The 288,358-nt window shown below is 37.5% G+C and overlaps 1 protein-coding gene and 1 long non-coding RNA gene across 5 annotated transcripts; one reads left to right on the forward strand and one right to left on the reverse strand.

Annotated features, from left to right (window-relative positions):
• Positions 1-28,403: 28,403 nt before the first annotated feature.
• On the reverse strand, positions 28,404-167,724 carry GBE1 (1,4-alpha-glucan branching enzyme 1). 3 transcript variants are annotated; one of them, XM_084226844.1, is made up of 17 exons: positions 167,580-167,724; positions 134,408-134,577; positions 126,735-126,847; positions 110,436-110,561; positions 108,590-108,725; positions 105,891-105,981; positions 104,551-104,760; positions 82,613-82,728; positions 81,741-81,868; positions 77,184-77,282; positions 74,463-74,573; positions 71,470-71,641; positions 47,687-47,871; positions 46,438-46,568; positions 39,930-40,047; positions 38,113-38,155; positions 28,404-30,464 (listed from the first exon to the last, which is right to left on the reverse strand). In XM_084226844.1, the coding sequence occupies exons 1-17, from the start codon at positions 167,669-167,671 to the stop codon at positions 30,307-30,309; spliced, it is 2,199 nt and encodes a 732-aa protein (XP_084082970.1). In that variant the 5' UTR covers positions 167,672-167,724; the 3' UTR covers positions 28,404-30,306. The 3 variants fall into 3 exon arrangements, with proteins under 3 accessions (XP_084082970.1, XP_084082968.1, XP_084082969.1); XM_084226842.1 differs by lacking the exon at positions 38,113-38,155 and having other exon boundaries at positions 28,405-30,464; XM_084226843.1 differs by lacking the exons at positions 38,113-38,155; positions 167,580-167,724 and adding an exon at positions 166,756-167,004 and having other exon boundaries at positions 28,405-30,464.
• Positions 167,477-179,541, forward strand: LOC311166725. Of its 2 annotated transcripts, none has more exons than XR_014617023.1 (5): positions 167,477-167,611; positions 175,573-175,724; positions 176,479-176,602; positions 178,010-178,160; positions 179,127-179,541. It is a non-coding gene; the product is annotated as an uncharacterized lncRNA (long non-coding RNA). The 2 variants fall into 2 exon arrangements; XR_014617024.1 differs by having other exon boundaries at positions 167,478-167,611; positions 175,573-175,720.
• The last annotated feature ends 108,817 nt before the right edge of the window (positions 179,542-288,358 follow it).

Genomic DNA, 288,358 nt, shown 5'->3' on the forward strand with positions numbered 1-288,358 from the left:
TCCTGTTTCTCCTAGCACAGGGAGACAGAGAAACAGGACAATTGCAAACTTCCAATTATGCAAAAAGTTAGTGTAGTTGCTGATGATTTATATGTTGTTTGATCTTTTATAGGTCATCTTAAAAGTCAACATTTAAATTATTTGAGAAATTCTGACTCTTAAATTGGCTGTTTCAATAACGTTATTGCTGCTGACTCCCCCGAGTGCCTGCGCTCTTAGTTTCCTGATTTTAATTATTAATCCACCACCACATGTTGTGTTTCTCTGTAGCAGCAGAAAGGTTAATATTCATAACCAGTTTTTTAGGTTATTTTTAAAGGTAGGTGAGGAACAGTGCAGGGGAAGATGGAGGAGGGAATCGAGTTTTAATTACTTGTTAATATTTCTATCTAGGCTGTGGAGCTGATAGCAGCTCTGCTCCTTCCCAGGCTCTTTATGTGCACATCCACAAGCACAATTCCACCCAAGGCTGAACATCACTCCCTGTCTCCCTGAAATTACCTCTGTGCCAGCTGCTTTCAGGAGCCTCTGACCAGCAGCTTTTGCAATACTGATCTGCTGAGGTAATAATTGAAGGGAAATAATCAAGAATCATCCATAAAAAAGAAAGCCTGTGCACACATGGAATCTCATCTAATCTTGTGCTGCATTAAAATACAAATAAAACAGACTGGCTTCTTTCTCTGGTTGGGAGGGACCAAATCCAATTTCCATGCTGTGAAAGCACAGAGCCTGCTGGAGACCTGAGCTTCTCTCTGCCTTATTCTTTACTGTCTCAGACTGATTTTTCTCCTGACAAAAATCTGGACTTAAATAACCAGCACAATTTATTCCCTTCTGCCTGAGTCTCCAGAAAGTGGAAAAGCTTTTTTTTTTTTTTTCCCTCTACAAAGACACACTGAGAAATCTTCCTTTATATCAGCAAGGATTTCCATCACAGACTAGACTGTACATTTATTATCAGAATGCAATATTTGGTCCTTTCTCCATAATGGGTGCACTCAACTACACCATTTACAGTGAAGCCAAAGTGAGAAAGAAAAGAGGCAATGAAGAAAATCCTTCCATGGGCAATCTTTGCTCCATTTTTTTCCTCAGGAAAAGGTAAAACCAGTTCACAATTAGGCACATCAAAAACTTAAATCAAAGCTCAGATTTGCCCAAGACAGATCTCTCTACATGTCCCTGCATAACCTCCCTGTATTCACATGGGGAGGTTCCTGCTGGGACTACTTACTTTCATTTTACCCTAAAAATAAAGTTGAAAGTGAACCAAATTGGTACTTCCTGTCTTTTAAACATAAAAAGGAAATTGACACACACACACTTTTGTGCCATTTGAAGTTCTCAGCCCATTCAAAATAAGACCAGAGGCCACTTGCTTCCATTTCCCAGTCTCTCTCCTCCTTTTGCCCTCAGAAAGGAACCACCAGGAGCTACAGGCTACACAGTCAAGTCTTGCTCAGAATATTAGGGGGAGAAAACTGCAGTCTGAAAGGTAACCCAGTAGGTATTTATGGAAGACAGAGTAGGATACATACTACACTGTTAATTTTCCCCATCTTACCAAGAGGTTCAGGATCATCTTTTTAATAAGGAAGCACTGGATCACCAACATTGCTCAACTCAAATTCAAAAATTAACGTTTACTTGGCACTCCTGCTGTATCTACTCATGCAAAAAGCATTCCAAAGCCCGTTTGCCCAGGTTCTAAGGGAGTGATCGACTACAGCCCTATCACATACATGAAATGCCAATTGCCATCCTGACAAGAAACCCTCACATTTAACTGACCAACAATTGATGGAAAGAAAAGGAAAAAAAAAAAGAATGTCAATATGTTTTTTGTTACCTTGTAGGATTGCTACAGAATTCCTTCCTACTGAATTAACCTCATAGACACTATAATTGCCACTCCATTTTTTTCTTCTATTTTTTTATTTTCAAGCAAAATTTCTTTGCTTTCAGAATTATAAAGCTTTGTTTCACTGCCTGTTAAGACACAGGCAGCAGTAGAAAGAAAAATTATTCCTCATGTTTCCAACAGTTTCACTCACCTATATTCACAAGAGGACATTTACCTATTATTCTCTACTGTAAGGATGATGCAAATATTTATTATGCAGCACCATTTGAAAAGTCTTTTTTATGTTCTACATCAAAAAGATGAAGTGAATGAAAACTGAGAGTCTTGCTGCATACACTGAAGATAAAAACTCTAACCTGCAAACTGCACTCTGTTTTAAATTGCTTTTTCAAATCAAAAAAATGATGAAACTAACCTCAGCTTATTCCCTGTCACCAGTCAAAACATGCATGCTTGCCCATGGCTTCATGCAGAAAGCTGAATTTCGACTAAGATTACATAAAGCTAAGACAAAGTACCTACAGAGACACTATAGTGATGCTTCTCTGAAAACATTGAAGTGTTCTTTCTGCACTATCAAAGCCCTCTAGATGGCATTCTTTAGCAAACTTTGGTGATCCCACACGTTTTGGCCTCAGTGCAGTTTACAGTGTTTTCACTAATGTTTTTAAATTAATCCACTGTAATGACTGTCAGTTTAATGAGTTATTAAAAGATATTCATGCTTTTGTAGTGCAAAGTGTAACAAAAATAGAATAAATAACATTTCGTTTATTGCGAAAGTTCCTAGAGTTAAATATATTTCTCCGTCTGAAGTGCATTGCAGGCTTTAGAGAAAAGAAAAGCAATACTATTTGCAAGCAATTAAATATTTTCTGGAACAGGACACATGCCTGCAAAGATTATAGTAGCCCACCTTCCTCCAGAAGTAAGGTCTTTGTAAATGAGAACTTCACTGAGTTTTGAATAAGTTTCTCTGGTAGGGATTCTCTGAACGGTTTTACAAGCAGAACAACTTGTAAACAAAAGGAAAACCTGCTGCTAGGACCCCTGCTTAGCCTCACATCAGAATGCTGCATTAATTTGTAGTAGGCCCACAAATGTCAGTCTCATTAGACGAGCAAACACAAATTCCTGTAGAACTCAGGCTCTCTGTTACTGCTCCATGGAGCCCAATAACTTTGCAGAAGTAGATCCCAGCAGTGAGGCAAAGTGTCTGGAAAAGGGCAAGTCAGAGAGACTCTGACTGATCCTGCCATCAAATAGGGTGGCAATCTCCAACATCAGTGCACACACAACACAAGTATGGACTGGGACTCTTCTGGGCCAATTCAGCACATGACCACTGGACCCAAACAAAGGGATTTCTGAATTCCTGACCCACACAGAGCTACCTGATGATAATCTGGGGCGTGCCTCCAACCCGACATACATCAATATAGATGTTTGAAGTAGACTTGAAAATCTAACCACTACACCCTAATTATTAGTTAGTTTGTTTGATTCAGTAAGTACATAGGTGTTTGATGTGTTTTTAAATCCCCAAATTAAGCCATGTATTCCCTCTTGTCTGTATTCTACCAGATGGATGCTACCTCATGCCTTATGCAGAATACCACAGGAAAAAAGAAACGAACAAATGCTATATAAAAGAAGAACAAGCCAAAAATACCCTGGGGTTATTTCAAACTCCAACAGTGTTTTGCAGGTGTTCTGGGCTTCAACAGCACAGTGAGACTTTTTCATTCATGTTCTGCCTGCTTCCTGGAAAACAACATTGATATGAATATCCCAGCTAAAGAAAACAAACCCCAATGTATATTTCAAAGGGAGAACTGGCTTTATATCCTATGGATTATTATATAGCTATGCTCACAAACTGTGCCTAGGCATCTGAGGCATGTTGAACTATTCAAGCATAAACAGAGCCAAGAATATTTATAGTTCTATTCTGTCATAGTGGATGTTGCAATTGGACAAATAATAGGGCCCAAGGTGACATACTATAATATTAATAGAGGGGCAGAGTGCGAAATTACCAAACTGAAGTGCTTAGAAATCTACAACCTACAGCAAGAACACCCAATGTCATAAGAAAGTCATTCCAGACTAAGAACACATGGATTCAGGTTCCTTTTAATCATTTTGTCTCGTTGTGTACTCTGTTTTATGATGGTTTAATTGTAGCTGTACTTCAAATGTGGTGCACTGATGGGGGACAGCAGGGGAGCATTAGGCGTAAAATTTAACTGCAAAGCTCAATGCAATCCTAATTATGGTGCTGCTATGACACCTCCATAATTACTCATTCTTATCCACTGGCTCTACTAAAATAATTCACAAGACAGAAAGGCAAGCTGAGAATGCCAGCATTGTCACTGCAGTCCAACACTGCACAGGACTAAAACATGGTGATGTTTGGCTTTTTGACACCCACATTCCTCCACAAAATTTACAGAAGCTCTATTTTCAGCTCTGAGTTTCTATATAATTCAAAGATCATCTAAACTAGCTAGAAGGAAATGTGGAAGAGAGAAGTGTTTACAATTTCATCTTTCTCAGGCATCTCTGTGTGATCTGTGTTAGCTGTTTTTATTCAGTCAGGATCCACAGCCCTGCAGGACTTGGGAACCTTTTTAATACAGGCAGGCAACGTACTCTTCCCTTTTAAAAAAAACACTAGAAATAGAAGTGGAAGTCATGCTGCTATTTTTTTTTTCTTTTCATAACAACCAAGGAGCAGAGCATTTCATTCATGGACAAAATAAATAAGCATCACCATGCCTTTGTCCCTCTCTAGACCAGGCATGCAGTGACAGGGCTGGCATTCTCAGCTTGCTTCTTGTCATGTGAAACACTCAGCAGAGATGGTGGATAGGGAAGAGTGATGATAAATGTGTCATAGCAGTGCAGTAATTAGGATTGCACTGGGTTTTGCACTTGATATGGGAAGCATGGATCAATCTTCAGTCCTCTCTTTGCCTGGGGAGTGCCCTTATCACGGGGCTGAGGAGACAATCCTTCACGTTTTTTTCAAAGGCTGGCCAATCTAGCCTCCAGCTTCTCAATTAGGAGACTTCCATGGGAAAGGACAAGTAAGGGTCTGCCTTCCTCAGGTGGAGAATCAATTAAGACTTTGACCTTCACATCATAATACAGGGATATGTATCAGGTCTGGGGAACCTTCTCTGTGCTTACTCTTCCTCCAGATACCTTTATCATGTGATGGAAGCTAAATCAAGCCTGGAGAAATAGATCCTTGTTCATGAAGATAGAAATCTTGGCTACGCTATTGAAAAAAACCAAAAAAGGTTCTAGCCGCCTTAAATAGTCCACTAAAATAATATAGGCATGTATTCACAGCCCTTCCAGCATCAAGACAGTTATTCTGTGCTCTGCACTCCTGTACTTGTGTCTCAATTTACCTGGCTTATTGTTTTATAGTGTACATCTCAAAAGATCATCAGAGTTGGAGGAGCTACAAAACTCCTGATAACCTCTACCACGCACTCTGGGGTGTGAAAAAAAGGCAGCAGCCTCTTCTATCACAGAAAGGTTAAAGAGCACTTGTTTTGGCTGTGCAGAAAAGGTCAAGGACAATTACCAAAACTCTCATTGCTGCATTTCAGTTCTTTCTGTCCTCCAATTTTAGAGCAGCTTAGGCAGGGTACAAAATCATTTATTGGATCATGACGCAAGAGATCTTTAAAATTTAACAACAGAAATACAGATTTCCTTTAGTACTGGCAACTCCAAGTCGTACAAAAAGTTCAAGCCCTTGGTTTGAAATAAAAAGCTTTAAGATCTTTTGAAACAGTGAAAGAAACCACATCATTTTGAGGGTGTTTTTTCCTTTTTAAAAAGAAAGGCTGTGGAATTAAAACAGAACAAAACACAAAAATCCCCCTCCGAAACATATCCAAAACCAGATTCTGCAACAACAACAACAACATAAACTGTGAATCTGAAATGAGACACCACTTACTGCAAGAACATCAAATAGACAGTAAGTTTGCAACACTGTCCCTGCTCAGCTCATTCATTTACTGAGTGCAAGGTTGGTTGATAGGTACTGACAGCAAAGGTTAGATCAACTTCCCAATCTGCTGGAGGGTGCTTAAAGGATTAGTACCAAGGGACTTTATAATATTGAAAGTACCTGATTCTCTCTGCTATTCCAGGTTATTGCAGGGAGCTTCTTCCCTCTGCCTACACAACAGTAAAATATCTAATCAAAGGTAAAATCAGGTGCACTTTTCATTTCCTGATTATTTCCTGGCTGATTTCTGAAAATTAAGACCCGTTTCACATAATCAAACTTTTAAACCAATCTGGACTCAGAAGGCACAACCACAAACCCATATATATCCAACAAAACCAGAATGTGCATGTTGACTGCAAAAATTTACTTTTTTTTTCCCCCACAGTAATCATATTTGAAGTAACCAAAAAAATTTCCTCCTAACCCAAATTTTTGATTAAAAAACAATTTAGATCCACATTTCTGTTATATGTGGTTTATGTATATATATACATACACATACACACATATACATGCACACACATACATATACAGATACATAGGTGTATATATATATATATGTGCACCACTGCTGTTCCTTGAAGAGTTTTCTAAACAAAGCAAGGCAAAGGAAGTTTCAGTGCTTCCCTTCCCTAAAGTCAGTTCAGGATTCATCTGCCTACCTACCAAACATACATCTATAATGTGCAGGGTATGTGACAGCTGGTCAAACAGACTTTTATAGAAGCACAGAAGTGGAGGTTTATTCAGAGTGTACCTGATCTCAGCTGAGTTTAGAGGTCTAAGACTAGAGGTCTAAAAATCCAGTTAAATACTTCTGCAGCCCATTTGCTGATCCATCCCACAATATGAAAAATGACATCAGATTTCCATTAATTACAGAGAACAAGCAAAAATCAAATGTCCTCAGAATGCAAACCTACAAAATACTCTAGCTTCTAATCTGCCTTGGTTTTTCTAAAGATCTAAAATCCAATTATTGCACCATCCATTAAATTGCATATTTACAGCTCTCCTGATTCAAAATGTATAGAGAAATCCAAAGCTAACTAAATTTTCTTTACTCTCCAAAACACAATTTCTGATCTGAAGCCAACCATGGAGCACAGCAAACCAAAAGGGATCTGGCTAAGGGAGCTGTGGAAAATTCACATGAGAAAGGCTGATGAAACACCGGCCAAAACAGTCATTCTGCAGCAGTGCAATATGAATATTTCAAAAGCAAAGATATCACTAAGAAAGGTTTTATAAATATGTACCTAAAATGGAAAAATCCTTGAAAATGCATATTATCCATCAATTATGTTTTCCCCTGTAACAGTATGGGGAATATCAGACTTAAATTTTGGGGGGATATCAGAATAATTTAGTGTGTCTTACCTCTTATCCAGTCCTTCCTGACATGCTTACAAGTGACCACACCTGTAGCAAAGAGGATTGTAAGGGAGAGGTTATAGATTCATACAAACATCTCCAGGTAAACACAGCACAAAGAGAAGAGGAATTTAAAAGATGGGAAAAAAGAACAACATCCACATTTCATGTAAAGTTTTCTATTTCATTATTAGTTGATCAGAGATAAAAGGAAAAGTGACATAAGAAAACTCTTAAGTCTGAGTGTTGATACAGAAGAGAAACATGTCTAAATATTCCTTAAGCGGGAAAAATGCTTCCTTCCTAGTGTTAAAATGTTCATCTGTATAGGAAAATGGATAATCATAGCTGTGTCCTTTGCTATTTATTCAAGGAAGAAAATTAGGTGCACCATGTGTAGGTAATTTTTGTCTCTTCTGTAGGAGCAAACCATCCTTCTCACCCTTTAACAATCCATCACAACTCTTTTTGCCATCAGCCCAAACCACCAGCTGAGGGGATTTTGCTAATTAACTACAAGTTGCAAAGTGCAGAATTCAGCCATCAGGTTGTTTTTTCTTCTCCTGAATAATAACATAATCAGAACATTAAAATGCTCCTGTTGGCTTTATGTTATATTCTTATGTAAAAGAGTTATTTAAGAACCAGAGTAAATATTGAGAGCATTAACTAGTAAAGCTAATGGATGATAGAGGCCCCATGAAGCTAAAAGTGAATGCCAAAATGCTCCAGCAAACGAGGCCATTAGATTTTCCACCCACTACGCTGCCAATAAGGCAAATACAATGATTTCATTTATCTAAATAACTGCTGCTAGTCACAGATAATGGCAGCTTAAGCTACTCAGTGTGCAGTAGGCCACTTGGAGAAACAAAACAAAAACAAAGCCCACTGCTGAAGAATAAAACAATTGTGCAGTTGCGTGTCTGGGCTCTGACAGAGAGTGCCCATTATTCCTGGTTACCAGAAGGAGCACACAGGTGAACAGATAACTGCCTGGATAAACAAATGTTCATAACACAACTCACACCTTGAAAAACTGGCCCACAGACCAAACCTGCGCAACCTTGAGCATAAGTAGGCTCTTTCTTTTATTTTTTTTTCTCCTTTTTCATGCCTGCATGTACCAGATAAAGTCACAGGACTCCCAGCCAGCGACTAGAACAAATGAGCTGGTTCAAAGGGCTGTTGTGAGGAGCTCTCTCACCGTACACAAAGTGCCATTTTTCCTTTGCGTGCTCAGTGCCATCTCTAATCCAAAGCAATTGCCCTAAGGTGCCAGACACATACAGAATGAGACAGCCAGCAGCAGCAAGAAGCATCAATCTGCCTCCTCCAGATACTAAATGCTGCTGGACTGAAAACTCGTGCTTTATTCTGCCTGTGTCCCACCAATTCCAGAAGAACTCATAATAATCTCAGCTGCTGCTCCTCAAATCACCACAGTAATTCTGTAATGAATGTGTCACTAAGGAGAGAAAAGTCATCTAGATTTACTCAGCAAAGAATATAAAAAGGGGGCTTTAATTACAAACAAGATGTTTTATTTTCAGACAGTTCACAGTTAATTTTTTCACTGCCACCGCAGCGAAGATGTTTCGGCTGATCAGCAAGCAGACCTTGAACCACACAGTTTACAGTGCAGAACTTCAGTGCAAATGGAAGTAGCTGCTGATTTACACTCTGCAGCTGAGGGCAATAACTTTCTCAGCCAAACTATGCAAGCTATCCATGCTCATGTAGAAACCCAGGGGATGGAGTGAAAAGAAGCGTGGAGAGGAATTATCAATAAATGTTTCTAGCATTGTTTGCCAGAAGATGGTGGACTCTGTGTCGTGCTCTGAAGTGAGCAAAATAATGGAGAAAACAGCTAATGGACTGGGTGTTGGTTTCTCAGGCTGCTTGTCAAAGGGCTCTGAAACCTCACTGATACTTCCCTGAGGTTAGAGAAATTAAATGAAATATTGAAAAACATCAAAACGTGTAACAGCAAAAATATTGTGGGGAACAAAATGGCTCAGCTGGTAGCTCATCTGAGCTGGTAGCTGAGCAGGTACTCTGGCATCCAGAAGGGCAGTGTAAGGTGAACCTTGAAAACTCTCTCAAAAAGCTTTGGGTTGACTCTTTTCTCATCTCTGCCTGGGGGACTGACAGCTTCAGTGGTACAGCAAATGAAATTAACATTAAGAAGCTTGTGAAGAAAGATTAGCATCTAGGATATCAGTACTCCATAAGATAAGGCTTAGGAGGACAAAGGTAAAACAGAATTATCAAACACCTGTTCTGTATCACTGAGGAAACACCATCTCACCAGAAGCAGCTACCACACAGGAACAGTGAAGCTTTTTCCACCCTCTGAAACAAGCTGGTTTTCTCCCAACAGTAACAGCATAAAGATAATTTAGATTAAAATAACTGGAGAGCATTTTTTAATGCAAAAACAATAAAGAAAGGACTGTCCGTCTGCAGGCTGAGGTGCAGCTGAACAGGAGCACCCAGGCATGGAGGAAAGCCATGAACAGAACCCACAGCCTGGGCTCCTGCCTCAGAGCAGGAAAAAATCTTCCAATGCACAGCTTTAGGGCCCAAGTAACAGCTGGTGGGAAAAGACATCAGTGCAGCCTAACTGATTATTCCGAAATTATCTCAGGAAAGGTGCTCTTTTCAAATATTTACCTTTTGAACTAGCAGAGGCTGTGACCAGATGTAAAGCTTTGAGAAGCAGCTGGGCTCACGTGCTTAACAAGGGAAGGACCAGAAGTCAGCATCAGTGCATGAGAGGGAGAGCAAAACACAGATTTTTCTTATTTTTTTGTTCAGAAAAGTACCTGATCTCAGTCATGCATTTGCAGCACCGCCACCAGCCCTGACCTTGACAACGTCACTTCCTCGCTCTGCTCCTTTGCTTTTCCACCTGTACAGCACCTGGGAACTGCTCTTTTAACATGCAATCTGTCATAACTAAACCTGATAGGTCCAATTTTGATTTAAAACTCCATATTTTATGTCTCTCACATATTTCAGTAGAAGCACAGGTCTTATTTCTTAAAGGAACGCTTGACTCCTTTGTTGTTAATTGTACAATATGTATTTTTCCCCATTAATATCTCTATAATGTAGAATTTAATTTACTTTCCACCATTTTCCTTTTAATTATTACCAGACATATAAGCCATAAACAGAAAAAACATATTGATGGGACAAGCCTTTTAAATGATGGGACATAACAATTATTAATTACAACTTAAAAGTCCCTAGCAGCACTTTTTTGCTATAAATACTGGCTGACTTCAAAAACTTCAAAAGGAAAAGACTAGTATTGTGCAACAGTCAATTAATGAGATATACTGCAGATACATTTCTTAATGAATTTGATTATTAATAGCACAACTGTCAGATTTAAATTCTGACTCAAGTGTTAGCATCCATATATTTTTTTCAAGGATGAATATATTAGACTGCATGGGCCACCTAATTTAATTGCAAATTATTTTCTCTGCTATCATGTGGTCTATTGTATGTTGAGTTCACCTCAGTGCATTTATTCAGACAGCTGCGCTAGGTGGCAAAACTTTAAATCATCCCTAAAAACAAACAATATTTTGCATTTCTTCTGTCTGTTCTCTGTTATTTTCTGTGGAACATGTCAGAATTTTATTCTTAATTTAAATAAAATGATTGTAAAATAGCAAGCCTGTCACAAATATATCAAGACTGTCCTTTTTAAAGACATGAAAATGCTTAGCAACTTTCTGTTTTAAACCCAAGCATCTTTGGGAACTGGTAATTTCTTTTCAGAACAAATGTCTCCACAGGTAGGGAGGTTGTTTTGTCAGTTCTGTGAAAGAGCTTTTAATTACCTGCATTTAATTGAGTCTTGCACATACACATTGGGAAACAATTTGTGAGGTTTTCTGAGTCGACAACAGAGTTCACACAATAAATCATTCTTTCCCTCTGTACTTAACTCACATGCTGTCTTTTAGCCAGGCTTTGTTGGTATTCCAGGGTTTCTTTTCTTTTCAAGGAATATGAAAAGCACAGAGAAACCATCTTCTGGTCCCAAGAATGTGGCATGGAGCAGGCTTGGGGTCAGAACAGGACAGCTCTGTTTTCTTCTCAGCTGCACCAGTTAAACACCAGGAGACTGGACAAGCCATGTCACCCTCAGTTTGGCATTTGCATTGAAGGGGAGATAAGTGTTTTCCCATTTCTGTTGGAGTTTTCTGAGCGCTGAAGAAACAAAACCTGCACATGGGAACCTTGTGACTGCTTTGCAGAAGTTCAAACACCAACTTGGGCAAAGATGAAACAAGGCCTGCATTTTCCAGTTTGCTTCTATTTGCAAATTGGATTAATTTCAGCAAAAACCACTGATTTCCAACTGTGGTCACGACTTCTTGCAAAGATAAAGAGAAGGGAAGACATGACTAAATGTTTGAGAAAAAATCCAAATATTTGGATTGCAGCAGAACCCAAAGGTCCCAGGTAAAACCAGCAGAAAGCTGCCTCTGTTCTGATGTGTTCCTCCCAGGGATAGGATGTGGGGAAAGAAGGAGCTCTAGTACTATTTAGCTAATTAGTGTCTTAGTTGGCTCTTTGTTTTACACAAGACGTGAAAGGTTTCCTGTGGACAAGTCAGAGCACAGAGTACACCAAAGAGAAAGTGCTAAACATTCTAAAGATCTGACTGCACTGCCTGCTGCTGTGGGCTCCAATACCTTCATACATTGATAAGAGTGATCCTGCAGTGAGGAAGACTTCTGCTGGGTTATTTCACTCAGTGTTTGCCGAGATAAATAAAATCCAGAAATATGCTGCAGAATGAAGTGGTGATGTGAATTTCCGCAAGCAAAGTCATGGAAATCATTGGCCACTCACCCTTGACAGATCCTTCCTCCCGATCCTTGGCCTTTGTCCTTGGGAAATTCTGCTACAAAGGAAGCTTAAAACAAACAGGTATCACTAGTGACAGAAAAGATACTCACAAAGCTGACACAAGAGTGTGGTAATGGTGTACAGGTGATTCTGGTCTCCTGAAGAATTGATTAAATTCCTTACAAAAATTTTAAGGCGTACTCCTTGGGAAAAAATAAATCCTATTGAGACAGACAGAGAGACTACTAATCACATTTCTTCTCAATTCTTCTCCCTAGCCCTAATTAGTAGGGAATATTTGCCTTGAAACAATCTCTTTTTCTCCTTCATTCATTTGATCAACTGCTTATCCCTCACCTGGAGCCATAATCTCTTGTCTGTAGCTTCATAATCTTCTGCACTGCTAAAAGGATTAGGTATCCAGGTGAAGCCTAAACAGCAGGAACAGATGATCACGCAGGAAACAAACACTATTCTGATTTTTCAGATGCCACTTTTCCCCACAGTAATTAAATAAAAAGAAACTCTAACCACCGCTGCCTCTTATAAAGCAAAGAAGGGACCCTGTAAACATACAGAAGGAAAAAAAACCCAAAAAACAACCCAACAAACAAACAAAAAAAACCCCCAAACCAAAACAAAAAAACCCAACACAAATCTTAAGACATAGCTTTATAAATAATTCTCCCCCAAAGTAAAACTGTATAAAAGCACAAAATGAACAATATTAAAAGAGAATAAGAAGATTAAGGGGGAAAAAAGAGATTATTCTAATGCTTTAACAATTTGCTGCAATCTTTGCAATGCAAATATTTTATATTCTGAAAACAGATGTCACTTTCTCTGGGCTTCTAAAAAACTGGTGAAGCTGAACTGGGAGTGTGAAGGTTACATTTTCTGTCTGTAGTTTTCACTGGGCAAGACTGACTCTGCCACTGTACAGCCCACAAACACGTGTTCATTTAATTTATAAATTTGTAGGGCCTTTCTTGTTTTACATGTGACTTGTTTTAAAGCCAGGACATCGATTAAGGTAAAGCACTCTGACTGCATGTGATCATTAAAAATGCATGAGGCAAATGTTTGTAAAATTCAACATGTACTTAATTCAAAATTCAACATTTGTAAAATTCAACATTTCGAAACTCAAAACTGTAAGATCTAAATTTAGCCAGTTCACACACCCTTTTGACTCACATGGTATTGGAGATTTTTCTTTTGTTATTTATAATTTCAATCTTTTCCAACAAGACTTTTGATGTTAGGGTCAAATAGAGTTCTCACTAACAAACACACTGTACAACTGGAAAATTTTCAGTAATTGCTTTGGTTGTCTAAATTTGTGAGTAAAGAAAAAATATTTTGAAATGCATTCTTCTCTTTCATTAAGTCTGGGTATACAGAAAGTTAAAAAAAAAAAATAAAAACAAACCAGAGCAATGGCATATGAATATGACTTTTTGGTTATTCAGTAGTGCTTGTATGTGGGAGTTGGGTGAAGTGACAGCATCACCTGGAAAATGAAGCCACTAGAGAAGCAGAAAACAAAGTCAATCCATTCAAAACCAGATAATTCTTCATACCTCTTCAGGTCAAGTGACAAGGTCTCCTGCTTATTAATCTACCAATATTGTTTGTGCCTGACAATGTGTTGATCCCTCCCCTGGCAGTTTCAGGAGCAATGGATCTGCTTGTTCCATCAGGAGCCTATGGAGATTTGCAGGAAGTCAAGCAAGCCAGCCACAACCTGTTCCCAAGAAGTGCAGTGTCCCTTTCATTGATTAGGATAGATTTCAGTGAGTGAGTGGACATAATAGACTGCACAAGGTTGGAAAGGTTGTTAAAGATCTGCAAAAACTCCAGTCCAATGGAGATTGAGTTAACAGATTTTTGCTGGTGGAACCAGACCCTTCTGTGCTCCTGCCAGCAGCACAGGGGCAGATTCTAGAGACTTGTCAAAAGATTCTGTCCAAGCAGACAAAACTCAGCACCTGAGCCAGGGGAGCTGACATCTGCCTACACCTACATTTCTTCTGAAGGGTTATTTAAAATCTGACCGTTTGGCAAAACCCACTGAAAAATAACAGCCACATAGAGTCAAACTTCACCTGGCCCTCCTGTCTAGTACACTGTTATAGACAACTGCAAACCCTTGTTTTCAGGAGAGATATCCATGGGACCAAAAATTCAGCAGAGGTTTGGGCCAGACAGAAAATATGTGCTGATTCTGTGGCAAGGATTGTCTCTGGTGGTGCAGCACACTTAATGCTAAGCTGAATTTGAAAAATGCAACTCATTAACTTGAATTATGAAAAAAATACAAAAGGGCACATACTGGAGGATTTTTTTTCTTCTTCCCCCCCACCCCTTTTTCTCCCCCCCTTTTTGCTTTTCTGTGAAAACACAACCACTCTTCCAGGAGATGTACATACTGGCTGGAGGTTTGCAGGGAAAGTTACTCTACCTAAGACATTTGTTGTGATCTGAAAACCCCTCTCAGCTCCAGCTGTGGCCAGAGGCACAGGAGCAGCAGTGAACAGGGTTTGCCATGCAGGCAGGCACAGCGCTGGGCTCATTCCCCTCCTTCCTCAGAGCAGCCTCGGGCCATTGACCTTCCAGAGCAAGCTGCAAAGCTCATCTCTCTCCTTCATGGGAGTGGAAAAACGACTTAAAAGGCAAAAGCCAAGACTGAAAAAGCTATGATATGGAACAGCCTGCTTTTTTTTTTCCTCTTTCACATTTGCATTCATTATTCTAACCACAGCATATACTAGAAGAGCCTAGAATCTAGGGCAGGTGCTTTAAATGTCATACATAACTCCAATCCACTAAATACCTCAGAAAATTGGAACATCATTGGTGATTGCTCAGTTACTAATTAACAATGAAGGACAAAAAAATCACTGCAAATGTGCTATTTGGCCAAGAATTGACTAAAAGGTAAAGGGTGGAAAAGAAAGCGTGTGTGTTAATGAAATGAGGGCTTTAAGCACCTGGGGAGGGCAAAAAGTTATGCTTTCTTAAACAACCTTAAATAAGAATAAAAGTCACAAAAATTAGGGATAGTTACTAAATAGCATCAAAAATTGCTCTTTTTGAGTAGCAAAGCTTTAAAAAATATTTGTATGTAAACATCACAGAGTTAAGGTATCAGTTTCTTCAAAAGAACTTAAATTTAGGTTGGGCTTTATGTTAAATATTAGCCATTCAAAAATCAAATTCACCATCTATGGTACTCAAAGAAGAAAATGTTAAAGATGGATATGCCATATATGTGACCTGTTGATCAAGAGCCTGTAAGTTGATGAAAATAAGGATCTTTTAAATATTACAGCTTGAACAACTTTTGATACACAGTTTGATAACTTATTGTTTCAAAGATAAGAAGTGAGAAAGAAGTAGAATAAACTAAAAAATAAAATTATAGTAGGACAATGTGACTTTTATATTCAATGCTTGCACAAGATAAATTTACTAAAAAGTATCAGATTTATGTTTCTAGAGAGGGGATATTCAGTACTGTTGTACATCAAGTATATATTTCTTAGAAAAGAAGAAAGAACCAGTGTTCCTATTGAATCTCAATTGATTTGTGCTGTGTTGCTGCCAACACAGACAAACACAGGAGATTAGTAAAGGGGGAAAATGCTTATTTTATATATAACTGGATCAAATGTGATCCATCATCCATGAAGGAACAGACTGTGCATCTCAGCTAAAAGTGCTCCTTGCAGCCATCTGGTCTAGACCATCACCTGGCCAGTCTGGGCAGTTTGTGCCTGGGCAGGTGTTCTGGTGCCTCTCAGCTGCTGTTTGGGAATCACCTCTTGTTGTTTTGGGACACAGTCAGGGAACAAGGTGGATGAAAACAACAGAAGGAAGAACAGAACAGGCACTGGGGGAAAGTAGCAGGAAGTTCTCCAGGGTACAGAGATATGATTTTCCTTCTTTCAATAACTCCAGCTGATCTGCCAAAGTCAATTTAACCCTCCTCCCTGTCTTCAGGTGCTTTGGTTTTGGTATTTTGGTTTTGGGCTTTTTTCTTATTTTCCTTTTTTTTTTTTTTAAGGGATTTTTTTGTTGGTTGGTTTTTGTTTTTTTCTTCTTTTTTTTTTTTTTTGGTTGGTTTTTCAGGTCAAGGGGAGATTTGGCTGATTTTTTTGTTTGTTTGTTCGTTTTTTGGGTTTTTTTGTGTTTTTTTTGTTGCTATTTTTTAACTTCTGACAAAGGATATGACAGAAGATTTTTACCATTTGAATTAGGTAGGTTCAATTAGTGACCTATTAGTGACCTGTCACCTTCAGTCAACTAATTCAGAAAGTGCCCTCCTTTTCTTCTTCTAATTCACCCACAGTCCTAAATACAGTCTATTGTTTCATCAAAACTCCTGTTGTCCTGGTTAACTTCAATGTTTGCAATTACTCTATTTTTTTCTCATTCCATTTTCCTCTTTGTTTTTCCTTTCATTCTATTCTCTCTATTTGCTGTAAGTAGTAGCTTAAATCCTTAAAATCATTGCAGAAGTGAAAGTAATCTCTGGAATTTCTATTAAATAACATAGCTGCTCTACAAGGACTGCTAAATTCTGACCAATTCTGACTAAATTCAGCCTAGTTCATTCTGAAAGCACACCAATAGGCTGCAAATGAGATAAGAACACATGTGCTGAGAATGTTGAGATACAATAACACTGATAATGTTACATGGGCTAACATCTTAACAAGGATTTAGGGAGATGTACTGGGAGCATTTGAGGAAAAAATGACACAGCTGAGGGAAAACAAGGAAGAGGCCAAGAAGCTTTAGTTCATATCTACTCTAGATGGAGTAGGAGAACTAAATAATCAAATTTCAGCATCTTAAATCAAGAGACTGGAAAGCTGAATTTCTAGTTTGTTACATGAAAGTTATATTGCTTGTTAGCTCAAGTGTTTAAGCCCTTTTCTTTTTTAGTTCAAAAATGTTAAATTTTGTAGTCCATCAATCAAACCATCTCAGAGCTGTTACTGGAGCTAAAAAACCTCATAGGGGAAAAAATTAAAAACAAATTAATGTGAGAAGATGAGATAAATCAAGTAGTGAAGTCAAGAGTAAATTATCAAAAAGATCTTTTATCAAAAATGAATAATTTTTTCTACTTCAAGAGTAACCCATTAATTTTATTTCCTCCACTCTATTCCTTAGCATGATTGTAGTTCAAGCAGCATAATATAAAAATAGGCTTATTAAGATATGAAATATGTTTAACTCTCATCATAAGCACCACAGTCCTTCAAAATTTAATTTAAAAATATATATAAATCAGGAGAGCATAAAAGCATTTGCACTTTTCAATAATTAAGGGGGAAAATGCATTTATAATTGGCAAACGGTAAGCAAAAAGGAGCCAGAAAATAAATGTCCTGGGTTGGATTTGGCAACTCTGACAGTACTCTAACTGCTTTCATTGACCTTAAATGAGCTTTTGCAGCACTTCCTACAGAGTAATTCCAGGGATTTTTTTCAAAAGACAAGATGTAGGAGGTGCAGTGTGATTTGATATCAGTCAGGCAGAGTGATTGCTTGCACATCTGTACATCATTTCTACGTGACACTGAGCTCCCCAGTCCTGAAGGAAAAAGGGATACAAAATCAAAAGCATAAGATATATGTTCCTCTTTAAGGCTTTTGTCTCACTGGCATCCCTCAATTAAGCAAGCTCTTGAATTCCTGTCTGCAGTGGCCAAAGAGAAGGGGTGGGTCATGGCAGCCCCTCCCTGACACAGGTGCACCCCGGGGATCCTTTTGCAGGTTCATTTTGCTTACTCACTTCCGCACAATCCCGTGCATCCCTATTCTCTCATGGAGTAATTACCAGATGAGAAAGCACCAAAGGGTCCTCAGGCCAAGGCTCCATGGGGCTAAAGGAACATCCAAGGGCACTGTCAATCCCAAAAGCAAGAACCCGAGTGACAAATTCTGACCCTGGGGAGTCGGCTGCAGAGGTTATCAAACATTATGAGATAACTGGCACAACACTTTCAGGGGTTCTGGGAGGTCAATGAGAGAGCAATAACAAGGTAAATCACAGCAGAGCAGATTGGGGATGCAGCAAAAGTACTGATGGCGAAGGCAAAGTAATAAAAAAGATGAAATAGTTTGCCAGTCATTATCAGCTCTTATTATATGATTATTATTTGGCTGAGATACCTATATCTATATCTCAGGAACTGTAGGGACTCAAATTTCATTTCATAATTCATAGGGAGCCTGAGAGGTAGGCAGAGTTTTTGGGCAAATTTACAATATTAAAACACTTCTTCAAATTCAGTATACTGAGACTTGAATCCTGCTCTCCACTTCATGTAATTCTGATGCTAAGGTATCAGAGTCCTGGTAATTACATCTCTGTGTTGCAAAGAGAAAACCACAGCTTTAAGGAGGAAATATAATAGTTCCCACCAACCTAGAATTTGTGATCCCAGAACTTTCCCATCGACTTCTTTAAGGGAATCCAGTTCAATGAAAAATTCAATAGAATCTACTGAAGAAACAAATAGCACTGAAACCACTTTAGCAAGAGCATTCAGGATTACACATACTCTATGGCTGCTTTAGCAAGTTGTCAGGGCAACAGTTTCACTTAATATTTAAATAAATATACTTAATGTGAAAGAAATAGACAAGTATATTTACTTGTCTGTATATTATCCTTAATGAATGTAGAGCCGATAAAAAAGGCCCATTCGCAGAATTCCACAAGAGGAAGATCAGTCTTTTAATCCTGTTCAGAAAAAAAATTTAAAAAAAAATTCAAAATCTCTGTAAAAGAACAATCTGCTGATGTGTTAAAGAAAATTTTCGTTGTCTATTAGTTATGCATATATGTCTAGGAATATCCTTAGTAAACCAGAACTTTTGTGTTAGATTTGTTCAGGCATCCAAACAGGAGCTGTTCCTGACCCTAAAACAGATGGAATCTGGTAAATATAGATGCAATCTTGTACTTAAAGAGAAGAATAAGAAATACATTTTGTGTGCACATGCACAGGGCACACATACATTCAGAAATGTACACATGTCCTTTTTATGGAGACAAAACAGCCTTAAAAAAGGAGAGACAGAACAGTCACAGTGGGCCAGGTATTCCTAAAAGCAAAAAGTAGTGCTTTAGTGCCATTTCCTGTTAACATTATGGCAAAGATCTGGTCTGGCTTTTCCCCTCTTCAGGATCAAGGAGCTCAGGTCCACCTTGATCAGTACCCAGGCACATTAAGACCAAGAAGTCCAAAAATGATGATTGAACCAAATTAAATGTTTCAAGCATTACAGAACATTGTTTTACCTTGGCAGAAAAAAATAAGAGCTGTTTATATGATTCTTAAATATTTGCGTATTATCAGTGTGTTGAAAAAAACAAACAAAAAATCAATTATTCACGCAGAAAGACACTGACATCTTCTTAGGAGGACAAACTAATTTAAAGTTATTGCTGGATTTTTATGGAAACAGTGGAATGAATTTTCCTGGAGGACTGGAATGAGAGCGACAGCATCAAGGGCAGTGTTCATCCCATCCAGCTCACAGGTGGACTTTTTTCATTACTGCAATTAAGGAATAATTTAGTAAGGGAAATGCACTGCAAGCTCTGAAAGCAGTGAATGAACATTCTGAAAAGCATCTTCTTTGTGGCAGATCTGTCAAATGGGCCTGGATCACTTTAACCTCTGAGCTTCTGTTGAAGATGAAAATCATCCCCCATTATATATGTGAATATAATAGTGGAAACAGAATGGTTTGGGTTGGAAGGGACTCTAAAGTTCATTTTATTCCAATCCCCTTGCCATGAACAGGGGACAGCTTCCACTATCCCAGGTTGCTCAGAGCCTCATCAAACCTGGCCTTGGACACTTCTGTCCTGTGCCTTGGGCAGCCACAACCTCCCTGGGCAACACCTCCCAGAACCTCACCACTCTCACAGTAGAGAAGCTTTTTCCTGATACCTGATCTAAACCTGCTTCCATTCTGAAGCCATTTCCCCTTGTTTTGTCACTACATGCTTAACAGTTAATAGTCCCTCTCCATCTTTCTTGGGGGTTCCCTTCAGGTGTTTTTGTGGCACCAGGAAGCACCAAACTCAAAGACTGAGACAAACTCCTGATTGTGAACTTATGGCTGCACCAATGGAAATGGCAACCCTCAGGTGAAGTAGCCTAAGAATGAAGGGAGTCTCTAGGGAGCCAAGTGTTCCACTATGTGTTGCTATATAAATTAAACCCCTCCTCACACTAAAAAACAAAACAACAGCATAAAACTTGTTAGCTTTTAAAAATCTTCTGGCACACAAAGACAAATTAGTCCCAGCTAAAAAACCCTCCCAAACCAAATTACAGTTGCCATCCAAACATCCTGTTGGTAATGATTTCGTTCACTGAAATGTTACATGCACTGCTCCAATTTATAAATCTGCATTTCAGATGAAAAAGTGCAAAATAAGGTCTAGTAAATTAGATATTAAAGATTTTGCTACTGACTGCAGTTTCTGTTGCATTAGACAAGCACATTATTTGCCATAGCAGGCAGAAAAACAATGACTAAAGACTTATTATGCTGTAACAGCTACATTAAGATAACTGCAAAAATAATTGTAGATTCACAACATCAGCTCTGTGTAAACATTTCAGAAACATTTCTGTGACTTTAATTTGGTTTGCAGCGTTACATAAAGAACAGGGTTTAAGTCAAGGAATAGGGATTGGCAATAATAAAGTCTTGCTGGCCTATTATGCTACATCTGTGTTAGCAAATATTTTAGGAAGAGATCAAAGTGGCTGCTCAGCTCCTCACACTGCTATTCCATGTAGTTTGGGCAGTATGCTCTGGATTAGAGACAGTCTTACCTTCTATGCTGAAGCTTCCTGACAGGAGGATTTATTAGATGTACATAGAAGTCCTTGCAGTGGACAGAGGCAGCACACGGAAATATTGGAGGTCTAAGCAAAACACACCAAGGGACATCCAGAGTGCTTTTGGAGAAGAGGCTGTTGTTTATTTCTACCTCTAAAGAATCTACATTTTCTGTCCCAAAATAGCTCTGGAAACTGAGTTAACACGTGGTAAGTGAAGACCATCCGGGGACTCACTTCAAAACTGCACATGACTGCTCTGATCTGAACCACTGCTGTCGACACAGACTTGCAGGGCTACCAAACAATTTGCAGCACATTTACCTTTCTGAACTCAACTACCACTTTCCTGTTATCACTTTAAGAGGTTCAGGCCTTTTAGGTAACACTTCTAGAAAAATGTCACATAGCATTATTACACATCACTTGGTTAATTAAGCAGCATAATTTGCGGAAATATTGTGCAACAGTAGGTTGCTGTTGCTAATGATGCGACTTAGAGATGCAGAAAAGAAGTGGGTACAAAATATTACAGAATGTGTACTTAAAAATAAGGCCAAATTACTCATGTTCCTGCGACAGAGAGATACATTACCAGAAGATTTCAAAGCAGGAGAAACAACTTCACTACAGACACCTACCAGAGATGTCTGGATATCTGCGCTCCACATTGATTCCTCTATCATGTGCCCTCCATCCCCAAACAGAAAGAGGATTATCAGACAGGTACCTGCTGCTGGTTCCTTGTGTCTTTTGCCAGCAGCAGCCACTGTGAAAAATGAGGTGAGCAGCTGATCAGTTCCAGTAAGAACTGGGAGTTGGAAACACTACACTCTGTGTGTATGTGTGGCACACTCAAGGTTTCATATCCTTGTTTACCTTGGTAATTCTGTCACCTGAGTTCATGGCATTGCACCTATAATCCCTGGAGCACAGGCAGTAGCTGCATACTGACATGGACATGACTGGCTCCCCTAAAAGAAATGGTAAGAGGGTGAATTTGATTGTACCAACCCAGCAGCTGCAGGAGGATTCACATCAACTCACCCTCACTCATACACTGGGCATCAGAGCAACCTCAGCAGGTGACGTGTCATCACAAACCCTTCCTGTCTTCATACTTTGCTTTGCTGCCCTCAATGCAATAAACTTTAGCTGGTGAGTTTTGGAGTGATTCTCTCAAATTCTGGGCAAGTCACCTGCCACACATCAGCTTTGCAAAGTGAAGATGTGTGGGACACAAAAGTAACTTTGAGATATATGCAAAGACATGCTCAGACTTACCATTTTTCCTCATGGGGAAAATTCCCAAACTACAACATACAAGCACTGCTCAGCAGATGACATGGAGGAATACATTTAAGAAGCGGAAGGTGGTTTATTTGCACATCTTTGATTGCAGCTCACATCTGTTCCAGTCATTGCTGTGAAGGCAACAGTTGAAACACTAGTACTGATTCTTTCAGGACAGGAACAGCCCTGAAAAAGAGCCCCCAGACCAGACTGACAGAATCTGTAAAATCTGGGGAAGTTAGGAGGTGGAAACTAGACCTTTAAGGATGAAGTTAAACATGAGCCAACACATTTGTGCTGCATTTCCCTGTGTCTCCAAGCTCCTGAGAGATTTGTCTTTAACAAATCTTTTGATGGGCCCAAACCCTTGTGAATACCTACACATCAAGAACTCCACCTCCCTGGGGTGGGAGACAAAAGAATAGGGAGTTATAGGGACACAAGGGCTGCTCAGAAGATCCATGTGGCTTGATGCAAAAGAAAGACAACAGAGGTACATAGGGCTGAGTCCTGGGATGTGGCTGAGCTCTGCAGGGAGCACCAGCCACCTGCTTATGTTGTCCAGAATAAACAGGAAGATTGACAAGCTCTGTCCAGGAAAAAGCAAAAGCAGACAGGATGGGTTGAAAGCTATGCTTCACATCAAAGCATACCACGACTTGAAACCCATCAAGGCTGTTAATGCCAAAGGTCAGTGTATATAATCAGTCACAGGAATGGTTACCTGTGAGCTACAGCCAGCGAGAAATCAGCAATTACCTTTCATGTTTAAACAACCTAGCACGGTGTTTTACATAACAAGGTGTGGATCACCACTCAAGCTCAAATGGGACTATTACAATCAGCCACTGTAACAAGCAGTGCGAGGCAAGTGTTTCCTGGTGAGAGCTTCTATAGCAGCAGCAGATGCATAACTCCAGGACATTTGCTCCTTTCATGTTTTGTACCAGCTCTACCCAGTTGGGCAAATCATATTCAGCTTGTTTCTAAGTACTTAGTCACATTACAGAATTTCTTGGGAATTTTTAAAATGGAGTTAATTGTCACAAACAACTGGCCACTGTGTTAATCCATGAATATGAGGATTTGCATTGCACTTGTCTGATAAGCTGGAGGACCTGGGGCTAGTAGATCCAGAAGGTTATTGAAAAATTTTCCAGCTTGAGCTACAGATCCCAGCAGCTTATGCCATTCTAGAGTTGTATTTCCACAAAATCAGTTCCCCAGTCCGGTTCATCACTTGGCATCACCAGCATTTGTGCAAGGAACACAACCAGGACAGCCTGGCCCACCTGGGAAAAAAGATGCTGAGGGCAGCAGCTTGGCCAAACCACTGCCTGCCAAGCTCCCCAAAAGGCACCAGGCAGAAGCTACACAGGTGATTGGAGTTTTAGAAGTCCAAGGAGGCCTATGAAAAACCAACTCAGTAGCCCTATCCCTTTGCATGATTATTAAAAATCTTTTTTTTTCCATAAAAATGGCACAGTAATTAAATTACACAATGAATTTAATGACAACTCCCTTTAACCACTGCATACACTAACAGAGTTAAAGCTGTGAATGCACATAATGGAAGCATTGATTTTGAATAGTATTTTTACAGAACTGTTCTGGAAGGGTTTTTTGACAAATCTCTTCCTATGAAAATGCTCACTTCTCATAATCCAATATTTTTCATGGAAAAAAAACAACCAAAAAACTTGTATTTCAAATACTGGAATATTTTTTGCTTTGGGAAAGTAGGGGGATTATTTGCACAAAAACCTGTTCTCTATGCCATACAGCTCATCTGCTCCATTTCATGAAGTGATCAACACTAGGTCCCTTCAGATAAACAAACCCAGATAGAAAAATTCATTTCAGTTTTGGACATGATGTGCTTGCATAATTTGCTGTCTCATGCCAGTCTAAAGTCTTGCTTTTTTTGGTGCTGCATAGAGGCTAGCTGTTTTCTGACATAGACATGCTACAGTCAAAGATTTAAAGTTATTAGCGGCATTGCAAAGTCAGGAAATTAGGCGGTATTTAACAAAACCAGGAAGCATCCTCAGTCTCTCCTATCATCCCCACCCTGAATAGAAGGAAAATTAACCCTACTGCAGTTGTCTCACTCTACAACCCAAGTAAACACAAGATACACAGAGTGTTTTGTGAAGGGCAGCTAAGGAACATTGGGATATATCTCCTCCCTTTTATTTCAAATTACTTTCTAATTACTTCAAGTGACTTAACCTACTTTCCTCCTGCCAGCCAATTTCCTTCTGAGGTGGACAGCTCACTCATTTTTTGCTGGAGGCGGTGGGATGATCCCAGCAAACAGCCAAACACCCTCCCAAGGTGCTTCTATTCCCTCTCCTCCAGGATGGAGAGGGAATAGAAGGAAGGTGAGAATACTTCAACAGGGAGAGCAAAAGGTACATATAAAAGCAAAGCAGAAACAGGAATCCATTCACAACTTTCCATGAGCACGAAGACGTCCAGACACTCCCTAGCAAGGGGTGAGTGAGGACAGGGTAGGAAACAGAAAGCTTTCACACTGCACAAACACCGTTCAGCAAGAGCCAAAACACTGATTTAGCAACACTAGTTTAGAATTAATCTGCCCCACCAGCCCCAGTGCCCCAGGACAGCTGGGTGCTTGCCCCCAAGTCCTGCTGTGCTGGTTTTGGCTGGGGTAGAGTTAGATTTCTTCACAGTGGCTGGTAGGGTTTGGATTTGTACTGAACAGAGAGTTGATAACATAGAGATGGTTTTTGTTATTGCTGAGCAGGACTTACAAAAGGCCAAAGCTTTTTCTCTTTCTCACACTGCCACACTGGTGAGGGAGCTGGAGGTGCTTGGGAGGTTGGGAGGAGACACGGCCAGGACAGGTGACCCAAAGTGCCTGAAGGGATATCCCAGACCATGTGACATCCTGCTCACTGTATAAGGTAGAGGGAAGAAGGAAGAAGGGGGGAATGTTTGGAGTGATGCCATTTGTCTTCCCAAGTCACTGTTATATGTAATGGTGCCTTGATCTCCTGGAGAGGGCTGAATACCTGCCCAAGCATGGGAAGAAGGGAATGAATGCTTTGTTTTGCTCTGCTTGTGCGCACAGCTTTTGCTTTTCCTATTAAGCTGTCTGTCTCTCAGCCCAGGAGTTTTCCAGCTTTTACCCTTCTGATTCTCTCCCTGATCCCTCTCGTGGGCAGTGGGCAAGTGGCTGCCTCAGGCTCGGCTGCCTGGCATTAAACCACAACACCCATTTCAGCACTGGCAGCTTGGTTTCTTCAGTGTTTGCAGACACACCTCTCTACCTAAATGCACTCCACCTGTTCTGTCATAAACCTCACACCACCAGCAAAGAGAGGATAATGTGAATTAATACACTGAATATTCAAAAACAGACTGTCCCTGTTCTGTACATTTAAATTGTCATCTGTGAGGCACAGCCAGAAGAAACAAGGAAGTTGAGAAAGCTCGCTTCTAGCTTTTAACTATATGGAAAATTTGAAGTTAATTTGACGTGGAGTCAAATGGCATGGATGATTAGTGCTGCATCAAATTTAATACTCTCCTAATGTTGAGAAATTATTGTCTTTGTCTTAACTTTCTAAGACAGTTTTCAGACTTACTTCAATTAAACACTTAGATTTTATTTTCAGTGTTCAAAATAGGTTTGTAAATATGCAAAACCATCAGCTCAGCTCAGACCAGACTGATTTCTTCAATACCTACAAATTCTTATGTTTTATCCTAATGTATTTTAGGATTTAATTTACCATGAATAGCCAAGACTTATTTATATTTACAGGGTACATATTGTACTCACAGGCATGAAAAATATAATTTGTCTCATCTAATGAGTCATCATTAGCTTTTGTTTCTACCTTTCCATAAGCAGAATATTTTTAATGTATTCAACTGGAGCTATTTTTACCCAACAACTTATAAAATTATTTTTAAGAAGAGCTGTCATATGTCAGCCCATCACTATTACTGCAATTTATTTTCACATAAAACAAAAACTGAAAAAGCCTACTTAAAGGAAACATTCCATTAAAAAAAAAAAATTTCTCTTTATAAAGGCAAACATGACCAAAACTTTTGGATTTCCTTTTTTTTTCTTAAATGCTCATGAAACTTTCAGAAAGATGCTGCTTCTTTCCTCAAGAATTTGAAACCAACTCTAGCTAATTTGGGAAACCAAACAGAATTAAAAAGTAAGATTGGCATAAGAAACAGCTCTCCATCACACCCTCAACCCCTTCAAAATACTTGCACCATAAACTCTGAGGTGTGAAAACACACACATGTGCAGAGTCTTCCTTGGCAAAACATTGCAAATTAATTGTTAAAAAGATGCCACTTACAGGCTGATTCTTCTGAAACTGGGATCCCAGCTAAGGAAAGATACATGAAAATATGTAAAACACTGCTTCATCTCTGTGGAGGTAGTTCAACAACCTCAACATCAGTCAGTGACAAAATACTTAAATGCAGAATACTTAAATTCCAAGAAAATTAAATTATGCAGCAAAAGACAGGCAAACCATACACCTGAATGTATCCTGAAGAGAATGCCCACATTTATTTAAGGTAAAGGAAACAATTTCTGCCGTTCATTCAGTTAATTTTCATTCTTTACTACTTAACCACAGAGTTACTTTTAAACTCTGAGAAATGAGATTCAAATAGACAGGAAGTTCTTCCTTTAACCATCAATAGGCTGTTAAGAACCAGGAGTCATGAAAAAAATGGGGAAGCTAAAACTACTTCAAGATGCTTAAAACATCATTTGAAAACAGAATTGTGACTGACAGAATAATACACAAAAATATCACCTTGCAGAATCTGCAAGTACCACACAATTAATAATCTGGCATCTTACTGTTCACACAGCTGCTTTCCCTTTGGCAGAGTATTACCAGCACCACATTCCTGTCTTAGAGAACATGGTTAAAAAAGTCTTTACTAAATTGAGTAGAATGAGCAAAAAAAACTTCATAAGAAAAAAAAAAAACAGAAACCTTGAAGAGTTTTTTGTAATTAAATTGTTTTCCAGAAGTACTCACCAATTTTAAATATTGGCTCCATTCTTCATCTTCAGAAAAAAACAAAACCTCAGGACAGTAAAGACTGAGTTGTGGGAGGAGGAGAAAACAGTGGGGAAATTAAAACTCACTGTTCATAGAACACACCAGTGTAGTGGATGCCTGCCTGTTATCACAATAACCACCTGGTCTGGAGAGTAACTTGAATTAAGTGCAAAGAACCCTTCACACACACAGTGCAAGACAGAGGGAAGGTCAGCCTGACTCTTTAGATAAACTGCAGGTGAAGGTGAGCTTGGGTTTTCATGGTATGTTAGAGAAACTGCGGAGCAACAACTTCTGCGGCCAGGGACAGCAAGAATTCCCGGGTGAGAGGGAAGTCTGCATTTCCAAACCTTGAAATATAAATCCTTATCAGTCCTGTACACTAAGAGTCATCTTTAAGGAGTTTATCCTTCACTGTGTCTGATCTGCATATCTGTGGAGAGCTTTGTGCCCTGGGATATATCACCACAGACCACTTTGTTTACCTGATGGAGCTGAGTGCTGATTTGAGGTGTGGCCAAGCAACAAAGCTCTGGAGCTCATCTGCTTCTCAGAATGTGCCAGGCTTCAACCAGACAACTTCAGTACATGATTCTAAGGAGGGGCCTTGGTTGCAGAGTGTCACTAGAAGGAAGGTGAAAGCTGAACTTCTTTTCATAATCCATCAACATTCAAGGAGCAGGAGGAAAAAATTGGCTTACCATGGGCGTTGAAAAGGAAAATTTCCCAGTCTTACAAGACAGGCAGTAGCACGCTCACCATTTAAATGCAGAGGTGGGCTCCAAAAAGCCCTAATTATAATTCTGTGTTTACATGTTCACCTTGCAAATTTTGTCATTCACTTTTATTAATCTATCATTATGTTAAAGAAAATATGCATAGGTCAAATATCCTACCAAGCTCATTATGAATGCTTCTGACCAAGACAAGTACCTGATTTTAGGATGGAGCAAAATCTAATCTGTCTTTCAGTGTTAAGACTGCTGTAAAATCATTTTACAATGCAAGGAATGAAACCATATATGCATTTGTTTTCTCCTCCTCAGAGTTTATTTTGCATGTGATTTTACAGTTTATACTTCACATCATACATTTATTCCTTCTCTTGAAAAAAGGTTTGACAGAGACGTTTGCCATTACACTTTGAAACCTGGAACTTGCGCCAGTAAAATAAAATTAAAAAAACCCCAAAAAAACAAGCCACCCTATAAAACATATTAGATCAGGACAGTGTAAATATAACATGTATTAGAAGTTGCTCGTTATTTCACTACAAGGAAAACAAACTGGAGGGGAAAAAAAAAGATAATCAGTTCCAGTTGCTAAAACAGTTCAGTATATTTTATTTAAAGTCATAGCGTAACAGGAATGCTTTTATTAGCCCACAACCAAACAATGATCAAACTGGTGTAGAGGAAAATGAAGCATGATCCTATGGTACTCAACTGCAATATAACATTCTCTGCCACACAGAACATATCAGACTGGGGATGCTCACAAAGCCCTTTCAGTGTGAACTCTGCAAAAGACTGTTTTCCATCATGCTGCATTATTCCATCCCTTCTTTTGCTTAAGAAGTAAGCCACAAGTAAGCATTCCAAGAACTGTGAATAGATTGTCAGTGTTGGCACCAACTATTCAGTAGTTTACACAATGGTTCCCAAAGGAAACTGGGTAAAATTATGACTTGGAAATGGTCACGGACATCTTCCTCTTTGGCTACTTTAAAAGTTAGAAAATTCAGATTGGTACAAAAGACATTCATTTCAGAACCAATTCAAATATGTTTTTAAATAAATGGAACAAAATAAAGCATGTCTCGTTAATTTGGTATTAATTTTCCAGAATACTCTGCAATACATTTTCAAATATACAAAATCTTACTCTTTACAAAAAAGTTGTAGCTTGTGAATAAACTCACTTGAATTATCTTAGCAGCACTCCAATAATTGACTATCTTAATTTTAATCAAAAAGAACCACCTTAGTTTGATCGCTGAATTTTGAGACTGCTTCTTCACGAGAAGCAATGTTTCAAAAGTTATAAAAGTGCAAGAACATCATCATGTTCCAAGCTGAAAGGCAGCTTCTGGAAGTGGTGAAATCAGTATTGCAAGGTCCTGACATTAGTGAAATATGCAGTGGGAAGAACTACTCTTTAAGTACCACTTCCAGTGTGGTAATGTTGCATTAAGATCAAAACATGCTTCTCACTGAACATCTTAGTGATCTAAATAAAATAGTTGTGTCATTTTTGTCCATCTCTAGCAAGTGAGATGCTCAGACTAAGTGATTTGGTTGGGAGCAGATAACCAGCACACACAATAGCATCAGCAGGCCCCCACTCAAACGGCCTGCTCGTTTTGCTGCCCAGCATTTTTGTGCATTTGTAATTAAATAAAACATGGCAAAGTACAAGACTCTCAGAGGACCTTCTCATCCATTTGGATAAGCATTTCTAATTCCATGTTAGACTTCACTGAAGAAGAGGAGCCTCAAATTAGGTCCCACAAACCGTTAAGGCTGCCTTTTAGCCAAAAACTTCTGTTTCATTTAAGCAAACTACTTACTTTTAGTAAGAAGCATTAATACATAATGAATATTTGAATTCACTATCAAAATGAGGATTATAGGAAATTACAAACTTTGGAGCAGGATCACTCTTAATTATTCCTGATAAAATTCTGTAAACAACAATTTAATTGAGAATACCTGCTGCTTTGCAACACCTTAAGTGTAATTTTGTACTACTAGAACTACAAACCCAACATTTTCCTTTCTGCCTCTTTGTAAAGCTTCCTCAAAAGAGGGTCTAGCAAGTCAAGAGCTCTGCAATTACATGTGAATATTAATCTTATATTTTAAACACCTAACATTACTATACTCAGCCTCAGAAAGCCTCCTTAGAGCAAGTTTTGTTATCCTTAGTACTAGTACAGTGTATCAGGACTTCTTTGTGACTTGCTTCTTCTGTGGTGGTTACAGAGAACTTCACTTTGGGATGTCCGTGGTGTGAAGCACAATAGCAACTCTGCTTGGAATGTACACCTAGGAAAAAGATGACAAGAATGAGAACAGCTGAAAAACCCAGTAACCTTACAGGACACAACTTCTAAAAAACAGCATATGGAAAAAACCCTCATATTTTAACTGCTTAAAATCTATAATTTTGGACCTGCTGTGGGTATAAATACCATATTTAAAGAATGATTATTGACTGCTTAGTCCCTAGCATTGGAATTACACAAGATAAAAATTTTAAAGGCAGCCTGATTACAATCTCTTTTCTATTTTTCTTTCAACAGCTTATTGAGATATATTTTAGGTGACTACCAGGAGAGGGCCTCATATGACTTACAATGACCAGTTTCAAAAACCTGAGAACATCCAGGTCAACAGACCAGTCGGTCAGTGATAAATGACAAAGTTTTGCAACTCTCTTTTGCTGTAAATTAAAGTTGTCCCAAGGCCTGTGATGTTGTTTCATACAGGTAAATACCAGCAATATGACACAGCAGCATATTCTTCACACTCTTGGCACCTACTAGAGAATGTCAGTGGCTGAGCAATAAAACTCCCTCTCAAAAGTGGACAGAATCAAAATTAACCATTTAAATGATTGCACTTTTCTTCCCTTTTTTTCCTCTGAATACCACAAAAATACCCTAACACATACAATCAAGAAACTCCTCATAGATCACAAGAGAACTCGTGGCAATGTATTTTACATGACATTCCTTCCAAGCCGAGCAGAGTCACAATCAGAAAACAAGAATGATATGTGGTATCTACCAATTACCTTGATACACGGTACTCCATCAATTGTCAGGTCTATGAATGTGTTTTCTGAACAAGTCAATAAAAATGCAATTATAAAAGGTAACACAAGATTGAAGATTATTGGTTTCATTCTGACAATGTCCTCTTTTGGACTATCCTTCATCCCTGTGGAATGTCTAATATTCTGCAATTTCAACTGCGTTATCTGCTAACGAGAGCCTGATGGCACGAAAGGCTTTCGCTGTTTTCAGAACAGAATAAAGCAATAAAGCAAAGAGCTTTAGGAAAAGGAGAAAAAAAGGAAAAGAACAGCTGATCTTCATTGAATCAGACAGAGCAGTGTCCAATGCTTCTTGAAAGGCAGAGAACATAATGATTTCCCCTAAGGTTTCAGTGATAAATAGCTTCTATAAACCGGTACAGGAGAGGAAATACTTAATGAAGTCAACTACCTCAAAACATATAGATAAAGGAGAGATTCTGAAGTTGTGTACTGAGAAATTCAGTGCTCTGGGTTTGGATGATGAAGTGAGAAGGGAGAAGGAACAAACAGAAATAAGTTTTCTAAGAAAGAATTTGTAAAATGTTATTTCAGTTATGGGGAAAAAGAAAATTAATGTTAACGCAGGACACAGCAATTCTCAATTATACTGTGGTCGATAATGTGTCAGATCCTAGGAGGAGTAAATTAGCCCAATTCCTTTAAAGCCAATTTACATCAGTGTGGATGGAGCAGTGTGGATCATCCAACTCTAACCACTTCATTGACAAGCAAAATTTTAAAACTGGTTTAAGCAGAAGTTCAGAACTTGCACAGATGATTGTATTTAAACTAATGACAGATATGTTTTCCATTTGCCATGAAGAGCTGTATCTGCCAGCTTATTACTTTAATCACTTGTTTTTCCCTTACCTAGGGAAATTAAACACACTTTTTAGAGTTTTTTATCTTGGTGGGCTTCTTGCTAAATCATAGAAAAGCCACATATGGCTCTATCTCCTAATCTTATTTCATTGGTCACGTAACCACCTCTGAAGCTATTTGCTACAAAAAGCAACAATTAAGGCACGAACAATGAAAAAATATCAATTACTGATTAAGCATATGATTAATTACAAATAAGATTAGTAATTTTTCATTCGACTGGTGTAAAATTTTTTTTTGAAAGAAAATAAGACAACTATTAGATACTACTTGTTACAAATATATAGGTATTATAGGTATATAAGTATTATTATTATTCCTTTCCCCCAGCCGAACAGTATTTTCAGAAATACTACATTCTATGTGCTCTGGCTTCATTACTTGTTTAAATAGACAGAACTCCGAACACTGTGTGATGGACTGAGGAAGAAAAATGTGACCAGTGAGGCTGGAAAGATCACTTGTCTTTCCTGAGATAAAGTGAAAACTGGAAGATTATCTGCCCAGGATCCCAGCAGGGTTTTCAGCCCAGATTTCTCACCTCCACTCCTCCTTCTGACAGCCTGAACCAAAAAACTTCCTCAGCCTTTTCACTCCAGTATTATTCCTTTTCTTTCAGCACCTCTCATCTAAATCACCACTCTTGTAGCAATATATCCCCCTTAACTTAAATTTATTTTCTCTTTATTTTTCCTGAGCATACTGACTGCTTCAGGTGCACACCTGTGCACTGTGCTTCAAGCACATGCTTCAATTTGCCATTAAGTGACACTAATAAAAAATTCAGGAATCCATTGCTGATAGGATAAGCTGAAATACAAGCATTTCATTGTATGTTTGAGTCCAGACACTTTCAAACGTATAAATGTATGGATAATCCTTAGCTCTAGATGTGTCTGGATTGGACCTTGAACATTCAGTTGATCAATGATTCACTCCATTTCAGTGTCATCTACATCTGTGCTCTGCCCCATCATGCTGGTCACTGCTCTAGACTCTAAACAGGATCAGCTCTCTCACAATTCCTAATACTCTTTCCTTGGTACCAGTCAAGAGCTGCACAGAGCCTCTGACTGCTCAAACAGCAGTGGCCAAGCCAGTTTTTAACCCACCTAACAATCTTATCTTCCCTGTAGCTCTTCAGTTCCTAGGCAGAAATGCTGCAGGAGACAAGGCTGGAAGTCTTACTGAACTGACTGGAGCAACCTTGTGCACACAGCTTGAGTCATTTAATCGAGAAAGCAATCAGGCTGACCACGCATGCTCTGACTTTGCTAAATCCAGGCTGGCTTTCTGCCTGACTCACCTCATGTAACCCACTTGCTTGGGCACAGATTGCAAGAGGAAGTGGTTCTTGTCTTCTGGAGGAATTACCCTACACACCCCTCAGCCTTCCTTTTCATCCTTGGTTCAGCTGTCAGAAATTTCCCCTGACCACTCTGATTTTTCTCAGATAATAATCACCAGCCTTGCAATCACATCACTAAAATCATCCAAGCCTCTCGGTGTACCCCACTTATATACAGCCTCTTTAACCTATTGCTCTGCTACTTTATTTTCAGTAGTGCATCATCATACAAAAAGGGTCTGAAAGCAGAGTTTGCCCTTGGAGTCTGAGAAAAAAAAAAGAGAAAAAAAAAGGGCACTGAATACTCCTGTTTTGTGCATATTATCCATCAAAGTTTTGAGTCTTCCCTTTGTCAAGGGACTTGCCTTTTTTTTTTCCTTATCAGCAGATTTGCAGAATCACCTTCCTCTCTTCTTCATTTTATATATATAGTATACAGCCTGAGATATATATATACACACCTATCTATAAATAGACAAGTGTACTAAAAGTACATAGAGGCATCCTGATTAAAACCATTACAGGAAACCTAGGTATTCTTCAGCAAAAAACACGATAAGAGAGATGTAATTTTTTACTTTTTCCATGCCCTAGGAAGAGTGTCTCAGAAGTTTATTCTTTCATACACTGCTGCTGAATTATACACTTTCAATAACCAGCTTCAGTTCTACTATCTCGGTTCTTTTAACCTGCTTTTTCTGATCACAATTTTTATCCCATTCATATCTCCTCCACCATTTCCCAAGACTCACTTGATAAACATGGACAGAAGTGAACACCCAAAGAACAGAACACTAAACAGAATTCATTCATAGCTTACCCACATCTTGACTGTCATCAATCAAATCACCCTCAGGGTCTCTCCTCTGTTGTGAGCTTCCTGCTCATCCTGACACCCTTTCCAGCCACTTCCTCCCCTCCAGGCTCACCCATGATGGAAGAGCCTCAGGAGACCCAAACTCCCTGCTGAAAGCAGGGTGAACTCTGAGGTCAGAGAAGGTCCCTCAGGATCTCGGTGAATTGTCCCTATGCTCTCTATACCCATTGTTAACTGACAACTTCGAGCCCTCTAAGGTCCACACCAACTCCACTATTTTAGGAAGCCAAGAAGACACCTAAAAACACACACAGGAAGGTTCATGAGGCCTTTTCTGATGGGGAGTGTAACATGGGGATTGGAAAGCATCCAGTCTGTTTGATACAGGATGACTCAGCTGCAAAGACAGTTTTTGACAAAGTTCACTTTCAAAAGTTTACTCATAAAATATCACTGAGAGTCTTTTTATTCTCAGATTGGCAGGAATGGAGTAACTGCTGTTACTTTACCAGCAGATGTGCTAGCAGAGAAGATGGTGGGGAATCTTGTTCATAAGGCAAATACAAAATGGGATTTTGTTGGCACTTTTGACCTTTTTATACTGCATGTCCATATGAGGCAGCTACACTGTCTGAAACTAGGCAAGTCCCACATAGATCAAGGCTTCTGGCACTAAAACAGTATCTCTAGTAAAGAGAGAGGAAAAAAAAAATAATAAGCAACCTCTTTCCCACCAACTACCTATGAAGATCATAGTCTATTCATGCTGGCTATCTCACAAACAGGACAAAAACAACTGGAACTACTACTGGCCAGGATTGTAAAATGTTTTCAGCCAAATTCTTACTCCTTATACTTTATTTATTTTCTGTGAATATCCAAAAAAGTTCTAGGAAAAAAAAGATACTTAAAAAATATGAAGAATACAGGAGTACCACATGTAGGAAACACCTGGGAAGTGCAGCAGCTATAGGCAGAAGTGTCACCTTACTTATTTCAGGAGAGGACTAAAATACACAGCAATCTCCAAATGTATCTAAAAACCCACAAGCAAGAGTTTCTACAAATGACAACTGTCACTTTCAGATCTGTCAGACTAATTCGGTACCAGGTGCAAGCACAACCAAAATTGGCTGGAACTGCAATGAACTACTCTTCCTCTGACTTTCAGGATTGGAAAACACCAAGCCCTAAAAATAACTTCAAGGTCATTTTGCAACAGATGGGAGAATTACTAGAACTCAGAGCTAGATCAGGCACTGCAGAAAAATACTCAGTAGTACATATTGCAGCTGGTAGATGCAGAAGGCAATGTCACAAGAGCCTGTGCCAACATTATCCCAAACTTTTAATTAAAATGAGGACTTTAGACAATCTCCTGTCCCTGTATCACCACTAATTTTCACACACAGACACTATTCTGAGAATATAATTAACCATCAAAAAATAAAATAGATGATAGCTCTTCCTTTCAGACTACAATTCATTATACAAAACCTCACACATTTTGGTAGATTTTGCACATGACAAAGTAGGTGTGCTTAAAATAATGTGAAGTTCTGCCTCCCAATTTCTTTTTCAATTTACAGTTATACAGCATGAATATGCAGAAAATAATTTCATAGATTGTCTTGCTTCATTTATGCAAAACAAGTCCATGTACTGCACAGAGTGTGACTCAAAATTTCTCCTCTATTATCTTCTGCACTGTTTTTTCAGGTTGAGAAAAAGTACTTTAAGACAGCAAAAACCCCTGAAAAACAAGTACTCTGAAGACAAAGATAGGATGAAACAAAATTAATAACAGAGTAACTTCACATTGCATTTGCTAGTGGTTTTAAGAAGTCAAACAATCAATGAAGATGAACAAATGAATTTAGAAGTCTTAATCATCAAGATTTAAAAATCAAAAAGACCTTTGTGACATTAAATTCTGATTGATTCACCTAGTTTGAACAGTTAAGTTTCTAACTACAAACATTCTTTCATGTAATCTGTATATCTGCATATCGGGGGAGAAAATAGTTAAAGATTACATCAGTCCCTTAAAATTCAATGAATAAATCCTTATAATGAACCTTATTTGAATGAGTATTTTCAAAGCTAAGGTCACTAAATGCTTTTAGATCATTTCTATCTATGGGAATATTTTAATTTGTCCACAAACTTAAGGAAGCAGGAAGTTGCACTTTGACACTGAATAATATGCATTAATGTCAAGGTTAAAAACTCAAGCCTGTAATAAGGATATTCTTAAAATAAAGTATATAATTTCACCTTAATTTAATGTGAAAATATTTTATCACTGAATGCCAAAAATAGAGAGACAGAAAAGACAGCTCTGGGGACATGGGGAAAGGAACACTCTGACATCTATTTATTTTTTTAACTGATTGGAATGAACTACAGAGAAAATAAATCTATAAAAGTCAAAATATGTTAAGCAATTATATTTCACAAAAAATCCTACACCACTTTTCCAATGACACAACATCCTCTGCAATATTCCACTTAGCCTCTTTATTACTCAGATTCTGTTGGTGCATGAAGTAGGAAAGTATAACCCCTCCAATTTTATATAAATCCAAACTTTTGTCACGGCACAAAAAATTTACTTAGACACTTATTAATGGCTAGTTCTTTCCTACAGCAAAATTCAATTGAGTTGGATATCTTAGAAAAGACCAACAAGATATTTTGAGTGATGCACTATTAAAAAATTACACTTTTTCTTCCCCCTGCCCCAAATCTAAGTTTCATATCCAACCACAAAAGCTGAGTTAGGTACCAGCAAATGAAATAATCCAAAAAGGGGAACTAAGATCTGACAGAGGTTGAAATGTGTGTGCAGTGCTTAATTTACATCTTGCAAAGAGATGATGAGACATAAGCAAGACTAAAGGTTTATCAAAAAAACACACTAAACATACCTCCAAAAAGACTAGTATGAGAATAGCAGAGTGGAGTTGTAAATAGAAATTAAGCTAAAGGGGTAAAAAGAATCTATTCTTACAGTGACAAAATGGTTCACTGTTCTTAGAAAGTTTGATTGCATGGAATGTTATGTACATTTCATATATTTGTTAACAATCCATTATAGAAAAAGCAGTGAAATGGAAAAAATAGTACAGTTATTTAAATAAGTAATATTACAAAGGGCATTTCTGTGCATTTTCTATGGAGCTTTCAAGGTGTGTCTGATGATTTTGAATTCTGGCCCTCTAAGAGCTTTACTAAACAGCCTGAAAATTGTACAGTGAATGATCAGCAGTGCTTACAAAGCTTTGTCTTCTGCCAGGATTCTTTGCTCCAGGAATTTCATATCTCCTTTCTTCTCATTTTCATATGCCACCTTGAATATTTCTTTCATTAGGTGATTTTTTTAGAATGAATCATGTCACATTTAATCTTCCATTTTTGTAACACATTTGTGTGCAATTAAAGCCTGACTTGAAAAGCAGAATTATTGCATGTGATTTCATTTTGTCAATCCTCTGGGCATGTTTTACTGACAACATTTACCCACACACCTTAAGGAAGGTGTACCTCTTATTAAAAAATAACTTCTTCAAAGTTTGTAGTGGACGAGAAACTAAAATATTTGAAACAAGAAACTCAGATCTCATGCATTATGAATTATTATTAAACAACAGGATATAAATTGCTATTTGAAAGAAAACATCTTTGTTTTACTGCAAAATAGCAGCTGGAGACATTTACTGTAACTTTTCTTAGTTCTTACATGAAGACCTACTTGCTGAATTTAGGTTTTCCAGATGTTTTTCCTCAATCACTTTTACATGGTGGCCTTTCACTGGTACTTTACCTTTATTTGGTGCAAGGGGCATCTTCTGGGTGGTTGGCTGGAGCTGCTCTGTGAATTGGGTGGCAGAAGGACACAAGAGAAAGGGTTGACCTGGGTTTCTCACTGACCTAGAGGTGCCATTGCCATGCCACAGCTTACGGTACAAAAGTGCATTTGCTGCGGAGTTTGCCACATGCCTTATCTTCCACATACTCCTAGCAAACCAGCTTCACATTCTGCCATGTTTGGTTCTGGCTTGGAAGGCTTGCACTCACCATCTAATGGACTAAATGTGAAATACACATTCCACATCACAGTTAATTGGCTTGCACAAGTTAAGTTAGTGATAGATAATTAAGATGCTCTCCAATCACCCAGGCAATGTATTTGAATTGGGCACATGAACTCTGGAAGCAATAATTTGCTACGTAACCTTCAGGAATGAAAAACCTCAGACCTTTGATTTCAAATCAGCACAAATACTTACCCACACTATGAAGGCACTATCACATGCAGATACTTAAAAAAGAAAAAACAAACCCAAAACCAATTCCTAAGATCCTTTAAACCAAGCACAATGAAAGCAAAAAAAAAATTCTTTCATGTAGTGAAAATATTTTAAATCATGCAATGAAAGAATGACAATCTGGATACAATGAAAGAAAGAGAGACACAGGTTAGAAGTGAAAATAATTCTCAGCAGTTTGGATCTCATGAGAAAAGCTAAGATGTGACACTAGAAATTCATGTTCTGCTCAGCCATGGAAGGGGAGTGGCCCACAAAAATCAGTGCAGATGCTCCATTTTTGCAGGCTCTTAAGGTTATAAATGTAACTTATTTGCAGGTATTTACGTGTACCCATATACCTGTGCATAGAGAAACATACCCTTCACCCACATAATTGCTTTGGGTATAAAAATCTACCCAGCAATATAAGTGATTTCAGAATTTTTTCAGTGAACTCTTAATTCCCACCTTTCTGAATCTTATTTTCTTGTGCATATGAGCATATACACAGATGTGAATGCATACAAAAAAAAATGGGAAATATGTGCACATATACACACAAATAGAATAGGGAAAATAACATTTTAAAATTGCTAATTGTGATGATTCTGATTTCAAGAGCAATTAAGAAAGGTAGAATTTTATTAGTGACCACCTCGGCTAACAGAAATTGTATGTAAGGCTATCACTCAGTTCATCTCAGGTGATTTGTGGGAAACTCTTTATCCATTATTCATACACCTTTAGGACTGGAAATCCTTGACATTCCTGATGTGAACAGAGAAATCCTGTTCCATTTTGCAAAGTTTTTCTATAAACTGAGGAGGAAAAAGCCAGTTGGCAAACACATGATTGGCTCTAATTCTTCTTTGTAGAGTTAAGCACGTGATTTTAAGACAAAAAAAGGAAGATTCAGTTACTGCAGGGCTTTAAAGAAAGCAAGCATGAAGATGCAGACTCTTGACTGAAATAAAGTAAAAATAAAGCAAATTATAATATTAAGGATAGCAGCTCAAAAGCATATTAGTAGGTGTTCGTGCATGTTGGCAAAGAACACTGTGTGCCAGACACCACAAAAGTGCATGGAAATATAAAAGCAAGGTTGAAAGAGAAAAATTAGTTAATATTATTGGTTATAATCAAATCATAATGTTATCTATACTGTATTTAGACAAAGGTTAATTTCCAAAAATAAATTTAAAATATCCCCTTCCCCCAAATACTAGAAGAGACTCCATATTTGTCCAAAGAATTGCAAAACTTACACAGATGAAAGTAAAATTAAAACAAACAAACAAACCCCCAAACTTACCATAACTGAATTACTTACCATAATTGAATTAGGTCGATAATTGTGAGGATATTGCTCAGAGAAGTATTCTGTACTGTGGTCCAGCCTTTGATGCCCTCCATATTCTCCAGCATCAGAATCAAGAAGGATTTTATACTTGAAGGCAACTGTTAAGGAACTATGCCAATTACCCCTCAAACAGAAAATATATCAAAGCAAAAAATCTAGAAGAATTAGTAGTGGAAGTTACGTAGTAATGGAAGCACGCTGATATATTCAACATAAAGCAAAAATCATTACAAAACCTAAGAAAAGAGTGGAAAAACATGCAGAACATATAGACTTCATATGAAGTTTTGTCCTGAAAATTGAATTTAGCACAGTGACTCCTCTTACAGCAAGTACCTCCCAGTATCTCCTGCAATCTGCCATGAATGATAAGTTTACACATTACAGAAGATATGCACAGCACTTTAGGTGATGAACTAGACTAAAAATGTACCACTAAAGAAAACAATGGATTTGAATTGCATGTAAGAAATAATATAATTGTGACCATCAAAATCAATCAGTCAAGCAATATTTTACAGTCTGTCAGAATCTGATCAAGTGTCAATCAGAAAAGCATATAATTTTACAGAAGAAAACCCCACAACTCCTCTGGGAGTCTTCTGGAAAAGAGCTGGAATTATTATAGCACAGAGGAACAAAAGAAAAGAGAAGGCTTTTTAACAGACAAATATTCTGACTGCAGTTGCTAAAATGGGGGGAATTATTTAACAAAGTGTAGCAATGAGTTGGAATACCTCTAGATACTTAAAAGGATTCAAACAGATTTAGCAAAAAATAAATGATAAAGTTGAAACAATAAAGTCAGACAACATAAGGAAATAAATATGGAAATAAAGAGCTAACCCACACTCAAAGTCAATTTCTTCCTATTTGTGACAACTGCAAATAAAATATTTTAATTTTTTTATTATTTCAGTACCTATTGTTTTCTTGATTGGATATAATTAAAGCATCTTTTTCCTTCCTGAAGTTACAATAGAAAGCAATCTCTACTCCTCACCACCCAGAAGAAAGAGGGAAATAATAATGCTCTATAATCCACAACCTGCTTCCTCTATTCTTAGACATGGAAGAATCTTACTTGCCTAGAGCTTGCATTTAATAGGATTAGGGATGAGTGAAGCAACACTCTTTCAAAAAAGTCAGTGGTTCTTAAACTGTTCTTAGGCTTCTGTGTTTGCTCAACCTTTTGAAAGCAGGCCTGCTCAAAACCTGAAGGATTGTGGTATAAACAGAATTGTTTTCAAGTCTCTTTACACAACTCCATCAGATGAGGTGGGAAATTCCCCAACTACCTGCCTTAGTGACAAACCTCTGGTGACAAGGAAGGCTAAAATATGACATCACACAGTAGTAACCACAAATTTACTCTGAGACACTTCAGTCTAGAAGACTGCAATGAAGAAAAGTAAATGCACATAAGGAAAACAAGAAAACTGCCAATTAGCTCCCAAATCACAAATAGTAACCAATCCCTTTGCCACAAGTGTTTGCAGCAAAAGGAGAGAATGGTCCAAAAGTTAGTTGTTGAGTTCTACAGGGCAGGTGCCCAAAGATCACAACACTCTACAGCAAAAGCTTTCTGTTTGTTATCTTCCCTAAAAAAAAAAAAAAAAGTAAAATTAAACTTTGCCAGTTTTAGTCCTCAAAGGTTTTCCTGTGCACACCACACACACCTCTCCTTCCTTTCTTTTATAAACATGATCTAATTACCATTCATTTGCTGTCATGTACAACATGCAAAGCCACAAACTACAAGAGGCAGTCACTCTCTTAGTGTCCTTTCAGCAGCAGCAATGTCTGCTATTATTCCACTACATATTTTATTAACATGGCAGGAGAAGGCTCCATCAAGCATTTCATACCTTGCTTTGGTGATCTGCACTATACATTAAATTTAATAAGTTATCAATGTTGTTGAAAGGCCTGACATGTTTAATGATTCCCTCAAAACTATTTACAGCCAATGTCATTGTTATGGCTATGCTGTTTTAAAAACAATTCTTAAAATTTTGTCTGCATTGCCAGAAAGTACTGCTGAAGTTAGCACCACCATGTCTTCACAAATATAGAGCATATTTTGTGTAAATACTGTTAACCAGATCCTGAATAATGGGGTCACAAAAAAAAATTAAGATCGTCACAGATCAGGTATTTGTCTGGGAAAAACACCTAGTTTGGTAAACACGTGCATTTACCTTCCAACTTAAAGCCTCACAAAAAAGTCAGTTTTCACATTTCAGAATTTTATAAGCATCTAGTTTTCTGAAGATTACTTTCACAAAAACATTAAACAACATTTTAATAAATTCTATAATAGAAGTATTTTTTATGCAGTGAGGTCTGTTTTGTTTCTGTGACAGTGTTGGAAATACTAGACTGTATTCTCACTGGAAAAAGAAAAAAAACCTGATTTCTGTTTGATGCTCCAGTTAAATTTTCCACCCACTACCACTACAAGGGAGGAGAGCAGCGAAAGCAATGAACCCTTGTACAGAAAGAGCTGAAAATAGAAAAAACCGGATGCATTATGTAAAACATTAATTACTAAATCATTATGCTTTTATAATGTGTATAATACATATTTTAACATAATTTTTAAATTTAATCTTCAGCATGTTTAGTGATACATTTGCAAAGTAAATGCAAATCATAAAATAGAAAAATTTGTACTTTGTTCCAACACTTACTGCTGATGAAAGAAACCAAGTAGTGCTTGTGGGGGTGATAGAGTCTTAAGTGGTTAGGCCATTTTGCTTTTCATAATTCTTGAATTTCACAGAAAAAAATAGCATAATTTCAGGATGGTGGGTACCACTTTTGCTCCTCTCCACACACTGCTAATTTTGAAGTCTAAGGATTCAACCTATGAGCGACAAAAAGCATATGGAGAGTATTTGGCTAAATTTTGTAATGAAGTTAAACACCTCGGCCTGATAAAATTCAGCTCAGGATACTTCAATGACAGGTGAAGCCATTTAAGCACTCAACACATGCACAAGTACTGAGAGGGAGGGGGGCACTGTCCCTTTTAACTTCTGCCAAATACGATTTTTGTTTAAACCACATTCAAATTTACAGATATGTCAATTAATATTGGTTGGTGATTTTGGTCATTACAAACATAAAATGCAGATTTACTTTGGAGCCAAGATGACAAACTTTGTTAAAAAAGGGGGCGGGACTTACACACATATAGCTTAATTTTAATGAGACTTCCAACCCAGGGGAAAAATTATTTAACAAAATCAAGTGTGGAATTTCAAGGAGGGAAAAGGAATAATTTCTGAAATCTTTAAGCCCCTTTCCTTTTTGTTTTCCATCCTTTCAGCCAAGTTCCTTTTGAATAAAGGAAAGAAGGTTTCCATATTGAATTTTCACTGCGGACTGGCCTTCGAATCCAAGGACTACCCCACAGAAAGGCCTAGACAGTACTAAAAACATACAATTGGAAACTCATGAATGGTTTCCCCATTAACATTCGAAGTTTTATCTACAATCAGAAAACTAGAGACAGCTGACCTAGATGGTGATTGTTCATCTACCTCTAAACTGAGGCAAATTAGGCAGAAATAATTTGTTAGTTCAAGCTGCTTTTCTCATGAAAAGGCTTCTGAAAGAGCATAATTTATGAAGTAAAATTCCAGCATAAGCACAGAAGTGTTCTTCTTTTTCCTTCATATAATGACTCAGAAATTTGGGCAATAGGATATGCCACTTTGATACTTACACAGACTCAGTGCTGCAAACCTCCTTCTTCTCCCATGCAGATCAAAGAGGCATTCCCACATTAGTATGCTGTATTTCTTATTCACACCTATTAACCTTAGGTATCAACTACCTTGATGGAATTTAGCATTTGACTGATCCTAAATTAAGTCCTTTGTCTCAGCCTGCCAGAATTCTACCAGGCAGGGACAGTTACACAACCACACTTCAAAGGGGCGTCTTTGCCTTCAGCAATCACATGCCAGTGACTCATTTAAATGACCTTACTTGCTCATTAGAAGCTCTAGATGCAAGTTGTAAATGTCAGAGAGCCTGAATTAATGTGGGGATTTTTTACAAAAAGTATATTTTTGCAGCATTTTGATGACAATATTTGTGATTCCTCAGATCAAATCTTGCTATTTGATTATGGATGACTCTGGTTTCAAATCACAGAACATCCTGAGTTGGAAGAGAGCCACTAGGATCCAAGTCCAACTCCTGAGCCAGAACAGGACAGCCCCAAGAATCATATGTGCCTGAAAGCACTGACCAAATGCTCCTGATCTCTGTCACATTTGGTGCTGTGACCACTGCCTTGGGGAGCCTGTTCCAGTGCCCATCTGGCCTCTGGGTAAAGAACCTTTCCTAATATCCAACCTAAACCTGACACAGCTTCACACCATCCCCTCAGGTCCTGGCACTGGTAACCAGAGAGAAAAGATGAGTACCTGACTGTCTTTATGAACCCTAAATTCATGTCACTCTGCTATTCATTCACTCTGGGACTACAATGCTTTGATACATGCTATGCAAAAATAGCAATATGCAAAACAAAGAAAGCACGCTTTCCCATGACATTTTTGTTTTTTGCTTGAGCAGATTATGACAACATGAAATGTCAAAATACAGATAAGCTAACAGCAATTCATACTGCTCAACATTCACAGACTCCCATATTCACATATAAAATTAAGGTCTCATTCCTTGAACACCTCACACCAAAGTACAGTATCTTACAAGAAGAAAACAAGAGCAACCCAATGTCAAAGAAAATAAGTCAAGAGAGAAGACTGAAGTATAAGGAGGAAGGAAAAACTGACCACAAACTGACTGTGACTTCTCATAGAGACATTGACTAGCTGAATGCCCACAGAAAGACTTTCCAAAGCAGGTGGGACCAGCAGAACTGTAATGTTTACTGACTATACCTTCTCACATAAAAGTAGAATTGGGGTTGTTATGCCAACAGCCTACATACAGAACAGTTGAAAGAAGAATGACATTTTCAGCGAGTTCAGAACAGAGGATTGCCTACAAAAATGCAGGCCAGGCAGGAAACTGTACCTTTCAACATAGCTGGTAACATATCTGAGATGCTGTATATAAAACCAGCTTAGAGATATATATCACTGCAATATATGGATAGACCAAAGCCATCCATTTAATAAATGCACATTCAATGACATGTGTTAGGTGCACTCATTCATCTAGTTCAATGCACATAACAAACTTAAACCTAAGAATTGAAAGGATCATCCCATTTCCCAAAATTCCCAATATAATTCAGAAAAATGTTTAATTAAAAAAAAAAATTGATCAATATATTATTGCAGTTTGTCTCTTTTGGCTTATAACAGCAAAGGGTATCAAATTAAAAACACACTAATTTTTTAAAAGAAACAAACAGACTAACAACAAACTTTTGCTTTTAGGTACTTGCTCTTCACATCTAAGTTTCAAATGGATCATAATTCTTTTTCAAGTGGAGAAATTGTTCTGAAGTTTTAATATGATGTTACCATATGTCCTAGTAATAGAACATCCTTTATTGAAGTCTTAGGTTAAAAGGATCCATTAATAACTATACATAAAATTCATGGTTCTAATTGCAGAAGAAGAGTTAGGAAGAAACCTTAGTCAACATTAAAACACCCCAAAGTATTTAAAGAAAATAGATAAGGAAATTCCTCTAGATATTAAATAGCTCCTTACTCTTCTCTGGTGAGCTCCCCCTCCCACAGAGTACTGTGTGCAACTCTGGGATCCTCACAAGGAAATTCCATGATTGAACTAAAACAAGTGAAACACGGAATTAGCCTGAATGGCTGATAAATAAAGAGGAGATTAAAACAGGAGCTGCAGTGCTTTAAACTGACACAGCAAGAGTCACACACTAGGCTGTGTCTGTCAAAGGACTTGAAAGAAACTGAATTTGGGCAACTAAAACTCCCCCAGAAAATCAGCATTAATTTTTGGAGCCTCAAAGAATTTGGACACAAATACAAAATCAGTCAATTACTCGAGTAATCATTTATTGCTCAGCTGATCTAAGAGCACATTCTCAGTCCACCCAGTTTTAAAGTACAAATGTACAAATACAAACTGCCTGATGAAGGTTTGCACTAATGCACCTTCCTGTGTGACTCCATGCACCATCATCCCACTGTGGTGGCTTTCTGCAGTGTTTTTAAGAAGTGGGAGCTACTTTGTCATTCCTCAACAGAATTCCAAAAAACAGCTTCACAAGTCTTTAAATCCATTTTTTACCTTTGCTTTCTACAAAATTCTCTCATGAAGAAGACTAATTTATAGATTATTTTTTTGGTGCACACAAAGAATTAAAGCAATATTATATTGGTGACAATGTTAGTGATTTCTTACCTTTTATCTACAGGTTGAATTCACATTAGGAAAAAAACACAAAAAATCAGCTTTCAATTTCTAAAACTTTTCCTCACAAAGAGAACAGCAAAGAAAAGGATATTTTCCTGGAGTTTCAATACCCACTCTGTAGTCCACATAACTTTGGTATGGATGGAAGTTGAAAATAAAAATAAGACCTGCTCTCTCAAATGCTATGACCTTATTGGATTCATGCTTTTCACTCACATAGGCCTAGGGGGAAAAGAAAAACATCAACAATTAAAAAAAAAATTAATTTCTAATGAATTAAAAAAAGAAAACCCAAGAAAAACCCCACTGCTTCTGTACCTCATTTCAAGTACTACAGGTAAATACTCAAGGAACAGAACTAGAGGCATTAATCTGCAAACTGAAATTGTTTATCTATGAAATTTCATATAAAGTTTTTGATTACTAAGCTGTAACTTAGTTTTTACAAGGCAACATAAAATTAAAGAGTTAGAAGCCTGTTCAGCATAGAGCACCTGAAAATTCTTGCTCAAAGACTGGTAACATGGTTTTTTCATCACACTTTCCTTTAGTAAAAAATTGATTCCTTTTGTCAAATGAAATCTTCAGCCTATTTGTTATGGGGATCTGCATCACATATAGTATTATTAATTCAGAAAATGAAGCACTCAATATGTTTTTTTTGGTGTGTTTTTTTAGCAATCTGCATGAGAAACAGCTTTGATAAGCCACAATAAATGGCTGCACATACCACCTTTGTTTTATTTGCTAAAGCCATTAATAAATAACTAGGCATCAGTTAAAAAAAATCTTTAAAGTGGATTATTCTTTAAAGTGGACTAGAATAAAATAATTAAACACTAAGAAACGATAACAATTGATCTTTCATAAAAATTACAATGTGATACGAGTGTAAAAAATGCAAATGCAGAAGCAGCAGGTTGATGACTAGGAGACTAACTTACACTAGACTTTGCTGAAAGTTTTTCCTCAGAAATAGAGTAATTATTTTTATAAAGTGTAATGTCAGAACAACTTACACTTTTGCAAAGCAATCCTTGGATTGGATTACAGACAATTTTATAGTCTGCTTTATGCAATCCACAGTTACTGAATAAAAATAAGGAAAATAATAGGAAAAGACCTTGTTATGAAGCTAAAAAGAGACTGTTTCAGGTTTCTATTATCTGTGGAAGATATTTCAGTGCCATATTTTGACATCTTGAAATATATGGTGAGGCATTACACAGCGCATAATAAAGCACTGTTTGAAATTTCAGCATGCAAATTTGAAAGTGTTGTTACTCTACACATGTACCCAACTGGTGACTAAAACTTATAATTTTGTATATACAGCTCACCTGGGGAGATGCAAGCCAGCCAAATCTTTCCTCCAGTTTATTCATATCTCTATCAAAGGCATTAAGGAATTTATAGCGAAGAAGATCATCTTCAGTAAGATTAAACTGTCTTCTGGCATAGTGGTAGCTCTCATTATTCCCTATTCTGGGGAAATCAAGCCATTCTGGATGTCCAAATTCATTACCTGCATTTAAAAATATTAAGGATCCGTGAAATCACATGCTAAGAATATACTAAGCCTGCAAAAGCAAAATATATTACTGTGTATTTCCTTTCTACAAGTTTTCAATTACAAAGAATCTGCTTCCATACATAAATCAGTCATTTTATTATGTCTCCCATTTTTTAATATTTCTCTCAGAAATTCCATTCATGTTAGCAGGGTTGCTTGGCCATTAAAACTACAAGAGCAAAATATCCATGGACTCCAGGGGAAGTAAAAAGTGATGAATTATCAACTCCATGTTATCATGCCATGCTTTAAAATTTCCCCAAAATTTTTCTGTGTGTGCAGATTCCATTATATCTCAATTTGGTTTTCTATAGCAGTAGCTTCACAAGTCTGCCAGTCTCACATAGATTATCTAGCCCAAAAAACTACTGACCAGACTTCTCTTGAAGACAAAGAATAGGTATATTCAAACTTGGATCACATTCAAAAAGAAGGAAACAGGTTAACATTTAGTGAAGAAAAAGTTTAGCTTCTCTTATGCTGAATCTCCAAAGCAAATCTCAGCTGTCAAAGCTAAAGATTGAAAGCAAGACCTCATATGGGACTCAATATTTTGAGTGACTTTGATGTATCCATATTTTCTTGGTTTATATATTGTCACAATTACAGACTGAGACAATTCCAAATGCACTTAATAATTCTAACTCATGATATAACCTGTTGTCCTGCAGACTCTCTGATATTTTGGACTATTCATTTGACACAGGATTAAAGGGTATCAAATACCTTGCAAGTTAAACACTTGTTTCAAAGCCCAGAACAATTGATTCATGACAAACATTTCAGAGCTTACACAACACCCACTCACTATAAAACAGAGACAAAAACAGGTATCTGGAAATATGTATGGGAAGTAATGTAATGAAATTTAAGAGCTTTTCTACTACAACAAGCAAACAAACAAAAAAAGAATAGCAAAAGGATCCACACATTTCCACAAACTGTTACTCAAGTTTTGTCAATGAACTGAAGCTTTGTGGGCTGACAGAGGGCAGGGATGCCAAGGGAAGGCAAGAGATTCCTGGCTGGATACCCTGCATGTGCCTCCACCACCCATCTGCACTGCCTAGAAGGCCTGGAGGATACAGGCAGCAGAGACAACTGTGAACTTCAATTTGTGAAATGATTTCTGTAATTCTGTGTTTCATGGGAACAAAGAAATGAACAGAGGACAAAAGAGAAAAGCCTCATATATATTTAGGAGAGTCCTTCCGAGTGGTATCCGCTTTGTAAACGAACTGACAAGTTGTAAATTAAATTTCCTATTCAAAAGCTAAACCACTAAATTTCATATTCAGCTCAAAACTGGAGACAATATAAAAGAATCAGAATCACAGCAGGACTTACAAAATGACCTTGGAATAATGCTGGACTGAGCTCTTAAACTGCGCTAACAATACGGTTTGGAAAATGAGGAAAGATATTGCTACAAAACAGACACAGTATCTAAGCAAATTCAATATTCTCTGAAGAGCTAGACAAGGTATTACCTTCTTTCGTGATCTGCACACTATTGAAAAGATGAGCTACATGAGATAGCTCAGCTAAAGACAGCAAAAAACCATCAGAAAGACAGAGATGACACATATCTTGAATTGATAGGCAACGAAATCATATCTATTTGTTCAAGAAAGAAACAACAATGGGCGAAATAAGCAATAGAAGGTAGCAAATAAATTAGACTGAACTAGCCAAACATTTCCATAGATTATTTCACTGTAAGCAGAGCAGGCTTCCTTCAGGTTTATAATGCGTAACGACTCCCTCACCTCCACTTGCTTTGCCTATTTCCCCACCAGAGTAACTAGTATGGTTAAAATGCTTTTCTGCTGTCTTGGCTTTTTAAAAGGAACAATATAAGTGCAGCAAAATACTAAAACCACTCTAAATTTCCTAACTATTACTAATGACTATTAAGGAAAAAAGGGAATTAACACAGTGCAGCAATTTGACAAAGCACTAACATATTTTCTGTTCCCAAAAACACAAGCTGAGGTCTAAAGTCTGCATGTACTTTGACAGTCTGTGTCTATGAGCATCTTCTGGAGAATATGCTTCTGAGCCTTTGGTACTAGTTGCTTGACTGTAAAAGGGTCACTTGCTTTCTTTTTATAGGAAGAAAAATAGTTTATAAATTGTAACAGAATGAACTCAAGCAGTTTTGGTTATGTTTTTAAACTGTGGTACAGGGAAAAGAAAGTAACATTTAGGATGCATCTGCTTCTCACAAAGCATTAAGGCCATGCATCCTATAAAAAACCCCACATCTAAATGCTACTTTTTTAATTGCTATTTTTTTCTAGTTTAGCTTCATAACAAACAACAGGGGGGACGAGGAAAGAAAAGACACAGGTGACCAACACTTGCAGCTAGAGATAACGATTGGTTCACTAAATGTTAAGCATCATCTGCCTCCTTCCCCATGTTACACTTCTCATCTCTGACAAGAATCAGCAACATTCCCTTCTATGCTTAGAGGCTTCTACAGTTATCAAGAAGTATAACTGGGATTTATTTTCCTCTAATTAATTTACTGTTTGATGTAAAAGTCTAAACTACAGATTGATAAGAAGCCAGCTGCCACAAATGATGCAAATCAAGACAATGGAACTAATGTGGGGGAGGCAGAGAACAAAGCTGAAATTAACTGAAGTTTTGATTAGAGAAACAAAACAAAGACAAATCCTTGAAGTGCAATGCATGCTAATTTTATCTAGGAATTAATTGAAGTTTGCTATTTGCTGCATATTGTGCACACTGGACAACTTTATTATGTACAGGATTTCAAGATCGCAATTCCAACAAATAAATTAACTTTCTACTACCATAATTAAAATTTATGTCACCCTTGTTTATGAGGATAGAAATGCATTAACACCACAAAGAAGTTAGGCTGCTGTGAATTCTTTTAAAGTTGATCTGCACAGGTCAATAAAGTTTTCTTGATCTCTTCTTGAAACATTTTTAGTAGTAATTCTCTCTGAAAATATAAGCCTAAGCAGAACTGAAGGGATATTTAAAAGATGGAGCAGGCAGTTTCAAGACATGTTATTAGGAGTTGTTTGCATTTTGAATTAAATATGATGACACTAAATATTTTTAAAGCAGTTAAAACAAGTAGTTTATTTTATACAACAAAGGTAAGAAGTTTAATTAGGTGTATAAGGCTAAACAAGGTTTTAAATGATCTAAAACACCACAAAAAGATCCTATATAAATCTGATGAGCTGGAGACTGGACACATTGGGACAAAAATTCCAACAGTTCCACCTTAAAGTACATCTATCAACGTATGTGGAGTTACACCAATTTACAGAAGTCAGATAATAAAGTCACCCAGGAGTTGCAACTGCTTTGAATTTAACTTCACTACCTTTGTGAACAATGATGACAGTGCAACAATCTGCAGGCTATAAATAAAATCAATGTAAATCAGATCTAGATAGCATATGGTACTTATCATTATTTCAAACAATAAACTCTTCAAACAATGGATCTTCATTTTCCCTAGTTAGAAAGCTCTTGGGTGTTAAGGAATTCTGTATTTACTCATATTTCTACCAAATCTTCTCAACATCTTAAAATCTTCTGCTTCTTCTTACTACCAAACTCAAACAATAAACACTATACTGCCTCTGAATGATGAGAGAATGAGCCTCACTGCAAGCATTCCCATAGTCTTGAAATCCATGCAAAAATAAAATTAAGTGAAATTCTAAATAGACTCCTGATACACCTGGGTTAGATGACATGAAGGCCTTCACATATTTTTAATCCTCTAGCATTGGTATTTAATAATATATTGGGTCAGAAAAGACTAACAAAATCAATTTAAGCAAACAATTATATTTTAACTTCTGCATAAAACACAGGCTAGAGGAAATCTCTAGCATGAGGTAATGGTAGAGAGGGCAATTGGTAAAGACAGTTCAGTGAAAAAAAATGTATTTTTCTCCACTTTTCTGAAAATACCAGATATTGTCTCCTCCCAAATTATGAAAGATAAAAATCAGGATTAACACCATATTTGTTTTGCAGCTTGGATCTTCCATGTCTCCTAGGGGAGAAGGGAGGGAACATTTAACATTCCCTGTATTAAAGGATCAAAGAATGCATTTCCTCTGGGACAATACAGTCATAAGGAAACACAAGGATGACTCCAAGTTATCCAAGACATGGGAAAGGATTGAGTCATTAAAATGCTTGCCCTACATCACACAGGGACACAATACTCTGTACAGGGATACAGTTCCTCTGTTCTCTCCCATTCCCACTTCCCATCAAGGGTTTCTTTGTCTTCTCTCATTTCCTACTGACATTGAGAAGTTGGGAGCTATTGTACCACACAATTTTATAAACACTGATAAAACAGTTCCAGGCTCTTAAAGGAGATAATATTCTAATTGTTCCAACAAAAATTCCAGCCATACCAAATTGCACTGCTCAGTCTTGTATTGCAAACCCAGATCTCTCTTTTGCCAGATAAATTACAGAAAAAAACCCCAAACCAAATAACAAAAACTAAAGAATTATCCTAAGAAGCACCAATTCTGCATCTCTATTAGGAAGGGCTAATTGTTCAAGAAGATCACATGATAGTTATGCCCACATGCTGGCATTTAGCAGAAATCTAGTTACAAAGAAAAACCCAAAACATTTATCTGGAATAAATTATTCTTTCATTTAATTACTTGTAATGTTCTATCAAAGGAGAACTCAATAAAATACCACTCACTGACAACAGTATTCAGATCCTAAGGGCAGATGAACATTTTTCCCTTGAATGTTTACTGAGCAGAACAAGAGTTGCTGCAGTTCATACTAAGAGACAAGAAAAAAAAAAAAAAAGAGTAGCATGAGAAGTTACCTAGGCTAGAAGGGATCTTGAGAGGATAATTATTTTATTAACCTGCTCTTAAAAACTTTCAGGCCTGAAAGTTTACATTTCAGGGCTCCTTTCCCAGTGTAGAATAATATATTTCTGACTTACAACTTACTCAATGTCCTCATACAGTATTTAAAACAATAAAGTAGCAACTAAACTCTTCGTGGTGCTTTTATACTGCAACAGTTCCCATTTTGCTGTTTCCTATTAGCTGCACCCTGGTAAAAAACAAGAGACTGACTTTGATACTGTGACATTTCCACCAGGCTCTACATGAACACGGCACAGTATACATTATTTAGTCAACCACTTCCAAGAGCTCACTAAAATATTTAACAACAGAAATATTGCAGAACACATTGCAAAGGTTAAAAAAAAAACCCACAACAAAACAGACAAAAAAATTCCCAAATATAACAAAAAAATACAAATCTATATCAAGAAACTTTTTTAACAGATGATGCAGACAGAGAAGCTCTAGCTAGATCTTTCAGTTTGGTGCAGTGCCAATTATTAATTGGTATCACAACTGACAGGTTAATGGGCTTACAAAGTGAATGTAGGACAAGGCCAGAACAGAAAGAGGTCCAAGAAAGGCATAAATCAAACAAATATCTTAGATGGTTTACTTGCTGGTATCAGTCAAAATTTCTTTGTCTAATTTTGAAAGAGCATATGAAGAATTAAGAGAAAAATATGTAAACAGAAGAAAAAGACCACTTACATAGTGTTTGGTGCATAGGAAAGTTAAACTAAGTGAAAAATGAAAGTTCAGTATTACCCTGTTCTTATTACAGGAACAAATCTAATTACTTAAATAACTATGCATTTGTTAACAGCATAAAATGATAAAAATTGGAATTAAAATTTGGAATAAACTTCAAAGAAAGTAGAGGGGGAATCATTCTAAAATAGATGTCAGCAATCAAAACAGAAGGTGCATTGTGACAAGCCCTGGTTTTCTTGAAACAGTACAAATAAGCCATCAGAGTATACTTCTGGCTGCATCTCTCAACCTCTTCTTACCTAATGTCCTCAAAGGAGTATATTCCCAAGATTCTTCCTAGACTCACATATCACTGCTTTGAAATTAAAACTTCTTTCTGCTAGCTGCCTCCTGCCGTCCACCTGAGTCTGGTACAAACCCTGCCATGATGAAAATTTATTTATAAACTTCCAAAAAACACTTATTTTAGGAAAAACCTCCTCAAGATCCTCACAATTTTAAACAGCTCTTGTCTACCATTGTTTTCAGCGAACCTGGGCACTTCTTAAGGTATTTTAAAAACCAGAATTATGTAATTACTGTAAAAGTCTTTGAAAAGGCACAGCATCATATTGCTGTGCTACTTTTGCCTCAAAGAAATGGAAAACTCCAAACAGCACCTGGGCACTGTTGCACATTTCTTAAAGAGTGCAGAGACCTTTGATGTGCTCAGTCTCAAGGCTGTGGCCAACATTAAGACTCCTCTGATGCAGAAAACCAATCAAGGGTATTTCTAAGTTGCCATAAGAGTTATGCTTCAATTCAGATAAGGAAATGGAGTTGTTTTCTGAATGTTACATAAGTGATTCGTGAATTTGGAAGGTAAAATCCATGTTTTGCTTGCAGGACTCAGCGCTGTTTCAAAGAAACCTGTTACTGTAATGGTTCCTCTAGAAACTTGTATATACACAAATATGAATAAACATAATATTAAAAAACCTTATCAGTTGGTGTATTTGTTTCTACACACAATTCTACACAACAGCTGAAATCTTAGGTGGAACTAGCATCTAACTGAAGCCATATTTTAGATATATAAGGATATTTGCTGAAGAATTAGTTGTCCTTGGCCAAACAAACCCCCAATATTCCGAAACCATCATGGAGAGTAAAATTCAATATCCTACTCTCAAAAGTTTATAGAAGAAAGGAATACAAATTTTCATATCAACTTCTAGAATTCTCACACAGAAAATCTTGAATGTTAGCAGAGAATTTTACCACACTGGAAAGAGAAAAAATAGTAAAATTATTCTGAAATTAGCCACACATATTAGATAAGAAACTTTTACATTGAAATCCTTTCAGGTTCCCAATTCAGCAATTAAACACCATGACGACATATACTAAAGACCTTTCTGACCACAATTATATCTTCCAATTAAATACTGTTCAGAAAATAAAGACTGCGAACATACAGATGTATTTTCCAATTGTTCAAAAACTATAGAGTTTGACAACACTACTCCAGCATAATCTGTGTAGTGCTTGGTAAGCACACCCAAACCCATCATTAAAGACAAAGGCAAATACTGTGACACAGAATTGTATATTAGCAATGTCTCACAATACAAACTATCTTTCAAATGAGAAGAGCTGCAAGTTTCTCTTACAGAGTGTCCTCAAATAATTAGTTTCAAGAAACAGACTCACTTTAGTGAGCTGATAAAAAAGCATAGCCCTGGCAACATCCAGCCTTTCTACTGTTCAGCAGGGCATTTTCTTTCTACAATTACTTCAATTTCACTACTTAACAGGAAGACATGCAAATTTTTATTGTACTTCTACCTTGCAGAAAAAGAATAAATAAGACTGCTGCTAACTAATCATGCACTGAGGATTCAAGGTCATATCAGGTTAAGGTTTTGAATTTTTTTGTTTGCAGCTTGGTTTTGTGTGGGATTTTCGGTGTTAGTTTGGGATTCTTTACACAACAGATGAAAATAAATGCCAAGGACTGACACTGGAAAAGATCAGCCAACTACTCCTTTGGCTTCAGGGCTACTGCTGAGGGATGAATGAAATATGTGTCATCTGTAAAACTCAAACATGCTGGGGAAAATAAAAAAAAAAATCAAATTTAAAGAGTCACTTAGTCAATAGTTTAAAATAGTCCTGAGAGAAGACATTAGCTAAATAATCAGTTTTTCTATAGTTATTAAAGTAAATGTTATAAGAAGATTCACGAAGAGAACTGAACGTGTAGAGAAAGAACTCTGAGTGTGGGCAACAGGTAAAACCGATCTTACCCTGCTACTTTCAAATGCTCATACTAAACCCTTTTGTGAAATCAATTCACAGCATGAGCTGTAACTCTGCGTAAGATATTATCTTGGGAAAGAGTGATGATAGCTACATCTAATAGCCAACACAAATATTGGTTTGGTGTTCTTTAGCTCTATTTAAAGACATACCAAAACCAGAAACCCCCATATGGAATGCAGCACAGCACAGCATTATGCCTTGATTTTTGGCATTTCCACTCAAACCAACACAGTATGATTGCTGGGTTTTGGAAGGAATTTTTAGCTAATAACTCAAGGGAAAACATGGGGCTGCTCAAATAAACATCTAATAGGGGTTCAGACAGATTAAAGAAGAATGGTTAGAGAAGAACGATAGCAGCTGGAATAAAAATTAACTGACTATTTAAGCTAGGGAATTACAAGTCTGCCAAAAACCTCCCTGTGAAAGTGTGAATATTTTGAGCAACCTGAGGAGAAAAGAGGAAGCCTCAAGAGTTACAAACTCTCATTAGGCCTATGCCAAATTAAACAGTACATTTACATCATGATTCATTTGCCTTTTGCTTACTATTAAATAAACAGATTAATCAAGTACCATAAGCAGTTTAAACTCTATGAAGAAGAAATAATTTTCTTATTGTTCCTCTCACAATAATTTGACTCTTTATCTAGGAAGAAAATTAGCTTTGAAATACACTGATATTCCAAAGGAAAAAAACCTGCTGCTTTGCTGTGCATTTCAAAAGCAGTATCCTCAGCAGATGGTAAATATTTAAGTTGGAATAAATATAATTTATGTGTATATCAGAAGAAAGTCCTACATCAACTCATTGACTTTTTGCATTCATTGTTTTAGAGTCTTTTGCTTCCCCCCTCTTCAATTTGTTAATTGTTAGCTTCACATATTGGGGCTTTGTTTGTTTTTGTTGTGTGGGGGATTTTTTTTTTTTAAAGATACTCTTACATAAAAAAAATGAAAGATGGTAACTGGTTTATGTAAAACTATAACCAGACATTTGAAAGCAATTTTTCTAAGTCACATTTATTTGTTTTAACATATTTCAAAAATCCTAGCATAATATTCTTTTGGTGACAGCATTGTCTGTTGAAAGATCTCTGCTCATTAGAGTCAATCATAACGAAGATGTCTAAGGGAAGATTATTTGTATTGTTGGTGGGGTTTTTGTTTGTTTGCTGTTTTGTTTTTTTTCTTTGTGGAAAGGGGTATTGAAATGTTCAAGCTTGTTTTTTTTTTTTTTTTTTTCAGAAAGAACAGTTAGAGATCAGAAGTCAGGGTCTCTGGTATTTTGTGATGCTACAAAAAGGGCAGGTTTCAAGAAGAGTCTCGTTTGCCTGATAATCAATTAAAGTACTTATGACTATTAGTCTGTATAATAAAGTCAACTGTTCTTGAACAGAAAATGCATGGTTTAAGTCGAAATGTCTTGTCTGTAAATGAGATGTATTAACGAAGGTGCACAGAAGGAGTGTATTAATGAGAGAAACCTCTGATGATGTCATTCTGACCTGTTCAAAGCAGTAATTGCCCTGGTCTTCTCTCTCCCTCTTACTAGACTAGGGATCAAATCTTACACAGTTTTCAAAGAGATATTCTGAACTTTTTGCAAGGTACAATGCATCTCTCAGACTGCACCAGTAGTATGTTAAAAATCAGAATTCACTTAGCATCATTTAGATGTGCTGCTTCCACAAAAATACTTAGTCTTGGAACACTCACTACATCAGATTTTAAAATGCAGCATAGACTTGCAATTGCCTCAAGTGGACATTATGCATGCACATCTTATATGAAAGGAAGTGTCACAACATCTGTTTTTTAAGCATCTTAAACCTGATCCTTGAGCCATCCTTAGTCACATCTCAGAATATAAGAACAAAAAAGGAAAATTAAAATATCATAGCAATAGAAAGCTCATATGTTATTAAAATTCTTTTACAACTGTTTACAACCCCAGAAGAGGATAAAGAAAGGCTGTAATTAAGAACCAGCCTCTGAAGAGCATCACCTTCAAATACTAATCTACAATTAGTTATACCAGAATATAATTGCTGGTCTTCCAGTATGAGTGGGCACATGGAGACTGCAACTACAGTGCAGGCTGGGGCAGACCTTTACAAATATCCTGATGGCAAAATGGGCTGGAATCACAATGTTAAGATAGTCTTGACTCACCTGTACATTAACCACTGTCAGCACAACTAGAAGCAGGAAAAAGGAGATAAAAGAGGAAAAGAAAACAAAGCAAAAAAATGAAAAAAAAAAAAAAAAGGATAGCAGGCAACAGTTTTTAAAGCTGAAGCAAAGCCATTGCTCAGATAAAAAAGGGAGTTTAAGGAATTGGTACTGATGGCACCTTTGCTGCAAGAAGATATTCAAAGCATTTTGAATTACAAAACAGAAGATATTCAAATAATTTTGAAATACAAAACATCCACCAAAATCTATAGGAACTGAGCACAGCTATGCAGGAAGGTGTTCATTTTTTTTGCTGCTGTTGCTTGTTTTTTGTCATTGTTGTTTTTGTTATGTAAGGAGACAGGAAAAAATAAATCTCATAATATTGAGAGAACAGTTGTTTGTTGAAATTTAAAATATAATACAGAAAGAAAACAGACTGTAACTGACTGTTACCACAGCCTTTCAAAAAGCAGTTGTGGCCAAAAAAGCCCTTTCTGCATGTTTAGTTACTCCTTCACATTCCCCTTCCCTTGTACTTCTGAAGAGGACTTGCCTTAAAAATCAGCTTTAAGAGACATCAGAAGAGCTACAATATGCCCTGATTTAAGTGGCATGATTCCACTCCCCTTCCTTCAGGTACAAAGACAAGAGAAAAGATTATTGACATTTGCTCCCTAATAACAGGTCATTTGACAAAGAGATTTTCAGAGGTATTCAGAGTATCATTGGGCAGAGCTTCTACCAATTTTTTATTTGGTCTTCCAATTTTCAGGGTTTAGTGCAGAAATTTTTTCAAATAGTTGGGAAACCCAAGACCCACTAACACAATCCATTCCCTGACAATGGGCACATTATATAGGTAACTCCAGACAAATATCAACCCATACATTAAGAAGTCTAGTATGGAGCATATCACTGGAAAGTGATCCAGTGCTTTTCCTGACTGTCCCTGTGGTGCAGGTGGGAGGAAAAGCTGAATTTTGGATGGTGTGTTCTGGTGGCACCTGAGGAAGGGATGATCAGTAAATCAGATTGTTTATCTGATCTGTCTTCACACATGATTCTTTTTCAAATAACTTTGGTCAAACGAGGTTAAGGAAGGAAGTAAATAGTTGTAAAAGAATGGTCTAGAAATGTGAACCTTTGAAATTTAACTTTTAAGAAAAAGAGGTTCACCATGAACCATCACCTCTGTTCATTCCATTATCTCATGCCTCTTGATTTGCAGTGGACAGCTAACTCTTCTGGCTTTGAAATTCAACAATTGGCTATATGACAATTTGCAAACATGACAGTATTCAACTCATGCTCAAAACATATTTAAATTAGCATCAAGACCTGAATCAGCTGAACGCATAACAAAGCTGTGAGCCTTTCAAGACAAAACTAGCTAATAATTTTAGGTTTTTCTTGAGACACCAAGTTAATGGACAGAAAACAAATTTAGACTGTTAAATGAGAATCAGAGCAGAAATTATTCCAGATTACATTATGGCTGCTTAAATCACAATAAAAATTTAATTTTTCAGTTTTGAAATAAGTACCTCTGAACTAGTGTACAAAATAATAAAAAAAATGTCATTTAGGTAGAAACCTCTAACTTTTTCCTGGATCAACCTTTTACTAAAAACATATGTTCAGATGAATTGCTCCTTTCCCTACCCAAACGTTTCACATAAATGCTGGATTTAATTCTGTATGCACACATTCATTTCTTAAACATATTATTTCCAAAAATAGCGTTTCAATTTACTGAAATACGAATACATTTAAAGTACTACATTTCATGCTGTCATTGCATTGTACACAAATAAGAGAGACAGCTTTTTTAGGGGCCAAGATGAAAATATACTGCACATAATGCTTTTTCTGCCTTTAAGACAAAACTTCTTTGTCAAGGGTAAAAGTAAACTTTGATCTCATAAAAAAAGCCCCAACCTGCTTCCATGTCTGAAAAGTGTTGTTACAACTGTTTGAGGAAAGCCAAGTATGTACAAACACTAAGATGATTTCTCCTTTCCCCCTCCAGCAATGCTGTATGGAAATTCAAAATGACAAAAGCAAAACACAAAACACAGACAAGAAACCATTAGAGATTACTTGCACAAAGACATTTTGGATTGGACATTTGAAATTTTTCAGTAATGATTTTTCATTCCTTTGTGAAAAAAAAAAAATTTGCTCAAGTGATAAATGCTTTACATGGGTCTAAAAAAAAGGGGGAAAGAATCCTCTGAAACAAGTAAAATTACACCTTTATCTGCAAAAAAATATTTGGCAATGTCATTACTCATTTTGTTTTGTTCCATTTCATTCCTTTACACGGCCACATTATGGTGGTAGCTTATTTCAATACTTGTTTTCCTATTTAGATCCTAATGGGAACATTTTATTGTCAGAAAACAACAAAACCTTTGAAAACCTGCTACGTCATGGTAACAGCAGGAGGGAGGAAAAAAAACAGGGCTCTAACAGCAGACTGGTAAAAACATCTCATGTCTCTAAGTCCAGCCTCACGGTATCTCAGACACAGACCACATCATCCCTTTATGAGCAGGGAAATGAAAAAAAACCACAAATCAAACTTACTGAGAGAATATGACATGCACATAGCGCCTTTATTATGATAAATTTTAGTAATTTCTACAAGCCTCTTCCTGTATTTCAGTTTCCAGTGGCAAGCAATGGATTTAGTTCTGTATTCTTATGTGCAGTGTACAAACCAAATAGCCTTCCATGTAGGAAATAAACTAAATCCACAGTCTTTCTGGCCTTCAAATATAGGAGCAACTAGCAAATACAAAAAGGAACTTGGACAATTTCTCTGAAAACTTCAATTATGCTTAGGCTGAACTCCACAAAATGAAAACTATTTTAAATGAAGATATTCCCTGCTTCATATTTAATTAGGACACACCTTTCCAACCCATAAGTAGGAAAGCAGGATATTAATAAATAGCTTACTTTATTTCTAAGGCTAGTCACAGAACTGTAACAAGCTTACTGCAATATAGATTTTTTTTTTGTTTTTTTTTCTGTTTTTTTTTTTTCTCTCACCAAACAGAACAATAAATTTCAAATACTGATGAAATTTGCACAAATAAGGCAAGTTTTCTTTATCTATATAGAAATTAATATGTCATTACTCTGGCATGCTCATCAGCCTGTGGGCTTTGAATAGTCATGGAATCATAACGGTTGTCTGCAAAGTCCGCCACTAAACCATGTCCCCAGGAGCCACATCTGATAAACACCTCCAGGGATGGTGACTCTGCCACTTCCCTGGGCAGCCTGTTCCAGTGTCTGACCACCCTTTCAGTAAAGAAATTTCTTAATACTCCATCTAAATTTTCAGCGGTGTAACTTGACAGCATTTCTTCTTATCCTATCATTTGTTACCTGGCAGAAGAGACCTGGCTACAGCCTCCTCTCAGGTGGTTATAGAGAGTGATAAGGTCACTTCTGAGCCTCCTTTTCTCCAGGCTAAACAACATGTATTGAAAAATACAGAGTTTTAAAGAATTAACTACTCACATATTCAAGAAGAAATACATAAAAGTTGTTTAAGTACAGCTAAGTAGTACACAAGGATAAAAAGGCATAATAACACAAGTGAAGACATATGGAAAATAGAATATACATTACATAGTATTTTGGTATCTATAAATAACTACTACTCGGACTATGTTAACTTAGATGAAAGAAAAATGTGAGCTCTGCAAGTCTAGCCATGCTCAGACTTCTGCACTTTTCCTTTCAAGCAATATTTTATGCACAATTCATTACTTGCTAAAATGGTGGCAGCCACTAGGAACTACAATAAATACCCAGTCATGAAAATAAACAAACAAGAACAGCTCAGCTTAACCAAGTTTTTTGTATATTTTTAGGAGCTCAAGACAAATCATGGAAAAGCATGCTGCCAATCCAATAGTTATATTAATACATGTTAATGTTTTCCATCAGGTATCCTTTTTTTCCCCCAATAATATTTTGATATAAGACCATATATATCTCCATTATGAAGATAAAGGTTGTGAGCTTAAGCTGCAAAAGAGCTGACCTATAATACAACCACCCAGATGATCCAGGCTTTCCTGCAGTCTTTTGTATTAACAGTTAACTGGATTAAAAAAAAATATGAGAGGCTTAAGGGAACTGTTTCATAGTCTAGAGATTGACTCTTAAATCAAGAGTGAGTGGATTACTAGATTGCTTTTAAATAATCTCTCTAAAAATGCCACTTGAGAAGATAGTCTATGAAAATACCTTGCTTGCAGGACTTGCTCTGAATTTCACAAAAAGATCTCAATACTTATCCCAGCTGAGTAAAAGTTCTAAGCTTCTGGCTGTAAAGACTGCACTAGTACTTTCGGCTTTGTGAATAATCCTGTTCTCCTTGAGACATTAGTTACTTGTTCTGTTATTCCTCCTGCCCTGCAGTTTTACGTAGTACATTATGACAGAAATAGAGGTTTATATTCAACAAGGCATCCCAACTCAAAAGGTACCTGTAGTATTTGGAAAAGAAAAAAAAAATATATCTAACAAAACCCCCCAAAAAATCTCCCTCAAAGAAAATTCATTTTCTTTTCAGCCAGAAGTAATTTTATTGTGTTGATAAACTCCCTTTCTAATTTACTCCACTACAAATTCCACCAGTATTTAGATCACACACTAGTAAGACATTTTTTGTTGTGTGGGTGGTGAGACAACGGAGAAGTTGCCCGGGAAGTTGTGGATGCCCCATCCCTGGAACTGTCCAAGGCCAGACTGGATGGGGCTCTGACCAACCTGATCTAGTGGAAAGTGTCCTAGCCCACACACAGAAGGACTATTGGGATTGATGACATTTAAGATGATCTTTTGGTTGTTTCCCTTCCAACCTACAACATTCTAAAATTCTATGGAATTTCAAGTTGAAGATCAATAGACACCTGAGAAAGAACAGGTGAACATTTATAAAAGATGTTGTCATGCTAACATGCTTTGCTCTGCAGACTTTACCACTTCTCAGAAAAAACAGAAAACACCTTGTCTCTTGAAAGTCTATGTAAATTTAACTACAAAGTTGCTCAAATTCTTATTCTAGCAAATTCCTCTGTGTGTGTTAGACTGATGGCCTCAAAAAATTAGGAGAATGAGAAGATTCTAAGCTAATAACATCTTGCGAAAATAAGCTCTTGAACAAATAAAGACGCCTTTTTTTTATTCCCATGTCATCACAAAGTGTTATCTCAGCTTAAACTACATTGATTTGGGGAATTAATGACACTACTGAAATGAAATCATTTCAAATTACTTCAACTGCATGCATTAAAATCCAAATTGGAATCTAGGCCTAAGGATCTAATATGACAGACTTTCCAAATACAAAATGTGTCCTGCGCACTCATGTCTCAAACCAGCAACTCCTTCCTGAGTAACACAAGGGGTTTAATTCTATTTGGCTCTGCATTGCCCAGAGAAACCAGTCTGAGAAAGAGCAATGTGCCACCAAATATGGGCTTGAGATTAACAGACCCCTCTGTATGACCCTATACCAGCTCACTAGAGCCTGAGGTTACTAAATTTGGATCACCTTTCTCTATCTCTTTAAAAGCCAACCTAGGAAGTATAATCAGGAAGAAATTTTTTGCTCTTTGGTAGATGGCTTTGGAGAAAATAGTTTCATTTTTCTCTCAGCCCTTTCCAGACCAGTGAGTACAGACAGACTGCAAAAAGTGGAATTAAAACACACCTGGGTGTGGTAAGAGGCTGCTGGTGCTTCTTTTCAGCATTGGGGGTTTCAGAAATAAGTAACTTAAAACAATTTCTGATGAATTATCATCATCAAAATTGCATGTAACACCGTGAGCAGTAGGGAGAAAAACAAAAGTCTTAACATCCACATCCTGTTTACCCCTACTTGAATGGGTATGCTTACCCTTTTTTCCTGCTCTTAGAACACAAAGTTCTTGCACAGATTTAGTTTTTCACAGGCGCACCACTTCTGTAGACACCTGGCATTCAGGAAATGAATGACCTCCTGCAGTAAGCATTTCATTAGCGACACTGACAAACTCAGAAATCAACTTTACTCATCTGTTCTGTAACATAGCAGAGGCCAAGTTCTGCATGAAAAACTGCATCTTATTACATGAACTTATTGTAGAAAGTACAACAGAGAGAAACCCCCCCAAAAAAAGTTTACTCCCTCTCAAAAGGTACATTATAATGGAGACCTGAATGCTGGACTTCATTTTTACCCATAGGTCAACTTAGTATTTTCTTGAAAACGTGAAAATATTTTTAATTTTCTTTATGTTTTGCACTGTGTCTTTCAACCAGGGATACAGAGCACTAGAAGTGGAAGTCTGAGGAAAATCATCTCAAAAAGGCATTTTACATACCTTACAATATGAAAGCTCTTTTGAAGTGCAAATGATTAACAAATTGTTCATAGATTGAACAAAACTTTATGAAATTTTCTAAAACACTGTAATATGCAACAATTTAAAGCACTTCAACTGTATATAAACTGAAGATATTCAAAGCACTTTGTCTGAATCCAAGTTAACCACAGCAAAGGAAGTGTAAGATGGCTTTGTTTAATTGCTTAAACAATGGAGTCATATGCAAAGTAATGTTTACACACATGTAGATAGAAAAATTTGTATATGTACATATAAAAATGTTTCTATATATTATAAAATTTTAAAAATTTAAGATAGTTTCATACTAACTGGCAAAAATATTCTTTTACTCAAACCTTAATTTTGGACAATGTCTGATGTTCAATCAAAACAGATTCCTACATACAAAATTGTATGTTTATATGCACAACTTCTCAGAAATTTAAGACATGTTTTTAGGACAGAGCTTTGACAATGGTGCTTACATGCCAAATTAAGAAAGCAATAAAATCTAAAAGTGAGGTAAATCTGTTGATTTAAAACTTATCTGAACTTAAGGTGAAGAGAATAAAAACAAAATATACTTTAGTCTCTGGATGTATCTTTAATTTTTTTTTTCCATAAAAGACAGCTAAGTAAAACTAATCAATGGCATGTGTAAATAGTTTAGTTATAATTTATTGTAAAGAAATTCTGAATCTTATAGCTGTGGAGAGAAAAATAAACTATGACAGGAGGGAAAACCAGCCATGTCCTGTAAATTCAGAAATCCATTGGTGAAAAAAGTTATTCAAAATGATTTGAGTTTGTCATAATTTCTGTAATAAATAACATTTTTTAACAACTGAAAAGAGAAATTCCTCTAAAAACCTGGGCTGAAAATTACAGTATGTAGTACACCTATAATATATAGCGTAGAGGTATATAAAATTATAATATATGGAGGCCTATTTCTGCGTTCTTCAAAACAACAAATAAAACAAAGAAAACATGGAGGCTGTCATATAAACAGAAATTAAACTCTTATAACTTAAATATTTATTATACAACTTTGTTTACTGTTCTTTAGCAACCTCTCACATCACATCAGGTATTACACTTGCAGACAAGGCTGCATGCACTCACACATTGATAGTGGAGATGTCACAGGTCTCAACTGTGAGCTTTACAAATCATACAATATGCAAGGCAACAGATGGAGCCCTAGGAACAAAGTTTGAGACACTAGCAGAAGTTTCAACAACAGCATCCCATGGTTAAATGATGCTACTAAGAATAATCATAAATAAAATAAATAAAATTTAAAGAATAGCAGTCCCATCCTTTAAAAAACCACCTAACACCTTCTAAATGATGCAGAAAGAATGCCTTGATGTACCATAAATCTCCACTGGTTATGCAGTCATAGCCAATACCCAGCAGATGTGGGTACAAACTAAGGAAACATTAGCATGACTCTGAAAGAAAAACAAAGTGCCACTCATGCCAGCTACCTTGATTAAGGCTATTCCTCTACCATCCTGGAAAATCCTACCTGGATTTCACTCCATAAACACAGCTGCAGCAACTATTGGTTCTCAAGCAGTTCTGAGGATGCTGCTGACTGTGAAGGTTTCTGTTTCAAGGTTTCTGCCTTGAGAGGTCATAGTACGGACAGGGATGCACTACCACATATAGATTGACGCCTCTAACAATTTAATTTACATATTTAAATAACATACACCCATGTATAGCGATTTATTCCCCACACTTTCAAGGAATCAACCCACAAAACAAACTCCTAATATTGGGACATACTTAATTTGTGAAGAGAGGTGGGATAAGACAGGCCTGTGTGTGTGATTTAGTTTTGAATTATGAGACCATCTCTCTCTTTAATTGTTTTTCTCCCAGTCACTCTAATGTGTTTTGAGCAAGTGTAGAAATGAAGCTTGCTTCAATCAACTCTAAATGAATAAATATTAACAGTTTGCACCTCTAGACATTACAGAAGAAACTGTCAAAGTGATTTATGAAGCCTAATATATAAATTTGGATTCTTGCCACTGCCCAACCCAAGTTGTGAGTGGGGGTGCATTTGGGGTATTATGCTACAAAGTGGTAGGTGGTCTATCACTAAGTCTCTGAGAAACTGTAGGTGAGATTTCAGATTACACCCTTGCTTTCTACTTTAAAGTGAACATAATTGTTTTTTGTCAGGCTGCCATGGAATTAAAGCACCTGCTGGAACTGGCAGCACATTTGTCACCTATCCTAGGCAAGCATATTAAGAAGGATGACTTCAAACTATCTCTCCTAAAGCTGCAGACTGTACCAAGTGAGCACTTCAAAGTTGCTTATCCAGAGGAGCTGACTGAAGTGAGTGAGTTTAAAGGGCGTATGCCCTCCCACTCTTTAGAGTATGGTCAAAAAAGTCACCCTGTAACCAGTGCACAGATGTAAGATGCATAAGAAAGTGAACAGAGAAAAGTATCAAAATGCAACATGCCAAAGAGAACCAAACTTCCTTAGTTAAGCTAAAGATCCTTTTCTTGATACAATTTCTTTTTCATCTAGAATAGCTAGCAACAAAAATAATAGTTCAGATTTTAAGCAACATTTCTATTTGTATTGTCAGTCATGCTGTACCCATTAATACTATCAAAGAAAATGGTATACACCTTTCTCACACTGATATGAGTGCCACTGATACAGTTTTTGTACCATTCCTTTTCTTGTTTGTCAATATCTTTTCAAGCACCTGCTGCTATGAAATTCCTTCGTTTAGAAGTAAATTTCTAAAAAAAGACTTAAGTTTCTGTCTCTAAAATACTCTGAGGAATAGATGATGCATAGCATTTTACTGTTAAGGGCAAAGTAAAAGCAAGGTCTTATCACGAGAAACTCTTTTGGTGCATGCAAAAAACCCCCAAGAGTATAGAAGGTGAATAAAACTGCTGTGTAAATGAACTAACAAGTGGGAGAGAGGAAACTTAACAGACAAATTAGATGGTAGTGAAACAGGTGAATGTCAACCCAAACAGTAACACTATCAGTCAACGCTCATGATAGCAAAAAATGTTCTAGTTACTTCAAATAACTTCCTAACTATACACATATATATATATATAGTCTCAAAATTTGTTTTTCAGGGAGTGAAACTTGATCTCTGGAGTCTTAATTAAGAGTTGTTTTACTACGGGAGTATCATGAAAAATAGTGCTAGAGGTTCATGTAGCAACTAATCTCCATTTAAATCAATGGATTTGAGCATAAGCCAATTTCAAATAAAAAAAAAAAAGAACCAAGGAAATGATTGTTAGCAAGATGAAAAGCAAGACCCTATAGGGGCATAAAACAGTTAGTATTTGTGCTATGAAGGATCTCAAGGACCCAAAATGCTATTTAAGGCCCTTTGGGTATGTATGTTCTGGGCAACAAAACAACTACCCTCGCTTATCTAAATCTAGACACACAGATCTATCTTGCAAGATAAGGAGAGACCATGGAAACAAGTCCACTGAAGAACTGGCACAGCTTTTTTACATGTCCTGCAGGCTTTCCCTAAGTGCAAGACAGATGCAATGAACAAGAAAAATACAAAAGGAACATTAAAAAAAAACACTTACTGTTGTCTACAGCTTGTCTTCAGGGGCAGAATAGAAAATGAAGGAAAAAGAAAATTCAAGGATGTAGAGACAACAGTTTTTTAGCTGTAAGTTCAAATATTATTTCCAAGAAATTTGTGTGAGCCATTATTTATATTGATGTTAAACATTGCTTGGTAACAACAGTGGTTGCTTTATTTTCAGGCTGAGATCAGAAGATTCCTGTAGTACTCTACAAGTCTTGCAACAACTTTTATTAGTCCTTGTTTAGTACTTGAGGAACTACGCTCCATTAAGTCCTTTTGCTATTTTGTAGGGGACTAAAATTGACAATTAGGAATTTTAGTCAGATACAAGCTTTTTGTTTTGGATTTGTTTTCAAATCCAGATATAAGGGAGAGCAGAGACCTATGGCCCTAAATATTTTTGCATTTACTTTTCTGGTTTTAAGTTAATTAGATGTGTATGGTATTTCAATATTACTGTAACTACTAAGAAAAACACTTGAGCAGGAAGAGAGAGTTTTTTCTTATTATTTACAATTAAAAAGACCACTTTCACTATTTAATATACCACATCATAACTGCTTGAGCCTATATGTGTCATTAAAGTTCCGACATTTGCATGTTCATTGTCTATGTCAAGGCCTTCACAGAAAATTAATAAAGAAAGAAACCCCTTAAGACACACATGCGCTCTCAAATAAAGCATTGTGCAGAAGAACTTGGAATTTTTGTGACTTCCTAAAATTCTGTGTCAACTTCTGACTTACAACTGGCCTGTCTCAGTATTAAAATCTGTCTAAAACAGGAGCTAAGTTACACAAACTACAGCTACATTGACATTGTTGCTCTCTACCTGCTCTGAAAAAAGAAAATTTAGACACAGCAAAAGTTTCAAAACAATTGCTACTTTTTTACTATTAGTATGAAACAAACTGGCCTTCCAGAGAACGCATTCACTGCTGCAGGACATTTATCATTGTTATTCTCATTTTCAGCCAAGCATATGGAGTTTCTCCTTTCCTAGGTTAAGTCTTCCATGCCAGATGCACGCACGAAGCCTTGCGAGATCACCTGGAAAGCTGCACACAAAAGCATAACACAGACTGGAGGAAAGAATGCTCCCAAAGGATTTTGTTACAAGGGAACTTTACTGAAATTTACTGAAAGGACAGAAATTTCCTATTCACATTTAAGTTTGCATGCAACACTCATTACCAATAGAGCGATATAAGCAAGTGGGAAGAAAAATAAAAGTCTCCAGTTGAAAATTAAACATCCAAAGAATTACGACTTTCAGGATTCTTGCAGTGGTTTCTTAGAGATACATGTGAGAAGGACAGAGAGCCATCCAGTGTGAAAAGTGAGAAAGATGAGAGAAAGCCACAATCAGTGTTTGATGCACAAACTTCTGTCAGCAGGAATCCGCTTGCATGTATAGAGCTCAAATGATGCTCCAACGCATGTGTAATTAAATATTATTCCAGATCTTCAAGGGAAATTCCAGGATATATTTGAGAATACAGATTTCCATTCCTGACACATTTTTTAGATGAGGTTTCTTTTTCCTTAAGGTGAGCAAAGCATTCAAAAAGCAGGGTGTTTCTTTGCTGGGTTTTCAGAGACAGGAAGTACAAGATTTTTAAAGGAAGGATCTACGGAAGCACAGAGGCACCTGGAATCCCTTCTCCAGGCACTGTGAAAGAAGATTTCAACTCCCTACAGGAGGCTTTTCCTTCTTACCTTTGGCATTCACGCAAACCTGCAATTTAAAGAACTCATTTGTCACTGTATTTGCTTAATTAGATAGCATGTTGCAACATGCATTTTAAGTCCACAGGACTGCCACATTCTGAATTTATATGTTTTCTCCTCCATCAGTTATTACAATCTTTCCACCTTATATATATAGCAAACTATAATGTAGTTACTGAAGCATTTGCAGTACTCAGAGATACCCTATATTAATTGCTCAATCAGCCAGCATTGACACGCTGGATTTAACATGCCACATTGCATTACTGATTATATTTCTAATCTTACTAAGTCAATCTGGGCCAAAGACACCTGCAGTGTAAGTGGAGTATTTAGTAAACACCTGTTTCCTTAACTATTACAGTATCACTAGTTTGAATGGAAGCATACACCTCATACCTTGAATATTTGGTGCCTGATTGCACACTTCATCAATATTTATTTAATTAACTCTTTTTTTTTCTCCCCAAAAGTGAAGCAAACAACATGGCTTTTCTTGGAAATAATAGTTTTACTAGTATTGCATATGGTGAATTAGTTTGCACTGTACCAAAATTGCTTCAATTCTTTTTAAGAAAATCAAGACAGTATTTTATGAGTTTTCTTCTAATACAAAGAAAGAGAATATGTACCAGCATAGGTAAACTTAATTCCAGTGTCACCATTGTCTTATGTTCTCCAGGTTTTTAATCAGAAAATATGAAATTAAATGCACCATTATGGAAGACGGGCAATACATATCAAATTGTCCCCTTAAACTTTATATAACAAAACATTTAACCACAAAAGTAGAAAACAGTAATAAGATGAAATTCCTATAATTTTCAAGTGCTGCATTATCAGAAAACTGAGATGGTGCTTTTCTAACAGGCTTTCAGCCCTTTTGTTTCCCATGAGACTATCATAAATGCTATACAGAACTTTTCAGACCACATTACAAAATTTTTACTGTAAAGTAAGAACTATTTTGCAAAGAAATTAAACAAATGAATGTGGCAAAGAACAGCATAAATAGCTTTGGAATTTTCCATAAAGCTAAGAATATTCAACTTTTAAGATGACTTCATTAAACTGTAATTTGCTGATTCAATTAGACTAACAATTGAACTTTCTTGTAGCAAATGCGCTTAGGAAGTAAAAGTTTTATTTTACAGTTGATGGACCAGAAGAAAGTACCACTAACTCTTACAATTTCTGTGCTTTGATGGCAGAATGTACCTCCTCTGTCTGTGATTTGTCCTCGCCTACCTCATTAAGCACTAAAGAGCAATGAAATAGGTCAACTGATTCCAGACTACTTCCTGACAATTAATAACTGAAATAAGCACAGAGCTATCTTTAATAAATTCACTGTTACCCTACAAAATTTAAGAGAGTAAAAGAATAGAGACAAAATAAAATTCAGCTGCGTGAGCCACAGCTCACCACCTGACCAACTTGCAAAACAACAACTAAAATACTAGTCTGAGTTCTAAAAGTTATTTCTCATACACTTAGAAACCATCTTGATTTTATTTTCTTGTCTTACCATACATCTTACAGACAGAAAAACAATGCATATTACCTTTTGTAATAAATCTATAAAAGCATTTAGGCTCCAAATTTCAGCCCTGTGATAAATACTGTGGATAGAAGACAATGTCAGATCATTTTATTTCCCTGCCACGCATTGTGTCGATGAGAAAATGAGAGACTTTTTCCTGAGATTACTTACCCATGAAGTTCAGATAGCTCTCTCCTCCGAGTGCATGAGTAATGAGACGAATCATTTTATGAAGCTGTATCCCACGATCGATAACTGGTGTCAGAGGCATGAGCACACTCATGTTGGTGTACATCTCTGCATCCATCAGGCGAAAGGCCAGGGTCTTATCACCAACCAGTGCCTAGAACAGTTCAGAAAGGCACTGAAGAAAACCCTTGTGTATAATAGAAGTGTCTCTAAGTTTTGGGTTTTTTTAAAACAGGGGGTCTGTATCCTCAGGGGACATCTTGCAAGATCGCTGCATGATCCAGTCCCTGCTCCTGACAGACACCGCCAATGATCATCAGGTCATGGTGACCCTACATTCTGACCACTGCATCTGTGCCTTGTGTGATGTGCAATATAGATCCAGTCTGCTGCCAAAAGCTGAGGCAGGGATGTCCATGAGCTGAGCCTGGATTGGATGCCACCCCAGTTGTCTGTTTCCCCCCTGCAACCCTCCCCATTGTTACTGGGGCTCCTGGGCTGATGGGACTGAGTGTATATGGTAACAGACTAGCAGCTGCCTAACTCCTGGTCCTAAATTTCACCTAATGGGATCATACTGCATAACTACTTCTAAGAACTTTTTCACCTACAGATATCAAACATGAAATACCAGCATCAACTCAGTAAGTCACTGCTGACCTACCATCTGGGAATTTTTATGGGAAACACAGAAAATAAGAAAGCAAACACCTAAAGTCAAAGTTCCAGGAATGTAAAAATAAACAAAACTGATTCAGACATGCAGAATGAATATGAAGCATTCACTTACATGCAATCAAGAATGTGACTGGTTTTCTGTGATTTCAGACAAAAGAAAAAACTGAATTACTAACTTGCTAGTGCTCACTGCTACTAGAGAAAGGCCCAAAAAATGCTATTTAATATATTAGTAGGTAGGTAGTGGAAAACATTTTGGAGCATTTATATTTAAATAGCTGACTTTCATTCAATTAGACTAATTCTTGTTTTATACCCTTCAATGAAAACTTACTAAATTCCAGAGATACAGATGAGTTGTAAACAGGTCTAGCTAAAAAGCACCATCATCCTTTAATTTTCCAGCTGACAATGTAACAGCGTATATAGATTATTCCCTTAAGTAAAAAAATAATCTATTTAAAGGAAAAAAAATCCTATGTGACAATGGCAAGACTGAAGACTGCAATGAACAACTATTTTCTGGACTCAGAATTTGGCATTTGTTAGTGCCATTTAATATCCCCTAATCTTTCCATTGGAAGAGCAGCTAAGTGTTTCCCTATTCATGTTTTCTGTGACAGCTGTTATTTTATAAATGGATAGATTTCCCCCTTCAATGATCTCTTTGCTGCCCCAAAGAATCTTATTCTGTTTATTTTTTTTTCCTTATGAAAAATCACTCTTCACCTGCTATTCCTCTCCAAAGCTTTTTTTCCCCAGTTATGCTGTAAATCCTTTAAAATACAGGACCAAACCTGCCTCCAACACTGAAGATGCACACAAACTAGGAAAGTCTGCAGTGGCATGCTGATTGTGCTCTTTGCTCTATTCCGCTCAGTAATTCCAGGACTGCATCTGTTTTTTTGACAGCTATTAGATTTGGAGTTGCTATTTTCACACTCTTCTTATAGCCACAAGGCCTAGTATTCTGACTGGCAACAGTCAACTCATAGCCCATTACAACAGATAAGAAACCAGGATTCTACCCTCACATGCATCAATTCAGGCATTTCCAGGCTGAATTTTATCCACACTTTTTGTTTCTCTAGCCTACTTTTCACATATCAGCCTGATGCATGTCTGTAATCATCGTTTTCTTTTTAATTAAAAATAATGAGATTCTTTTTTTCCCAAGTACGACATTCTAAACTGAAAATGCAAAGCGATATGGAAAACAACTCAATTGCTAAAAGTCACCATGAAATAAATGAACAGCAACAGTAATATTATATGTTGTGTTTTAGGGTGAAGAATCAACTTTGATGAAAGCAGCTTATCAGAGAATAAGATATATTTCCAAGTAATTTCTGAAGTTCTTTATCAGGATCATGCATTAAATGAACACTGTAACAGACTCAGATTAGAGTGTAAATTGGTACACAAAATGAATGGTAAACTCAGAATGCTCTTTTTAAAATACACAACTTGTTTTGGACATTTCTGTTGACATTTATTGTAAAAAGTACAGGAAATGGAATATCAACCTCTATTATAGAAAGGAAAGATAGGTTAATTAAATAAAATACAATTTTTTTAATGAAAGGTTTAAAGATGCTAATTGTACAATACCCAAATTACGTGTTTTCTGACTCTTAAGAAACAAGGGTTAAAAAGATTGTGGGAGATGAGTGATATCCAAACTCATCATTACCTTTTCTTTTTTTCACACACAGAACTATTATAATTGCTGTGCTTTGAGCCAAACTGTTACAGCATATTTAATTTAGGTCTACAAAGTGGATGTTTTCAATCCTTCCAGAGAGGAAAGACTTTCATGAAGGGAAAAGAAGTCACAAGCAAATTTCCTAAATTGGCGTATTGTTTATGCTCATCAGAAGTAGTGTTCCAATTTACTTAATAGAAACAGGATTTTCAACTGCAGGGATTATACACCCTCCTGTCTTCTATGGCAGGCAAAACAAGAAGCTTCAATTAATTTCTTAAAAACAAAACAAAATTGAAAGCTGATATTACGCATGCAATTTAGGGAGGATTCTTTTACTAAAATTAAGGATCATAAAATAAAAACACAGCAAAACAAACAAAAAAAAAACCCAAAATCAAACCCCCCAAGAAACATAAACAAAACAAACAAAAAAGTAAAAAAAAAAAGCACTAGTCCAAACCTACCTGTTTCAGAAATTTTTGTCATCCTCCTCAACTCCTTTCTCATTTAAAAAACAAAACAAACGAATCACCAAACTTCTAAACAAGATCTTTTACTTGGTTATGAACAAACAAACAGCTGAAAATACCTGGTCGTGACTCTCTGCATAAGCAATGTATTTTTCTTCACACCTTCTGTTTGTCAATGTATGCACAATATTGCCCATATTCCAGTCTTCATCTTTCAGCTCCTTAATTATCTATAGAAATAAAAGAAAGATCACTGAAAAACTGCTTTAACTAAAAACATGTAACATTATCTCGGCACGGAAATTTCCAATGGATTGTGAACTGTATTCTCACATTCCCAAATTTTGAAGGGATGAGCTTTCTCTGATAATCCAAAGAGTTTCTTTTTTCTTTTCAATTTTCCCACATAAATATAATACCTAGAATACTTTGTTTCTCCTCTACCTCCCCGAAGAAGCTCAGACAACAGGTTTTGCCATCTATTATATGAATCCTCCGATATAGGGGATAATGTAATTTATAGGACCTGCTAGAGAGAGCTGCACCAAAACCAAGGAAGAAATACGTGGGCACAGACCTACCTGGTTCACAATATCAGGAAATGCAACTGTGGCATAAGGGAGCTTCCAAATAAAGCTTAACCACTGGGCAGCGTGGTGCTACCTCCTGATTTTTAGCAATTTAAATTGAATCACATTAATAGCAATTTTCTGCCTCGTATCACATTATTTCCTTCCTCTGCTTAATCTAGCTCAAACTCAGTGTTAGTTTCTTCTGTTTTTTGTACAACACTTTGTAGACCTTCATTGATCACTATGACTTAAATACACACATAAATATAAAGACATAAAAACAGAAGTCATAAAAAGGCAATAGCACCAAGATGGCCAATATCACAATGTAAAAGTTCACATTATAATTGTAACTCCCCATATACTTCTAAACAATCTTTTTCTTTTCCTCCTTCATGGATTTTTTTTGAAGTCCATAAATTCTGCCTCTGAACACATCAAGATCCCTATTTTGCATCATATTACATATACATCATATTACATCTATCTTAAATCTGAACTAGTACAACCACTGCTATGACAAACAGTTTCTTTCTTACTTTTTCAGATTCCCTAGAATTAGTTCATGTAATCTCTTGGAGATTCTTCAGTTTTCAAACTGAGGTATGTACTTAAAAATTGGAGAGACAGTAAGCAGTCTAGGAGAGTTTGATAACTGCTTATAAACTGTTTAGCTGAACTTCTCCCTTCATACCATCTCAACTTTATTTTTCCCTTCATGAAATGTGGTAACAAACTCTGGCATCACCTCCTTCTCTAACTCCACATCTCTACTCTGGTCACTTATTCGCCGTTTCTTTGGCAAGAAGCTTCCTGCCTCCATCGCACTAAATTTTTGTACAATGCCAATCATAACTGATTTGCACCCAACATCCCATCAGTGTCCCATGCTGTCCCATGTCAAGTGCATTTTTAAGCTGGAAAAACTGATATTTTCTCCAGTTAAAGAATTTGCTGCAGCACTGTTATGTTTCCTATTGAAGCATTGTGAATTAAATTAAGCAGACCATATCAGAGATTGCTAAATTAGATTGGAAAGTTTTTGCACTTATAAAATTCTATGGTCTGGGGTTTTTCCCCATGTAACATGAACTTGACCACTTGCATTTTGCTTACCTAGGAAATTGCTCATCTTGCCTGCCCCAAAGCGTAGTAAGGAACAAAACAAAAAAAACAACTAACAAAACTCCAAGAAACCCACAAAACATCACAATTAGATATTGGTTGTTAAAAAAAAAAAAAAAGCCCTTACTGCATTCCAGGATCTACATGTCTAAATTACACATTCCAAGTTTTAATGATGGTCTCTCTGTTGGAAAAGCTGTCAAGTTTGTCTTCCAAAAAGAGGTTTGAAACCTGTTTCTCATTTGGCCCTCTATCTCCTAGTTACAAAATTGAAAGATGCCAAAAGTAAGCTATTTTTTTATTATTATTCTTAACTACATACTGTATTTATTGAGGCATTAATGATTATATAAAACATTTATTGTTTTCACATCATCATGACATCCCAAACAATTTGGGTGCAATATTCTATCTAACTGAAAAATGCTGTCTAAAACATCATTAGAGGCCTTTTCAGATCATCTCGTGTTTTATGCCTTTTCTTGTGATTCGCTATATTAAGGAAAAGGTGATATAAATCCTTATTGTAGTCAGAATTAATTAATATTTACATATTTACATATTTATATTATGTATTATATTTGTAACCACCCCCCCCCACTTCCCTTCTCCCCCCCATACCAATTGCAGGTGTTTGTGTAATTCACCTAGGTTTACTTTGCTTAAACTTTCAGGTCTATTTGTATTCAATGCCAATTTCTATGCCCAGTGTCAGGAGGTTTTATTGCATGTTTTTGGAGTGATTTTTTTATTGTTGTTTTGTTTTTAATATATTTATATGCATATGGTTAACTTTTTATCTACCTGTTCACATTCCATATAGATTACACATTCTACAGCTGTTGCAAGGCACAGGTCATTTCAAAGAAATTGAGCTTATGTGTATTGTATTAAGAAAACAATTATCAGCTGGAATGCGAATCCCAGCTCCTGAACTTCCTCACCTGAAACCTACATAACATTTGACAGCTCTCATTTCAGCCTCTAATACCTGTGCTCAAGCCTGTCAGAATTTATTTCAATAGCACATTAACATAAAGAAAGCAAATCTTGTCAGTAGGATGCAGAAGTGTTTATGTGTATGCGCTGACAGAGAAACATCCCACTTTGAAGAGCAGGATGTATTTTTTAAGAAGTTCTCACCTGTATCCACTTATCTGGAATGGCCATGGCAAGTCGGTAATCAAAACCCCCTCCTCCCTCTTCCACAGGCCGACAGAGAGCTGGCATTCCAGAAACATCCTGGAACAGATAAAGCACCCACAACATCATTTCCACAGCACTGCAAATATCACTGCATATTTCCTACCATATAGTTATATTGACATACAAACACTCTATAAGCAGCTTCACAGATTGACCTGGTTTAAGGGAGAAAAAGAATAAATTTAAATCAGCTATTACTACAGCCAGATGTGTTGTTTGAATGCAAAAGTTACAGAGAAAAGCATTATGACTTTTCTCGTCAAATACTCTACCTCAGAATACTTTAATACAGTAAATATTTAAATGGGAAGAGATCTCAGTAGATGCAGAGTTTGAAATAATTAGCTCTCTTGAGCTCCAAGGAATCAATAGAAAGTACAAAGGAGTCAACAAAAGACAAATTAAACCTTCATTTTGTTTATTGATATTTTGCATAAGGAATTGCATTAAAAAAGGTTAAATATAAAGTGCACTAAGGAAGAAAAATACAATCTCTATTCTTTTCTCAAAACCAAACCTATTGATCCAGCTAGTCCTGGAAAGTGACATGCTCTTACTGCATAATTTTCCAGTTCCATCTTGATGGATGCTGACTACTCTTAAATTTGTAATTCCACATTCTCAAAATATTTATTTTACCATGTTGTTAGGCAATTTTATTATGCAGCATTCTTTTCTAAAGTTATCTGAACAGAAAATGCAAATCTCCAACAACTGCAAAATATCCATCGGTACTCAATTTTATTAACTTTTGTGGGAGGATGGCTTCTCACTAGCAGCAGTTATGGATTAACAAACACCTCTTGCATCTACACAAGAGAATTTATGGAATTAATACTGACTAGAACCCGGGCTTAATTAGGAAGCTCATTCTGATTTGCTGGATTCAATCCAGTTTTCAATCCAATTGCTGCACCGGAATAGTGAAAAAAGATATTTAAGCTTCAAGTCATACACATATGCAGGCATCCACAGACACTGACATAAGGGAGGAGAACAACCAGATCACCAGGAAGCTCATGGATGGCATCCCAGGGGAAGAAGGCAGGGCTGCCATCCAGAGGGACTGGCTGGAGGAATCAATCAGCAGAAATGTCACACAGAATGTCAGAATGTCACCAAGCTAATCCTGACCCCGGGATGGCCCACCTCCTGCATCCATAGGGGCTGAGCAAGCCAGGCTGGGGAACAGCTCTGCTGGGGAGAAAGGGCCTGGGGCTGTGTGCCAACAGCAAGCTGAGCTGAAGCCAGCAGCCAGGCCTGGCAGCAGGGATGGCCAGCACATCCCAGCCTGTGTGAGCAGCACAGCCAGGAGATCAAAGGAGAGAATTATCCCCCCTCAGTCAGCAGCCATTGGATCACACAGAAATCTGTGTCCACATTCCACAAGCTGTAAAAAACAAATAGTGAAGTGGAAATTCTTGACAAACTTTTAGATGCGATAAAAATTTCAAAAAATTTCCTAAATCAGTCAGAAAGGACAGACACAGACTCTTGGTCTCTACGTTATATAGGACATGATGATATGAAACAAAAGCCTTTTTCTGTAATGCCATGATGCCTGTCTGGAGGATGTCCAAGTCTGAGATTTTAGCAATTCCCACGTACTTAAAATAATTAAAGCCAGATTTTTGGGAAGTAAAATTCCAAATTTAACAGCATTCATATCTATGTCTACAAACTTTAACTGGACACAAAAAAAAACCCAAAACACCACAACTAGTTTGTTGAGTCAATCAAAGGTACTTAATGTATTTCTACCAGGAAACTTCCTAGCCTGGTACAGCCCTCTGACTACAACACATTACTGATCTGCCACAGAGGGGGCAATGAAGTGACAATACATGATCCAAGGGGGATCAAAAAGGACTCTGGGGCCTTGAGGCAATTGGGAAGGGAAGCTGAAGCAGAAGCCCTTTTCTGCTCTCTAACTGAAGGCAGTAACATTGAAAGAAATGGACAGACTGAGTCTATTCATTGCTACCTATTTGCAATCTATTCTATTGCTCCATGGCTGGTGTCACTGCCAAAATGCTGGGGGTTTTGGCAGTGGAATGGCCAAGATGCTGGCTTCAGACAGCAATCACATTTCTCAGTGATGTCTGTATTGGACCCAGTTTCAGTGGGCCCACGGGAGCCTCACGAGGTTTAGTGAGAGACAAGTTCCAGGGGCTACACCTGAGTTGGGGCAACCCCCGTTATCAATCCAGGCTGGGTGTGAACAGATCCAGAGCAGCCAATGAGAAAGACTTGGGGGTGCTGGTGGATGAGGGGCCAGACATGACTTGTCAGTGTGCTCTTGCAGCCCAGAAATCCAAATCTGTCCTGGGCTGCGTCCAAAGTGGGCAGCAGGAGAGAGGGGATTCTTCCCCTCTGCCCCTCTCTGCTGAGACCCCACCTGCAGGGCTGCATTCATCTCTGGGCTCCCAGCACAGCAAGGACAGGGACCTGCTGGAGCCAGGCCAGAAGAGGGCCATGAAGATAATCAGGGGTAGAGTACCCCTGCTATGAGGAGAGGATGACAGAATTGGCATTGTTCAACCTGAGAAAAAAAGCTTTTGTGGTGACCTAATTGTGGCCTTCCAGTGGCTCCAGAAAGGAGTCCACAAGAATACCAGAGAGGACATTTTGCTAGAATACATATTGATGGGATAAGGGGAGATGGCTACAAATAAGAAGAGAGTAGGTTTTGATTAAATATTAGGAAGAAAGTCTTTACTGTGAGGGTGGTGAAGCACTGGCACAGGTTGCCCAGAGAAGCTATGGATGCCCCATCCCTGTTCAAGGCCAGGTTGGATGGGGCTCTGAGTAACCTGGGCTAGTGGAAGATGTCCCCGTTCATGGCAGGGAGTTGGAATTTGATGATTTTTAAGTTTCTTTCCAACCCAGGCCATTTTACTATGCTATGATGAAACAGCTAATTTCAAAGCATTTGTTCATATCAGGTTTGAAAAGAGCTGCATATAAAAATACAAACCACTGTTTCTTTGCCAGTTTGTGTCTATAATACTTCAGGCATGACATAATTTTACTTTACATTTTATCTTCCCATTATAAAGATCTTTAATTGCTGCTTTATTTAGAAGACCAAAATGAAAAACAAGCGTATACTCAGTAACACCTAAAAAATTAGCAATTACTAAAACAGTGAATATACAGAATATTAAAAAGCTGTAAAATAATCAATTAATTACATTAATTAGGGAATATATTATCATTAGTTATGGCCAGAGAAAAGCATTTTTCTCACATGGCACTGATTCTATAGGCAAGCAGACATTCTTCACTGCCCTTTGTAATTTTCAATTATGTCAATAGTTTCTCATTCTGAAATTCTTCTTTAACCATGAAGCACATTGATCAATTGTATGATTCATGTAGCAACTTCCTGAGGCAGAAAATTATGTATTGAAAAAGAAGCACTTTCAACTTAAGCATGAGAAACTAAAGACACATTTGAATTCTTAGGCCAGGTAATACAAGACAACTAAACTCAGAAATTCTTTGGCAGGAATGCTTATAATCTAGGACTACCTAGAAAATTAACTGATTTAATTTCAAACACACCTACAGCTCAATGCAACCACGTCCAGTTTGCTACTGATTGCTCCCCAGATGCTGTTTTGGTAGCTTGTCATTGAGCTCTTAGCAGTGATTGTCTATAATAGAAGACTTTACCATAAATAAGAAATTAAGTAAAGCAGTATTTTGCTTCCTAAAGATAAAGAACTCTTAAGCATCACAAACTCTTTTATTAGAAATCCATATAGCTCCTAATGGTATCAGATAGATTGCACTTTTTCTTTTAAACAAAATAAATTATTTAAACATGATAACAGAAAAGAATCCTCCATGTTTAAATGATTTTTATTCTGGATAAAGACAAAATATCAGTGAAAATTATCATTTTGAATGTTTTGCTGTTTCATACTCTTAGAAGCTCCATGTGCCAGAAACATTTTTCAGTCAAAAAAATTTATCTCAATCAACTCAAGTAATATAGTCTATTTACTCCTTTAGAAACCTGGAGAAACTTAATAATAAATTTAAATCACCCTATATATTTACTATCTATAAGTTTATTGCATTTAATTTGAAGGGTAATTGTCAGATATACCAATATAATTCAAAATATGCAAAACATCATTAGGGCTGTTAATCTTTAGTACCGCAGAGCACTACTGACAAATGGCTATCATGCACATGCAATAAACTAATAAAAACAATTCTCATTACAAGTTCAAGGTGATGAAGGAAAAAAAAAGAAAAAGAAACTGCCACATTAATTAATAATCTATTAATGCTGAGAAAATTCCCAGAGTGCATATTCAGGTTGTTTTTTCCCACCAGGCAAAGTCTGTCCACTAATTAATATTTTTCAGCTCATGTCACTGCTTGAGTACCCAAAGCGTGACTTGATAATTAACAGGAAATTCACATCCTAAAGCAAACTAATCAATATTAATGTCACTGAGGATAGCAAAATGATCTTACCTCTGCTATGGTTATGCATTCTGGGTGCAAGGTATTAATCATGTGATTGGCCAGCATCAGGTAACACAAAGCATCTTCATCCACATGTAGGCCAAAATACTCATTGTAATCTCCACTGAACCCTGTGCCTAATAAGACAAGAAGTTTTAAAAGCCAGAATCAAGTTTTATTTAGAAAACACAGGTATTCCACTCAATATTTCATTTTATAAGCACAGAACGTTTTAATGACTTTCCATCTATCCTCATAGCAACAAAGCAAGAAAATCAGCAAACCTAGATTTTTTTGATCATCCACAGAATATCCTGAGCTGGAAGAGACCCAGTAAGATCAGGGTCCAATGCCTGGCTTTGCACAGGACCCTCCCCCAGAATCACACCCTGCATCATCCAGGTGTTTTAGCAATCTTCTGAACCTGTTTGTGCCAGCTGTGCTGTGCTCCCATCCAGCCATCCACTGTGGCACTCCAGCCACAGGACTCATCCCACCAGTTTTGCTTATGCCAATCATGTCAAAACCCTGGGACTGGGCAAAAGCTTTGAGCTCCTCTATTTTGTCCGTCATATGTGTGTTGGAACAGAAACACTTCCAGCACGGTTTGTTACAGCTGACACCTTGAGGAGCAGATTGAGGCATCTTCCAAATGATTCCATCCTCCAGTTTTGGTTGCGCCACCCCATTGCTCATCACTAGCATGCCTGGTTTTGTCCCTCCCCCTTCCCATCTGGTTTCAAGCTGTACCAACAAGCCCCCCTCTAGCTCCTGCGCCAAACCCCTCTTCCCCCATGACAAACAGTGAACTTTAGAGCGCTATTTCCACAGCAACAGCGCTGCACCAGGCGGGCTGAGATCAGAGCTGATAAATGGCTCACCAATGCCATGGTGGTGATACAACATAGACGTAACGCCGTCAAACCGGAATCCATCGAAGCGATAGTCTTCAATCCACATCCTCAAATTAGACAGAAGGAATCTCAGGACTTCCCAGCTGAAATAAATTTATTAAGCTTTAAAAACCTTGGGATCAACTAGAGCTCCTTATACCATGTCCTCCACTTGCACATGTGGTACTTGTACTGTACATTTTACTGTTTTAATTAGTTCTTTCCTGTTTTTCATTAACCTTTCCCTAAAAGATTTGTCTTTAAGTCTTTGTTTTTTTACTGCACAAAATCTTAAGACTGGAGATAGGAGGCTAGTAAAAACTCAAACTCTCTAACAAGGTAGTGTCTGAACACATGTACTATATTTTACTACCCATACTTGCTGGTGTAATTTTCCTATTCCCTCTCTGAAGATGGTTACTCTCTGTGGGAAAAGATGCTATAGAAAAGGAAATAAAATTTTAATGGGTAAGAACTTCTCCCCAAGATTTTATGGATTTATAGCAATTTTTAGGCATAATTGCTGTTGAAAGCTGCCCTTCCCAATTAATGACAAATCACATGTCACCAGTAGAATGCCAAATCACCTACTATGTTAAAAATTTACACATTTGAAAAGTAAACCAAGGGAAAGTTGAGGAGGTATATTTTGAAGCTCAGAATATCAGGAATGTGATACAACACACACACATGCACAAAGCATGGAGATGAAATCAGAATACAAAAGAGGTTCCAAAATGAACAAGCATGTGGAAACATTCCTGAACAGATTTTGATATTAAGGAATAAAACAGTTTCGTGAGCCGTTTTCCTCGTATTCATCCCCTCCTCTCCCTGGGCATTGGTCTCTGTAGCTTCCAAAGATAGCCACATTTTGTTTCTACTGTTCACCCTCCATGGCACAGCCCTCTCTGACACCCTCATGTGCATCTCCTGCAAGCCACAGCTCTGAGGAGCTCACCCCTCTCAATCAGCCAACACAAGATGTAGTGAAACTGGTCTTGCCCACATCTTCAGCGCTTGCCAATGTTAGGATAGACAGCATAGCTACAACCTAACTCCTACCAAGATTCTGTTCAGAGAAAAGCCCAGGAGCAGGCAGGGTCTCTCCAGACACCCTCTGCTGGGTGAGAAAGAATGGGTTATGTTGCACAAACGCCACCACAATCTACCTATGCACATGGTAGGCATAGGGTAATGAAGGGGACCCTTCCTACACTTCATTTAAAAGACATCAGAAACAGTAATTTCAGGAAGAAATTATGACAAGGAATAAACTCCATTTTGACAAACAAATGCCACCACTTTCCTTCCTCCAAAAAACTTTTTCATATGAAGGATGCTTTAAGTCCTGACTAAGTGGTATTAGAAGAAAAGATGAGAAGCTATGGACACACTATAAAGTCAAATTCTAATCTCACCAAGTAGCCAATTCTTATTACCTTCCATAGAATTTTCATATTTCTCTTTCTTTCTGCATGCACTGCACAGAGATACACATTTGTGCATATAAAGAATGAATTATTACCAAATCAAAATCTCCAAATTTAGGAAATGTGAACCAGCTCACTGTGAATTCCCTCAGTCCAACACCTTTCCTGGGCATGCATTACATGACAAGACTTTTTGTTGTTGTTCCATTGCTACACTCTCCTGCTTCAAATCATCCAATTCACAAGTTAACACTAGGAAGATCTCAGGAGCTTGTCTGAAGAACTTTTCACATATTTATTAGTTCTCAGGTGAGATGATTTGCAGCGAATGAACAAGATTGAGATTGCTCTGCTATTGAAAGGGATAGAAAAGTATCAAAAGTCCTACAAACTGGCAAACTGGTCACAAAAAAGCAATTTTGTGCAAACATTTGTTTTATCTTTTTCTGACTCAGCATGAAATTCACAGAAAGCTATTTCCTGCAAGCTAAATACTGTGAGAAAAGAGCACAGCATTTTAGCAAATAAAAATAGTATCTCACACAGAATTAGGATAATACATGCACAAAGAGTACATAAATTACTACAAGCACTATCCAGACTTAAAAGTTATTCATTCTCATTACAAATTTCTCGACTTTATAACCCTCAAGTCCTTAAGATGGTGAAGAGGATTTGTACATTTGTAAAACATACACAAAAGTCTCAAAACGGATAACAAATGTAACTTTTTCCACATTGTTGGCATTGAAGATTGATCTTTGGGAAAAGATGGAGAACCAGCATCAACATAAATTGTAATGACTTTTAGATGAAAAAGCGACAACAATGAAAACAAACAAGATGAATTTGTTGCACCAAAGTATTAGTTAGAAAATTTATGAGATCAAAAACCTGAGTGGGAGCAGCAGATGTTTTCCAAGCATCTGATTGCACATGGGAGAGAAGATCATAAATAAATAAATAAATAATCATTTTATCTGTGATTTTAGACTAAACTTGGACAAAAATCAGCTTTAGGAAAATTTTTAAGAAGTATATCAAATACTAGCAACCATATTGACTTTTAGAGAGAGAACTACACAGCTCCAAAACATGAACCAGAATAACAGATTTTTTGAGACATGCAAATCACACAAACCATACTGAGATTCATTCTTTCATCCAAGTCAATTTGTTCATGGGAGCATCAATATTAGACACAGAAGCTGACAGAACAAATAACTTTGCAGAAAGCCAGCAGAAGCCAAAATTGAAGAGGCATAATTGAGATACAACCACCACAGAAGCAGTAATTCAGGAGCATTTCTAAAACGGTTCATTCTTGTATTTTACTGACAGATATGCAAACGGGATAGCATTCATTAGGAATGTAATTTCTTCCTGAAAAAAGCCATATCTTAAGTTATACCCTAAAAATCTCACATTTTTGCACACATCAAAATTGAGGAAGTTCTTTCATTGTATGCATGATCAAAGACAGGCTATTATGTAGCTTTTTTTAATGCTGTATCATCATTAAGGAACAGAATGATTTACAGTGTAAGAACTCCAATTCAGAATTCACTCAAATATTCAAAACAAAGAAGGTCTTTGCAGAGAAGTATTGCTGAATTTTTTCCCTTCACTCTTGGATCCCATAGCTCATTTATTAAAACCAGATTTTTTTGTTTAAAAAAGTGGAATGAGCACATCTACCCTAGATGACCTAGTTTCATGAGGTGATGAGAAACTTAACTTTCCTATACTAGGTCAGCAGAAAACCTGAGAAATTGCTTATAAGACACACTCATTATTTACTTTTTTCCTCTATACTAACAAAAAAAGCAAAATAATGATTCCCCATAAGCATTTTAAATTCCAGTCCATGATGAACATGAAATATTTAGATGCAAGCAATGCATTTAAACCAGTGAATTTTGTCACTATTGACAAAAAATAATATTGGCTATGTCTAATAGAGTTTGAAGATGTAATTCTTGAACCATATTAATGTTGACCTTCAAGAATTGCATTTATTATTACTATGTATTGGAGAACTGCTGACCTTATAAGAATCTAGACTTTTGTGATGATATACGGTTTTCAGGCCTTAGTGCACTATGTCTTAAGACATAGTAGCACTGAGTTGCTAAATCATTATTTCTCAAACTATCCCCAAATATTTCAACAGCTGACTGGCTTAAATTCAACCAAAAGATTGCTAAACAAAGAAACTGGCATTCAGTCTAATAAATACACTGCTAACTCTAATGCTAACTTCCAGGAAATCTGGTACAAGCTATTTTATGGCCTGAACATCTAGATCTAACACAGAGGTGTTCTTTTTTCCACCACTCCTTATGAGCATAGAGCAGTTTCCCTGTTAGTTAGATGCACCTTGTTTGATTGAAGTTATACAAAATGGTAACCAGCCTTTTCCTATTTGGAAAATAGTAACAGCAACAATAAATCCCTTCGTATTTCAACCTCCTAAATTTACCACAAGTAATTCCCCTCTGTCATCTGCATAAAATCATTGCCAAGATGCCAAGTCCTCATTAAACATAAAAGGTTGAGAAGCTGAAGCAGTGTGGCAGTGCCTAAACCAAGGGACAATCCTGATTCCCAGCACTACACTGCCCTCAACACCCACACTCCAGTTACTCTAAACAGCAATGCATGGAAACATACTCAGCTCTATCAGTGATCAGAACGCAATAAAGTCTTAAACAGACACAAACAACTTTTGTCTGGCAATCCAAACTGCACTGTGTCTCCAAAAAGTGCAGTTAAACAAAAGAGCTGTCCGCTTGGGGCATATGATAACCTGGGAGCAGAAGGTAACGCATCGTTTCCACTTCATCAGTCCCCAGAAGAGACAGAATCAGCAAATTAACTTCTAAATCCAGGATGAGGGTTTTATTCTTAGCCACCTAAACTGAGGATCTATTGATGCCAGCATAATTACAAAGCTGATATTACATAATTACAGGCTATATCAAATACGTTACTGTATGATTTAAAGCTTTCTCTAACAGTTAAAACAAAAATGGATACTTTTATCAATAGTTCTGGCAGAAGACATCTTTGCTTAAGCCTTAACATCCCATTCCCTGCATTAAAATGAAAAAGCTCAAAAGTATTTGAGAATTTTGAGGTCAGCCTTCAGGAAAAGAAGTCCTTAATTGTTTAAGTAGTACTATGAAAATGTCGGGAGAAATCAAATTGAAAGGACTATTTTCAAATTTCTAAGCATTTGTTCAGTAAAGATCTGAAGTTCTTTCACAAACTAAACCATATTGATTTCTTCTAGGCAAAAGTTAACAGTTGTAAATTAATCGGATACAGGGTAACACAATTATTTCTGTGCCTTTTTGTGGGCAAAATTCCAATTCTTCATAAACCGCAGACAAATATATATATTATATGCATACTACATAGAGTCATACAATGGTTTAGGTTGGACAAGACCTCCAAGACCATTGAGCACAACTCTTAACAGCACCGTGTTCACTACTAAGCCACATCCCTGTGTGTGCCACACCTGCACATTTTTAATGCTGCTAGGGATGGTTCTTCCACCACCCCCCTGGGCAGCCTATCACACAGGTTCACCCTTCCAGTGAAGACATTTTTCCTGATATGTAATCCTGAGGCCATGTTCACTTGTCCTGGCACTTGCTGCCTGGGAGAAGAGATCCACCCCACCACGCTACACCCTCCTGGCAGGAAGTTGTAAAGACCAGTAAGGTCTCCCCTCAACCTTTTCTCCAAACTAAATAGTCTTAGTTCCCTCAGCTATTTCTCACAGGAGAAGCAGTTTGGCGATATATAATATATACATATATATGTATAATAACAATACTAATATATATTATACATAATCCACATTATGTTTTATATATTTACACTTTGCTATTTAAAAATTCTTATAAGCAGAACCCTGGTTATTATGCAGCTTTTTTGGTTTGGTTTATTTTGAGAGCAACCAAGAGCAGCAGCTTCGAAGATGCACAGGGTTTTCCATTTCAGTTAAAACTGGAATTCTAGAGTGCCACACCAGAAAACAGCCCTTCTGCAACCATTAAACCTGATCATCATAAGTCCACTGCTATGTAGGGAGGAAGCTTTTTTAATTGAAAAAAACCTTTTTTTCAATATGCTGTAAACAATACAACAGCACTATGCATTTATGCGACTTAAAGACTTATATTCAATAATTACTTCAGCAAAATGAATTCTTAGAAATAGGCACATTGTTTATTCATATAGAGCCAGTAGTTCTGAAGTGTTCATAAAGTATTTTAACTTTTTTCCCCTCAAAATTCTACTTCCTCTGTTGGTACAAAGCAGCGCCATACAGCAAGGTGAAACAAGAATTTCCCAATTTTTGATTGCTTAGACATTTGATCGATGCTTTGAAAAGACACCTCATTTTAATTGTGCAGGTTAATTCTGCACCAACTCTCTCCCATATTTTGCCAATGAATTAAACATGTTTATGAATATATTCACACAACCTTCCTGAAATGCCATTTGCACAAAAAAATTTTTTCCTCAAATAAACTATGGACTATATAAGGGTTTAAAATAACCTGCAAGTAAGCAGCACTGTCCTAGGCTTACATTTTTATGGCTAGTCCTATCCCCACTTCGTAAGAGTAAACTAGTATCAAATAAAACATTCAGTTATCTGCCCTATAAAATGGAAGCAATAATTCAAACACTACTCAGCAAAGGTTATGTCCTGCAAAATGTGAATATAAGAACAGCCTTGGAGGCAAAGCAGGTAGGTACTTATTGTAATGAAATTTAATACTCTCGATGCTTTTCACTCAGTAAGCTTCCTGAGGTAAATAGAAAAGAAAAAAAAAAACAAGTAAGAACTGAAGACAATTACCTCAGTTTTAAGAGAGCCTGCAGGGCATACACATTTTAAAATAGAGAAAGTATCAAAAAATATTACAAAACTCTTTGAAATGCTGATAAAGCCTACATGGATTTCAGCTCCGATTTGGATAAATTAGCATTTGTCCCACTTATATTCTACCCAAGTAAATTATACACTAATAAAATAAAAATCTCTGCGATTATTTAAAATTCTGTTCTCCCAAAATAAACCTCTTAGACAATATTAGGTTTGTTTGGTCATATAATCAACTCTGCACATTAACAAACAAAATTTGCTGTTCTACAAAGTACAACTAAATCACAACTTTAAAGATGTATTGTCAGAATTTGCATACAATTTAATGCAATTCATGATTTCCATAATTAAACAGTAGTTTACTGTTCAACACTAACTTTGCTTTCAAAAGAAGTCTAAATGTAGTGCACAAATAGCTATAAAGTATTACAGAGCAGGTGATCTAATTTTAAACAGACCACTCTCCTGCCCTTTACCCGGAAAACGGCACAAGTTGGAGATATAGACTGGTAAAGAATCAAGTGTCAAGCGAGATTTAACTGCTTTGTTGTGAAGTGCTTTTTCTCCCCTGAAGTAGTGTGCTACTATATATGCAGAAGAATAGACAACAATTATCCTCAACTTCATTTATTCCCTATACAGAAAAACAAAATGACACTCAAAATCAATTCATTCCATTAGCAGTGAGAAAGATATTAACTACCTGACCAATTGTTAACATTTTTAAGCTCTATTTTCTCAAAACCATCTTATTAAAAGCCTGAAACAGTGCTTTCTATAAACCTAATTTCATTTTTTTACTTTAAAATACTGGTTCCCTAATTTACACTCTCACAAGCGACTTCTAAGGAACACTGAGAAGGTGTCTGATCCACACACAAAAATCTTTAAAGCATACATACCATGCCTATACCTTCAAAATGAAAATTCAAACTGGTTTAATTTGAATTCAGGTGCATTTTTTTTTCTAATGATAATAAATAGCAACAGCTACTTAAGCAGCCAAGAAGCAGAATTCTTCACAAAAGAAAACATTTTGAAAAATTGCAAATAAAAGCACTAGAGAAGTGAAGAAAGACCAGACCTCTGCCTCTGAGAAAATTCCAGGATTAGTACAAAGAGAGCATCAAATATCTGTTTTTCCTAAAAGTTAGAGAGCACAGATTATTGAACAGTCTTTTCTGTGTACAGATGATGGCAAATCTCCGTTGCTGCAGTGGTGTGAGGCTCAAGTTCATCTATACCATGATACCTTGTACAATACCTTAACAATCTACCATTTAGTATTCACATCCTACTACAAATTATTTTAAGTAATTACCCTGAAATTCCCAAATCAAAACTTTAATCCTCAAGCACCAAAGCTTGACAGTTGCTTTTTACGTTAACATAGCAAAATCAACCTCACAAGGAATATGAGTTCGTATTACACGAAAAAGGGGCAAAATTTTGCATTTTACCAACGTAGGACATCACCTCAGAAGATATTATCTGAATATCTTTTTGCTTTAGACCCTCAGAGTCCAGCACTCTGAATCCCTGAAGATTGTTGGCTGTCTATATTTTATTGACTGAAAGTTTATCCTTCCCTTCATCCCAACTAGGCAGTTGGTAGCAATGCCAAATCTAGAGAAGGATAAGAAAATTTTAAGATGAGTCAAAGTGTTCATTATCAGTCATCATCCAGTACAGACAACACAGGAAGCTTCTGAGATACAGACTCCATGCCTTGAACGGCAATCTACTGATTTCTAACCCTGGGGAAGTGGGGGCTAAAGGAAGTTCACTCTGTATATTAGCTACTACAAGGCTTAGATTACTTCCTCTCCTGCTCCCAGATTTTATCCTCAGCATCAGCAATTGCTGTGGATACAGTCCAAAATGTTCCTTTCAGCATCGTGGGATGACACTGCTCAGTTACGTGACGTGGAGGGGAGAAAAGTTTGTACAATGAATTATTACTTTTACAGAAAAACATTTCCAGTGGAAAGCTTAAAGAGCCTGAAGACTGTCTTATCATCCCCAGCTCAAGATTCAGGCAATCTGCAAGCGGAAGCCACCACCTGGCAAAGCTGACCAAGGCATGCAGCAGTCCCCATTCTCTTTGAGTAAGCACAGAATGCAAAGCTGTTGCATTTCCACAAACCAGCACAGGAGATCTGAAGTACAGGGTTCATATTAAATAGGAATCCATCCTTAAGCACAGCACAGTATTTCTCTCTTTGCTGCACTTTTTGAAGCTACATTCTTCAAAAATGTAATTAAAGAAAAATTATCTCCGACTGGGCTGTGCCAATAGAGTTGTGAACTTGCAAATACACTTTCAGTATGTTTCATAAATCCTTTTTCATCTAAGAGACATGAAGAACAGGTTTGTTCAAAGACACCTAGTTTTTAATCTCAATTTCTTACTAGATACTGTCATTTCAACTATATAATTTGTATTTCATGAAGACAAATATGAGAACAATAAACACATTTCTGATAGATTGCGACTGTAGCTTTGCTTAGTAAAATACATGGCAAAATTATTATTTGCATCATCTCTGGAATAAATACCTACAACGTAGTTCTTGTATTGATTCACAGTTAGACTTTGTTTTATTAATTATTCTATTTTTCAAATGTTATGCACCTATTTTAAAACCTCTTGCAACCTGAACACATTTTAACACACCCACTATCTTTCTTTAACCACCAAATTTGCAAGCTTCACAAAAGACAGGTGGGAAAAACACTGTGACAAAACGTATGCAGTTGTATTCCCACTAATTCCGTGAAATTAAATTGTGACAGTGGAAAACTCAGTATCTTGAAAATATTGAGAAAATAATTAGTGCCCTTAAATAGAAATTACAAAAAACATATTTGACTGCCTAAAGCTTACTTAGAAAGTTGTTTACAAACAACACACTCCTCCACATTTGGAAAAGCTTTGAGTACTGTATTTACATTTTTAAGTCAACAATGGAATGGCAACTCACACAACAAGGCAATAGAACAATTTGATAGTTTTAAACCAACTTCTGCTCTTCTACAATAATGGTTAGTGCATGAGATCTTGTAAAAGATCATAGAACACAGAATGATCTGTGTCCAAAGGGACCTTAGGGATTATCTAGTCACAACACCAGTAAAGGTAAGAAGATTTTTAGCAAGTCAGGAAAGCATGGAAAGAATAGAGAATTAGCTGTAACTACAAAGTTTGAAAGTAGGAAAAGTTATACTAGTATAGTAAGTGAAGATATTAAATAATAGTTCAGGTTTTAGTTAAAATAGACTTTAAGATTATAGAAAAATATGTTTAGTAAGATAGTAGAAGGTTTTAAGTTTAATAATGGTGCATTGTCAATAGAAAAAAAAATATTTTGTCTAGTAAGTGTATGTATTTTGGTAGTTTTGTTTAGTTTGTGAGATAAAAATAACTATACTGACACACCCTCTTGCCATGGGCAAAGACCTCACCAGCTTGGAGTCCTGTACAAGCTGAACTTAAACATTTCTAGGGATGGGGCATCTACAGCCTCTCTGGACAACCTCTTTGGTGTCTCATCACTCTCCCCATGAAAAGTTTTGTTCTTATGTCCTTCCTTATGATCTAAATCTACCCTTCCAGTTTAAAACCATCACCCCATGTCCTGCTACCTGTGTCCTGTATCCCTTCCCTCAAGCCAGTCAGCCACACCCCACAGTTTGGTGCCATCCACAAAGTTCAGTCCCACTATGTTCCTTAGGGACACTACTTGTTACTGATCTCCATTTGGAAATATTAATCTACCAGTATATTTCATGCATTGGAAACAGGTATATATTTTTAACACTAAGGGTTTTTATGTCCTCTTAGATATCATGAGTTCTAACGTCATTCTAGTGCAAGGATTTCGAATGACCAGAGCTTCATACCTCCTCAAAGTTTCTGGCAATGCAGCTCCTCTATGCACCACCTGTCCCTGGTCCTTGCAGCAGCCATCTGACTCCTCTCCAGATCCCACCAATCCACTCTTTTATACCCCTTGTTCTTACTGGCTACTGGTGTGGTCTGTTAAGATCAGGCCTGCTTCTAATCTTTAGTAATTGTCCAGCTGCAACTCACTGGGGGATAAGATTACTTTCCATACCACCTTCATTTACCCATACTGTATCCCCCTACACTTTTACTGAAATGCCATGATTTTTAACTAAAATGAAATCAACTATTTACCTACTACAGATATCCTCTATTTCACATCATATTGCAGTGCAACTATTACCAATCCTGGCTTATGTGGTAGCAGAATGCTAGCAACTTTTAATCAAAATACATCTGAAGTGGAAACTTCATAACATTATAGAAAACAAGTTTTGTAGTCTAGACCAGGACAGAATACAAAGAAAACTAAAGCTAAGATTCTCTGAAATAGTTTAAAACAAGTTTGCCCTTGCATATATTGATAGTGTAGCATTGTTGGCAAATGAGTCGCTTAAGCCTCGGACTCTAATCAAGTGTTTCTTGTCTTCAAAGTTTGGGTGAGGATGGTTCTGCGCTAAAAGCAACTGTTGGTAAAACCTACGAAACATTTCCTGTTTCCAGTACACAGTTAATGAGTTTATAAGAATGCTATTTTGAACTACTTTCTAAGTCACTACCTTTTTTAGCCAATTTGTTAGCTGGATAAGGATTAGAAAGAACATCCAGCTAAAAGCTGCTTCCCATTTCCAGACAGACTTTCAGTTTCCTTCCCAATTAACCCAATGACAAAATAATTACCTTGAAATTTCTTATAAAAAACTCAAAGTAGATTTTCATCTTTTCCAATGCCCTTATCCAAGAAGGTGGTGGCAAAGGAAGCCTAGAACCATTCATAATGTAAATTTTAGTGTTTGTAGTCGACTTTTTTTCCTCTCCAAAAAGCATTCACTTTGTTAATCACCTGTGGGGCTTAAACATCCACCCTAGAACTAACTAATAAGCCTTAACTGAGCTGGAGGAAGAAAAAACCAGAATTTTAGGTTTCAGGGTACTGAACAGTCTAAAAATCCCAGGTAATGAACACTAAACACTCAAATCAAAAAATGGGGAGAAATAGCAATGGAAATCTTTTGGGATATTTTTTTCCTCCAGTGTTTTACTGAATAATTACTCCAATTCACCAACTGTTTGAACATAGTTTCTATCTATGAAATCTTAAAGGCAAGAGTTAAATTTCAACAAGAAAAAGTAAGTTTCACTGAGTCATTATTCCTAAAACCAGCTGTACATATAGCATTTCAAAGATTATGCTATTTGGTTCCTTAAACTCCAACTTTTCAAACTTGTTTCTCAATGTCCAACTTAGTCAATTTAAAACTAAGTAAATTAAAATAAATCTGCTATATTTATATTATGTAAGTCATAACAAGAAATGTTTTTGGCTCATAGCTGTGGCTACACTTACCGTCACAAAAAGTCATTCAAACTCGACACTTAAAGGTAGTGAAGTACATATACTTCCTTTGTGTGAAAAATTCTATTTATTATTGTTATTATTTATTATTCTAATTATTTACCAGCCTGACTAACTTGGTGTCATAATAAGTGAAACAATAACTTAAATGGTTTTTTCCACTTTTTTTTTCCTTTTGCCTTTGGGCAAGAAGGGAAGAGAGGGAAGACAAGGGGGAATTTAGCACTGCTTCCGCCTGCTTGTAAAAGGTCAGGGTATGAAAATGTAATACTGTACTCACAGGGATGATTTCACTTCTAGTTGTGGTTTAATAACAAATGGATTCTTTCCTTAAAAGACACCAATTTCTCTATCACTCCACCAGAGAACTGTCTTAGAAAATTTAAATATACTACTAAAAATAAACCTTTGCTAAAATGTGTTCTAAAATATCAAGTCCTAATCAAATGTGTGCTACATTGCAATCAAAATGTTGCTAAATACAAACAGCAAGCAGAAAAAGTTAATGACTAAAAAGCACAGAATTAAAAAACCCAAAGATCAGGGCCAATTTCTCCGAAGATTTGTGGGTTAAAAACACAGGCTGTAGAGTCCAACTCCTTTTTTTTTTTTTTTTTTTTTATGACAGGGAGAAAGGAAAATGGCCTCACTCCACATCACAAAATGACAAATTCTATGGTGTTTACATAAATCCCTGCAGCCAAGAAGAAGCAATCTTAGGTGTTTATTTAATCAGGAAAGTGACAACAGTCATTACTTTACTTTCTTCACATATCTTAAAGGAATAAAGAATACAAATAAAGCCAGCAAAGAGAATTCTTCTCTTCATTGTGATGCCTTTTGATAAATACACTCAGTTAAAGACTCTTTGTGCAATGCCTAAATATATTATAGTTACAAACAAAATCCATACTTTTATTAATTCTTCAGAGAACTTCATACTCAGCTCTTTGTTTTAACAAATTAAGTCGTCTCCTACATAAAAAAATTACGAGAGCACATAGTAGTGACTATGAATGTGCTTTTTCATTCTTGTTTATTAGTTCACATGTATCTATCCTTAAAACTAAACTTGACAAGACTTAATTACTGTGCAGTAACACCAAATAAATCAAGGAGTAAGGTCTACAAAGTATTACTTGTACACTTCCTTTCCTCTGCCAGAAATAAACTCATTAATTGCGGCACAATAACTTAGAAAAAAACTTGTGTCAACTATCTAAGCTATTAATTTATCAAACAAGCCATTAATTTCTTTTTTTGTTTTTCCCAAATAACTTTATACCAATTTGCAAGAGCTGACAAGGAATTGTAATATAGATACATACAAATATTGGGTTAAGAGTTAGCCCCCTTATCAACAAGAAGACCCAAAGTAAATCCATGGAGAAAACAGCCAAGGAAACATTGCATACTTAAAAGAAAAAAAAAATCCAAAACCACAAATCACTCTTTTTCCTGACCTGGTGTAGAACAATTTGCTTTGTTCCCAGGGTTAAAGCTTTTAATACAGTATCTTCACTATTCATTAAGACACTTTAGCCATGATACACTATTTCAGTTGTTCTGACTTGTCCTGTAACTACATCAGCCAGAACAGAGCCAAGAGCTTCTCACTGGCTATCCATTACTATTATAATGGAACAGTAGAACCATTTTTTTAATAGTCCTTACAATTTCACCAATAATTTCTAAAGTATCAACTAAGAAAATTTCTTTCAATAACAACAGTTCTAAAGTCATTATGGCATTTAAATAACCCCTAAAGAAAACATTTATATACAGCTGAGTATGTCCTTATAAAAATTCCCTACATTTTAGCATGCTATCACCAGTACAATCCCATCCCAAGCTGAATCTCAGTCAGTGGCTACAGATGGGAAGCAATTTGTTTGGACAGAGGCAGCTACTCCCTGAAGCAGCAGATTGCCCAGCTCTGTTGTATGCATTGCTCTCTATCTCCACTTCCAACTAACTTCTAGAGACAGGAACTTTTGTCTTTATGCCATTCTCAAGAATAAATGGCATCCCTTTCAAGACTGTAAGTAATATATCAGCTCAACATAATTACTTGCAGATTATTTCTGATCTGTTGGCCATATATACACTACTGACTTTTGGAAATGCTACAGCATCTTGATTGTTTTCTACTTTGTAGACATAGCCATTAATTTATTTTTTTCTCCCAGTTATTTATTTTATGCTCTCTCCAGTGGGTTTTCAAAAAACAGATTTCAAGTGGATCTGTGCATTATACAACATGTACATAATAGAATCAAAAACTCCCCAACAACTGTCTTAATGTTTCTATCTTCTTTCCCTGCTGTGAATTGTACCATGGCTGATTTTCCTCCAACCTTGAATTTCTTTGGATAAAACCCTTTTGACTTTGTTCTAACCCTTTGTTAGAACAAAGTCAACATCCTTCATTTAATTTGTAGATTCTTCTGATACCACCATCAGCCTTTTCTCCAGCACAATCTTCTACTCACAACAGATGCTGCTCATGTCAACTGCTGCAGCAATCACTTATGAAAGCTGTGGAAGTTGTCAATTCAAGTATGGATTACTAAATGCAAGATCATTATTGCATTTAGACTGATGCAAAATCATTCTCTGCAATGTGTTGAATCTTAGCTAATTTCAGATATTTATTGAAATACCTTAATCAACTTCATGTAAGTGTGACTGCATTTATTCAAAATATGATTGAATTTAAGTGGCTACAAGTGGTCACCTCTATATTTCAAAATGTGCTACCTGACAAAATTTAGAACAATTGACTGAAACTTTTCAGTCTGCCTTTCTTCACATCTCAATATCTTGCTTTGTTGCTGTACCACTTTCTGTGCAGCTACAGTTTTGAAACTTCACACAAAGCTTTGAATGCTATGTTGGAGGTTAATTTGGGAAACTGGAGACTTCAAAGAAAGCTACATGGATTCTTATGCGAAGTTCTCAGTTTTAGAGGACCTATGGATTTAAAGCTTCTCAGTCTGTTATGCCAAAGTACAGTACAGTAAAACAATTAAGCTTGTTTAATTAAAAACTTTAAAAATTAAAAAAGTAAAGCAATTATAGAGCAGCTCTCGACTGCATGTACTATAAATCATATGATCATGGCTGAAACTTTTATTTTTTGTGCTATTATTTCAATTTTTCCAATTACATTGCAGTAAGTTCCTATGTATCATCTCTTCCATGAATGCTTTCAGTATTTATTTCCTTCAAAAAAAGCAATTTATAAACTGCAATGTCCCCACACTTGAGAGTGTTTGCTTACTAACATTTATAATGATGACTAAGAGAAGAGAAAACAAAAAGAAACAAAGATTTTTAAGGCATGAAAGGTCTTAAACTTTAAGGTTTAAATTTATAAAGTATTTTTATACTGACACAGTCACCATCGAAATCCAGTCTATTAGAAACAGAGTGCTAAGTAACATAGGCAGTCAGTGTTTTTAAAGACAATCTTTAATCAAAATAATTACATTTATGAGGGGTGAGGGGAAGAATAAAAATCTCACTATTACGCTGCAAGCAGTGCTTCCTTAAAACAGTCATTAAGAAATAATCTTTGCCAGCCAAATGAAATTCCAACACATTACAGATCTTTAAATACAGAGCTTTCATAAACTAATTTGGTAGAGGAAGACTGGCAGGAAATGAATTAAAATCAGCACAGCTTTATGTTTTACATAATGAAACACAACTTACATCCTTGTTCTATTGTAATTACCCTAGAATCAACAACATACCAAAAAGACATCACATGACTGAGAACCTCTCTCACTGCATTATCTTTAGTCTAGCTGCAATTACGGCCAAAGATTCTCCCCAATGAAAACATATTTGTGACAACCATGGCATGCCATTGGAAGTGCAGCTGGGAGAATTCCACCTGCACCTTGCTAAATCCTCAGAAGCTGCAGAAGAAAAAGCTTCAGTTCTTACACTCTGGGAAGTCAACTGGATATTATTCATTAATTATCTTCAAGCCACCCCTGCTTGCTTTTCCCTCTCCTCTTCCCGTGTCCCAAACTGTGTCTCAAAACCTGCACAGCTTAAGCTTCTAAGAAAACTCCTTAGCTGAGAGAAACCTGAAGTTAAAAAAGGCAAAGTTACAGACAGGATTGGTTGGAGCACTAGGATTCAAAAGGAAGAACATGGAAAGGCACAAAACAGTGAAGAGGACAACCCATCAAGGGTCCGTGACAAGTAGAAGCAGTCTCCTTTCTCCCAGCTGATGGACACCTGCCTGGCCAGCAGAGTCTGTTCAGGTGTCATCTCAGAAGCACTGAGAGCCCTAGCAGCCTTTAAATCCTATCTGTCCTTTGTGTGCATGAAGCTTGGAGTCAAATCTTTGCACTCTACAACATGTGTTAATAAAGGGCTGCTGAGGTGGATGGCAAGAACACAGACAACATGTTATCTGCTGTCTGTATCTCAGGCTCCTGTGTCAATTTTCCTTAAGAGCATTAGGCAAGGAACCAGAATCTTTAGTACTGTGGTACTCCAGAGTATCAACTTAAATCTATTTTAAATGCTAATGATGTAAGCAATAAGGAGTAGCAGTGAATCCATTTCCTCCTGAAAACTGTTACAAACCATGGGGATGCTCCGAAAGAAGGCAATAAGTCTTTACCTCCACTGATATTTAGAATTCATCACTGAATTGAAGGAAAAAAACCCAAAAATATTCTGAACACCTATGTTTAGAGAATTATGAGCCCAGAAAGGTAACCTACTAACCAAACACTAAACTCTGAAAGATTTATGTTCCAATTCATTCCACCTACTATCATCAACTCTGTGGCAGATAGAGACTAGCAAAGTAGGCAATCAGAAGAAAGAAAAAACAATTTGGGTGAATAACAGCTGTTTAAGGAAGAACTAAACACCAAGCTTAACAGAGGCTGCTGAAGATGTTAGAAGATAAACATGATCCTGAAGTCAAGCAAAATCAGTGGACCTTTTCCCCTCAGAATATACAGTGTAAGGTATTTGCAGGATTTAAACACTGGGTGGCAGAAAAGGCCACTGTCTCAGCATCCAAACACAGGTGGATGTTTTAGATGCAAGAGAGCACCTGAGACACGTGCCCGAGGCTGGACCACAGGACAAGGGGAAAAAAGCTTCAGGTGACCCACCCTACTCCAGAGGGGCAAACAGGGGAAGAGGCCACCTGCACCAGAACAAAGACACAAGCTTCAACACCTGACAGCTGCCCTGTTTCTGCAGCACTGACAGCAAGGCTAAAAGCAGTTTCTGAGCTATGGCAGTTTCTAACACACATTAAGAAAAACTGAATTTAAAAAAAAAAGTAAAAAGTACTGAGCTATAATCAGCTGTTCCACCAGCAGTTCAGAAAACTGAGCTGGAAAGAACATCTGGACTGGCAGCAGGGGACTAGCAAGTCATCTGTTGCCCTGATGTAAAAACTGTGGCTCTTGGGACAAAGTATTTATTATATACACTAAACCCTACCTGTAGCATTTCAAAGCACATTTGGCATGGCTGTCACTTGAAACTTCATAAAACTGATGAAGAAAAAACTTAATAGGAAATTTCTTCAATTACATGGCTTAGTTATGATTTTTAACCCCAAAAATATGGACACAACATCCTGTCCTAAAAAAGCCTTGAAAACAGGCCTCAAAAAAGGCCCAAAGGAGATGCTGGGACATCTGCTGGCCCCAGATCCTTGCAACCAAAGTAATCTCTTACTGATCATACTGCTGCATTCAAGAAAGCTGGACTAATTAAAATTGCATCGTAAATCAATCACTGACTTTTGCACCAAATTCATCTTCTAGACTGTGAAGTAACTTAAAATTTTGCCTAAGTGCCCAGGTGAAAAGCGCCATAGCATTAAAAACCAAAATAAGCCAAACTAAACCCCACCCCCGCCCCCCAAAAAAAAAACTCCAAACAAGAAACCAAAAAAAAAATCAACTTAAATCATCACATGATTTCTGAATTTTAATTCTACCATTATTCCTAAAGGCTTACAGAAATATATCAGTATACATACTGACATTCAGAATTGGCTTAAGACAGAATAGAATCCAAATCTAATGAAAAGACAGGAAAAGCCTTAAAAGTCAAAACAATGTTCTTGGACCTCAACAAGTCTAGAAGGGCAACATCATTTATACATTCTATTCATGTAGTGCTGTGGGAAAAATCTTTACTAGGTAATATCTTGTTCTCAATTATTTTTAAATTGTTTTTCCTAATTATTATTTTAGACACACTTGCTATTTGGAGAAATGAATTTAAATTAAAACACAATCAACCACTCTAGTTGTGATCCCACCTGGTCTCCAGGGTGTACAACATCACTTCTAATGAATCTGGTAGCTGAATAACCTTTGAATATGATTTTAGGAGGAAAAAAAATTATACTTTGTTTGTGCAAAATTAATTACAAGTAGAATCTTTACTTAAGATGGGAGGGAGTTTACATGTATTTCAAGAGAACAGGAACACAACAGAGACCTTTAATTTCCTCCAAAATTAACTGTACAATGCCAACTAGAGTACCAGCCCATAGCTTCTGGAACCCCTTTTACACTAAAGCATTTCCCTGTCATGAATTCAGGGCTAGAAATTCACAATTACAGGAACCAAAGCAAATTATATAAAGTTTGTTTTTCAACAGAAAATGTTAAAAACGACTGTAATTCTCACTGAAGCTTTGTGATTCTGCTTTTTGGGTTGTTTGCTGAGGGAAACGGGATGGGCGCAAATACAGACAGACAGGATGGAGATGATGGAGAGGAAGAGTCACCAAATTAGAACATTGAGGAAAGAAACACCCACGATCTAGATTTTAGAAAAACTCACAAGAATGTCTAAGAGCTATCAAAATTATTAAAGTAAAAGTTTCTTTTTGGTTGATTTTTAAAGCACTGTTTATATTCTTTTATTGAAAATAAATTAAGCAAAAAGTATTCCATTGGCCAGCTGTCTCATCTGCAGTTTCTCATTTCAATGAAATTGAGTTGTTATTCTCCTGTGACAACACCATGAACAGCATAATTTTAAAATTATGTTCACAGTTTACAGAACAGTTCCTGCTTCATACAACACGAGTATAAATATGGATTCAAATATTAAAAATATGCCTTTTGCTTTTCAAGTAGCACTATGGTGCGAAGATGCAGTACCCAGGCTGCCCAATGAACAGGTTTACTATTGCTTTTCTTGTAGCTACTCTCTACTTACATGAATTTCACTAAAAATAATATTTAAATACACAAGGCATATAATCCTTTTTTATTTTTTAGCATGGATATGAATCTTTTGCCACATTTTGTTACAGGAAATATTCACAGTCCTCTTCACAGACAACTGAATAATCTTGCAAATGCTGAGATAAACTTACTTACATCTTGGCTTTCAAAGAAAATGTAGACAGACTAAACTGATAAAGCAACTGTTCCCTAATCTCCTTCACGGTAGAGAATTAGTTTCTCTCAATTCCAAAGTGAATTGAGCACTCTTTGCATTTGATGTTTAAGTACCTGTAGATTTAACAGCTCTTCCCACTACAGAAGGAAAGGGATTTAGTACAAGCTCTGTTCAGGATAGAAGGCTGTGCTAGCTGAAGAAATTTCACTCAGCAAGCAAGCTTTCTGTAGACCATTCAACAGACTGTGTGTGCTGTCATTTATTTTGAGCAAACTTTCAACATCTGCCAGCAACTTGAGTCTCTCCCACAGATTTTTATGCTTGCCTCATCCAGACTAGAGCTGCTCATCCACTGGTATGGAAATTAGCAGAATGCCAATACATACTAAATTGGGTAACAAAAAAAACAAAAAAAAAACAAAAAAAAAAAAAAAAAAAAAAAGAAAAAAAAAACCCAACATTTTCAATGAAATGTCAGTTTGGTTCTTTCAGCTTTGCTTGGAACCTGCACACACAAACAATAGGGGAAAAAATGTAAGCTATTTTTTAATCTGTTTTGTGAAACTTACCATGACCATGAGGGTTATAACTTTTCAGCCTTCAAACTTGACTATAAATACATAGAGAATATTTACTGTCTCAAATGTTAGGATGAAAAAATCCCTTAACGCCTAGAAAAAGTTCACAGCTTCCTATGCTTGAAGGGGAAGAAAGAGTTTACACAACCATTTGAAAAGAGAACTCCAGATTTGCTGTTGCATGTCATGAGATGGTAAGGGAAGGGAAACAACCTCTTCAAGGGACCCACAGTCATCCAGTGGAGAGCTTCAGTTTCTCTGGTCTTTGCTAGTCTCTAATCTCATCTCTCCCCCTCACAGCTCTTTCCACTTCCCCCTTTCTGCATTCAGTCTGGCATCTCTTCCAAAGCCACAGCATGAAAAGAAATTCCACAGGTACATATCACTGACTCAACCAAGCCATGGAGGCAGTTCTTCACTTCTGAAGAAATATTTAGCATTGCCAAGTGCAACCTACTGGTTGTTTCTCTCATTTATAAATAGCCCCAAACACTCAATACCAGCACCACTTTCTCTTCCAGCAGGAAGAACCAGAACAGAGGAAGGTCCATAACCACACTCCATTGTCTCATTACAGACATTGGTACTCACACACTTGCTGGTTACTCATAAGCATGAAATGAAATAAAATGTGTAATACTATCATATTGATACTAGAGCTTTAGGGTTATTTGAAATACAATTGATTTGAACATGAATATAAAGCTTAATAGGAAGGACTAAAATGCATTTCTTATATTAACTAAATCACAATTAATAATTAAATCACAATAAATCACACCAGAAACTCCCCCTGAAATGACCTATTAAATTGTCCCAAATAACAAGTCCCAAATAAAGAACAGCTCATCCTCCTAAGTATAGTCAGTTTTCACACTGGTCACTTGGTTTATATGACACTGAGTTCCATTAAACAATTGGCCTATGCTATGTAACATGACTTCTGTGCAATCATATCCATCCAGTCCATGGCAATTCAATGCAAGCAAGGGAGAAAAATGGGAAAAACAGGAAATTGAACCTGCAACACAAAAACCTTAACAGCTAAGAGGTTAACAAGAGACCAGAACTCTACAGTTGCTCTCTGATAATCCACCACAGGAATATTCAGAGGTAACCTTGAAAGGCTGAAACAGGACTTGGTAATTGATAAGAAGGTCACACCAGATTATGCATCTCAAGGCAGAAAATAAGAGAATTTGTCCTGGAATAAGTGATCAATTTTATACAAAATTTTATTAAGACATGCTTTAAGGAGATTGTAAAGTTACACAAAACTTATTGTGGAATGTTTGGAGAAACAAAGGAGAGGGAAGGGAAGAATCAGGGTGGTTCAGGGACAAACAGAAAAAAATGCGAGAAAGACACTGAAATAAGCTGGCTGCTAGTTGCTGTTTCTCCATTTAAACCACTGAAACATTCAGTGTACAAGATCAATCTCCCTGCCCCCAATACCTCAGAGAATACAGAGTAAACAATATTAAGTACTAATAATCAACTGGTATTAATACATGTTTTGACACACACTATATTTATACTGGTTAATTAAGCTTGCCCAAACTGGGCCTCTAGAAATATCTACTGAAAATGACTCCTGCTTTGTATTAATTGTTGATTGACTTCCAGAAGCCCTTTGAAATGGAGTCAGTTGTCCTGAGGGACAACTTTTCCTACATTTCAACAACCTGACAGCATGTCAATAAATTTACAGAGCTTACAAGTTTTCATCAGCTTTTCTTACTATTTTTTTAATGTACAAACATCATCTATTATATATATGCAACATACTATATATAGCAGGAAAATATTAATATGCATAAAATGCAAAAAAGACACAATTATATATTCTTGTATAACAGATACTTAAATTGATATTTAAAGAGAAATATGTTTTTGAATAAAAATAACTACACCATTATATAATACAATGCACACGGTACATAACACACGCATAGGTAGTCATAGATGACAGGAAAGTAATGAAATTGAAATACCATCATTTAGTGTTAGATTTTAAGGATTTAGGCAAGTAGAGGAATTTAACTCCACATACTGCAATTGTTAAACAATCCAAATGATTTTACCAGCTTGGTGAGGAGTGCAGGTTTAACAGAATTGCTATGAAATAATAACCACTAGCACAGATGAAGTGATGTTTTATACTCACTTTGCATAGTCAAAGAGCCTGCTGTCCCAGAGCTGGTGATTGCCTCTATATCCAGAATGGAAGAAACAAGAATCTGTACCATCAAACTGGTTGAGACCATCTTCTGAGTTTTTTGAGGCGTGGCTGTGCACCACATCGAGCAGGACTGTGATGCCCATGGAGTGAGCAACATCAATCATTTCCTTCAGGTCGTCAGGAGTTCCGTACCGGCTGTGAAAACACAATGTGGTACCATCAGGACTCATGCTGGCAATGCTGAGCACTCATCATGGAAACTACATCAAAGTCAGCAGTTCTTCATCACCTACTCTACAGATCTACAAAGGTTATTTTTTTCAGCCTCTTAAGCAGTAGCTATTGCTTACAAACTAACATTTGAAACTGTTTTTCCTTATAAGAATTCCATCATCCACACAATGTTCTGCAGAAATAATTGTTTTATTCTTCCCTTTTTAATAATACATAACATTCAGTATAAAAGATAATAGATACAACTTAAAGCTGCTATTTAATATTGAACACTTCCTTAGCTCATAAGGGACAGGAACATATTCATATTGCTGGAATAAAGTAACAAAATTATTACAAAAGCAAATGTACATCCACAAAGTCCACAAAATACACTATCTGCTATTTTCCTGCTTAGTTATTTGGTTTAGGTACTACACCATTTTCTTTTTTTTTTTTTTTTAATATTTTTGTCTCCTGTGCCTGACACACCTTTTTTTCAACTAATTAAGCTAGTTAAAAACTGCCTATCTAAATTTAGCCTGGTTGCCACTTGAGCTGCTCTCTAAGATTTTAAAAAAATTAAAAAAAAAAAAAAGACTTCCACATTTATCATAATTTTCTTAACAACTACCTGAATTCATTTTTTTATTTTAATTTCACCCTATACCTCAAGTCTAAGTACAGTCTGTTAGAAGCCTATAAGGGAAAGGATTCCCACAGAGCCATGATTTTAATGAAGTTCTTTACGAACAGCGTATAGTTCTGTTTGTCATAAAAGAAAGCCCTACACACCCTGTTTGTTCCTGCCAAGAATTCCACAACCCCAAACCCATGCATAAAGACTGCTGAAGGTGGATTACTCAGAATATGCTATGGTAGCTGAAGTTACTTATAAGCTTCTTGTCTGTATCCAATCCAAAGTGTTTCACAGAGCAGCTGATCACTGTGCCAAATTGATTTCAGATTTAAGAGAAAAGCAGAGCAAACGGCTAAGCCATTGCCTCCAATTATACACTTTCTTGCAAACACACACCTGCATGCAATACTGATTTCAATGGATGGGAAGGAAGGGAAAAGAACAGAGAGGATGCTGGAGCACCTAATCCTACCTTGATGCTGCAAAGAAACTTGTGACCTGATAACCAAAACTGGCATAGTATGCGTGTTCCATAATGGCCATCAGCTGGACACAGTTATAGCCTATAATAAAAACAAATGTAACAAACAAATGCCTTAAGGATAGTTAAAAGAGTATTCAATACCTGTAACATATCCATTCCAGTCTCCTCTCATTTTAGCTGCCTCTGACCCTAATGGTTAACACCTAAAGATTCAGTAGTTTTCACAAAGCAATTCTACCTAATAGTTTATACTAACGTGATCTCCATGGCAAATGAAACAGTCAATTTGTCAAGCGATCCACACATATGGAATCTCCCACATGCAGACAGAAAGAAGCATAATCCTTATTTAACTTCAGAATATTAGTTATGCCAACCTGTATGTCCTGAACTGCTTCAACTTTTGACACTTGCAGTCAGGGTTAGCCACTGACTACACATACTATGACAAAATCACAGGATAGTTTGGGTTGGAAGGGAACTTAAAAGATCCTCTAATTCCCACTCCTCTGACATGGGCAGTAATACCTTCCACTAGACAAGATTGCTCAACACCCCTTCCAGGGATGGGGCATGCATAACTTCTCTGAGTAACCTATTCCAGTGTCTCACCAACTTCACAGTTAAGAATTTCTTCCTAATGTCCAACCTAAATACACCCTGCTTCAATTTGAGGCCACCCCATCCCTGGTGTCTACTTGGATATCAAGCCATTGACTGAAAATCTGAGTGTCACCATCCCTCTAATTCCTTATTCACCAAGTGGCCCATCTGTCAGAACCACATCTCTCCAGCTTAGACACAATACTATAACTTCATGACATATTAAATCTTTTTTTAAAATTCAGCAAAAGCACTTTTTTCCAACTTTAATAGTTATTTCTTACTTCTACAAGAGCCTTCCAAAAAGAAAAAAAACACAAGCGTAATATGGTTTTATTCCAAGCTCACCCAAGAAGCAAAGCAGTCAAGGAGGGCTGGGGGACACACTGTGTCCTATCTCCTAAGATAGTTCAGTGCATTCTTAAGGAAGGGATCTCTAAAGAATGACGTTTTATCTACAGGCTATTAAGACTCACACCTCGACCACTTCTCTGTTTAAAGAAAATATTCACTTCATTCCTTAGTTTCAAGAAGATGCTGTAGGATATTTTATTCTTCCTTGGTTTTGTATAGCTGTGACATCTAAAACCAGAGCTATTGTTAGAAGACGGTTGGTGTGAGCTCAGCAATTTGTCAGATTCATTGCTGGTTTATAATTCCAGCTCATTGTACTTATTTTTATTTACATCATTTTTATAAATAAACAGCAACATTGCATCAAATTAATCTCATTCGATTTGCTCATTACTTATTTTGCTATTTGTCATGCACATATTCCTACAAACTACTAATATATTAGAGTTCTCATACAGTGATGTCTTTAAGCTTGTCCTAAAAAGTAAGACACTCCAAAACTGAATCTAACAGACCTTAAAAATATATTTTAAAAATACTTAATTCCCACAATGTTTACTTAATGTAAACAAGAAGGAAGATTAGTTATCATTTCTGTACACCCTAAATTTGATGCTGCTTTTATTATTTGGTGTATTAGCCTTTGCATGACATTTCTCCACAAAGAAAAAATTGTGGGCAAAGCAGAATGCTTTCCAAACTCTGTAAATCCTATTAACTTCCTGGGACAAGTAAAATTCCTTGGCAGTAAGGAGTCACAGATACATAATGTAACATCCAAAACTGCTTTTTATATAATGTAGAACCCAAAATAGCTTCCACATGTGCAAACTCCCTCATCTCACCTTCAAGCTCAACTTTACCAAAAGGCAAAAGCCACAAAACATTGACTTAACATGCAAAGCTACAAGAAAATGTCTTCTTCAGGCACTCAGATAAATAAAACAGGATTTCAAAAAATCAAACACAAACACAGCCACCATCCACAGAGGCTTCAGCTACAGATGTCATGATTATTTTACAGCAGTGTAAAATATATATTTCATCACAAGGCAGTAAAAGCCAGTAGCTTCTAACATTGTCCATTACAGAAACATTGCAAAGACATCATGGGGAAAAAAATAATTAAAGTGAAACTGAGGTGAACAGTTTTCTGTGGTTCCTGAGATAATGTCACCAGCTCTTTTACACATCCTCTCCAACATACTAGAAGCTCTTTTCCTGAAGAAGGTCTTTTATATTTATATTTAAAGTTTCCTTGCTCTGATACTTCTGAGCTACTGTTCAGGGATAAAAGAAGACCAGCATGTTTATTCTGGTAAAACAAAGAATATTCAGGTATTTCTTTTGTCCTTCCTTAGAACTAAGCTTTACACCAGTAGAATCAATTAAGTAGTTTCTGAAGACTGTCACAAAACCAGCTCCTTTTTCAAGCTGAAAGCAAACCATACCAAAAGCTAATTAACTTGCAATATTTATCTGGGCTTTAGTAATCATATTTTACTTAAAAATCTGGAATGGATTTTAATTCATGTATCCTATTTAAGTCTATGTTTGTTCACCAGAGATTTCACTTGTTTATAATTTTTGCTCACCTAAGAATCTATTTTTATAGTATGTGTAATTGGGAAATTTAAAAAAAAAACAACTCTAGAGACTTGACAGTTATCTTTTCTAACAAGCACAGGCACATGAGTATTCTCTCTGCAAGAATTTCTGGCATTACTTACCAAGATCCTTTATTCTAGGTAGTACATTGTATGTGAAGTTTTTATAAGAAGCTACTTTGCCTTCTGGGGAAGCAATTCCCACATGAGATTCATAGATTCTTAGGCTTTTTAATCTCTTGGGAGAAGGATTCTTATGCTATAAGAAAAAAAAACAACAGAGTTGTCATTAGAGACAATTTAGGAGTGTTGTCATAATCATATGATTTGCACAAGATGAAAAACAATTTAAGGTTTATTTTGTTTTTCCTCTAAGAGCATTCTAAACATTTCAGAAGCAACTGATCATTTTAAACTGTTAAAGCAAATGTCTGTTCGAAACTAACATCTGTTATGAACAAGAAACTGGACATTCATGATTCAATACTTTTCTTTTACTCTTTTTAAATTACACTTCAGTGTTCAAACTCATAGCAGCCACTCCAACTGATGTCCTTCTGAATCACTATGAAGCTCGTTTGAAAACAGAGAGAGAAAATAGTAAAATAGGTTTTTATTTTTTAAGCATACCTGCTTTTTGCAGGTACATTAAATCACTGCCTTATCTGAAATTTATATATACGTTATTCTTAAAGAATACAGTCCCACAGCACAGAATCACCTATATTGTAAATACTTAGGATTAAAATATAATTTTAAAATCCCAAGTCTGGAGATCAGTGCACAGCATTTCTAGATGGGTGAAAATATTTGAAGAATACAGAGACCATTGACGTTAATACCCTATTTGTTAGTTTATTATTCAGGTGAAATTTTGAAAATGCAGAACAAAACTAGTTGAATATAAACATGTGAACAGAAATTAAAGTAACAACGTGAAGAACAAAACTTCTGGTTGAGGCTTGTTCCCTGTGATTTATTTCCACTGGACACCTCTACTATTCATAAATGGACTTTTTTTTTTTACTTCCAGAAAGGCCTTGTCTGCACCCAAAATTCAAGCCTCTTTTTCACTCTAGGTCATCCCAATCACTGCATTCCCAAATCCCTACCCATTCCTTTTCTTGATGACATTGAGACGTCACACAGCATCATACATAGAGTAGGCCACTAAACTGATATAGACTACACTAATAAGAGTTAATGTACATTATTATCTATTTTTAAAGATATTATTTTCCATGCCAGTAACCTTCTCTCTCTCAAGCAGTTTCTTCATAATTTGAGGCAGATGCGAAAATTTAACTCAAAATAGAGGTTACAGCATCTCTAATACAAACCACTGCATACCATTTTTCAGGGAAAACACGAAAAAGTTTAATATGAAACAACATCACTCAGACAGTCTGAAGTTTCCAAATGTTCTCCTAGGGTATTTTTCAAGCATGCAAAGAGTTTTCTCCCTTACAGCAGTGCATGAGAAGAAAGAGGGCTTTAAATTCAATAATGGGTTGTTCCTGATACAAAGAAACCAGGATTTGACTGGAGCTTTGGCACCTTGTTTTGGAAGTTTTTTCAGACTTCATGGAATATTAACCTAGCTTTGAGTACTGAACATTGCATTCATTTGCAGATAACCAATCCTTAAATCCAGTACTGATAATTCCCTGCTCTCCTTCCTACCAGGGACAGCCATCTTGTCCCAGAATAACTGTCAATCTTGCCTAACAGGTGGCAAACCAAGTTTAAAATATCACATTAATAACTGGTTTTTATATATTCTACAGGAGGCTGAAAAAATAGCTCAAAAACAACCATCATTAAAGTCATTCATTTCTGGCAAAGCCATTAATAAAAGCCCTTCATTTCTCAGCTCTTTTAACTAGTTTGCTATTTCCTTTTATTTTCTTCCAAACAGGGAAACGAAGATAACATGATACACCTCTTGAAAATAATATTGAAGCCTTACTATATATGACTGTGGTGGATTCCAGTGAACCCAATCATAATTCACTTTGTCTTCATCACGGACCACATATCTTGCCCAGGGTGAAATACGATAGAGGAGGGCGCCGTTCTGAGCACGAATCACCACCTATAAAATAACACAACATATGCAGGCAGTCACTTATAACTCACAGAATGCCTTCTATGCAAGCAACAGCACAGAATGAAATAGTAGACCTACACAGAAATTTAATTTAAAGAACACACAAACACACAATGCAAGTCAAGAGAAGGAAGAATGATCCTGCCCGCAGGGATGATTTGCAAAGGGACAGTAAACCAGACATGTCAGACAGGAGTGATGTTCAGCAGCAAGAGCTGAAAGGTGAGAATATACATAAGATTTATATAAGTAATGGGAAAAGAAGCCTTCCCAAATGGATTTCTGTTAGGTTCCCCAATTACCCCTGTCATTGCTATTTCCTCTCCATGTTCTGATAAATTTAAGTAAACATGCAGTATAATGCCATTAGGATGAGAACTGTGATTTGTTTAACTTGACAAACAAAACAATCTAGTAAGGCAATTTTAATATCACAATTCCATCTCCTTTTCCATGCTCTGTGAGTCCTTAGCAATGTCACATAGCCCAGAACCACAGACAACACAAGAAGCACAGGACGGTTTTTGGGTCAAGACAAAGTTCCACCTCTCTCACATCCTCCCACCCCATCCCACCTCCCCTCTCCTCAGCACAGAAGGAACAGCACCACTCTGATTTTGCTTGGTATCTTGGCTGCCACTAAAACAGTAACACAGATGGTTTGCAAATTTAAAACCTAGAAATGTACAAGCAAGTGAACGCACAGAATTCTTAATTCTGCTTTTTTTAAGAAAGTGATGACTGAGACTTTTTAGTTTGGTTGTTGGTTTTATGGGGCTTTGAAATTGTAAGAAGCCTCACATGAACACAGAAAGGGGTGGAGTTTTTTCCCACTCCTTTCTTTTTTTTTTTTTTTTGATATTAAAAAAAAAAGTGACTTGTCTTTGTTCTAAATTCCTAACAGCTAGTCTGGAAGATGAAATTATCAAAGAATTGCCTTTTCACCTCTGGGAAGTGTCTTTCATTGTTTTGATAGATTATCCATATCCTTAACCCAATCATGGAAGAAGGCAGGATCACAGAATCGTGTTTAGTTGAAGGGGACCTATTAAAGGTCATCTAGATCAACAAAGAAGCAAATATGTATATGCAGATGGTTAATGCAAGTTGATAGAATAAGGCAAGGAAGTATGATTCCTGTGCCTCAGTACATAGTATTATAACTCCAACAATTCAAGATAAGTTTTAAAAAATGGAATAATTCATTTCAAAAACCTCACCAGAAAAAGCTGAGGAAGTTATTGCAAACACTGTAAAGCTGCATGGAAAATTTCTTCTGTTAACTGCACTAGCAAAGCTGACCCAAAGAGTATTTCTGCAAATTCTATCAACACTGTGAAGATCCTCCTTGCTGATAGCATTGACAATTTGCAAATTATTCTTAAAATAATAAAAGTTATCTCCTCTCTCTAATATCACACTTCTGATGGTGCTATTGCTTCTTTTATTATTTTGTCCCAATTTACCCATCACAGAAATAAGATGATTACTGCATATAATAACCTAGTGATCTTGGCATTCCTTTTTTCTAATATTTTAGCATAATTCATACTAGACAGGCTTATGAAGGGTGGGCACATTTAAGAAATGTGAAGTAATTAATCTACATTCAGAACATTAATTAGCTGTAGTACTGGTTTAATCCAAAAATGATACTGGAGGGAGGAAATGTAAATTTCTTTTTTATCATATATTAATCCAGTCACGTACTGTCTTTAATTAAAGCCATTAAGCAATGAAAAAGTTAGGAGAAAAAAAAAATATATCAGAAAACCATTTAAATGGCCAACCATCAGTTATTTCACTTTTTCAACTTATACTTCTACAGTTATATTGCACAACCAATCTTTGTATCCCATCCTTCTGATAAAGTAAAAGAACTTCTGTTGTTCTATAGTCACTTAAACTGATAGTTAAATTAATAGTCACTTTAATTGTAAGTCACTTATTTTCCCTCATTTTTGAGACACCAGTGCATTTGTTTTACCATTTATTCAGAAGTAATTTTATTCAAGTGCTATTTTGACATTTATTCAAAAAACCTACAAAGTCAAACTTAAGGGTTACACTTTTCAGGAATTGAGAGACTTGCAGGAAATTGTACAAGTTTCTAGCAAATTTTACAGACAAAATTTTAAAAGATAAAACTCAAACTTCCTAGAAATATGTACATTTATTTGTCATATATTAAGACAGTAATAATGTAGAGAGTCATAAACAAGTTGTGGAAATCTAAGGGTTGGGTTTACACACATGAACAGTCTTAAAACTTTACAGTCTGCTGTCTTTTAAGGCTCACAATCTAGATTTTTAGGTTCATTTATTTTAAAATTTGGTTTCATTTCTATTATGCAAACATATACGACAACTCCCATGCTCAAAAGAAAAAGTTATCACAGAATCACAAGATTGGAAGAGACCTTTAGGATCATAGAGTCCAACCCAAGATATATTTATCCAAAAATAGAAGTAATGAAATTTAATCATGCAAAGATCAAAAGTCTCAAAAAATGTGGGGAAGCACTTTTATTAAACAACTAATCATAAAATTTATTTCTTGCTTTTGTTTCGTTTCAATACAGTATAGGTGGTCTTAGGAAACATTTTTCAATATATCCAGCCATGGCTATAGAATAATCTCACCCCTACAGTAGAAACCTCAAGTTTGCTCATTTGTTGCCCTAATTTTTGAGTACCATGGTCTGTGCACAGAGAAAGCAGTCAAGAAAAACAATTATTACACCACCAGAGCTCATAAAGTAGAATCCTTTCCTTCTCTGGTTTGCAGAAGCATAATCAAAACAGTGTCCTTTTAGATCTATCAAGTGAACCCTGGCAATTTCAATTCTTTGTAGCTATGCTTAATACTTTTCTTAATTTTATGTGAATACCATTCACAGAGTCTCTCCTAGGCTTAGTTATCAAGATCTATACTCAATAATCTTATTCCTCTCCCCTGATATTGCATAAAGTTTATTAACAAAGTTAGAAATAAAAATTGCAAATAATGTTTTCTGAAGTTTCTTGAGACATAGCTCTCACATCGCCATGCTTAGCTGAAGCATGAACGCAGGAACTGGAAAAAACTAAATGACACTACAAAACAAATAGTAGTTCAGCCCAAGACTAACAAAAAATAACCCTAATGCAAACAATCTGACAACTTTAATTCCTGTATTTGCTTTGTCATTTCTTGAAACAATAACACATAAATAAAATAATAATAATATAATAATTAAAGAAGTAAAATTATAAAGCACACATAAAACAAAGGTGAAAAGTCTTGCTCCCCTCACCCCAAATTATGACTTGTGGGCCCTCCTCTGCAGTGTGCAGATATAAAAATTAGCTGATGTGTATACTCTACATGTGCTGTTACAGATTTTGCATGCATAAGGAATACTGAATACAGTCATTACACAGCACTTTTGACAGAGTACCTATAAATCAGTTTAACAGATACTGTACTTTTCCTCCAAATTCGTTTGAAACTACTAAAAACAGTAGTAGCCTAACTAGCTACTACTTAGTTCATCAAGACTTTATAGCTGACTTTACATTTTCTAATTAACTCAAAAATTTGTTCTCTGAAGAACATATATAACAACATGGTGTTCACTAAATTAGGCTTTTTCAAACTGGCCTTGGGATTTACCTACTTCATTTTCACAAGGCACGTCCCTGATCATTCCTCAACGTATATGAGAAGGGACATCCCCCCATTTTATATAAAAACTATAGCTCCCATTAAATAAAGCTTTTAAAATGCATAATTTCATGGCATGAAACACATGCCAAGTGAACCAAGTAACTGACAAAAGCTTAGCCCCTCATCACAAGCAACATCTTTTACAGTTATTTAGACTTAAGTTACAGAAAATCCTAGGTAAAAATAATCCCTGTATTTTTGATCCTATTATTACAGAAAACACTCCAACAAGAGGAGAAGTGAGGGGAAAAAAGGAAATCCAAGTTTCCAACACAAACTAATACATTCTCCCCAATTAGTTAAAAAACAACAAAAACTGTTAAAGAAGAAAGAAACTGGTATCTCAAAAGAGTTACATTTAAACTCCCCAATTTTAGACAGAACAGAAAACCACAAAATAACAGATGTAAAGAACTTGCCACCATCTACATTAACCACCTCTTTGTGTGAAACATGAGATAAAGTAACATATTATCAAATAGTACAAGGACAACATCAAGATTTTGTTTTTTGTGTCTGTGTGCCAAGAGGGAAGCATCTTAAAACAGCAAGCCTGTTTAGAACTATCAAAAAGAGAGGTTCTTCCCCATGTTTCCAGAGTCTCCATGATGGCTTTCCCATTGGAAACTTCTAACATAAGAATGTAGGAAATTCAAATTAAGGCATACTAAATTTGCCAACATCAACTTTAAAAATAGCTCACCTAAATAGTTTAGGGTTTTTCCCCACCTCCTCTAGTGGTAAACATTCAAAATCCTTGATGAGACCTTTGAATGTCACATGATTCTGGCTTCCAAGTGAGATATAAATACATGTAAATAAATGATCTCACAGAAATAAGTGTCAGGAAGACAGAATGAAAACGTCCTTCAAAACCTGACATTAAAAAGTCAATTTGCTCTAAAAATGGATATGACACAGACACACAATTTATATAAGTACAACTGCAAAACAACAGAAGTGAAGACCTCAACCTATGCTGTACATCTTTTGTATGCAAAGGTTAAAAATTTCTGTCTGGTATTCATTTTCTATTATAGGGATATTTGGTGTATTTTCAGTTTCTGTTTGAAGTGTACAGGATCCTAAAGTTTAGCATCTGAAAAAACTGCAATAAGTGCTGTGGATTTCACAGATGAGTATACTCAACATAGAAAAATCACAAGCTTAAACCTGAGTTTAGCATCAGTGCTAGCAAGTGATTCATTTTGAAAAACTTTCAGACCTAAATAAAACAAATGTATGGCTGCAGTCAGAGAAAACATAGCCAACGAAGAATGGCTTTGAAGATATGTAAAAACCGATGTGCAAAAGTTCATTCCAATTTTCCAAATGCTGTACTGCTGGAAGACAAAGCAGAACCTAAACCTCACAATAACATTAGTACCATAGTGACAACACTTTCCATGTCCATCCACTAGAGGAGAAGAAATTCATGGAATGGGGAGTAGGTTGTAGGATAAAACTAACTATAGGGGCTATGAGTCTGTTTGATGATGTTTGAAACTCTCAAAAGCAGTTTATTACAGTTAAGGGGAAACCATCACTCTGAGGTCAGTCTAGTATCATAAAAAAAAAGGCAATAACACATAGGAGCAATTCAGAAGCTGAAATAGGTCTCATTTAATGTAATGATGCTGCCAACGCAGGACAAGTGAGATTGAAAGGCCTTGATTTTTCACGCATTTGAGACTCTTGGGTATCTCATTATTCTGCCTCTCCAAAATAACACAGGCCTTTTATATCACCCACTGCACATCCAGCAATTCCTTCTGTATGTCTTGGGGCATTTAAAGGAAAACTCTGTGCTTACATTCAGGCAATTTTCAACCTACTGTGACTCAGGGAAATCTGCTGGCTTTTTATGAACAGACACCACACATTTTTTCTTAGATGATCTATAATGATAAGAAGCATGAAAAGTTCACAACAAATTTAAAAGCTTTGTCACAAATACAAATTCAGATAAAAAGTAAATCCATGTGTAAAAATGGAGCTTAATGTGCCTGTGCTATTGTTATGACAGACAAAACTCTGCAATAACAGGACACAAACTACCACATTTAAAATTCATGTGTGTCTATGAATATCCCTTTTTTCTTTGTGTTTACCTACCTTCATCTTCTCTTCACATCAGCTCCATTTGGCTACCCCAATTCCCAGTGTACACAAAGATCTTCAGAACAGTGTGAGAGAATAATTCAAGAGACAGTTGCAGAAGATCAGACGACTCCTCTGCTCAGCAACCACTCCTTTAGCTTTCAGTTATTGCATCTAATCCATTTAATTTAATTATGATGTGCTTCCATAAGGTGTCTGCCTCTGTTTCCACTAATTAGGAGACAGGCTCAAACATTACAACTAAAAAGCCATGCTGCCATTCTTATTTTTCAGTTATTTGAGTTCTTTAAACATTTTATATATAAAGTTCTTTTAAAAAGTATTTATAAAGAATTTAGACACATTTCTGCTGTTTGAGAAATTTGTTATATAGTGCTTTATCATTTCTACTCCAGCTGAGGAAATGAAAGTAACAAAACGATAACTAAATAACTGATGATATATGCAAACCAATAAATTGCTCTGAAACACTGTATTATTATTTCATTACTTTAATAGCTTGAAAACACTTCAAATGATTCTTGGTATATGTGGCCTTTAATACAATGATGAAATTAAATTGGCCATCAAACCAACAATAGCTAATAAAATGAGAGAGTGGACTAGCTTTAATATAAATATGGAAATGGAAGTGACTTGTTATATAAGGGCAATAAGCTATAATTTCAGTATTTTACAATCTACAGTATTTCATTAGCTTCAGATCTATTCATTTCTGACACAAAATTATCCAAATATAAAAGCCACAGGAATACAGGTGGAAATATCATTTCATCTCAGTAACATGCATCTGACTCAAAAGCAAGTTCAATGCAAAACATAAAACATGGGCAGGATAAGCTCTTAAAGACTCCCTAGAAAGTTTATATTAGATGCTGTTATAACATAACAAGGTTTTTCTACTACATGAAATTTATTAGAAATTTAGCATTGAGGTATTTTCCTCCCTCAGTTTTCTAAAAGTACATGAAAATGAAAAACAGCCAAGGGTTTTTTTTTAACATAACGTGCTCTGTAGAATATAAAAGTTTACATTTTTACTTTTGCTGTAGATAAACAGGGTAACCAAGAAAAAGCATTACAAATTCCCAAGAATACAAAAGAATCTGACCCAATACACTTTGGACACATTGATGCTGTAAGAAAACCTGGTCTTAGATTTTATTTCATAAACGCTGGTCAGTTTCAAAGACAGGTCCTACATTTAAGACACCAATACAAACCTGCTATTCTCCTTTTCCTTAAATTGTGCATCCTTTTCTCAACACCCTCAAGTTTCTCCAGAAACAGAATCCTAGAGTTGTTAATGTTGGAAAAGACCATGGAGTCCCACAGCTAGCCCAGCACTGTGCTCACCACTAAACCACGTCCCCGAGTGCTGTATCCACGAGTTTTCTTAAACTTCTGAGGATGGCAACTCAATGACTTCGCTGTTTCAATGCACGACCACTCTTTCCTAATACCGGATCTACACCTTTTCCAGCACAACTGGAGGAAATGCCCTCTTTGTCCTGTCACTTGTTACCTTGAAGAAGAGACCCACTCCCACCGTGCTACAATCTATCAGCTGAAATTACCTCTCCCTGTACACCCCTGCCTGTCCTATTCACCCTTAAAAAGAATCAATCCTGACTTTAGCACCTGATCTTTTGCCAATGGGCAGTGTAAACTGACGCCATTTACAACAGCAAATAAAATCACATCACCCCTTCACAAGTACAGAGGAAACCAGAGAGCAACTCCTCTCTTTCTACAGGTCAGCACTGGTTTGTGAGAGAAGCACTGGAATCTGGAGGCAGCACTTCAGTGTGTTTGGTTCTTAATGCATAGGACCACAGCAGAACACTTCCTGATAACACAGTGCAACCTGCTGCAGAGCCTAGGACTGGAATCTAGAGTTTCTTGTATGAAAGCTCACTTTAAAGCTGCTTTAGATAAAAATACAAAAGCCTGATAAAAAATTGGGATTCAAGAGCATGGTAAAGAGCATTATTCCATAATTGTCTCACTTTACCTGATAGATTTTTAGAGGTCAGATAAATTTTTCTCTTTAATAGCCTCAGAAATAGAAGGAAAGAAATGAAAAAGCAAACACAGCTTCTGCATTAATGCCTCACTCTTCTTGCTCCTTCACAGCACTGTTACAAAGCTCAGGAGAGGCAGCAAGGAAGTAAATTAATCAGAAGCTCTTCAACACTTGAGCTTCCCCAACCTCCCAAATGAACCTTCACCCAAACTGGAGGGGCAAGAAGCACAGAAAATGGGAGATCTTTCCAGAACTCAACTTGCCCTGAAAAATTTTACCATACTCTATTCATACTGCTCCAAATAACCAAGAAATCGAGTCTATCTGTCAAGGTGCTTGTAGACTGAAGTTATTTATTTCTTTACAGTGAATTGATCATAAACCTTGAAATGAAATTTTGGAAAGAATGGACAACATGTTGCTTCTTCCAGGCTGTTCTCCGTCCTAAATTGCAAATTTGTTACACTGGAAAGAAAAAGTAATAGAACACTAGTCACATTATTCCTTCCCCCAAGCTTTTATTTTCTTGATCAATTTATGATTACTATCAAAACTGATTCAGATGACACAAACCAGTTGTTTGGTTTGCTCTTTTTCTTCCTAACTATTATCTGAAAAAGAAAACTGCTAAAGGGACAAGCATTATTGTCAAATATTGAAAAAATATTCCTTAGTTATCAGACATAATAGTACTTTTTAGGTGGTTTACATGTTTAACAAAGTTGTGAAGACAAATCTGTGCCATTCAAAAATCATTAGAGAGAGATTTATTTGCTCTGTAAATATATCAGGACATCAGCTATTGCAATCTAAACTTAAGGATATTAAATATTTGTTCAAAATTTCCCCTTTTTTCCCTTTCCCTTCTCCCTCAAGGAAAGAAAATAAAGTAAGACTAAAATACAATCAAGATACGAAAGAGGCAAAAGCCTATATTCTAAGCCAAGTCATGAAGTCATGCCTTGATTTTCCAAAAGAGGGAGATGCAACTCCATTTGTGATTTAAGTATTTCAATTTCATTGCAGAACTTCTGAACATCTTTAACTAGTTTACTAGATCAGGTTAAAAAGGAAAGCTCTTGTTCTTTTTTCTATTTCTGTGATTTTCTTAGAAAACTAGTAGAAACTAGTAGTAACAAAACCACCAAAAAATCTTGTATTACCTATTTGAATAAAAAAGTAATTCAAAAGATGGAGCCAGTAGCCTAGTATTAAAAAACATCTACGCAGATAAAAACACCATAGGAAAATCAAACTGTCAAAATCCAGGAAACCTTAGGAGAGTTGTTAAAAATGAAAGCAACATCACACAGAAACATTCCCAATTGATTTTAACAGTCAAGTGTATAGAAAATACTTCACTTAATCACCCAAGTACATGGATTTATAACTATTAGCTACACAGGGGCAGAATTATTAGATATGAGGGACAGCCAGTTTATTTTCATAAAGTGAAAACACACATCTGTGCTGAGGGAAAGCATTAAACTTTTCATTCAGCCTAAAATCCTGATTTTGAAAACCATTTAACAAAAAAAAAAATTGATAAATCAAAGGAAAACTGGAATCTCTAGAATATACAGTTGAAAAAATATTTTCCCTCCCTACGACTTAATCAGAAACAAGTTACTATAAGAACAGTGATGAAGCTTAAAGACTACAAAAATTTGTATGCATAATATAGAAGCATTCCTGTATGTATTCTGCTAGTCTCTTAGTTAAGAGGCTTGAGGTACAAGAGCGTGGTTTGAAAAGCAATCATCATAATAAAAAACATACAGTAAGTAACTTCTCACAGTTGTTTCAAGCCATGTCAAGTAGAAAAGAAGCTGATGAAGTATGTAATACCAGCACCCAAGCATTAAGTGTTACTTATCCTCAACTACAAAGCACTTGTATCAAGGACAATTGCTGCAGAATGCACCTTGCAACTGGGTGGCTGTGCAACGCTGCAGAGAATATCAGGAGCTTTCCCTAGGAAGTGATCCTATCCTCCAAACAAAAACAATTCCCATGAGAATCACAGACATGCTTATATATTCTTAATATGGACTCTTACATTCTGTTTCAAGATCTCTTCTTCTTTAAGATGAGTCCCTTTTTTTCCTTAAGAAAAATGTAAAAAAAAAAAAAAAATCACATTTTGTTTAAATGTACACCTAATAGTTATTGAAACAATTAGTGTTCTGTATGGATACACTAAAAGTAAAATATCTTAGATATTTTTAAATAGCAAAACCTCCTACCAGAGAGTTGCACAATCTTCAAGTCACAGAAGAATGAAGCCTGACAAAATAACTGAACAAGAACATTCTAAAGAACTGAACTAAGTCTGCAACAAAGGCTCCAAAAAACAACAGTCTACTACGTTACAAAAGCTCATTGGTGCTCCAAACTCTCCTATGAGTGCATGAGGAGCTACACATTGTTTACTAAATCCAAACAGACAATGACAATGCCAAGAGACCATTTACCTCTGAATGAGATAAAAACTCCTCCTGCTGGCAAACCTCATCTGTAAACCAAAGAAGTCCACAATAACTTGCTGAAGGGTTATGGCTCACAGTCACATGGTGAAACATGAAGGGTACTACTACAAAATTAATGTTCTAATTCCTGTCAACATGACTTATATCCAGAAATGCATATGGTACATGATCTAAGTCCTGTTCAGTAACTTCAAAATCCCAGGAATACAGGGTTTCTTCTTCCACACAGGGTATGTACCATGATGCTGCAGAACACTTATTTCATTCACTGTTCAAATTTGCAAACCTGGTGATTGTGTTTTGGGTTTTTTTTTTTTTTTTTTTTTTTGCATCCTACTGAATATGTAAGAAATTATATTCAATAGATACAGAACTTCAGAACTTGGCCAACTGAGCAGGCATATTCTCTCTTCTGCCAGGCTAAGGTAAAAAACAGAATAATTAGAAGTGTTTCTATGTGTGCATGTAAGGAAATAGCAAACATTTCTTCAGGAAGGTTTCCACTGAAATCAGGATATCTCTTTCTCTTTCCTCTGCTTAGGATATCCAAGACTCCCTTTGTAAAAGCCATCTGACTGCACATAACCTATGTATAATGACAACAATCTCCCCAGGAATGTGTTGGGTTTCCCAACAATAGACACTTAAGATCCAGCTAGACAGGGTGCTGGGCCATTGTGACCACACCATGATTTTGTCAAGAATGGCTGGACCAGAGGATCCTTGAGATCCCTTCCAACCAGGTATTCTATTTCTGTTTACATCTTAGAACCCTGAAAGGCCACCACATCTTTAACATTTCTGTATGTAGAATCCTAGCCACCAGCCTGCCCTTATTAATAGATTTCCTGAGATTTCACATTCTCATTATAAACACATTTTTGACTACAGACTGCTTGAAGTGCATGAGACATGAACTCCACACCAGTCTGGTACTGCTGCTGCACCTTCTGATCAGTGGGGTCAGCTGCAGCACCATCTATTTCATTGGTGACAGTAATTACACTTGATGAATTTTACCAGCAGTGGTTCCCTGACACAGATTAACCTACCTGCTCACCATATTTGATTCCTTTTCAAGGTGCACAAGTTTAACACAGAGCATGCAGATCTACTAGAAAGTATAGGACAGAGTGGTAAAACTGTAAGGATTAAGTTTTAGAACTATTCTTCACAACTAGCTTTCCTGTACCCAGCACCTCATGAACACGAGTGTACTTTCAGGTACTTTCAATCATGATTAATAAACTGTTAGTGCTCTGATTCAATGTAGTTCTTTCCTTCGTACACTTGAGTATTAAAAAGGGTAATACATATGGACTGGAAAACTATTAAAACCAATCACAGTGAACTTATAAGCATTTTGTACAAACTGATGACAGAACTGTGTTGTTCATGCCTGCCTCGATCTTGTACTGGCCTTGGCACCTACAACTCCTGTTCAGCAATCACTGAAACCACTCAAACATGCAATAGTATCGGTAGAAAAATATTGTATTAACAAGTGCATAAGTTATCAAATCTAATCACCTCATTACAGTACAAGATACTCCCTCAAAAACCTATAAACATCACCATTTAAATACACAGAATATATCTACACACAGACAGACAGACATGTGAAGAAGAAAAGGATACAGACTTAAGAAATAACGAAATGCAGAGTTTTTTAAAAAGTTTCCCCTACTTTCTGAGGTGTTCCTTCCAGGAAAAATACATTAACTACATTTCATGAATATTGAAGTGATATTTAGTTGCATATATAGAGTAGTGCACCTACGCAGTACATTGTTAGCTGAAGTGTCAGATGAGTTTATTAGACTAACAAAGTTATTGTTCTGGTGATAATTTCAGAAATCACATATCTATTGTGATTATTGCAAGGCTGAACAATCACTTCTATTTTAATATATCCTCTCCAGCTTACAAAAGAAAATTTAGCGTTTGTGCTATATAGATTCTTTTCCTAGTTAATGTTACAAGGCAGCAGATAGCTCTACCATAATTGCCAATATTTTTCAATCTCTTATTTTTCAATTTTACTGATCTTGCAATTTTTTCTTATTTAGCTGTGTGAAAATATTTCAGAATGACCATGAATTTGGAAATTATTTTCAGCTAGGCTCAAATTTTTAAAGGATTCCATTTGCCAATTGTTTTCCATTTTCTTTGTTGTTCTTTGGCATTCCTGTAAATAATATTAAGCAAGCTCCCCAGTGCAGATAGTAAAATCTCAATTTTAACCAAAACTGTCCCTAAACTCCACTGACACCACTTCAAAATTAGGATCTTGCCAACTACAGTGAAAACTTAATTTACAGGTACATCTATGCAGTTGGAAAAATCATTTATAAATAAACAGGAAAAGGACAAAGTATAACACTGATTAAACTGCTGCATTAATACACACAATGAGACTTGCTATAAAAGTTTATCAATGATAATTTTTTTAAAAGCTCACTGTGTCCACTAAAAAGTAAATTAAGAATACCAAAAATGAAGGAAAAATAAACCAATCATTTTCCAACACAAAAAGTAAGTACTTGCACCCTAACTGCTACCACTGTAGAACGACAAAGATGCTGATGTTTAAGGAAAACATCTTTCAAAACTACCTCATTAGAAATAATGAGAGGTAAAAAGGCTTCTTTTATTAAAGGATAACATTTGGCTTTGGGTTTAAATCTGGGCTCACTTTTGACATCTGTCAGAAGCTTAAAAGCCAGCACTACCCTACCATAATAGCAACAACATTTTTTCACTTAACTCAGTCTAAGCTCCCAATTGATCCACGAGAGAAAGAAAAAAAGATACCCTTTTCTAGCAGGTAACCTTATTTTGAAGATGGATGTCAAAATTCACAAGGGAGTCACTCAACTACCATAAGCATCCATCTCTCCACAAATAAAAGTGTCAGAAGATTTACAGCAGGTTTTTTAATTACTCATTTTCTGCAATGTTTATATTTACTTATGAGAAGAGACTGCCTGAAGAGCTACAGTAGACAGCCTGTTACTATTTGAAAACAGGCAAACGTTTGACCTCTGCTCCTCATTTATTTTCCCACAAAAATATTTTGTGACCTGATCTAAATTAGTGTCACCGACTACACTCCATCCATTTCCCATTCTATCTCAGATATTACTTATTTAAAAGAAATGACCTTGTTACCATTTCAGAACTTGGCATTTGCCTGTGTGGAACTGAAGATCAAAACAGAGTAGACAGAAGCTAAAGAAAAGGACCTCCTGGAGGAGACATTTCTTCCCCTAACAGATTAATTACCACAATAATGTCTGAAGTTGACTATTTTAACTTAAGTCTTTAAGAACCATACTGGTAAAAGGAACTTTAAAAGCTGTGATTCTCTTAGGCTTCTTTAGTAAAGAAAAATAGGAAATACTTTCCTTACTAGAAAGATGCCTGTTGCCTTGTCTAGTGCAGACACCAGTGCCTGTGTATTTCAACATTACCTCTGCAATCTACATAGCAATTTCTATCTGCAAACAATCAATTTTCTCAGCTTCTACATGAACAAAGAACAGTAAAACTGTGCTCTAACACACAAAATACAGACATTTATGAACATTCATAAATGTTTGAACCACGTAGCTCCAGGAAAACTTAAAGAAAAGCAGAAGCTTTCTCCCTCCATTAGCAGAATGGGAGAGGATAAGATCAGCTGTAGCATGAGGATAAGGTACATGCCTACCACATGAATACCCCAAAAGCTTTTGTGAAAAACCATCTTTGAACTACCTTAATTAGAGACTTTTTTAGTTTTTTCTGTTAGTCCCATCATCTCACTACATCACAAGTACACACTGAGAAGTGCTGGATTCAGTCCTGAAGGCACCATGGAACAAAAACAAAGTGTCATGAAAGATTATTAGCAAAGCTACAGATGAGGCAGGGAGTAACTCCATATGGATGGAGCCATCAATTATGACTATATACACTCATGAATCAAGTTTCTAAATATCTGGGTTTTTTTTAAAGAAATATACTCCAAAGAAAATTTCTTTCAAATGCAGACAGGCAGTCCTGCTTCAAAAGCCTGTTGGACAACAACGTATTGTGAGTGTCAGTGACAGCCACGTAACTTTGTCTAAAATTGAGCACGGAAAGCACAAGTAAAGTGACAGAGCAGAAAAAGCATAAAAAAGAAAACTCACATTCTACTCTGCCAGTGGGTATCTTTTGGCTTTTCAGAAAACTCAGAGCAACTACAGAAATACAGCAATTCATCTTGAAAGTACATCAGTACCAAGTGCAATCCATAGCAATTCCACATACTAAACAAATCATGTATAATGCAATCCTTGCTTTATGGTCTTTATATTTCAAAGAAAATGCTGAACAGGAAGAAAATACTATCAAGACCTTACTTCAAAATAAGGAGATATGACCATTGATTATCTATGAGAAAAAAAAAATCATATTACATTGCTCCAAAAGCATTTAAGATTCTATGGTTTTTTTACTCTTGTGTTAATTACTATCAATACTCATAATTATTCACACATCTAATCTTTACAAAAAATATAGAATATTCTACAGGAGAGGAGTCAAGAGTTTTGTAGAGAAAACAAAGAAGGTAAATTCAGCAACAACCAAAAAAATCTAACTTATTTGCATCTCAAAATCATGGAAAATATTAAATAACCATTTTGCATTCTCATACCTTGCTGCATAATCACTGCATTTCTGAGTTGCAGACAAGTATTTTCTTTCCTGCTCTGTAAAATAAAAACAGCTTTCTTGTCCTTGAATGACTACACCTAAACTTCAATTTATCCTTATTTATTACTGGGATTATTTCATAAGCCATAACAAAAAGCATAGAGATAAGCACACACACTGTATAAGCATTTCCAGAGCATTATTACACATATCTTTGTTTTAACAGATTTCTTGTTTGCCTAAGCAGATTTTCAGCAGAAAAATGAGGAATTTTTTTCAGTATTTTAGTTCTGTCGATGTGACCTCTGAAAATGTAGTAGTACTACACAAATGCTCCCAAGTTCTTAAATTTCGTAGTCTACAGGTAATTTCAGTACATTTCTTTCCTGTACTACTTATTACTGCCCTCTATTAGCACCCAATATCTCTGAAACTCAAGCTCTGAGTGCAACGAAGCACACCTTTGATTTAAATCAATATTCACCTAGAAATCATCAACTCTGCTCTGAGTTAGGTGTTGTTAGGTGCATTTGCGCTAAGCATATAACTGTGGCATTTGACAGCTCAAAGAAATTTTCCATTAATTTCTGGAAGAAAGCATTTTAAGCTCACGGATGCCCATGAAATACAACTGTGTTCAGTTTCACCTACTTAAGCTTTCCACTCAATACTCTGAATTCCTAAAGGGTATGTAGAAGTTTTACAAATCTGCATGTACCATTAAAGCAACAAAAAAATCACTTGAAAAGCCATGGTTAAAAGTATTGTAAAAATTAACAAGGTATTAAATTTTAACAGGATCTTAATAACAGGTAATTGCATCAAATACTGAAAGATTTTACCTATACATGACTTAATTCTTCTCTTTCAGATTATCAATTTGTACATTGTTTTCCTCTTACGACATGGTGCAATACCCTATAACTACATTTCAGCCACATATGACTGTTCCCAACATCTCCCTTTGAGATGCCTAAGGTTTCACTCCTTTTGGTCACTTTGCTCAACTAGATAAACTGATTCTGCTTCTTAGAACAATTAGAAGATGATAAAGTTAGTTACAAGAAAACAAAATGGACAGTAAATGAGTAGAAGAGTTACAAGAGTTAGAGTAAGTCTAGAACCAACACCTTTAGCTTTGACCCGTGGGGCACAGGAGAACAGCCATCTTGAGGTGGAATGAACAACTCCCACTTCCCATATTCCAACTTCTTATACGGATGAGAAGATGGATTCCAGCCATCTGCAATATAAGAAATAATACTAAGTAATCATCCTAAAATGCATCCAGTTACCATTCAAAGGTGTAACTCTGAGTTCCATCTTTCTCAGAATAAACTTCAGTGAGAGCAGACACAAAGACTTTTATGCAATACTGCACACACATTCAAAAGGGGTAAAATTAAATACCACAGCTTTAAGTCTTCAGGAAGATTCCTTTGTCATTAAAAAAATTAACTGAAGCAAGCCGAAATCCCATAATTCATGATTCTTTGTCCTTTTTGGATTTCCTAAGCACTGGAGATGTGCAAGGCCATATTGACCTGTCCAACTGAACAGACACCTGTCAAGGGGGTCTGGAGTGTTTGTAAGCACATTGAAGGGTAACTCCTCTGAATGGAGTGAAGATATCCCTTCTGAACTGACACATTTCAGCAATGGCATCATTTCTAGGCTAGAAGGAAGTAAAAAGATAAGCTTGAAAATTCCTTTTTTCTTGTTGCCTTGAAATGTCTATTTCACATAGTTCAAGGCAACAGACTCAAGCTAAATAGGAACCAGTCAACACAAAACTGAATTACAAGATGCTAAAACAACACATGCTAATCTTCCTTCATGCTCATCTATTTGCATGCCATGGCCTCCTGTAAATTAAAAAAAAAAAAAAAAAAAAAAAAAAAACCAAAAAACCAAAAAAAAACCCCACCAAAAAACAACAACAAACCAAAACCTACACATTATTGAAAGAAGAATAAGCAGCCTTCAGTTTAAGAATATTAACTCAGAGTTGTATAAAACAACATTGCTACTAAATATGTCAGGTTAAAAGCATTTCAATAAAAAACTGGACAGTTAAACTGAAGGAGGATCATCACTTTTGCCACCATGGAAATCACAGCATGGAAGGTAGAGAAATGATGAAGGCCTATCCAACAGCATATGTATTTTTCTAAACATCAATAATTGCAAATATTATCTGCTGTGCAGCAAAAGGATAATCCTTCCTGGCAATGTATGGATGTTGCATTTCAGAGAAAGACCAGACTGCTTGCAAAGTTACTGATTGCATTTGCACAGCTGTTTAAACCCAAGAACTGCCAATCTTTAGTTAAAGAACACTGAAAGACACAAATTAAACAAGGCCACACAATGTGGCAAAAATAACTATGCCAGACAAATATTCTGGTACCGACTCATTTTCCAGTGGAGAGTAAAACAGAAATGCAATTAATTCAGCATTCTATTTAGATGATAGTTTTATCATGTTTAAAGTATTTGGATAGTGGAGCTAAATTACATATATTAGCAGAGAGTAAGTATTTACTAAACTATTACTTAACAGCAGAAGAACTTACATATTAGTAAGAATTAGATGGTTCCTCCCCCTTGGCTTTACACTGAATTTTCAATCAAGGAAAATAATTAAACAAATATACTACTAGGACCAACACCAAACAACCAACACCTTGGCAATTAAACAATAATCTTTAATAAAATTTCTAAACTGAAAACTATAGCGTTAATACAATAAAATATATATATATATATATTTTAATTTCAGGGCAGGATAAAAAACTTTTTTGTTTAAGTATAAGCAGCTAGACTATCTAAAATAAACATTCCAACCAAAAACGAGAAAACAGAAGATGTTAAGAAGTTGCAAGAAGTTTGCTTTAAAAACTGGTAAGGATTTATGATAGTCAAGACCCAACTTGGGGGACTTAGTCTAAATTCTTTCCATCTTCTTCCCTCTCCAGATATCCCATCATCTTCACGGCTTCTCATGAAACTCTTTCCAATAGAGCTACACCTCTTGATTCAATGCACAAATTGAACCCCATGTGCCAGGTGATGAATACTGAGCAAAATTAAAAGTTACAGCAAAAAATTCTTAGGCCCACTTTTTACAAATCTCACCCAGGGGAACCTACATGGAGTTAATCATGTTCACCAAAACCACTGCATTCTTACAACATTAAAAAATATTCTCATGCCCTCTACTAAAACCACATCTCTTCCCTCCTTCAGAGAGGGAATGGTTACATCTCTACCTATTTAAATATTTCTGCTCTCCACAGACAGATTTGATAATTCTGCCAAAGTTGCCTGAACTTTCCCCTTCACCTGCCAGCAATGCCAGATGCTCCTGTTAATCCCTCCTGTTCGCAGCCGCAGTCCATGACTGCAAGCCTGTGGCTCATGATTTAAAAATAAATGCAAAGCAATACCCATCTGCCCCAGATGGTCCTACTCAAACCCACTGTTTACTAATTACCCCTGGAGAGGAGCTCGCTTAGAAAGATTATAACAGAAAACATTACTTTGTATTAATGCCAGAGGCATAAAGAACATAGAACACTCTGAAAACTGAATATTCCTTTCCAAGAGAGAGTGGCTCATGCTTATCTCTGTTTTACTGCTTAGTTTTATGATTTTTCAGCAAAACTTAGCCCAAAATGCCTGAGGGAAGAAAAGAAAAAAACAAACTCAACTAACCAACAAGTGATTGGTAGACTATTATGAAGATGAAAAACAAAAAAGTTAAAAGAAATATCTTAGTTCGAAAACCGAGATTTCAAAGATTCTGCCAACAACTACAAACAGGAAAAGGCTGAGGAGATTACCAGCAGAAGTTCAAATAATCAGCTTGAACAGGTATTGGGGGAAAAAGACACCATCACAGAATATTCATAAGGCATACACAAAGGCAAAAGCTTCTGTATAAAAGTTCAAGCCTCAGCTATTGCTTAATGCAACACAGAAGACATCTTTGATAGCCTGATACTTTGTTTTGTCTCATCTCTGTGATTGGATCTTCCAATCTCAGCCAATTATCAAAACATTACATCCTACCTCAACAACGGGAGGCATAAGGGAACTTCTTGTTCAAAGCTACACCCTTAGCATGCCAAAGAATCATAAACTGAGCTTTAGTGTAGAACAGAATTCAAAGCTATAGAGGTTTGGGTTCTACCATTTATGACAAAAAATGAATTTAAATGCATATTTCGAGCTAAATGACAATTTGAGTGACTTTTTGTTCAATCTCCTGATTTTTTTCATACTGATGGATATAGCATACACCTCTGAGGCTCAGGCCTGAACTTGGGAGTTTCCCACATGAAATTAACACTTCCCACAGAGGAAAGGAGTTGTAATTGCATATTAATCAAATAACTGACTTTGTCCAATATAAGAACAGTAGCTGTTTTTTCCAGAAGTCAAAAAACTTTATAAACTAAAGCCGAATTCTCAAGTGAAATCAAATCTCTTACAGCAATTGTATTTCCACATACTTTCTGATCAACTAAAGAAACCTAAAGAGAATAGAGAGTTCAGCAAACACAAAGCATCCTTGAAGAAAGTCTATCAGACAAGTAGCAGTTCAGACAAGGGAAAGAGTATCAAAATCCCAGTATCCCAACAAGATCCCTGCATTCCACTTCATTAGAATATGAAATCAGAACATAACTGGAGAAATCCTCCAAGGACACTATTCTGTTCTACACAGTGGCCAATAAGGTCTTACTCTCCTCACATTAATCATTTTTAAAGCAGATTACACTAATGATCCTGTGCTTGAGCTGTTGGAAATTGGGCAAATAGCTCAAACACTGACATAAAAACAAGTGTCATTACCTCTTAGATAGGATGTTTCCCTGTATATTAGTGCCACCTCATATTACAGTCTACTGCTTTCGATCATCTGCACCCACAGAAATATAACACCATTTGACTTTACTCATAATTTGATGGGTATTTTTCTATTAAAAAATCTTGAAAGGAAGCAGTAAGAAATTCAGCATGATACCATGATAGTACCTAGAATCCATTTCAGTAAAACTCTGGAATTAAAAAATCCCAAAACATTCTGACACATGAAGTTTTCAGTCAGCTGTCAGATACCCAAATTATGAAGTACAGTGCCTTAAGGTACTCTCTTTTCACTCTGAAGGGATCCTGTCAGAGTTTAAATAATAGACAAATATCCTCCCAGAACCAACTATCCTACCCTCCCTTCACCCTCCCACCACAGCAGAAGCCTTCCCCACTAGTGCAAGGAAAAGGAAGCAGAAATCAAACCAAACAGATATTCAGAATGATCAACATTTTAGATCAATGTTAGCTGGGAAGGAGGGAAGGGAAGACAACTAAGAGAACAGAAACCACAAAAAAAACAATGCATTATAGCAAATCCTGATTTCCAAATTAATATATGCATACTTATTCTCAAGCTTTTTAAAACCAGTAGCTTTCTTTTTAAAATTAAGGAATCGTTTACAGATAACCCATTGAGCCTCTGCATGACCAAATACAAATGTGAGTGTTCCAATTCCCAAATAGATTTTGTGGGTTACTCTCAAAACTCACAGTCACTCACAGTGACTTATTTTGAAATAGTCAGTTTTAAAGCAGCAATAAATTGCCAGTAGTCACTGGGTTCCTCAGCAATAGGGCACACAAATGAAATATTCAGTGTTATCACTGAGAGCTTTTGAAAGAGCTATAATGTTGAGAGAGCCTCTGGTGTTGGAAATTCAGCTGACTAATTGTCTGATACACTTGATTTACTGAGATGCTGAAAGTACTAATTGACAAATCCTAATGTTTTTGGATGCTCATTTAATACTTCTTAGATAAAGCTTTATTCTAGAACATCAACAGATACAATACTTTTTCTCTCCAATTAGAGAGTTTTAAAGAGACAAAAAAAGCTCTGAAAGCATTGGGATTTTCTTGAATTCATATGTTTCATTCTCCAATCCACTTACAGATTTGTGTGCTCTTACCAGTTTCTAGATTTTTTTTTCAAAATGCAGTGATATTAGTCATTTTTCTATAAATTGGAGCTATCCCATTCATTACAAGTTTCTCAGAATAAGGTACAAAAATTCCATAATTTGGATCAAAATACCTTATAGCAAAGCTCTTATTGTCTGTTATAAGGCATAAAAGTCATTCAAAAAAACTTTACATGTATAGACTGAGGCTTCACATTAATATAATTACAGAAGTAAATTATTCATGTTTATCTTACACATAATTCATAACAAAGATATTATCAACTATAAGCTTAATTAGAAATTTGGGAAAAAAAGTTCAAGGTTTCTGTACACAACTTATACTTGCCATTTTAATTTTTCCTAGTTTTAAGATGAAATAGCAGAGACTAATACTTTGTGTCTTTACATCAAACATTAGGATATTCTCAGACAATACCATTTTATTAAGGAAAACACTGCTATTCATCTCCAAAACAAAAAGCATGAATTGACAGTTTTTTATATTATATATCACCATATTTCAGTTTAAAACCTAAAGGGCTTCTGTCATCTAAGTTCAATGGTTTTTGTCTAAGATTTCCAACTTCCCCTGACGTGGTTACACTATGGTTCTTTTTATAAAAAAGTTTTATTAAAAAAAATCTTATTAAAAGCAATCCTAATATCCAATTTAAACACAATATAATCATAAATTTAGTCTGAGACTTTAACCTGCTTGAAAACTTAAAGAAAGGTTAAAGGGATTCAGTTTTAATTAAACATATCTGTAGCAATCTGACTCTTAAATCTTAGGGTTTTGCAATCCAATTTCTCATGAGACTATTATTCAAGATCATATGAATTGAATGACAATCTTCCATGCCTCCAGTCTCTCAAAGTACACTATTGTCCCCTTTGGGAATGACTACTTTACTATGACTCATATAGTGAGTGAAAACTGTGTTTCTCCACATTACAATAAATTTCTTTTAATTTATTTTCTCTTCATATTGCTGTATTCATTAGCGTCTAGATACAACTACTCTAAGATATTAGTCCTAAATTTCTACTTCATATGATGTATTACATCAAATATTTTAAATGAAGAAGGGTTTAGAAAACTATTGCAGTGTTTAGCTACCCTATTCTGGTATACATATACTTCCCCCCTACAACATGATAAAACAATTTACAAGCTATAGCTTCTTCTCAAAATATGAACCATATAATTAAAAATCTGGTTTTAATATTAACATGTCTTAAAATAGGTATTTAAAACAAATGCACTCTAGTCTTTAGCTGAGTTGAGACATTTAACCGGCACCCATCCCATGAAGACCTTAAGCAATGGGTGGGGTTGCAGCAAGTGGAGGAGAGACAAGGAGGAGAATTTTCTGCATGTTTATACATATAAAGTTGACCTATGAAAATAACCTGATCTAGTTGCCTTGCAGTCTATATTGATACCTGAAATCAGTATTATCTATCTAGTAGGTGAACTATACAAGACTCATTATTTAGTGTTAAAGGACATATCCAATTTCAATATTAAAATGCAAGAACTACACTAACCTATTTATCAACGTCTATTCCAATAAAACGACAAGCAGCACTTTAGGAAAAGCTACTTTATCATTCACTACGATAATAATTTCAAACAGGATCATGGCTGAAAACAATTTTGCACTAACTTTTCTGTTTAACTTCTGCATCAAAAACAGGATTTTTTTTTTTTTTTTAAGTAAAAACCTTCCTAAAATAAAGAGATTTTCCTTTTGATAGTTTCCTCAGACAGGGGTAAGGAATGGCCAACATTTAGTTTTGTGTTTAAGCAGAAGTAGTTAACTGCTTCAAAGAATTTTTCTTCATATTGCTTCTTTGCAATATAAATACACTGAACACTCCCTAGATCAGTACTTTTGCAAAATCAAAGTCAGATAAATAAAACTAAATGCTTCTGAAATGCAGTTAAATGAACAAAATAATTTCACATAAAGTCCCTGTTCAGTACTTTGGCAGACCTAACTGAAGAGAGAGTAGAGGTGAAAAGGAAAAAAAGAACAATGCTCTCTGAAACCCTAAACAAAAAGGAGAGCAAGTATTGCAGGATTGAAGAGCAATAATGAACGTCACTTTCATCGAAAAGTTTTAGAACATCATTTGAGCGTAGCTAGCCTTCAAATAAGAAGCAAATTTATATGTTTGTTTCAAATTCAAAGGGAATAGTCTTCCTGGTTCTCAGAGGAAATAATGCAATTCCTCCACGATAATACTGCCACCTTCCCACTCTGCTAACATATTTTCTTCTTCTGCCCACACAGACTAGCTGCTCTTTCAGTAATATTTAGTTTGATTTTAGGCTACCATTTTCCAGTAGAAATTTAGTCTAAACTCTCAGGATGGGTGGGAATTCTCAAGGGCTTTGGTCCTTAGACAACACTGTTAGTTGATCAATAAAAAGAGGAAGCAAATTATTTCACTGCTATTTTTCCTTCTCTGCATACAGTTTCATAAAAGTCTAGTTATAAAGCTTTAAAAAGAACTTCAGGAATTTAGATACAGCCTCGAGTCGCAGTGTGATCCAGTGTGACATGAGTCATTGCCTTTGGGGCAGTAAAAAAATGCATAATAGTGACCATGCAACAGAAACATATCTTCATAAGTTACTGTAACATAGAGGAAAATATTATTCATTTAAGCCATGGCATACATTTTTTATTACCAGAATTTCACTACTGTGACAAAATTTTCTTTAAAAGAAGAAAATATTGATGTAAAACATTGTGCAGGGGAGAAGAAATTTTCCTAAGAATACTTACTGAAGTCACCTGCAAGAAACACTGCTTGTGCTCCTGGTGCCCACTCTTTGCAGTATATTCCACCGTCTGCAAGTTGGTTCACTCCAAAGGTTTTGTAACTTTTGGTAAATTTATCAAGGCCACCTTCACTTTCTTCAATGTTCTTCAAGTGGTTATAAAACAGAGAATACCTTGCAATGAAAACAGAGAACATTTCTTTAGAAAGATTAGCAAGCGTCTCTCTTACATTAACTAGTGTAAAAAAAAATAAACACACTAACATGAGATTCACTGCTCTCTACCGGAATAGGAAAAAAAAAATCTAATACAAACCACGCAATTTTTCCATGGTTGTTACACAGTCTAAAATTGCCATCTTGGTGTTTGTCAGTACTTTACAGGAACATTTTGCACTTTCAGTCTAAAACTACAATTCCTGACTGACAGCCAAGAAATCCCAGTATTACTACACAACAGGAGAACTTCACACTCTGAACAGCCTAGCACATTTCCTTCCATCTTATTAATATCATACACAAGCCTCCTAGGGAGAGCTGGATAGGCCTGCCACATCTCTCACAGCCAGTTTTAATAGACAGACAATCTCAGGCCATTGAAAAGTTTGCAGTACAGCATGTCAGCATGGACAAACCCATCTGGTCCTTGCAGAAAGGGGCTCATTAGGCAACCTCTTTACAGAGACAATCAGCAAGAATTTGCAGTCAGTCCCTGACACTGTAACAATTTAGAAAAAAATTAAAGCTTCATACAAGTAATTATTTGGACCATACCCTACTTATACCAGTAGGAATTTAAATGCCCTAAACCTCTAGCATAAACCTTTGCCTGCAACAGCTTAGCATTTTTTGACATATTTTGCTATGTTTTCCCCAAGTAAGTTTCTGGAATTGATGGTAACATCAGGGGTACAATATAAACAAGATAGTCAACTCTGACCCCTAAATTATGAACTATTTTGTGCAGAAGCACAGCTAAAAGGTGCAGTTGAGCATTTAATTTTTGTTGTTTGCTTTCAGTAAGACACTCCTGAGGTAACTTAGAAATGTGTTTGTTTTTTCATAAATGGTAAAGAGTCTTCTGAAGTGTATAAAAACCAGAGAGAACCCCAGCAAAACCAAACTCGTCGGCCTTATTACACTTCCTATGTTTCGCAAAAGGAAACAGAAACACTAAACCAGCCCTATGAAATAGCACCTTGTTGCTTAAAGAAGTCTGTTTGCAGTGTCAGGACTTAGAACTCTGTGATTTGTTGCAAAGTTTTGATTTTTTTGGCCCTTAATTAGTTCAAAGTAGAGGATTAAAATACCTAATTACTACTTAAGGTAAACAGCATTACCTGTACTAATTTAGAGTACTGTGACCACTATTAAGGTTAATCTACCAGTGAGTTTTTATAATTTTATTATTGAGACGGATGATCATCTTTAAAGGGAGAAAGATTTGAAAATGCCTCCAGGATACACTAGCAAATACACTCATAACTATTTTTGTCCATCCACCTGCATTATTCCTTTAAAACTTGCTCATGGGTATAATCCTCAGAAGTGCATTACTAACTACTAGTGCTCTGCAAATCAATTTCATTTATGTCCTTGAGGGAAAATATTTTGTCAGATTTCCAACTATAAGTGTATTATATACACATACAAACGCAGTTGATCAACTTACATTTTAAACAGCTGCAATCACAAAGATTTATATAAAAGCTTAAATACAGAAACACAGCACTAGTCACGAGTGCCCTCAGAATTCCAACATATATCATCTGCTAAAATCAAATTACTCTATTTTTGAAGGGTTATCCTTGGGGGGAAAAAATAAAACAACCACTATAGCTTAGAAATTTAAGTCATTCTTTAAAATATTGTATGATACAAGAAGTATAGTTATGTATATATATTTAATTGGTTAAGGGAAAAATATATAATAAGAAGCATATTTGGAGTGTTATCTGCCAATCCCTGTTTCTCTGCCATACATAAACTGTTTCAAAATTGCTACCTGTCACATGTATTGCTTCCACCTTGTTCCACTGTGGCTGAAGCAGGATCTATTTTACTATATGTAGCTGCTCTAACTTCAGAGAAGATCTAACTGAAGCAATGAGCTTGATCAAGGTAAAATAGAAGAGGCGGTTTTGAAATATATTATCTAACCAAATTTATTCTTTTCCTCCCCACTCTTATGACAAATACATTGTCACAGCTTTAAGAACATGGTTAGTTGGATGCAGTATTGCCCATACTCAGCAGAAAGTAAAAGTAGTGGTGGTAAGGTTCATTTTTAAACAAAAGTCAGTCACAAACCCTTGAAAGCTGCAGAAGAAGGAAATGAATCCTTTATTACCAGAGAACAACTACAGGCCATAAAGAAGGACTGAAACTCTGAGTGCAAAAAAAGAAAAGGCTTCACTTCACATCACCTAGAGGTGCAGCACCAGTGGCCTACTCCTCTTCCTCAGCATAACCCCTTCCTAGGAATCAAAACCATTCATCTCCTTCAGAAGCAATAAGCCTCTAAAAAATTAGGATTTGAATGTGGGATGGATGAAAATTGAATTTCAGAAAGCAATTGTGTGATTCTGTATCTTTGGGAAAAAAATCAGTAATAATCTTGATCAGTAAAAATCTTGATTCTTTTCATAAACGCACTAAGAACAGCCACTGCTTCAATTTTTGCCTTTCAGTAAATTCAGAGTTTAAGCAAACCATGACACAAAGAGACCATGGCATTTAATATATTAAATGATCATGAGTATCATTGCGAAAGAAGTCAACTCTTTGCTCACTCTTCAAAGAGTAGTGAGCAAGATTACATGCTCAATAAATTATTTTTTGGGGAAGAGGGAGGGTAGGCAAGAAAGGGAAGATATTAGAAGAAGTGTTGAGCAAGGATGTGTAACATTTTTATAACAATGGCTTTTTATACAGGACACACTTGGGACACAGCAACACAGCACCAGGTACATTATGAATGGTCCTTCTATTTGTACAGAAGAACATTGTTTTTAATAGACTAAGTTAATTCAGGAATTACAGCTGCATCACATTGCAGAAATAAAGATTTTTGTAACAACTAGTGTTCTCTGTAATTGATTTTAAATTATAATCCAAAAAGAATTTATTCTTTTTAACCACCTCCTGAGATTATTCAGTAAGGAACTGTCGTTTGCTCAAAGCTCACAAAAAACCTCACCAATTCCTGAAATGGATCAATTACTTTTGCTATGAACTATTCCCAAAACTCATCTCAGGAGGTGAAATACTTCTGGACACAGAACAACATTACTTGTCACAGAAGGACTTGTAAAACAGCAGACAGGCCTTGTGAAGCAGCAAATGTAGCCTGCTGCACCTTTGAAGGAAAGGACTGAGTTAAGTACATACTCATGTCCAGATTTAGGGAACTTCAAAGTTTCACTTTCACAACATTTCAGCTTTCATTTCTACACTACTAAGGCTTGCTAAACACTTTTTTTTTTATCTTCCAAAGTGACACCCCAGGATTACACACAGAAAATGACAGGATTTTTTCTTTTTGTTCAACCAATTCCTAATATTTATATTGTTCACTAATAGCCGACAAGTCTTAAAACCACAGATAAACACCTGATTAAGACTACATTTTGTGATGTCTTCAACACTGAAAGTTATATCATGTTCAGCTATGCATATATATACACTTATATGACAGACTCTGGATGCATTGCGTAAGTGAGGACCAAAATCTCAACATTCTGGACATGGGAACAGTCAACCTCAGCATCTAAAGCTGTAAGTCACAACAAAAGACTGACTTCTGCCTTCACACTTTTCAAGTTCCCAGAGAGTGCAAAGTCTGTTAAGATTTTGTAATTTCTGAGTGTTAACGTTGACACTGGTGAGGATTACAAGGTAAAAACTGTACCCAACAGTTGACTTGAAAAGTACAACCATTACTTTTGGGACAAAATAAACTGAGCAACAAGAAGATCCACAGAATTTCTGAACACAGCATCTGAAGTAACTAAAAGAAGTTGCACGTGAAGTCCTTTACTACAGGTACAGCAACACAAATCTGACAAGCACAAGCAGCAGAAGGGGGACTGCTTGTGGTGTACTCCTGGATGCTGTAACTTTTAAGAAAAAGCGAGGTTTTTAAGTTCTATATTCATTCGTCTAGCCTCTGTTACTAGATCAATGTTTCTTAAAACTGAAAAAATGAAATTTTTGTCTTCAGACTTACTGAAAAGATTTCAGTCATAGCATTAGACCAAGAATACAGAACACATAGACTGAAACAAAGTACTACTCTGTTACCAAATGCTTTTACACCAACATTTTTGCCCTCCCCATCATTATTTCAGTGTGAAATACTGGCAATCGTAAACATCACCTGAACCACAGTCACAACAGTCTTTTCCTATTGTTACATTCATAATTTGTAACACAGCATTGCTTTAAATCCCATGCTTTATATGCAGCTTTGTTTGAAGCCTTACAATAGAAGTGTAGGAATTGGCTGACTTTCCATAGAAGCAGGATTAAAACATCAAACATGAATTACTATAATGGCTATCCAGTAAACAAGTGTCCTGCCAAAAAAATAGCCTTCCAAGTGAACACAAAGACAACATTACATCAGCAACCACTTCAAGAATTGACATGTCTGCTGAGCAGTTACTCCTCACACTTCTATCACTGAAACACTCTCAAATGCTTTGTCTTATGGATACCTATACAACTGAAACTTATACAGTACAAGTGAAGAGTTCTCAGTTTAATGCTAAACTATACAGCCTTTTACCAAAAAACAATGTTCTACTTATTTTGTAACTGATATACAAACACCCTGGTTCTGCAGTTCCTATAACCACTGAGATAAGACAACTATTGAACCCATTAAAAAAGTCTCAGGTATATGTTAAAATTGTTAGCCTCAATATGAAGCATAAGAAAAATAAAGCTAAGCTTCTCCTTCCTCCCCAAAGTCGACTGCTTTATTGAAATAAGACTTTTGGCAGATTATTGAACAGTCTGATGGCAAGTCAAAGCACTGAGTTAGAGCACCATATAAAGCTTTCACATCTTTATTCTTCCAAGCAGAAGAGGTACTAACTCCTTCCCAGCCACCTCATAAAATAACACAGAGGTATTGTAGTATTTTAAACTTTTAAATTTAACCAGATTAGGTTCAGTTTCTCAGGCATCACAGCAATCTAAACAGAAACTAATACAACCAAAAAGGCCTTGGCAGCATACAAGATTATCTCATTTAAAGAGGCTGGTGCTGAACGCCAAGACGGATGCAAAACTTCAAGACATTTTTATGCCCATTCTTATGGTTTTTTTTACAAAGCTGTTGTTACTGCAGATTATAGAACAGTCAATCATCTTACTGTAAGACCTGTGGCAACAACACTAAAATTAATTATTTTAGCCCCTCTTCTGCTTATGATGCTGGTTTTAGTATCTATTCATCTTTTAGATTTTTGTCCACATCAGCTTTTTGGTGATAGTTTATTTCTACAGTATTAGCCCAGTATTAATGCTAATTTATTCAAAAGATGAAAGCAAGTAGGAGAGACTTTGATAATGGTATCTGGTATCCATATGGAAAGCCCAATTCTGCAGATACCAAAGGAAACAGGAAATGAAAGACAACACCGAGTGAGGTACTCTCTGTAATCAAATCCTCCATTTTCCAGCGAGTACAAACATTTAAATTAATGTCAGTGTCATGGACCATAGTCCATAGCTTTATGGGGCTGCTCACAAATTGCCTCTTTGTAATATTGCTGCAATCACTTTGAAGATGCAGTTACAAAGACTTTCACTGACACCAAAGCCAGTGCAGAGTCCCTGCTCAGATTAGTGAGGCCCCGATTCTCATCTTTCCCTCTAGGCTGTAGCCAGTTATTCCCTCAATCTCTCATCATTCAACTGGTCAGAAAGCAATGGATTGCAGGAAGACCAAAGCAGGAGAGAAAAAGCTCTTCCTAAAGCAAAATTTCTACAGCCCAGCAAATTAAAGGCACCAGACCACTCTGAACTAGAATGATGCAATACAAGCAAATTTGGGCTGGCAGCTTCTTCAATTTCATTTGTCACTAGTGAAAATATACCAAAACAGGAGCCTTGGGTTTTACTTCATTCTTTTCTCCACCCTCTGTCACACACTTTTCATTTTTAACTTTTACCAATTTTATAGTTGTAGCTGATTAACTTGCACTTTCTGCAAGCAAGTCATGTCCCATTCAGGAAATTGTTTTTAATATACATTTAAATAGATTCAGGAACACCAACAACATGCAAATCACTCAGCCTTTGAAGTGTTAGAACAATTCTGAGAAATGCTTTAGAAGCACAAGATAGCCATGGATGATGATTATAAAGATCCAGGAGATGACCACTTAATTTTGCTTTTCTGCAGGTTAAAAGCAAAGTTGTTACATGATTCTGAATTCATGACCTTAAGACGTTTCCCCATAGCTAAATCTGAATTCCCCAAAAGTTCTAATCGCTCCATCCACAAAATTGTTCACTACAAAGCGATTTGCCTCTCTCCAACATCAGAAGCAATTTAAAACACACTTTTAGCTGAAAACTAAGGCTTCTGCAGGTTGGCCAATGGCATTAAGTTCCTTTCAGGAGTAATAAAATCAATAGTTCCCCAAAAAAATGAGGATATAGTTATTCCAATAAGGAACTTACACAGCTAAACCATTTGTGCTGTAATTTTTACCAAAAATGTGCTCTTTTTACTAGCTATTAGAAGAGCATCCAGCAGAGAACTCATAAGAGTGAGCAGGAAAGGCAAAAGCTTGAAAAGTAACTTTTCCAAATTTTCCCTACTTGGCAGATAATGAATAACTCCCAATTCTCTTTGGATGTTTCATGATTTCAGAATGCTGAGATCAAGAATTTATGCATAGAACACTAAGGTAGTTCACACCTCAAACTAAATGTAGCATCAAAAATTAAGAAATATTTGCTTGGGATAAATAATACATAATCACTTACTCTGTTGAAAGCCATCAACACAAGACAAGGCATCTCATTCAGCATCACCTCCTTGCAAAATAACTTACAGTACAATGACATGCAAGTCAAGCCCTAACAAAAAGTCCAGTACATAGAAGCACAACTAAAAATGGGCAGAAAAAGGGGAACCACAGATTTTCTTGACATTCTACCAGCAATTTCTAGCAGAGATGTAAAGATCTGTAAGCTGTGAGGTCTAATATGGATAAATATCATTTCATAGTATTTTAGCAAGAAGATTATTTGTTGCTGACCAGGAGCCATCTTCCCTGCTTCAACCTTTAAGGTAACTTAGTGGCTTTGGCAGCATCAGACAGCTGTAATATTTTTGCCATCAGCATCAGAATAAACACACATAATTCTTACTTCAGAACCAAATACAGGAGAGATTACAAGATGTACCAAATGCAAACTTAATGCAATCAATTATTAACAATTGCTCCACTGGCTTATCTAAACCAATTCCAATCCTAAAAAAAAAACCCTCCCACCCACCTCACCCTGGCCAATATTTAGCGGCTCTTTTATACAGGCTCCTGTTCATCTCTCACCCACTTCAGTTTATTAGAAACACATGGATGCACCTCACAGCTTAAGTGTAACAAATTACTAGTGTTTAGAAGAACCAAGAGGCATTTTCTTTCCATCAGAAGCCCAGCAAACTACTTAGAGACATCCATTGCAGGAGAAAAGAACAAAGAGCTGTGCATGTATCAACACTTCCTACAAGAAAGCCATTTACTTCAACCCTCTGATGGAATAAAAGGTATATAGTAATTTTAAAAAATGAAACAACTAAACCACACATTCCTCAAGGAACAAAGTAAGAAAAAAAAAACCTAACAAAAATTAAAAACAAAATAAACCCCACAAGCAAACCCCCAAACCTTAAATACTAAGCTGTGTTACAACCTTCTGGAATGGCACAGCTATGTATATTCTGTATCTGCAAAAGCACTCAAGAGAGCTTCCCTATCACAAGGATACAGTCTAAATAAGACAGCAATTACAAAATAATGAGAGTCCTATATATTTTTTCTTTGAATGTAAGGAGATAAATCTACCAGCAGCATACTTCATTTATTTAGGCGTAGGATTTCTTCATTTCATTGTCATTGTCCCACTATTCCTCCGCTAAGTAGTCTTTATTATGCACGAGTTGTACACTAAAGCCCCTCTTTTAGCTATAATAATTTGCTTCACTGTTGCGATGATATCTGAAGTTGATGGAGTTTCTGGAATTAATGTAACTACAGAGAAACCCCATCACATCTGAGCAGAAAGCTGCAGAAGCACAACGACAGATTTTCTTGAAATCAGTCGACTGGGGCTGCATTAGCTCATGTTTCATAATACACAAGAGAAAATAAACTGAAAGGTCAGTTGAACAGTTACAGCATTGCCCTTTTCCAAGGTAATCAGCAGAGCATGTAGCAAAGACGTGAACACAAGCGTGACTGGAACGACAGTAGCTGATAAAGAGGCTCTTGCTGCCAAAAGTAGCGGGACAAGACACTGCTCTCTCTCAGTGGCTGTCGAGCAGCGGGTCACACTGCACACCTTACTTCACTAACTCTGATTTATTGCTTTAATTTGGAATTGTGCTCTTGCTAAACATTCAGGTTTCCATATGGCCGAAACACACTAAAAAATGTAACACTGAACATTAATCACGTTCATGGATAACCTATAGGAACAGTATAATTATTAATTTGTTTGTAATATGAAGACAACTGAGTCAAAAAATCATTTGGTTTACTAATGCCTTTTTATTATAAGTTCACAAATTCTTCTATTATTCAGTACTATTTAACTAGAAACCAAAGATTAGATTTTCTCCCCATGCTAAAAGCAGCTTATTGTTCCTCTTCTAAGCATGTATTTATTAGTAGAACATTGAAAACTGTTTCTACTCATCATATAAATAAATGCTTAAAAGCATCTTAATCTAGAAAGAACTCAGATGTTTTATTTACCAGAATTCATTTTAAAGAAGCTGTAAAAAACAGCTTATCAATTCCCATTCAATTGCACTGCTAGCTATTGCTAACACACCCCCTTTGTGTTAACAGAAATCAAGGTCCAGTCTGGGGGAAAGAGTCAGGGATTACTACAGCTCTACTACAAACCTTGAATCAAAACAAAGTTGGTGTGCAAGAGACTTCAGGGAAAAACAGAATCTTTGTAAAAAAAATCTGTAATTCTTCTCTTGATAGTCAAGGGTTATTAACTATTGCAGGACTTAAGTAACCTGGAAGCACCAGATGGCACCATTTCTAAAGCATTTATTTGTGCAGTGAGAACCAGCTCACACACCTCCTATGGGTTTTAAAAGCCCTGCACAGTGACAAAATAATAGACTTCAATAACCCTTTAATCTTGTTTTAAAGCTGGTTTGTACATTGTGGGTTTGGGTTTTTTATTAGTTTGCCACAGCAGCAAACATAAGAAGACATTGGTTTCTTTTCAAACCTGGATTTCAAGTCTGCTGCATCAGTTTGACTTCCATATTGAAAAGCTGCAAGTAACATGAACTGCAATAAATGAAGCTCAACACAAGCCTAAGGACTTACCTTTCTAAATAAATTCACAAGAAATTAAAACTGAAAGTTTTATTTGTCTCCCAAACAGAAAAAAAAACTTTAAAATCAAAAGTCAGAACTACTGATTTATTTGAAATAAAACACCAGATATTCCTTACTACCTTTGCCACTCATCCCACTTTGGCGGAAACAGGATGGACTAAGAATTGTTATTTGAATTCTCTGACAGAAAACTGTCCAGCTGCTCTAGCTACTGCTTCATTGTTCATTTCCACAAGTCATATTTCAGCTCCCTTAAAAATATGCTCCAGAACTTAAAAATAAAGTCATGATATAATGGATAAGATCAAAAGCTTGTATATTTAAACTACTGTATAGGTCACTATTTGAAAGATAGGTTAGAAACTTAAATAAAAATTCTCATCCTTGATAAATATCAAACAAACACAACCTCCCCTTACTACAGGATTGTTTTTTTGTCAAACTTGAAGCAGATTTAAATGGACAGCCATCTTAAGAGACTGTCAAAAAGATGGTTTGAGAAAAGGTACCTATATTAACAGCTGCCTCTCCAAACTGTTCTTCCCATAAAAATTTTCTTTTCCATAAACCTACAGTATTCCACCTGATTAAATAACCCCTTACATTCTATTAGATTTAGAATGCGCATGTACTCATGATCTAAAAGATATGATCTGTTTTCTTTTGTCATGCACAAACATATACTCCCTCCCAATTGGTATACTCATGCACACAAATATCCTGCCATTGTAGGTTTCTTCCTGGCCTTTACCTGTTTGTCATCATCCACTTGTCATTTACCTCTGTATTTTATCGTAACAAACAAAACTTCACAGAACTCTAGGACAGAAAAGCCTGCATGAGGTTTTTACACAGCACCATAGCTAGAAAAACAAGTATTAAACATGGAATGAGAAGGAAGGACTATTGCTTTTATTACTGACCACTATGCCAGCTTTGATCAGCCATCACTGGTTTGATCAGGGAGTGCTGTCTCTGCAGGCTCAGGAGCTGCGGGGGCTGCTCACACAGACCACACATTCAACTGCCCCAGCACGCCTGCTCTGCTTGCTGGGCTCCCTGTAATGCCTGTGAAAAACAGCCTTTTGAGAAGACCACTTTAAGGGAGAAAAAGTCACCTCTAGTGATTGGGAAATAAGATCTGGGATATTTGGGGAGGGGGGGGAGGAATACCATTATCACACCAGCTCCAGTCACCTCAGCAGAGGCACCACAGTGGCTTCACAGCACAAACTTTTCTAAATTTAATTCTTAACTGCTTTCACTGCAGGACGAACAAGGGAAGCCAAGCACACCAACATTTATACATTTATGGCAAGTCTTCATAATTTACTATAATTAGAACCTGTGTACTTGAGAAATGTCTGCAACTAGTCCCAGGCAATCAAGTAAATTCCCACAGGAGCCAAGCAAGCTAAAAGCAAGTATTGTTGTTAAGGGCTGCCAGGAATATTTTGTGACATTCATGGCCAAGCATTTTCAAGGTGCAGTCTAAACACTGTTTATTCCAGACTTCAGTTAGAATGAATACTGAGGTAAAAAATACTAGCCACTAACAAGTTTGTATTAGCCAAAAAAAGCAAGCATCAGATTTTCCAAGTTGCTATACTGAAAATTTTAACCTTCATCAAAAACAGGACACTTCAGATTTTACATAGTCTGGCTATTCTTGTGAGACACTAAGGTACCGTATCTCTTTGACATAATCTCTAATCTGACTAAAACAGTATGTTTTGCTGCATCACCTAAACCTGTTAAGCATGTAACTGCAGAAAAAGCACTGCCCAGAAGCTGTTGGATTCACCCCACATACCCCTTCCACATGATTTAAAATCCTAAGTACATATGGCATAACTTCCAAGAAACCTCCCTTCTGATGAGATTGCAGATATACTGGATGTTAGGGAGAGCCTAATAACTTTAGACATCATTTACTTTGCAGCCTCCAAGCATGTGAGTCTTTTCTACAATGTGACTTATGTGTCACAACAGAAAGCTTATGATTCAAGTTTTGAATTGATATTACTAAAGAAAATTGCAAACAAAATACAGGGGAGAGTATTAACTAGTACTTCATTACTATGCAACACTCAAATCTCTTAATAACTCAAGGCACATCAAGACAGCGAAGTTTACAACAGAATTTTAAATATCTGAAGTGGTGAGGTAACTTGGGACACAGAGAAAACCACTTGCAGCAACTCAAAGAAAAACTACAAAGGTATTGCCAGGATTAGTCATCCTGATACATTGTACATGCAGGTGTAACCATTCTTACTGTGAAGTACTACAGGGAAAACTTCTAAGATCATGTAATAAACCCTCATCTGATATTAGGAGTTAGGAAATAGAAGATGTAATGGAACACTTTATTTACTGGGTAGGTAAAATTGTGCTTCAAATTCATCTTGTCTGCCTAAGACTGTATGCGCCTTGTAAAACAACTACTTAAGTTAGAGACATCTTTCATATAAAATATTGACATAAGCTTTGTTTATACAAAAACTTTTTTGTAGAGAATTAATATTACTAAGCACTCACTACAGATGGATAAGCTTAAACAGCAAATAGGTTGAGCAACATAGTAATGGATTATATGTTGGACAGAATTTTCCTTTTTAGTACTTTTCCACACATTATGACATTCTTATGACTACTTAGTATATTTTTTTTTTCTCTTTACAAAGGAACTTAGACAATTTGCACTGGATGACCTGCTTGAAAAGCTGTATTTCAAAGTATCTATCTTTAAAGTACAAAATAAAAAAGCAGTGCACTGTAGTCTTGATTGAAAAATAAAAGTATGTATATGATTATCTGCAAATATGATTGTTTACATCCCCTCTCCCATCTGAAATTCATACAAAAGAACATAAAAGTAATATCTCTTTTACTGGAACTAAGCCTAGAAAATACTACCAGCTCAAATTTCCAGCCTGGAGAACTGCCAAAGAAAAACCTACAAACTGAGCCAAGCAGGACAACAGGTTAGTCCCAAAGCTTCAGTCAGCGCAGCCTCCTTATTTGAGGTCAACATGATATGCACCAGCACAAGGGAATAACAAAGCAGAAAAAGCATGAGCCAAAACTTAAGTGTTCAGAGTTTTTTAGGAAATTAGCCTCTTCATTTGTGAGCTATATGTGAAGAATAAAGCTGGTAATAATGATACTAATACTTCCAAGGCATCAAGAAAGATAAACAATATTGTCAGCTATGCAAAGAATTAACATGGTTCATTTTTATCACCTTTTTTTCTTTGCCTCAGAGTAGCTTGGCTATTTATTATTCCAGAAATAAATGTATAACTTTTAAACTGCATATAACCCTCCCAAAAAGCCATACTTAAACTTTTGCTTCTACTCTTGGAGAGCCTGAACTCACATTCAGCTTTTACAAAGCCACCCATACATTACCATCTATACCATAATCACCTATTTTGTCCCTCCCAACACACACAGCTTGTGCACTACCAGTTAGAAGCCTTTTTTAATTGCCATCTGAACTGGTACAAGATGAAAGATTTAAGAGTAAAACACATGCAAAAATTGATAGGGGGTGCCACCTAGAGAGAAGAAAATAAATATTCTCTTAGGACCAAGGCACCATTCCTGTAGGTTTCACATGCAAGAAAACAAAATCCTGCACAATCCAGCCCCTATTCATTATTGACCCAGACCCTGAGCAGGAGCTTAGACTCCAACAGCTTTGAGCAGTCCCCTTCAACCAGAACCGTTCTCTGAACATTTAGTACTTCACATCTACTGTAGCTAGACAGTTCTGCTTTAGAAAAAAATAAATTTAAAACCACCACAAAGCACATAAGATATATAAAACCAACAATGGAGATGACAACAAATACGACAACCACAGCAAATGCCAAAGCACTCAAATATATCTTGGATTACTGGCAATCACATACACCTCCCCTCCGCTTGCATTAATTTTCTTTCTTTGTGTTGCTGTATCTATGCACACAAGAATCCCACAAGGCTAAAACACACAAAACCATGGAAAAAACAGCCCAGCTACTACCTCAAAAGTAGTTTAGCATGTGTTCCTTTGCAAAGGACAAAACATACCTTTACACCACCAAGGAGGGAGTCAGACAGTCATTGCAGTGCAATGGCTAGAATTAGTGTAATGCCATACAACATGCAGTCTCTCATACAGCAGAGCTGTTACTGTGTACTCCCTTATTTTTAAATCTGAAGGAAGACTGAATTGTTATAGTCATATACTCTATTCATATAGTCATATACTCTATATTCATATACTCTAAGAAAAATTCATAATTATTCTCATTTCTTTTTTTTTTTTTGAGCTGAGCATTTAGTGCCTTTAAGAACGTGCACACTAAATTAACTCCTAATTTCTTTTAAATGTTAAGCCACAGAGTGGGTGATTGTGTGATGAATTTTTCAGACACCTTTGTTCAAAAGCCCTGGTGTGGTGTCCTAATGCACCACATCACACAATACACTTGCATTTGGTTATGACAAAAAGCTTCCAGCAACACACCAGACAGACAAGACACTGGCAGAAAGGCCCTTCTTTCTCCTTCACAGTCCTTTAGTACAGGTCAGACAGGCAAACACAGCCCAGAACCCCAGCTTCTCTCCCAAATCCAAATTATCACACAGCCCATGCAGTTATGTTTCATGTCCTATATGGAGCAAAAGCCTGTTTAAGGTTTCCAGCACAAGATGTACATACCATGTGAGGAGGAGAACAACAAGCAGGGCTTGAATTAAAATGTTCTTTTACCTGCACTGGAAGGCACCCCTGTGCATGGCAGTGGAGTTGGAACTGCATGATTTTTAAGGTCTTTTCCAACCCAAACCATTTGATGATTGTAGGAAATACAACTGAAAAAACAAATTTGCAACTTGTCAGACAGCTTTAGAGAAGCTTCCTAAGTTTATCAATTATTCCTAATCAAGAATAAATTTTCAGGTTGCTTACTGAGGTAAAATACACAAAAACTAAATTCCTGAAGGCATAGTCAGTATATGTAACGAATAATATGAACAAAAAGGGATCTGGACAATATTAAGGAGTCCAAACCAGCAATTCATCTCTCTTTCTAGTATTAAAAGAGTTGCTAGAACTGCATTGCACTCATGTGTAACACTTGACCTTTGGGGGAGGTTCATGCCTGCTCTCCAACACAAATCTCAACTTGCACACATGACCCAACTCTGTTTTGTTAGACCCTTTAAGGGCACACAGGACCTACTCAACTTCTCCACCAGCCCTCCCATTTAGTCTCTCAGGCTCCCAGCACTTTCCAGGTCCATGACAAAAAAAAAGCAGGGTCCCACAGCCAGGCCCTGACCTGTTCTTTGGCCACAACTTTCCCTTTTGGCAAGACTTTTCTCCTCCCCTTCACCTCAGTTTGGAGCAAAGGCAAGCTATGAACTCCCCAAGTAACAGGGCAACATTTCTCCATACAGGTCTCAAAACAAGTCAAAGTGTCCCTAATATAATTTTAAGAACCTGACATTTCAAATAGCTCAAGACACACAGGCAAAAAAAAACAAACAAAACAAAAAAAGCCTAAACAAAGCAAACCTAAGAAAACAAAACCAAACCCATTTTGTTAAAAGTTTAAGGTGTCTTGAAGGGAAAAACTGTTCTTTAATTAGCTCATTATTTACATATGAAATTATTGGGCAAAATAGGTAAGCACTTTCAAAGTATGTATTTTGGCAGAGGCAGATGCCAGCCAACATGAATGACAATGAGCATGATATGGTAACCTTCTCCAAAACAAACAGAATGCAAGGCCTAAACTTAAAAACTAAATCTTAAGAACTAAATTAGCTAGCTCTTTCTAGACCAAATTTCAGTGTCAGGCACCCTCCACTTTTCCTTTGAGAATAATTTCCTAGTAGCAACTAGCTGCCAAAGGGTTTTGTGGGGGTTCTCTTTGTTGGGGTCTTTTGTTGCTGGTTGGTTGGGTTTTGGTTTGGTTTTGATGGGAGGGTGATGGGAAAGCAGCAGTTATGGACATGAATGCAACAGAAACTATCTCAGCCTACTGAATTATTGATTTCTTATTTGTTTGTTCTCCCAGAAACAAAAATAAACTTAATACTAAGTTTAACTTGCACCAAGGACAGCTATTCTAAGGACCATTCAGTGAACTTCAAACTTTGCTTACTGCTAGAGCTCAGAAAATGGTCACTCCTTGGACAGTTCACAGAGAAATTCAGAAAGGAAAAAAAAAAAAAAAAAAAACCACCACAAAAACCCCACTCCCAAAAAGTCACTCCCATCAAATGTGTGCCCCCCATCAAATCCATTAATAACACACCTTGAACAGAGTTGAGTAGCCAAATAATCCCATTTCATTAACAATTTTGAAGACTGAAGAACAAATGCTGCCACAATTTTAGTTTGCACTTGTAATCTCCTTTATTTTTGAGCTGTTATGATCCCATGCTACCAGCTCCACACAAACTTACAAGATCCTCTACTACCTCAACCCTGAGGTCACCTGTAAGTGCTCATAAGTTTTCATGAAGAGCTTCAGTAGTATGCTGCATATTCTAATTGAATATAAAATATATGTTAAAACAATGACAGAATCTGACAGATTTTGTTTCACAAGTACTTTTATTCTGGATGTTTACAACACAGATACACCACAGACATCACAGGAACAATTAAAAAAACCCAAAAACAAACTTGTTCTAGGTTATTACCAAGTACTAAGATATTTGACAATCAAATTTCCATCTTTCTAAAGCATATTTCTTTCTTTTGTAATTAATGCTCTGGAGTGAATTCCCTCCACTACCTTGTAAAGTAACACAACTGCTGTATTTTTTTTCAAAAGAAAGATTGGTATTATCAGCCTCAGAATCCCAAACTTCTCAAAGACCATGAAGTGCTGCCTTGCAGACCCACAATACTTACTCCAGATTGCTCCCTATGTAAAAAGAATACAATAAAGGTGTACAAAGAAATGGTTCTCATGGCAGGCAAAAGCAGGAAAGGTAATTAGGGTAAAGAGCACAAAAGACGTGATGTAAGTATTTTTTAAGATCTGAAAACACCAAGTCTGTATATTTTACCCTTTCATAATGCTTGAATTCAAGATAGCTTTGCAATAATCACAAGGTTTGTGCAGCGTCAGTAAGGTATGATTTTTGTTTGGCTGCATTTTGGTAAGGTACAACATTTCCCATAATATACAGCATTCCCTGGAGTACTGACACGATTGTATCCAATACAAATTGCATCATGAATAATACAGAAGCTATTTCTTAAGATTTGACAGTTATCTGTATTTCTAAAAATTTAACAAAAAGCACTTACATGGCTCTATCTACTAATAAAAATTTCTTAGTGATATCTAACCAGGATATCCGAACATCAAGAATTAGTCAAGACTCACAATGAAATATGCCATTATTCCACCTGAAGGTTGATAACCATCTTGCTCATGTAGACACATGATACAATGATGCAGTTATTTAAGCTCCCTGCATTTGGGCATCTCCCTTGTCAGCTATCACAGCAGAGCACAAAGGAACAAGCAGGCAGAAGCAATAATCCACCACAAAAGTTATTGAGATTTCATGTGATCTGCAATTACCGTGTCACTGCAATAACCATCATGAAAAGCAACACTACAGGTTGCAATTACAACCTGTTTGCTCCAGTTATCTTATGACCACCATAACAGTTATTTAAAAACCCTACCCAGACAACTCCCACACCACACACTTTCTCTTTATAGCTGGAAAACAGAACACAGCAGAGTCTGGACACCTTCTGAAAGAGATATAACCCAAGCTTTCATGACAACCTTTAGAGCTTGTCTGCAAATTCGCATTTCCTATTTTCTTTTCCTTTTGCTCCCAAGTTCGCCTTGTCTCTCACAAACACTCACATCCTTTAGTTTTATTTTTGTTGAGGCAATGAATGTTTTTAAAAGAGGCAGAGTGGAGTTATTAGAGAAGACAGGAATTCAAATTTATATTACAGTAGCCACTTTGTATGCACATGCATTTGAGCGTATGACATTCCACTGCATTCATCCAGTTCAGAATTTGCTTTGGCTATATTATGAATGGTAGAAACAGCTAAGTAAATTAGAATCTTATGGTAGTATGTGCAACAGTATCCTAATATTTTATCTACATTATGTCACCACCTATTCAGGCTTCCAAGCCAATGAGTTTTGAAACACTAAACTTGTAATCTGATACCCTACACTGCAGCTGTAACACCCTAGCTTGTTTCCTGGGGATATATATAATTCTAGTAATTGTTTAATAAATAGCTTGTCATTTAATTAAGGTCATACATGTAAACTTTATTTGGCAAGATCTATCACTGTAAAATGTCACCACTTTATTCCATATCACAAAAGGAACCTTTCCTGAGTCCATCTGTCAAAACCGCAATTTTCTCTTTGCTTCAATTTCCTCATGGTTTCTTTCATAATTCACAAGCAGATCAGTTGATGAAAGAGTATCAACAGAAACAGCAGGAAAAAAGAAAATCTTAAGCCAAAGCTTTTAGCCTAGGAAATGATGCATTCACTGCCAAAGCACATGCACAACAGCACTGCCGATCTCTACTGTTTTCTAGATGCCTCTTTGCATCTTAAAGGCTATTAGATTTTTACCAGGTAAAAGCTCATACCCCACTGAATTTTGAGATTTTTACAATGCCTCTTGTCCTCTAAAGGGGAAAGCAAACCACAGTAGGAACACCACCTTGATGAAGCACAGCAAGATCCAGAGAACTCTCAACCAGCACTTTTCAGCTCCTTCCTATCTTCTCCCACAGAGCTGTTCATGCAACCTCAGTCTTGGTCAGCCTATTCTGTACAAAGCTGTAGAAAGCCAGAAAAGTAATTTACAAGCTGCAGGGGATGGATACTTTCTTTGCATTGACATTTGAGAATCAAAAACTTCAGCAAAAGAGATTCAGAAAGCTAATCAACTGCAGATCGATATTAGAAAAAAAAAAAAAAACCACACCTTGTAGTTTAAAATAAAAATACCCATAGATCTGAAAAATTTTATGGGAACACACCACTGCAAAGTATGAAAGACATTTTTAAAAACAGCCACAAATTGCTGTTTATGCCTACTTTTCTGTTAAGAGTTTCCTTGCCACAAGAATTATGGTCCTTGAATAAAAAAACCCAAAAAAAACCCTTAACCTTATTCTTCTTCTATTGATCACTTATGCTTTTGCATGGTCAGAAATATCAAAGCTAGGGTATGGAGCCATCAGATCAAAATTATGTTTCTCTGTGCTAGGAAGAACCAAGTGTCAGCTTCCAACCTCTCCAAAAAGGTGGCAAAAAGGTTAATTTAGAGATTTTAAGGTCTTATACCATTTTTTCTCTGATACAGATCTGTCTTATGTTGCTCTAAGTAGCAACACCCACTGAAAATACCAGGAGTAATGCTAAAAAAAAAAAAAAAAAAAAAAAAAAAAAAAGAAAAACACAAAAACACATACCCTTCAATACCAAAACACAGCACAATCTCCTTCTGATCTTTATTCTCCTGCAAATTTTTCTCAACTAGTCCTCATCACTACAGCAATTCATGGAAAACCAAAGGATAAAACATACACCCGTTAAACTCGACAATATATATGCATTGTCTGTATTTAACAGCATTGTAACAAACATGACTGTAAGCACCATGTTGTCTGACACCTATCATGGAGTAATATTGATAAAATGAATGCCAGAAAAGGTTCCAGAGGCTAAACGCCTTCTCCCTTCTGACAAATCCCTGAATTTCTTACAGTTCCTGGCAGGCAATCCACATAACCTAGGAAAGAGAACCAAGATAAACATCAGAAACAGAATAAGAGAATAGCACACATACAAAAAAAAAAAAAATATTGACACACTTAGCACAGTTTGCTGTTCTTTTGAACAAGCAAAGACTGGACAGACAAACCTTAGTTTGGAAAAAATATCAAAAAATAAATACAAAAACCACCACAGTTTACTACTATCACATTGCTTTCCTTCACACAGACTAAACATGGCTTGTATTAGACAAATGTCATGAAGCATTTAATAAAAACCTATCTGTGGAGAAATCGCAGTGGCATTTTTACAGTTATTTAAACAAGCAATTACATACAGAGGCTGCTGACAAGAGTCAACAATACCCAGAGCAGCCTTTGAAACTGATCAGTGGACAGTTTATTTGACTCCACAGTAATCAGTGGAGTCAAATACCTGAAGTTCAATCTGTTACCTCTTGGTAAAAAGTCCACAAGTTATACAAACATGGTGTCAGACCTCCCACTTCAGGGTAGTCAGCCCCAGCACCATCTAAAGCAACTATGCAAGTGCACCCAGGAGATGTCTCTGACCCTTCCAACTGTGAAAACTGTTGTTCTAAAACCAGGTTTACATTAGAAATGCTTGCCAGTGTATTAGCAAACACTACTGGTGAGCAGTGTCCTTCTGCCTGCTAAAGTCCTTAGTGGGTATGCCATTAGATGAAGGCATTCATCATTCAGTTTTTAACAGGGTTGGACTGGGCACCAGCAATAATTTGTATTATGAAAAGCACGCTCTTACACCATAAACTGTCAGTGTTGTACACTAGATTGGTAATGTCTTTTTGTGGACATTTACTACTTTTTCTGGACTTTCTACTTCAGTAACTCCCTCTTTTGGTTTACCTGTCAAGGAGTGCAATGATTATCCAACCTCCATGCCAGAACTCACTACCCATTTTAGAAGAAACACTTTAAATTGAATAACAGTAATGACAGGTACTGTGTTTGCAGCAAACCTTTCTGATCTCCACTGCTTAAGGACAAACAAGCTGTTCAGTGAGACACCTGGAGAAGAATCAGATTTGGCATTTCCTGCATCTGTAAGGCTTGAGAGCTGTTTCTGTCAGAAATCATTATGGTCAAAGTGGTCTACAATGACACTTAATGGACATAATTGCCACTTACAGCTACCTCCATTTTAAGCTGGAAATCACTCAAGTCAACCCTGACTGCTGCTGAAAGCTTAGTCTGATGTCTGCTTTGATGGCAATATGTTATTTATGGTATTAGGAAAGGTCATGCCTTACTTCTCATTCTGCAACTCAAAGGCCCCCATCCCAGATGAAGTATTTGCTTCTGCTGTAGAAGAAAGTCTGTTTATGTTTTTGTATATACTACTTACTGCTAAGCAAAAAGCCAAATCACTTGGCCAAAATAGAGAATGCCTGATAGTCACACTCAAAGACATCATTTGTTATCTTGTAATACTCAGGCCATAACTTCATGGTCCAGAAGAGATCCTATTCACAATGCAAAGACACTTTAATCCAGTCATTGTTACTGTGCAGTAACAACATTCCTGCTTTACTGGCTGTGCTAAAATAGTTGACATCCAAGCCCTATTTCAATCCAAATTTAAAAAAATTTCAAGTGAGAAGGATCATTAGTTGTATTTACCCACCTAATCTTTATAGCAAAGCTTTTCCTGTCCTTCCCAAATTCACAAGCTTAAACTAAAATACATCTCCGAACAAAAACTGAGTGTATTAATTTTACTTATTTGGAACCCACAGACACTTTCTACCAACAAAAAAGTGTAAAGGACTAAGTTAACTTCTGTACTACAAGCACCTTTTCATCCTATTATCAATTCATAGAAAAAGCAGGAGATTGCTTTCCTCAGAAGAAAAAGCATATTTTTGAACAACCAGATTTATAGACTGTCTTTCATTGTCATTTAGGAACCTTATATTTTTATTATCCAGTTGAAAAAGTTAACAGAAATGGTTTAAGTTTAAGCAATAGATCCATGAAATCTGCTGAAACCCACTGTACAGGGAGCCTTGCAGAAAAGGAACTGATGACATCTGCTCTGTTTGGAGTTGTTTGGAACTTTCAAGCTACTCAAGCTACTTAAAAGCTTGAGTAGCTTGAAAGTTCACCTGAGCAGCAGTCACTGCCTGAACGTGAGCATTCAGGACAAAGTGAATTTTAAACTAGCTTATGTGCCATCTTCAGTCCTAAAACATGCTCACACCTATCTCTGGAACAAAATACCTTCAAGTCAGAGAAAAGCTCCTGCTATAAATCAGCATTCACCGCATGGCAAATTTTGAGGATAAAGGGGTGGAATTTATATGCAAGTAGGAAAGCTAAATGTGCCCACATAGTATCAGTACATGGCAATATCAAGTCTGGCAGCAAACTTCTCTAACCTCCCCCAGGTCCTGCCTTCTGCCAACTTCAGCTTTTCAATCATCCTCTACCACAGCAACAGAAAAACAACATACATTTCATACATTACTTGGTTAGACACTGACATTATCACCCAAAAAGAGTAAAAAAAGCAAACACCATACCAATTATTAGGGTTTTGAATTTTTGAGGAAAGTTCTCCATTCACCTACATACACATCAACTGCGGCATCTAAAACTGAGGGCACAGGAGGGATAGGAAGAGGCAGTCTTCAGCTTTGAAGTGTTTTTAAGTACATGAATTTACAGTGTTCAAGTAAAGTAGCAAATAATCTGATTTATGAACTCATACTCTTATTTATTTTAGGACAAGTAGCAAACAGAAAAAGCTTTTCTGCCCAAAATTTTTGATGAAACAAAGAAAATGCAAAGAAGTTTGGCAAATATCTCTAAATGCAAACACTTCTTATTTATAAATTTTTGTCTGAAAGAACTAATCACTGTAATCATATTCAAATTACACTGCAATAGCAAGCAGATTTTTTAACAGTAATCTGCTATTTAAAGAAAAAACTGTTACAAGTCTGATTTTTTTCCTTAAATACTTTCCATTTGTTGTAAATAGAATTAAAACAAAGCAGCAATATTTTGGAAAAACCTTTCAGATGTTTATGAAATCAGGTATTAAGGAACTCTTAGTATAAATTTTGAAACAAATAAGCCATAGATTAAGTCTATGAATTCTATAAACCATAGCTAAACTTGCTAATGAACTCTAGAGGAGGCTGAAATTACACAGACCAGCTAAAACTCCTCAAAAAAAGCTGTGTCTATATAAACTTATGCATTACACACATAAAGTGCAATTTATAAAGATATTTTTATGGTCTTTGGGGAAATTACATAAAAGGCTGTACAGCAAACAAAAGAAAAACTAGCATTCACACTCAAAATAAGCTTTACATCACTAAAAGCTAAGCTACAACTACCTTCAATTTTGCACCAACTAAACACATCTTTAGGGATCCAATTACTCCCCATTTTTAGCAGTGGGGGTTTGGGTTTGGAGGTTACATGTGGAGGCAGGGCAGGGAGGAAAGAGTTAAAACACAGACCTTTTTGATACTCTTACCAGTACCAAGCTCCTGCCTCAACTGACCTTTTTAATCCCTTTATCACTTTAGACTTTCCCCCTCACTGCCTGACAAAGCAGGCAGCAACACCTCCTTGGATTTGCTTTCTCCAAGAAAGGAGAAAAGCTGCTTAGACAACGGACACAGACCCAAGTGTGTAACCCAAATGCTACGCTTTGCTGCAGCCTCTCTCCCACCACTTTGGGGCTTGCCAATGAGGAGATTATTTTTCTACTCATGCTACTACGGTGCAGTAAACCAAAAGCACCTGTAGTTGCTCAAAACAATTGATAATCAGCACCAAGAAAGTAGTCAAGAGCTGAAGAAAAACAGAAGCACAAAGAGCACCCTAACTAAAAAGAACATGGGCAAAATGACACAGTTAATTAAGCCTCATAAATGCTGGACCAAAGGAAGACAATAGTACAGCCACCACATTATTTGCAAGACGAAAGATTTAATGACATTCTGACAATGATCTTTTTTTTAAGCTGTATTTTTCTAAATAACTTCCTCTTTAAGTGACAATAAAAATGTACAGAAGACATCTGAGCCCTACTGAAAGGGAAATGAAAAACCTTTTCCAACAGGCTATGTTTCACTGGGAAAAACCTCACACACATGTTCAGAGAGGCCATGACATTGGCAGAACTAGACACGTACTGTTTACTTCCCAGAAATGAAATATTTCACTAAAAACAATATCCATTTATTCAACTTGAAAGATATGATGATCCATGAGCTTTCCAAAGATTAAGTTAAAGCTTGGGACTTCAACTGAGAGACCGTATTTCGTTGTTCAGAAAGTAGATTTAAATTACTTGGCTCATTCAGCATGCAGAAGCTTTACCTTGCCCTCCACTGCTTTAACATTCTCAAAAGAAGCTGTAGTCTAAACAGCCCCTGAAGTTGTAAAGCTTGTCTTTTTTCAGCTCTGCTCCTTACTTCCTTACCAAGGAGGGATTTTTCCTCATTCCTTTGGTATTTCTCTTAGGGATGTCAAAGGTTTTCAGGGAGGGAGGACAACTGCAGAAGGGTAGGACACAGGAGGTAACACAAGATGACAAATACCATCAAAAGGCTGAGAAAGGATTTGAGAACTAATACAAAGTATTTATTTGCCTTAAGTCTTACATCGATGTACCAAGTATAAGATTGTTCTCTAATTTCTACGTCTCAAAAAGATAGATTTCAGCTCTTAGTTCTGGAAAGCCCCTGTACCAGCTCCTGTCCCAAACCACCACATCTGCTGTGTCACAAATGCTTCTATGGAGTCATCACTACTGTTTGTGTAACAATATAAACCTATTATACAAGTATTTACATGCTGCCCAAATTTCCTCAAAAAAGCCGGCAACCAAAGCAGCATTCCAAACTCCCTGTTTCTGTAAAGCTTCGACAATTTCCTAAAGGAGTAGCATTTTCAAGAAAGAAGTGTTTATTCAGGTCAAATTAAACCTTGCTGAAAGTGATCAAAGAGTCAGAATTTCTTATGATGGAAATGGAATTAATTTTCTTAGACTGGAAAGCATCCATGATGCTAAGCTCACAGCTTACCAATCCCTATCATACCAGGAACATTTATACTGGGGATATAGCCCACAATAGGTATTAAACAATTTTACCTATTAACTATTAACAGGTGCCAAATAATAATGTTAACTTGCTTAAGCCTGACACATAAGACAGACTTTATTAAACTTTTTTTTTTTTTGCTGGGATAGCAGGTACAGTACAATCAGGATGCCCCCTAAAGCCTAAAGCTGCTAAAATGAGCTGCTGACTCTTATGTTCATGCAGTGAATACATTCTAGATGGGCAATTTCCAAACAGTTGTGGTAGTGCAGCATGCTTTCATTTACAACACACAGTAACTCAGCATGATTTTAATAAGAGTCTTTCAGACAATTCCCCCTGGCCCTCCTGCCTTTCGTCTGAATCATCTTATCAAATGCTTACACAACCAAAAACTTGGATCTGATGATGACAATGCATTCCCATGTGACTATGGGAATGCCCGGAGGTACATAAATGTAGCCTGCCTCTCAGGGACACATTAGGAAAAAGAGAGTGCCCTCAAGCCAGAAGTCTGACCCACACACAGTTGGCACAGTTTAGCCACCATCTAATATACTGTTTTCTCAAAAAAAAAAAAGTCCCCAAACTAACTGTCATGAACTGCCTAGCTACTACCTACATCTGTGATCAGCACAAAGTTTATTTTTCACTTGCCCCAAGGCAATGTCTCCTAAAGAACCTTCTCTAGCAGCTCCCTCTTGAAGAGAAGGATAAGAGCAAATGAAGATCACACTGTAACCAATGCCCAGAAATAGAGAAGTAATTATCCTACAATGACACAGATTGGCAAGCACCCTTCAAGATCCATGCCACTTGTTTACATATGCCAACTTACCCACACTTCCAGAAGCTTTTCTTGACTGAAAAGTTAGGGTTTGGTTTTGAGGAAGAAATTAAAGAAGAAATAATGATAAGCTTGAAGTTCCTTACTCTCCTAATGTAATACTTCAGCAGAATTCCTCCACAGTTCTATTCCTACCATAAAAGACAGCATACTTCCTTTGTCATATCATACTTAAACCACTTGTAACTGGGAGAATCCAGATCCAAACCTCACTATAGAGACTGTGAAAGACAAATTCATTCAATAAACACAACACCAGTTCAGGCAACAGGGGCTAAAACTCACATATTCTATTCCATAAATTATGGAAACTAGCACATCTCAGTTAATTTTGTGTGACTGAGCATCACTCCTTTTGTACATCTGGGCTACATCTTTCTGAACTTGGCATAACCTTTTAGCAATGGCATTCCTTCTCTGGAGAATGTAGGCCCACCGTTATCAGAACTTCATGATCAACTTCGAAAATATTTTCCCTCTCCATCACTAAGCACAAGGGCAGACATGCTTAGAACTGACAGAGGAAAAGCAACACACCAGGACAGCAAGGATTCAAAGGAAGCAAATTATCCTATGCCAGAACAACAGCTTCAAAGAGAAAAAGAGGGTGTCAGAAAGAATTAAAGCTACCTCTACCTGCAGGTAATACCAGTCAATGGAATCACAGCTTACTGACTAAAACTGTCAGCAAGATTTTTTTGTTAAGTATACCAAGAGAATATAAGTTAAGCCTTAGAATTTCTCAGATTCATGGAGCAATTTTTTTAAACATGTTCACATAATAGAACTAATTGAGATGGGTCCTTTGTCAGGTCTTCAGAGATATATTTTACCAAGAGCCTATACTAAATTTTAATTTTAAATAATGCCCAGATAATATTCGCTAATTAGGTGCTTCCAAGAGCAGCATCTTGGAGGCGTACTCTTTGTAGAATCAACAGGGCTCATCTCTAACAACTGGCCTTCAGTTTCTTAACGTGAGGTGCTGTAAGAACATCAAACTGTCAGATACTTGGGGAAGAGGCAGCCATACTCTAGGTAGAAACTTTTTTTTTTGCTGAATATTCTTTTTCCAGGAAAAAACTTATGTTTTTAACATTTTAAACACAAAGACCTGATCTTGTTGCACTAGACACTTTGCCTCAAGACATTATTTTCTTTTAAACCTGATGAATAACCGTATGAAACAGTTTCAGAAAGTACAAAGGAAGCGGAAGCCTGAGTGAGCGGTTTTAGATCTCTGACATTGAACAAGCCAAAAGGAGCAATCTTTTGTGGAAGGCAGAAAATAAGGGAACAGCTAGGATTAGATACTGGGAGTAAACAAAAGGTAACAGGGAGCCTGAAAGAGAAGTGTCTACATATAAATATTGAAATTGATCAGGGGGATAAAAGTGTCTTCATGAGCTAGGATGTCAATTTAAGACAGTCCTCCATAAGAATGTGTTCTTTACATCTTTGAAGTAGTGAAGAAACATGCATAAATACTTGAATTCAAAGTATTCAACAAGACAAAGCTTTTCCTCACTATTACAGTGAAACAGTAATCTGATTCCTGGTCATGTAATAAATTATTCTGGAATTCCAGGCAAGTTCTCAGAGTCAATCCAACATGCTCAGATAAGCTAACACTGCATAGCAGAGCTGAGAGGGCCTCAATTAATTTTTTCAGAGAACACCAAGTTTTAATTTTAATACAGAGGCAACTGGTCTGCTAACAAAAAGCAATACATAAGTATTTCCCTGCCTTTTTATAAATCTGGCAGCTATTAACACAATCCCAACTTGAATCTTTTGACAAGGGCTACACCAGACACACATATGCTAGATGTACAGTGGCCCAGGTAAGTAGTTCCTCAGACACTTAAAAATTAAGGTCATCAGTGAGATTGTCAACTGTGCTTGTCATGGTTAGCAATCCAAATGCACATGAGCTAGAGACTACAACAATGCAGAAGGATATATTCCATTAAATTGGCAGGGTTCTAGAATCAACAAAGTCTACTCAACTAATGGGATGACACTAAAACCAACAAAAATGCAGCCATACATGACATGTTTTTTCATGAACATTTAGTTCTGCCCACCCAATACAACAGTCTGTATGAGACAAAATGGAAAAGGAAAACACAGTTTTCTTGATGATACATAATATTGTGTTAATTCCGTGACAGATCATACTCCAGTCCTTCTCCCCTTTCCATCTTCATCTAAAAATAGGATTCTAGCTTAGTCACCCTTCAACTGCCATTCCCAAACTTGTTAGACCCCAACAGCTGCCTTCCTACTCAGCCCTATCACATGCACTTGACACCTCCTCATTTTCAATACCTCAGTCAGGTAGCCCCCACTGTTCCTCTTCAAAAACAATTTAAAAAGACAGAAACAGAAAGCAGCATTAAACTGACATTAACCAGATAAAAAATGGGACATAAAAATGGAAGAGTGGTATTTCCCATTTGTAAGAATGGAGGGATCTAAGAACACTAGGAGAAAGCTATGAGCCAAGTGACAGGACATCTTGGTAACTGATACTGCTACAAAAGCCACTGAGTACATGCTCCCAGCTCGACCAGTACAGAAGTAATGGAACTCCTCCCCCTCAACCCATTCATATGGCCAAGCACTTTCAGCAGCACTTTATCTAGCTCAACAAACTAATGTTTTTTGAAGACAAAGACTGAAGCTATGCATGGGTATCAGTTTTCTTATTTATTCTATAAATTGAACTACTCAAAAAAAAGCTTTCGCCAAAGGGTACATAATCAGTAGGTTACAGAGGCAGCTGCATGGTCTGGTAAAATATAATAAGCCATTCACTCTGTTATAACAGAAATTTCTAATAGGCAGTACTTTCTAACACCAGTTTGTAATTCCATAAAATGCAATTACACCACAGGCATTAATGGTTTTAATTGAACCAATTATGCTCTAAGAGGTAAAGGACTAAAAATACATACTAAATTATACCAAGTCTTTAGTCTAAATAACACTTGAGACTTAACAAAATACTTGTGGGCAAACATATCACAGATGGTCAAACAATGTAGCACAGCAATACCCTACACAAACACTATAACTTGGGGATTTTTTTTTTGTTTGCTTTTTTTTAAGTAAATTCTTATTTAGAGATTTGAAGAATGTATATTTTGGTCAAGGCTGAGCAGTTCATTATACAGACACTGATCTCCCTTCATCCCAAAGAAGATACTCTTTTCTTGACTCAGGCATCTTGACTCAGGATCAGATTCAGGCATTCATCAAAAGAAAAAAATAATTACAGAATGGTACTTTCCCCACAAACACCATTTGCAACATGCCCAGAAAAGACAAAGTATTGAAAAGGGAACGTGACCAGAAGTCTTTCTTCCTCCTAGTCACTCATTTAACTATGTCAGTCCATCCTCCATGCTTAGGGCATTACTAGGTCCCACCATCACATTTTAGGCATTACTTCTCTACAGAAATCCTTTGTTCCTATCAAAGTACTCATTCAGCATTTCTCGAGGCTTTATGAAAGAGAGGGAAAACAGTCAGTTGTCTAAAGCACAAAGTTACACTTTGCAAGAGGTAAAGGACACAGTCCTTGAAATCAAGAGAACATTTTCAGAACTTGAGGCAACATCACAATTCATTTCATCATGGATCTGGCAATTCTCAAGGTGAATCAGGATAATCATATTACACTGAAGAATCCAGTCTGATGTGACTAAAGCCTGTCTGTCCTTCAGCAAACCACTCCCTCCAACAGAAATGAAAAACAAAAGAATGCACAAAGATCTCAGTATTAGCTACACTGCTGGGCATACGTGGTCACCACCCTGTGGGTGAAAGAGCACAGCACAGGGCAGGAGAGGCAGGTGTGACCCCCAGCAAGAGAGGCCTGCACTTGCTCAAGGCATAGACGAGCAGGAACACACTACAGCCTCTCCAGAAGACAGCCTTGTGTTTTCTGGTCTGCCCACCTATGGCACACAGGGTCTGAGAGATGGGTTTCCTCAGAACAGATGTGCGAAAGCTAACTTGAGGTGGCATGGGCTGCTCATATCCACTCAGTTTTTAGCTATCCACAGGTACAGCAGCTGAGAGTACCTAAAGAAAATAATGAGCTAGGCTGCACTCCAAGGGAAACAGGAAAAGCAGACCAGAAGCAACAAGGTTGCATGAGGTTATAGTATTAAAAAGAAATTTCCACAATTTGGGTTGCCAAACACAGGGAGAGGCTGCCCAAGGAGGCTGAGGAAACACATTCTGAGAGACCCAACCCAGCAAGGCCCTGAGCAGCCCAGTCCAACAGCAGAAATGGTTGGTCTTTGAGTGTGAGAATAACCAAGTCACCTGTGCAGCCACTGACAGTCATGGATACACAGCTACAAAGTTCTCAGCTAACAATCACCTGGCCATGCTAATACCCTGCCACAGATAAGGGAGCAGATAGACTGAAGCCCAAAGGGCAACTCAGCAACTTGCTGATGTCACTGGCAAGATTAAACCCCAAGTCTTTTATTTCTCATCGCTTCTACAAAAGAACTTTTACTGAGCAAGACAAAGGGAGGACTGTTTCACATCTTACTGCACAAGGCATAACATAAGGATGTCCACCAACACATGTTTAGAAACTTTGTTTCTCAAGTATCCTTAATCCTCTGTCAAAAGCCCCAATTTTTGTTTCTTTAGGCAATACAAATTATGATAACTATAAGCTGTAAAATTTCATGCCTCCATGATGATTTGGTTTAATATTAAGTAAGGTCAGTATCTTTGCAAACTCTAAGAAAAGATTCAGACTACTACAGGAAATGCATTAATGTATATTGTATTTGATAAAGTCTCTTTCACTTCTATTTCTTCCCCAAAGCTTCCTAAGCCAAGTAAAATACTTCTAGTGCTACAGGGTGCCAGGCATCAAATCTGCCTGCCATTCCCTTTATCAGGAAAAACTCGACCATCTGAACTGAGAGACTGCATGTACTTTTTCTGTCTAAACTATTCAAGTGCCAAAAAAATATGTCACTGGGCAGGGGTATCCACAGCAAAGTTAGAGAAAATAAGTCAACAGTAACAGAAGGAATAATGAACAGATTGTAACTGGCTCAGCAGTTGAGTAGCAATCATTTCTACCCAGTTTTCCTACTCTACAAAACTAAATTAATTGCTAATTTATTCCTTCTGTCCTACCTATGATGAGGCCATGGCAAGCAGCTGACTAACAATCAACTCTTAACACACAGGTTTGCTTAATAGCACATATTCCTTGCAGCTTCATCACAGCCTTTTCCTGCACCACTATGGTGCAGAAAACCAGATCCACTGAGTTATTTAACGAGTCCCATACCACAGTCATGGGTCATACAACCACCAGTTAAATGCATCAGGATCCTTCAGCCTGGAACAAAGATCACATAGTTCTACACTGCTAAGGATTTCTGACGCCGTGCTCACGGTTGTGCAGGGCTGTTCACCACCTCCCTCAGCAAAGAACTGGACATAAAGTAAGGAAGTCCCATATACTGGAGGCCCTAAAGGACTAGCTCTTCACATACAGCAGTTAGGCTGCGAAACTCCTTCCTCCTAGGCACTCTTGACAAAACACACCCAAAGTCATTAAATACAGGCTGAATCACAATTCATAGAAACCACAATGAGCATTGCATGCACACACTAACTGGCATTTCCCTGTGCTTATAACTTCCCCTCCCTGGCACTCTCCACCATCCACAGGATGTGCTGCTTCTCTGGGCTTAGAATAAATCATCCAGTTTATCACAGATTGCCACAAAAGTTTTCCTTTATTCTTTTAAATTAATTACCAGGATACATGTTTCCAGGGTAATTCTACAGCAAGTGACCAGCAAGTGACGAGCAAGGGGGTTCAGAAGCTAGAAAGTGACAAGATAGAGCAGGACCATCTGAAGTTCTATGCTCCAGATGCAAAAACCTGAGAAGGACAGAAAAGTTTTGCAAACTCAATGTACTCAGTACAGTCATACCATCCTCAGAAACACAAACACCACTACCCACAATATGACTGTTTTGATGCCAGGCACATTCAGGGAGCCCAAATGTTTTAATGAATACTTTTATTAGGAGCCAGATCTGCCCATTTATTAATTCCTACAGCCTGGCTCCCCACTGAAAAAATTTTTAGGTGTGTTACAGCACAACATGTATGGCCTGGAGCTTGTCAGGAACCACTGTATAAAACTCTCAGCTGTTCTGTCATTAAGAGATTAGTTTGAGAAAAGGCTCTGCAAGTCAGCCTATTAGTTTACTCAATCCTTAATCCTATTTTACAAGATCCAGACTTACCACTATACAATACCAGAACCCAACAGGACGCCTGGTAATGTTAAACCATGTAGAATATAGGAACAGAAAAAAAAAAAAAAAAAGCCAAATACTAAAAAATAAAAAAAATTACATTCCTTCTTACATCCCTCACACAGAGACTTTTCCAGACTTTTGGGACACAGGGCATTAGTCAGTACTACAATTATTCTGATTGCCAGAGGACCACTAGTGAAACACAACATAAATGAGCAATATAAAAGCTCCCAATGACTGCGTTCAATCAGCGGGTGAGGTTTCAGCAGCTTTTCCAGGCCAGCAGCCTGGCTCTGCAGGATGCAGGCCTCCTCTTGCCCAGGCTGCTACTAGCAAGCTCTCACCCAGGCCCTGGACAGAGGGTTGGTGTCACAGATCCCAGCGAGAGGCACAAAAAAAGGGATGCTCAGACCCAGGCCCTGGCACCAACCTAATGCACACTCTGCTACTTCATGCATTGCAGGTCAGCCGAATAGCTGAGCTGGCAGTTCAGGGACACTTCAAAACATGCGCCTGCAGGAAAACTCTCTGGAAAGATGAGATTCAGGAGCAATTTATTTACAGATTACAGCAGCTAAACTCTTTTGTTAGTGATAGTAGCTCAGTGCATCACCCTCACATCCTGACTGCATCCAGCTCTGGGATCCCCAACACAGGGAGGGCACTGACCTTTTGGAGCGAGTCCAGAGGAGGCCACCAAGCTGATGAAGCATTTCTCCCATGAGAAAAGGCTGAGAGAAGTGGGATTATGCAGCCAGTGAAAGAAAAGGCTTAGGGGTGACCTAATGGCAGCCTTACAGCACCTGAAGGGAGCTTACAGGAAAGATGGGGCTAGACTATTTACATGCAGTGACAGGTCAAGGGGAGACAGGTTCATGCTAGGAGTAGGTTCAGATTAGATATTAGGAAAAACTTCTTTATTGTAAGGGTAGTGAGGCACAGGTGAGGAACAGGTTAACCAGTGAAGTTGTGGTTGTCCCATCCCTGGAAGAGTTCAAACCCAGGCTGGATGCAGCTCTAAGCAACCGGAACAAGTAGAGAGTGTCTCTGCACACGACAGGACGGCTGGAACCAGACGATCTTTAAGTCCCTTCCAACCCCGACCCTTCTGTGACTCTGTGATTCTGTGATTCTCGCAAGCTGTCCCCGGCTGCGCCCCACGGGCCCGGCTGGCCCGGGCGCCGCCCCGCTCCGCCGCTCTCGGGAGGGCCCGCGGGCGCAGCGCTGCCGCCCGGGGAGCGCCGGCTCCGAACGGGACGGCCCGGCCCCGCCAGGCCGGCGGGGATGTCCGCGGGCCAGGCCTCCCTGCAGCGCTCCAGCCCGGGAGGCCTCGCCGAGCCCCGGCCGCGGCTCCGCCCGCGGTGGCGGCGCCTCCGCCGGAAGGGAAGCGGAGCCGCCCCGGCCGAGGGGAGGGGAGAGCGGCGCGGGGGAGGGGACACCGCCCGGCCCGGCGCCCCCGGAGGCGGGCGGGCGGCCGCTCCGCGCGGCAGTACCTGCGCTGGAAGTCGCTCCGGAAGGGCTCCAGGTAAGGGTCCCGCTCTAGCAGCTGCTTCAGCCTCGGCGGCTCCGTGCTGGCGGCGGCCATGTCGCCGCCGCGGGCTCCGCGTGATCCGCGGCGCCGCTAAATACAGCCGGGGAGGGGGCCGGGCGGGCGGCCGGGCGCCCCTGCCTCTCCCCGCCCACCGCCCGGGGCCGCCTCCGCCGCCCCTCCCCGCCCGCGGTGCGGTGAGGGCCGGGGCTCCGCGGCTGCGGGAGGGATGCCGGGGGTGCTCGGCTCCCGGCCCGGCCCGGCCCGGCCTCCCCTCAGCGATGAGCTCGGTCCGGCAGCCCCGGCTCCCTGCCCGCGGGACGTGAAGGGGCCGCGGGCGGCGTACGAAACGCGCCGGTCTCCGAACGGCATGGGGTGACAGCAGAGGAAATAGAAAAACTTGCGACAAAAAAAAAAAAAAAAAAGCCTTTGGGAGCCGACCCGCCCGGCAGGAGGGGGATGTCTGCCTGCCGTGGCTCGGCAGTGCCCCAGTTTGTTTTCTTAGTGGTTCTTTGATGTCTTTTTCACCGTGTCAGCTGCCGGGTTAGCTCTGTGTTCCCACAAACATAAAGCCCACTGCGCACCCCAGCCAACAGCAACACCCCCCCAAAGCAGATTTGGCATCATCATGAGTGCAGGAATAAATTTCTCGACTGTTTGATAGGGTGCTGACGTGCTCACAGACAGCTCAGCAAAACAAGACTCTGGGGACATCCCTGAGTTCTCATAAAACTCCGTGTCTGTACAGCAAAATGTTGCTTTATCAGACACATAAGTTCCAAACGTGGTAAGATTAGTCCAACTGATCCTATGCAGCTCGAAATGCTGAATAGCATAGGTAGATGCTGTGGAAGTCTTTGACCTAACAGCAACATGCCTTGTTTTTGGATAGGTCACCAAATACCAGGGCAACTAATCACCAGCCTGACCATGCCTCTAGGCCAGCATTGAGCACTTTTATTTAAGGTCCAGCAATTTTGCTTTGTTTTGATAGGTAGTGAGAAAGTTTATTTAGTGGCCTCTTTTGAATGCTTTTCAGCCGCAGTTTAGAAACTTTTCAGCTTCTAGATACCTTAACTCGTTCCCACAACCATCTCCAAAATTGCCCTCAGTTTGAGACTCATCCCCCTATCTTGGCTTCCTCTGAATTTAAGTGTTGTTTCTCCTCCCTGTCTGCCAGATGACTAACAGCACCGTGTGTGATGAACACTAACAGTTCATTTATTACTGCTCCTGAAACTGGCTACAGTGAAAGTTTCCATAATGATTTGTTACATCAACAGTGCATGCACACTTAGCTACACTGTATTTCCTTCCCTCTAGCAGTTTCTAACCACACAGGCAAAAGTCCAAGTACCTTTGTTCTTTTTCTCCTTATGGAGTGCAACAAATATTCTGTCCTAAGACTGTGGGGCAATAATCACACTATTTTGCTAGAGCAGTTGCCCTAACAGGAGGTCCAAGGAGTTTTGGTTTGATTATTGAAAGAAGCAGTATGTATGCTGTAGCAGAACAACTTGTCGCATCCTGCTCTGATAGCTCAAGATTATTTTTTTTTCACAATGGCCATAATTTCTTCAGTCACTGGAGACTGAAAAACTTTCTAAAATTACCCGGGCTTCTCAAAACTTTCTGCGTGGCAGCAATTTCAGTGCCTGTGCTAAAACAATGTTTAACCACTCTTACCATCTTCTTTTTGCTTCTTTCCTCATACTGTGTGCATAGTATTCTTCTGCAAATTCTCCTCATTCTCACACTTAAATAGCTTGGTCGAGTAAAAGGAGAAGTTCCAGCTTATTATCAAGAGTCATGAAATCAGGTTTTTTACAATAGTTGGATGTTACATGTTCTGCTGCTTTGGGGTTTCCAGGTGTTCCAGGTACTGGAAAGGGCACCTGCTGGTTGAAGTGGAGGTGGGAGAGCAATTCCTGCAGCCTTTGAGTGCATGAGCATTGGAAACAGGTGCTTCAGTCTTAGCAGAGGTTCTTTGGTTTTATTCATTGTCAGGAAGCCAAGCAAGTTCCCAACATTGTTATTAGCTTTTCAGCATAAACACGAGAGAGACATCTATAAATGAGCATTAGCAATTTGTGTAGGAATGTAGCTGGTACCTGCATTTCCCTGGAGACAGGGACCCCTTTGTAACATTCATTTTAAGTAGAAATGACCCAGCATCCAGCCTCATATACAAGCAACCTTGAACTTCAGGAAGTTAAATTCTGCAGATAGCCCCTGTCCTTATAACAGACAAATCCCCAGTGATATATTTAACACTCTGTGAACCAGAATATGAATATGCATACCCTTTGTATCTACTCATGTTTCATTTTACAACTTGGGTATGATTTTATCTGCCTGCTCTGTCACAAGTAACTGCAACATACTAAGGCATATGTTACTTTGATCACTGATTACACCATGATCCTGGTGTTCCCACCATGAGCTGAGGTTGGCTCTCAGGACAGTGCCATTTAATCCTCTACCTGGAGGCAAAACCGACAGCTCAGACAATGAATATTGTCCCAACAGCTGAATGTGTCTTTGTGCATTTGTCAGGGATGGATACAAAGCTGCCAGCTGCTGCTGCCAGTAGAAACAGAAAGAGGAGGACTGTTGGGAATAGCTGCTTTTTTATGGGGACAGCAGTGGATCATATAAGAATGGTGTCTAAGGCATGTGTCTGGCACCCAGTTACCAGTGGGGCTGGAGTATATAAATTACTCCAAAGTAGTCTTTCAAAGGATATTCATGCTTAAGTTTATGTATACTTGAAAATTTTGCAGAGTGGTGCTTGAGCAGTAACTGTATATAAATTTATAAAATCAATTTAGATGTTCTTTTAATATGCAAAGTTCAAAAATAAACCTAAATTTTGAAGAAAAAAATGTCCACTCCTGTCATGCAGCACCTCCATTTTGATTCACTAATATATTGCACTTGCTTTGCAAAACATGACAGAGATGATAAACCATAAGAACTAAGTCAGGGAAAAAAATCTTTATTCAATAGGGCACTGGTTCAGATGCTCCCTCATCAATTTCAGCTGAAATTGATGAAATTTCAGGCTGAAATTGATGAAAATTTCTGGCTGAAATTTTCATATTTCAGCCAGAATGGATCTGTGAGGTCTCTGACCTTGACTGGCTCTTCCAGATCAAATTCCTGAGCTCCAGGTTCTTCTAAACCAAGTGGCTTAGAGCAGTCCAGGGCCCTGGTCCAGGCCTGGCTCTGTAAGATGCTTCCAGGCCTGTCTGAGTTGTCTTTGGGGTACAGGCTTCTGCTCAGCAGCAAATATTGACCCAATCCCACAGTTTAACCTGTCTGAGAAGAGATGGCAGGTACTAAAGGCAGCAGGATATTTTTTTAACTCTATGTTGACAACATTGAAGAGTTCCTGATCTCTCAAAGTGACAAGTCACAAGGCATGTTCTTTGTATGGTTCAGTTCAATACTTAAAGGCTTGTTATCCTTTTAGTCTGGGCAGAACTCCTCCCAACTCCTTTTTCTGAAAGTCTTTTTACATCTAGGTGCGGTTGGCCCACTGTATCTGTTTGCATGTGGGAAGATGTATTTTTTATTGCCACTGCACCTACCCTTGACTTACAGATGAGAGATAGTCCATGAGCAAGAACTGACAACCTGTGACTTGTGCCTGTGCTGGATCTCATAAGGCCAGCTATCAAGAAAAGGTGTTCCTGTGGACAGAGACAGCTGTTCAAAAAGATTTGTGTTTCAGTATTCCAGAAGAATAGATTCTTGAAGGCTCCCCTATCCTTTAAAGACATTTCAGATATCTGAGCATGTTATTGGTACCAACCCATTGCAACCTCACACTTTTGGGCCGGTTTCTTCACATTCAGTACCTAACACAAAGTGGAGTTAAAAGAGTAAAGGAAAATTAGCTTATTTTGCCACATCAGCCACCCAAGCTTCTCCATGTTATTTGTTCAAGGATCCATAAGGAATTAACTGCACAGTTGTAATCCAGATCCAAAGCAAATGCCCCCCTTAAAAAATAATTATCCTTTATCTCAGTAGTCTTCCCAGAGAGGTCAAACATTGGGCATGGAGCTGTAGCTCACTGCAGGGTGGTTGTAGTAGGTGACCTTTAAAGGTCCCTTCCAACACAAGCTATTCTATGATCCCATGAGACTTATCCCTATCTTTGGATTTGCCAAGGTGAGACACATAGGAGAAAAGAAATGGTCAGTGTTGCACAGCTGCTGCCAAACACGACATCACTGTTCCATAATTAAAACTGTATTACAGCAAGGATTCAACAGTTTGATTACATGTGAAGAACAAAGCATATGTCCTTGAAAATTGCAGCAAACAAGCAAATTGCAACAAGTATCTGTTGGTATGTCTATTAGTTAAGAGGTTTCAGAATGTTAAATTTGGGGTTTATTAGAAGTGTAGGGTATTGATAGTACTTTTAAGGTATCTCCTTTGCCCTATCATGGTTTCAGGAGCTTTACATAACAACACATCTTCAAAGATCAAAACAAATACACAATCTGAAACACTAAATAGCCAGTTTCAGCGCTGTAAGATTACAGTAAGCGCAGTTGATTGGAATGCCATTTTTGCTTGCCACTCAGAGCAAAATAAAAACACATTCCAACAATCTGAGAGTCCTAAATAATGACTGCTTCTTGTTTTCACAATATTGCAGTGTGATTATGCTTTGGTGTCCTTATTTTGTATAATAAATGATAAATAAATGTAAATATCTTTCAAAGTTGTTTACACATTAATCAAGACACTTCAAAGTGCGATACCAATTTTAAAACATCCAGATGTAGAACAATATTTGTTGTGAAAATGTCTATGAGTCTTACTAAAAAATCAAGAAAGAATTTGTAAAACAGTTCACAGATAAAAAACACAAAACCTTCAGGAATTTGATAATATTTTTGGGTGTTGTAGATACTCTGTCTGTTGCGTGCCTTCTATATTTCTCAAAAGTAATTACTGCCAATAGTAACAACTTTCTACAACTTACTGCAATTTCCTGGTGTTTGCATATGTGTTTATGCATTGGAGGAAGAACATAAAACATTCTGGACTCTCTCCTTAATGCCAAACCACAATATTTTGTAGCTGTTACTTCTGCTTTACCAATGTGTGTTTATCTCTAGCACTTAGAAAATAAGTAGCTTGAGCTCTCTGGGTTAGTTGCCCCAAAGGAACATTCTTGCTATTATTGCAGCAGCTCCTGTAACAATATATTACTATTAAACAAGCAACTTATTAACACTTGCCAAATATTGTATTCCTTTTATCCAGTACACTCAGAACTGAGAATGAAACCCTACAGCATCAGCAGCAATTTTGTTTTCTTGCTTTTCATTGTCAGGTCTTTCCTAAAACCCCTGAGGAATGATCTTACCTTGGGTGTTTCTTGGTTGCATAGTCCTGAAACACTACAAGCATTTAGGCTGCCTGGCCTTTTACTCAGAAAAGAAAGTGAGGTTGCCAGATAATCGTTCAGAGGGTAACACATCTAATCCTTCGGGAGGTCAAGTGAGGTGAGAAGAAAGGAGATGCATACTGCTAATGCTCTGACAGTTCTGTCAATATAAATTCATTAGTATGTATAGAAGTATTTTAGATTTCAAAAAGCAGAACAGTACCTCAGTTGTATGCATGAACTCAAGTCTCTCCCGAGTTCACCGCAGGAAAAGCAGATAGATCTGGTGCAAAGTGCATGTGAAATGCAGTCCTTGTAGAAGTCCAAAATGCTTTCCACAGACAGCCTTTTAGATCTTGTCAGTATTAGTTCTGGTTTACTTTTTAATGGCAGTTGGTGGCATTTGACCCGGTTGATTCTCAGGTGCAACCGACAGTGTGTTGAGTGAACAGAAAGATAGGGCAGGGACCAGATCCTTAATGCTACTCTCAAATTTTTTCTGTAGTTAGAAGAAAACACCAAATATGGAAATAAGAACTTGTCGTTAGTCCAATTAATATTTTGACACTATCATTTATCAAAATATTGGATAAATTTGGAAAAAAAACCAATACCAAATACCCTCATTAATAATGCATCTCTATATATGTTTATCCAATGCATAGTTGTTATGCAGAAAATGCTTTAGCACACAAAAGGGTCTGAGAGTATAACTATGTATTTTTGGTCGTAGAATATCCCCAGTACAATAAATGAAGGTTCAGCCTTCACAGTCCCAGTGATACAGAGCTTCACTTAGAGGTGTGTAATCTGTTGCCATAGGTGATTGTACTGTATGCAATACAATTTTCTATAGGATATTTTGCATGCATTGGCAATTCACCTTTTCCTCTCAGAATAAAGACTCTACATTTCAAAACTCTACATTTCTATAAATATAGAAATCTTCATCCAAGACAAATATATATAATTTTTGTTGAGAATATCAATATTCATGGATTAGAAAGAACTAATCTGTCTTCACAGAGTTTTTTTTCTTGCTTAGAGATAAATCCTTTAGGTCAGATCCTTTTTCTCTTATTAGAAAGGTTTATATCATGCTCCTTTTTAAAATCAGCTATGGCATTTCAGTTAAAAGAAAAGTGGTATGACTCACTTTTGTGAGTATGCAGCTTAACAAAATTATACAGTAAAGAAAACTAAGTAATACACAGCTTCCAGTATGAATAGATTTGGAAGGGATTGCTTAAAATGTGCTACCTGTGGGAAATAACAGGAGCAAATATTTAATCATTATTTAATATTTAATAATTAATAGTTATCTTAGTTACCCAGGCATCAGGCACCTCCTTCAGTATGAGTTTCTGAGGATATACAGGATTATTAGCTGCATTTCTGTTTCCTGAATATCTTTTGTTGAAGTGCATACTAATAAAACAACTACTTCATTACTAGTTAGTATGAAAATTTACTTCATATTATTAGATAGCTTTTTTCGATAACAGTTTTTTTTGCAACGAGCAGTTAAATATTTATATTTTAATTCAAATAGCAATCTTCACTGGTAGTATATTAATTACAGTCATGTATTATATAGGTAGATTTTGGTTTTCCAAGTTAATGCAGTCCCAGTTACATTAGAAGAGTTGAAGTGCTGATGGCTCAGTTTTCCTCAGTTTCAAACACCCTTCCTTTCTGATGTCTCTGAGCCTTCTGTTATCTCTCAAAATTCTCTCTAGTTGTTGTTTTCCATTACCTAATTCAACTCAAAAGATGGTCAATATTGGTGGCCAATCTCTTGAATATGCACTTCTTTGTTTTTTTCTGCATTATGTTATCTTCTCAGGCAGCATTCAGGCTCTTCATTTTCCACTTGTCCCATAGTTCCTCCGGGAGGCTAGGGCATCCCTGAGTGGGGAGGTTCCCCTTGGTGTCTGTAAAGGTGGGGCATGAGCAATTAGTTGCTTTTTTTCTTTATGCCAGTCTTCAGTTAGTGATCAGCTCATTCCGGGATCATTTTGCCAGTTTTCTTGCGTTGTTTCCACGTGTGTTTGTTCTAGGTCTTGCTATTTCCTTACTACACTATTTCCTACCATTGCATATGTGCATGGACTGCTTTTCTGCCTCTTCTCACTTCATCATCCCCCTTTTGCCACTTGTACCAGAGAAGAATATATGAGAGTGAATGCTGACAAAAAAAGACCAGTTTTTATAGCTTCTGAGTCATGCACTCTGATGGACTTTTTGTTTGTTTTCCTTATTTAGTGTCCCCTAGATCACTTCTTCCCTCATAAGGGTTGCCATCTCTTTCTGTACTGTTCCAGTGTGTGCAGGCCCTAAAACTAAATACATTTCTGTGTCCAGGACACCCACTGCAAGTCTTAAAATACACCCTGGTCATAATTCAAGGCTTGCTTGTCTCTACCACATACATTTTGAACAGAGACTGACAGCTTTTTCTAGTCCTAATGTGTCTCTGCTTTCTTTTGGCTTGCGATCCATCCCCAGATGATACAATCTTTCCAATTCTGTGTCTCTTTTTTAGGCTTCTAGAGTGTTGCATATCTGCTCACAGCTGGCAGTTGCTACTGCAGGAACAGCTACATTGCACTAATCTGCATCTCCAAGGCTTAGTCCCTGCTGAATGTGACATTCCCTCAGCCCGACCATTTCTTCTACAAAAGGAGAGGAAGGCAGGTATTTCTAGGAGCGGAGTGGACATGGGTAGTAAGAGGCTGGATTTGGTTTTCTCCTTCCTTGATTCCCCTCTCAGTCTACCTGATTTTGTCCTTCACAGGTAAAGCCATAATAAAAACAGTCTGTACTCAGCTGGGTCCTGAGAAAGGGACAGAGATCTCCAATCACACAATACTACGATCAGAGGCTATTAAAGCAAGTATAAGCAGATTTGGTGCTTCCATTCAGTCGTCACCTATAGCTTGCTCTGACTGCCATCTGTTTTCTCCTCTTTCTCTCAGATTTTTAACAAAGTTTCCCTGTCCCTCACAAAACCTGCTACTTGCCATGGCAAGGTTTGGCTGGAGTGAGTCACAGCCAGATCATAAATCTATGTAACTATTGTTTCTCTGCCTTCTTTGGACTGTTAGTGATCCTGAAGCACCAGAGTTGCCCAAAATTATTTTATTTTATAGTAAATGAGATTGTTGCCAGAAAACAGGACTGCACACCTGATGCATTTGTTCCCAGTCTTCTATGATGACTTTAGGCTTCCTCCCACAAAAGTTTTTTCAGAGGCTTGGTTGTTCAGCAGCCCAACTAGAAGGATTCACAGACAGTTTGTTACACTGAAAATCATCTTTGCTACACCATATGCACACTGATAAGAATTTACTGTTAGCCCAGTAAATATTCTAACAGTATACTTTATCTGATTAATGCAGAAAAGCCTCACTTTTCTGATGTTCTAATCACCTTTCCAATGTCTTCTAAGTCCTGAGCTTGGCAGTCTTCCTGATGCAGACAAGAGATGGGACTTGCTTTTTAAGTCATCAGCCCCTGAGGCCTACACAAGAACATGATGTTTCCTTTGTGGGATTCTAATTCCTCAGCTTTGGGTAAGTTTGCTTTAATTTTTAAATCTTACAACATCTGCTTCCCTCTTACCTATTCCCAGCTACTTTGAATATTGTGCAATATCTTTACTCCTGGGGTCTCAGAGTTCTACCGTCCTCTGCAATTTTTTTCCTCTGTCACTCAACCATTTACTGTACTAAAATCAGTAGTTTCAGCAATATAAAACTGTAATTCCTTCGTGGAGAATCCAGGAGACAGGTTGATTTTTCAAAATCACAGTAGTTTCGCTGAAGTGCACAGTCAGCAGAGCTGTATAAAAGTGGAGGTCATTGCATTGTTAAGTTCAAATTTGTCATTGAACTTCTCAGGAAAAGCATTTATAAATGGAAGACATCATGAATGTTTATACTGTTCAAAGGCCTGTTTTACAGCCTGTCAGCAATTCAGTAATTTGTTAATATAGACTATAAAAAAACTTAAGCCAAATATCTCTTCTAATTTATTCTGCTTTTGTAGTATTTACCAAATTTATGTTAAAATCCCAACAGATCTTATGAAAAACCTTATATCCATGACTTTTGGGGCCATGAGCAAATTAGCTCATTGTGCACTACTCTTACATTAGCCAACTGTTGATAAATATGCTGTAGAAATACTTAAGTATTCAAAGTGCTATGTCCTGGTAAAAATTACAAATATTTTTGTGTCTTCTTTTATTTCAGTTCTTTTTTCTCAAAGAATTTGAAATGTGAATAATTGTGAATTTGAAATGGGAATAAATGAGAACACACAGACCTGTAGTTATTCTGAGTCTCTGGAATCCATCTGCCATTTGCTTTGTGCTATCACAGAAACTCATACCACAGTGTTCCAGGGAAAATTATCATTACAGATTTATATTGTTATAGGTTGTTGTATACCTTATTATAGGTATATAATAATATATTGTTATATATTATATGCTATATTATATGTTTTATATACATTATTATATTTATATTTTGTTATTGATATATATTTTTGCTTTAATAACAATCGTCTATAAATTTAACATTTTTTTAATCAGTGATACAGTTCACTGCCTTTGGTCAGTCAGGTTGATAGTAGTGAAGTAGTAGCCATAATAATAGTCTCTATTAAGAATAGTACACTATAAAGTAGGAATATTTTCAAAAGTCTTTCATGCTTTACCCTCATTAAAGCTTAGTCTCATAAACCACAGAGTCCTCTCCTGACATGTCTCTTGGCTGACATTATCTGGTTCTTTTACTGTCTATGGTTAAGGAATTAACTTGTGCAAATAAAGAGGTTTCTTCATTCATAAGATAATTGTCCACACTGTTAGAATAATTTGTTGTGTTTCTTCCTTCTGCTGTTTCAGCTGCACACAGTTAAAATACTGAATTACTCTTAAAATTAATGAATTGTCTGTTGATTCTTGACCTAAGCACTCCTGCAGCTGTCTCCTCAGCAGCTCCTGTGTTGCCATCTGATTCAACATGTGCACAAGGAACACTTGTAAAGGGAGCTGAGTCATTCTCTAAATCTGGAACATCATCCTCAGAACACAAAACCTTCCTCTGCAGGACTTAAGGGCAAGTTTTAGCTATGTCATTTTGCATAGGATGTTTTAGCTTCTCTTACTTTAAATTACTAGTGTGTCTTACTGAAAAGCACATAACTGCATCCACCAAAATTTTCTTTGTGACATTTGTGTTGCAAAGTGCCAAATACTAAATACTAATCTATGTTCTTACTTCTGTGTTTTATTTCCTTTTCTTTTAATTAATTGTCATTTCAAAACAGACTCACATCTTCACTGGATTGTTTTCAGTACATACATGTGATTTCTGTAAACTGTGACTACTTTGCTGTCATTTGGGAACCCTTGAGTCTCAAGGAACATAACCTCCTGTACAAACAAACTGTTATTCCAGTCAGAACATTAAAAGATGCTCACTGTGAATATCAATCTGACTTGAATCATGTGATATGCCTAACATTTAAAAGGGCTGATGAACGAGGACATGTATTAGACACCATAAAAGTGAGGAAAAATCAAGATCAACTGTTTATGTCTAACTATTTTCTTAGCACTCTAAAATATCATATACATTCTTTGCATTTTTAAAATGAAGGACTTGTGTCCATCTTGTCTCTGTGCTTACCAAAATGTCTGCTGTGGTATGTTGCAACCACTCTAGCACTACAAGTGATTAATACTAGGATTTTTTTCATGTTTTTGTCCAAGTTGCTGGGTTACTTGCAGCTCTGAATAAGATGTACATGAAGACTTGTGAAGAGCTCTGTATATGAGTTGTATTACATTGCTCCAAATAAAGTTTTTCAGCTGACTTCTTCAGTATACTTCTTTTTGTGTTTTAAGAATTTTCATGCTAGTTCTGTTTTTGTAAATACTGCCTTTATTAAATTTTTAAAATCCCAAAGTAATAGTTTTTGCTTTAGGTTTCTTTTCTTATATGGTAACATGTTTATCTTCTCCCTCTCACTTGTCTAGTTCTTTTTTGATGTAACACTGATTTTTTCCCTTTGTTTTACAGTAAGTCATGTGGCATTGACATCCCTAAGAAATTTAAAATTAACATGGAAGAAAATTAAACAGCATATCGATGGATGAGATAGGCATGATGGCATGTCCACAATGTCATTGCATGTTGATGAAGGGACAGCACTATGAAATCTGAGATGCTAATGTCATCAAAATACTACCCTGGTTTTGCAAGGAACTGCACAAGGAGCCATTCCTTTTCTGCGAAAGGAAGGCTTGATTATTTATAACTGTAAAAACAAAACCAGAAAAGTAACTGCCATATGTTTCCCATTTTCTTAATTTCCTTTCTATTCCATGAAGTATAGATATTCCTATTAATTTTAAAAAAGGCAAACTATCACCTCTTATCTTTGTTTTTCTTAAATCTAGAAATGTTTTGCAAATTTAATTTAAGACAGTCAAATGTCTTGCCCTTTTTTTTTTCATTTTTAGAATAAACTGAAGTGTTTCAGCTTTTGGTGTCTGTCTTGCTTGTTCACATGATTTCATTTTTATATCAGGGTTCAGCTTTTCATAAACATCAAGACCTTTTTCAATACTGAGGAGCTGCAGTGGGTCCTGTTGTATTGCTGTACTAAATTAAATTAATTTTATAACCTATTCAATACTCAGAAACATGAAAGCAAGTTTTTTTCTGAGTTTAAATCAGGTGCACTATGCCTTTAAGGTTAATATATTTTACATAGTGCTTTGCATATTAACTGAAGGAGGTTTGATTAGTTTTATTCTTTTCATTCTTTTTTTAAAAGTCTTTTGCATTATGTATTATCTCTATTAGTAAAAAGTATAAAATCTTCTCTGATAACTTTCCATTATGTTAGAGAAGATTCAACAAAGCCTTTCATTTCTTTTGTCTTACATTGTAAACCAGGATAGTTAAGGCAAAAAAAATCTTTAAAGAGTGTGGTATCTGCTTGTAAATATAATACTGTCATTCATCATTAGAGATAACATGCAGGGGTTATAGCTGTGTGAGCTATTTAAAAATCAAAAGCAGCACACTCGGAGTGTAGCCATGTTTGAAGGAGCAGTACATAAAAGTTACCCCTCAAGAACATATCGTTCTGAAGGGTAACCAAATATAATTATTTCATGTGGTGCCACATAATTGAGATGACTTGGAATTCCCCTTCTTGTAGCACTTCTGATCTGTCTCTTAAGTTTTACAGGGTAAGGTTAAATCTTCTGTCACGGGTTGGGAAGTACTTCTGGTGTTAAGAATAGCTCATTAAAGGTGGATGGAATGTCTCATGTACATATTAATTACCATATTACCAAGACACGGTGAATGTGTCTTGGCTGGCAGAATGACATACCTTGCTGCTGTATCAATGAAAACTGACTTTCTTGTTGGTTAAAACTAGGTCCAGTGAAATAAAAACATGGGAAATGGAGCAAGATTTTTTTTAAATATACATTTCTGTTCTAAACAAATCAGCACCTATTTATTTTTAGAGAGAATTTGAATTGAACATAGGACCATGATAATCTGGGACTAGAATTTATATCTGGAAAACTGAGTGCCTTTATCTTCTTTCAACTGAGCTTGCATGATATTCCTGTTACCTGTGGATACTTAGCACACTGCCACAGCTAGACATTTTGACATGGCTATTCAAATGCCATTTTGAGTGATTTTTCTGTAAGGCTATGATTATCAACACCCAAAAGGAACATTAAATTACTGAGCATGTTCTTCAATTTGACTAAATATTCCCAGAAATGTTTCTAAGCATTCACTGACTGTCAGACAGCAATGCCTTTATATGCAGTAGCACCGTCTCCCATGGGATCAGAGCAGTTGCTGGACCTTGCCTCTGCCTAATCTCTTCATTGCAGTCTTTCTGAGTGACAGGGCTCTGCCCACGTATTACTGTAGCAGAACTCCCCTGAGACACCCTCCTTTGAACCTGAGAAGCCTACAGCAACCCAGATTCTTTATTTCTGAATATAAATCTCTTTCTCATGAGTGTGTCCCTTTAATGTCTGGCTTTCAGTACATCTGATTCTTCCTACTTTGAGTGTCCTACAGCTGGCAGGTTCTGATGGGCCCCAAAGAGGCACGTCTCTGTTTCTAACCTTATTAACACAGGATGATTTGCCTCTGTGTGACAATTCTCTCTGGGTACCACACCACTGTGCAGGGACTTGTGATCTCTCCAAGAACAGTTTTACAGAAGAAGGCAAAATGTTTCTCCTTCTGTAGCTTGGTGGAAAGTTTATCCACTGCAATACATACAGCAAGCCATCCTGCCAACAGTATGCCAAGCACTACTGCCAAGAGCCACGGGTGCCCCGCTCAGCAACCACTGAGTTCTTTACTGCTGCTCTGGAGATGCAGCCCCCTGGCTGGGTTTGCCATGAGTTTGGATTGTAAAACTTCAAACTGGAAAGCAAGGCTGTAAACTGGAGAAAGGCAAACTTATTCCTCAGTTATAATTCTGCCGCTTCTTTTTTCATAACTCTTGATGTATTCTTGGCAATATTGCCAATCACAGTCTGAGTCCCTGCTCCCTTAATAAATTTCAAGCAAATTCACCATGAAAATACTAAGCAGATGAAGTGAGATATGTGCAACATTTCTGAAGCAGTTATTCCCCCAAGTTCTAGTCAAGTCAGTGGCACTTACCCTGCTGGTTAGCTTTTACTCAACATAGGGAGGGATCAAATATCTCCTTTATTAGTTGTTAGAGAAACCTTAGCCTAGATTAATTTTAACTACTGCATCAACTTAACATGATTATTTGTAACAGGATGATTCTTTGTAGTATTACATATGGCAAAAAAAAAAAAATTTTTTTTTAGGACCTGGTTCTTTAGCCACCCCAGGCAGCCATCTTATGTTCCTCTCTTCTCAAAGAAACATCTGTGGGATAAAGGGGACAGTCTGAGGCCTCAGGAGAGTTCTCAAAGCCCAGCTTACAGATAAGACAGTTTACTGTAATTCATTTCCTAATCTACTTCATACTGCTCTACCGCATTATTCATTCTTCTCACCCTTAGGAGTTATATTTTTTCAGCTTGCCATACCAAAAGGCAAGTTACAGACCTTATTTAATCCTGAAGAGCAGGGATGTTAATTGGGTTGAAAATGGTAATGATGTATCTAATTCTGTCCTTATCTACACTGCTCATCCTGCACTCAGGACACCTGAGTGCTCCTGCGTCCCAGAACAGAGGCTTGAACACGTATTTTTCTGTTTTACACCCAGCTTCTCCCTTGACCCATTATCAATGGTACATTACCCAGTGACTCAAAGATGAATCCCACAATATTTCCTCTCGTTCTATTTCTGAGTAAGAGCAGGTACATGTTCAAAACATTTTTGATGTATATTGCCTCAGTTAAAGAATAATTAGCTTCATGAAAAGGAAGCAGGTTAACCAGCCCCACCTTAGCTGAAACCACTGTCACCTTTACATTTCAGACTTTTATTTGGTTTTTCAGCTATTTCAATTACCAGTCAAGGAAGGGTTGAAGTCCACAGCATAATAATACTTGCAATTACTAGTAAATAGCATTTCACAGCACTAACCAGTCTGTCCTTACTACATCCATTTCAGGCAGGCAAATAAATGTTATTATCCTCATTTTACAAACACATTGATTAAGTGACTTACCTAAAGGCCACACATCAATTTCAATGTCAGTGCCAAGATTAGCACAGAGAAACTTCTGCATTGCAGACACAGAAAAAAGTGATTGGTATTATCAAGCCCACCCCTCTTCAGAAACAAACAATCATTTTTTAGCTGTGTAGTCAAATAGCATTTACCTTCCTCACATCCCCCCCCATGTTTTGTCCACCTCAAGCTGCTCCCTGATGATGGATCAAAATGGTTCCTAAATATGTCTTTAACATGGGCAGCTCTTCTATCTGCCTCTTGCTTTACACACAAGGGTTAGAAAGCACCGCCTGGAGAACTTGTGAAACTCCCACAGTGGTGGCTGAGCCTATGGAGGCAGAAGGCAAGGGAAGGGAAGGGGGCAAGGGGCCCATGCTGCTCTCCAAAAGGCAACGTGATATGATAAGAGGAAGCAGCAGGAGCAGGATTAGATAGAAATTACTAAGTGTCTAAATGTAAAAATCTGCTTTACTTACAGGCAGTTATTTCTAAGGAAAAATATATGGTGGCTGCATTTGTTTCCCCTCCAGAACAGGTCTTCCTGCCTGGAAAAACAAACAAAACAGGGAAACTCAGGACCACACTTTTAATAGCTAATTAAGGCTGTCTGTGTGTAAGGGTGGCAACCATTTGTTGTGATTTAGGTACAGGTCACAGGATCTTCTTGAATCAGCTTCTAAATGTGACCAAAACAACAACAACAAAAAATTAATAGAACAGTAAATCTTTTGAACCACAGTAGTTTAACTCCTCCACAGATTCACAAAGTACCATTAGAGCCCACAGTGTTCATCTTCCAACACCTGAATTTGACCCAGTCATTGAAGCTGATCCTGTGACAATGTCTGAAAGCTGATAGGTTGAAAAACTGTTGAGCATTTATGACAGATATGCTATTTCAGAGCAGATTCCCAGGCAATGAATTATATTCTTAATAAGCAGACATGACAAAGTCAAATTTAGAAGTAGAATCTGAACTAGTTGCCAAGTTTTGAACTGAAGGGCATTTCTTCCTTTTATTTTTTTCTTTTAAACCATGTGTATGTAGACACAAGAAATGTGTGAACTTACCTTCAAAATACCTCAAATATTAACCATATGAATTATACATATGCCTTTTTCTGAATTTTAAAAGATTATTTCTTGCATAAAACTAACATCATTCAATTTATTGCTGTGAGTCACCTGTAGATTGCAGTATCAGAATTATTCAATAGGTTTATGCCTGTCAGAATTTTATATTAGCTCCATTATTCACTAACAGTAAAAAAAAGGCATCTTTTAAAATGAATGCTTAAGCATGGGCGTTTTCTTGTCACTTCATTGGCTTCTCTGTGCAATTCTAGTCCTTACTCTTCCCCCTCAGAATTATAAAGGTGTCATATACAAAAGTGATGAGTTTAGCTGCATCAAACTGTGATAGAGGGTTAATCTTGCATAGGGAAAAAGCAAAACATGTCTGGATGGCCAAAGATGTGATTATGTGTTCTGAAGCCTGATAAATATTGTATCATGCCACAATTTAAGATGCTCAAGGGCTTCACAACCTTAATTACATTTTAATCATGGTAACTCTGTTCAATTATGTACTTTGGCTTCTTCAAAAATGAAGCACTTCAGTCTTTGAACAGATATTATGGTGCATCTCACCTGCAGGGCTGCTGCCCTCTTTTCTTCAGGGGTGGTTCTGGGTGCTGAGAAATGCAAACCAAAAGCTTCTGCACTGGGAGAAAAACAGTGTAACTGAAAATGCAATCAAGACTATAACAAGAGGAAATAATATGGCAAACAATAAAATAACAGAAGAGAGTGGTTTCTTGAAAATGGGCATTCTCTTCAGCTTGAATGTTCTGCAGAGCCAGTAGCACCTGGTGCTTCCTGAAGTGCATTACACTGCACAGTGGGAATCTCATTTGAGGCTGATCCTTAGCTAATACCATGAACAAAACTGTTGAAAAGCAAGTTTTTCTTATAGTTGTTTCTGTTTCGTAATTTATTTTACTGAGGGTCTCATAAACTCTGTTCTACCTCCTTGCTAAAAGAAATTATTGATTTTGACTAGGCACTTCAAATTCAATCTGCCAAAGCACTTAGAGGCATGCCTATGTCTTCTGAAACTTTTAACTCTCTCATTGCCTTTGGTGAAACTTTTCACATTATTTAGAGTCACAGGCACACTTCAGTGTTTCACTGGATTACAACTTTAGCCATTTTTTCTTTCTTTGCATTTATTTCTGTGTCATGGTTTTTTATATCTCCAGTGGGTTGATGATACTTCAGCATTTTATTATGTTTTTTGGCTCAGCTTTTTTACTCATAGGTTCACAGATAACTTGTGTCTTTCATTCACTTCCAGAAGTCCATTTATGATTTTAATAAATACCTCAAGTCAGAGATAAAATTAAATTAATTACTCAGCCATGCTTTGAAAAGAAAATATTCTTTTCAGAAAAGAAAAAGAAAAATTAAAATTCTGGGGCAGAAAGCCTTATTTTCATTTTAAGGAGCCTCTGCAAACAAAAGAATTGTGTTTGTCCAGAAGCACAACTTGTACAGAAATTGTTAGTGAAATTCTCTTTGCTTCTCAAGTGTGAGAAGTCAGGCCGAGCTGATCAAAACACTCCCTTGTGGCCTTAAAAATCTGGGATGAATTTTGAAGCATCAGATCAATGATATGTTATCTTTGTTTCAAAAGAACAATCCTCTGTGATCATTACTGCTGTGCTAGCTGATCATTTTAAATTAACATAACACAAAACAATTTCACAAAATCAATTCATATTCTTCTCTCCAGAGTTCTAATTTTAAATATGAGAAAAGTGGAATCAGAAAATGGGTCTGTGCAGGATTAAGGTGCCTTACACTTCCCAACCAACAACTCTGTTTTGGGTTGACCATGCCTGGAGGCCAGGACACTCCTTCACACTAAAGCCACTCCTCACCTGGACAGGGGAAAGAAAATATAACTAAAGGTTCACGGATTGGGATAAGGACAGGGAGAAATTACAAATTGATTACTGTCATGGGCAAAACAGACTCAGTTTGGGGAATTTGGTTTGATTTATTGCAAATCAAATCAGAGTAGGATAATGAGAAAGAAAACATAAATCTTAGAACATGCTCCCTAAACCCTTGTTTCCAGGCTCACTTTCACTCCCAATTTTCTCAACCTCCTCTGCTCCAGCAGTGCAGGGGGACAGGAAATGGAGCCTGAAATCAGTTTATCACATCTCTGCCACACCTTCTTCACACTCTCCCTGTTCCAGCATGGGGTCCCTTCCACTGGAGACACTCCTCCATAGTCTCCTCCAGTGTGAGCCCTTCCCATGGCTACAGTCCTTCAGGAACACACTGCACATGCATGGGACCCCTGTGGGGCCACAAGTCCTGCCAGAAAACCAGCGTGGGCGTCTCTCTCCACAGTGTCACAGGTCCCTGACAGGAGCCTGCTCCAGGAGAGGCCTCCCGTGGAGCTTACAGCTTCCTCCAGGCATCCTGCTGCTCCAGAGTGGATCCTCCCTGGGCTGCAGGGGCACAGCTGCCTCGCCTCGGTCTCCCCAGGGGCGGCAGGGGATCTCTGCTCCCGTGCCTGGAGCATCTCCTGCCCCTCCTTCAGCACTGACCTTGGTGCTTGCAGAGTTGTTCTTCTCTTTCTCACTCTCCTCTCTGGCTGTCACTGTATACATTTTTTCCCCCTTCTTAAATTTGTTATCTCCAAGGGCAATCACTGTCACTGCTGGGCTCAGCCTTGGTCAGTGGTGGGTCCATCCTGGAGCCACCTGGAATTGGCTCTGCTGGACACAGGGGAAGCTTCCAACAGCTTCTCACAGCAGCCACCCCTGTAGCCCTCTCTGCCATCAGAACCTGACCAAGCCGATACACCCTCCATTATCTCGTGGTGCTTTTCAAATACATTATTTCATGTAACTCAGAACTTCTGAAAGGATTTGAAGGTTATTGCTTACCATTCATTTCCAAGTGGATTGGATACTATAAATAAAAAGTAATGACTCAGAGCTTACCTTTCGTGAATGGGGAGCTGAAATGGTAAATATTTAAAGAGGGAAACCCTTTCCCAAAGTTTTGTTCTTCTTTGTCCTTTCCTGTAAAAAAAAGCAAAATTAATTTCTGAGCACATAGCTGTCCAGGTACCATACTCATGGATAATCACGTTCCCATAGTGTAGATGCACAATCCTCATCCTGAAAAAACCTGTGAGGATGAAAATAGCCCCAAAAAAGACAGTGGGAAAATAATCGAAGAGCTACTGTTCACTGTGGAAAAAATCACCCAGATATACAACCTTTCCTTTCATGCAATGCAATGGCTAAATGAACTGAAAAAAGGCTGTTACCATATACTTTACTGTCTGGATATCACTGGAACATCTACAAAGAAAATATATGTATTATGCAGATTACAGTAGCTATTTTTAAAAATACAGCTAACATATATATATATATATATATATATATATATATATATATATATATATATATGAAATTACCATTCATGTACTTGGGAGCGGAGGGCACAGTGCAGCATTTGTCCTGTAGCCTGCCTATCAAACAAGGAAAAAGGCAAAGGTATAAGGCTGACAGTCCTTGTGCTTTCCTTGCAAGGTCTGAATAGCTGAATATAATTTGTTTCTAATTCTCATTGTTAAAAGACATTTACTTAGAAGAAAAACCTATTAGGAGGAAACAGATGATGCTCTGTGCATAACCAAGTGAACAAAGGAATCTTTTTACCAGGATCCATCATCTCAAGGAGACGCTGCAGCTCCTTTGGAAAATTTCTCTCAGAATAGCACAATATCTTCGGCTCAAGGTAAGAGATAAATAAGGGTGTGCCAGCAGGGAGAAGTGTGAATAGGGAGTACAAGGAATAAAATTGCCGAACTGGATATTTCAGCTCCCTCTCCAATCATCTTCCCACACTGTCAGATCCACACAGGCTTCTGCTCAGATCCTTGGTCTCTGAATGATTTCAAAGACACTTTTTTTCTGGTTTTTTTTTTGCTCTAAGATGGAAAAATAATATTTTGGAGGAAGTAGCTGGCATAGAAACAGAAAGTCTCCACAAATCTTTATTGATCCTAACAGCTCCCTGCCAAAAGCAAATGAACAAACCGTAGGCACTGCAAGTCCAAAGGAGTTCTAAAAACAAATTACACGCAGGAAATAGCAAGGGAGTTCTCTGGGCCTCTCCACTCCATGAGGAGACAACATCAGCTGGGCTGGGGATAATCCCAATTCAACAGCCCCTGGGGCTCAGATTGCCTGTCCTGCTTCCTACCTGGCCTTCCCACGGCAGCACAGCCACGGTGGAGCCTGGGCAAGGAAAGTGCTCCGAGGGCTCAGTAGGTGCACACAGCTCAGGAGAGGAGGGTGCCCAGTGTGCTTAATCCAGCCTGCAGAACTCAGCAGAATCATACAAACCAAACTGTACCCTGAAAATCCTCCACACACACATAAACTGATTTTCCCTTTTTCTTCATCGCTGCTGTAAGAAGACATTTTCATTGTCCTTTTGCTCTGCCAAGCACAAGAAAGTTTTTCCTGCCAGTAGCATGAGGAGAGCCATTCCTGCCTTTCAAGAAGCAGCTAACACTAGCCACTGGTAAAAGACACAGTACAGTGCACAAATGTGTGTACATAGCCACTGTGGGACAGAGTGAAGCTGTCTGACTGCTGAAGGCATCCTGAAGGTCAGTGTGGTGCAAAACTCACTTTGGCAGCTGGTGTGATAACCAGAGCTAGCTAATGATCAGCTCCTGAAGGTGAATTGCCAGAGTAATCTACTTTAAGGGTATCTTAAAAACATCTGCACTCACATCTGCAGGTCACATATCATAGAGGTATGTTATGGATGATGTCATGGCTATTCAGATTTTGATTTTTTTCCCCCTCAAGTATACTACAACTGGGATTGTAATGATTTTCTGTGGTCCAGATCTGTTCAAAAAGGTAAACTTGCATCAAGGATTAGATTTTAGTTTAAGTTCTACAAAAGATACAAAAAACAACCCATGAAGTTCACAAATCGATCTGGATCTCCTTAAAATCACAAATTATTGAATGCTTTTGAGATTATTTCTAGTTCACATCTAGGGGTACTTCCTAGAAAATTCTGCTACCTGAAAAATGCATTTTCTCAATATTTAGGACTGCAAGTTTTCCTTACCTTTTGCTTTCCAAATTATGTCAAGGTGAAACAAAAATTAAGAAACTCTTCATAAAGAGATAAAAGGGGTTTTTTTTTTCCTAAAATGCATTTGCACCATAAGACTCAAGATGCTTTGGGAAGGCTGAGTGGATGAAAGCTGCAATTTTTAATTAACTGGCTGTTTTACCAAGGCATGGCAGGAAAACAAGATGTTAACATGCTTTTCTTTTCTAACATGTATTTCTCTGCATTTGGGGAAGGGCAAGAGGAGGCTTGGAGAGTGTTAGAAAGACCCAAGAGGAGCAATCTTAATGGAACACTCATAGCTTCATTTTACCCATCAAATGATGCTAGCCTAGGTTATGTCTGTTGGATCTGTATTCCTTGGCTAGGAATCTAACATTTAATTTCTTTAATCTCTCCCAAGGCAAAGTAATGATGTTACCAAACCCTTCCAAACCTTGTGAGCTACTCACAACAATATTGTTAGTGTTATTACTTCTACTCTTCCTTACAAAAAATGGGTGATTTGGGAGTCCAGGCACGAAAGTCAAAGTGTCAGAGATGCTCAGGGGTGCTGCTATCTGTTTCCTTCTGCAGGCTCTACAGCCACTACTTGAGCTGAAGAGGAGACTGGTTTTTGTATTCCCAGATGGAAATTTTTCAGTCATGCTAATTAAATTGTGTGCATGGCTCCAGGTTACAGCAAGTCACATATCACTCACAGTCTATGGTTGATTGTTTTTATTGTTTAGCTGCTTGAAAATCCATGTGTCTAAGACAGATGCAACACCTTTTGGAAGGTCCTTTTGCAACACCAGTTGTTCTTACAACTTCAACTGAGTTATGCTGTGCCTCATTACATCCTTGGGCAAAATCGGAGGAAAAGGATGAAATTATTTTATAAAATTGTACAGCAGAACAGGGAAAGAACTCAATCCCTCCCAGCAGCTTCCCAGTTGCCCTGGCTCCTGGACCAACTTGAGGACAAGCTGGGTGACTACAGGCTTGCTGAAGTGGACTTGTTTGCATTGTCTTGTCAGGAATTTAATTTCACAACGTGGCATGCTACCAACACAAGCGTGTCATTGCAATTTAACATGCATTTTGTTGGCATGTTCTATATCTCATTCAAGTCTCATCTCCTCAGCCAGCACTCTATGCTACTCATCTGTAGCAAAGCTCTTACATGTAATGAAAAAGGTATAATTGCAATTGAGAAATGAACTGTTCATCAGCACCCTACATATATCTCAATTCTACTACACCACTGAAAGCAAAAATATTGCAAGAGCTAACCTCTAACATCATTGTCTTACAGAAAAAAGTATTTGGCTTAGAGACGCTCCTCAGTCATTTCAGTGTTGTTACAGGATTCTCAGACCACCAGAGAGACCTGTGTCAATGTGTAGGGCAAAGCTAAATTTCTAAGTTTGTTTTTTATTTTTTCAACTGAGAAGAAAGTTATACCACTCTGAACATCTCTGTTTTCAAAAATACTAATTAAAGTTAAAATATTTTGAAAGCAGTTTGAGACCATTAAGCCGCCTTTGAAATCTGTTGATAGGTTTTCTTTCTCCTGGACTTTTATAGCTTTTGAGTGACGATAGGAATTTGCTTTTCTGACAATGGGCAAATACACAGATCATTTTTAAAAACAGATACTTTTAAAGGACTAATCTATTAGTCATTAGAAGTTTTATTTAGTCATTATAAATTATAACTAGTCATTATAAAACAAAAATAAAAGAGCTAGTGGTGATAGAGATTAATTAGGTTCTGTCCTCAGACATGTGAAGATAATGATGATAAATCAATGTGAAAAGCAACTGGATTAGGTAACAAACCAAGTTTAGACACAAGACCAGGAGGATAGACTACTCAGAATGACGGCTGATAATGCAAATGTCTGTCACTGCTGTAAGGAGCACTCACCTGCCCCAGGAACTGGTTTGATCCTGTGCTGGCTTCAGCTACCCGACCTGAAAGGCAAATCTTTGTGGGTCACTGTCAGTGGGAGTTCCAATTAAACAAAGGCGACTTTTACCCCTTCAGTATTAAATACAGCATCCTGAACCATGTATCTTGACTACAGTGCATCGCTAATTAAATCTAAATTAAATTTTACCGAGCAGATTGCCAGGGCCTAATTTTTCGACTCTGATAAATTCCTTATTCTACTACATGTTCACTAAAGACAAAGATCCACTGAAGAACAAATAATTTTGGCCTCTCTTGGTATGTTAGGTTACACCACAAGAATTGAGCTGGTAGCTTTCTTTAGATAGGCAGTATAATGTACATTTATAAGATTAAAAAATAGCCACATATTCAAAATTAAACTTTTCTATATTTCTTTGGTGACAGCTTCTTTTAAGCACTTCATTCTCCTATATCTTCCTCTGTCAAAGCTCTATAAATGTGATAATGGTTGCTTTATTAATGGTTGCCTTGGTCCCACTGAAGTCTTTTTCTTTCCTTCTATCTGTTAGCATAATCTATCTTTTGCATGCCTTCTGTCTGGAAAAAATGTACAGAATTAGATGGACCTTTATAAAAGAGCACAACTTAATGTTAAGTTTTAATTAAGCAGTCTTTTTCATTCATTATTTTTTATCCTAAGAGGCTCTAAATCATAGTCTGTTTCTGGCTGAATATACATAGATTACTGCCTCATTTTATCTTTATATTTATCTATTCACTTTGAACGAACTTGGATGAAGCTTTAAAAGTTTCTGAGGATCACATACAAATTATTTCTCATGTGCTCCTTTTCTGTAAACACTGAATGAATAAAGTCATTTTGCTAGACAAACCCTGTAAAAACTGATTACCATTTCATTAATCATTGACAACAAATTAGTATTGTGAAAACAAAATGACTGCACTCTTATGAAAATACCACTTTCTCTATAAAATCTGGAAGATGACGGATGATTTTACGTGCCTCAGTTTCTGAATGCCCAGCTTAAAGCTGAAAGCTGCGGAGCACCAGCTGCTGGAAAACAAGGTTCTCTAGATGCAGGCAATGGATGGGTCTAATTTGTGCAGTGTGGTGGTGAGGAGTGTGGTGATGCTTGCAGTTCCTGTCACAATAAAAGGTCACTTCCCTGGCTTTGCTTAACATTATCAGTCTTCCTTACAGCCTGTCTAAAGCACCTGCCTGTGCTTTGTTCAGGCTGTCAGCTAGTCTGAAATCCTTAAGCAATCTGGACTATTAATAATTAGTATTTATAATGGATTTATTATATAAAATTATAAAGAAATTTCTACTCCAGATGTCTACACAAAGCTATTTCCCATGAATGATGCTCCCTGAAAAAAAAAAAAAGGAGGGAATTAATACCACACATCTTTTATTAATAATAAGAAACTGATTCCTAAATAAAGATGCTTACATCTGCCTCTTGCTCCAGATGGTGCAATTTAGCTGCCTACGTTGGTTTTGGTTTTAAACAAATACTTAATCCACCAATTGTCATATCAAGAATTCTCCAGTTCTCACAGCTAAAGCCTAAACTGCATTGCTGCTTTAATTCTCAGAACAGGGAGTTTCTTGTCTCACAGGTCAAAAGTACAAGGAAAAAAAAAATATCCTTAATATTTCAGTGCAGCAGCCACACTTGTAAAATTGCCTGGTACTGTACCCTCTTGTTACTAGCAAAAAATTCAGGCAGCAAACTTAATCTAAAATTCCCACAAGGTCTGACAGTATGTAGGCAGTAGGGCAGACCTGAAACAACTTTTTTTTTTTTTCCCTTTTCCTCCATATCACTGATCACTGAGTTTACATTTCTGTTCCAGGCTCTGGGAGTATCGGTTCCACCTTACAGCAAATCCTTCAACATAGCAACTCTGTGTCCTTGCCCTAAAATCTGCCCAGGAGGAGGCAGTGAGCAGGCTGCGGCTCTCTGCCAAGGACAGACAGCTGCTGGATGCTGTTTTCCTAGGAGAACCAAAGTGGAATGGCACAGCTCCCCCTGGGGAAACCAGGAAAACCCCAGTGTGTATGGGAAGTCCTGTAGGAATATAAAAAGCACAGTATGTATGGTTTGACAAGGTCCTAGCAAAGTTATGGCCCAGATCCACCATATGAGGGGAGTCTGCAGAGATCTTTGGATGAGATTCACCTGTTTGCTGGCATGATAAGCAGAGATATCCCTCTGCTATGCCATGCTGTGGCAGCATTTTTTGCCTTGAGGCTTTGCTGCCAAATATCATATTTTGAAATAATGCTACATTCTAAAAAAGTTGTAGAGTTATTCCACTTGGATTTTTTTAGAATCGTACTCTTATAATACCAAATTCTTAGACTGATTGAAAAACTTACAGTTGTCTTGAGACTTTCATCATAAAATCAATGTGCAGTTTGAGTGAACTCATTACTAGCTAGATTAAAAACAGAGTAAGTGAATGCTTTTCCAATTATTATGTTACAATAGTTAGATTGGAAATCTCTGATTTAAGAAGCTTGTGGAAAAATATTATGACTGCTTTCCTGTATTTAAATTAAAAACTTGAATTTACTTCACTGAATTTTACTCATGGAGTAATTTTGGAGCCAGATATAATTAGAAAGGTAAAATTTAACTGAAGATAATTTTTTATTCATTATTTCTTTGTAAGTTTCTTTACTCTTGTTGATGGTTTGGGGTTTCTTTTTGTAATTTACATTTGATTTCTTCTTTTTTTTTTTAATTAAGGTAAGGAAAACACTTGGAATAACTTAAGCATGATTTGATTTACTTCTTTGGCTAAACTGATATGTACTTCTATTCTGAATCTTTCTCTAAAGATAAAAATTTCTTTATTCTCATTTGTCCAAGAAAAATTGTGAGGAGGGTAGCTACAGCAACCTAATCTTGAGGGTGTGTGCTGAGTATCCAGAATTTTTTACCATAGTGGACATTTGATCTGATTTTAGCTGCAGCTACAGGCAGAGCTGTTTCAAACAGCAGTAATCCCATGATCCCTAAAAATCAGCAAATAAAAGCCATAGCACTGTAGGCAACCAGCGAGCAGGAGATTTGGGATCACATTTTAGACTTAGATCTATTCTAAGTAATTTTCCTACAGCTAAAACTTCTAACCAAAACTACTGAAATGCCTTGGTGGAAATCCAGTTGTTCCTTAGGCTGACTGTCAGATGAGAACCATTCCTGCTAAGCAGCTCCCTGATTAAATGAGTAGTGCCAGATAAGGCATACTTTAGGAAACTAATCCTGGCCACCTCATGGCTATTGGTATAATTTTTCCACCTTTTACAGGTGACTGGCTGTTGGAATGTGGTTTTAAAAACAGAGAACTAGCACCTCTGTGGGTGTGAAATGGCAGGAAAGAACATCCCTTGTCAGCTCAGAGGCACCTGCCAACTGCACAAGAGCCCTTCTTGGAAAAGGGCCTGGGTCTGACTAAGCTCTAAGTTCACACTGGAGATGTTGGCAGGATTCTTTGCTGTGGGCATCATTTTAACTTCCTGACACTGACAGACACCTGTGCCTCCTTGCCTGGGATAATTAACTCAGAATGCCTAAACCCAAGTCGATAGCCTTTGCAAAACCAGCTTAAATTAAAATCATTCTCTCCCCAGGCTTTTCATACAGCTTACAAAGAAATTCAGCTTGAGTGTTGCTGTCTCTCTGTGAGATTGAGTCATCATATCAACAAAACAGAGCTACACTTAGCAAAGCACTGCCCTGCTTGGTTCAGGATGTTCATGCAACATCAAGCCATCACCATTTTGTTGATATACAGTTTTTATAGATCTGCTAAGCTATTGCTAAGCCGTCAGTTCAGACTGTTTCCTTTAAAGCTCAAAGATCTGTGACCAAAAATTACAGGGCTTTTAACTCTCCATTTCCCAACAGACTTTGACAGTGGGTCTCCACCATTCTCTTTTCTGATGCACTTACAGCACTTTCAGATGGATGATATCTGAAGATACTGTGCAGTACCAAATTCTTCCCAGGTACAAATAGCCAATTATAATGTAACTGAGGGTTGAATAAATTCTTTACTGACCCTGGAGGTAATAAAGTGATGGCCAAAGGTGGAGGGGTTCATTATCTGTATCATTACCACAGCTCATATGACTCCCATGTTAATGCCAGCAATTAGTTTGCTCAGATTGTCCATGAGAAATTTTCTGTATGAACCTAGCAAACTACATTCTCATCACTTTGTTCCAGCTAGGCAAGACAGAGACATAAACACGGTGAATGACCATAGATCTATTGATTATGAGCTTGGACAGACTTAACACCCACACAATAATAAGACATGTCCAAATGAGCATTAGGGTCCAAGGCAGATCAAGCGTGCAGCAATTGTACCTATCAGCCTCATTAGCTAACCCTGACCATCCTTCATGCTTCACAGAAATGCTTTCTGCATTTTAAAATATCATTAATGGGGAAAAAACGTGTTTGGGATCTCAAATCATTGCTTCTGTGTAATGTTTTCCTAATGTGTTTCTATGAGCATTGGAACTAGCTGTTCATACATAATTTTGGGTTGCCTTTCTCAGCCATCAGAACCACTCCTACACAGAGCAATACTGTGTCAGGTGTGGCTCATGCAAAATAAAAAGTGCAACAGAGAAATGCCTAGAGGCAATTACCTTTAGAAGTAGTTTTATAACTTCCACTGGTTGTCTTTGTACAGCAGAGGATGACTTCCATCCATGTGCCTTGTTAACTGAGGAGTCACCAGGAGCAGAGGGCATTACTCCATATAGTTCATGAAAATCCCTGGTAATGAGAATGGAAAATGATGTCATAATTGATGAAGAGACAACAATCACTTTTCATTTTTAAATTCTAATTTCTGACACCTAGCTTTTCTTCACAATTAAATAAGAAGTAAGCCTATCAAGAAAATGATACATAATATGAGCAGTGAGGTATATTCAAAGACTTTCTTCTTTCTTTTAGAATGTATTTATTAAGATGACAGAATCCTGCCATGTAGAATTCAGGACACTGTGACCTGAAATGTACAAAAGTAGCATGCAGGGAGATGATTCTACTTTGTTGTTGTTATTTCTGTATGTATGTTATAAATAACATACACACACACATATATATAAAATACATATATTTATGTATGCATGCACATATATATATATATATATATATATATATATATATATATATATATATATATACACACACACACACAGATATATATACCCCCAGAATCTTTTTTTCAGCAGAGCAATAAATTGAGCATATCTGTGCCTTCCAGATCTCAGGCTACTGTTGTAGTTGCCAAGCTACAGATCACCAGAGTTCTCAACTTTCACTGTACCCATTCCAGCTCCTGCAAAACAATATAATGTAATGATGTGAAGGGGAACATTTTTCAACAAAATTTCAGCTACCTTTAGCAGAATTGCTTCTGTATCTTTCTACATGTTGCCATAAAATAAGAGAACCTAAATACAATGGAAAGTGTTTTTCTGACATTACAAGACTGTAAATAAGACAGTGCAGCATAAAGAACGATGCACTAAACCAGAAGTCCTACTATTATTTTAGGTATTACACATGAAAGTAACCCTCCTGGTCTATCTCTGTTTGTAAAAATAAACCATTCTACTGCCTGCTTTCAGAGTGTGATCCTGCCTTCATGCCTATTTGAAGGTGCAATTTGGCAGGTTCTTTAAACTGAGATCCTAAGTGTCCATACTTTATGAGTGCTCTCCTCAAGAGCCAGCTGCAAAAGGAAGAGGAGAGAGGAGCCTGTCAGTGAAAATAGAGTTATGGCTAAATCTGAGATACTCTGTGATATAAGTTACTGAGAAATGAAAACAATCTCGCAGAACATCATTGTGCAGGCCAAATGAGCCATGAGAGATTTGGTGGGTAGAATGAAAGGTAATACACCACTGTAATAACTCCAGCAGCTTAAGGACAACCCGTGAACTGAAAGCACACACCAGCTCCAGTAAACACAAAGTTTGAATGTCAGGAGAGGTCTAACCTGCTGTCCTTTGAAACAGAAGATGTGCCTCATCTTTTAGTAAAAGTTTGATCTCCAATAGCAGACTTTAACTTTCAATATAGGACTGTTGCTGATGCTGAAAAATAAAAAGTACTTCACGTACATGTAGAAGTATAAAACCACCCTGATTTTCCCCTTTTATTGCTGCTCAATATCTTGCACTATAAAAAAACATCAGGATGCCTTTTTCCTGAAAAAGATTCATTGTTGACTCATTATCTCTGCTTAATGCCTACCCCACTTACACAGTAACAGAATTCAAATGTTCACTTAAATAGAAACAATAGCAGGGACAAGTACTGCCAACATCACCGCTCAAAAAAGTTATGTTTGAAAACATTACTTGCAAAAAAACAACTGCACATTACTTGCTGGACAGTAAGGTGATGTCCCCAGTCTACTACTCTCACCCCAAGCATGGAAAAGTAAAAAATAAAGCATTTTCTAAAGCTCTGTTATAAATTAGAAGCTTCCAGACAGCTTAGAAGGGCTTGTTTGCAGGAACTCATCTCTCATAAAAGGCTTGTTGCAGCTCTAGGGAGGAGTAAAATAGCTACTGATGACATTCAAATCATGATCTGTCTTCTCAGTCATTAATTTTAAATATGATTCATACTCCATTATGCTGTGGAAACCAAAGAAATTATCCTTTATTGTGTCTAGCCATTTTTCACCACTATGTACTCATAATGACCAATTTTGCTCTTCCCTTCTGGTATGTGCTTGAAAATGTGCAAAAAATTAACCCAGATATTTACATTTGCCTTTAATTCAGCTTCATAAGGATTTTCCAATGTAAATACATATTTATACAATATAAAAGAATTATTAGCATTCAAAAATCTATAAACAACATTAGCCTTTAAATTGCTAAATATTAGGGTTCATAAATTAGAAACAAGTCCAGGTCAAACCTCAGGGAACAAGCACTATTGAGCTTTTTCCTACTTAAACACAAATACATGCAAAAATATACATTTGCATGGCTGTCTAAATCAGTGTGCATTTTAATAGTTGTTGAAGTTAATTCCAATAACTGATGGGTTTGCAATATTCATACTCTGCTGCAATATCAATGGCATTTTAGTTCTTGGTTTGATTTGGTTTGGGGTTTTGTTTTGAAAAATAGAACACAGAAAAAGATTTTGGCTTGCATTTTCAAAAATCCAACTGCAATTCCTTGTTTCGGCTACATGGCTTTGGACAAGTAATTTACTCTGTGACTCAAAATCCCACATGTAAGTTGGAAGTTTTCATTATGCATTTCCATACAAAATAGATATGCTGCATAAAGCTGAGGCACCATTTCCTTCATGTTAATGAGAGGGTGCATCCTCTGCATCCTCTTAATCTCACCTGAGGCAAGGAAAGTTTTTCCTCCAAAGCCTGTATGAGACATTATTCTGCTGGAACTCCCATTGATCTTTATTTCCAGGGGCACAGTAGTGGAATATTATTTTTAATGTGCCTCCCTCCTGCCCAGGTGCACATTCACTGAGGAGCTGCAGCAGGGAGGCACAGAGTAACTCTCCATCGCTGCAGAATTACTGCAATAAATGAGATAAAATCACTGAGCTAAGTCTCACAGCACACAGTCCAGTTTGATAAATATCTGATGGATTAGGATGGAGAACTAAATAATATTTATTGGCACAAGCCACTTATTTAATAGTATCACAGAACATGCTGAATTGGAAAGGACCCACAAGGATCATCGTGTCCAACTCCTGGCCCTGCTCAGAGCCATCCCCAAGAGTCACAACCTCTGCCTGAGAGCTTTGTCCAAACATTTTTGAACTCTGGCAGACTTGGGGCTGTGACCACTGCCCTGGGAGCCCGTAGGAAGGGAATGGCATTCAGCATCTCCAAAGACAATGTCATTTTCATTCCTTCATGTCCAGCATAAAACTTCATCAGAGGTTCCTGGTTTATAACAAAAACCAAACTAAAAAAAAAGCCTCATTGCTCTTAAAATAATATTGATGATTGCAGGGCATAATAAAGCTTGAATCTCCTAGATTTGTTTTTTCCCCAGAGTAAGGAGAATAAGGAATTACCTCTACCAGTGAGGGATAGTAAATGATATTATGCAGCTCATACAGCTTGTCACATGTGAAGCAAATCCCACACCTCCCACAATTACAAGCTTCAAAGAGGGCATTTTCAGCCTAATCACTAAGATTCAATGTTAAATTAGGTTATTGATGGATTGAAAGTAAAGATGAGATTTGAAGTGGGGAAGCCAACACTGCAAAACCTTAAAAGTGCTGCAAGAAAAGAGGGATGATGTATTCAAGTACAGGGTGTCTGTGAGAAGGAGTTGGCAGCAAGGGGGCTGCAGGGGTGACATCTGTGAGAGAAGTCCAGGAGCTGCCCTGTCCCAGACACAGCCAAATCCACAACGGATGTGCCATGGGACATCAGCTGAACGTGTGGCACTGCTGGGAAAACATAGTTAAGAAAGAGGAAAAAATGCTGGATAGGGAGAAAAGGTACCAGAAAGTGTGAGAAAGAGCCCTGAGAACACCAAGGTGAGAGGAGGAGGAGGAGGAAGAGGAGGTGCTCCAGATGCTGCAGCAGCCTGTGGAGCAGATAACCACACTGCAGCCATGGAGGACTCTGTGCTGGAGCAGGGAGATGTGACCTAAAGCAAATGTGGCCTGAAGGAACTTTTTCCTGAAGGTTTTTCCTGATTTTTCCTGAAGGTTTTTCCCCAAGGACTGGGGCCTGTGGGAAGGACCCACACTGGAGCTGGGAAAAACTGTAAGGAGAGGAAGAAAGGAGTGATTATGGAGTGACCACAACCTCCATTCCCCAATCCCCCCAATCTTGGAAGATCCACATCAATTCTGAGTGTGAAAAATACACAGAAACAGCATTAATCCAAAGAATAACATCTGTAGGACCAGGTAAGGGAGCTCATGAAAAGAGGAAGGAATTCTTAGAGTCATTATAAAAATAATTTAATTAGCCTTCTCTCTATTCAGCTTTTTCAAAATGTATTTGGCAAGATCCCTCTTTGGCAATTAAGTGATTCTAAGCCATTAATTGTTTCAAAGTTTCATTGCCAGGAAAAAGAGATAATAAAATATGACAAAGAAGATATTCTTGAGAGAAAGGTACTGGTGGAACTGTGGAAAAGGCAGGAGTTGTGGCAATATGGCATTTGGCATAATTTTTAAGTTGCTGCTTTAAGTTCAAAATTACTAAATAAAGCAAGTAGTTTAATGATTTAGTTTAAATTGTGCCACTTCTTCACAAATGATGGATTCTGTCATTTAACCATTAAATGGTTTGTTTTCAGAAACAGAAAACCAGCTACTGAAATAGCTTGAAATACTGAAATTTTGAAGCAAAACTAAGTTGCAACTTCATTCCATGAATGTTCCCATACCATTGAGATTTTTCTCCTTGATTTTCTTTCAGTGCATATATTTGTTCCATCACAGATCTTAAATTAATTTGATTCACTTAAATTCCATGCTGTAGCTTATCATTAAAGCTTCGGTGGGCTTAGGTAACTACAGTTCTTCTGACAGTAACTTTAAGAATAGAAGGCTACTGTGTGAGGCTGCCTGGTTTGTTAGAAAACAAGAATAAGGACCCAAGAATTAGTTTGGGATAGTCTGCAATACCAAGGGCAGCATCCTGATAGGTGGAAGAGCGTGAATGACTGTAAGAAGCAACCAGAAATACAGAGAAGGAGAGCACAAATGAACAGCCAGCAGAACTTCAGCAAAGTTAAACAAACAGGCAATTCAATAGAAAAGCTGAGTTTTGTTCAGCTTCCTCTGCATTATTATAGATTACACTCATTTATATCAGAAGACAACTAATCCATACTGCATTTTCCTAATGGAAATGCAAAGGCATCAAATATTGGCTACCTGATAAAGCAAAAGAAAGGTAAACTCATAAAATTTTCTATGACAATTGCTCTCACGAGTTTTCATAATGCAAGCCAGTCACAATAATTACTTCCCATATCAATTTTTCACTTACCCTTGCTGCATTCCTCAGAATTTTGCTTGGAAAAAAATGCATGTTTGCAGAATTTTAAGGAAAATATCAAAATTGTTGTTGAATTTGTCTTGAATAAATAATCCAGATCCTCACTTGAAATTGTTCCCATTTTGACCTCTGACTTGTCAGAGAATAATGAATAATCAGAGAAGCAATCTGTGCTGCCTAATTAATTAGTTGGAATGTAAAAGTTCCTCATACTTTGTTCTTGTGTTGATATCTAACTTGCTTAAAGTCAAAAATCTTGACCGCCCCTGGACATTTTTTGCACTAAATCAATTAAAATACTACTAGAACAAGCCACAGCTTGTAGAAACAAGTAAAGACAACTTAAGTGCCAAATAAAATTTCTGAACTGGAGAACAATATGAAAATTTTGTGTATCTGTTCTCATAATTCTTTCAAGAGGGAGATTTTGGGATTGCAAAGCATCCAATGTATGTATAGCCACTTTCACCTCACCTGTTTTTAATCTTGTCTCAAAATCAGTGAAAGAATTGAAAGGAACACTGAGGCAACACATCATGAACCAGTACATGAAATTTAATGTCCTAAAGATATTTCAGCAGGCCTGAATAATAAAAGAGTGATTTAATTGTAACACCTATGACCATTAAGTTATTTATGTTGCAGATATTTCCTGTGATTCTTTACAAAGCTTTAAACAACCTTAATTTAATAATCTCAGTTTATTAATCTTTGGAGTATAAGTAATTACCTTTTTTTGAAAATAACTGAGATGACTGTTGCTAAGAAATTAAAAGGAAATATATAGAAGTGAATGCATGATGCAATTTAGCTATTGAAAATGCCTTAGTATTGTTAGCAGTTAAAACGTTAAAACCCACTTCTCTCAAGTGTTCAACGTATATTTCCAGAATTATTTTGGGTACTGTGCCCAGTTAAAAATAATGCAGAAATTTTTCTCTGAAGCAGCTCAGGAAAAGATATATGGATAGTCATTTACTAAGTGTAAGCTAGGATTCTGTCAGACTAGAAGGCCACATGCTGCAAAAATTTTGATGTACATAACCTGACATAAACGGGGTTCCAAATCCCAGGAAATGCAACCAGAGCCACATTTTTCACAGGTTCACATTCAGTAGATTACATAAGAAAAACATAGAAAATATATATATATATAAAATGGAATATACTAAATATACCCATTACAAATTTCTTGTATTTTATTCTTTCCTTTTATACTGGTCTTCAATAATGACCACTTTTGAAACAATATTTAATTTATACATCTTCATAAAACCATGCCACCAATTTGAAAAGGTTTTGGACAAAATTTCTAAGGTAACACTATTTCAACCTTGAGCTTGCCCTGCTCCTGTTCATTGCATACTCAGCTTTGGCCTAATCCTATCTACTTTTGCATTAATGAAAGTTTATCTGTGTCAACAAGGCAAAAGCAGAGCTTTAGTTCTTTACCTTTACATGCCTTACTACCAAAAAAAATACCCCTCCAAACCAAACCAAAACCCAAACAAATCAAAAATCAAACATACAAAAACCACCCAAATAAAGAAGCTGTCAAATTCTCTGCACCTAGGCTATTTCTCTTGCTTTTATTACTGGGTAGTGGAAATCCTTTAAATTGCTAGAATGTTTTTTCTCAGTGAAAACATTATATACAATCTTGGAAAAAAAAAAAATCTCATGAGGGGAAAAAACAACCCTATTTTTTTTTTTAAGGGAAAAATATGTTGCTGCAGTCAATCCTATTTGTAATTTATTTTAGCCCCTAGAAAAGGGCTTAAGCTGACTCCAAAACTCTTCTATACCTTGCATGCACTGAGGCCATATAGAACCTATCATAGTGGCAAAATGAAAGCAATTTCATCTGGGTTTTCATGCTGTGTGCAACTCTTGAGCTTCTTGAGAACCCAGGCTCTTCTAACCTGGGAAAAGAGAGAAGCCACACTTGCCTTGAAGGCTGACCTAGAACAAGACAAACATAAAGAATAAAGTAGGGATTTATCAGCAGTCCTCAGTGGAACCACCTTGGGCAGTACAAGAGCCCAGCCAGGGCTACAGTCCAAATGGTGACAAAAATGGATGACTGGTCACGAGGTCTCTCACTTTTACAAGTGCTGGTTCATTTGCATATTGTAGTTAATTGTCCAATTAATTGTCCTTTTAGCTTATGGAGTCCCATGCTTCTTGTTTATCTCTCTTCAGTCCACATTGTTTCTTGCTCTTGGGTTTGGATAATTTGTCCTTGGTCCCCAGCTAGAGAAGGAATTGTTTTCTCTAGCTACTCTGTGAAGAGAGCTCACCATCCCTTAACATGAAGCTCAGAACTGCACACTAAAGCAGCACAGAATCTGAAAAATACAAAAGGTAAAACCTGAGGCATCAACACTGGAGCACACATTAGCTGGCAGGCCCATGGACAGCAGACTGGGGAGAGGAGGATTCCCAGATAAAAAACATCATAAATATGTAGTTTGCTGAGTGGGAAGCTTATTGTACAAGGAGTTTTTTCTAAGCTATTGCTATGGTTCTCTCCCTTTAACAGGGTGTTGAAGGGTCACAGCATAAAGAAATTAAGATCAAGTTGCTGGTTTCTGATGAGCCTCCTACACACACTAAGAAAGCAGAGCCACTTTCTGTGTATATTTGGGGTGTATATATATCCTCACATTCTCGTACCAGGCTACTCAGTTTAAAAGGAGATGTCAGTTAAGCAAAATCTTTCTACTCATAAATGTATATATTGACCCATAAAAAGGAGCCCTTATAAGTTTTGCCACATGACAGAGTCAGAAGAACTAAAGATTCGGGGTTTAGTATGTGCCTGGCATACTTTTTGTACTGTGCATTGCAGATCCTATGGATCACTGGATCAATCCCAACTCCCATGCCAGTCTATTACCTGCTGCTGGAAACAACTGGCATATTCTGACCTTCTTAAATACTGATGAAAGTCCCACTTACCCTTCCCCCCTACACAAATAGACTCCTGTGCAGCAGAATGACAACACCATAAAGATTCGTATATGCATACATATGGATTTAAATGTAATCTCTATAAAAGCAGTAAAGCATTTGCCTTTATTCAGCTTTAAGCAGAAATTCAATAATAAAGTTGCAAATATCTGCGTATTGCTCTTGGCAGTACTAAAAATAAGTCATTTGGATTAAACATTTTCAAGTAGAACATTTTATAACTTAAATAATATTTTTTTTATTCAAGATCCTATTTGCTTTAATGCAATTTGTCTGAGATCAAGTACTAATTTCTGTTCCAGGCATAGCCTTGGGAAGATAAAAATATTAAATACAATTCTTTGTGGGTATTAAAAAAATCATCTTGCCTTACTTAGATTATCACCACCAGTGAGGCCTAGGTACCGATAGCATTTATAATAATATGTATGAGAAAAATACCAAAAGTGTTATGTAACAGGCTAGACTATATTCTATATAGGTAGCTATTGAATTGTAGCCAGAATAGCAAAATATTTTCAGGTTCTCATTTTCTTAACTGTTGGAGTCTTTTGGTCAAATAAATTGTTTTCTTACATCTAAACAAAAATCTTTGCAGTAACTGTTAAATCAGAAGTTTAATTAAAGTTGCTAAACTGAAAAGCTCTACTAATTGACAGTGTTAAATACAGAGTAGTCCAAAAGTATGAATGAGGAGTAAATTATGGATGAAAGGACTGACAAGTAAGGAACCCATATGGGTAGTTTGATATTTACAAATTGGATCTTAATATAATATGTAATTTTGCCTTCATTTTTATCTTTATTGCCTCCATGTGATGTGAAGTAGTGCCTGAATTCTCACTCTGCCAAATGCAAGCCAAATACCTTCTGCAGAGCTTATTTTTGACAAATTTAAACAAAACCTGCTGAAAACTGGTCTCAAATTCCCACCTTCTGTTTAACACTCTGTTCAACATTTATAGCTCTCTAGTGAAACTTAACAGCAAAAAGAGTATTGGTAATTCTTTCTTCTAGTCAATCAAAGTCTGGGTTTCCTCTACAGAGTGAAAATACCAGAGTTTCTAAGCACAGTTTCTAAGCATATTAGACTTCCTGTCTTCTTTGAGTTGCCTGTTTGCTTCTGATTGGTAAAATGCCAAACTGATTTTTAATTGCAGCTTTGAAAATTAGAAATGGTAAGTAGAAAAATAAGTGAAACAAAACATCTATTGAAGAAAGCTGAGGGCAGTTCTAAAGTTCAAGAAGCTTTTCAAAAAGTCAGAATGAACGTTATCTTTGTGAGAAATGCTTATTCTGGGTGTCTGCACTTAAACCTTGAGGAGTTTAGGTGGAAGAGTTAAGAGCCATACGCTCAGAAAACCATAGGAAGAAAATAATATGAGGAAAGGTTAAAATCTTACATTAAATTATGGGCTTTAATAAAAATTACGATATATTTTTTATATCATCAGGTATAATTGACTACTGCAGCAGGTAGTAAAACAAAAATGAAAAGACTTTTTTCATCTGTCAGTACCTGGTTGCACCAGAGCTCTGAAAAAAAATCATATGTGTCTTTGAACTGAGTTAAATTGCTCTGTGGAATAAACCAGTTTTGCTTTCAAAGTCTCTGTTCCATAGATAAAAGTATTGTATTCAGGCCAGTTTGCTCTGTTCAATGGTATAGAAAAATTTAGTCCAATTCTCAGACTCACCCTCAATTTTTATGATCTTTTCTATTGTTTTATATGATTACAAAAAATGCAATATGGTCCTTAAGCCATGTAAGTAAATATTTTAGGAGTTGTAGTTTACATTACCCCTACTCTGGAAAAATACTTTTCTACAAAAATACTGCATTAGTATAGTCATTAACAGCAATTACATTGATTTCTTTTGTCAAGTCTTTAAAAGATCCCTTTTTTATTTTTCCTCCCAAAATCGACTAAATAGATGAAGCAAAAGGGAGCAAAGTATCGCTAAAGATCCTTGAAAATCTCAGTTGGTGTTCCTCAAAATCATTAGACGCTTAAATTCCTTAAAGGATCTGAATGATTCTTTCTACAAACATCTCTAACTGATTTGATGTGTAGGAATAGTTTCAGTGCAGTTTCTGTATAAAGCTGTTTTCACAAGCACACTTGGCCAAAGCTCTGCCTTTCAAATCTTCTGCAATTTTAACAGATTCCTCAACTTTCTTGTTGTGAAATTGTTACAAAGAAGCTTGTACTGGTGAAACTCATTTTTCCATTGGCAGGGAAATAACCCCACACTGGTATTAGGAATATTCATTCCACTGAGCGTATTTCTTATTTGTATTACTGTAGCCATAGTCAAGATCTTGTCTTTTAATAGATATTCAGAAAACTAGAATGATTTTTTTCCCCTGTGCATCACATATACATGTGTGTGTATATATAATATACCTTATTAAAAAATTATACACTTTATATAAAATTATGCACCTTATATAAAGAAAAGTATAATTTTCCTTTTCATTCCAAATCAGCCAAGCAAATTCTAGCCTGTAGTTTTGTTACATTATGATATCATGAAGATTTTCACACAGGGGAAAAAAAATGGAGCCGTTTGACGTTACACGTAATGCTATTATGATATTATGACAATATATGCATTAAACATATATACTTGATAGTATCATACCAGACTTACAGCAGGAATTAATTGTGAAATCACAAAATATTTTCCAAAAAACCCAGTATTTCTTTGTTTGCAGGATTTAGTTCAAACGATATTAGCCTTGGCTTCTATGAATCTTAACAGTAAATCCTGGTCTTTGAAGAATTGTCCTGCATTTTTCAATTGGACGTGACTCACTTAGGGTTTGAAAATATCATCTTTTCTGCTAGCTGCAAAAACTGATGCTAAGGTTTAAAGAGCAGAACTCTAGCAGAGATGAAGAGGAAAGTAGAGATAGAAGCCAGTTGAATCTTTCTTTTTTTTTTGGATACAAACAAATATTGAAGGAGCTGTGCGAAACAGCTCCAAACAAATGTATCTTAAGGACTACTTCAGATTATCAAGTAGTCCACTTTGTTGTTACTTGTGATACTTGTGATACTCTGAAAATACAAAAAATGAAGAATTGGTGATGGTGACAAGTACGTCCTGCGAATAAGTAGCTCTCTCAGAGCACTGCCAAGATCTAAAAATGGCCAGATTGTGGAAGCTGCAGGCTGTCTGCTTTGTAGATGACAGGTATCCTGAAGAGAACAAAGTCAAACACTGCACCACATGTAGGCCAGAGATATGACATTGCTGGAGATATTGTGTGCATTTTGTGACTCTGACAACTGCAGTGATAGCAGACTGGAGAACAGAAATTATAGATGTGTATGGGCATTTGTTTCAGGGAAAATTTTCAGCAATATTCACTCAACAAGGTGATAATTCAACTTACTGTAGGGGTCTCTCTTCTCCATTTTACAAATATCTCATATTTATATGTTTGCATATTTTCTATGACACATAAATGTGAATTATTTATTTATACACTTTTGTTCAGTAGAACTAAAAACTTTGAGTTTTGCAGGCTCAAGAAATAACCTTCCCAAAGGAAAAATATTAAATCTCTTTCTAAACTGCAGCATAAAAAATAATCTTTATGACAGAAGGTATTTCTCGCCAAAACCTTTCCTCAAACCTTTTGAGAAATAGTTTTGTGAAAAAAAAAAAAATATTAGGAAGTGATAGGACAGTGTAATCAAAATGCTCCCAGTCCTTTGTGATCGTATTGATTGAACACAGAGGATGATCAGCATCCAATAACTAATAAAGGAAGCTGAAGAGTAAAACAAGGAGTTCCTATGTCCTGCTACTTTCACATTATTTATTGTTGGAATCAAGAGAAAGATGATCATAAATGGGCATAACCCATTTTGAGTGACCTTCATTTTGCTGATGACATTAATCAGTAAAAGAAATACATGTTTTTGTTTAAAAAAGGCACACCTGTTAATATCCCAGCTATATTTTTTATAAACTTCAAGTTTTTTTACTTATCCAGAAAATGATAGGTGCTGTAGTAGTGACATCAGGAATATGGTGATCTTATGGAACACATGTCCTTCAAAAACTTGAAATACTTTTGGCTGCAGAAGCATGATCAACACTGACATAATAATGGCAATTTCCAATGCCCTCTCTCCTTTAGAAATATTTCTGAAACACCAGAACAGTGAGTAACTTTTCTAGAATATACTGCTCTTACCAGGAAAGTCCTTCTAATAAATTGAAAAGAATTGTCACTCTTTTCTAGAAGCCTAAGGAGTGCAGACAAGCCGAGCACATCAGAGGTGAAACTTGAACACAGTCATATGGCAACTTCCACAACAGCTTCAGCCTAAAAAAGAAAATAATTGGAGCTGACTGAAATCAGATATAAAAGTAAAGAAAAAAAAGCCTTCATCATCACCAGTAAGATCAAAAATCCAAGCCCAGAATACCCAGTGACAAGTGGTGCATAGTTTTGACGGAACACAAAGTGTAAGCACAATCATTTTGGGAGCATTGCATGACTTCCTGTTTTCAACAGGATAAAAAGAGGTCACCCCAGTGTGGATTACATTTTTACTTGGTTGATCTCTCCTTATAATCTGAATAAGAACAGAGATTAAAAAAAAAAAAACACTTCTAATATCACAAATAAAGGACGATATTTACTAAATGCATGTAATAAGAACTGAAGAATAAAATGGTTATTTTCCAGTCTGAAATTGTCAACAGGATTTTGGAAACTGCTTACTCAAATAGTCAATAGGAAACCAAACATTACCATGGCAACTATCACCTTACAGATGCAGTAATTTGTATACTCTTTAAGTGGAATTTTTAATTGTCATTTAATTTAAAAGTCTCTTCACTATTTTGTCCTCTCTCAAAAAAATCTTCAAACAAGAACTGAAATCATTAATTCTATTAATTTAAGGCTGCCATTTTACTAGAGTGTAAACTCATTTCTAATCTTTGGGTTGAAGAGTCAGAATTGAATTGGACATGACAGTGATGCCACAGTTCTGGACCACTGGCAGTGAAGTTTTTGGTCCTTTGGAACACTCTGATCTTGTGAGAGGTTTCAAGGCATGCACACAGAAACTCACAGGGTGTGACTGAGACTGGGGCCATTCTGGCCCTTTTGAAGGTGGCCCATCTCATCTTCTATACCACAGAATCTTAGAATGGTTTGGGTTGGAAGAGACTTGAAAAATAATCCAGTTACAACTCCCCTGTCCTGGTCAGGCTCACCTTCCACTGGACCAGGCTGCTCAGAGCTCCATCCAACCTGGCCTTGAACACTTCCAGCAATGAGGCATCCACAGCTTCTCTGGGCAACTTGGGATTCTCCTGTGGGTCAAGATATATCTTTAACAGTCTTAACATCACTGTCCTTGTTACTAGAGCTAGAGCCAGGATAATATCTTTGATTATTGCCATGTTTCAATCTAAAAGTTATTTTTTCTGGTTCACATTTTCAACTACAACACTCCCTGAAAGCTCTCCACAAAGTTTTCCTAGCTTGAGATCATTAACTTCCTGCTTCATGTCTTGAAGGGTTTCCTGACTTTCCTTCTTTCAGCATCCCAGCTGTGCTGAGGGTGTCACCTGCTCTAACAGCCACAGTCCCAAGCATGTGCAGCACTTCCTTGGTTCAGGTTTCAGCTTCTAATAATTAAGGGTAAGATCCTCAGGTCCTGGGTGCATGGGGAACAACTTGCACTGCCTTATATATAAACTATAAGAGGAGTGCACAACTTGAAAAAAAAAACCAAAAAAACCCACAAAACCCGAATGGATAACATGCAAGTTAAAAGCCATTCATGAAGAAGCAGGGGATGATTTATACCAGGGCTCTATCTGTTTGCCATCTAAACCAGCAGGAGAACTGTAATTGGTACACAAAGGAAAGAGAAACAGTTCTGAGAATTACAAAAGTGTAACAAAGAAAAAGAGAAAAATTATATCATTAAAAAAAAAATCTCATTTTAATAAGAATGTTCTGGAAACAGAATTGGGCTTTTGGCAGGGGAGTCAGCAAGCTGAATTTAAATGATAATTTTGATCTGTAGTGCAGAATGCATTAGGCAATGAAGGTTAGATACAATTTTTTGTAGCAACTGTCCTGTCAAATGGCGTTAATTATATCCTAATTAGTTTACAACCCTTTAGCTAGTCCATCTTACAAACAATTAGCTGAGAGATTTTCTTAGCCTAGCATTTAATATGAGTACAATAATTTCTATCTTTTCTTCCTTCCATCCCTTTCATTTCTTTCCCCATTTGCAGCTTAGGAACAAAACCTAAAGGGTAAAAACATCCTGAGTACATAAATGACATAAAAGAACACAACTTACCAAATGGCAGCCTCTTTCTCCAAGCCAAGTTAGCACTATCATTTCTCAGATCACAGCATCTGTGATTGATGTGTATTATACAAGTACATTTTGTGCAGGTATCAGTTAAATTTTATACTGCTAATAATGGGAAAAATCTGATTCAGTACTTTGTGTAGGTCTGAGAGACATGAAGAACAGCATAATATTATTTAAGATAAATTAATCTCTTCCATTGTTCTATCATCAATTGTCCATTGATATTTCAAATTCACAGAGTCAACATTTTAATGGTACTGTACTGTGTTGTACAACAGCTTTTGGGCATTATTTACAGAGAGAAACATTTCTGGAAACACATATAAGACATCACAAAATAAACTTTCAGAAGCAATTGCTTTAGGCTGAAATCTGACACAGGGAAATAAACTTATCCACAGTAAAACAAATTTAGTAGGCATTTCACTCAGGAAAAATTTGGCCTTCTGTTTTAAGATCAGAGCAAGAGTTATTTTAACTTAAAAATTAAATACAGCTCTTGACAGGATATTCTGGATGAGAATACAGATGCTTTGTGATGACCTCTTTTGCCAAAGCAGACTCAAAAGAGAATGGGCACTACCTGTGATGTGCCAACTGCTGATGCTGTAAGCAAGGACTAAGTACAAAGCAGTCATAACCTTCCAGAGTCAAGGACACAATTTAATTTGACTGGCACCATCACAAGTACACACTCTCACATCAAGTGATTTAAAAATATATTGTTCTGATCAAGAGAAAAAGTAGAAGAGAATTAACAAAACCATGGAAGGAGAATGTCTTTTAAAGCTAATGATTCAATATATTTATTAATATATTCAAATATATTTTGGGACAGAGATAAAAATAAAACTTGGTCACAGTTGCTGACGAAATTTTGTAATTACAAGTTCTTCATCTTCACTAGAAGACTTTTCCTGATATATCCTGAGGTATCATTTGTGGTTTTATTAAATGAAATCCCATTAGCAACACACAATCAGCCCGGATCACAGTACATCCTTTATAGATGCAAACCATGCTATGAGTCGGGGCTGCCTACAAGACAGAAATTCCAGATTTAAACCAGTCCTCTTGCCTGGTTATTGGTTAGTGGTAGTGGTTATTGCCAACAATTGCACCTAAATATTTGTGATTGCAGTTGATATTGATATAAAGAACAAACACCTTGTGGTTTCTCTAATTAACAAACTTATTTTGTGTCGATTCACTAATATATATAGTGAAACTCACAGTGCATCTCTTAGCTGCAAAAAGTTCTTAAGAAAATAATTCCCTCATCTTTATTTTGTTTTAGTGACCTCTCTCCTAAAAAGATAAGTGAACCAATAGAGTTAAGATCTTAATGGATGCATACTTTCATTTTTCCTTGTGTTAGAATAAGCTTTTGGATTTCTTAATTAATTTTTTATACTCTTTGCAAAATATTACAGGTCATAAATGGCCAGTAAATTCCATTTATAACAACTCCAACTGCATTACACACTGTAGCAGCTTCCTTGGAATTCTGCAATCTGCAATGTCAATAACATCTAAATTAAGATGTTTAATCTGATTAGGGGTAGATTAAGAAAGCACTGACATGACAGAATTAGTCTAGACTCCTAATTATCCATGGATTATGGCATTTGTCTTTCCAAATTAGAATTATAAGTGAAAGTGAATATTTTAAAGAAACAGGTAAGTACTATGCAAAGCAGAGTTGCACTGCATAGTATTATCACCTCCAAGTATCCTTCCATGGTAGTAAAATAATGCTACAGGCACAGTCAAATCACTGTTAAACAGAGGGAAGGCAGGTATGGTTAAACTAGGAATTTAAACAGGGCTTGGAGGAAGAAGCAGCACACAAGCCTTATCAGCAGTGAAGTGACTCTAAGAGGCAATAACAAGAAGAATATGAGGTTTATCACAAATTTTTCTCTATTTCTCTCTGCTACTTCAAGGGCTTATTATGCACTTTCCTACCCAGCCTCCCCCACCGAGAAGAAATTAAAGCATTATCAGAGAAGTTTAAATCTTATGTTGTGTTTTGCCATTCTTCAAATCTAGCATTGGTTATCATTACCTCTTTCCCAGATGCAAACCCGTTCAGAAGATGCTTTGTTTTGAGAAGGTAATCCCAGATAGCTGAACATTTAAAGTGAAAGAATCCCATGCTGCATATAAGGCTTGTTAAACTGGAGCTCAGATTATCTCCCAGGTAGCAAAAGGGTTGTAATTATACAGTTCATAGTGTAAAATTAAGTGAAACCCTGAAGATAATTATTAATCTGTAAGGGTAGAATTCTTATTCCTATTCAATTTACCGAAGTCACAATAAGGATTACAAAAGTATGAACTTTTCTTACGTAAACTAGTGAAAAATGCAAAGTTATGCCATTTAACACAATGAATGTATCAATATAAGTCATGCTGTAGAGAAAAAAACCAGTCTAACTAATTCTGCTCCTGCTTGGCTCAAGCATGCTCTCTTTTTTTTTTTTTGGCTCTGTATAAATGTGCACTGGCAAGTGCTCATCTTTTGCAGACTGAAAATCAAAAAGACAATTTCTACCCTGAAATAAAAATAAATCATATATTCTATTCCAGATTTGGCAGCGTTCCCCATAAAGAGATATAAAAAATTGGGAGTTGTATAAGCCACATGCCACAAATCATCTTGCATGCTCAAATGTCAAGTTACATTTTACATGAGTCACTAACTATCTGGATTTCTTTGGTAATGTTTTTCTCCAGGTGGACTTATATCCCAAGTCCATGCACCTTTTCTTTTACTACATGGGAAACCTTCACTCTCTCATGCAAACTCTATGGGAAAAGCTATTTTAAAAACAAACAAACAAACAAAAAAACCCTAACAAAAAATTAGTTGAAAAACCCAATACCAAGATTGTGAAGTAGCAAATTTGAGACAATTGTCTCATTTACAATTACTGACACAAGGTAGTTGCATGCTTAGCTGGATACCAGATACCCCACTGACGCCACTCATACACAAACCTGGAAGACATCCATATTTCCTCAAATACCTGTGAAATGCAGAATCCAAGTTTGCAGCATTTTACACTTCCCTCTTCTCTGAGTCTCTTAGCTAGTCTGATCCATATTGCCACCTTGATATTGGCAAGACACCTCTAGTCTGAGTACTCAGGCACTGAAATACTTGGGCTAACACAAAGTCAGTTCTCCCATTCCTTGATGTGGTTATACAGTGATGCAGGAGTGGGAGGGTTTATCACCCAACTGTCCCCTTTTGGGACCATTATATGGTGTAATTCATAGCAGTGGCCAAAGCTGGTGTGTAATCAGACAGAGAATTAGGTGGGTCCACATGAAGCCCACATTCCCTTCTTTTGCTGCTCCTGAAGGAACATGGGCGTAGCAGAAAATGTAGGCTCATGTTTTTCATGCTTTTTGAATATAATCATTGGCAACATTTAAAATCTGTGACTATTTCTAGCTTGTCAGTAAAGCTTAAAAAAATGATATAGCCACCTCAGGAGAATGCCTTTATTATGCTATCTCCTGAACCAAGCAGTTTCAGCTCATTGGGATTCAAGTAATTAAATGCTCGAGCAACCCCTGCAAGTCTAGACAGGAACGCCTGGATACACAATCAAGTACAAAGTGAGCAAGGCAAATGCTGTTCCAACTTCTGCTCCTTGCCATCTGATAGTCAGCTTGGTCATTCTTTACTGCCCACTGGAGATAGCTGCCATTAAAGAGGGAACACTGATGAATCATCTTTACGTCTGGCAGTGCTGTTGAAATAGATCAGACACATCGTCATTTCTTTGCTTCAGCAAACTTAATCCACAGCTCTGAAAAATACTGCTGAAGTTACCCTGGCATAAGACAAAGCTCTTGGATTCTTCAATGAGTTGGCATCTGTGAATTATTTGCCACAGAAGCATAAATCTTGGCAGCATCCCTTGATTTGAACTTTGAAGAGCAAGGCTGAGAGTACACTTTCACACTTGTCCTTTAAAGGTTGAGATGCGATTCTAAGGCAGGAAAATACAAATTTTACAATACAATTTTACAAATGAGATTTTTCAGTAAACTTGTAATTTTCAGATGTTTCAAAATATAACATTTTTCCCCAGTGAAAATCATGAGACATACTACCATAAACAAACATTTTTAGGAAATTCATACAAAAGGTGTTGCATCATTTAAGAATCTTGAATATGAATTCCTTAAGCTGGGTTACCAAAGGTAATTTTTAGGCACTTTTTTGCCTTGAAATGTGATGAGCAACCAGCCTCTTTCACATGATTTGTTGTAGGAGCCTTGCACCACAGCAAAGCAGACAGATGCCTAATTACAGCCTAGGGCACTCCTCTTTAGCAAACCTTGGCCTTTATCCCTTCCATGGAGGTGAGAAATCTTGTCCTTGTCTATATTAGCTTGGAAACATTCACCCTTTCTCTTCTCACTTTTCCTTCCAAGATAAATACATACAGGAGCTGCTAGGTAAAGCAAATTGTCTTTTTAAAAGTATATATACATATGCTGCAGCAAAATAATATATGGCTCACATATATTATTAATATCAGTTAACATTAGGATTATGTGCACACTACAGAATGTTTCAAGGCAAACCTTCCTTTTCTCATAGAGATTGTTACAGTTTAAGGAAATTGCAAAATATTATTTCCCATATCCCAGTCTTCCCAACCAGTAACCTGGAGACAGGTATAAACAGGAAAAATTTAGCCTCTGTGAACACCTCTTCTGGTGCTGATTAACAGATGCTTGCTAATCTAACATTCAGTAAATACCAAGAGAAAATTTTGCACTACTGTTTTTTTGGGGTTTTTTTCTGTTTTCAAGGTGAAGTATTGTTTCATTGCAAAGTAATCTTTTAGTTAATCTGGGAATTTGCTTCCCTTCACCTATGACTCTCCATTGGTCATGAATTTAGGAGAGGTTCCAATGTGTGTTTGCACTAAAATAACATGAGTTAAACGAAAAGAACTAATTAATGCAAAAATGCTACATTTCTTCATTATGCCAGGGACTGTAAAATTATAGACTAGGAAGAAATGTTTAGGTAAAATAGCATTACATTCACCCTTATGATCCTTATACTGAATCACTTAGATCTGGCAAACTAAAACATACAAATGTACTAAGATGACAGATAAATGCAGATCCCCAAAGTTTAACACTTGTCAGTGTCCTTGTCCTTTTTGAACTCATTTGTATGCAAAAGCCCATGGAAATGTATGACAATGCTCACCACAATTTATGTTTAGGAAAAAAAAAATTCACTTTAATCGTATTTTCCAATAATTTCAACAGATGTCCCCTACTTCCTGTATAACAATTAGGTATTGATACCTAAACCCTTTTCCTCTCATTAATTGACTTTTAGGCCATACCTCTACTTCAGTCATTTGTTTTCCATGATAAATAATCCTAGTCTTATAGATCTTTTGTTATATGAAGGCAGATTTGCCTTCCTGTTCTCCACATGGTGTTCTGAGCTCCAATGAACCATTTCTGAGGTGGGGTAAGGGTAGTATCACAGCATTCAAGCTCTTGTTGTACTAGAAATACACAGAGTGGTGTAAATTGAGGATTTTTGACTCCTCAGAAAACTGAGAGCTTCGCAGCAGCCCAGGTCAGTCATAGTGACAGCTTATTTAGAGATCATCAGGGCTGCAAATAAATGCACTTATGTATATATGTTAAAAAATATACACAAAACTGGGAATAGCTGCTGCCTGGCCCTATGTTATCTAATTTTTCAGCACACAGCAGTGTGCTTGATGTCACCATGTTTAACTTTCCAATTCATCCCTTTCTCCAAGGTGAAAATATGCCTGCATATTAAGCATTCTAAATCCCAAACAGAGGACCTGGGGCCTCATCGATAATGAATTTCCATTATAAAACCTAACCTCCTAATGATTTATCATCCAACAAAGACACCTCCTAACAATAATTTCCTGTTTTTCAGGAAGCCCTGTGTTTCAGGGCTAATTTACATAACTAGGTAAATGACACTGACTGTATCACCTGTGTCTGTCACATAGAGGGAGAAATCACTTCCCCTTACAAAAAAACCCTATTGACTTTCATTTGCTGCATATTTATTCATGGCTCTGCTAATTAATTCTCTTTATTTTACAGTTCCTACCAATTTTATTCTCATGGAAATCTGATTTACTTGTTTATATTACCTAGGATAGCTCTGGAGTTTTTCTTAGAAGTTTCTGTCATACTTAACACTTTTTTTTCCTTAGGTATTAAGGATGATACAATGAATGTATTGCAAACCACAGTTAGCAGTTCACCAGTTTCATATTCATGGGTGAATGACATCTGGCCCTGGCAATTTATTCCTATTCATTTTTAAAATTTGTTTTAAAACCTTTTTAGTGAGGTTTCATCTCAAGACAGTTCCTGTCCCCTTCCTCTGTAATGAGAGGTTCCTTCTGCTGCAGAGCTCCTGATCTGTGACACGGGCTGCCTTGAGCTGTGACAAGTATATTATCTATATGTGAAGCAGAGGTTTTCGGCTCAGCAGAAGCTGGGAGCTGCTGTCTTCCTGAGGCTACCTGTTGGGCAAAATCTTGACTTTGTGGTGGGTTGATCCTGGCCAGCAGCTAAGCCTGCAACCACTCAATCACTTTTTCCCACACCACCATTGGGATGGGGAAAGAACCAAAGAACAAATGATGAAAACTCATAGGTTGAGATAAAGACAGTTTTGTAAGTAAAATACAACAGAGGCTGCTATGGAGAAAATTAACTCCATCTCATCCAGCCAAGGTACAGTTTTGTAAAAGAGAACAAGCCCCAAGTGCAGAAGAAGTCAGGGACTGCCCTGTGTGGCTCCAAAATTGACTTACCACAGGATACAGCAAAGCTGGTGGTGTCTCAAGGAAAACTTGGTTAAGGAAAGGCAGAACACAGTAGACAAAGGGAACAAAAAAAGAAAGATGAGAGAAGAGGGGGAGAAGGTACTTCAAGTGCTGGAGCAGAGCTTCCTCTGCAGCCCCTGGAGAAATTATGCTGGAATAGATAGATATTCACCCTGCAGCCTGTGGGAGACTCCATGTCAGAGTTATGGATATTTCCCAAAGAAACTGTGGCCCATGAAGAGCCCACACTGAAGCAGGTTTATCCTTAAAGACTGCAGCCCATGGGAAGGGCCCATGCTGGAGCAGGGGATAGGTGATGTTAAGAGAAAGAAAAAGCAGAAAGGAGTGGTTATGGACTGACCACAACCCTCCAACCTCCTACAGTGCTACAAGGGGGGAAAAGATAGAGTGGGCAATGAAGGAGTGAGGTTGAGTCTGGGAGAAAGGGACGGGGTGAAGAAAAGACGCTCTAGTATTTGTGTTTGTTTCTCACTGATCAATTCTAATTTAATTAGAAATAATTTTTACCATTAACTAATCTCCTCATTAGTTAAGTAATGGCACAACTGTTTTGCCTGTATCAGTAATTAGCAAGAGATCTCTCTTTCTTTACCCAAGCACATGAGCTTTTCTCTTTCTCTTTTCTCCCCTTGTTCTTCTGAGCAGGGAGAGTGAGAGAGGAGTTGGATGGGTGCCTGGCAGCCAACCAAGATCCACGCCCCCCTTGTGAAGACATTTCACCATGAGGAAGGTTCACCAATTCTTCCCCAAACAGCTAAATCCTGGGATGACTTTTTACAGGAAGAGTCACAATGGTTTATCCACAATCCTCCAAGATATTCCAGCAGGATTAAGGATTAGCCTGGTTATTTCCTCCTTTCTCTAACCATTTTAAAAGCCTTAAAAGTGTGGAGGACCCAGAAGCACAAGTTCCTGAAGTTGCAGGTGAATGTGCTGACATGGGTGTTGGGCTGGGTGGGGAAGGCCTCCAAAGGACACCTCGGCCACAGCTTCTTCCTGTCATTGGGGTGTGGTGGCTTGCAGAAGGGGAAAAATATTATATCCCATGGTCACCTTCACCAACTGGAATCACAAACTGGGCTTGCTCCCGAGGACAAAATGAACATGTAGCAGGAGCCCTGAGCCCCTACCTTCCACAGAGACAATACAAACATTTGTTCTGGTGACAGCAGCCCATTTCACTTCTGTGGGAACTCAGGCAGAGGAGGAGCTGGTGTGGTTTTTTCCCAAAAGCAAAGGGGTCAGGCACAGGATCGGCAGCAAGAGACAAACTTCTACCTCTTGCTGTCTCAGTATCATAATCTCACCCCGTACACCTTTGGATTGACAAGATCTAGCTTTTTATGATCTTTGGTCATTCATAACTCCTATTAAAAAAAAAAGCCAACAAACAATAAAATCAGAATCCAAGTACTACTGCAGCAAATAAGTTAACAAATATAATACATTTCTTACACAGCTATTGTTGACCCTCTCCCCTTGTAGCAGAGAAAAATCCAGCTTTCAAAATTGTGATGAATATGTTGCCAATATAATGATCTTCTAACGTGCAAAAAAGAGGCCAGGAAATGATTTAAAATGCCATAAACTTCCTCAGAACAGGTTTCCTGCTGATATGCCTTTCTCCCCGAAGTGCTCCCCATGCTCTTTCTGAAATATTCATTGCCCTAATGATTTCTTCAGGCACTGCTCCTGTACATAAAAATTAGTTTCTCCTATCAAGAAAGAAGTAATTCCAAGGGAACTGTTATGGGAGAAATCCACAGGATCCAGAAATGTATGCAAAAAATGTTTGCTTTTCTTTCACTGCACCCAAGGAGTTGATTTTAACCTTTATTTTCAGAAGTGGCACTGTTACTGTTATCCATGTGTTTACAAGTCGAAAAACATATTTCTAATTTATTCTTTTTTTTTTTCCTAGAGCTGTTATACATCTCTGTTTTACCCATGATCTGCCTTATTTCATGGACTTGTATTGTGCCCTTGCAACACTGCAGGATTACATGCACCAGGATTCACAGGTTCATCCGTTCTCTAGGCACTTCTGCAGCTCCCAAAGCAATTCAAAACATATTTGTCCTGTCACTTAAACTTAACCCTTCCCCCCCGCCTTAACATTTTTTTTGCATATTCATTGTGGTTTTAGGAATTCCTTAGTAATTCCTTAACTCCTGACACCTGTAACACATGGCAGCTGTTTTGTAGAGTAGCTTGCTAGCAAAGAGTTGAGTTCAGTAACTCAAGAATTGGAAACCTCAGAGTCCAAGTGCCCAGTCTTGCACCCACCTGTCCTGCAAGGAAGTCTGGTTCTGCAAGAGGTTGAACCACAGTGTCTTGAGGTGCAAATGCAAGATGTAGCTGGGGGTGGGTATTTTATTGCCATCTGTTAGAGGTGGGGCAGTTATCTCCTATTAATTGGGCAGTTTATCTCTTCCACGACCCATCCTCCCTCTGGGAAATATCTTCTGTTCATGGGCCATTGAGTGCCACTGCATGGCTGATAAAATTACAGCATCCCATTGGGAGATGCTCCGCCTAGGCTGGGGAGCCAAGCATTCCTACCTGGATATAATCTGAGATTTGGAACACCACAGGCAGCCTTTTCCCACTGGATTCCTGGAGCAACAGCTTTCTTCTCTGGATTCCCAGAGGAAGACCAGGCCCATCTACACTGCCACTGGATCTCCACAGAAAAACTCCACCCTTCTAGAGAATCCCTGCTCCTACAGAATCACACCTGGCACTGCAGGAGGGCTGCAGCCACCATTTAATGGGACTGCTACCAACCCCCTGACCAACAGGGTGTCAGGTCATATTTCTGACTCTCTCAGTGTTGGTTTCTATTACTGCATTTTTATTTTTCCTAATAAAGAGCTGTTATTCCTACTCTCAAATCTTTGCCTGAGAGTCCCCTTATTTTCAAAATTATAGCAATTCAGAGGGAGGGGGTTTCCATTTTCCATTTCAAGAGAGGCTCCTGCCTTCCTTAGCAGACACCTGTCTTTTCCAACCAAGATACATGGCTCAGGAGCACTGCATTCAGCTGTGCACCTTCAAGACTGATTCTACAGTCCAAACATTTTACTTAAGGGAAGGTTCTACTCTATGCACAGCTGTTTAACCTTCTGCACGTTAAATTAAATGAAATGAAAACAAATAGATGGCCTTCATTAAGATCTGGTTCAAGCAATAGCATACCAAGTCTTGGATTGCTCATTTGGGGGATGAAATGAGTAGAAAGCACAAGAAGAGTACAAGAATAATACTAGTCAGGATGAATTTGAACTGGAAAGTAGCAGTGAAGAGCAGGATTACGCTCGCCCAGAAGAGAAAAAGTGACCTAAAGGAGAGCCACAAACACACATCTCACTCACAAGTGTTTCAGGGGTACAGTAAGCAATTCAAGAATTAATCTCCTTCCTTCATTCCACAAAGGCTTCAAATGGTGGAAGGAATACAAGACAGATCTCTAATGCCAGGAGCAAGCAGGCACATTTAAACCGTCTTGTCTTCCATATGTTTAGCAAAACAAGGGAATGGATACTCACCTGTTCCCACAATTCTCCAGGGTTATGCCGCACCATTAGTAATCTTTTGAGCATTTATAAAAAATCCACAAATCGCAGAACTTTCATACAGGAGCAGGGATCTCACTCAGCTATTCTTAATTATTAAAAGCGTGAAGAAGAAATAAAAGCTAAACAAACACTCCTTTGATTCAGACTTTACACAAGAAATAAAAGGCCATTCACTCAAGATTCTGTGGTATGAAAACCAGAAATTTAATGGTAGTTGTGAGATGTGGCTCTTATTAAAAATACAGGACTGTTATCTCTTTCTGGACACGATCACATGCCTATATTGGTATATTCCATATGGCAATAGATGGAATAAGAGTTGAATAACTGCCAGGTCTCTAAAAACCATAACTGATTATAGAATGTAAATGCATTATTAGCAAAGTCCAGTAAGGATAAATCTATCATCCCAAATTATTGAGTCGTTTTATCAGCAGTCTGTGTGATGCCTAGTGATGTATGTAGGTAGTGTGAAGGTTACAGTATAGTAAGTAACAATAATAAAATTAAAAAGATTTGCTACACAAAGGTAAAAATTCACTGATGAGGATGTTGTTGGAGCAACATTGTGTATTAATATGACAAAATACAAGAAAATTCACTTGGTCATAAGGAACGAAGATCTTACCCTGCAGGGCAGCAGAATTTGCTCTAGAAAATATCAACCAAAGAAAGACTACTGAGTTTTTGCAGGCAGCAACTTTGACTTGAGCTCTAGCATCAGTGATGCAGGTAAAGGGATTAGTTATTGGTTAATTTGGAATTTGCTGGAGAACTGCAGCACACGTGCATTGTTTGGGAGCTGCCTAATGCATGCATGTTTGGAAATCTCACAGCATACCACTGTTTGTATGTGGGGTGTTTGGTGTCTTTGTAATCTATAGACAGATTTCATATTTTAGCCATGAGATTACTCTGTATCTTTTTTTTTTTTATTATGCACAGTGCGTTCCCCTGGAAAATGCCTCATATTTCTGTATATGTGGTGGCTGTTGTGGCTTCCTGCATTCATCTTATGACCCACTTCCATATGAAGGCTGGAACCCTCCATTTAGAATTGGCTGACACATGCCTGAAAATCCTGGCCAGAAGAACAAGTTCTCAAAATTGACAGGACAAGATGTCCAGGTGGAAAGAGAATATATAACTGGAGAAACAAAATGAAAATCAATACCTAGCTTCCTTGCACCCAATAAGCTGTAGATCTGGGAGGCATAAAAAAGTGAAACAAAATTAGGAACGTGTTTTTGCCTCTGGGGACAAGGTGTCTACAGATGGCAGAAGGATAACATGTACCACCACTTGGTGCTCGTGCTTCAGGGAGAGATTTTAGTGGAGCTCTAAGAAGATCCCCAAAATAACTCAGAGAGTCATGCCATAAATGCAATCTGGTTTGTTTGCTATGGAGAAAATAATGCTAAAACTTTCCAGAGTATGTAGTGTACTTATACTTTAAAGCAACCTGAAAATCTGCAGTATCAGAATTCACTCACAATACATGAGCTGAAGAAGCTAAAAATTTAGTAAATTCAGCATCCAAATAAGGAGCAGTTTCCATGTACTGAGAGCTAATAATTTAGCCTGGAAGACAGACTCACTCTTGCTTGGAGTACTTAAGATTCAGTATACTTTAATGTATCTTTTGAAGATGGCTGTGTGGTATGTGCATAAGGAAGCTTAGACTGCTGACAATTTTATTGGATTAAATAATTCAACTGGCATGCAATATGAACCATGCAGTATCATAGGACCAAATTCAGAACTTTCCTGATAAAAAAAGCTGTGCTTTCAGTAATGACTTCTTTGTTGTGTTCTTAATATTTGAAGCATTCTGTGGCAGAAGGAAATCTAAGCCAACCCTGAATTTAGAGGTAAAGTCACACTTCAATTGCCCCAGTAGATCTGGCAGTACTGAAGGTTGTTAACCATTCTCATTTTCATGACCATGATATTACAAAATCAAACCCCCTCATAGCTGACAAGTTAAAAGAGTGAATGGTAATAAACCATGGTGCTGCTCAAAATGATGAGCTGGTTCTTCCACTGCAATAAATCAACATTATTTCCTTGGCAAATGAAGCCTTAGATTTATGCCAGGTAAGGGTCTGACCAGCATGTAGTGTTTTGAAATCTGGAGGAACCATTTTTCTTGGTTGCAATGTGCCTTGTTCGTCATAAAAGCACAGTAAAACATTCAGAAAGGTTACTTAATACATTGTCAAGGAAAATGCATCTCTGTAAATCAGAGTCCGCATGGCTATGTCTCTGGTGATAGTAGTGTTGCTAAGGTAACTACTAATTTCCACCCTAGAGTAAATATTACATAAAGCTGACAGCTTGTTCAATTTTATATATTATACTTTGGGACAGAGCATGTCTTTTATTTCCTCCTGTGATATTGACCCCGCTTCACTTGTGCACCTTCTTGGCTGCTTAAAATCTTTTATCCTTTAACCTTTATCATCCGCCAAAAAAGTATCAAGGTAACAGCCAGCAAATCTGATCCCTCTGGTCTGCTGCTTTCTCACATGCTTTGCTTTTTATTTCATGTCAGGTTATGAGTCAAATTTCTTGACTTGTACCCTGAAGCTTAGAAACAGCATCTCTAAAATACCATGCAGCTGGCTTCTAAGTAAAGACATACAGCTGCTATCAACCCAGTTTTCCCCACTTAATTTCAATCTCTGATAAGCAAACCCACTTGTCATTCCTTTTTACACTTGTTGGTGTCTTTGGTGGGCAGCTGTTAGCATCTTGTTGAACAAACACACAGCAGTACTTACGTGTTTGGAGGAACTCCCATAAATATATAATTTCAAATGAAAAATGTTTGGTGGCAATGGCACCTTAAACTATTCCTTCCCCTGTCTCATGGTGCACTTTGCTTTCTACTACGCTGGCACAATCATTTGCTATGCTGTGCTACAGCTCTGATTAGGATTCTCCCTTAAAAATGAAAAAAAAAATCCTTCCCTGACTGCCTTTTTTATTAGCCCAAATCAATTCCCTGATTGGGTTGAACGAAAGCACCATAAACAGGCATCCTAACATAACTGAGGATGTTTGTCTGCATGGCAACAGGAAAATGAGGATGTGAGGGGAGAAGGGCAAGGAAAATGATATCTAAAATTTCACTTTTCCTACACTCATACTTAGGCATCCCAAACCCACAATACATATTTTTGAATTCTACATTTACCATTTTCTTCCTCACTAAAGAAGATGCTGGACTTTAGCTTTCTTATTTAGGTCTTGCCTCAGCTTTTGATGACATGGTCTGAATACACCCAGAACACATACTCAGAATGTGCTTTTCTGATATAATGCAGCTGTAACTAAATTCAAACATATCCTTTGAATTTCACGGAGTGACATTGATTTACACCAGCAGGGAAACTAACTTAAGAAGATGCAACTGAACAGGGCAACCACCACCTGCACACCTGTCAGGCCTGCTCAAAGAAATGCTGAATAGCCACTGGCCTGTAGCTGCTACATGAAATTACTTTCGAATTTAATCAGTTTATAAGAGGTTTAATCTCCCTTGGAAATGCAGTGCAATGGAAAAAAAAATCAACCCCATGTTTACAATAAAACCCCTCCCTGTCTTTTGCAAAAAAATAAGTTTACTTTATAAAATACCCACAAATTTACACACACAATGAGAAATAGGAGGAAAAAAAGTTTCTTTTTTTGTTTCTATTAGTAGAAAATGAAATAGAAGAAGATAATTTTCCAGCTATGGAAATAAGCTGGACTAAATTCCTGAATTTCATACCTTTAACAAGGCTGCATGAAAGAAGGCTTGAACTAGTTATTTATATGCTCACATCCATACATTCATCACATTTATGCTGCTTATTTTGAGAACAAAGGAACATAGGACATGTACTAAAAGATATGGCTTTGACAGCTTGCCAGATGTCTTGTTTTCCTCTGAAACAGGGAGCTAATCACTGTCTCACACTGAAGATGCAATCCTATAAACATTAAACTGCAACAGTGGGAACGTGGGATGGAAAAACTTTTTCACGAGCTTCAGAAAATGTTTAAGTTCTATATCAGAAAATTATTGCTTTTGGGAGAGACAGATCCCCAATTCCAACCTCAATGACTGAATGCAACACCTTTATATTTGTGAGGAAATACCATGGACTCTCTCAAGGAAAACAACCAGGCAAACTGGCTTTATTTTGCTTATTGCTCCAGAGCGGCTGAGGTCTAGGAATCAATTAAGGATTCCAGAAAGCTCCTGGGAGGAGCGCAGGCTGTGTGTATTTATTTGCACAACCCCTCTGCACTCCTGGGTTTTTTGTCTGAATGGTTGTTTTCTATGCCTGTTTAGTCTTTGAAATCCAAACCAGTAACAGAGATGATTTTATTAAGTGGACAGATGCCCTTAGCGAGCCAGGCTGGAATCATCATTGCCTTTGACGTAAATTTATGGAGCAGTTGTCTGATGGTAATGACTTTCAGTCATCACCATGTCTGAATCTGAGGCTGTGAATTGGGTAATAACAGACTTGGTGTTGCATTACCAGTTTCCTGAGCCATGCAGTGTCCTGCATCCATCTTTGAAAGAATAGATCTCAATGTTCCTGGCAAAACGTTAGAAAATTAAGATTCTCTTTTCAATGTCCATCTAACGTGCACAGACTGAAGGATCAATTAAGATTCCTGCAGTCATGCTTGACTTTTAAAAAGAGACTTTCAACATAAATTCTCCTTCTTTGGTAATTTTTGTGATTATCACAGCTAAAACATCCCTTTAGAACAAAACCAAAATGAAAAAAAGTCCCGAAGATTAGACCAATGATTTTCATCTCTGCAAAGTGAACAGAATCAAGGTCAAAAAAAGTAATTTATGGATTCCTTAGGCTGAAGGCTGTACTGTCACAAGAAAATGGACACAGATATTTGCATCTTGTGCTTTCTCAAAAATTATTCAAAGGAATAGATTTTTCCTGCTTGAAGACAATAAATTAAAAAGAACATATTTAAATCTAACTTCATTTCATAGTGCAAGCTAGTGTATGTACAGCCAATAATTTTATGCAAGATTGATTTAAACTTGTTTATTGACACAAACAAGAAATTATTAATTTAATGTCTTTTAAATTAACCTATTTTGCAAGTGTACCTTGGTGTTCATGTCTCATGACACACTTTAAAGAGTGATGCTGAGGGACAAATTACCATGAATACCAAAAGTACAATGCTTCTCAGGGAGTTTGTCACAGCATGAAACAAAATTATCAGAATATTTACAAATACATTCTAAATTCTTTGAAACTATTAAATCTTTCCTCTTTACTTTGGATGACTGTCGTTTTGCTAACAACTGAAACAGGTGTAAAAATTCTGAATTTCTTACACCAGTCTGCGACAAGAAAACCTTCATTAATGATGTAAGTAGCATATAGGAGATCAGCATTAAGCTGTTTGGAAGATTAATGTGCATGAAAAGGTCAAAACTAAAATAGAGTTAGTCAAATGTAAGAAACTGGTTTTATCTGATATAAGTCAGTAAGACTACATATTGGTTAATTACTGTACAGAACAGGAGCTGCTCCATTTTATCTCTAGGGATAACTCCTACCCTTAAAAGAAAGTATTTGGAAACACTTTTTAGTGTTCCAGGATGGAAAATGACTCCAGTTTCTACCACAGGAATCATACATAGACTTGTGCAGTTTTCAGTAAATGAGTGGCTAATACTTCCTACCCAAGTCCTTCCAAAAGTCTAGAGTCTATTTTACCAGCAGGACATAAATTAGACTGAGCTCCATTCTCAGTAACACTGCAAAAAAAGCTCATCTGTCTGTGTGGTGTGCTACTTTGCTGCAATTTGTCTTTCAGAGACCAAAAGATTTTCTACAACGTTTCGTGGAGCACAGTAATAGTGGTAGTTCCTGTCCTACATTCACACAAACAGGAAAGTGTGTCCAAAACCTCCTTTGTACCTGTATCAAACAAATATCTCTTTTTTCTCCTTGGTAAATAAGAGATCTGGCCATCTAACAGGCTTTTTCTAACATTATAAACTTGAGTCCTGAAATATTGTGATCACCAGTTCTCCTGTTGTCATTGAATGAGTCAAGTTCAAAAGACTTTGAGAGTTGTCTGTATCCAGCTCCCATCTCAGTGCAGGGATAACTTAAATTTAGCTGTCTCTGGAAATGGAGAATCCAAAACTCTCTGGGCAACCAGGTCTGGTGTTCAACCATCCTCTCAGCGAGGAATTTTTTTATCTTAGATCTAATTACATTTTTCCTTCCTGCAGCCTCTCTTCACTGCCTCTTGCCCTTTTGCTGTGAAATTCTGACAGAAGTCTAGCTCCATCTTCTCTATAAATCCTTTTTAAGAAGTTGAAAGTGACATTTAGATCTTCCCCTAGCCTTATGTTCCTCAGTCTGCCACTATTGAGCTCCATGACATTTCTGTCAGCCCATTTCTTGGGGTTACTGAATTATCTCTGAATGACAGACCTTCCCTCCAACTTATTTGTTGGTCCCAGCACTGGTGTCATCTGCAAACTTGATAAGGATTTATCATCATTCCCACCACTCTGCTCATTAATAGAGACATTAATCAGTATTTGCCCCTGTATCAGCTGCTGAGGAATGCCACTAATAATCACATGCCAGTTGGACTCCACACCACTGATCATATTTGGCAGCCTAGCAAGTTTTCCATCTGTCCAGCCTATTTTTACCACTTTGGCTGCAGAAATACAACTATGAGAGACCATGCCCAAAGCTCTGCTGCCATCAGAATAAACAGCATCCTGTGCTCTCTCCTTATCCACCAAGCCATTTGTGTAATCTCCAAAGGCAATCAGAGGTTTGTGAGACAAAACTTTCCCTTAGGGAAGGCAAAGTAGATAATAAGTCAATGTGTTGGGGCTATTTCGTGTCCTTGCATACAGCAAATCAGTAGAATTTGCACCACAGCCTTATTCAAGGCCAAAGGTTGACTGACTGGCCTATAATTATCTGAATATTTACCCTTCCTTTTAATGAGTGTAGATTGATGGGCCATTTTCTCATAATTTGTGACATTCTCAAATGGCCACAGACTTTCCAAGATGACAAAAAGAAGCCTTGCAATGACTTCAGATTGTTCCCTCATCAACCTTGACCATTTCCAGTCCCAGAGGGTTATGCTTCTCCCATTTCCTTAAGCTATCCCTTTCCTGGTCCTCCTCTACCATTATTAGCCTAAATTTCCAGGGACTGACACTGGACATAGGACATGTCAGGGGCATGAAAGCCAACATTGCCACAGAAAAGACGGAACCAAAGAAGGCAGAGAGTCTTTCCATGGACTTTGGGATTACATTGCCTATCTCAGGTCACTTGTTCATCCTTTATCTTCTAATAAATTGAGGGGAAAAACAATTATATTCTCTGTTAATATATATAGCCAAATAGCATAAACACTTTTATTGTATTTACACACCAGCTGTGAAGGAATCTGAATTGCTGTAGTAAACAACTTCATTGTCCAATTTTCATTTATATAATATTTCAACATATATAATTAAACTTTCTTTTGGTATTTCTTGCTTACTCTTTGCAACCTTGCAAAGTAACCCCCAGGTTCTGGTAATTTAGTAAGGCAGCCATTTTTGATCCACTATGACTTTCAAATGTTTCATTTCTCTGCATAAATTTTTTATCCTTCACATTTACTGCTCAGGCTTTGCTAGAAACAAAACAAATTGCTCCAGGATTACTTAAACAGAAAGTTCTGAAGCTAAAGAGATCTATCCAGACAGCAAATCAACCCATGATAAAATAGCAATTTTCTTATTCAGGTAGGTCAGTAATTTTGTGTGTACTGTGAGGCTGGGAATAACAGCTTCATACCAGGCATTAACCTTAGGTCTCTTTGCCAAGTTTTCTTCAAAGATCTGTAAAGCTAGCTGTTATTGTCAGAAAGTGGACTTATGAATCAGCACAGACACAATTATACTGAGTAAAAGAAAAAATTGCCCTTTTAAAGAATATTAACACTTAAAAATTAAACTTTAAAACAAACAAACAAACAAAACAAAATCACAAACAAACAAACAAACATAGAGGGGAAAAAAAAAACCTACAAAACCCTACCAACCAAACCTAAAGCAACCTAGAAAAATGCCATTTGAAGTTGCCTTGGGAACTTTAAATGGAAACTTTAAAGTATGCTGTGGCTGTGCTTACAGGCTGGCTTTAATCCTGTGATTTTCCTTTTCCCTGCAATACTAGTGCCATTTAGAGCACACAATAGACACTCTTTACTCTTAGCAACACCTAGTCAATATTTTCTTTACTTCTTCTAAGGATACATCCCTTTGTTCAGGCTTTATTTACCATGCACTCTATAAATCTGCTCTGATTAGCATCACACAAGGAGTCTGTAAGAGCAGGAGGAAGAGAAGTGCATTCTCCCTGGCACCTCTCAATAGCTCCAGAATGCAAGTCCTGCAAATACAAATCTTTTCACAAAACATGTTCCAAATTATCCACATAAATGACACTGGAATACATAATTCCCTCCATACATAACCTTCCTTTCAAAAACTAGTATGTTTCCAGAACAAAAATAATCCACATTTTAATCTCGGAAAGAGGGACGGCGGGTGGTGGGAGGTAAGCAAGAGCACAAAACCATTTGTTCAATAAGGATAAAGAAAGAGGCAAAACAAAATGTCAGGGGGCTCCTGAGCACAGTTACTTTGTTCACCTAAATCCAGGTATGCAATCATGCCATATCCACCTTGCACATCAGCTGTAAGCCATCACATTCTCCTTGCCAGCAAAGGCAGATCTTGAAGCATGGAGGTTATTCACTTTAGCAAGCTTTAAAGTGAGGGAAAAGAACATGACATATTCTCCAACCTCATGCTCAGAAAGGCTGAAATCATGTTTCCTTGCTTGCAAAGCCCTCAGCCTGAAATGACATGCTATAAGGTTATTTTTGTATTGCATGAAAACAGGGGAGGGAATGAAGTGCTACAGCTCCTGCCTTAGTCTCACCAGACAGGTGACATGTACCACATAACATTTTGGTGTAAGCTCTGATCCCACTGAAATGGGAGTTTTGCCATTGACAGGAACAAAGAAGAAAATTTCCCTAGCTCTAGGCCAAAATTAAAAGATCTAGATTGGTCTAGAATATGCAATTGCCAGGAAAGGAATTTGACCCTTTGTCTGTGTTTAGATATCGTGTAAGACATTTTGGCATGAAAAGTGGCAAGCACCACAAGTAATAAATTATTGCTTTTAAAGCATCTGCCCTTTATTTTTAATGTAATCATAACTATATATATATATAAATATGTAATATAGTTTATCTACATAGATGTATATTACTTTATATGTATCATGTATTTATATGTTAGGTTATACATTTTCTCTATGTATACAATTACAGTCTACAAGAACATTATTTTCTTATATGTTAAGTTTCTGTCAGTTCTATTCATTATTTTCCCACTCCTTCCTGAACTGTATATACAAGGTAGGTCCTCAGCAATCTGGAATTCTGTCTCCTTCTTCAAGATTTTGGAGGGAGGGGGAAATAATTTTTGTTTCTTCAGTTCAAACCTCTTATGGGAAGAAGTTGGTATAAGCCTTTGTAACACAAGGTGTCCTTAGCCCATCTTATTGTTGGGGGAAATGGACTCACTCACTGTGATATGTAGTGAAAATTATTGCATTCCCAGGGCAAGAAAGTCAAGATGTCTTCATGTTGTCTGGGAAGGAACTAGCAGATGAAATTTCCCTGCGGCCAGAATCACAGATTGCCACAGAAGTTAGAATTTGAACCACATAGTCCTTAAGTACAACCTGACATTTGACCCAAGAGCTGCCCTGAGAAGGTCTCAACAGCCTAAAACAGCAGACAGACATCTGCTGTCATGCTGCAAGGGCAATGGATGGAAGTAAATTAATTCCTTTTCTGCTACCTGTGTTGCTTGGTCTTTGTGAGCCCCATTGATGCAAACAGGAGCTTTTTGCCTCCTGACAATCCATCACACGTGAAGACTGGCCAGGAGAATGATTTTTTTACTGATCAAGGAACATAAAGGTCAGAGAGCTACCAAAGGATGAGAAAATGACTCAGCAATTGGAGGAAAGCAAGAGCAGTTGTAAGGTGCTGTGGACTAACTCAGTCATCCCATTTGGAAAGAGTTTAAAAGAGAACAAAAAGGTAATAGAGCACTGACCACACACCCTCAAAGCATCACCTGTGCATTCATTTTCAGCACCCTGCTTCTTCTGTTTTTACCAGCTATCCAATTATTACAAGTGATCTTACCAGGGGCATCTTCCAGTCTGTATGGACAGAGCTGCACAAGGCAGAGTCTGCGGGCCACATCACCTTCTGGGGATCCCTCTATTGCAGGCATCACGATATTCCAGGAAAAGAAAATGGCTTGCAAATTGCCTGACAGATGTTCAGGTAAATAAGTAGAGGATCTTTTTGGTATACATCACTATTACAGGCCTGCAAGGTGCATTGCAGGGTAGCTTAAGGGGAAAAAAATATATTGCCTGAAAATATTGCTCTCCTTTCACATGTTGCTGGTTTTAGATACAGCAAGTGATATTGATCTAGTTGGTAAATCACTTGTTCCATTCATCCATGCTTGGAAACATTCAATCTATTTATAGCCTCTAGTGGAGACAGAGGTGTCTCCAAATTCTACTTATTTTTAGTTCACCTAATATTATTAAGGTATTTCTACTCACAATATTAAAAGAATTATTGAAAAAAAAAAGCCCAGAAATAGTTTTATACAAAAAAGATATATTCAAAGGAATATCTCTTTAAATAAGTACAGCTAGTTTCCAAGCTCATTCATGACTAAAATGAAGGAGGAATATTTTCTTTGATCTAAAATTTGAGATATTTATTTCCCCAGACCTGTACACAGAAGGTGGTTAAGTCAATTTTCATTATGTAGTGCAAATATTGACTTGTTCACTTGTTACTTAAAATGTGATACCTGTCTGACATTTCCTTTCTGCTCTGGATATTATTATAAACTAAACCATGATTCTTTTCCATTTTTCCCCAAATGTTCTGTGTTGGACTTAACAGCAGACTTACCATTACAGATTTTAGGAAGTGTCTCTATCTGATTCACTCATGGTTCATGAACTCTTTTAATTATTTTTTTTAAGAAAGCAAGATAAAGTACATTACAGGATATTTGACAATATGACCTTTGTGGGCTACAGAATTTTAAAAAATTTATAATGCTACATTGCCTAAATTAATATAAATATTTTTATTCCTTGTGGAAATTCAAAAGTAAATTAAATGATCAACATAAATCTAACAATTTCATGTGATACAATGGAATTATTGCTTTTAATGAAATAAAGTGTTTTCAGATCTGGACTGCCATCTATATTTTTACTAATATCTAAGTCAAGTTATTGATGGATGAAAAAAATCAAAATCTATGGCATTTCAAAACTGTGATTGTTAATGATTAGTAAATATTAGTTCCCTAAACACTTTGGACAGCCTGTATGGTATTAGATTTTTTCCCCATGTAATTACAATTCATTTGAGCCTCCAAAATTTAAAAGTTCTCCTCTGTCATACCTGTGCTATATTCAGGAAATGTTAATCCTATATTTTGATCTCATAGATGATTTTCTTCTTAATCAACTAAAGCAAATAAAACCCCCAAGCAATGAACTTCAAGAGCTTTAAAACTGCAGACATTATCAGCAACGAACTGTTACTTAGATAAAGGGATTAATACATTTTTGCATATATGAACCAAAATAACTGAATTCAGATGTGATGCATATACAGTGGGCATCCTCAAATGAGCATCTGATAGAACTTTTTTTTGCAGGAAGGTTTACCTGAAGGATCTAAAGGAACAGGAAATAGAGGCAACCTGGACATTGCTGGAGAAGGGGTGAAAAGTGCATGAAAGGTAAGGCTGCCTGCCGGAGATAAAGGCCTACAAGGTGACCAGAGGCCACAAAGAGTCCTAATGGAAATGAGTTTGCTGATGAGCTTGTACATTGAGATAAAAAAATGATTATTTTGTTGGCATGACTCAAAGATGGCTGTGCCAGAAGGACTGAAATACATCATGGTGAGTAGATAATGTAAAGTGATATTTTGACACCCATAGATGAAGATCAAGACACAGAAGACAAAAAAATTTGGAATATTTTGAAGTGTTCCACCAGCAGAAGACAGAGATTATTCAAAAGAGAGAGACTTACTTGAGTATACAGGTACTGTACTTGTGTAAGGATCAAGGTAAATTAAACCCAAATAAATTAATAAATTTATAATAAACCTAAATAAATTAAACCCACAGGTGAGTTATTTGAGACACACAGAGATCAAGCCCCAAAAACAATAGCTTTATATTTTGAGTTAAAATATTCTGAAGTTAAAAAATAAACAGTAGGACTGATGTTAATGTAATCTAAGATGTCTCTGAGTTTCTATAAGAGATCTGAAATACAGTATGAGAAACAAATGGTATTTTTATAAAAAATGCATCATCATCTAGTAGTGTTTCTCTTTCTTGCAGCTCATGTGTGATGGTCACCTCTCTTCTGTCCCTGCTAATTTAAAGCAAACTCTGGTCCAGGGAAAAATATGCAATAACACATCTGTGTCCATACAGCATGAAAAATATTTCTGTAATGCACATTTTATTTCACTGTTTCCATATTCAAATCCCGAGACCAGTTCTCAGGTTCTTCTGTTTTTCTTCTGCTCACAATTTATCTGCAGATCACCTCATGATCTCCTTTGACAACCCTTCTCTCATTGGGATAAAAGGCCCAGGGGTTATATTCTTGATAGGCCACTCACATTTCCCCCAGATTATGTTAGTCATTATTTTCTCTCTTCTTTTTTGCCTTTCTGTGGCTGCCCAGCAATCTGTATTTCAAAACTCTCTCCCAGGTTTCCATCCTGAGCTCCCCAGCCAGGTGACTTCACTTGTCCACCTTCTTTCTGCCTTCACCTCCTCTCATGCTGCACTAATTTTGGCACCTCTCCACTCACATCAAGTTAAAATCATCACTAGTAATTTTTTTTTTTTTTTACTTTGCTGCTATAAGGCTAGGTGTCACCAGAAGAGTGAAGAAGATGGCAGGTCCCTCACTTTTTAGATGCAGTTATGAGGAAATGATTGCATATCCTTAATAACCTGGCGCTAGCACACATTGTTAATTCCGGTCAGCTTGAACACAAAAGGAAACAGAATCCCAGTCAGAAAAAGTTACATGAATCCAACTCCCCAACTCTTTTCTTATTATTCTACCTGCATCACCTTGCACTGAGTGTACAGAAAGCAAGATATTCTTACCCATGTCCTGGGTAATTCTGAGCACCACCAATGCCTGCTTGTTCCCAAGGCTGTGACCTTTATGCCTCCCCTCTTACCCACTTCCATGCTTTGGTGTGTGCTCTCACACTTGATAAGCAGAAACCTACTGGCTTTGCTTTCCTCTGTCCATTTTCTCCCACACCCTCATCCATACATGCTTGTAAATCTGACAGAGAAATATGGCTCCACATAAGACTTTGGAAAACGTCTTCCTTGGTTTATAAGTCTTCTCATTACAAGGTGCACTAAGATAGCAGCAAAATTCACAGAGGAGAAGGAAAGTAATTGTAATTCCATCAAGGCTTCTAATTCAAACTGCTTCAAATGTTAATAGATTTCCAACGCAGCACCAGCTAATCCCACACTGTCAATTTTTATAGTGGGAGAATCACCTGCCCTGACACGTTTAATGTGCTTTTTGTAACCAAGCACCTTGAGCCGCGCTCTCATCCGTTCTCATTAAGCAAACGAAGCCCGTGGATGGGAATCCTCTGGGGACAGCTCCCACCAGGAAATATGTGCAGCCACTACCAAAATCACGCTGGAGCAGCCCCTGCTATCCCACTCAGCCCCAAGTCCTGCCACAGACTGCCTGTGACATCCAGCACACCTCTGCTCTTTCCCTCACCTCGGTGTCCCCCTCCCCTGTGCAGGGAGCAGATGTGGCAGTGGTGACATGCCACGGGAGGTGACACTGCTCCCTGTGGGTCCCTATTAAACCAGCGTGGCACTGAGTGGCAGGAGGCACTCTGCTAATAGAGGTTTTGTCCTCGGGATGAGAAATAAAGCGTTCTCTGACTCGTGGCCATGAAGAATCCCACGGCGCTTTTCACCCGGCCGGGGTTTAGCACCGGTATCCTGATCATATTCCAGCACAGGTAATTGCATTTCACCTGCTTAAATTCTCCTGATGCACCAGCCGAGTTCTCCTATTCACCTCCTGAGCTGAAATCAGTAGCACCAGCAACACAAAGGTTGCTACTACACCCTGCCCTGCTGATGGCTGTGTTTTAGCAAAGAGCATCGCTTCCTACATACAGAGCATCCTAAATCCTTTGCAGAGCATCTTGATGCATGTGAATGGTGCCATATGTACACACAAAATAACCAGTCAATAATGGGAAAATTGTGCAGTTGAAAATAAATTAGGCTACTTTCCCCACAAATCATTAGCTCCAAAAAAAAAAAAAAAATCAGAAACACAGCATATAGAAATTAATATCTTGGTCAGGTAAAGAAGTAAACATTTCTCTAATATAACTGAGAGTACAGATATTGATTTCTGAGCAGATAGGGTACTGCAGCCTCTAGCAATCCTATGATTAAATCACTAGCTTCAGCTCTTGGCAGCACTGTTTCCTGCAGTTATAAAAAAAACTCCAAAAAATTAAAATATATATGCAGAGGATATCTCCAGATCCCCAGAGCTGTTCCTCTGAGTAAACTGGCAAAATGTAAATATTTCCCTGAGGGATTCTGATCTAGTGCAAGATCACTTGACTGAAGTTGATCATTTTAGCACTTCTTTGAACAGGAGGCAGTTTCTGCCTTTCAGACTCGGTTTGTTAAAGCTCTAAATGGTAATAGATTAAAAACTGCAACCAGGCTCTCTGACAGGGCTTTCTGAGCACTCTGTGGGCAAACAGATTTGGTCTTCTCACAGGTTCTGACCCGAGTGTCCGGGAAGTTAACACCACTCTTTCTTTGCTTTTACTGGACTTAAACCAAGGCTTCCCACTTGGAGGCAGCAGGCACTGCTGAGATACAATGCTCCTACTGCCAGAAATGGAGGGTTTCATATAACCCAACAGCATAGCCACAACTGTGAAAAAACAAAGGTCTTTTAAACCCTGTAACTTATCACAAGAGCAATCTGTGCCATAAACAGGGAAAGCAGAGGTCTGATTTTAAAAACCCCACAGAAATTAGTGGGCTGGGTTAATTTAGAGGAAAGCATAACCTAGAGATGCTTTGGCAAAGCAAAATTTTATTATTGATCATCATATTTCTTACTGATTCAAGATTCAGTTCAAGAAGGTTTATCATCTTTCTTGTCTTTTCCCCTTTATGTGACGGAAGAATACAGAAAAAGAAAGTTTCCTAAAAAGATTTCTTTAAAGCTGCTTAAATGTTTCAAATATTCAGTGGTATACAAAAGATATATTTTTTCATTTTAATTTAAAACAATGAGAAACTAAAACATTAAACTGATAGAATTTTTTTAGGTTTAAATTAAATGAGGAACTTAAATGACAAGGTCAAGAATGAAGCACCATTGAAGCAGCAGCCCCAAGCAGAATTATCTGCTAAAAAGGGTTAGACAAGAAATTCTCTAAATATTAATAAAAAAGAAGAGTTACTGGAAATTATGCGTCTTAATTGAACACCATTTATTCCTTATAAATATTTTCTATTTAAGGCCTAAAGTGCATTAAATATTTATGAAATCTTTATTAAAGGAATTTCACAGCGGTGCAATAATTTTTGAATTGCTGAAACAACAGGGCAAAGAAGTCCTAAGTTGGCAGATTTGATTTTTAGGGAATGAACAGTTCACAGAGGGTTCCTCCCAGACCTATGGACCCAAACAATTTATGCCCCATGGCCACTCCTGCCCAGGGGAGAGCTGTACTCTGGGAACATGGGAAGGGTCACAGAGGATGCTGCCAGGACCTGCCTGCCTGTGTCATTCCTGCCAAGACACGTTTGGTCACTCCAGGAAACCAAAACCTATTAATGCAATTATGATGAGCACTGTGCTATAGAAAACAGGCTGTAGAATAAAAAATGTACACTATAGGGAGCTTGTGCTACATCAAGACTCTCTTCCTGGCAATAATATTTCATCAGGAAAATATTGTTTGTACCACCTCTCCCTCTTTGCTTCACTTGTGGAGGTAGCTATAGTTATGAAATGTGTAAATGTGCTTTTATTTTACATCCTTCTCTTTGTTCCTTCCACTTCCCCTTCCTTCCTTACATGTTTTTATATCTCTTCATGACAGTGATACTGTCCCAAAGGGAACATGATTTGCTAGTGTTTGCTATTGTTACTATCAAAATGTTCAGCCAATCGTTTTATGTAAACTCTTTTTCTTCAACTTGGGAGTAATTTTTTTTTTCCAAACAATGAAAAAATGCATACTATTTTTCTTATAAAAGTACTATGTAAACAATTCACATTTTTTCTGAGCTTTAATAATCTATATTTTACTCTGTTTCAAAGCTCATAGAATGGTTTGGTTACTCCTAAATACCTGTAAGCCCTTCTTAAGCATCTTTCAAGCAAACATGAAATCATAGCCAACAGAAGGTGTGGAAAAAATGTAAAATTTGGTATTTCCAGAGAGATGCCAGCAGAATAATATGGCTCAGTATTTATTAGTGCCTTTTTGCCTTGCAGATTTTGCACTGGAATAATGCAACAGATCTTAGCAAATGCTTAAATTACTTCTGCTCTTGACCTTGTCCTGCTATCATCCATGGCAGGGAAAGTTTTCTTTTGATGCACATATCACGAGCTTCCTTTCAATTTTCAGTAATACACTGAGAAAATGAAGGAAACAGAGGAGCAACAGCAAATGCAAGAGTGCTATTTTTTTTCCCCTTTTGAAATTTCCTGAACTGCACTTCTCTTTCAAAGCAGCAATCTTTCTGGGCATATTTTTAGAAAATACTAGGAGACGCATACCCATAGCTTCAGAAACAGGTTTTCTGGCTTTGTGCTGGTGATACAAATGCGAGGGCAGGGTTTTGTCCTCACTCAGCAATCCCCTTTCTCTCTCCTGCTGCTCGCAGCCCCGCCATGCGCGGGATTATGTAATTCCTGCACAGCGGGAGCAGATCCCGCACGGATGAGGGAGCATCTGGCTGCAGTTATTAGCTTGAAGTGTGTTTTGTCCTGCCTAGTTGACACTGCTCCGTGTGTCAGAGCATTTCAGTTTGAGAAAAGGAGGTGAACCTCACCGACTCCACTCTCATTTCTTACAATTTCTCCTCTCAGGAAGAAAGAAGATATTCACTGAATTTGGCTGTTTGTAACTAGCAGTGACAATGCTTCTCCTGACACTGTCAAACTCCTTCTGAAAGCAAAAGCTGCTCTTCTTCTGACCCAAAGAATCTCCACACTTCAGGCAAACCCCACGTTTGGTATTACAGACTAGAATTTTAAATTTCAACAAACTATTTTTCAGTCCTTAGGCTCTCATCTCCATGGCAACCAGGGACATTTGGGAAAATCTTGAAACTATGGAGTAGGCACACACTTTATATTTTATTAATGCAATATTTCCTAAAGGAAAGTCCAGGTGAATTCCTTCTTTTCTCTCCACCTAACTTGGCCTTATTTTTTAATGTTTTCTCGTTCTCTTGGAGAGCCCAGCTCTCCTACAACCTCAGTACAAGTCAAACAGAGCTCTCGCACTTTTCCTTCCCCAGATATCTTTCTGTTAGTCTAGTCTGAGAGTCAGGAAAACCTTAACTTTTCTCCAACTGAGTTAGACTATTTGTAATCTCTTTCTAGCTGTCCATCCATATAATCTCATGCACTATAATCTAGATCTTGAAGGTTCTTCAGGCACTTGAGCTGCCTGGAATGAGAAGAAAAATGAGTGTTCATCCAAGTCTTCATTCTTGTGTGTCTCAGCTGCTGCAGTTTCCACCCCTGTGGCCTAAATGCCATATGTCTTCACTTCTATCTGTTCAAAATTTTCTGCCAAAATAACTGTTTTGGCTCATAGATTTCTGGCATCAACTCCCTCATTTATCTCAGCAAGCTCCTTTCTGAGTATAAGATATTTTATGGGTTTGCCATTTTATAGCTACCATCGTCAGCAGTATCAGTGCTGAAGGCTGGATGGTAAAAGTGACTCTCTGAATAATATGAAGGAGAATGGCAGCACCATTTTTTAAAGCACACAGCCATATTCACTATTCCTCTTTCTGTTTTGCTCAGAATCAAGATGGAGCTGCAGGTGTTGCTTTTCACCCTTTTCCCTTTTTTAGACCTGTGGATGCCTCAAAGGCATAAAGCAGATTACATGTCATTGCCCCAGATTAAAATTCTTTTTTTTTTTTCAGAATTAACTCCTGACTAACTCTTCCTTCCTTACTTAGAAATATCAATTATGTCCCACAGTACCTAAATTGGAAGCTCTGCAGAACAGAAATATTTTTCTTCCTATGCTTCTGTAGGGTAATTGCACAGAACATGACACAGCAGTAAAGCTTGAACCCTTAGGTGCTCATACAAGATAAATAGACATCTCTAACCAAGAGAAAAGGGGTATTTGCATCACTTAGGACTTGTGCTAGGGAATCGATGCAGTCAGACTAAATCAGATCAACAGAGATGTATTCCACAAGTTAAAATTTTGGATCATTTATCCTGTTGCTCCCTGGGACCCCAGAATAGCTCGTGGTTTTTAACTGATGTTGTAATTCTTTGAGGTTTGGTTTTGGTTTTTTATTTTTTTCCTCCTCTGTATATTTGATTTCCTTACTGAGAACTGGGTACGCAAATTATGCTTTTTTAACCCGTTCATGACACAATAGGTGAAAAAGAAAATGAAAAAAAAAAATCACTTGGAGATAAAGAAAATTACAGGAACGCTGGATCATAACCATTCTATTTTTTCCATAATATATTACACTCAAACTTGGAGTGCAGCTCTGCAATACTGCTTGGGGCTTTCAGTATTAACTGATGCTTCATGTGATTGCATTAGTTATCTTTTTTTTTTTTTAATAAAGTTTAATATATTTTTGTTACTGCACCATCAGATAGCTAATAAGGTATAAAAAATGTCATTAGCTTAACCTCAGAAAGGTGTCTTAACTAGTGAACTATAAAATTCTGAGCTCTTTTAAGCATCACCTGGAGAACTGGGAGGCATCTTGTCTCTCCTTAATTCACAAATCTGAAATTAAATATCCTGCAATACTTGAATAAGCAAATAATGAGTGCTGCTTATGCAGTTAGCTCACAGATATGGTCACTGCCAGAGAGGGCAAGAAAGAAGCTGATGTGAGAAAAAAAGTGAAAATATATTAATGAGATTTCAAATGCAAAGGGAAAAGTCGTCACGCACTTAAAGTAAAACTAAGGATTTGGGTTTTTTATTTCTCTTTTTTTAATCTAAAGTCATCCAAAGATGATTTCATATAAGCAACTGTGTCATCTCATTAGATAACTCCAGCCAAGAAATTTCAGCTGCACAGCTGAACATGTGTATCCAAAGAGACTTCCAAGCAAGCCCATGGGATTTCATAGAGGTTTTGCAAGAAGAAAGTTACATGACAACTTAATTAGGTTTTGGTTATATTCTGCATAGCTTTATAACAAGTACTGTTTATTACATCTCTCTGTCCCTACGTACAGAGAGATGTGGTGTCCCAACCACACAGATAAAGGGTGGTCATTTGCAATGGTTCTTTGTTAAATATTGAAAAAAAATCAAATTTTAAGAGCAAGCACAGTTACAGTGCTCTGAATACAGCTTGTTTTAGGCAGAAGAAACTTGTTCCAAAAAACACCAAGAATCAGGACTCCACTCTCTACAGTCCAATCTAGTTGGACTTATTTTGTTTAGCATTAATCACCCTATGAAAAGTTACAGGGATAGCCAGCGCATGAACAATAAATTGCAAGATAACAAACCTTTAGAGACAGCTGACATGAACATATAAAGTAAAAATGTATTTTCAAAACTTTGACCAGAGATCTAGTCTATCAGAATTTCAAATTTCTTGAAATATATGGAATAAATTATAATAATAAATTATGCAAGATGGGGATTAATATTTGTTTGAATTTGGCCCTGTGTTTCTGCATCTCCATCTCTATCATTTACAATAATTCTTTCTTCATTTTTTAAGCAAATATATATCAGAGATGGGGAGGAAAAAGGTGTATAAAATCTTCTGTCACCTTTGCTACAACAAATCTGTATCATATTTAACAGCCCTTATACAAAACCAGGCAACTTTTTCTACTTCTTAAATAAGAGCAGGAATAAGGCCCTCTCTTTTACTTCCTCTGTTCTTCAATAATCCATTGCTTTCTTTTCCATTTTAACATGATATCTCAGGTGAAATCTCTATTTATTCTTCATGCTCCTAACTCATTTTTGCCGTTGCAATTACCTCTCTAAGCACATTATATGTACAAGTAAAGCTATTTGGGGAGTCAATTCATATAAAAAGATGACACAAGAATAGAACATACTTTAATCTGTGAGCCAGACCCTCTACAGCTACCTCACAGCAGAGATGTGGAACTAAATAATAGCAATGCTGTAAGAGTGGCAGCACAGTTTCACCTTTCCCCTTTCCTTATGTTTTCATCAACAGAACCATCAGCAAGGATATCATAAGTTGTTTTTATGAAAACTGAAAAAAACCCCACCAACCCTACATAATTCATTTAAATAAGATACAAATTTAAAAAACCCAACCCTGTCTCTCTGTATATGGATACAGTCATACAAGTTGTTCTGACTTCTGTCTTTGGACACAGTCACACATTCTATGCATTCCTTGATGTCTGGTCACAGACATCACTTTGTGCTTTTTAAGCACAAAGTGACTTAAAAGGGAAGGATGTATTTAAACTCTGACTTCACAGCCCTAGGGTGCATGTCCAAATATATGCAGACAGCCCCAGTCCCCATATTTTTTGGCTTTTCTGCTTTTCACAGGTTTACATCACTTGACCATCACTGCTTGATGAATTGCATTTCAGCTTCTTGAATTTCAGATGGATAAGAACCACCTTTCTTCTTTCTGGAATCTCAGCTTAGTATTTGAATACCTTAAGATCAATGCACTTAGTACTGATGCTTTTTATCATTCTCAGCTAAGAAAAAGTTCAGCTGAAAAAACCCTTCTGCTGTAAGAATGGCTGTTAGGTGTTGTAATTGAGACACAAACCAAAATCCTCTACTCTTGATATGGCAGGTTGCCATATCAACAAGGTGGAAAAAGGAGAAATAAAAGCCTTCTGCTCATAAAAAGATTGTGGGACTCCACTTTTCTGTCTTTGGCAAAAGTATCCTGGAGTGAATTTGCTGGGCTTGATATGAGAACTTGGCCATACCATCTGCCTGAGAAGAGATTCCAGCCAAACACAGACCTATGCAGGTGAAGAATATCAGCAACTGATCCATCCAGCTACAGTGAGCAGTGCTGCAAAGCCATCTGTTGGAATTTTGCTAAAGACCTGGATGTCTGCACCTACCCCATGGTTTGTGGTTTTTGCTCCCCACAGGGAAAGCATCACCTCTCTTCCCCTGCTGGCAATGCTCTGCCTCATGAAGCCCAGGGACCTGCTGGCCTTTGCTGCAAGAGAGCACTGTCAGGACATGGTCAACCTGGTGTTCATCAGTGACCCCTGAAGATGGTCCTCTTCTGACCACCTGATTTTCATCCAGCCAGCCCTCTTATTTGTGCTTCAGTTTATTCTTGTCCAGGTGTGGCACTTTGGATTTCCTTTTGGCTTGAAATTTTCCTCCCACTTCCTTCACATGTAGTAAACCATTACATTAATTTTTGCCACAAAGGCCTGTGCAGAAATGATGAGCTGAAGGTAAGAAATAGTATCACAGCAATGCAGGAGGAAAAAGAAAGAAATTTTGGAATAGCTTTGCAAAATGACAGCCAAGAACTTGTTAATGCTACTCAAAACCAGTGACAGAATATTCTCTATTCAGATTGTAACCTCCTATCATAAAATGATGCATGTGCCAAAGGAATTGCAGGACACAGGCCTGGAATATTCTTTTTACTTTGCACACTTCATTCTTGAAGTATGCTCAGATTTTAAAAAAAATGGTACTTATAAAATGTTCACTTCACCAACTCAGTGTTCATTCATATATTACATGTATTGTAAGCAGAGCTGACAATAGCAGCTAGAAGTAGAATCTGAGAGTCACTTCCTGTGACAGGACTCTCTCTTCAGCTGACTCTAGTTATGACTTTTTAGCCCCAAGGCTCAACTTTTTTCTTCAATTTTTTATTTCTCTTCCCTATGCCACTTAACATATTTCTGCTTCTTCCAAGAAATAAACTGTTTTTGACAAAGGTTTCATCCTGATAAGAGAGTATTCAAATTCTTCTCCAAAAGAATATCCTCCTAATCTGCTAAATTTCCAGCTTCAAGACTCCCAGTTCACATGTGTACAGTAGCAATGTGACACAATTTGGATAATCTCCAGCATTAGATACTGCTCAAAGATATTCCCTGAAATTAATCCTCTTAGATATGATGAGTCCTTTGCTACAGAGTCTCAGAAGTGAGAACAGGGACAATGGCAACACAGAAGAGAGAATGAAATAATTTTCGGGTGTATAATAAAGAAAAACATTTTATCCCAGACATCATCCCTTAAAATAATCATGTAAACTTAAAAAGAGCCCTCCTTCCTGTCTTTATATCTAAAGTAAGAAGAAAAAAGATATCTGCAGTCATTAAAGAGGTTTTTTTGCCCATTTGCTGTAGCCACTTCCCACCTTTGGGCGTTTAAGTGTATTCTGGGATAAATCAGAATGAATGCCAATTGACACCAAGCTCTACAGAGTAAGGTCCATTACAGGAAATAAAGAATCCCATATTGACTTCAGGTACAAAAGCAGGATCACCAACAACTGGTTTATAAGACAGTTATCCAGAGAGCAAATATAGAAATGCCAAGCATTACCAGGTCAACATGAAACTTATCTACACAAAAACACACAGGGATTTAAAAACAAGAGTAGGAAAAAAAAAGCCTCAAACCAAACCTAAAAGTAATATCAACAAAGCATTTGCAGATTCTCTTCTGAATACTACAAAACATTTACCCTTCAGAAAGTTTCAGTCCTAAATACTCAAAGATTTTGGTCCCTACTAGGTTCCAGCAAGCACTGAATTTCTTAATAGATCAAAGCTAGTAAAGAATTCCATTATGGCAGCCAATCCCATTCACAAGCTGTAAGGAGATAAAGAATCACAGCAAATGCAGTATTTGTACCCTTTAAGACAATTTCACTAATTTCCTTTGTGATTAGAAGGCAATAAAAGAGATGAGATAGAATTATAGCTGAATGTTTAAGAGTTTGCACTTTTAGTGCCAGCTGACTTAAAAATAAAATTATTGATCACAAATATTCCACAGAAATCATGCTGAAGTTCTAATGCACATGACTGAAGGAAAAGAAAGTAGCAACTTGAACATAGTTAAAGTGTCCATTACCACAACTGTCTGTAGGGGAGCTTGAATTACAAGCTTCTACCTAAAAAGTAGAACTGTCTCTCTAAATCACTCTCAGTTCCACACAACACACAGTGACATGGGCAGTATGTCCCAATACATTTCCTGGAGATGATTTCAAAGAGACTGCAGCGTGTATTTCGGGAGGCACAAAACCAATGATAATAGATTTAGGGTGCTCCAAACAGTATTTCCCTCTAAACTCCCTCCCCTCATTTCCCTCTAAACTCTGTAATGATCTGTAGTAAATATTTAGGCTGTTGGTGGCTCAGAGCACCTGGAGAAACGATGGCACATGTCTTAGTGTGAACCATTACCTATCAACCAAAGCAACCCCCATATTCATCAGGTGTAAAATGTAACTCACTAGGGAAGGAGCCATATAGTCAAAAAGCAGTGTTAAGATTTTTAAAGAAACAGGAATAGAGTCCTTAATATCAATCAGAACAAAATAATCAGACAATTGAATTTTCTTCTCTGCTTTGCTGCTCTTTTCATCTTCAGCTTAGTTTCCCTAATAATTGTTTTGCCAGTAAAGCACAATGATTTCTTCTGCCTAGCCCACATCAGGAAATTGTTCACCTAGAAGAAAAGGTGGTATCCTGTGAAACACACTCAAAGGATTTCCAGCAACACTTCCACTACATTCAGTGAAGCCATTCCTTTTGTTTTCTTTTCTGTCCTTTCTTCTAAATCATCTTCAGTCCAAGAATTTCCAGGGAAATGTAATCTTGAAATTTAATGAAATTACATAGAAAAGTTTCTTGTCAGAACCCTTTTCAAAGTACTACAGTTGTACTGAAAAATGAAACACCATCTCAATTGAGTCAAGATGTGAAGACAAAAGCAGTTTTCAGCCTCAGGAAAAAAAAAAAGGCACAAACTATGACATGCAGAAAATAGTTGGAATAGAAAAAATAGTGACAAAAAATTCCATCTTAACTTTATATCTAGCAGTTGTCTCCATATAAATCCCCTTAGATACCTAATACAACTGAAGCATCTGAAAGAACCAGTTTTGCCTGAGAAAGGAGACAGAGCTTTTCTGGTAAGAACCTTTCAAATAATGGACACAAACAATTTATTTTCAGTTCAAGCAGCAGAGAAAGCTTTGATCTCTGCTAAAGTCTGAGTTTTGGCTTCTCTACAGTGAGTATGTTGGCAGAAGCAAAGACAAGGATCTTTTCTTATAAGAGACTGTTGGGGCCCTTGAAGGGCATCATGCTGAGCTACCAGCATGACTGAGCAAGGAGAGCAAACCTAGGGACTAATTCCTTGTTGGGATCTGGAAATGGGAGCTAAGGGGAACCACAGATCACAGACCATGATGTGGATATCAAAACAAATAAACAAATATCGTTATATCTAGGCACCCATTCCGACATCCCGATGACTTAGCAAAAACTACTTCAGCTCCAAGAACCCCACGGACTGTAGCAGCAAAGGGAATTAATATTTCCAAACTCATAGGAATGGTTTAAATTTTCTAGGAAAATCCCACATTTCCTGAATTGGCCTCTGAGCAATTTTAAATACCGTAGATAAGGGCAGAGGAAATATTTTAGTGATTGAAATGCCCCAGAAAGATCAAAATCTAAAAGGTGTGCATATGAATGATTTTAAAGGTACAGCCATAAAAAATAGTAATATTTTGACTTACAGTCTTTGCTACAATAATTCTACTTTATCTGCTTAGTTGCAAAGAAGTTATATAGACTAAAGATCTGAGATTCCAAAGAAATCAAGAAGAGCTTCAGTTTTGGCTTATTTGTGGCCAGAATTTCACTCACTGGGTTGCAAGAAGGAATTTCCAGAATGTTCTCTAGTGTAACTAAGTCAGGAAGCCACATCTTCCCAGTCCTCTGCCATTCATTTCTTACCTTATCACTGATATTTCCTCTAAAAGTTTTCCTGAGTCAAAGTTTCCTCTAAAAACATGACCCTTCTTGAGTATGAAACACATCTAAATAAGATGACATATTTAGATGGTAGGTAAATCCCTAATGCCAACACAAACAGCTTCAGAGAAGGGAAAATGTCGTTTTATTCTTAAAAGGAGACCAAAATACCAACTGATAAACTGGTCAAACAGGGCTGGATCACAATTTATTTCTGACCTTTTAATGTTTTCACTTCTCAATGATTTTCTGTCATTTCTGCCTAGCTTGGACCCGAGACCTGTCCCTGAGGTGTTTAGCTTTTTGTGACTACTTAAGTTTCCACCTCCATTTTCAAGATTTGAAGATAAGAAACTAATTGTTGCTGAGATACCCTAGGGTTTATCATCTGTCCAGGTCTACCAGGTTGGAGAGAGCTCTACATCTGGAAATTCTGTTGTACTCATTCTGCATGAGACAGTTTTATGTGATAACTTGGTTAGAGCCTCCTGCTGTCGGTGTCATTATCAAAAGCCAGGAAGAACCCCTGCCTGGTGTTCTGCTAGGCAGCCATCAAATCACTTTCATTTTAAACATAACCACTCTATCTTGAAATGAAGCAGAATAGACTCATTTAAAAATCCACTAAATATACACAAGCACAAGCTTCCATATTATTACATTCCTCTAGAAGTTTGGCTGGTTGTTATCTGAGAAACACATTCTGTTCCTGTGTGCCCACCTAGTGCACACACAATGCTGGTAGTGTGTGGAAAATTCCTCCACTGATGTTTATGCTGCCAAGTGTTTTATCTCGCATCACTTTGCTTTTTATTTTTCTATATAACATCTGAGCAGCTGACAAAGCACAGATGCTGCAGGAAGGTAAAAAGAGCTATTTGAAACAGAATTCTGCATTTTTATGTGCTTTAAAACAGCCATTTATAGGGAAGTATTAAACACTGCTAAGGAAAATGCCTCTTTGAAAGACAGACTGAAGCCCATACAGGTACAGGTGTGTACAAGGATTACATCAAGATAACAACAAAATGCTTCAACAGTTATGCTCATGGTTTAGAAAAAGTAAAAAAAAAACCCCACACATCCATCAAGTCTGTTGTTTATCCAAAGCAGTTATTGCCCTTGAGTTACATTTCTAGACCTTATTGAAGAACAAGCGATACATTGTTAGCGTTTAGATCAATAAACAATTATTGTTCTTTGTGAGATGCTGAAAGGGGATTTAGAGACTTTACAGGTAAGAGGCATAATTTACCAGAGGCTGTCAAACAACTGCAACACGTTCTTTCTCCTTCTCTCTTTGTCTTGCTCTGGCACAGGCAACTGGTTTGATCCCAGCCAGCTCCTTGCCCCGTGGTGTGAATTCCCATAGGACCAGCAGGAGCCTCAGCTCCTTCCAATGGCAAGTGTGGCTGTGGCAGGGGCTTTGAATCTTTTTTTCCTGCAGCTCCCCAACAGCCATGATTCACCTCAACTATTGCTTCACCAGTTTGTAATGATTACAGCTTTTAAATAAAATAAGGAAATCAACTGACAAGTTTGCTTCCTCGCAACGACATAAATAATGCTGCATAGTAAAGAGCTTCTCAACTGAAAAGCAGAACAAGCCCTCCACTTTCTTTAGAAGTGAAGTAATTAACACTGCCAGCCACAAGCATTTTGTAAATAATGAATGGCCTGAAATCCCAAACACTGTGTCTGTTTCCCCTATGCATCCCCACAAGCTCCCATTTTCATACTCGCCCACTTACAATGGTGTTTGTACAAAAGGCTCCCAGAGTGGGACATTTTAGCCTTTGCTAACAATAAGGTTATTGATCATCTGGGTTTACTAACCAGCCTAGTGTCATACTGTTCCTTTCTCCTCATTTTCTCTCTTGCTAAAGAATCCTAAAAACCATCCCCTCCCTCTGCCTTGTTACTGCCTTTACAGGGCTCAGTTTGATCAATTGCATCAGGAATGAAGCTTAGATTCATGAGCGTGTAGGATCTATAAAATAGATCATAAATTGTTTCTGAGGGAGCTTAGTAATGATAGTTTGCTAACACCTGCTACTACTAAATACTCTCCTGTCTGATTTTCAGAACCACAAGAACAACTGAATCCCAGAAAACCTTAATAACAAGTTGTCACCTAAACCAGTTATTGTGAACTGAGAAGAGTATGAGACTAATTGATGCTCTCTACAGATCACTGGTGCTATTAAGATAGCAGCCAGTGCCCTCAGACTAGATTCTGCTTTCCCTTGTGATACATCTCTTTGGTTGTACCCAGGTGCTCCAGGGCCAGTTCATGCAAACAAATCAGTACCTTGTAAAGACACAGCAAATTTCACTTGAAACTCTGGCATCAAAGTGCTACACAAGCATTAAAAGCCCTGTTAATAGTATGTTGTGTGAATAAAGGAGCAGAAGAGAAGGAAGCTCATGTTTGCCTTTTGCAAATGATTTTGCAAAAATCCTGGATAAAACCCAAGGAACCCTCAATAATATGACCCCAGCCTCTGAACATAGAGTGATAACTGCTGCTTACTTCATTGCTAGCCAAGAATTATTCACCTTGCAGCAGTCTAAATACATGAATGTGTTGTCTCTTATACCCCATCTTGGGAGATTAAACACATTTCCTGTGTGTTGTATATGTGTAGGCAACCTTGGGCTCTTTTTTCCTCCTTTTGTTTCATGGACAGTGAAGTGTGGACCTCCCAGATCTGCCATATCATGGAAATGTACATAAAACAGGAAAGAGCAACACATTCTTTACAGCACAAACAATAAGCCTGTGGTAAGAATTATCTCAATAAATAAATATGGAGCAGAATATGAACAGAATTTCCCCCCCCCCATACGTTTTTAAAATATCACAGATTAACATCAACTACCCGTTCTCTCTGTCGCTGTCCTACAACAATCAGTTAGACTGACAAGATTAAAAGAAATTATAAAAAAATAAAGATGCAATCAATTCAACATTGGAGCTTTAGAACCCTTCCTTAGATCATTTTAGAGGTTCAGGGAAAAAAAAAGTACTTAAATGATTCAATTTAAAGTACTTAAATGATTCAATTTCTCTAACGCTCATAAGTGCTTCTCATGCCATCTCTGGAACTGACAAGTGAGGTTAAATGAAACAAAACCAAAAAAAACACTGGAAGTGTTTTTAGATTTGATAAGAGATCTCAGATGTTACTAACACCATACCACAGAGCTCTCTCTGAGCGGGCTACAGCTGCTCAAATCACAATACTATAGATTTGAAATTATATTGGTGATGTATAGACTGGGAAGAGACCCAACCTTACTTCCTTGCTAAACCTTCTGTAGGGATGTCTTTCCCTAACAAGAATGCACCACAAAATTGGGGATCAAAGAGCAGCTTTCATTCTCCTATGTGCTCTGAGTCATCACCTTTCCAATATACTCTTCAATATGAGAGAAGAATCAGAGGTACTTTGGAAATATTCTTGTGGTGGATTCAAAGAAAGGAGCAAGGATAAACCAAGGTACATTACCTGAAAAATTCTGAAAAGGAAAAGAAGCTCAGTAGTGGAGTTGCCCCCCACAATTACTCAAATCAACTCAAGATAGCATTATGAAATGAAAGACAAAAAACTAAAAAACTAGAAAATTTAAAAAAATATATCACGACAGAACATAGAGAAGACCTACATAGTATTCTCTGAGGCAGTATGCTTTTACTTCATAATTTACCTATGAATGTTAATTTTTTGGAAAATATCTTCTACATTTCTGTAGAAATGCAGAAAATCCTTGCACTTTGTCATTTTGTCTTCCCTACTGAAATTTTTCCTTCCTAATTGATCTGCAATAATCACTTCAGAATACCTTGATAAGTGATGTCCCATCGCCCAGATGTCAATTCATTTGATATATTATTATTTAATTCTAAGATGCTTTTTGAATAACGAAAGTAACACAAATGGGAAAATGATCACTGAGAAGCACATTCAGCTCTTTAGGATATGACATAGAATTTGTTTCTCAACAGTCACAGAGGAATTGTTTCCAAACAAGTCTGAGACTTGCAACATCTCCTGCATACATGAGAAAACAACTGAACTGAAAGAGAGCATTTAGTTTTGGGCAGATTAAAGAGTTCTTTTTCAGATTTTGGTGTGCATTTCACATTTGCTGTATGTGTACCTCAGAGCAGATTTGGAAGTGTATTTCGGCTTCTACTAAGCAATCCTTTAAAACTTTTAACAGCCATGTTTGCTGCTGTGACTGCTGTCAAGTATTTGGTTTTCTGTCAGCTAAGCAGAGCATCAAGTCAAGTTTCCTTGCTTCACAAGGCTCTGTATCATTTATACTCCATTTAATGTCTTTTCTACTTGTCAATACGATAAGTGGGACAAGAGGGAATGCATGAGAGTGTGTGTCTGACTTTTTTGCAGTGGATAATTCAGAGTATCTTAAACATTTTAGGTGCATCAAGTATAGCTTGACACGCTGCAACATAGTTTTCTTAACAAAAGAGAAATCAGCAACTCAAAGATGCTTCACTAGTGCAAAAGTAACCATGACTTCTAAATGGTAAACTTGGTATTCTATATGGATGACTTTTGGAAGCATATTCTTCAATCCTTTTCTTTTCTTTTTTCTATTTTAAGCAAGCTTAGGAAAGCATGACAAATTTATTATACTTTATCCACTGCAGGCATAGCTGATGGTACCATTTCCTCCTGCCTAAACAAAACTCCTATGGTACCAGCTTCATATTTCCATTTTCAGAAAGAACAGACATTTCAAAATAGAGACTTTGAATTTAGGATTTTTTTGGGTTGCTAGGCTGTCTCATTTAACATGAGAACTGTTGGGAAAATAACCACTAAATAGTTTTTGCACGTTGCTTTATCATGGAACATTTACTACAAGCATTTTTTAATTACCTTCTTTTTAACTTTGGACTGAGACCCTTTCCAGCTGCCACCTGCCTGTGATGTGTCACCAGCAGGGGACACCGGAGGGAGAGCAAAATGCCAGCTCTGCTGAAATCACTGCCATCAGCTTTAACAAGGGTGCAACATAAGGTCGTCTCAAATAGCTGTCACAGCTGCCCTTTTCCTACTCACAGGCACGTGTAAGGGCATGAACTGTCCTGATAAAAACCCTGCTGTTTCAAATGAGAGTGGAAATGTAAGTTTATTCTAACTTAACCAAGAAATTCTTGGTTGAAGTCTGTGGTTTGCTACTTGTCCTTTTCATTCTTATTTCATCAACTTCTTCCCTTACAGCAAGACTCATTGTAGCAAAAACCTTACACCATTACAGCTGCTAAGAGGTTTTCAAAATTTTCTTTCTCTGCTGGGCTGAGTTAGGGAATCTTCAAGGTCATTTTCATGATAAACCTGATCATCACCTACTTATCATTAACAGGGATGATAATTGGTTGTGACATTGAGGTGTCTGTGATAACCCCTGGCAAGATAAAATGTCCACCACATATTTCTTGATGGTATGACATCCCAAAGATATGCTTGCAATGAAATGTGCATTTTTTAATTTACATAATAGCTACTTCATCTACTCTCTGTTTAGATCAATGTCACACATTTAAACAATATCAGTAGAGGCAGGATTCCCAAAATAAATGCTTATAAATTATACTTGTAGAAAACTAGGGTTGTTCTTCTGCATTGCTGTTTCTCCTTTTGAAAGGAAAATAGGTTTAATTGTAGTTGTGAAAATATCCACTGTTTATAATGCCTATAGTTTATGAGAGGTCTATTTTTCTGACTTGGATAATTCTGCCTTTCTCTTGGTGGTTGTTTCCATTGCAGTTGTGCATTCATCAGTGGAACCATCACACCTTTATTTCATGGAGCAGTGGAGACACACTCCCCTGACCTTAAACTTAAAGAAATGGTGCATTTTTCCTTGTGCACTGAGATTAGGCAAGAAGATAAGAGAAAAGCATCAAAATGTCTATCAATGCAGTGAGAAAAGTACTGGAATAAGATCGAGTTCCCAAGGTTTAGGCCTGTTCTCGTTGCACCTCAAATTGATATAAGGATTCTCAAAGAAATAAGAACTGCTGCTAGAAAAAGTATTTCTCTCTTTAAGGGCAAAGATAGAAATTCAGACAGACGCTTTGACATTTTCTTAAAAATCAATGGTAGCCTCCCGGACCAAGCAGGTTTCCTTACAGTCACACACTGGCAGAAGTCTTCTGAATAGTAAAAATCTAAATCAAATGACAATATGTTCTATTATGACTACTATGAATGCCATGACAGCCTATGGCAAAAGAAAAATACATAAAATAGTTTTCTCCAGGTGAATAGAATGTTCACTTTTCCCCCAGCCTTTTGGAATGTGCATTTGAGCTCTTCATCTGGAATTTCTTTAAAGGAAATTGCAAGATCGAGGGATGTGATTGACCTTGACTTAGGGTAGGCATCTAAAATAAATCAGACTAATCACAGTCTGCTGCTCTCTAGCACCCAAATAGGCAATCACGGCAACTAGCTAACAGAATTAACTGATATATTTCAAGCAATTCAAAAGAAAGTGATTTCACTGAGTCCTGGGAGTACAGCCTTTTCAATTCAGTAGTTGTATCAGTCAGAGTTTGAGCACATTCAACATATTTCTCAACTTCTTGTGCCTGGAAACAGGCAAACAGGCATAAGAAGCCTCAAGCCTCTACTGTAAAAAAAAAAATTTAGATTAATATCTGATGGCTTGAGTCCTTAAGAGAATGCAGGCTAAATGTGCTGACTGATAAATTCAACCTGCTGCAAAAACCAGAATTTCTCATTTTTTTCATTTTCACTGAAATATTAATAGTTATTCCTAATTTAACATTGATTTTCAACAGCACTCAGTGAAACAGTCAACAGCCATACAGTGCCTCACAACATCTAAAGGTTGGTATATTCTCCCCAACACACAGAACCATAAAAAGCTTAGGGTTAGAAGGGACTTGAACATCTTCTACTTCCAGCCCCTTACCTTCTACCAAGACAGCAGAGTGGTTGAGACTTGCTCTAAGCTTAAAAGCGAGTCTCAGAAGACAAACAGGACGTTTTGGCAGATGGAAATCTTGCAGCAGGATATGTGCTCATGTTATGGATGCTATGCCACATTTATTCAGTTTTTTCATACTTCATGAATGAATTCTGATTTCTCTGTGCCATCTATATTAGCAACTGTTTCCTCCTGTATAGTTGTCTGGATCCCACTTTTACAAAATGAAATTCACATTTGACCTCCATTTTGTTTCATTGCAAATTTTTGGTTACGTTACAGCAACATGCTGGTGGGCTTATTTGTTTATTTATTTAGTTATTAAAAAATCGCCTCCTGGGAAGCTCTGCCTGCTGCTGATGAACTGCAGTTCACCTCCCCAGTACCACTAACTAATGAAGACACATCCCAAAATCTCTCTTCCTCTCTCCACATGAGAAATAATTGAGATGAAAAGTATAATTGCTCTGGACATTTAATGGCCCAAGGTGTGAAAAACTGTCCCCAAATTTGAGAGTGCAAACCAATGGCTGACAGGCTCTGCTGGCTGAGCTGAACACAGTTTTCTTAGGCCCTGAGACAAGAAGTCCTGGATGAAGAAAGGACTATTTTTACCTTGAAGCACAAAGTACATTTTTATGACCTTGGACATACTAACAGAAATACAGACCAACGTGTGCAAATTAAAAAAACCTGAGTCCCAATCGAAACATAACACTTCACTGCCCATACTTCTTCCTCTGAGGAGACAATGAGATAACAGACAGCATCTGACAGATACTTAGTCACATTGTGTGATGTGTAAAGTCCAGCAGTAGAAAACTGCAGAAATAGGGGTGGTGTAAAAAGAGCAAGGTAGCTATTTCCAGCTGTTTCTCTGAAATGGAAATCCAGGGGAAAAGAGTGAGGAGAGAGGGTAAGAAACTGCTTGCAGTGAAAAGGTCTGTAAAATTACAGATTTTCTAAAATAATTAAGAATAATAATGCCTTTTAGCCTGCAGTCAGCAACGAACCAATGATTATATAACTTTGAAAATGTTATGCTTTTCTTTAGTGGACATTCTAACATGCAAGACACTGTAAGAGTAAAAGAAAAATCTAAAAAATCAAAACAAATTCTCCAGATAATTTCCAAAATTACTTGCCCTTAAATAAACTTCAGCACTAAAAGGCTTTAAAGATTTACAGGCCTTTCTCTCTTGCATTTTTGCTTCTGCAAACTGCAGAAACAAAGTGGAGGTAAGATTTTGTTTCTCCACAAGAGAGAAACATTACAGTTTGTTAATTGTACTCAGCTTGGTAAGACAGACACAAGACCAAAGATAAATCAATCTTTGCTAAGAACTATTTTTACACTTCTCTCTCAATCCTAGACAATTACAGACACTGATATTTAAAATAAATACAATATTAAGTACAAAGATATAATAATGACAAAAAACTCAGTACTGTTCCCAGTAATGTACAAACATGGAAACAGAAAAGGATTACTAAGGTTCTAAATACACTAAAATTTGGCAAAGTACCCAGCAAGGCTTCAGGCTTTTTTTTTTTTTCCTGGAATTTGCATTATGAGGGTTGAATTGTTTCCCTGTCAATAAAAAATAATTAATGTTGAAGCCTTCCAACAAAGCTCACTTTAAACCTACATTTGAAATTTTTTTACTGAAATTTGAATTCTGTTCTATCTATTCCTCAGGGAACATTCCAATTTACCATGGGGCACAAAGATACACCCCAAACTTCTCTTCCCAGCAATTCTGTCTTCAGGCTCCATAAGTCATGTCACAGATCAGTCACTTCTGATTCTTCAAAAGAACCCCAAAACTGCCCAACTATTCACTCTTTCAGGGCTATAGCATTCCAGAATTATAATCTCTCCTGGACTTGGCAGACTTCCTAGAAAATAAATGGCATTGCCTCTCATAAGGCTGAGGTGACCAAGGCAGCAGGAAGGGATTTTTGGCCAGGTGGGATTTTTTGCGAGGGAGGATCCATTAAAGACCATCCTTCCCTTGCCTTGGCCGCTCTCTGCAGCACAGGGAACAGGATTCTATCCCAAAGGACAAGAGGTTCAACTGAATACACATTTTAGGGGAAGGCAGGCAGAGGCAGGATGGTACAAAGCAAGAGAAATTTCCTTCTCCCTCCCCTTCCTCATGGCCAACAGGAAGAAATTATTTCTGGCAAGAAGGAAGGTCTGCTCTTACTGGGGTGTTTCCAACACATGAGTGCTCACAATGCAGATGAGAATAGTAAAATGCACTGTTTAGACAGAGGCTCCTTTTCCAGGTAAAATCATCTCATTTTTACTGCTAATTGCCAGAGTCATGGTGAACAGTGTGAAATTGCCCATCAATACCCAGTTTTCCTCCCTCATGGTTTATTTTACTGCTTCTGTGCTGCAGTTTTATTAACACAATTCTTGTAACACTGGGCACATTATTGTCACTACATTTTAAGCCCGTGTTAAACAAACACACTGAAGACCTGTGGATGCCAAATGGAATGCCAAACTCAAAAGGACAAAACCCAATAAAATAATCTTATATTTTTGAGGCAGGATCCATATTTCTGTTTTTCTGTACCAATAAAAAAGGATGAAGTTCTTAGACTAAGTGAATCCAAATTCTGCAGCCTTTGGAATATGTGATTGTATTTTTGATTTTTCAAGACAAAAGCATTCCTGTTACATAGTGTCAGCACTGAAATATATGAAAAAAAAGTGACATGGCAAAATTCTTCCAGGAACTGCAGCACAGAGCCAAATGTTCTGTTTGACTTAAATGCTTTTAATTAGAAATAAGGTGGTGTGAAGTGCACATGAATCCATAACTTGTAAAGTTAAAATGAAAGAAAAACAACAAAAAAATTTCAGTTGCTTGTTTAGGGGAGCAGTCTGAATCATTTCCAGGGGTGCATTTCATATTCAGCACAATGTTATGAAGCAGCTGAGCCTAGCAACTTACAGACAGCAGAAATTACTCTCCTATATATTCAGTTTAAAAAAAAAATGATTGCCTATATAAATGCTGCTCCTCATTATCATGAGGATGATAGCTATTTTAAAAACAAACTGAAAAATCCCCATGTGGGCATCTTACATGCTTATTTAAAATATTCAGAATTTAAGGTATTAAAGAAATCTCAGCAAGAACCACTAAAATTAAAAGAGGAATATTAAGTTCCAGAGCTAAGTGGTTTTGTCGGATTTTTTTTTTTTTTTGACACTTCAGTTTTGGCCAAGAGTTTTGAAAATATGAACGCTCCTGAAGCACCTTATATTATGACAACTCCCTCATGGAATTACACAAAGAATCCCTGGAAGCACCATCCCCCTTTGCAGTGGTACAGTACACAAAGAAAGCATAAACTGATTTAGAAAGCCTGTACTTTCCCTTGGACAAGGAGTATCTATTAGCTTTTTCTTGACCATGCAGCATGTCAGAAAGCACAACAGCAGCAAAAGAAAATGAAAGAAATCTGTCATGGTGGTTGTAAGTCGTGCAAGAGTAAAGCCAGACGGATGTGAGGGAGTCTCTTTGCAATGACCCTTCTTCAGACCCTTCTGCCACCATCACTGATGTAACTGTATTCTGTCCCAAGATAAATGATTGTCACTGATAAGATGAAATAAATAGACAATCAGCTACCTGATTGAAATTCCTGATTGAAATTCCCTCTACTTTTCTTTTTTTTTTTTTTTTCCTTGTTTGGTGGCACTGTTTAATCACTGATTGATTGACTGATTTGAAAGCAGGGTCAGTTTCTGTCTTTGCTCTGGGTTATCTTCCTGACAACGTGGGCTCAACCATAGCTGGAAGCATCTGAGATCTTCTGACCTGTATTAAGATTTGAGAGCCTTGCATTCCTGATTCTCATAGTAATGAGCTAGCTAGATACAAACAATGCTCATTTTCTGTACAGATATATACACTCCACCCTCATTATAAAACTATTTTCAAAAGCCAAGCATATTGAATGCTATAACAGCAATGCCAGTTCTCATGATTTAGTCATGAGGCACACGAGTTTTTTGTTTAAATTTGATGTTCTCATGATCTCAATATTTTTCATGCAAATCTTGTTATTTCTGCATCCTTTCACACTCCTGCTTAAATTGCTTGTCAATTGTATTGCTCTCCTTGAGTGCAGTGCTTCCGAGATTCAGTGGCATGATTTTATACATCTATTTATAACTATTACTTTAGCTTTTTACCTCTTAAAAAAGATGTAATACATCATCCAGAATCTCTTAACTGAGCCAGCTGAGTTGGAAGCAATATTTTGGCTTTGTTTTGGGGAACACTAATGCGGAAAGAGTTTAATTATCAGTATTGAAATTAGCCCAACTCCAGGGCTCAGAAGAACTGATAAAAGCAAACAGAACAGAGAGACAACACATAGGAAGTTAATAACAGCGTTGTGTTTCAAATATATCTCGCTAGAAGGAGAGGAAAGTGCATTTTTTCTTTGCTCCACCTCAAAGCAGGAGGGTCTCTGGTGCTTAAATTAGCAGCAATGCCTCTTGCTCTTGCTTTTGGAAATTCTGTCTCCCTACCCACCCATCCTGCTGGGTTGGTTCCTTTACTCTGGAACATCACAGTCTTTCATGTCTGTGAGAGTAGGACCACAGCCCATAAACCTAAGTCATGGCAATCCTTTTCCCTCTCTAAGCAAAGGATCATTAAAGGACTCTAAGAATCTGGATGTGTGCTCACATGCTCAGGCTGGGTCTAACTAAACCCAATTAACTAGAGCTGACCAAAATGGCTCCAAGAACTAGTTCTCCCAGGAAAGACTGGCAATCAGCACAACTCTAGATTAACAAAAATCTCACCAAAAGAGAAACAGAAGTTTGATATATCCACATTCAGGCACACAGAGCCCCCAACAATAAATCATCTTCTCCCAACAAAGGAAAACAATTTTTTATAAAAAACACTCTAAATGAATTAAATCATTGATGAAAAAGAGGACAGAGCAAAACTAAAAGCAGTAAAATTGCTGAGTGTCAACAAGAGGTAAAATATGACTTGTTTACATATGGGCTGCAACAATTATTCCACTGGCTCCTTTTAGGCTTGTCTAAGCACATTCTTTGTACAGATAGAGAAAAAGACAAATAGAATATTAAATCAAAGCACATATCATACTCTTGTTTAGGGGCAGATTGTCCACTGGATAAACCTAGCAAAAGTTGAATACATCAGGAAAAATATTTGTCTTTCATTGCAGTTTTGGAAATAATGAAAGCTAGAAATTGTAAACCTAAAGCAGCCAGAGATCTGCTCAATTTGTTCCTGAGAGGAAGGGAAAGGCACGAAGTCTGCATACCTTTACTTATTTTTAAAAGCTTCCATCAAAATTATTTGTTTGGAATAAAGACACCAATGGCTCCTCTTCCAGGGCTTCTCATATGGGCGTGCAAAAATAATTTTTACTGTGGCACACCCAGGCTTGGGATAGGGCTTTTTCCCCCACAAGAAAAGGAGAGTTGGAAGGAAAGAGCAGAGGGTAACCAAAACACAGGAGAAAGCTTTTGAAGCGTCAGGATATTTGCTCCTTCCACCACGGGGGCTGCAAAGGGGTAAGAGGGGTGACGGCCCCAGCTCTCTCAGACCCCGAGCTTTTTGCCCATGCCAGCAGTGCCAGAAGCCCAAGGTGATGCTGTGATGCTGCTCTGCCCTGTGACACCTCTGCTGAGGCAGCGGGATGGCCCTGGATGTGGGGCTGGAGGAGAAGGAGAGGTGAAAACCCAGCTGGCTTCATCATCCAGGAGAGAAATAGGACAAAAGGAGGGCAATGTAGCGTGACGAAGAAGGGGTGCCTGCTCAGTGAGCTGGGACAAAGGCTTGTAGAAATCTGTCAGAAATATCATAAGGAAAAGTATAGAGTTATTACCATTTCTATAGCCCTTAGGATCCTCCGGTGGCAGAACACTTTCAATGATTGTTTCTGTTTGGTGGAATCAATTATCTCCTGATAGATTCTCCTTCCAAGCTTAAGATTGCATTTAAAAACTCATCTGCTTTCTGAATTCTAATTGGGTATGTTTTGAACTGTGGATTTTTGGGGTGAATATTTTGCTTATGAATCTCTTTATGTTTCAAAGTGGTTGCCAAGCCCATTTACATGTCTGCATGGTAAAAACTGTTCTACATGCAGTACACAATTTAACTTGGGTATCTGGTTTATTAAGCATGGTTTGATATGCTATCAAAGCGAGAAACAAAAAGACAAAGCTGAGAAAAATGAAGATCATTAATGTTTATGTATTTTAAAGTCACATTTGTGCCTTGGAAGCTTGATTTATTATTTCAATAGACATTCAGACATGCTAGAAATAGTATTATTACTAATTTTATTTCAGACAGCAAAGTGAAAACGAAGGGGGAAAACTGGGCAATAAAGAATAAAATTACCCTGTTTATTTTTTCATTGTTGAATCAAGCTGTCCTGTATGTAGCTGATATGTGTGTAATACAATTCCTTCTGAAGAATACTTAAATGCTTCATAAAATAAATATAAATCCCAAATGACATACTAATGCCTTCCTTACTCAAATCACTTTGAAAGTTAGTGGGTATTTCTCTGGCTGGTTAGAGGAAAAAAAACCCAGCTGATCAGGACCTTATTCTGGATGAGGACACCAGGCTTGGCCTGTTTGTGTAAATGTGGCTCACAGGAGATGCTGTCATACTGGAGTAAGGTGTGCCTGGCCTTGTCAAAGAGCTCTGGCTGAGAGAAAATTTGGAGCCCAGGTGCAGCTGCAATTGTGGACAAAGCCTTCCCACCACCTTCAAACAAAAAGAAAGTTGATTGCCTTTCTCAGCTCCGTGCCTGGCTCCTCTCTTCAATGGCTCTGCTGACTCCCAGAGAATAACAAGAGGTACATCTGTGTGAGCCTGCCTGTGAAGGCCTCCTTGGAGCTGGAGTGGATTTAAGTTGAGGCATTCAGAGTCTATTGGATCATCTGCAAGGAATGTATTACGGGGAACACTCTATCCTTGATTAATGCTGCGGGTGCAGTTATTTTACAGCTGCCGAATTTGTGCAAGGACTGAGGTATTTTCAAGTAGGGATAAAGCAGAAGTGAAAAATTAACATGAAGATGGAAAGCAGACTTGAGGTTTTATGATATGTGGCTGAGGACATTGTGTGGCCTAATTTTTCCATTTCTGTTGATGCAGCTGTCCCCTGGGCCCCCCGAGCTCATATTTTTGTATGATGCATTACCAGTAAGCCTTTAAAAAGTTTCAGAAAGATCAGTCCTAGGTGCAATCACTGTTCTCCTCTGTAATTACGGGACCTGGTACCAATTCTGCTTCCAGGTCCTCCTCCCACTGGCATGTCCATGATGCTGCCCGTCCCCAGAAAGCCCCATCCATCTCAGAGAACTCCAGCTCCTCCAGGGAGCCTCTGCCCTCATGTAGGTGGAACTGATTCATTCCTGTATGGGGCAACTTCCCCATTATCTTTTTTTTTTTTTTTAAATAATAATATTTTCTCCATGCCAGTAGTAAGCAGTGAAGGGCAGATTATGTGCAAAAAGCAAATACAAAAAAGAAGAAAGGACAGCTAGGCAAATTATTTTATATAAGTTTTCTCTGGAATGGCACGTTATTTTTCTTTCTAACACCCATCTCTCTCATAGAAACCTTTCCCAGTCCATACTTCAGAATGTTATAACCTAACACAAGTATTGCAACACTTTATTAAGGGATAGAGTGGTTAGCTTGGTTTTTTAAGTCTAGGATTTGAATCTGAAGATCTGATTCCAGATTTTCCAATTTCCATAAGTGATGCAAACTTCATAAGACTCCTAAGGGAAGTACACTTAGCAAAATTCCTGAAAACCAACAGCAGCTTTAACTTCAAAACCAAAACTGATTTTAGGGGAAAGAAATTTAAAAATTGGTTTTTTGAGAAGAAAACACCCCCTATTTGAAACCCTGCTCTTATTTACCAATCTATAGCTGATATTGTTCTATGAACATTATACATGACTTCATCTCAAAATAACAAATAGCCTTGATGACACATTTGTTAGCAAACATCTGATGAAGGAAAAATAATAATTCTCTCCATACAACAAAGCACTATAATATTTCTGACTCAAAAAAATTCATTAAAAATGAATGTCCTAAAACCCAAACAAATCAATATTCTGAGCACATCAGAAGGTCATAAAACAGTTTTGCCATTTGAATGAAACCTTGCCCCTGCTGCTTTAGGTACCCAGCCCCTCAGACCCAAGGAGATGCTCTCCCTGCCTCCTCTTCAGTGCTCAGGATAAAATTGCACCGAGAGGAAATGACTGTTTGCCAATTATGAGGTACTCTGGCACATCTCAAGAGGAGATGAAAATCTTTCTGTCCTCCTTAATAAGGGTTTTATTATTTCCCAGGCTTTCCCTCTATAGCATAATGACAATAAAAGCTTCTGAGGTGCACTGATTTTACCTAAGATGACATAATGAAGAAAAAAAAAGCCCCTCTTTCTTCAAAGGACCCAAAGATTTTGCAAAAAAAAAAAAAAAAACAAACAGCCCAGAAAAACATGGGGAAAGGAACTAATATTAGACAAAGGAAGCTATTTTCCTTGATCAAAAAAAACCCCAAACATCTGAGATTGAGCTCACAACATATATCTGGTGAGATGTGGAACCTCTAAGGTTGTCCACTATTGGCATTTAAACTACTTTCAAGCAGCACCTGGACATGATTAAATACCATGATCAATGTTAGCAGTGGTAGGCAGTTTTACAGAAAAAAAAACCCCAAACCAACAATTTAAAGCCACAAACTGCACTATCATCAAACCAGTAGCAATATCCTAAGTACCCCAGAATATTTATTATTAATTCTAGAGCTCTTCTGTGGGTGTCAGATGCTCATTCAGTCTGAATCCAGATACCATTTCTGTTCTTTAATTATCACAATATTATTAGCAGCTTTACCATTCATTATTCTAAGTAAGCTTTTCTAGATGTTCTTCTTTGTCTTGCAGTATTTTTAAAAATGCTTATACCAACACTTTCTAAAAGTCACAATTTCCCTCTACCAATAATGTGAGTCCCAAGATGCAGTCATTTGTCTCATGCATCAAATTTGAGGATGAAACACTTTGTTTGCTTTCCCATTTGGATTATTGTTTAAAAAGCCCAAGTGTTCTGCAATGTTACTGAGACTGTGAAGTCACTGCCAAAACTCAAAGAAGCTGTAAGGTTTTCTATTTTCCATGTAGCCAAAAATACCTGATAAGCCATTTATTCCTATATAGCTGTCATTATGCCCAGGAAGAACTTGCACTGATCTAATTAATATCACTGCTTCCAGACAGTGATGCTTAAACACAGATTAAAATTACTTAAAGATGAATATGAACACTATTTTACAGATGGGGGGAAAAATTATTTGATTAATTGGTTTGCAGAAGACTTTGCAAAGAGAAGGAAAGATCAAATTTATCTGATTCAGATCCAAGTTATTTTTATATTACTCTCATATTTTTGCCTGTAAATATATCTATGAATATTACACACACATACACACATATCTCTAAGGATCATTTAATCTAAAAAACTTGTTCCAGGAAAATACTGCTCTTAAAGCAACTAATATTCAAATATGTATTCTGTGCCTCAAACTGTGGGAGTAACAAGTGTTATTTTGGAATCTAAATATCACAGAATGGCTTGGGTTGAAAAGGATCTTAAAGCTCATCCAGTTCCAACCTCCCTGCCATGGACAGGGACACCTTTAACAAGGCCAGGTTGTTCAAACCCATCCAAGATCCCATGCAGTTCCAAGTCTTATCTCGTGGGGAAAAATAAGCTCATGGCATAAAAGAATGCAGTCCTGTGAGCAAGTGACACACTCCAAACACTCCCCATTCCACCAGCCTCAGATTCCTGTCATGCACCACACAAATAGACTGCATTTTCAAATACAGGCACACAGTGGCACAAGCAGGGAGAAAAAAAGGAAAAGACACAGTCCAAAGTTACCTTTCCCAAGTCAGAACACTGAAGGACATCTTCAGGATGGAGATAAATTCCTCCAGAGGGAAGCAGGATAGTGCATGTGGCTTTGTACACATAAACATATTTCTGCCAGTATATGGAATGATAGAGGAGCCAGTTTAGCCATATTGGCATAGCCAGTTTGGTACCAGAGATCACCTATTAATTGTTTTCATGCTTTATAGGACAGTAGAAGAGCAGCAGTTTCCTGTGTAACCCACATTGGAAAAAAAAACCAAACCAAACTTGCAGAAAACAAAAGTAATCTTCAACATATTTTAGGGCTTTTCCTAATCCAACCAGAAGATAGGGACAAGCATAACTTGTGCAATCTGGGGAAGGGTCTGGAGGACACATCTGATGATGAGCAGCTGAGGGTGTTCAGCCTGGAGAAAAGGAGGCTCACGGGGGACTTGATAATTTTCTAAACTCCCTGGCAGGAGCTTGTAGTGAAGCAAGATCAGTCTCTTCTCACAGGTAACAACTGACAGGACAAGAGGAATGGCCTCAAATTGCAGCAAGGGAAGGTTAGATTGGAGACTAGAAGAAAATGTTTCACCAATAGGGTGCTCAGGCTTTGGAACAGGCTGCCCAGGGTTTGAAAGATGTGAAGATGTGTTTCTTGGGGAGATGGTTTAATAGTGGGCTTGGCAGTGTTAGGTTGGTGAGTCTTAGAGGCCTTTTCCAACCTAAATGAGTCCATGATTCCCTCCAAATCTGTCCATTATCTTTTTCATGGACAGAGTGCAAAGAGAAAACAACAAACAAAAAACTAACCTCTTAACAGCCCAAACATCTTAACATATAGAAAGCAGTCCAACATGTAAGAAATAGAGACGGAAAACAAATAAAAAACATAAGCCACAAACAAACAAACAAACCCAAACAACAATAACAGCAAAAAAATGCTGAGTAGCTCCAGAGGAAAGTTTTGATTTCCCATCTATGTGACTGCTGAGCTGATGCACCTTTTATTCTCACATAACTGCTTGTTTGCTCATGGTTTCTAAACATCATCTCATTTTTTAGTCAACTCCTCGACTTGGGTAAGACTCAGACACAAATCTGTATACCCACACTGCTAATATGCTTAAAGGAAAGTAATGAATGCTGCACTTCCAGGTAAGTGCAATGAATACAAAACCTCACAAAAAAGGATGTGCGTGTACTCGACGAGAAAGCAAGGCTCTGAGCCACAATAATCTTCCCTGTTTGTAACTTATTCCAAAACTTATTGAATTTTGAGTTGTCCTTATATTTCAGTGTTTTCTTATGTGTTATGCACAGAGAATTCCACACTTGGATTCCAGATGGACAACAAAATCATCTGATATAGTTAAGCCATAATTTTTAGTTTCTTAAACAAGCTGTTGCTCACTACAAATTTTTTTACAGCATTACTTGAGCCTTGCAATAAACTCCAGAACACATTTTCTGAATTCAGAATTTAGGTTAATGTCACAGAATTTTCTTGTGAAACTTAGCACACACAAAATAAATTTGTGCACTACCTTTCCTTATCAATACAAACATGTATTTTGTACACATAGAAAATCATTACTCCACAACTTGTAGGGGAATTTTCAGATATCGCATCAAAAAGTTACCGGTTTCCTTAATTTCAGCCTGTTCTTCAGTTAATGAATCCTAACCTCTATTATTTCTGTTTATTAAAAGGAGCAATATATTCTTGAAGGCACATCTGAAGCAAAAATTGGCATAACTCAATGTACTGAAGTACTTGCAATGTTGCAGCCATTACACTTCAGCCCTTTGCACCTCTGACAAAGTTTTCTGATTTGGGGCTCAAGCTGGAAGACACATCACTGGTGTCTAATTGGAACATCCCCCTCCCAGATTATGCAGTCACCCACACCCTGCCAGGACCATTTAGGAAACCCTCAGGACAAGGCTGCTGCAGTGCAGTGTCACAGCTCTCATGAGATGCACATCAAAGGGAGAAGAGTGCTTGGGGTCTTGTTTTACCAAAAAGCTTTGATGCAGTGGAGTGGTGAACTAAAGGAGTCATTACTTTTGAATGCAAGTGTCTGGCCCTTAAAAGGAGAAGGCAGAGAAATGGGTGTGGATGGCAAATCTACCTCCTGCTAAGAAAATCAGATTTTTGAGATTCATCTACAACATGTAGTCTGAGGTTCTGGTTTTCATGTTCTCAATTCAACATCAGAGAGTCTCAGACTGTCCCAAAGTCTGCTCCTTCTGCCATAATCAGAACAGTGCACTAAAGAGCTTTGCTCTCTGTGAAGGAGCTCATTTTTGTCCCTACAGCTCTTCAGTCCCTTTGCCCTCTGGTAGTGCATCTAGTGAACTGGAACCTATAACACTTTCAACAGATGCTGTGTAGCAAGACTGAGCAAGAAGCAATGGTTGCAGCCACCAGGGAATAAGAGGAAGGCTAAACACTACACTGGGATTAGACTGCAATTTTTAAATAAAAATGTCAGAGATAAATTATAGGATAAATTGAACATCAAGGGATAAAACAAAAAAAAAAACCCAACAATTTTTTTCCCTCCAATTTTGTTTTAAATGGAGAAACAAAGAAGTCCTGATTTGACATTTACTCCTTCACCTGAGCCATAAATACCTTGCATTTTAGACTGAAATCATGCCTTTGGTACTCTTTGGAGCAAACGTTTCCCAAAATGGTATTTGGTGGTTTGTTCCATATATCTCTAGAATACAAAAATTATTCAAGTCCTTACTTCAGTCAGATTGGAAATGTCAATCTTTTACTTTAGCATTCTATTTTAACACACACTCCCTTTGTCTTTTAAATAAATGCCTCTTTTCCTAACATGAATCCACAGAAAAAGCACAAAACCAGCCAACCGTAAAAATACCATCAAGACATGAAAATCATTGCTCACTTTGCTCCTAAGACCCTGCGTATTCATTGCTCCTCTGGCACCTTACTTGAAACTCCATGGGATCAGATCTGACACTGATTTTGTATTTGTGCTCTGCTTGGCACCATTGGGTTCAATTGCTCATTTTGCACTAATATAACCTCCCACTGGCTGAAAGATCTGTAAACTCAGCATAACAAAACTCAGAGATGCAATCACTAATCTTCCCCATTGCAACACTGGATTTCTGCATCTGGAGACAGGTATTGCCCTTACCCACCTTATGAATCCTTCATCTTTTCAAGCACAGGACAGAAAGTCAATGTCACTGCTGCTTTGGTCTTTTGATGTAAGAGGACTCAGAAAATATTTTCACTACTGTTATCCCCATATATAAATTGAGGATACCCACAGCTGCTGAGTGATCTGGGTAGGTCTCAGAGAAAGCACACTATCTATTTATGGCCTGAACTTACATTAGATTGATATATAAATTCCTGATAGAAGGCCTGCTTGGTTGACATTTTTCAGAAAGGCATCCACAGGCTTTTCTTCCTTTGTTGTTTAACTGTCTAGAGTTTTGCTTCAAACACTGCAATGAAAACCTGAATACTCTGTTCAGTGTGCAGTAGTCTACCAGAATCCAGTGACTGCAGTAGTTGCAGAAGTAGAAACAGAAATGGCATTGTGGTACATTGTCTCCTTTTCAGCAATCACTTTGGAAAAGGCACTCAAGACAATTTCTAGCATAAACAAAGGCTCGACAAAACAAAAACAAACCAGTCAAATTCTCAGGCAGCAAGGTGTGCTGTTGAAGCCTTGTTTTGTACATCACTTACAATCAGGACATCAGATTATCAACCTGATCCATGAGCGAGAATGGGAACTGCTCAATCTGATTACATTCCTGTCTTGTGCTGTTAAAAGCATCCACTACAGAATAGCATCAGAGTTTTCATACTGACATAAAGACTGTTGAGTACAAGGAACATTGTCCATTACATCACCTGTACACATACAGCAGCGTTCATAATCTGTGTCTTGCCCAATTCTACTTACATGCATTGCCATAGCTGTGCCTGGTGTTTCCAGGACAAATGTTACAATTCTTAGTGACCCTGTCTACCCAGATGATCTTGTGCAAAACAGCTGTAAAGCATTTTCAAAAGAGAATGGCATATTGTTGGCCTTTCTGTAAGAAATAGCAAGACAAAGCATTGGAACACCTAGCACAACTTTGTTTTTGCTGCTCTGGAAAACACCAGCCAAGTGTTTCCAAGTCAGCAACATGCTGACTGGTAACAGAAAACCTGAGCTGGAAGAGGGGCCTCATTGTTTTCTTTCAGATTATAACACTAATTAGAATTCCATGTTATTCATTTACATTGATTAGTTATGCACATTTATTACAGGCAACAAACTTTTTCTAACTAAATACTCTGCAAGCACTTACTGACTAAAGGAAACTTGAAAAGACTGTAAAGTTGGACAATAAATTATTTTGCTGAGACAAGAAAAAGATGAGGAAGATGCCAAAGGTAGGAAGAAAAGATCTGAGAGATAAGTAAGAGAGAGGGAACAAGAGTGGTGACAGCTGGAAAAGAGGAGGAAGCAAACAGCAGTCAGGATGGGAAAGAGAAGGAGGAACAGGAAAAACAAATACAAAAGTTTCTCACAGCATCAGGAGAGCAGCAGTGAAAGAAGAGAAAATTTGTGCATTTGAGTCAAGCACTTCTAACCTGAAGACTCATTTTTCCTCAGTGACTCTAGGGGCACCAGAGACTTAAATGTCATGCCCAGAGGAGCTGTGGCATAAAGAAAATGTAAAAATGGTGCACTGCTCCAGAGCCCTGCAAAGTGAGCTGCCACTTGACTACAATGATTCTGCTGACTGAGACACTGCTCCTAAATAAAGAAATAAACAAGTCATTATATTTTAACAAACAAACAAAAAAAAATATTCTATAGCTCCAAGAATCTTTTTTTTTTAAAGGGTGTCCCCAAATTACCAGCCCTGTACATGGCTGGTTGAAACATCTTCATAGGTCAAGTCCTTAAATGACCTCTTCCCCTTTGAGAGAAAAGTGGCAACAGCGAGGCATGATGTTTAAACATCTGCTGCATTCCACATAATCCACACAATTATACTGATGATGCCATGAAAAACTAGTGTCTTATTCTCCCTCCAAAGTTTATCTTGCCTTTGGCTGATTTGGCCTCTGTTCAGCTGGAGTATGAGATGGACCATAACAAAGATCTTTGCTGTGGGGCTCTTCAAAGCACAGCAAAATGTTTCCATCTTTATGAGTTACCTCTCAAAGAATCTGGAGTTTTCTGCAATTCTTTTAAATGTAGAAGTTTTCCTCCCTAAAAATTATGGATGAAACTATTTTTTCTTTTTCCCCTCTCCAAATGACATCTTCAGTTTTCTTTTATAAAGTAATTTCATTTTGCACTTATATACAATGTTCTCTGAAGCCAGTTGTAGATTTGGTAGGAGGCCTGCCAATTCAATTTTTCTAGAAACTCAAACTAGCAGCGAATATTGCAATAAGAGTAAAAAAATTTTGCAGTAACCATCCATTCTTGTCAGACCAATTCTGCCCTTCCTTTCCCTTTCCCCAGACAATTACCAGTTTACACTTGACAAGTCTGCAGCAAGAGCAGATGCACAATCAGCTGAATATATCATTCTGTCACCAAACAAGGCAGGGTAACATACTAAGGACTACCTATGACAACCAAAATATTATAATCTGCTATCCTGCTTAGATATTTTAAAAACCTTTCACTGCAGTTGCTTGGAAGCCAAGAATAACTTGCAGAAGGCTGTGGTTGCAGATAGCTAAACTGGTCTTCTCATTTTCTTCTGCAGGGGAATAGTCCACATGGACCACAGAGTAACCAAAATATGTGCACAAACCAGTTTGTCCTATGAGAACTGAAGCAATCTTCTCAGTGTCTTTTACACCTGTCATGACCTCTCACATCACGTACTCATGAACCTCATCCTAGTCTCAAAAAGAAAGCTGATATATTCCAAGTTGGGCTGATGTCTAAACTTCATTTCTCAAACAACTGGGTAGATCTGGTGTTTCTAAAGGCTGAGTTGAAGATAGTGTTATAATCTTGCAGATGTTTCTGAACTCCAGTTCCAATTTACATTCCACAGACAGCATGAGCAGCTGCTCTACTCTTAACATTAGTAACATTTTTGTTCTCTAACAAGACCTCACCCAAGCAAAGCTTTGTGCTTCTGGGGCTGGGAGCTTCATGAGAGCTCTGCTGCTCCTCAGATTAGGTCATGCTAAGGGGCACAAATTTGCAGAGCTAGAGTTGCAAAGGAAAGTCAGGAAAACAGGAGACGGATACAGTTCAGGACACAAAAAACACAACAAAGGAAACCCATAGACAGGATTAACGGCAGTTGTCTTCTCACAGCCTTGAAAATATCAGCACATGGCAAAAAACACACAGTCATGGTATATTTTGTACTGATGCTTTGGAAATAAGAAAAAGAGACCTCTAAATACTATGCCCCCCTCCCAGTTGTTACAGAAATATCTGCAAAACAAAGTGATAGAACTAATTTCCAGTAATATATACATTAAGGGCTAACTTTCACAATGCCTGTGTTTATTTTCCTATATCACTCTTACCACTGCCATCTTTGCTCTACTGGTAATTATCAATAAGGTTGCCTTCTATTTATTCTGGCAATGTTGCCACCTCTTCATCCCACCAGATGCTGAGGAGTCACTCCCAAACTCCTCTTCCTTTTACTGGCACACTTGAATAGCAGCTACTCCTGTCTTTACTGATGATAGTAAGAATGGAGAGTGCTGTTAATAAGCTGGCTGTGAGTTAGAGAGGCAGAAATAATACCCTCAATACCAGCAGTTCATTCACTGCTATCCCTGACATGCAACATGTCAGGGATATGTAGAGTCACTACATGGACAAGGCCACAATCCCATAAAATATAGCAGTGGTTAAACACACAAAGGGAATAGAAGAAACAAAAAAATGACAGTTCATTGTCTGGAGGTGACTGTGGGATCTTAGTCTTCCAGGCTGCTCCAGATGGGGAGACTTCTGCCTTTTTAAAGTCACATCACTGCGATGATTCCCCAAATACATGTCCTTGATAGGTATCGCTTAACAAATTTATCTAGTCTTGAGTGTTTTTATAAATGACTATAGAGAATTGCAAGAGAAACACTCTTTCTTTACCATTGTGCCATGAAAGCAATCTATTCCAACTTAAACCACATGGTCACGTTGCAGAAAAGGACCACGCACTGCAAAATCTGTCACTTATTTTGTACACAGACTCTGTAAAGCATCCATTGCAAAAATAGTACTAAAAACAACCACAATCTACTCTTTTATGGCTCTTAATCCTTGTTTGAGTTCATTGCTACAGGCCTGCTTCACACTAGCGGGGACTTCTACAAATGAGCAGATTCTCTGAATTCAAGAGTAATTAATCTAATGGGACTACTAGTGCTGGTATTAGAGCAGTAGCAATACAAGATTTGCACATAAGCCGTACATTTCCCTGCCATTCTATGAGCTACTTGTTCCCAAATGAAAACTCTTGGTAGTCTGTGTTTATTTTTGTTTTGAAGTACTTCATAATTTGTTTCATTACTGACACAAAAGCTTCCCTAGAAAGCAAAAAACATTTGTTTATTTTAATTGACCCTGCCTTGAAATCATCATAGGATTTGTTTGTTGGCCAAAAACATTTCAACAATGCGTCTGATTACAAAGCTAGCTGAAAACATGGATCTGAGAACTTTTTCTCAGAGGAAACCACTTTTATTTTAAAAAGCAAACTCCTATCTTCCATCTTCCAAGGTTAAGCTCTTTGAAAAATTTATTTGGGCCCCAAAATTGTTGCTAAAAGCAAACTGTTCACTTCATGGTGCATGCTGTAATTTTACAATATTAAGAATTGTATCATTCATGTGGAGAGTACACGTGCCTGCTACAGGTGCTGAAGTGAGAAACAAAAAACAAAATCCACATCTTACCAAATCAAATCCACCAGATAGACTCATCACTATTAATTGGCTCTGCCGTGCATGTAGCAAGTAATGCAACTCTGGGCTACTCCTCTGTAAGGGCTATTTGTGTACTGTGACACACTGAAATACTCTGCTGAAAAAGTAGAAGTCTAGAACAACAGCAAAGCCCAGTCTCAGCAGCCAGCTCTTGTCTGCCTTTGTTAGCATCAGGCAACTCTAAGAAGGACCGACACCTTTATGTGATGCAGAGAATTAGGAGCAAAACGATCCTTCCACAACCTGGCATGGTTTTGCACTCTGAAGTACATTGACCCTTTTAAATTTGTTTACCATTTTGACCTTTCTAAATTAAGCTCCTGCTATTCTTTTTTTCCTGTGGACAGTAAAGCACAGAAAAAAAGTGAACTAGGTGCAAATTGATCAAACATTCATTAAGAGCAAGACAAATAACATATCAAGTTAAATGCACTATACCATTAGAGGATTTAAACAGCTGCTCCAGTAAATTGTGTTTCACACTGCAAAAGTAAGACTTAATAGATAGAACCACCTCCCTAAGAAGTCAGAGCAAGCCAGGTTTTATGTAGCTGATATTTCTGCATTTGAGACATTTCATACTAATGTAATGCTTTAATATCTAAAATGCTCAATGCCACTTTAAAGCTATAGAATACAAAAAAAAGGTAAAGAATGAGACATTTGTTTAAGAGAGTCAATAAAGGTCAAAGGTGTTTAATATTATTACTAATCACCACATTACCGATGTAAAGGATGCAGAAATAAAGTCACAGTTTGATAAAATGTAGCTGCAACCGTCAGTGGAAACAAGAAAGAAAGGGCTGCTATCTATCCTGTTTTTCCTGTTTTAGGAAATGAGAAGACAGGTGCCAGCATTAGCTTCCTGCGCTCTGTATGCATAGATGGAAGCAATCAGGAATCACAAATTAGAGTTCAAATTAATTTAGGAAACCAAAAGCAGGACTATAAAGTCCAAGAAGGATCCTACCATCTTTTTGCCAAAGCAAAGTAGAAGACCTATTCAGTAGCAGAAGCACCATCTCATGTTCCCAGCTCCCTATGCCAATATTTAAATAGCAAGAGTTGAACAGACCCAGTCGTGGGATATCCTCATCAGACAAACCAACACAGAGCACACAATCCCCAAGACACCATTTACTGAAAAGCAATCAAGGAGGTACAAAATGCAATGAGATAAATCCAGTAAAGCAGGAACTGTGGCACAAAGTTTTGACAGATAATTTGAAAAAAAAAAAAGTCTTTAAAATGCTTAAATCCTCAGAGTTTTAAATACAAAAAAATGATGGAAACAGCACTTCTTAATGAGATGGACAATGACAATTTCAAGGGGCTCTGCATTCACGAGTCAATGATTACAGTATGTCCGAGACTCCCATGGCTTATCGGATCACTCTTGTTTATCAATACAATTTTTCCTCATGACTCTGTGCAGGAATGATAACAATTTGGTGACAAACGGGCCTGAAAGAGGAGGGTCACACTGCTTTCCTCCCTGCCAGGACAACCTCAAAAAGAACCTTGCTCTTGCCTATGAAATTCACCTGTGCTGGATTTACCAGCAGAGGATCATGCTCCCTAAATTTCCTGTCACCGGCTTCTTAGATAATGTGGTGACTGCCAGCATACCCTCATGGTCATGATTTTCTCAGTGTAACACTTTTCCAACAGCTTTCTAGATCCCCACATTCCAAAGGCTCAACCAGTCCTTAGTGCACAGGCTGTGCATCTGAGTGGTCACACAGTGCAAAAGTTAAGTTTTCCATGTCCAAGATGCTCTTGGAATTGAAAGAGGTAGCCCTGCTCAGAAGCAGAGCTTATTGACTCAGGTGAAATGCCATTCCAGCATGGTTATCACCCTTCCTGGACTGGAGCAGGTATTGCCACACACACCTGTGTGTGGGTGTTGGCACACACATTCCAAACCCTTGGAACCAGCCCAAGACTGCTTTTGGAGTTCTTTAGCACACATTGTAAAAACACTATAAGCCACTTTAGAAAAACATGATTTCTTAAGATGTTAACCTTTAACTTTTTAAATGTAATTCAATCACAGGAAAATATCAGCATGATATTTCACTAGTATAAATAAAAATAATATGAATGAAGGCGGTGTTCCTTTTAGAAAAAGACCGACTGGGAAAAAAACCCCAGAGACTTGTACTTGACATGTGACTCACATTCCTTTAAATGAAATGTTGTTAACTGTGTTGGTATCAACATTTCTTTAACCAATAAGGATTCACCTTAGAGAGACAACACCACTGAAGTCATCCTAGATTTCTGTTATGAGATCAACATCAATGCAAGATAAAGGGTTTCTAGTAACATTACTCAGAGTGAGACTTTTACAAAAGGAATGTCCAGCAGGGGATAAAAACTGCAGTTAGAGCAGAAGGAAGAAAAAAGAGGAAATCTGACTGAAGTGAGTAAGACATGAGACTTGTGGAGGTATTTTTAAAAGAGGAGGCACCAGAACAGATTGACAAGAGAAGCTGTAGATTCTCCATCCCTAGACATTTTCAAGTTCAGGCTGGATTGAGCTTTGAGAAACCCGCTCTAGTACAAGAGGTCCCTGCCCATGGAAATGAGATCATCTTTAATGTGCCTTCCAACCCAAACCTTTCTGTGATTCTATGATTCTCTTACAGCTGCATAATCTGCTTGCTCCACTGTGACCTCTCAGTGGTAGAATCACTGTATTCACTTTTCCAATGACAGCAGCAGTTTTGGTGGATGTGCCAGTAAAGTATCATGAGGACAAACAGCAAGATGGATGCGCGAAATTTCAAGCAGAGAATGGTAGAAACTATTTTTTCCCCTCAGGTGTGCATTAATAATAATAAATGCATATTGTCATTGCATTCAGCCCTTTAAAATCTCTTTAAAGCAACCTTTTTTCAAGGAACAGACGCTTTTCTTCTGGTTTATTTCTGCTTGGCAATGACCATTCAGAATGAAGCCCTCAGTATATCCCACACTATTTCCAGATGCCAGTTCAGCATCTCTTTAGATGAGGATCTCAAAAAAAAGGGGGTTGTCTACAACAAAGTCCAGCTCCCCAGATGAGTATGCAAAACTAATATGAATATTGAGTATCAAGAAAGACATACTAGTTTTGCACTGAATAAAAGAGAAATAAGGCAAAAAACTTGAAAACACCTGTCAAATTCCATGCTTGACTATCATATATGTTCTGAGTTATGTTAATTCCACCCCCTGTATCATGATCATAGCAGTCCATCCCAAACACATGTGGGGTCAAACTATACATTGGGATGGAAATCCTTAAGAGTCACTATACCTGTTATTTTATTTGTAATGAGAAATATTTGTCTTTCATTGTGGTGTCAGGGTTATATCAGGAGCAAATCCTCGTTAATTTTTTGATTTTTGAGCCTTTTCAAACACAGGAAACCTTCACTTAGAATTGCAGTAGTTTCTATGTACTAATACTGCAAGAATCATAATGGCCTTGGCTCATATTTTGTTCGCAAGGGCAAATTTCCTTTAAAGAAAGAACTAATTACTTCTGTTTCAGATTCCAAACTCCCTCCAGGTTGCATTGTAATGAGATTCAAAAGACACGCCAGAAGTGAGCTGAAAGCACATTTGGCATTTTTAAATATGCATTCAGATAAACTCGATAAATCTGTTGATACACTGTTATCTATTGCTCTATACAATACCCTGACATGTTATTCTTTATAAAAAACCTGCCATTAAACAACCTGCATTTTTAGTAAACAAATGCAAAGTGTTCATCAGGGACTAACGATATATGAATGTGGAGAAGCTTTTTCTCTACAGCAAAAGAAATGTAAAATAGAGAGCAAAAGGCAGTTAAACAAACCCAACAAACTCAAATGAAAATGCAAAAGAGGCAATAAGTGATGACTTCCATATTGCATGGATTGAAGCCTCACCTGTTGTGAGGACGTGACAGAATTAAAAGCTAGATTTAAGAGGACAGACAGACAAACATTCTTAGGGAAGCACTGAGGCTCTCTTGGTTGTATAAATGTGTACTTCTATGCTGAAAGCTCTCTTTGTGGCAATGGCATCTTTATATTCAGCAGGATTGCATCGCCATTCACATCACACAGAGTGCTTTACTAGATTTTGTTCTCATTAGCTCTGTGCAACAACTGAACTAAGAGTGAGAACGCTGAATCCTATTCTTTCTTGAGCATTGTTTACCAGATCTCTCACTAACTTCCAATCAGTTCCACCTCTGCAATTTTATTGAAGGCAATGAGTTTCCACAGGTATTGTCATATACCATAATTAGAAAGCAGTCTCAGTTCAGTGAGGCTTTATTGGCTTGACAAGCCATACAGAGCTTATAAGTGTGTAAGAGGAGAGAGAACATTGCCAGCTCTGTCAGAAATCAAGTAACATCCATCTAGGAGAAAGTGACTTTTTCAGCCTGAGCTTTGAACTCCCGCGTTGTCTGTCAATATCTGCAGTGCATGGGAATTAGACAACCTCCCCTCACATGTTAGTGATCATTTAGAAAGTTTTATATTCCTGCTTCACGTTTCAGGTCCCATCTGAAGAGTTGCCATATAGGCTCTGGTTTCATATTCCTTAAGCACATGTAATAGATGTGATTTTTTTTTTTTCCTAGTCAACAGTGCGCATTCTATTCTCTATCATTCTTTTGTTGCTTTGTAATAACCCTTATGCGTGGTGGTAACACACACACACAAAATTGTTGTTCTGCTTCTCTGTGTTTTGGTTAGCAAAGCAGATAATCTCAGCGACCTGCCTGAACATTTTCTGTTGCACTCCAGTACTCCCCTAATGTCAATGACAAGCCTGGGGCTCTTGGAAGGAAAATTAACATCTCAGTTAGATTGTCTGCAGGGATTTTCTAAGAGCTTCTCAGTACCAGCTATCTCTTTCCTATTGTTCAGGAAACTTCCCAGAGAGATCATTCACAAGGCTCTCCACCAACCACACTCCCAATGTCACTGCTGGGACTGTCACCCCTTCACAGGGGTGGCCACAGTGACCTGACAGGTCCCTGCCTGACTCCCTGCACACCCACTCAGACCAGGTTTTCTCACTGGGTCAATCCCAGAACTTCCATAGCAAAGTCTCAGATGTCTCATTCCATAAAGCCATTTATCCACAGTGCAGTAACACACCAACAGCCTGAGCTGGTGCCTCCAAGGAGGGACCCTGAGCAAAGGAACCCCCAGAGCTTTTATCTCCTCACAGTCCAAGAAGGCCAAAGTCTCTCTCCTTCTCCCCAGCCAGCAGCTCCTGGTGTCTCTCAGTGTCCCTCCCTGGCAGTGCCACAGCTCCCTGTGCCCTTTGCAGTGCAAAGGGTGGCAGCTCACAGCCTCTTGGCTCAGGCTCCCACCCAGAGCTATCTCACATTGTGTTCCCCTCACAGTGAAGTCCTGCCCCTGCTGTTACACTTGTCCCACCTATTTTTGACTGATTTAGATCCTTCTGGGAATGTGGATTTCATCAACAGTTCCTTGATGAGACTTGGCAATGGCATCATTGTGAAACATGTTGCCACTTAAATCCATGTTTTACTCACTTTTGCTATGGACATATGTCCCCCTGTACTCACTTTCCATACGAAATAAACCCAGATTTAAGTAATTCCAGTCCCATGTTTCTTAGCTTGTTGAATTAAATCCATGAAATATTCTATCATGATCACAATAGAATGATGATGAAATACCATAGATTATAACCTTCCAGCTATATCATTATTGTCCCACTGCACTCTTTGCCTCCCGGGCAACCTTGTGGACAGTTGTCTTCTAATATTTTAAATAACCCAGCCACTCCTTCTCATAGGTACTTCTGACCTTGCCATCAAATGGAAAGACCATAATCTCCTTCCTCACATTTGCCCTTTCAGCTGCCCAAAATTAAGTTCTTTTGTCAATTTACTCCTACATAGCATAGTTGCCTCAAGTAGTCTCCTTGCTCCCAAACTTTCTTCTGACTAAATGAATCCCTTAGTGTTTTCACCTTTGCCACCATCTTTGCAGTTTCTTTATTTCTATTTTTTTTCCCAGCTGCAACAACCTCCAGATGATTAGCTCTAGTTAAAGCCCTGTTAAAAGTTGTGTCTTGCTACTGGCACATGCATTTATTACAATCATTTGCATTCAGTTAAAAAAAACCCATGTGCATTAAAACCCTGGAGATTTGCTTTTGAGAAAGCAAGTTATGTCCATACCTCAGATATTATTTCTCTGCATCATAATATAGGCACAGAGGCCTCCACTAGGTTTCAGAGAACTCTGAATTTCTTAGAGTCACACTCAGCTGCATGAAATCATTAATTAATACTATACCCTTTGTCAATGGACGATGGGGACACTGACTTTCAGCAAGGTAAACTTTATTTCTAGAGCTAGGTAGAGCTGGAATAGTTTCTGGTTCAGTGCTCATGAATTCAAATTCAGGTTCCAATAGTTACCTCTCTAAAGCCCTAGGAAAGTAATTTTACCTGTTTATTTCTTTATGAGACTATTACTACATTTTGTCCTGAAAGAATTAGGTGTTTTAAAGCATGCTCTTACTATGGAAATACCTTATTTCTAGAAAATGATGTTGTAACATCTCTCACCTCTTTCTTCTTCTGCCCCTTGTCCAAAATCTCCAAACCTCATATGGCATCAAAATGCAGGAGAAAAGTGAATGGGTGTGGAGAGATGGACCAGTCTGTCAAAACAGAAGTCAAGAAGGAAACAGTTGAGCAGGTAATTTACCCTTAGAGTAAAAAAAACCCACAAAAAACCAAAACCAAACAAAAAAACCCAAGGTCATGAATAATTCAAGGAAAAGCCCCAAACTCTCCTTTTCCATTGGGAATTTATTTGTGAACCTTTTAAGAAAAAAATCAAAGTTATTGCCTACAAGTTCACCTCATCAGGAAAAAAAAAAAAAGTTAATTCATTAATACATAAGTCTAGGAAACAAACCAAGACAAGCTCACCTCCTTCCACTTGCAAGTTTCCTGACCCATCCAGCTGCCAATCCACTCTGAACAGCCAGAGCTATGGGACCCTCCTGCATCCCAGGAAGCAGGTGAAAGCTGGCAGCTCTGAGGGCAGCAGCCTCTGATAAAACCCTTTCCCACTTCAACAGCTGCTGCCAGTCATCTCATCACAGACCTGTCAGGAATGGAAAGGATCAGCTCAGTTTGCCCCTTAGAGGTATAAATAAAGCGTTCACACGGTTGCCTGTAAGAAAGTATTTTCTCACCATAATTTTTCAGATGCTGTTAAAAGTTTCTTTCAAATTAAATGGAATGCAGGATGCAAAAAGAAGTAAAATAATGCTTGGTCAAATTTATAAAAGAAATGAACAGAGAAGTGGTGTTTCTTTCATGAAATGACAGAAAGTTGATGGTGTTCCTCTAGGTCGCTTTTATTTTCCTTCAAAATGGGTTGAGATGCAAAAATAACAAAAAATTATGTAAGATGAAAACCAGAGGAAATTCTTTTCACAGAGATCTAGTAATTTCCTATCATCTTCCCACTTAAGAACCTGAACCTTGTTTTTTATATAACTTTATGTCCCCAAATAACTTTTTCTCCTTATAAAAGTCAATCACTTCTCTAATGTAAAATATGCTTAGGTACAGCAGATTGTTGCATAAAGTAACACTGAGTAAGCCAATATATTAAAATTGTTATCTAGAATTTTCTGCTGAAATTTACAGAAAAAATAGTGGGTTTAACCTGAAAATCCTTAGATACATATTCTGAAATCACATATTTTAGAGCAATTCAGATCTGGGACTTGCACTTTTTATCCCTCATTAAGCTTCCTGTGCATTGAAAGATGGCCTGTTCTCCACTGATCCTGGGAACAATTATGCACATGCTAAAGTTAATATGCCCTAAGTAATCATTGCAATGACCCTTAGTGCATATAAAATCAAGTAGGCACACACATCCTAGTAAGCTTTAGGCCACAATTTATTTTACCACACAATTTATATTTTAGTCACTTTGTTTTGATTGGTAAGGAAGAATGGTAAGAGAGGCCTTTGTGAAACTTGGAGAAATCAGAGGCAACAAACTGTGTGAGTCACCAGCATAGCCTGCCTCTTTCTACAATGCCTAGGCAAATAGTGACTATTAAGATTTCTTACATTTCTAAATAAATTGTCATTATGGCTAAAATGCTGCCCTGAGAAGCATCTCTGGCCATTTCTTCATCAAAAGAGTTCTCCAAGCTGACTCCTCTGTGCTTCATCAGGAACTCCCCAAAGTCAGCCAGCCTCTGCAAACACAGGGATCTCCTTGCATGAAACTCATTGCACACAGCCTGAGCAGGACCTCTGGAAGAAAAATGGCTCTGTCTCTCCTTGTAACTTCACCAGAAAAAGACGGCTTCAGGATCCTGAGATATATGGCAGCCAAGAGACCAGCTTGCAGCTTTCTGGTTTTGTGAGAGTATTTGGAAGCTTAGATCCTGCCAGAAGGGAGATTCATCACAGGGAATTCTATGATGCTCTGCAGCACAAACACTTTTAGTGGAAGATCTTATGTGGCAGGAATGCAAATTAAAACACCTATTCTCTACAACAGCTCTCAGGTAACTAAAAATAATGTTACGAAGAAAAAATATGCAACAAAGAACAAGAGCAAAAAAAGTTTCCCAGAAACTTTTGTAAAGAAGAAATAAACAATGCCATTCCCCACTCACTGAATGATATAATGGTGATTGGAGAGACTCAGAGACAACAAGGAACACAAAGGAAGAGAAAAGAAGCAATGCAAAGGAGTTACAAGCTTAGTTTTCCAGTTTTGAAAGGCATTGAAGTGTGACCCCTTTGGCTTATTTGCAAAGCATGTAGCAAACACAACAGAACAGTGTGGAAGTTCAGCTGTGACTCACTGTGTATGTGGATTGCACAAGGACTTGATCTTTTTGAAACAGCAAGGTAAAAAGCAACATTTCTATGAGAACAGGTAGCTTTGCATCTGTATCATTTTACTTAAGTATCCATTCAAGTCTCCCATAAATTTTTGCAAACAGAATAGACACTGTAAATAATACCAGACATCAGAATTGAATGTGAGTTCTTGAAATGAAGAAAATTCTTGAAATCAGAGTTCATGAAAAGCAAGACTTTCAAAGGCTTCCTAAAGACTCAAGTATGTCTTACAGTCCAATCAGGAAAAAAAAAAATATTCTCCATTTTCTTCTCCTTTAGCCTTTAGAACTAAGAAAAACTGCCTCTGTTTCACCAAAGTGAGTGAATTGTATGTATTTTTGCATGGCCAAAGTATGGGGCTACAAATCCCCAGGCTCCAAACGAACCCTCAGTGACAGGGACATTCCAGGTCATCCCCTCACAGCTCCCTCCAAAGTTACCTGTGCCTTGTTTTTACCAACATGTATTTCTGTGCCTAGCAAGTCTGGCCTCCTGATCTCAGGATCCTCACCTTCCTGTCTTCCTCATTTCCCCCAAGGCAAGTCCCTTTTTACAGGGAGTAAATAGTTAATGACACTTCCCTGTCTTCTCCTCACAGCCTCCTTTGTCATCCAAAGGCTTGGAAGCATCTCCTACATGTGGCAGCAGCTAAGTATGGTCTAATTTAATGTGTGAATTTCAGCTCATTCTTATTCAACAACAGCATCTGAGCATATGTGAGCATTTCAGCTTGTGGGTAGGTTCCACTGAAGTCAGCAGGGTTGCAAACACAACTTTTATGTCTTGCTGGATCATATTTACTTCAGAGTGATCTCCTCAGTGCCTGGCCACGGCGTGAGCAGCAGGAGTGGGTTCAGTTCTGAGCAGCCACTCCCCTGATGCACTGAACAGGGGATTGCACAGCCATGCCTATAGCACAGCTATAGATATATGTGTATTTGGGACGCCTACACATCCCACACACATTCCTTCTGACAAGATATGAACAGTGCAGCTCTTCTTCTAAAGTCCCAGCTAGTTTTGTCTTATGATAACATCACACTGACTCCAATGGAAAAAATGCCACCAAAGGCTTCCAAAGTCTAGCCTGATTCACCAGGTTTGTTTCAAAGACCTTGGTCTCAGACACAAGGCCTTGATTTGAACACTGACAGACTTTCTGACAGGCAGCTGACATGGACACTGATAGACCTTCCCTACTTTACAGCCCTACCCAAGCAAGTTGTCACGATCCTTTGAGTGTCTCTGCCAGCCAGACTCTGTTCTCCTGTCAGGGCCAGGAGCCTGCTATCATCTCCAGCCTTGGCTGGCAGCCTGGCTGCCTCCTGCTGCTGCCTGGGCTCCTTCAGGCAGCCGTGCTCACCAGCTGCCCCTGCTGCCTGCCAAAGCCCACGAGGAACGCGCGCCGCCGGGCGCCTGGCGCGGGAGCCCCGGCCGCCTGCCACCCCCTGCCCGAGCCCAGCCACCCACCACATGTCACAGAGGTGCAGAAGGTCTGGTTTGCCTGAGCTTCCTCTGCCAAAGCCTGCCCAAGCCCTGCCCTCCCTTCAGCTGAGACCTTGGACAGCCCTGTGCCAGCGGCCACTGCTGCTCTTGTTCCAGCGGGTGCTGCGGAGTGGCAGCCCTGGTCTCCTCCAAGCAGCTCTGCCCTTCTCCTCCAGCTGAGCTATTCCTGCTCACCCCTCCCTGCCCCTGGGTCTCACTCTGGGTTAGAGGGAGGGACCCTCAGGCCCTGCACATTTTGTGCACTCAGTGCTCCCCGTTCCTCCCTCGGGGATGAGGCAATGGCTGCTGCTGCTCACCTTGGCTGGGGTTGATGAACGCCTCCACCTCCCACCACTGCTGCATTCCTCTTCTGCTTTCTTGCTCCCAAAAATGCCACGTCTCCCAGGTGTTTAGTCCATTCCTTCACATGCTTTGGGCACTTAGAACATAAAGGAAGGGCCAATCTGTCAAAGGAGGGGAAGTCACTGCTATTGCTCTGTGACATTTGTAGCTTCAACCCTTGCCATTTTCCCAGATGTTGCAGAAATACTCAAACAGCTTCTAAAACAGTAAGAAAGAAACGTTGAAAAGTTTTAAAACTGTTCTACATGACTACTCATGGCGCCAGTGTTATTTATTCTAATAAACTGAACTTGTATTTATTGCCATGCAGAAATAGAGTCTGCATGTTGAAATACTTGGGGTGATCTCTTGTTTCCTAGTCAGTACAGGAAACTAATAACAGTATCAATTCCTCCTTTCTTAAGAGAAGATGTTTCTAACCCTAGATTCCCGGGAATCCAGATCCACCAGGTTTACCTATGCCCATGTTCCCTGGGAGATGAGCATTATTTCTCACTGTTCCCATGGTATGAGTTGCCTGTGAAGGCTTCTGCAAACTTGTCCCTTGTGCCTCATCCCTGAGACCCTGCACTGGAGACCTAGATGGAAGGATTTGCACTCAGCTGTTAACATTGCTTCTCAAATTTTTAACCTGAAGCAAATGTTTAATGAAATATGAAAGAGATGCAAGAGCAAGCAGAGGTTAATGCAAAATTAATTTGCCAAAAGAGGATCAGAGATGCCAGGCTTAACTATGAGGTTAGCCATGAAAAAGGTAATTTCAAAATAAAAAATAAAAGACAGGAGACAGAGGTGTGTAGGAGAAGGAGGAAATAAGCTAAGAAGAAAATAAAAGGAGAGACATATTTGTCCTGAGTAGTCTTTTATCTGTTTCTATGATTTCTCAAGCTCTTGAGTTCTAAGCCAAGATCAATTGGGATTAATCAGTTGTATAGAAAACACTGAGAACTCATTGCAGGCTTTTAGAGTTTAAATTTGTTTATTGAGCACAATTTGGTTAGCATCAGGTGCTGAAGTTACAGACACCAACACTAGCATAGAAATTACTTTATTTAGCTCCCAGTTGGAAGTTTCTATAGCAACTGGGTCCTATAACAGAAAGCTGAGTTTCTGCCACACGAATACTGCTGCTAGAGATTGTTAATACTGTATTTTTGGAGCACTCAGCTGTTCCTTAATTCTTTCTAAGCCCCAACCCCCCTTTTTCTGAGGTCTTTCTTGAGTGCAAATCTGCCTGCTTAGTCATACTTACAATTGTACCTTTTGCTCTTAACCTTTCTTCTTTGGCTGTAATAAAAACTTTTTATTTCAGTCCAGATTCAGCTTCCTTGGAAGGGAAGCAGAGTGCCCTGTACTCCATTCTCCTGCTGCGCAGAGCTGGAGGGAGAGGATGCTGAAGTTGTCAGGAGTGTCCAGATTAGGATGCTTCTCCTGGACCTACTCCTACTAATGAATTTATACTTAGGGCAAATTCTGTGGATGTAACTCATGTCCCAAATTCAGAACACAAGCACACCTCAACCTGAAACCAGCTCGTGCTTTCAGGCAGGGTCAGAGTAAAGCTGTGACACTTGGCTTGCAAAGATTGGAGACCTCATTGCAATTCCTCCGTGCAAGGGAAACTCATGGCTGAGTACCACCTTTAGATATTGAATTCCAACTGTCAAACTCCTCCATACACTTTCTGTCTTATCCCCCCCATTATTGAACTGTGCTTAAAAACTGTGGGAGTACTCCATAATGAGAACTGTATTAAAGCAGTGAACAGATGTTTCTTTTACCTGTAAGACATCTTTATTTATACATCTTTCACAACTGCGAATCAATAGCCTTTCTTAGCTACTAGATTTATTTTGAGGGGACACAAACATTTGTATGAGGTGTTGGATGGAGATGTAAAACATTGTTGGGAACAGAAGTAGGTGTTTGGTTGGCTCAGCAGTTAAGAGTAATTTTGAGATTCCTTTCTCGGTATGTGGGTTGTGGTTTTGGGGTTTGTTTTTGCTGTTGGTTTTTTTTTTTTATTACTTTTCATGTCATTTATGGATAAAACAATGGCAGTTTGAATCATTAGATGTTTATACTCTCTAGTATGGTTTTTAACTTATCTGGTTTATATCCCTCTACATCAAAGGGAAATATGTTCTCTGCTCAAAACCCTCTGGAGATGTCCCTTACGCTGTCCTGGAGACCTCTGTCCCATGAGACAAAGTACTGGCTATCTCAAAGCTTCAGAAAACAAAAGCTCATATCAACGAAATGCAAATTTAAATTTGGTGACTCAGGCACAGCATAGAACGTATGTTTTGAATAACAATAGCTTCAAGTATCCCCAGGCAGGTGGCCGGTGCAACCAGAATTAATTTGTGTGGTTCTTCACAGGTGGCAAAGCCTCACTTCACAGCTCAGGCAGCAGCTCCAAGAGGGCAGGGAAAGGGAACGCTGCAAGATGACCTGGCTGTGCACTTCAGAGAGCTGTGAGAGCACTGAGGGCTGCGTGGGCTTTGGGGTTTTACTCCTGCAGAAGGAAGAAATGCAACAAACCTGCAGTTAACTACCATCAGGTGCAGCCCTGGTCTGTGTTGGGGAAGTCTAGGAGGTGGCTGAGATATTGGCTTTTTGCTTCTGTTGTCTTTCCAGTGCTATTCACTCTGTCTGTCTCTTATCATTCCTAATAGGGGCTTTTGATTTTCCACCTGACCTTAATAAAATGGGATCATCCTTGCTAAGGTTTATAGGATTGCTATTTTAAGTGCTGGCACTTTGAGAATACCTGTCTGAAGAAGTGTTTTCCTTTCCCAGAACCCTGATTTTTACTACCCAGGCTGGTTTCCCTGTCCTAGAATATTGATCTGAGGCCACGTGAGGGATGCTGCAGCCTGTCAGGGGCGTCCCATCAATCCAGGCACATTTTGTCTCTGGCAGCCGCAGTCATTTCAGGTCTCTTGCAGATCTCTTCCAAGAAATTTACATCTTGTTCTCTAAATTCTTAACATCTCACTGCTGAGTGGCTGGGAGGGCCTGTTTTGGAAAAGGAAATCAGAATCCCAGAGAAACCTGTGATTCCACACACTGCTGAAGGCAACAAGAGTCTCTGGGAGACTGGTGGGAAGATTAAAATGCTGGAATCTGTTGCCTTAGAATGATTCTTCTTGTCTCCAGTGAGTCATCCAGCATCACAGGTAATCTCAGCATGACCTCCTGCTGCTCCTAGCGCCCAGAGAGCCACACAAATCCAGCAGAGGATGTGCTGCCACCATCTTTTGGCAAAACACCTCTCCCTGCAGCACTCAGGGTTTTCTTTTTCTTCTGTTTTGCCATCCCAGGTTTCTGGCTTCTCTCTTAACAACCTTTGAAGAGGTTTTTTTTCAAAATGGCAGCTGCAAAGGTCACCTCTTTCTGTGTTTCTTGCTTGCCTGGAAACAGGAATCATGATTTAGAATAGAGATGCAAGGCAGCTTTCCAGAGCATGAAAATCCAGCAACTTAACACATTATCTCCAGCCTGCAAAAAAAAACAAAGCAACTGATCAAGAATCTAAAAAAACAAAAACCAAACAAACAAACAAAAAGACCCCAACAAAAACAAACTAAAAAAATTGAACAGAAGGGACTGAAAAATGATGAGACTATGTACAGAATTGACTTTTCTGTACACTGTTATTTTTTTCCTTCAACTTAAATAGATGTGTTAACTATATTTTAAGTTTTCCATTTTAGATATAGTTATTGAAATTATATTTTAAAAGACTAGAGGAAGTTCTCTTTAGAAGAGAAGGAAATAGTGATTGAATAGCTTCAGCAGTTTTTTAGGCTTACATAATTTTCCTTCATTTATCCACATTGATTTTTGTTTCCCCCATTTCAGGTCATACTTATGCTATGAAACATGTGATTTACCACATAATGTACATCATGTAGAAAAAAAAAATTACTAGATGTGTTAATTCCTTCATTCAAGTCCACTAGGAAAACACTTCAGTAATGGATCACAGATTAAAAGTGCATATTTATGATAGCTTCCAAGAAAAATCATCAGTGAAACACTGTGAGGTAAAGAGTTTGCTTTATCTTAGGCTGTATCTTAGGACACTGTGTGGCCCTGCTTAGAGTAGATAACTTCCAACTTTGTTGTCATATTGTGCACACAAAAGCACAATGGTTTTGGCTATTATCAGTCTTCTCATATTAGGCAAAAGCAAAAATTTTTAATGTTTTAAATAGCTATTTAACTCAAAAAATATTATAAAGATAAACATTGGAGTTAAAATGTGACATCTTTCAGAATAAATTATTTATGAGAAGAGGCAGAATGTAGTTTTTGTAGCTAAAAGTTTTATGTAAAAACTTACCTGTGAGCATGTCACTTGATGGGAATGTAATGCCACTCATCCAAAAAAAGCCTTCAAAACTATAAGAAGGATGAAAAAAATCATAATAATTCTCCAAAAGTAGAAGTCGCGGCATAGAGAGATTATATAATGTGTTTATCAATTAATAAGCAATTTTCTTCAAATTAAATTTATGTGCATTTAAAAAAAATTAAAAGTTGCAATTGTCATAGTGTAACCTCACCAAGACTGAACTAAAACTAAACCAATCTTAACATTAATATTTACACAGAGATCATCTTTGTAATGTGTGTTACATTTTGGGACTCTGGGGTAGTGGACTGAGTTCAGCATGGCTCATTTAAAAAAACCTATTTTCTAGCTCCCTGATATTATCTACTGCATTTATCCATTAAGAAAACCAACAACCTCAGCTGATTCTAGATTATGAGCACAGAAATTTTCAAGAACTAAATATGTAAAAGAAAGATTTACAATGGCACTAAGAAAATATAAACCAGAAATAAAACCTGAATGTGGGAACAGCAATTCCACATTGAGTTGGAAATTAGTGAAGGCAAGGGGAATACTGACAAAATTAGAGTAGAAAAAAATTTTGTTGAAAGATCCAAAATCACAAAATAATAAAAGTCTATTGACACTCATTGTCCTGTTTTAAGCATTACCAAATATTGTTTGGAATTAAACTGACCACATGGGCATGCCACTTTCAGTGCACTTTCTGAGTACTTTCAGTATTGTGGAATAACTGACAGCTAAAATATTGTGGAATTGTCCAATTTAGGCAAATCCTGCAGTGAAGATGTTGACCTTTTGAAAATTGATTCCTTCTGCACATTGGGTTTTACTTCCCCTATCTTGTTTTTCCTTTAGCAATTATTCATCTTTTATGGCTTCCTACAGCTAAAAGCCTCAGCAACAGGAACATTTATTCAGAATCAGAATGGAAGATCTGGTACTTTTCTGTACATTAGAGGAAAAGAAAGTTCAATTTTCCTTCTGAAAAGCACAAGAAAGGCCATTACATAAGATGTAAAGACAGAGAGAAAAAGGGGCTGAATTCCCAAAATATTTGATGGCAGAAGTAATAATAGCAATGAATGAGGCCACATAAATGATTCATGAGACTCATTTTTTTCCTATTGTTACTAAAAAGAGACTCATTATTACTCAGAAAAAAATGCTTTGTTGGTGATGTAAAAAGAAATCAGTATTTGCTATCAATTATATTCATTAACACCAGGCCTTTGTACACAGTTTTAGAAATATATTTTATAACAATATAATTTTTTAATTTCATCCCTACTGTGCTTTGAGCCTTCTGAGGCCCACAAATCTCTTTAATACCTCCACTCTTGCTGATAATAAAAAGTCTTGTGGGTGTAGTAACAGCTAAAAATACAATAGTAAATGATTCCTATATTACCATTTCAGGGGTCAAAATGGGTAACAAAGAGACCACAAGCACATAAAATAAACATCCTACTCTAAAACAGAGGCAAGTTGTAGCTTCAGGAGGATCCCTTTGAAGACATGTGCTCCTTTAAGAACATTTTCTTCTTTAGTTTGAAGGCTGTTAGAAATATCTGAACATATGTTCTGAGGCAATGAAATTTCAATGGGATATTATTTCCTTTTAAATCCCAATCCTTAAAACACTGACTTGCAACATGAGACAGCAACAAAAAAAAAAAGAGTCAAGCTAAGAGCGCATATTTAGCAGAGAGATATAAGGAATAAATAGAGCTAAAACTGCTCTTTGTGATTTTGTAAACAATGTGTCATTAGAAACCAATGAAGACAATAAAGAATGGGATTACTATGCGCCCATTTGAGAGATTTCAATCAATATTTAAATAGTTTTCAAGAATTTAATGTAAAACAGGGAGCTTTCTCAAATAAGCAATCAAACCAGCCCATTAAGGCTGTAATCACCATTATGCCTCAGTGTTCCTGTGCCTTAGAATAAACTTATTGAGGAAATACTATTGAAGT

The sequence above is a fragment of the Fringilla coelebs genome, assembly GCF_963513975.1.
Source record: "Fringilla coelebs genome assembly, chromosome: 2".
In the NCBI taxonomy this organism is placed as follows: Eukaryota; Metazoa; Chordata; class Aves; order Passeriformes; family Fringillidae; genus Fringilla; species Fringilla coelebs.

Bases quoted from the DNA above. Each gene is read 5' to 3' on its own strand.
- GBE1 (XM_084226844.1), bottom strand. From the start codon at position 167,671: ATGGCCGCCGCCAGCACGGAGCCGCCGAGGCTGAAGCAGCTGCTAGAG. The intron at 104,761-105,890 runs GTAGGATTAGGT...GTGTTTTCACAG, and splicing joins AGTTTCTTTGCAGCATCAAG to CCGGTACGGAACTCCTGACG. The intron at 47,872-71,469 runs GTAAGTAATCTC...TTTTAAATGCAG, and splicing joins GAGCTATCTGAACTTCATGG to GTAATGAATTTGGACATCCA.